The 288,358-nt window shown below is 41.4% G+C and overlaps 5 protein-coding genes across 13 annotated transcripts; 3 read left to right on the forward strand and 2 right to left on the reverse strand.

The window, feature by feature from the left end:
• Positions 1–1,758: 1,758 nt before the first annotated feature.
• Positions 1,759–61,025, reverse strand: LOC140464641 (alpha-N-acetylgalactosaminidase-like). Its single transcript, XM_072559986.1, has 9 exons — positions 60,620–61,025; positions 34,275–34,372; positions 33,515–33,692; positions 28,547–28,721; positions 23,267–23,444; positions 18,258–18,352; positions 11,428–11,589; positions 9,497–9,694; positions 1,759–2,473 (listed from the first exon to the last, which is right to left on the reverse strand). The coding sequence occupies exons 3-9, from the start codon at positions 33,679–33,681 to the stop codon at positions 2,204–2,206; spliced, it is 1,245 nt and encodes a 414-aa protein (XP_072416087.1). The 5' UTR covers positions 33,682–33,692; positions 34,275–34,372; positions 60,620–61,025; the 3' UTR covers positions 1,759–2,203.
• A 59-nt stretch (positions 61,026–61,084) lies between these two features.
• LOC140464640 (uncharacterized) lies at positions 61,085–71,237 on the forward strand. 2 transcript variants are annotated; one of them, XR_011954956.1, is made up of 3 exons: positions 61,085–61,853; positions 66,584–67,167; positions 70,748–71,237. XR_011954956.1 is itself a non-coding variant. In XM_072559985.1 (2 exons), the coding sequence occupies exons 1-2, from the start codon at positions 61,085–61,087 to the stop codon at positions 67,054–67,056; spliced, it is 1,242 nt and encodes a 413-aa protein (XP_072416086.1). In that variant the 3' UTR covers positions 67,057–70,734. The 2 variants fall into 2 exon arrangements, 1 of the variants encoding a protein (XP_072416086.1); XM_072559985.1 differs by lacking the exon at positions 70,748–71,237 and having other exon boundaries at positions 66,584–70,734.
• A 7,433-nt stretch (positions 71,238–78,670) lies between these two features.
• Positions 78,671–166,342, forward strand: zc3h7a (zinc finger CCCH-type containing 7A). Of its 7 annotated transcripts, none has more exons than XM_072559979.1 (23): positions 78,671–78,850; positions 101,602–101,707; positions 106,164–106,203; positions 106,963–107,157; positions 107,515–107,673; positions 114,637–114,717; positions 114,814–114,873; positions 116,045–116,084; positions 116,385–116,668; positions 121,962–122,193; positions 123,451–123,518; positions 128,599–128,782; positions 134,053–134,214; positions 142,285–142,490; positions 144,234–144,334; positions 146,955–147,136; positions 152,768–152,844; positions 156,997–157,130; positions 159,364–159,469; positions 159,557–159,665; positions 160,586–160,713; positions 162,660–162,823; positions 165,321–166,342. In XM_072559979.1, exons 2-23 carry the CDS (start codon positions 101,640–101,642, stop codon positions 165,508–165,510), a joined length of 2,970 nt encoding a protein of 989 aa, XP_072416080.1. In that variant the 5' UTR covers positions 78,671–78,850; positions 101,602–101,639; the 3' UTR covers positions 165,511–166,342. The 7 variants fall into 7 exon arrangements, with proteins under 7 accessions (XP_072416080.1, XP_072416081.1, XP_072416083.1 ...); XM_072559980.1 differs by lacking the exon at positions 78,671–78,850 and adding an exon at positions 79,134–79,231; XM_072559982.1 differs by lacking the exon at positions 78,671–78,850 and adding an exon at positions 79,339–79,677.
• A 23,609-nt stretch (positions 166,343–189,951) lies between these two features.
• On the forward strand, positions 189,952–267,473 carry txndc11 (thioredoxin domain containing 11). Its single transcript, XM_072559991.1, has 12 exons — positions 189,952–190,275; positions 205,936–206,152; positions 209,966–210,063; positions 216,467–216,596; positions 234,960–235,053; positions 243,307–243,419; positions 245,265–245,465; positions 253,847–254,612; positions 256,247–256,392; positions 260,216–260,328; positions 263,391–263,471; positions 266,433–267,473. Exons 1-12 carry the CDS (start codon positions 190,142–190,144, stop codon positions 267,031–267,033), a joined length of 2,694 nt encoding a protein of 897 aa, XP_072416092.1. The 5' UTR covers positions 189,952–190,141; the 3' UTR covers positions 267,034–267,473.
• snn (stannin) lies at positions 267,260–280,123 on the reverse strand. 2 transcript variants are annotated; one of them, XM_072559994.1, is made up of 2 exons: positions 279,936–280,123; positions 267,260–268,811 (listed from the first exon to the last, which is right to left on the reverse strand). In XM_072559994.1, exon 2 carries the CDS (start codon positions 268,706–268,708, stop codon positions 268,448–268,450), a length of 261 nt encoding a protein of 86 aa, XP_072416095.1. In that variant the 5' UTR covers positions 268,709–268,811; positions 279,936–280,123; the 3' UTR covers positions 267,260–268,447. The 2 variants fall into 2 exon arrangements, with proteins under 2 accessions (XP_072416095.1, XP_072416096.1); XM_072559995.1 differs by lacking the exon at positions 279,936–280,123 and adding an exon at positions 279,667–279,725.
• Positions 280,124–288,358: the final 8,235 nt, after the last annotated feature.

The raw sequence follows: 288,358 nt of genomic DNA on the forward strand, positions 1-288,358 counted from the left end.
AATCCATTGTTCTTTCTTATCTCTAAATAAAGCATCAGTTCAAGTTCACACAGTCAAATCATTACTTGCAGACATTTTGTTGTATAATTTTAAATTGAAAAGCCACTTTGTGGTTAATAAAAATCTACAGATACTTGTTGCTTCTGACAACAGCCTAAATTCAAATTTTCGATCCTCAACATATGAGGAAAGACTGGATTGACTGGGCTTGTATTCGTGGGAATTTAGAAGAATGAGGGGAGATCTCATAGAAACATATAAAATCCTGATGGGACTGGACAGGCTAGATGCAGGAAGAATGTTCCTGATGTTGGAGAAGTCCAGAGCTAGGGGGTCACAGTCTAAAAATAAGGGGTAAGCCATTCAGGACAGAAATTAGGAACAATTTCTTTACTCAGGGAGTTGTGAACCTGTGCGATTCTCTCCCACAGGAAGCTGTTGGGGCAGTTCATTAGATATTCAAAAGGGAGCTGGACATGGCCCTTGCGGCTAAGGGGATCTGGGGAGATTGCATGATCAGCCATGATCATATTGAGTGGTGGTGCAGGCTCGAAGGGCCAAATGGCCTACTCCTGCACCTACTTTTTATTTTTCAAAGAGTTCAGATAATGGCATTACTTGTCCAGCCCTGATTCTCTGCAACAAATATTGTCAGGAAACAGGTTGATACTCTGTTTGACTGTGTGTTTTACAATCATTCTAACTGATGTACATAGTTAACTTGTTTTTAGTGTGATAATTCTGTTTAAATAAAAAGATCTGCAGCCTTGTGTGACTATGTTGCAGTGACTGAGCACCATAGTTACTAACTAAACAAAAACAAAATCTATCGATTTAGATTTCATTTTGGAATCTGACTTGTCCAGTTGTACCATAAGTTGGCATCATCACAATATTAATGTACAAAATACATCTAATACTCAATACCTTTTGTTGCATGATAACGAACAGAAGCAAGTTTTTTTTTAAAAAAAACACAAATTTGATCATGCTTTTAAGTTTTTTATTTGTTCAAATGATGTGCACCACTGCCTAGCCAACATTTCTTGTCCATCCCTAATTATGGACAAGATGGTAGTGGTAAGCATCTTCTTGAGGTCCTGCTGCCCATGTTGTGTGATCTTCGTTACATGCATAGTGCTGTAACGAAGGGAATTTCAGGATCTGGCTAAATCAGGACAATTTTTCCTCCATGATTTGAATATTTTGTTCTGAAGAAAAAACATGTCAAAACCATTTTGTTTCAAGATCACCATATGTCCTGATGTGGCATATGGAACTGATTGCATGATTTCAACATGATAATATCATACGCCATCCAAGACATTTGTGTCAACTTTAAAAATGTTTACTTTTCTTGACTTACAGGGCACTTGAACGCATATAAATAATCTATTCGGTAAAGTTCACACATGACCAGCAAAGTTATGTCATCTCACCATCCAGTAACTAAAATGGGATTGGTACGTGCCTTTATCAATCACTATTATGACAACTGGGACTGGATGAAAATGAGCAGAATAACTGAACGCACAAAGTGACATGAAACTCAGCAAGTACAGGGGAAGCCCAAGTTGGAGTATCTGCAGCCCCATCTGTAGCCGGTCAAGAAAGGACAGTAATATTTAACATTTTAACTTTATTTCTTTATTTTTCTGCTTCTACGTTAAGAAAATCATAGTGCTGAACTTTTTAACTTATTTTTCTAACTGAGGTTTTGTACCTCGGTACTTTGTACCTAAGATGGCGCAGTGTGTGGCGATATTTTATACTTTTCACTGTACTCTTGAACTCTGTACTTGAGTACACATGACGATAAAAACTAAATCTAAATCTAAAAATCTACTGACGTTTTGGCAAATGTCAGAGATCTAACGTCTCAAGCTCATTCTATTGGGAATCTTGTGGACACATAATATATCACTTTCAATTGTAAATCAATTAAGACTCACAACAGATTTCATCGTGTTGTCACATTCTATGCTGTAGGATTTCAGAAATCAAGGAACTTGACATTTGAGAATCATATGTTAGAAATTCTATAAAAGTAGATTTGCTAAATAGTGGCATATTCTGAAATGTTACCTACACGGACATAGTAGACAATATTGCTCTCTAACATATTACATATTTATGAGTTTCATCAAAACGAGCAACAAACTTTTTTTTCTTCAAATTTATATCTAATTTACAAATATTAACATCAAAGCAGTTTGCATTTGGGTCGGATAAAGAACAGGGCAACTCCTGTGGGATTGACTTGGAATCGGTGTGTCTGATTTGAAGTAAGAGACCGTACAAGCTTTTTGGCAAAAACATCATAAATGTTGTAGCCAAGTGCACAGTCCACGATGAAGAGAGCAGGCAGGCTCAGCTTGAAAGTCCGAATATTCCCATCAGTGGCTGTGCAAAGATAGGCCACAGCAAATTGTCCATCAGTCAAATTCCGCTTCCAAACTTGAAAGTCCCAGTCCTACAAACAAGAGTAAAGAGCAGAAATCAACCTTCACTCTTGTAAGGTTCATCAGGCTAAAACATGGAATAAAAACAAACAACCCCTCACTGTATCCACAATGATGCTTTGTGATGGGTTGAAAGGAGGGGTAGCATGGTGGCTCAGTGGTTAGCTCTGCTGCCTCACAGTGCCAGGGACTCAGGTTTGATTCCAGCCTCAGGCGACTGTCTGTGTGGAGTTTGCACTTCTCCCTGTGTCAGTGTGGGTTTCCTCTGGGTGATCTAATTTCCTCCCATCGCCCAAAGAAGGGCAGGTTAGGTGGTTTGGCCATGCTAAATTGCCCATAATGTTCAGGGATGTATAGGTTAGGTGTGTTAGCCAATGGGAAAGGGTGGGGGGGGGGTGATCTGGGTGGGATGCTCTTTGGAGGGTCAGTGTGTACTTGTTGGGCTGAATAGTCTGTTTCTATATAGTAAGGATTCTTTGAATTAGTTTGATTACCAATTCTTTAGATGATAAATAATTTCCTCAAGCTAAGGGAAGGAGGCATCCAATTCAAGGAAAGTAGTTTCTGACGAGGAGGCAAAGTAAAAACATACTCCACACTTCACAGCAGTGGGGGAGGGGCCAAAGATCAGTTTATTTACTATCCATGTCAGCAAAGAGTTGGGAACACCAAATCCATGAAAAAAATAAAGTAGCCAAAAGAAACAAATTAGTTGATTGATTTGGAATATTTAAGTAGGAGTTGTCTACTGAAGTACTAATAGTTGCCAAGGCATGAGGGATTGACATAGTCATTAACATGGAAACATCATGAAAATGTTCAGGCAAGCTCAGCATTGAACTTACTTTCCAAAATTGGGTTTCTGTTGTCAACACGTTCAAGATAATGCCTAGCACAATCTGTGTGTGTGTGTAAACAGCTTCTGTGGTGCTGTCTGGCTTCTGCCTTATATTCAGTGTTTTATAGGAAGTGTAAAGACTGTTTTTGTGTTGTTTTGCCATGAGTGCTGTGTCTCATCCAAATTAAACGTGGATCTGACACAGATATAACCCTATTCACCTTTTAATAATTCTCTTGAACCACTTTAAAGTGAGCATTGGGCAGTGGATTGGTGTTTATCCTTACACTCTCTGGCATGATCCTACTTGAAGTTGCTTTAATAGTAACCCCACTGTAGCCTGTAGCCACTGTAACCCCACTGAAACCTTTTTAGGTATACAATGGGTTACAAGTTGGAAATTGTAAAAGCCAAGTTGAAGACAGATGTCAGGGAGTGTGTGTGATCAATACCTGGATTGATATTTTTTTTAAAGTGACGTGCTAAGGAAACAAGGATGATGTGAGGAAACATTCACACGTGGAGAGTTCTTCACACTGATTCAGCTCCCTCAGAGCCAGGTCTTAGAGTGAACAGGATGCCTGACACTCTTGTTTATATCTATCATCCAGGGCTCCCTGATTGGGGCTGTTAATCCCATCCAGTCAAGGAACTCATATTCTATGAGATCCACTGGCTGACCTCGTTATAACCACTGTATCCTTCCCCCTCTGAGCCTGAAGACATAAGCCTTTTTTTTGCTCCTCCTGGGATGTCTAAGCACCAGTCAGGTTCCTCCAGCTCTGCCTCTGATACGGGCAGTATATAACGCACAATAGTTCACTGAGGCAGCCGGAGGGTTTCAGAATAAATGCATTCTCTTCTTCAGGCAGCAAAGGCATTGTGGCAGCGACGTCTGCCATCTCTATCTCAGATTCCAAGGTATCTTCAACATATGACAGAGAGGGAGAACCCACGGGTTTTGGAACAGTCGGAAAGGCAGTCGAGGAGTTGGGCACGTTTTGTTCCTGCACCGTTTGTGAGTTTGCAGCTTTCATGTTGTCCACGTGCTTGTTCAGGACCGTCACACCTACTGTACTTTATACATCCCTGGACCTGACCTCGCATCGATCAATCCTCTTACCCATGCATGGTCCCAACACCAAATTTTGTCAGCTGAGGCAAACTGTCTTTCTAACTTCGTGGAGTCTGTGTGTGGCATTGGCATTAGATTACTTACAGTGTGGAAACAGGCCCTTCGGCCCAACAAGTCCACACCGCCCCGCCGAAGCGTAACCCACCCATACCCCTACATCTACATCTACATCTACCCCTTACCTCACACTACGGGCAATTTAGCATGGCCAGTTCACCTGACCTGCACATCTTTGGAGTGTGGGAGGAAACCGGAGCACCCGGAGGAAACCCACGCAGACACGGGGAGAACGTGCAAACTCCACACAGTCAGTCGCCTGAGGCGGGAATTGAACCCGGGTCTCCGGCGCTGTGAGGCAGCAGTGCTAACCACTGTGCCACCGTGCCGCCCACTGCTTTAGGGACCCCCAATGCCAGGTCCGGGAAGATCAGATTTAACCTGGTGCAGAGTCTTCTCTCTGTGCTGGAGCTATCCCTGTGGCTGCATGAGTTGTTGGTCCTATAATCAAATAGGAACTGGGACAGTTTGGCATTGAGTGAAGCTGTAGACTGTTTCTTTAACTGTGCCTTCAAAGATTGGACTGCTCTTTCTGTCAGACCATTGGATGGGGGGGGATGGTATGGAGCTACCCTTATATAATGAATCCCATTTGACTTTAGGAAATACACAAATTCCCTGCTCGTAAATAATGGCCCATTATCTGTGACCATCACCTCCAGTGGTCATGTATTGCAAAAGATGCACACAGTTTTTGTTTTGTCCCCATGTTTGATGAATAAACTTGACAAGTGTCCAGCCAATTTAAGTGGGTGTCCACAAAGAGTAAGAACATTAAGCTCACGAAAGGACATGTAACTGAGTCCATGATTTGCCTAGTCATTCCCACAAACGTGGGGAGGTGCTGGCAATAATTGCTATCCTCGTTGGCACTCTGGGCAATGCCCCAGCAATGCAGCTGTGTCTGCACCCAATCCTAGTCACCATGACATAACTTCTCACCAATGTCTTCATTTTGGAAACCCCTGGATGACCCTGGTGGAGTTCAGCCAGTATCTGGTGGCAACCTTTGCTCGGGACAATCACTCTTGCTCTCTATAATAATATGCCGTCCTCTACTGTGAACAGTCGGAAAGGTGGATGAGGAGTCGGGCAGGTTTTGTTCCTGCACCGTTTGTGAGTTTGCAGCTTTCATGTTGTCCATGTGCTTGTTCAGGACCGTCACACCTACTGAACTTTAAACATTGCTGGACCTGACCTGGCATCGACCAATCCTCTTAACTGTGCAGGGTCAGTTTTTTGGTCTCTCTGGGTCCAAAAAGATTTCAGCTCTGGTTGTGACAGCCTTTTCGTTTCCACTCTCCTCACCAGCTGTTTCAGTTTCACCAGGACCGGATTTTTCTGTGTCCAAAGTCTGGTATTGTCAGCTGTGACTGGAAGTGTATCCAGAAAATTTGAAATTATTACAGACTCTTCCAGCAGGAGGCAGCTCAATGCATCGGCATTTGCTACTTGGCTTCCCAGACAGTGTTCTAACCTGTAATTACACAGAGTTGGTATCAGAATCGACCGCTGAATTCAGCCTGAAGCTATGGGCAGCACTGCCTTGTCCTCCTCAAGTAGACCTAGCAGAGGGTTCCAAAATGAAGATATTGGTGAGAAGTTATGTCTGGTGACTCAGATTGGATGGAAACATAGCTGCGTTACTGAGGCATTGCCATGTATTGTTACAAAAGGTATTGGTGGAACTTCTTGACTCTAAATATAACCATCAAACTTTCCTTCTCTATCTGGGCATATTTATGCTCTGCATTAACCAAAGTCCTGGATGTATACTATGTTGGGTGTTCCTCTCCATTGGGCTAATACCACCCTGATGCTGTGTGGAGAGGCATTGCATGTCAATAGGAGAAAGTGAGATCTGCAGATGCTGGATTTGAGAGTCGAGAGTGTCTTGCTGGAAAAGCACAGCAGGTCAGGCAGCATCTGAGGAGCAGGAAAATCGAAGTTTTGGGCTGGAGCCCTTCATCACTTGGAATCACGGTGTGCCAACACCTTACAGGACGATAGCTGTTTCTTCTCTTTCCTCAAGGCAACATTTCCAAAGCTGGCCCCTTTTTGTTAAAGAGTTGATGCAAAGGTGCCAGGATGAAGGCCAGGTTATGTATGAACTTTCCACAATAATTCACCAGCCCAAGGAAAGACCTCAGCTCCAGATGTGGTAGCTGGGGCACCTTTGATCATTCTCACTATCTTCCAATGGGTGTAACTGGTCTTCTCAACTCTGTAGCCTAGGTAGGTCAATTGGGGTGCCTGGAACACATGTTTTTCTCTTTTAAGGCATACACGCAACTGGGAAAACCATCTGAGGACCATGTCCAAGTTCTCTAAGTGCTCTTGATTGGTCATCCCTGCTATTAGCACATCATCTGGATAAATGGAGACTTGGAGTAGACCTTGTAAAATGTTCTCCATTGTTCGCTGAAAAATGGCACAGGCTGATGATACCCAAAATGGCAGTCTTGTATATTGGTGGGTAGTAAAACCCTTACGGGTATTAACTGTAACATACATCTGGGAATCCTCACCTAACCACAATTACAAGTACACATGGCTCACGCCCAGCTTCATGAAGGACAGCACACTCCCCTGCCAGCTTTGTGTATAAATCCTCTACGTGAGGGATTGGGTATTTACCCAGCTGTGGAAAGCAGTTCACCATTTGTTTGAAATCTCCACAAAGATGAAATGACCTGCTGGGCTTCATTATAGGTCTGACCAGTGCTGCTCATTCTGCAAACTGGTGCGATGATTCCTTCACTTTCCAGCCTCCTGATTTCTGCCTCTACCTTTGCCCGTAAGGCAAATGGCACTGGATGGGCCTGACAAAATTGTGGTATTACTTCCTTGGTTGTCTTGGCTCCTTTGATAGTCTCTAGACCTTCCTGAAAAACTCTCAGGTATTTAATTAGGACTTCACTCAAAAATCGTTGAGCCTATAATGGAGAATCTTTCTCAACCAATTTTGCCCCATCTACCTTGGGCCTGAGTCTTTTACTACAGTCAGTGGGAATGGAACCACCTGCTTCTCTTAAAAGACCAGAAATGACCTTGTACCCTTAATCTGTAGAAGTTCCCCAGTATAGGTTCTCAGTCTAGCTGAGGTCTTGCGCAAACTTGAGGGTTGGAGTCCAGAGCGAATTTTGTTAAAGGGAGCTTTGCTTAAAGGGTGCTGTGCTTTTCCAGCACTACACTCTCGACTGTGAGCTCCAGCATCTGTAGTCCTCACTTTCTCTGAACTTTGTTAAAGACTGGCTCCTGCAATCACTGATACAGCTGTGCCAGTATCAACCTCCATTAGAACTGGGTGACCATTTAACTAGACATTTATTTTGATTGGCTCGGATTCAGATGTTGCTAAGCAATTTAACTGTTCCAAAACAGATGTAGGTGGGCTTCCCAGGGTGTGCACTCTTGGATACTGGCCTATCAGTTCTCTTACACAGTTCGGACCTAGTGAGACTCTTTTGCTGTCTTGAGTCCACATAACAGCAGCAACTACAATGGATTGCTGGCCTGGATCCTGAAAGAAATTGTAACCATTTGGTTGAGACTTGGCTTTGATTTGGGGACTTTGCTGTGGGCTGACCTAGAGTCGCTCTCTTCAGGATATGTCCTGAAGAGGCTCTGCAATTGCCTTCACTCAAATGGTGTTCCTGAGGCTTGGTGAAGGTGTCCACTTCCATCAGAACACCCTACAGCTCATATGCTCCACTTGCTGCACTTTCCATTGACAAAGCCAGTTGTAGTGCCTGAAGGCCAGTTGGGCTTCAGCTAATAGGCACTTTTGCATGGCTAATCATTAATCCTACATATCAGACTCTCTCAGTATCTTATTAAGGGTTAAACCAAAGTCACATGCCTCTGCCAGTCATTTTAATACAGTTAAAAATGTCGATACGGAGTCTCCTGATTCTCAAATTGCCAAGTAAAACTGTTAGTGTCTCAGAATTAGAGGAGGCTTAGAGTCATCATATTCCTTAATCAAATCTGTCAACTCTTGAAAAATTTTAGTATTTGGTGCCTCAGGTAAAGTTAAGCTCCAAATAACCGAAAAAGCTGTGGGTCCACAAGCTGTCGGGAGAATTACTTACTCATTGCTTTTCATCTGCCCAAATATCGTTTGCCAGGAAAAAAAAGTAACACATTCTTTCCACATTGTGAGGCCAGTCTTCGCTGGCAGAATCGAACGTGTCAAGCTTCTCAAATAACAGTATGATGCCAGAAATGCTTATCCTCAACTCAAAGATGACTGTTGTAAGCGAATGCTTCACTTTCGTCGCCACTGAAATAACTTCATAAAGGCTGATATCCCATCATCAAGTCGCTCTTTATTTACACATGCATAGCACCTGACATTGGTCAGCTCCCTCAGAGCCAACTCAGAGTGAACAGAACTCCTGACACTCCTGTTTATCTCTATCAACCAGGGCTCCCTGATTGGACTGGGTTAACAGTCCCAATCAGGGAACTCATATTCTGTGAGGTCCACCTGGCTAACCTGAGTACAATCACTACAGAGTGCTCCACCTAACAATGACGTTAACTGCAACACAGCCTTTCTGTTAAGGGTTATTACTGATTGGCACTGATACTATTGACATCTTGTGGCTGTACTACATAATCACCACAATTCACACCATTTCCATCGGGCCAACCTTTCAGCAAAGAATTTCTGGGCAATTTAGTCTCAGAGTCTTAAGGATTTCTAAAAAATCATAATTTTCCTATCCCCACAGTTGAAAATCATTGGTAAACATAAAATGATACCATAAGTAACATTCTAAGTCACCCAAATATATATTATAAATAACTCAAGTAATATAATAAGCGATGAGAGGAAATCACTAGAACAAAGTTTTGAGAAGCGACAAACAATAATTTTTTTTTGAGATAGCCCAAAACAAGAAAAACTGCATATTTAATTTTCACTTATCTTTCCCCATTCTCCCCCTTCCCATTTGTATTCAATATAGGTATATATTGAAACATGACTCTGGTTACCTTCTCAATCCTTTCACCTTGCAACCCCAGGTGGTCCTGGTCTATGTGAATAAGCAACCTGTTCTGCAGGAGAGTCTTGGCATCTTTGGAAATGGTGCGAAGATCATTGGACATAAAGAATGGAGCTGCCAGCATTGCCCAGAGAGCTAACTGTGATTTGGACTGGTCATAGTTCAGACCAAAGTCACCGACAATTAACTGAAAGCAATAAACAGTGCAAAAGATTATTTAGTTGCTTTGTAATCCCAGTTCCTAAATATTGTACTTTTTCACATGGAAATATATCTTCTCCGAGTGTGGGAACTGTGATGTGATGTGATATCCTGGATTAATAACGTCTCATAATTATTAGACAGAAGGTGTTTCCCTATTGCCTAAGCCAACAAGTGCATCCCACAATGTGATATGTACATGTCATGATGGTGGGACTCAGAAGAGGTCATGTGCTGGTAGGTTCTGGTCAGCCTCATGGCAACTATGTCAATTGTTGTAAAAGCCTGAAGATTCAGTAACATATTTTAGGGAAGGAAATCTGCCATCTTAACCTGGCCTGGCCTGGCCTGGCCTACATGTGACTCCAGGCTCTCAGCAGCGTAGTTGACTATTAACTGCCCTCGAAAATGGTACTAGCAAGCTACTAGAGTGCATGCTGTTGGTAAGATTAAATTTATTTAATATTCTGCTAACTGTTTACACTATGAAGCTTAGCACTGTATTTATCTTTCCCTAGAGTCCACTGTCATATGCACTCGTACACTGATGTCAGCTGATTATTTACATCCTTGAGTGTTAACCCTTTACACTACACTGTAAAGACATCTTGATTTTATCAGGAAACTGCAGTCAGGATAGGATTCCTTCCTCAAATACCACTTCCCAGTTCCTAGCTGGTGGAGCTCTACACTGTATATGCTGCCTGGACTGGAGGACACGTCTTTAGAAGAAAGGTTGACGGAGCTAGGACTTTCCTCATTGGAGTAAAGAAGAATGAGAGGTGACTTAATAGAGACGTACAAGATGTTGAGGAGCATAGATAGAGTGGATAGCCACAGACATTTTCCCATGGCGGGAATGGCTATCACTAGGGGCTATAATTTTAAGGTGATTGGAGGAAGGTTTAGGGGAGATGTCAGAGGCAGGTTGTGGTATTAGAATCAGATACATTAGGGACATTTAAGTGACTCTTGATAGGCACGTGGAAGACAGTACAATGACGGGTATGTAGGTTAGTCTGATCTTAGACTAGGATGAAAGGCTGGCACAACATTGAGGGCTGAAAGGCCTGTACTATGCTGAACTGCTCTATGTCCGATGTATGTGCAAAGTCTGGCAACTGGGTGGAGAAAGTAGAAGCAGTGCTTCAGGGGATGGGAGAAGCCCCAGTTTCCTGGCTGGGTAACAAAGTGGTGGGTAAGGAACTGGCCGTTTTGGTTTGGCGGAAAAACGGTGGGATGGGGAAGGCTGAAAAGAAATTAAAACAAGGTTTTTGCTGAAGCGCAAAGTGGGGAGAGAAAGAGGAAAAACCCAGGTGGTGTGTTTTGGTCGTTGGGGATTAAGGTTGCATGGAAGAGAAGCAGGAGAATAGCTGAGAGCATTCACAGAATCACACAATTTGATTCTCAAAACACAGGGAAGACACAGTAAGTGTATCAATTGTATACGACATTGCCTCACACCCGGATTGTTATAACACAATGTATCGTCTGATTAAATGAAGAACACTAGTTACATTACAAAAATCTGTGTCTGCTACCAGTCTTTTGGTTGTCCTAAAACAGTTTGCATAATAGTTATTTGATTTGGACTGTGCCTTCCAAAACTCGGTCCCGTTTCTGTCTTGCTCAGCCGTGCATTATATTTTTATATTATACGGGACAGAGTGAGAGTGTGGACTAAAGCTCAAACTGTTTCAAAATGTGCATTTGTTGTACCATATCCGGATCATTCCAATGTCCAGGGCCTGCAGCTGGCTGTAATACTCTCTGGTTGTCTCCAAACCAATTTATAATTGTTAGCACAGTATTCCATGAGTCATTAATATCTTCATAATTTCTCCAGAGGTTACAGAGTTCCCCAATCAGTGTGTAATTCACCTAAAGAAATGGAGCATAGAAAAGAAATAGTTTGTATAACGACATGTGGTGGAGCAAAGCAATTCAGTACTCGCCTTACAATAGAAACATCTTGAATTTATATAGCATCTTTGATATAGTAGCTACTTTTATATTTGCTTCAAGAGAACGAGAGAGAGGGGTAGAGGGGCAATAATGTTTAATGGGGGATATCCAGGATGGGATGGGGAATGGGCAAGAAGCCAGAATTGCAAAAGAATACAGAACTCAGAAGGTTATGGAGACTGAGCAGGTTACAGAGATTAGCAGGAGATGATGCATTGAGGGATTTGAAAACAAAGATGAAGAGTTTAACCACAAGGCTTTAGCAGATACAGGAGCTAACAGAGTCATAGAGATGTACAGCACAGAAACAGACCCTTCAGTCAAACTCGTCCATGCCAAGCAGATATCCCAACCCAATCTAGTCCCACCTGCCAGCACCCGACCCATATCCCTCCACACCCTTCCAAATCATATACCCATCCAGATGCCTTTTAAATGTTGCAATTGTATCAGCCTCCACCACTTCCTCTGGCAGCTCATTCCATACACGTACCACCCTCTGCATGAAAAAGTTGCCCCTTAGGTCTCTTTTATATCTTTCCCCTCTTACCCTAAACCTATGCCCTCTAATTCTGGACTCCCCACCCCAGGGAAAAGACTTTGTCTATTTATCCTATCCATGCTCCTCATGATTTTATAAATCTTTATAAAGTCACCCCTCAGCCTCCGACGCTCCAGGGAAAGCAGCCCCAGCCTGTTCAGCCTCTTCCTATAGCTCAAATCCTCCAACCCTGGTAACATCCGTGTAAATTTTTTCTGAACCCTTTCAAGTTTCATAACATCTTTCCAATAGGAAGGAGACCAGAATTGCATGCAATATTCCAACAGTGGTCTAACCAATGTCCTGTACAGCTGCAACATGACCTCCCAACTCCTGTACTCAATACTCTGACCAATAAAGGAAAGCATACAAAATGCCTTCTTCACTATCCTATCTACCTGCGACTCTACATTCAAGTAGCTATGAACCTGCACTCCAATGTCTCTTTGTTCAGCAACACTCCCTAGGACCTTACCATTAACTGTATAGGTCCTGCTAAGAATTGCTTTCCCAAAATGCAGCATCTCACATTTATCTAAATTAAACTCCATCTGACACTCCTCAGCCCATTGGCCCATCTGATCAAGATCCCATTGTAATCTAAGGTAACCTTCTTCGCTGTCCACTACACCACCAGTTTTGGTGTCATCTGCAAACTTACTCACTATACCACTTGTGCTCACAACCAAATGATTTATATAAATGACGAAAAGTAGTGGACCCAGCACCGATCCTTGTGGCACTCCACTGGTCACAGGCCTCCAGTCTGAAAAACAACCCTCCACCACCACTCTCTGTCTTCTACCTTCAAGCCAGTTCTGTATCCAAATGGCTAGTTCTCCCTGTGTTCCATGAGATCTAACCTTGCTAACCAGTCTCCCGTGGGGACCTTATCGATCGCCTTTTCTGAAGTCTATATAGATCACGTCTACCGCTCTGCCCTCATCAATCTTCTTTGTTACTTCATCAAAAAACTCAATTAGTTAGTGAGACATGATTTCCCACGCACAAAGCCATGGTGACAATCCTTAATCAGTCCTTGTCTTTCCAAATACATGTACATCCTGTCCCTCAGGATTTCCTCCAACAATTTGCCCACCACTGACGTCAGGCTCACCGGTCTATAGTTCCCTGGCTTGTCCTTATGACCCTTCTTAAACAGTGGCACCACATTAGCCAACCTCCAGTCTTCCGGCACCTCACCTGTGACTATCGATGATACAAATATCTCAGCAAGAGGCCCAGCAATCACTTCCCTAGTTTCCCACAGAGTTTGCGGGTACACCTGATCAGGTCCTGGGGATTTATCCACTTTTATGCATTTCAAGACATCCAGCACTTCCTTCTCTGTAATCTGGACATTTTGTAAGATGTCACCATCTATTTCCCTACATTCTTTATCTTCCATGTCCTTTTCCACAGTAAATACTGATGCAAAATATTCGTTTAGTATCTCCCCCATCTCCTGCAGCTTCACACAAAGGCTGCCTTGCTGATCTTTGAGGGGCCCTATTCTCTCCCTAGTTACCCTTTTGTCTTTAATGTATTTGTAAAAACCCTTTAGATTCTCCTTTACCCTATCTGTCAAAGCTATCTCATGTTCCCTTTGTGCTCTCCTGATTTCTCTCTTAAGTATACTCCTACTGCCTTTTTACGTTTTTAAGGATTCACTTGATCTATCCTGTCTATACCTTACATATGCTTTCTTCTCTTTCTTACCAAACCCTCAATTTCTCTAGTCATCCAGCATTCCCTACACCTACCAACCTTTCCTTTCACCCTAACTGGAATATGCTCTCTCTGGATTCTCATTATCTCATTTCTGAAGGCTTCCCGTTTTCCAGCTGTCCCTTTACCTGTGGACATCTGCCCCCAATCAGCTTTTGAAAGTTCTTGCTTAATACCGTCAAAATTAGCCTTCCTCCAATTTAGAACTTCAATTTTTAGATCTGGTCTATCCTTTTCCATCACTATTTTAAAACTAATAGAATTATGGTCGCTGGTCCCAAAGTGCTCCCCCACTGACACCTCAGTCACCTGCCCTGCCTTATTTCCCAAGAGTAGGTCAAGTTTTGCACCTTCTCTAGTAGGTACATCCACACACTGAATCAGAAAATGTTCTGGTACACACTTAACAAATTCCTCTCCATCTAAACCCTTAACACTATGGCAGTCCCAGTCTATGTTTGCAAAGTTAAATTCACTACCATAACCACTCTATTTTTCTCTAAATGATTGAAATCTCATCTCACAAATTTGTTTCTCAATTTCCCACTGACCATTAGGGGGTCTATAATACAATCCCAATAAGGTGATCACCCCTTTCTTATTTCTCAGTTCCACCAGATAACTTCCCTGGATGTATTTCCGGGAATATCCTCCCTCAGTACAGCTGTAATGCTATCCCTTATCAAAAATGCCACTCTCCTCCTCTCTTGCCTCCCTTTCTATCCTTCCTGTAGCATTTGTATTCTAGAACATTAAGTTGCCAGTCCTGTCCATCCCTGAGCCACGTTTCTGTAATTGCTATGATATCCCAGTCCCATGTTCCTAACCATGCCCTCAGTTCATCTACCTTCCCCGTTTGGCTTCTTGCATTGAAATAAATGCTGTTTAATTTATCACTCCTACCTTGTTCTCTGCTTTGTCCCTGCCTGCCCTGACTGTTTGACTCGCTTCTTTTCTCAACTGTACCCGTCTCTGACCGATCTCTTCCCTCACTATCTCCCTGGGTCCCACCCCCCCATCACCTTACTAGTTTAAATCCTCCCGAGCAGCTCTAGCAAATTTCTCTGCCAGTATATTAGTCCCCTTTCAATTTAGGTGCAAACCGTTCTTCTTGTACAGGTCACTTCTACCCCAGAAAAGATTCCAATGATCCAAAAATGTGAATCCTTCTCCCATACACCAGCTTCTCAGCCATGTATTCATCTGTTCTATTCTCCTATTCCTGCCCTCACTAGCTCATAGCACCAGGAGTAATCCAGATATTACTACTCTCGAGGACCTCCTTTTTAAATTCCTGCCTAACGCTCTGTATACTCCCTTCAGAATCTCAACCTTTTCCCTTCGTATGTCATTGGTTCCGATGTGTACAATGACCTCCTGCTGGGCCCTCTCCCCTTTGAGAACATTCTGCACCCTCTCTGAGATATCCTTGATCCTGGCACCAGGGAGGCAACGCACCTTTCTGATTTTTCACTGCTGGCCACAGAAACATCTGTCTGTGCCTCTGACTAGAGAGACCCCAAACACAATCGATTTCTTGGAACCCGACGTACCCCTTATTGCATTAGAGGTAGTCTCAATACCAGACTGCTCATTCGTGCTACATTCCCCTGAGAATCCATTACCCCCTACATTTTCCAAAACAGCATACTTGTTTGAAATGGGGATAGTCACAGAAGACTTCAGCACTACCTGCCTACCTCTCTTACTCTTCCTGGAGTTAACCCATCTATGTGACTGTATCTCCAGCTTTTCTCCCTTCCTATAACTGCCATCCATCACATCCCCTTGCTCTTGTAAATTCCTCATTGCCTCTAATGATCATTCCAGTCGATCCATTCGATCTGATAGGATTCGCAACCAATGGCATTTATTGCAGATATAATCCTCAGTAACATGTCAATTCTCCCTAAACTCCCACATCTGACAAGAAGGGCATATCATTCTACTAAGCACCATTTTTGCTTCTTCCAATTTGCAGACCCAGAAAATAGCACCATCTTATTCCTCTACAAATGTATTTCAGCAAACACGGGGTAGTGGTTGAATAGGACTGTTGGCGAGTTAGGATACATATCAGAATTTTGGGTGAATTCGGTGATATGTAGCTTTGATTTTCTATCTTGGAGTCAGGAAGTTAGTTTAACCCTGAAGTTGCCATGTATTAAATACAACACATCTATTCTTCACATTGATAGAAGTTGTTGCACTTCATGACCCTTACAACGGTCAATTATTGGGAAACCTTGAGTGGTGAGAGGCAGTGTTTTAGTAATAATATGCCTGGAATAATAATGTTGAGCCATGGGCTTGAGTTCTTGGGCATGGGTTCGAATCTTACCATGGCAGATGGTGGAAATTTGAATTTAAAGTCTAGAATTCAAAATTAGGTTCAGATGGGCTTTTACGTCAAACTTGTAACCTTAGTCAGGCTAATGTGTAACTCCAGACCCACAGCAATCTCGCTGGCTCTTAACTGCTCTCTAAAATAGCTCTAGCAAGCCAATCAAATTCAGGAGCACCTGGAGATGGGAGAATAAACGCTGACTCAACCAACAATACCCACATCCCATAAATGAAAAAGGAAATCGAGGAAATCACTATGGTCTCAATTACAAAGAGGCGGTTTGAAGTGATTGTTAAAGAATGGGAGTGAGTAAACAGAATGAAGAAATCCAACTTAGCTTATACTATTGAAAATTACGACTGCAGTGGCCAACATAGATTGGTTGATTGCCGACAGGCTCAAACCAGACACTTTATAGAGGTTCAAACGATTTGACTTTAGCATGCTCAAGAATGAGAACTATTCATTTTTACATATTCACCTGAAACCGCTTATCATTGATGTGAAAAAGGTGGAAGTGATGAATTATCAAAGGAATACAAGCAAAATACTGCAGTCGCTGGAGATCTGAAATAAAAACAAAATGCTCAAGGTGCTGAGGATCCCATTAAAAACATCCTGGGGTTACACTCGCCTGAGTAGCCACATAAAAAAATTGTGGCTATGAGTACAGAAGCGGGGAGTTCTGCAGCAAGTAATTCACCTCCTAACTCTCTAAAATCTCCCCACCATCTACAAGGCACAAGTCAGGACTGTGATGGCATACTCCCCACTTGCCTAGATGGATGCAGCTTCAACAAGACTTAAGAGTCTTGACACACCATCCAGAACAAAGCAGCCTGCTTGAACTGTATCACATCCACCACCTTCAACACTCTCTTTCTTCACCATTGCTACACAATATGAACCTCAACAATCCACCAAGCCTCCTTCAACAGCACCTTCAAAATAACATCCTCTACCTCCCAAAATGATATGGGCAGCAGATACATAGGAACGCCAACACCTGCCATTACCCCTCCAAACTGCTCGCCAATTTGACTTGGAAATATATCACTCCTCCTTCACTGTCAATGAGTCAAAATCCTGGAACTCTCTCCTGAAATGCTTAGTGGCTATCACTATACCCCAAGAAATGCAGTGGTTAAAGAAAGCAGCTCATAACCCCCTTTGTCCAGGGCAGATAGGGATGGAAGCCAACATCCAATGAATGAAAAAAACCTTGTCAAGTCTGTCCTCATCACTGCTGAGAGAAACAGCAATAACGTTTCAAGTTCAATCATTCTTCCTTTGAAGTTCAGTTCTGAAGAACAGTCACTTTGAACTTCAAGCCTTAACTCTGTTTCTCTCTCCACAGATGCAGCCAGACTCATTAAGCTTCTGCTATATCACAGAATCCCTACAGTGCAGAAGCAGGCCATTTGGCCCATCCCCACCCTCCAAAGCTTCATCCCACCCAATCCCTGCATTTCCCACAGCTAATCCACCTGGCCTGCACATGTCTGGAAAGTACAGGGCAATTTAGCATAGCCAATCCACCTAACCTGCATATCCGGGTGCTCTGGGAAGAAACCACAGCACGCACAGGCACGGGGAGAATGTGCAACCTCCACACAGCACGTGGCTGGAGTCCAACCCAGGTCTCTGGCACTGTGAGGAAGCAGTGCTGACCACTGAGCCACCATGCTGCCCCACCTTCTGATCAGCAAAAGCAGCTGCATTTTCTCAGTGTGTTTGTAATCATTACAGTTATTTAGAAAAGGCAGCCTTCTTTTCGGGCCTGAAAAGACAGCAGCAGGACCTCCCATGAAGACTTCTGCACTCTCAGTCTTTTGGTGATCTGCAGGCAAAAGTGAAAACAAGAAATAGTGCCAACCGACAACACTGCATCACAGGCACGAACATGTAACGCAGTCACCACGTTATTAAGATGTTAACAGAGGGAAACAAAAGGCTTCTCTCTCCCACCTTGGGTGGCAGGCCAAATTCGTAAGCTGGCCAGCTGCAGGAGTATATGATTGGCCTTCCTGTAGCATTGAGAGCATGGCTCATCTTCGGATAACCTAGGGAATAGAACACTGAAATGAGACCTGGAAAAATGAAACAGTCATCGTCAAAATGTTGGCATGTTTCAGAAGCAGCATATTCAATAGCACAATACAATATAAAAGAATATTCCTGCCGTGTTATAGGCAGCACTACTTAATAAGCTTCAACTAACAGTTCAGGGGAGTCATTGGTCTTGGGGAAAGAAGGAAGTCGGGGTTGGAGAGTATATAACAGGTTTGGTACTGCTCAGGTTTGCATTTCTGCTGAGAGCTCATATTGGCCTTCCCCTTTCAAAACAGCACTTTCTCTCTTTTATTGAAAACATGGGCATGAAGTGTGTGTGAAGTTAGAATGTACTCCCTACCTTTATTCATTTTATCTTTCTTTTTCTTGGAAACTGTTTAACAGACTGAGGTCCACATGTTGAATTTGGCAGCAAAAGACTTCCAGGGACTTACAAAGGACGTATTGTGTATTGGCACAAACGTAATTTCCACCTTTCCTTCTGGCCATATTCCCTGTCCAGAACACAACACCTCAGTGCAGAAGAGCCCAGCTCTGTTCTTTCTGTTTTTTTTTAAATTTCTGGAAATGTTAAGATACACAACCAAATGGCTTTATTCCCACCAGCAAATCACCTGCAGTATTTTTCATCCATATTTAGCCACTAATACGACAAACGCAACTCTTTGTTTTAATACCCAGATGTGCTCTTACATACAACTGAATGTTCTTTCCATCATCAAATCACCTGTGGTATTTTTTTCATCTATTAACAATCTCCAATAAATCACCCTTGTTTTCTAGTTCATTTGTTTGCATGCAAAGCCCATTAAGAGCAAGTCAGACCACCAATGGTGAGGGAGAGGTAGGGTCAGAGAGGGAGGTTGGATTCAGAAGGGGAGGTAAAGCACTCTGTCTCACGAGCATTGGCCAGTCTCCAGCTCTTTTCTTTTTATATGTGAACCCAGTTCTTGATATTTTCAATACCAACTTGCTCGGTGTTGTTATACAGATCTGGTGCAGGTGGGACTCGAACCTAGGTCTCCTGGCGAAAAGATAGGGACACTACCACAACACCACCAGGCCCTAGCAATTGCAGCTCTTTTCCTTCTTCTGAATGCAGTTTCTTTGTCATATACAGATGTTTTATCACACATAACCAAACGACTTTCCCACCACCAAACTACCATGACTTTATTTGTTGCTTTTATCTATGAATCACCATCACCACCAGTAATCACCCGTGCAGACAATTAGAGGTTAATGTGCAAAGTCCATTATTGGCAATGTGAACCATCAAAAGTGAGGGTGGGCAGGTGATTAGAGAGAGTAGCAAGGAGTTAAACCAAAATGGTGCTGGGTGAGGAAATAAAGCACTGAATCCCCTATAGTGCCCATCTCTCTGTAAAAGCATCTGAATGCAGCTCTTAAAAACAGTCAAATGTGCATCATTTTTTCTCAAAAAATTTAAGGAGTTCTGTCTCACCCTTAAAGGGACCTTTATTTCTAACACTTATAGAAATGAAATTAATTCTAGCTTACTTAATGAACTGTTTTCTCCAGCCAGATTAAGCACAGGGATATCCTACAATGTGGTCTAAATGTTTGCAGAAAGAACTTAGATCAGACTTAAGTGAAGATAAAACTTCTAGTTGTTGAAATTCTTATTAAACAAAATTTGCTAACATAATGTGAAGAGGGGAGGCAATAGCCTGGTGGTATTATCAATGGACTGTTAATCCAGAGACCCGGGTTCGAATCCTGCCAAGGCAGATGGTAGAATTTGAATTCAATAAAAATCTGGAATTAAGAGTCTAATGATGACCATGAATCCATTGTTAGGGGAAAAACCCATCTGGTTCACTAATATCCTTGAGGGAGGAAATGGCCATCCTTACCTGCTCTGACCTACATGTGACTCCAGACCCATAGTAATGGGGGTTGACTCTTATCCACCCTCTGGGCAACTAGAGTTGAGCAATAAATACTGGCCTGGACAGCGATGCCCACATTCCATGAATAAAGAGAAAACAAAGAAACTAGCAATTTAGCAGAGACATTATTGCTGGTTATTTATGTTGCTCCAAAACAGGACTGGTTTATGATGGGTGGGAAGTTAAAATGTTGGCAAGATCAAGCACAAACACCTTCCAACCCACCCACATCCCGTTTACAGTAAATGGAAATAAGGACAGCTGACCAATCTGGTCTCAGGGTGCCAGGTCACTCATCGCAAGCTCTGAAGTTGATGGCATCCATTTTATGGTGCTTTCTACCTCTAACTGCTGTTGTTTACATTTCCTTGGCCCCTGGGAACAGGGCAAGTAACAAGAGTGAGGAAATGCTGGATAGTGATGACATTGTTGGTGGGTCAGGAGAAGCTGAAGTCTGATTTTTTTCCTCCAGACCCAATGGACTAATCTTGTAAGTGCAACACATCCACCCCACTTGTATCCTGTGTCTGACCTTCTCCACTTTTAGCATCTTCGTTCCATAATCAGGCACTCCCTGTGGTTCCCTCTGAGTCTCTCATGACCAGCAACCTCTCACTTCCTCCTCAAACTGTCATTTTTCTTGATTAACCTGCAATTACCAGTCTCCCCTCTGACCACCCCAAAAATCATTTTTTAACCACCTTTGCATCCACTCTGGGTGTCTTCTCACCCTCACCACTGCTTTGGGAAGGTAGTGGCATAGTTGTCTCATCCAGCCATCTAGAACCTCGGGCTAATGTTCCATAGACAAGGATTCAAATCCCACCAAGACATATTGTGTGAGATTGAAATTCACTTGAACAAAAACTCGCACAACAGTAAGCATTTCAAAATGGTCGATTGTGCAAAATACCATCTTGTTCAATAATGGGGCGAGGATAGGGTGAACAGCCAAGGTCTTTTTTTTCGGGTGGGGGTGTCCAAAACTAGAGGGTATAGGTTTAGGGTGAGAGGGGAAAGATATTAAAGGGACCTAAGGGGCAACCTTTTCACACAGAACGTGATGCGTGTATGGAATGAACTACCAGAGAAAGTGGTGAGGCTGGTACAATTACAACATTTAAAAGGCATCTGGATGGTATATAAATAGGAAGGGTTTGGAGGGATATGGACCGGGTGCTGGCAAATGGAACTGAATCAGATTGGGCTGTCTGGTCATCGTGGACTGAAAGGTCTGTTTCGTGCTGTATGACTCTATGTTGTTTAGGGAGAGTAATCTGCCATCCTTACCTGATCTGGCCCATGTGTGACTCCCACCTACAGCAATGTGGTTCTCTCTTAATTACCCTCTGGGCAATAAATACTGGCTTAGCCAGTGGTGCCTTCATCCCATCAAAATATAAAATCCACTTACTACATTCCCAGTTATGTCAATTAAGCTAGTTAACAGTCAGGTCAACATGCACTAGAATTAAAACTCTGTGACATTTGGGGCAACCTGCACTTTGGGTTTTCACAACTATATTTCACCCCATTCCATAATCTCACTGTTCATAAATACCTGGGATCGTTCAATCTCATTGGCATGCAATTTCAAACTAAAGGAGCAGATAGAGGATGAATGAATGAAGCTTAAATATCCTAAAATGCCTCAAGGGAAATAGATTTCAGAATACGGGAGTAAGGAAGTGACTTATTACTTTAATTATGGTTGACGTACTGAATTGGTGTGCAGTTTTAATAACTCCATAACAAAGTTCAAAGATGTTGCCAACTCAGTAAAGGCAAACAAAAGTGACTTTTGCAGCTTCTGTTGCCTACGTAAGTTATAGGCACCAAACCATGAACAAAATACTTTAGTGGATGGGATTGATAACAATATGTAGAAAGAGAAAAAATACTCATCATATGCAAATGTTGTATATGGGGAAGGGGTCATCTGTCTTCGTTTTCAAATTGTTTTAAAATGAAAACATCCTTCTAGGAATTTTCTTTCCTCCTTTTCATATCATAGAATCCCTACAGTATGGAAGCAGGTCATTTGACCCATCAAGTCCACAGTAACCCTCCAAATATCCCTGTAACCCCACATTTCCCATGAATAGCCCACCTAGTCTGTAAAGCCCTGGACACGATGGGCAATTTAACATGGCCAATCCACTCAACCTGCACATCTTTGGATTGTGGGAGGAAACCGGAGCATCCAGAGGAAACCTTTGTAAACATGGGGTGAATGTGTAAACTCCACACAGACAGTCTCCCGAGGATGGAATCAAACCTGGGTCTCTGGTGCTGTGAGGCAGCAGTGCTAACCACTGAGCCACCATACCAACCTTTGAAGTTGTTTTCCCTTTCCATGTCCCATTTTCCCATAAGGGTCAGTTACTTTGTCCAAGTGACCATTATTCATTTGACAGTATATCACAGCCAGAAGTAGGTCTGTCCTCCCCTCCACTCTCATACTCTAATTCCCCCATCCAATGCCAACACTTATGGTTTTAGCAGAGGCTAGTGAATAGGAGAAAAGGAGAAACAGGTACACTGATTCTGACTGTCTTACTCCCAGAACCATTCTAAATGCTCATATCAAACAGACTAGCTTACTCACTGTAGCCCAGCAATTGGAGGTGGGACATGGTTGGGTTGGAGAACTGAACTTTTTGACCAGTGAATTTTTAGAATGACCCTATCATTCTAATCCCCACTATCCTGGTTTTCAAAATGGTGAATGGACCTCTGAATGGAAGGAATTCCAAATTCAAATTATGATGTTCCAGACTAAAACAAAATGGGGTGGGATAACTCAACAATTGTGTTTTTTTTATGTCTTTGAGTTTGAGTCTGAAATGTATACAGTGTCAGTGGTCAGCATATCTCTATCTATATCATAAAATAAATTTTGTATTCAGCAGCACCTCACACAGCTTCTCCCACATACTCAACAAATTCAAATGGTGCGTTACAATTATGAGATCTAACGGGAGGTCATACCTATTGCTTTCTCAGTGGAGTTGGAGTTGCAGCCATCAAACTTCAGCATGTCTATTTCCCATTCGGCAAATGTCTTGGCATCAGTGTCAACTTTCTCCAGTGTGGTGCCCGGAAACCCACTGCAGGTTGTAATACCCAAGTCCCCATAAATCCCTAGCTTCAGCCCTTTAGAATGAACCTAGTACAAACAATGCAGATCAACAAGTAAATATCTCAAACTTCCAGGATAAAACATGAGTAAATGTGTCACTTTGTAAAGTTCCATTTCTGTATTTTTAGTTAGAAAATTTAAGCATACTTCAGGCAGTTGGTTACCAATACAGGTTTTTTTTTTCATTGTTCTCGCTCTGGTAACAAAATGCATTTCACTTTTTTTAAGGGTTGCCTTAGTTTCATCACTGAATGTTTTTTTAAATAATTAGGACTACATGTTTGTTCACAGTGTTACGACACAGGGTTAACCCCCCCCCCCCCCCCCCGCTAATTTAAACCTGACACATGGAGAAGCTCACCTCATGCTGTAATCTATTACATTTCGAGAAGCAAAGAACTATCCCAGAGGTCACTAGTTAAAGTCAAAATTGACAACTTTATTCTTTAAGTCCAACAGAGAACATTAAAATAACAGCTATTTACAACTCCTTTCTCTTAAACCTATCCTTTACCTCCCACTCTACAATACTGGACTGATTTTTTTAAAAAATCCCCGATTGAGATTTACAGAAAAATAATCACGTTTCAAAACCAGCCAGCTTTGTCGGTCCTCCTCTGTAGATTTTCTCTGTATTTTTCTGGGTCGTCTTCTCTTCGGTCTTCTGCACAACCTTTCTTATGGACAGGTACCTTTCAGACAGCTATTCAGTGAGCAGTCTGTACTTGTTGGTGCTCTTTCAGTTCTCCCTGTAATTGTTCAAAATGTCCTGTTTTATACCCCAAAACATTGGATCATTTCATTGATTTGATTTCATCCCAAACACTAAAATTCAAATTCAATTGGATTTTGGTATCTGGGGCATAATTTAAACTGATTAGCTGAATTTGGACTTGTTTTTGTTCCATGGCAACGTAGCTCCAGCTATTTGTTTCAACCAAATGTTACATTTTTAAATTGTTCAGCACACTCTGTGCTTTCCGTCAGTCTTTGCTAGCTTCCTCTCTTTCTTAAAGGTACAGTACACACCCACACCTTCATAACAACAGTGATCTTAGTATAAAATGTCTCATGAGACTAAACCTCAGTAACGTACAAAGAATTGGTGTTACAAATGGTCAATGGTTTTTAAATGATGAATGATAATCCATGCTTTTTACTTCTTGCGTTTTGCTGTCTGTGAGAGTTCTTCAATGTGCTTAGTTCATTGCCCGGCCTACAACCTTCCTGCTTGCAAGATGCCATAGACCTCCTATTAATGGTGTCAAATTCAGAGTGATATTGGAATCCATGTGCTGATTTTTACCTGACACTATATTCGCTTCTTAGCTGGCCTCAAGAGTGAAGCAAAAGCAATGGCCTGAATTTGTGGTTATGATGGCAATTAAATTGTCGGCACTCACTGTCATTATTGTTGGAAAACAAGAACAATTCCTGGCATCCACTTCTCAACTATTGTGGAAGTATCTCATTTTCCCACGGTTGCTATTGCAGTTTCACAGAGGCAATCAACACAGAATCACTGATTTGACAAGAACACCAACACTTTATGCACTATTCTCCTGTAAACTCAGTGAAAATGTTAAAACTCATTCATCAGGAGTAATTGAACTTAACAACGAACTGAATCATATTTACTAATGACCAACAAATCTGGTACTGAAAAAAAATGTGTGGATTATAATTCACTGTAAGAAAATGTAAAAAGTGCATGATATTTAAAATGATTAAACTGACTTCTTTTAAATTAGTGACGATCCATTTTTCCCCTTAATCTCATGTGTATGCTCCATTTTCTCTCTCTGTAAAAGGATTAATATATGAATGACATTTCATGCTTTTTACTTCCTGCTTTGCTGTCTGTGAGAATTCTTCAATGTGTTTGGTTCATCAGACTGCTTACAATGTTCCTGCTTCCAAGATGCCATTAATGATGTCAAATTCGAACTGACATTGGAATAGATAAAATCTATGTGCTGATATTTTACCAGGAATCAGCGAGGTATCAATTTGTGTCAGGTTTCACACACGGTTTCGTTCACTGAGGTCAACTGAGATTATCAAAAATTTCCGAAACTCATCTCTTTACACATGGACTAGGAGGAAGTGACGCCTCCGGATGCTGGAGAATCAGACTCAAAAAGGGTGGTGTCGGATTTCTGATGACGGTCTTATCCCCGAAACATCGACTTTCCTGCTCCTCGGATGCTACCTGACCCGCTGTGCTTTTCTAGCATCACACTTTTCAATTCATTACACATGCACCAGGATCCTACGGCATCAAATCATGGTATCTTCCATCTTGCTGGGATGTTTTGCAATTCCTGGCATCAGCGCCATATTTAAAACAGAGTTGTGCACCAAGTCAAGTGCTGCCAAGTCAAGTCCAGATGGACCTTGCACAGTTTATTGAATTGTCCCTGATATGTCAGACAGTGTAAAATTGGCACCTTGCTCTGCCAATAGGGACCTGGAGATCCTTGTGGGTGGGCTGGTGCAGTGCAGGGACTTTCTCTTCCCTCAGGACTGGCAGAGGAGACCACACTGGCAGCCGGTTCCAACTTGCTCTGAGGTTGCCATCTGGGTCCAGAGCAATATCCGGGGTTTGGAGGTCAATGTCCATTTCCACTCGGTGAGCCTAAGCACCACCATCTTCTCTCGGTTACCTCTTCGCCAGTTTATCTCTGCTACCACATCCACTTCCCACCAAGATTCATGTTTTCCTGCTACTGCCTCGCAACATTATCCCTCACTCACCTTCACCACCCAATCCCCCGGACAACAAACCCTTCCTTTATGGCCTCTGCATTGCCTACTCAGAAAGAAAATATCGCTCTGATTTTCCTCTGAAACTGCACCAGCGCTCTCAGCTGTGACAGCCACTTCCATCTGACTCAATCCTTCCTTTTGCCTCAGGCCAGGAGAAAATGGCCCACAATGAAGGATAATGGAGTATCTAACATTTGCCTCCTAATCCCCGACAGGTTTCAGTGCTTGACAATCCTAGTGCTGGCTATACCATAAGCTCCCCATGTCCCGGCAACTGAAGCACTGTCCATCGCTGTGCTGCTCTCCCATTACTATTGCAGTGAATGGACTCCTGGCATGTCCAACTCCTGCCCTTTTCCGTGTTGGCACTGATGTGTCTCCTCCAGTGGTGTCAGCACCATTCCTCCGGTCACCATGACATTACCCTCTCCCTCTCTGAAGAAGAAGCCGTGACCCCTGAGAGCAAAGCTGCTCAGAAACTGGCACACGGTGGGGGGGGATAGTTTAGTCTCATTAGCATCATTGCCATGTGTCCACAGCTGGCTGATGAGGAACTGCCCTAGATCATTGGCACTAGAAGGACTGCCAGAGACCTAGCACCATCTCGGCCTTGGGCAGGACACCCTCATAGGTGTTGATAATGAAGAACTTTATCAAAACACGTAATCAGACACAGAAGCAGCAGGCAGATTTGTCCAAGGCACTGGAAAAACTCCATCAACGGTTAGAAGACTCCATTGATGCTGTTTACATTATGCTGCTTCTGCTACATCTTCTGACTGCCACCATGGGGAGATTGGGAGGTTGGTGGCTGCTATGCAGAGCCAGGTCCAGCTGTCTCTCCCTCAGGGTCTACCGAATATACACAAGGACTCACACCCCATCATTGATGCTCAGCACCATCAACTGGGGGTGCAAGGGACCTTGACCTCACACCAGGTGCCCCTTCCTCACAAGGAGAGAGGGTGGTGCAAAGAGGCAGCTAGCTGAAGAAAAACTACCCGAAGGCTATCAGAAGACTCCTCTCAGGATACTCCAGAATTGATTGGGCCTTCCACCTCTAGCCTAACTGCAGTCCCTCCACCACCGCCCACACCCTACCCCCCCCCCCCCCCCCCTTTCTTCTAGCAGTTCAAGCCAAGGAGGGTGCATCTGCCTCTGGGCTGCACAGACTCAACATGTCTCAACTCTGTATCCATAAACAGTCCTGGGGGAGCCCAGCAATAACTCCACAGCCAACTGGCTCCACTCTGTAGCAGGCTTCCTACAGCTGTGAGCCCTGGACACTGCAGCAAAGTCCAGTGGGAGGGAATGGAAGAGATAGACCTTCTGAGGGCTGATCTGTGTGTAGCCCCTGGGCTGACTAAATAATAGTCTTCGTTCTGGTTGCACTGGGACCTACGGGGTTGACTGTGGCCCAGTCCCTGGCCTGACCATTCCATGCGGCCAACTGACTGTGTCCAGGTCCTGACACTAATATCACAGGATCAGCCCCAAGGGTGTCTCCCTGAACTTGACTAAGAACTGCACTCCCCAGACATTGAGACATGGTCATTCAATTGAAGCAGTTACAATGTGTTTGCTGTACACACAGCAGTTACATGGTGTAGGTGAGTGATTGACATGGTTTGGCGATATAGGTGATGATGTCCCATTGCCACTGGCTGTAAACTCTAGTCCAATTAAAATTCACTCAAAATAGACTAACACAAACTATACTAAAACAGAAGCAAACTTGGCATATGTCCTGACATATATTAATCAAATTTAAAATTTCTGTTAATTGAAAGCACACCCTTGACTGTTAACGTTTTACAGTTGTTTATAATAACAGTATAAGAGGCCTGCTATATAGCATGGGTTTTAATGTCCTTAAAATCTTCTAATGTAAGTTATCAACTAGAATATTGCAAAATTGAAATCATGACTATAAGTCTAAAAGAAATGAGATATTGGATTTTGAATGAAAGAAATATATGGAAGAACATCAGGCAATTTGGGAAATGTCTGAGCAAAGGACTCAGGCTACCACTCAATCAGCAATGTTGAAAAATCACCCCCAATGTTACAAAGATTCCTGACACGACAGAAGTTTCCAATGGCACTGTTTTCTTTTCCATTTTCATCCTCTCTTAGCTGTCTGTCAGGTCATTTGTGCTCGATCTTTCTGAATTGAATTCCAATGCATTATGCAGTAACTTACTGCAGGCTCAGTAAAGTTACTGATACGCAGTGTTCTTATCCACTGAATCATAGTTTGGAACCTCAGTGTGTATCACACTGGAGAGCTACATACTAAAAGTAATGTTGTGCGATATCCCTAGCCTGATGTCCACTTGAAATTTGAAAACATCACTCACGTAATCAGCCAGCGCTTTAATGCCATTTGGGAATCGTTCTGGGTCTGGCTGAATCTTCCCATCATCATCCCTCATCTTCGCTGACCAGCAGTCATCAATGTTTACGTATTGGTATCCTAGATCTTTCCAGCCATCCTCGACCAGCTTGTCTGCCATTGACCTAAACAAGCCTTCACTGTTACAGCGAGAAGCCAAGAAGATGACGGATCATTAAACTGTTTCATCAACAGTCAGCAACTTTAGTTATTGGTTATTAATTATGTACTCAAACATAAGGGAAGTTTTGCAGGGTATCTCAGAAAATAAGTCAGAGATTGCCCAGTGTGCATAACCTCACCAGGATTCTCTTCCAATGAACTCTTATTCTCAAACAGGGATGCCTAAGTTTAGACCAAATCCAGGTAATACGAATTGAGTTGCATCTCTGAATAAAAAGGATGGCAAAGTTTATAAGGTTAGCACCTAGCAAGGAACATTTCTAAACAGTCATTTTGCCAAAACTTTCCATCTTGTACGCATCGGGTCGAATGCATGAATGGCAAATTTCAAACAATCTCGACAGGAGATTGTCCAAATGAGTGCAAGATGAGACTTGTGCCTTAAAATATTCAATTTCTGTACCGTCGACTATTTGCAAAACAATAAATGCATTAGATAGCAGATTATATAAAGATTTGATTATCCAAATGGAAAATATAGGATTATGTTACAAGTCAGTATCACTGCAGTATTCAAAGGATATCATAAACCATTTCAACTATCATCCAGATCACATAATCTGCTGCTGCCAGGAAATACCTTCCTGACTGTGTGGTAGCTACGCCATTTTGAGCACGTAACTGCTAAACTTAAATAATAGGTTCTCCAAATTAGACACCAAATTTGTATCAGCTGCTTTATACTGGAATAAAATCGATTTTTATTTTGACCAATGTTCAAAGAAATTACTTCAGTGAATTCAAATCGTGATGACATTTGATGCAGAAACTGCGAATGATGAAAAATGTATACATCTGAAAATTTGTTTTAGATACATGAATCTTTATATAATCTGATATCTAATGCATTTATTGTTATGCAAGCAGTCAGTGGTACAGAACTTTAAGATATTAGGGACATGTTGTCTCACCTTGCATTCATTAGGACAATCTCCTGTCTAATAAATTGCTGTGATTGTTTGAAATTTGCCATTCTTGCATTCGACCTGATGGGTACAAGATGGAAAGTTTTGGCAAAATTGCTATCCAGAAATGTTGCTTGCTAGATGCTATTCATGTCGCCATCCAAATGCCTCTTAAATGTTGTCAATGTACCAGCCTCCACCACTTCCTCTGGCAGCACATTCCATACATACTTCACCCTCTATGTGAACAAGTTGTCCCTTAGGTCTCTTTTAAATCATTCCCCTCTCATCTTAAACCTATGCCCCTCTAGTTCTGGACTGCCCCACCCCGGGGAAAAGACCTTGTCTATTTATCCTATCAATGCCCCTCATAATTTTATAAACCTCTATAAGGTCACTCCTCAGCCTCTGACGCTCCAGGGAAAACAGCCCTAGTCTATTCAATTTCTCCCTATAGCTCAAATCCTCCTGGCAACATCCTTGTAAATCTTATCTGAACCCTTTCAAGTTTCACAACATCTTTCCGATAGGAAGGAGATCAGAATTGCATGCAATATTCCAACAGTGGCCTAACCAATGTCCTGTACAGCCACAACATGACCTCCCAACTCCTGTACTCAATACTCTGACCAATGAAGGAAAGCATACCAAATGCCTTCTTCACTATCCTATTTACCTGCAACTCCACTTTCAAGGAGCTATGATAGATTGGCTTTGGATATCTAGTCGGCATGGATGAGTTGAACTGAAGGGTCTGTTTCCGTGCTGTACATCTCTATGACTCTATAAACTTTATTACCTTTTTTTATTCAAAGATGCAACTCAATTCATTTAAAATGCCTGAACAGTTTGTAATTGCCCTTAAGAATCTTTGAAAATAACCTTGTAATACTTTGCATTAATTTGAAAAGAATGAATTTTAATTTTCTTGGATCATTTGGGATACTTGTCCATGTGACCTAGGGTCTCTTGGCCTGAAAATAGTTTTAATGGGACGAAAGTTAAGATATACCAACCATATGTGGCTAGACAAAAAAAGCAGAGTTATGAGCAGCAGAGTTGGAGGATCAGTGATTGGTGCACAGATCCAGACACAAAGAGAAAACAGAAGCCAGAAGAGAAAAGGCAGATAAAGCCAGAAAGTGAAAAATAGAATTCATGCAAATAGAAGCCAGAAAAGCTTGTTCTGTTTTCTGTTCAGTGCTAAGAAAACATATACAGATCCAGACGCAATGGGGGAAGCAATGTATGACTAAGCTAATAGTGAACCCCCTTAGTGGGGTGACTAGATCAGGTATGTGAAGGAGCTGAAGGTTTGTATTAGAGAATCTGATCATAAACTGGTTATTGTTTATTGGTCAGTTGAAAAGGAACCCTAGAAAACTACTGAATTGTTGTGACCCAAATGAGAGAGAGGTCTCACAGGTATACCTCTGTCAGTGTTAACCGTGTGCAGTGACCTCAGATGGAAAACAGTTGTCAGTAAACAGCACTCGAGGATCAATTGGTTAAGTTGGAAAGTAAGAGATCCTATGTCCCAGAAACCAAGTTAAAGAGCTTTGAAACTGTATGTGTTGCCATATGCGCAGTAATGGAAATGTTTATGGTTACGTAACTTTGTTCTTTGTTGAATCAACTATTTTAAGTGAAATTTACTTTTTTTAAAATTTGGAGTATCATGTGAGTGTATTTACATTGGCCCCTGTTCATGTTAAATTAAAACTTACAAACAAGACGTTGGCATTTTCTTTATTTCACTGAATCCCTACAGTGTGGAAGCAGGCCATTTGGCGTATCGGGTCCACACTGACCTTCCGATGAGCATCCCAACCAGACCCATCCCAATACCCTGTGTAACCCTGCATTTCCCATGGTCAATCTAACTAGCCTGCACATTCCTAGACACTATGGACAATTTAACATGGCCAAGCCACCTGACTTGCACGTCTTTGGACAGTGGGAGGAAACCGGAGGAAACCCACAGGGAGAATGTGCAAACTCCACACAGGCAGCTGCCCAAGGCTGGAATCAAACCCGAGTCCCTGGTGATTTGAGGCAGCAGTGCTACCAATGAGCCACCGTGCCGGCCAGCATTTGGGATCATTTCATAAACTTCGGTGCTGGTTAGCTCAGTTGGCTGGACAGCTGGTGTGTGATGCACAGTGACACCAACAGCATGGATTCAATTCCTACACTGGCTGAGGTTACCATGATGAACACTCCTTTTTCACCTATCCTCTGGGACTATGGAAACTTTACCATTTTGTTTGGTTACTTTGATTTATGGTTCCTTCACAGGGCTTGTGACAACATTATAGAAAAACATAAACTAGTTGGCAAAGCATCTGTACCATCTTGGCATACTATCTGACTGACCAGTGCAAACACCATTGGCACAGGACGTGGGAAAAGTCACCTACAACCAGCTGGGGAAACAGTGTATGATAGAAACCATGGGAAGGTCTGTAGAACTAGGAAAACCATAAACTTTTCAAAAGAGTAGAAATAAATTACATGTACCACCATACAAAGGCAAAATCTGTTATGGACCAGACCAGATAGCCTCAAAATATTTTAAGAAGGTATCCTAGACCCTAACTTTTTCTTATTGTAAGGGCAGATGGCAAATGCTATGTTCCAGAAGCAATGCAGCTGGTCAAACTACTCGATGTTAAGCAGAATTCTAGGAAATAATGTCACCACAGGAAATGACATCACCAACCCAAAGAATAGAAACACATAAATAGAAAGCAGGCTATACCACCAATGATTCATTTGGAGGCTTACTGATGATGTTACCTACTATGGTGACAAAATGTCTGAAAATGTCCAGCTCAGCAAGCAATCTTACAACCAGAACCTCAACCTGAGCTATAAATCTTCTCAAAACTTGTTTAATCAAATAATAGATATGGTAACTATTTCTAATGAACTGTTCCAATATAGTAACATCCCATAAACACACCCCTTGGCACAATGGCAAATTCTGACATGCTGTTTTCCATCCTGGAGGAAGAAACATTAGGAGAAAATTCAGAGAAAGTACCAGCTTTGAGACATTCCCTGAAGCTTCCAACTCTTTTGAGATCCCAATTACAAGTCAACCTAAAAACTAAAAAATACCGAGAAATCCTGGACTATGAGAGCTGGCCACATTAAGCTGGTTTTATTGTTTCAACTTTAATAAAAACCCCAAGCTTCACAATTGTTTACCTTCTTTGAGACAGCATGAACCGCTGCCTTAGAGCCTTTCTTCAAAAAGAAAGCAGGGCAAGATAACCTCTTAAAGTGTCAGCATTGTCACAGATTGTAACATACCACTACAAAGCAAGGAAAGCTAGCTGATCTAATGTCCACGTATGGAACGAGCTACCAAAGCAAGTGGTGGAGGCTAGTACAATTACAACAGTTAAAAGGCATCCAGATGGGTACACGAATAGGAAGGGTTTAGAGGGATATGGGCCAAGTGCTGGCAAATAGGACTAAATTAATTTAGGATATCTGGTTGGCATGGACGAGTTGGACCGAAGGGTCTGTTTCCATGCTGTACATCTCTATGATTCTGTATAATACCGTTTGAAATCATATTTTAGAATTGCAAATTTAAACTATGGTGTCCCTGCCTGTTCCGTTGCCCCAGTCATGCTGAAATACTGGATGGAATACCTGCCATAATTATAATGTTCATTGCTAAGGGAGGGGGGAAACAGATTCAATTGTGGAGCTGTTCAAAACCTGCATCGTAAGTGGGATGGCTTAAAATGGGAGAATAGAGGGAAAAAAAGAATAAAATAAAAGAGAAAGGTTACAGAATTGACAGACACCAGCTACTTTGCAATACATACCTAATACAATTATCAGGGTACTGCTTGCAATCTATGGTACATCTGAAACGCTCCCAAGATATCCACCCCATTGGGGGAGTTCTTGCCAAACCATTATCCAGAGACATGCTCGGCCCAGCTAGTATTAGCAAGAAGGATATGAAGAGGGAAAGTATTCTGCAATTCATTAGGAAGCTTTCTGGGAAGAAAAAATGAGTTATTAGCCACATTAGATTTAGGACCGATTATTACATTTCTGTCAGTTTGATGATTATGATTGTTATAAGAGTGTTTCACTTAAAATAAATAGGTGTACGACAACTTGAAGAAAAATCCCAAACAACTTTCAGAAATTTACTATTCAACTATGTATCACAATCTTCTAATGACTCACACCAAGAAGGGACGCACAAAAGATCAAAAGACATCCACATTTCTTCAAAATTCCCTCATTTATTTAACCATAGGATCATTTTGGCTTCTGTTAAATTCCTGCCTTTCGAAGAATATCGAAAGCCTTTGCATGGGTTCCAGCACAGAACCAACCTTCCTAACCCATCCCCTCCAACCCCATCATGTACAAGTTAGTCCAGCTACAGTTACAAATATCTAACCTTTTGCCTTTAATGAGAATTCATTCTTTTGTCTCCACCCTAGCATGATATATTTTGTTCCTTATTGCAATTCAACATTATTTAGGTCAAATGCCACACACTTCAGAAGTTGAGGCATCATTTGTTTCTATTGGAAATAAAATCAGAAATACTTTATAGATATCCACCTGTGGTCAAAGAGGGCTATGCGCTTCCAATCAGCCAGCGTTTTGTTCCCTGTTCGAGTCCCTGTGTGCTATCTCCCTGGCACAATTTGATCATGATCCTTCATTAAAAAAAAGCAAAGAAACATTGACGATGAGTTCAAATGGACTACAGCTTTTGTCTCGTCCAAAATGCTTTGTACCAACCCAAGATAGCCTCATTTGGACTGATTACTGAGGGGAATGGTTCTCAAACTCTTTTAGTGTTGCAGTTAGCCAACACAATGTTCAGGCATGCAGGCCAACTTGGAGGAAGTGCTATCCATCTTTCCCTCACTGGGTAGAAAAAGCCATTCTCCCCCAAATTGCCTTTGATTCCCAGCAGCTGTAGTAATTTTAGGTTGATTGAACTTAGCTGACATCATTCGTCAGAGATCGGGAGATCAGGAATAGATAGGATAGAAGCAGGGAGGATTCTTCCACTGGACGGGTGAAACTAGAATGGGGGAGTAGCCTCAAAATAAGGGGGAGCAGACTTAGGACTGAGTTGAGGAGGAACTTCTTCACCCAAAGGATTGTGAATCTGTGGAATTCCCTGCCCAGTGGAACAGTTGAGGCTACCTTGTTGAATGTTTTTAGGGCAAAGATAGACAGAGTTTTGAACAGCAAAGGAATTAAGGGTTATGGTGAAGGGTTGGCAAGTCAAATGATCAGTCATGATCTTATTGATTGGCAGAGCAGGCTCAATGGGTCCGATGGCCTACTCCTGCTTCTCTTACTTCTGTTGTGATACTATTTGTTTTGAAACATTTCTAGCACTACCTACCCATACATTTTCTAAGAAATGATTTTAATTCCTCAGAGTGAATGGGAAGATGAGAGGTATAGCAAGTTCCATTTATATTAACACCTGTTCTGTAGTCAGGCATCACAGGAGTATCATCAGGCCAAGCAGAGTTGACAAAATGTAAAGAAGGTGGCATTGACAGAGCCTGGTCAAAGCAGAAGGTCAATTCTTTCTTACTGTGAGTAGATCTGGGCACCATACCTTAGGAAGGATAACTTGGCTTTGGAGGATATATAACCTGGGTTTACAAGAATTATACCTGGTTTTCAGGGATTAATTTATGAAGAGGGATTATATAACTTAGTTCTGTTTAATCTAGAATTTAGAAGGTTGAGGAGTGATCTGAGTAAAGTCTTCAAGATATTAACAGGAAAAAAACAGGGTAAATAAAGATAAACTATTTCCAGTGGTTGGAGATTCTAGAACCAGGGGAGATAGACTGAGAATTAGGGCCAGACCTTTTTGTTCCAGAGAGATGTTAGGAAGCACTTCCATACACAAAGGCTGATTGATGTTTGGAATTCTCTTCCAAAAACACAGTTAATGGTGTATCAGTTGTTCAATTTAAATGCGGGATAAATCAAGTTTTGTTAAGCAAAAGATCCATCATAGAATCCCTACAGTGTGCAAACAGGCCATTTGGCGCATTGAGTCCGTGCCGACCTTCCAAAGAGCTTCTCACTCAGACATCACCACCCCCCCCCCCAACCCCCCCAAAGAAAAGTCCCTGTCACCCAACATTTCCCATGGCTAACCCACCTGGCCGAAACATCCCTGGATGTTGTGTGCAACTTAGCATGGTCAATCCACTTAAAACTGCACATCTTTGAACTGGGAGGAAACTGGAGCACCCGGAGGAATCCCATGCAGACACAGGGAGGATTAGTTTTACCGTACTGCAATGGTAATCCTGCTCAGTACGAGAGGAGCTGCTAGTTCAGACATTCGGTGCATCTACTTGCCTGAGGAGCCAATGGTGCGAAGCTACCATCTATGGGATTATGATTGATCACTGCTAAGTCAGAATCCCATCTAAGCATAACGATACCCTATTGGGCCTAGGATAACCGACTCCAGTTGATGTGTAACACTACTCAAAAGATATTAAGGGACATGGGCAAAAACTCTCTCTCCTTCTGCCCTTCTAACTTCAACCTGTAGCATATGCTCCATTTGTACTGGTTTTTAAGAAGATTTGCTCATGGGGACTGTTGTGTATATTCGGAACAGCATAATTAAGGCTAGTTTGGTTAGATTGAGTTTAGTCGGGGTTCTTTATTCTGTTCTTTGTGTTTCATTGTGCAATTTTGTGAATAAATGTTTGTTTTAAAACCTGGTAGTCAACCTCACTCACTTACTCCAGGTGAATTTTACCGTACACTTACCAAAACAAATTGCAAAGTTATGGTCTGGGCTGCCTGCTTGAGAATGCTCTGAGTGGTCTGGCCTAGTCCATAACAGATTGGGGGCCCTTTGCGGGATTTTAAACAGTGAGTGGTAGGTGCTAGTGTCTTTATTTCGGGTGTTGGCTTGGTTGGGTAGACAAAGCTTGGGATAGTAATGGCTCTTTCAGTCACCAAAATTTTTCTGCAAGTGGATGCAGTGACTTTGGAAGTTTTTCAAAAGATGAATAAGATTAAGTTGCAGGAATTAGCAGAGAAGCTAGAATTGGAACTGTCTGCTTCTGTGAGGAAAGGAGAGATAATTACAGCAATAGCTCAGCATTTAAACTTGACGGAGAAACCATCAGAATCTATAGAGATGACGAGAATTCGATTGCAAATGAAGCAGCTTGAGTTAGAGGTGAGAGATAAGGAAAGGGCAGCAGAAATGACACGGTTTGAGTTACAATTAAAAGAAGAGGGGAAAAAAGAGAGCAGCAGAACAGAGAGAAAAAGAGAGCAGCAAAAGAGGGGAAAAAGAGAGAGCAGAGGAAGAAAAAGAGAAAGCTTCTGAACTTCAAAAACTGACACTTAAAAAGGAAAGTCAGCTTAAAAGGCTGGAGATAAAGGTTGAGAGTAGGCTTAGTGAGGATGAGCTGGTATTCAGAAGCCTAATGAGAAACTGTTTAAGTATGTTCAAGCATTGCCTAAATTTGATGAGAAGGACGTGAAAGCCTTTTTCATCTCATTTGAAAAGGTGGCTAAACAAATGCAGTGGCCAGTGGCAATGTCGGTTTTGCTGATCCAAACAAACCTTGGAGGTAGGGCTAGTAAGGTATTCGCATCACTATCAGAGGAGGTATCTGGGGAGTATGAGGAGGTGAAAAAATCCATTTTAAGTGCATTTGAGATTGTACCAGAAGCCTTTAAACAACGTTTCAGGAATCTAAGGAGGGATCCAGGTCAAACCTATACTGAGTTTGAAAGGATCAAACAGAGTAATTTCGATAGATGGGTAAGAACTTTAAAAATCGATCAAACCTATGATGCCCTTAGAACATAGAACATAGAACATAACAGCGCAGTACAGGCCCTTCGACCCTCAATATTGCAATGATGACTTAATGGGCGAATCTACTACCATTGCAGGCAAAGCATTCCACACCCTTACTACTCTCTGAGTAAAGAAACTACCTCTGACGTCTGTCTTATACCTATCTCCCCTTACTTTAAAGTTGTGTCCCCTCGTGTTTGCCATCCCCATACTTGGAAAAAGGCTCTCCATGTCCACCCTATCTAACCCTCTGATTATCTTATATGTCTCTATTAAGTCATCTCTCAACCTTCTTCTCTCCAACAAGAACAGCCTCAAGACCCTCAGCCTTTCCTCGTAAGACCTTCCATACCAGGCAACATCCTAATAAATCTCCTCTGCATCCTTTCCAAAGCTTCCACATCCTTCTTATAATGCAGTGACCAGAACTGTACACAATACTCCAAGTGTGGCCGTACCAGAGCTTTGTACAGCTGCAGCATAACCTCCTGGTCCCGGAACTCAATCCCTCTATTAATAAAGGCCAAAACACTGCTCGCCTTCTTAACAACCCTGTCAACTGGGTGGTAACTTTCAGGGATCTGTGTACATGGACACCGAGATCTCTCTGCTCATCTGCACTCCCAAGAATCTTACCATTAGCCCAGTACTTTGCATTCCGATTACTCGTCCAAAGTGTACCACCTCACACTTATTCACATTAAACTCTGTATGCCACCTCTCAGCCCAGCTCTGCAACCTATCTATGTCTCTCTGCAACCTACTACATCCTTTGTCACTATCCACAACTCCACCGACCTTAGTGTCGTCCGCAAATTTACTAACCACCCTTCCAAGCCCTCATCCAGGTCACTTATAAACATGACAAACAGCAGTTGACCCAACATCGACCCTTGCGGTACGCCGCTAGTAACTGGACACCAAGATGAACATGTTCCGTCAACTACAACTCTCTGTTTTCTTTCAGCAAGCCAATTACTGATCCAAACTGCTAGGTCTCCCACAATCCCATTCCTCTGCATTTTGTATAATAACTTATTGTGGGGAACCTTATCGAACACCTTGCTGAAATCCATATACACCACATCAACCAGTTTACTCTCATCTACCTGTTTGGTCACTTTGTCAAAAAACTCAATAAGATTCATTAGGCACGACCTACCTTTCACAAAACTGTGCTGACTGTCCCTGATCAGATTATTCTTTTCTAGATGGTTATAAATACTATCTCTTATAACCTTTACCAACACTTTACCATCAACTGAAATGAGGCTCACTGGTCTGTAATTACCAGGGTTGTCTCTACTACCCTTTTTGAACAAGGGAACCACATTTGCTATCCTCCAGTCCTCAGGCACTATTCCTGTAGACAATGATGATTTGAAGATCAATGCCAAAGGCTCGGCAATCTCTTCCCTTGCTTCCCAGAGGATCCTAGAATAGATCCCATCTGGCCCAGGGGACTTGTCTATTTTCACACTCCGCAGTATTTCTAATACCTCTTCCTTGTGAACCTCAATCTCTTCTAGTCTAGATGCAAGTATCTCTGTATCTTCCTCGCCAACATTTTCAATAGTGAACACTGTCGAAAATTATTTTGGAGGAATTCAAAAGTTCATTGCCTAAAGTAATGCAAACTCATGTGGAAGAGCAGAGAGTGAAAATGGCAAGGTTAGCAACTGAAGTGCTGATGATTATGAGCTGGTTTGGTTTCCAGAATCAATTTCAGTCCATGAGGGATAGAAATTTGGGAAAAGAGAAGTCTTCATGTGGAAAGGCAAAGGTAAATCTCAGTGAAGATCATAAGGAGCTAAAAAAAGAAACCCTTGAGGGGGATGAAGAAGTTAAAAAGCTCCATTGCTTTCACCGTAATAAAGTTGGCCATACGAAATCACAGTGTTGATGGGCTGGGAGAAAGCCAGATGTAGGAAAACCGGACAAGCCTGGGAGTTTTGTTGAACAAGTAACAAAAAGCACAAGGGAAGTTAGACAACTGCCTCAGAATGTACAAAATGATCAGAGGTTGGTTAAGGAGGAAGTGCCAGATTAGCTTAAAAATATACATGCAAGGGTAAAGTTTATTCACATTGGCCAGGAGTAGCAGGTAAAGAGGTTACAATATTAAGGGACACAAGATCCTGTCAACCTGTAATGCAGAAGGATGTGGAGATATGTACACCTGTGGGACTATTGCCAGAAAAGGTCCTGGTAACAGGAATTCATGGTGAGACAAAAAGCACTCAATTATGTAAAGTGAGGCTAGACAGTCCAGAAAAGAGTGGAGAATTTGTGATAGGAGTACTGGACAAACTTTCAGCTCCAGGATTACAGTTTAGCCTTGCAAATGATATAGCTGATTCACCGGTAGGCATGCTAGGTGAAAAGCCAGTGGAGACACAGGCATATGAAGCCATGAAGGATGTTTATCCAGGAATTTTCCCTGATTTTGTGGTGACAAGATCACAGAGGCACAAGCTGATGCAGGAGGGATCAAAAGGCAAAGATAAGGAAGCTGACATAGTATTATCCAAGATTTTTGTTGATCAGATAAATGGGACAGAGCAAAAGCAAATAGGTAAACATGCAAGTATCTTTAACTCTGTGAAGCTGATTGAATTACAACAGAAAGATGAGGAGTTAAGAGTTATATTTACAGAGAAGGACAGTGAATGCATCCCTATGTGGTATTATTTAACAAGTAATGTCTTAATGAGGAAATGGAGACCATCACACATTCAAGCAGATAAGAAATGGGCATAGATTCATCAAATTATTTTGCCAGTTTAGCATAGAAAGGAGGTGCTGCAAGTGGCACATGAGCTATTACTTGGAAGTCATTTAGAGGTGAGGAAAACACAGGCTAAAATACAAAGACATTGTTACTGGCCTGGACTACACAAGGATGTAGTTGAATTTTGCCAGACGTGTCATACATGTCAGCTAATCAGAAAATCACAGGCAGTAATAAAACCTGCACCTTTAATACCTATTCCAGCATTTGAGGAACCTTTCACAAGACTCTTGACTGATTGAGTAGGTCCCCACCCTATCAAAAGTGGGAATAAATATTTATTAACAATAATACATGTGTTAACTAGATTTCCAGAGGCAATCTCATTACGCAACATCACAGCTAACATTTCTCAGTTGGACTTGCTCAGAGGCTGCTGGCAAGTACCTCAGTCAGAGAGAGCAAAGGCGATTTCAGCTTCTCTAATACTACATGGACTGTATCAGTTCAAAGACATGCCATTAGGTATGAAAAACACTCCAGCCCCATTTCAGAGATTGACTAATAAGGTCATTGCTCATCAATATACTACTGTGGTGTATATTGATGACCTGGTGATTTTTAGTCACTTATGGAAGGAACATTTACAGCATTTATCAGACTTGTTCGATTGATTTCGGAAGGCAGGCTTGGTGGTAAATCTAGTAAAAGTGAATTTGCCAAAGCCCAAGTCACCTTCCTGGGCCATGTTATTGAACATGGACAAATGCCCCCACGGGATGCTAAAACAAAAGTAATTGAGGAGTGAATGGATTTTACCGAAAGCTTATGCTGAACTTTAGCAGTGTGGCGGCTCCAATCACCAAATTGTTAATAAAGGGCAAGAAGTTTCAGTGGACAGTGAACTGTCAAAAGACATTTGACTGTGTTAACCACTGCCTAAGTATTAGTCACACCAGATTACACAAAGTCTTTCATGGTGGCTATCAATGCCAGTGATGTGGGTGCCGGTGTGATGTTCCTGCAGGAGGATGACGAGGGAATAGAAAGAACCATCGGGTATTTTTCCAGGAAGTTGAACGTTCATCAACAAAAATATTCAATACTGGAGAAAGAGACTTTAAGCTTGGTGTTGGCATTACAACATTTCAGTGTTTATATTACCAGCACTGCATCTGAGACAATCATATACACTGATCATAACCCGTTGATGTTTGGAAGAATTTAAGGACAAAAATGCCAGACAGCTTAGGTGGAGCTTCTTGTTGCAGCCATTCAATTTGACAATTGTGCATGTGGCAGGTCGTGAAACTGTGATTGCCGATGCTTTCGCAAAACTCAAATGAGATACGGGGGCGTTCGGTGGTGGGTGTGCCACGGCCTGGATTTGCATGTGGTTGTGCATGTTTGCATGTTTATAGTTAGGATGGTGTAAATGTGTGTTTAGACTACTAACCAGTTTGTTTTTGAAGGGTTTTAAAATGAAGCCATCTTTTGGCATAGGTGGTTCATTTTTTTAAGGGGGAGGGAGGTGTCACAAAGCTGGTCCCTTTTTTCTAAAAGCTGTTTTAGAAGTGACCTGTATAATGAAAGGGGAGTGATCAGCGCTCTAGCTGAGCAGTTCAGTTCAGAACTGGTTAGAAGTTCAGCAGTGAGCTGTGTGGAAATTATCTCTCTGCTTCTGCCCTTCTAACTTTAACCTGGAAGTATGTGTTCCATTTGTACTAGTTTTTAAAAGGGTTTCCTTATTGGGACTGTTGTGTATATTCGGAACAGCATAATTAAGTCTAGTTTGGATAGACTGAGTTCTGTAAGGGTTCTTTATTCTGTTCTTCGTGTTTCATTGGGCAATTTTGTGAATAAATTTTGGTCTGTTTTAAAACCTGGTAGTCAACCTAGCTCCCTCATTCCGGGTAATTTTCACTGTACACTGACCAAAATACATTGCAAAGTTATGGTCTGGGCTGCCTGCTTAAGAATGTTTTGAGTGGCCTGGCCTAGTCCATAACAGAGGGAAATAAGTGTTTGTGAGGATCTGAAACCTGAATACCAGCTGAGGTGACTAGTTGTAGTCAGGGCAGCCATTTAACATATGCTCTTAATAATTTAGGTGGCAACAAGATGGCTTCTCAATGCAAATAACATGACAAAATGGCTGCAAACGGACAATTCTGCTAAAGCTGCATAAAATGGCTTTTAAGTTACTAACTGCTAATTCTGCTTTGGCTGCATAAGTGACTAACCACAGTTTATTTTAATAGAGATTAGCAGACAATGTGCCCTTTTAAGCATAGAAATAACTCGACTAGATAAGACATTACTAGCCATCCTGATTGGCTTTCGGGTGCAGGTGCAATGGCTCAGTTACTGAGGTAAGAGTGGCCTAAGTATTAGAAAATAAAATTGGTTCCCAGGAAATATCATTGGACCAAGTAACTATCAAATAAAGCAGTATCATGTATTGATCGGTAATTATTTGAATGTACTATGTGATCATGGCCTGTACCCTTCTTTAAGAAAAGGATAAAAATGTCTTTGTTTTAAGCCATGTGCGCAGCTTCTCTGAGGAACACAGAAGTGCACAACCTCTGTCCCTGATCGTATGAAAAATAAAGAGTGAAGTCTTAACAGCCAGACCGGCTGTGAGTGTTTGTTGACCGGTCACAGAACCAAGGGACCCCACCAGGGGTCCAGATCTTCATTTGTATTTTAAAACATGCAACTTCTGATTCCTTGTGTGCTACCATCTTCATTATTGTTGAATCAGACTTAAACAATCCAGGTCTTTTTCAATGTATAATTTCAGTTACATCACATTGTAAACTTTTGCTATAAATTCTGTGTCTTATGACCTTATACTCCACAACCACCTGATGAAGGAGCAGCGCTCCGAAAGCTAGTGCTTCCAAATAAACCTGTTGGACTATAACTTGGTGTTGTGTGATTTTTAACTAGATTGGGAGAGGTTGTTTACCCTTGTGGGAGAGTGTAGGAGCAGAAAGAATAAACTCAGAGTAAGGGGTCATCCAGTTAGGACAGAGATTAGGAGGATTTCATTTCCCCTCAGAAGATTATGAATCTGAAGAATTCTTCAGCACAGAGGGCTGTTGAGGCTGGGTCATGAAGGCCGAGGTTTGTTTTTAATCAGGATGAGATTCAGAGGTTAGAGGGAAAAGGCAGAAAGATAGAGTTGAGGATTCTCAGGTGAGCCGTGATGTCTATGAATGGCAGAATAGATTAGATGGACTGAATAGCCTATTTCTGCTCCTAGTTTTATGGTCTTCATGTGGAGAGAGAGAAAAATCACAGGAAACCAGATTATGATGTCACTTCAGTCATTGTGATATCATCAAAGTGGAAAACTCAGAAGTTTTAATCTATTTTGTTCTCTTTAGTGCCAAAACTGGGTCAAACTTTGTCTGTGAGTACGTTATCATAACCTGCACACTCATTCATACCCTTACTGTTGAATCTATATTGCTTTCTTCTCAGTGGGTTTGTGCCCATGAAGTTGGCTGAAATGAGACTTTAACTACAGTAATAATCAATTCTCAAAAATATCTCCACCATGGGTTGCCCCTGAAGTGCATGCTGTGGTTACTCACAGCAGTGACTGGCTGGATTCACTGTTTACACTGTTACCTGGCCTGTACCTGGTGCCAACTTCACCCAAACACTGAGACAAAGGGGGCTATATTTCACATTCACAGCGTTAATCTTTGATGGAGCTGCAATGATGGTCCACAACCAGAGCACTGCCCTGGCCACAGAGCCGAGTCCAGCAATTATGCAAACGTGAGCTCACATTTGTCAGGCTAAATCAGAACAAATTTTCTTGAGCACTTGGGCAAAGACAACATTTCAACTGACTTTTAACTCCATAGATTCCAAACCTGTCATTCAAGCCCCTCTTCATTACAATTTCTGATGTGGCGCCCCGGTTGATTAATGATATGGAGAAAGATCTTGAAGTGTACCCTGCTAGTGACACAAGCCTGATGTCACCTGGTGATGTTGTGTGATGTCAGGGGAAATAAGCTTAGGGGGGTCTTTCACAGTTACCAAGGGTGAGGGGGCAGGGGATAAGGAGGATATGCCACATCTGATGTGGCGCCACGGTGGCTCAGTGGTTAGCACTGCTGCCTCACAGCACCAGGGACCCGGGTTCGATTCCACCCTCAGGTGGCTGTCTGCGTGGAGTCTGCATGTTCTCCCCATGTCTGTGGGGGCTTCCTCCCACAGTCCAAAGATGTGCAGGCTAGCTGGACTATCCATGATAAAATGCTAGGCTACAGGGTAGGGGGATGCTAGGTAGGGGGATGGGTCTGGGGAGGTTGCTGTTTAGTGGATTGGTGTGGACTCCATGGGCCGAATAGCCTGCTTTCACACTGTAGCCATTCTATTCTGTGGAGAGATGGACAGCAATTCCAATATGGAACTCACGGGATAGAGAGTACTTACAAGGAAGTCAGAATGATTACCTAGTGATTCCAGCTCGGTGCCTGGAGGTCCACATTGGACACCAGGCAGCAGTATCTCAGGGTATACTCCATGGCCAGCAAACCCCATCCACGGATTTTGGTATCCAACACATACCAACCTCACTGCATCATCATGGCACATCTCCAACTGACGTTACAGTATGCTCATGCACTTTGGGACATGCTGGACATTTCAAAGTAATGCTACTGCTGCTGCACTTCACATGACACTCAGCTCATTAACTGGACTAGGCTGCCTCTCAGGGCTCACTCACTCTGCAACTTCTGCGATGCATGGGGCAAAGAGTAGCACTGGATTAAACAGGGTTGTAAGATGGGATAGGACTTGGGACAGGTTTAGTTCTTAAGCAGTGAGAGATATAAGAATGTGCAATGAATCGTCATCCATGACGTCTCTGTGCCTTAGTAAGGGTTGGTTAGTAGGTGCTATACCACTTTGTGCACAGTGAAGGGTCTCTCAGCACTGCTAATGCTTGGCTGGGTGCACAAATGGGCTTCAAAGATTGCATTGGAGAGGACTTCCACCCACAGCAAGTGGGAGAGCACGATGAGTGGTCATAGTGGGCAAGGCACATTGGCTATGATGCCATTTTGGGAAGATGGCGCAAGAATATTCGCGAAGCCTCACGAAGAGAGACCCTGCATGAAACTGTCCGGTGAGTCTGAGGACATAAATGTCCTTGCAGAAAGAGTTGGGCAGAGATTTTATGGAGGCATTCATAATCTCAGGGCTTTGGATAGAGTGGGCAGAGGGAAGTTTTGGTAAAAGGATTGAGAAGCAGAATGTGCAGATTTCAGGTAAGTGGCAAGTGAAGCAATTCTCACCTTGAGTGGTTAGGATCTGGGACGCTCCATCTGAGAGTATCATTGAGGTATCGTTTCAAGAGAATTGGATCATTCCATGAAATGAAAACAATCACTGAGCTACAGGGAAAAGTCAGCCATGTGGCACTGGGGAAATGCTTCTTTAGAGAGCCAGCACACAATCAAAGGGTCAAATGGCCTCCTCCTGTGCTGCAACTATTCCATGATTCAATGATCTTTCACCAGCTGGATGTTACATATTATTTTATTGAATATTATAAAGCTACAGAAGTCCTATTGGTTTTATTAAACTTTACGTAAATTAACTGCAGATACTAAGGAGTGGCCTTAGTATCAGGTTCATCAGGCATGAATGAAAATGAAAGAAGCAATTTCAAGTTGTTCACAATGTGGTTCTTGTACTGCTCTTTATCTTTTTATTATCATTTAAATTGAAAGTCTAATTCAATTGGTCTAATCCCTGGCTGGGGTTTCCCAACTTGTGAAAAAACCCTCCTTAATCTACTACTTAAAGATAGAAGATTTAAATCAGGCTCTATCATTTTAGATAGACATTAAATAATATTTTATTCCAATTTAAATTAAAAAGGTATTCCAATCGATGGTAAGAAGTAAACATCGAGACATGAAAACAGGAGTGTTTCTCAGCCTAATCTGACATTCAAGCAGATCAGTGGCCTAACTTCAAATACCTGTCTTTAGCCTATATCCCTTTGTACCTTTGCTTAACAAAAATTGATCTATTTCAGATTTAAAATTACCAACTGATCCAGTATTAACTGCGGTTTGTGGAAGAAAATTCCAAACACCTACCACCCTTTGTGTGTAGAAGTGCTTCCTACCATCTCTTCTGAATGGCCTGACCCCAATTCTGACAGAACACCCCCACGTTGTAGAATTTCCAAACAGTGGAAATTTTTACTTACCTGTCTTTTTCTGTTAATATCTTGAAGACTTTGATCAGATCACCCCTCAACCTTTAAACTCTCCAGAATTCTATATTAATATCAAACAACAGGAACTTAATCAGACAGAGGCTGTGGTACGTTATTAAATAAAAACAGCCTTGAGACTAGATCTCAAAATACAAACATAAGTTTGCAGATTGTCCCCAACAGGTGAGAAGTGCAATATTTTTTGGTATGCTGTTAAAGGAATACTACAAACAAGATGCAAATTGTGCTTGAATATCAACCTGAATCTGTTCCTTTTATAAGCAAGCTGACTCGTTTATAACTTGAAACTTTGATAACGTAGGGTCACAATTACATGAAATTCAAGGACAGGTTGCAGAATGTGTAGAAGCTATCTAGGGAACAGAAAGAGAGAGTAGAGATCAGACTGGTGAAAGGTAGGTAGTGGTGTCCTGCAGAGATCAGTGCTGGGATATGAGCAGTACAGATTCAGGAATCAAAAGTATAACTTCAATATTTGGGGATGACACCAATTTATGAGGAATTGTTAATAAGGAGGCAGACTGTGAGAAATCTCAGGAAAATGTTAATCAACTTTCAGGCTGAGTTTTTGCAAATGAATTTCAATATAGTTATGTGCGGGGTGCCACATATTGGTAGGAAAAGTAAGGAAGCCACATTTTGCTTGGAAGATAAGTTTCTAAATGGGGATAGAGGCACCTACATCACTAAAAATTGCAATGCTGGGTTACCAAAGTCATTACAAAAGCAAACTAAATATTATTATGCCTGGTCCTGGTTTGTTACGATTCCAGACAGAATATTCCAGCTTCGATTGTTCTTGGATGACAAGAGATGGAACTGGCTTGCTGTCTTTATTCTCATGTAACTTTACCTCCCTTCACCTCGTTGGTCACAGCAAGGGTTAATTGAAAAGGATCCCCTCCCTTGTGACCTTGCTCGCAGACCAAATGAATTTATGTCCTAAAAGAAGCCAATGCTTTCTTGCATTTAAATGTAGAGTGAGTTTGTTAGATATTAAATGCAAGAAGTAATACATACACACATTAGAGGTAGGAAATGAGTATAAAAATAGATGAAAATTAAAAGGTACACAGATCATGAAGAGTAGATAGTGGAACATTGTGTCTTTATATTAGATGTTATCAGAAGCACTGACATTGGGAACTGAGCAGTCAATTTTGAGATTCTTGGTTTTGCTTGATACTGGAAATTCTTTTGTCCATTTCCATTTTTGATATTAACTGCTTGCTGACTGGCATCCAACACTCAGAGTAAATGGTTCTCTTTACCTAGACCTAGATGTTTATTCTTATTAGCGCTAGAGCAAGGAAACAGTGGTAAGTAAAGAATTCTAGGCTTTGTAAGTTGGGGCATAGAGTATAAGACCAGGGTGGTTATGGTGGACATACATAGCACATTAGTTAGAACTCATTTTGAGTATTGTGTACAGTTCTGGGTGTTGTGCTAGCGGAAGGGTGTGGAGAGAGTGCAGAAGATGTTTCATAGAATGGCTCCAGGGATGAGGAACATCAGTTACGAGGAAAGATTGAAAAAGGTGAGAGGGAAGAGATACAAAAGGGTCTGGAGGGGTAACCTTTTCACACAGAAGGTGGTGAGTGAGTGTCTGGGACGGGCTGCCAGACGTAGTGGTGGAGGTGAGTACAATCTCATCATTTAAGAGATATTTGGAACAGGAAAATGGATGAGATAGGTCCAGAGGGATATGGACCAAATGCAGGTAAATGGGACTAGATTAATTGTGAAAACTGGGCAGCATGGATAAGTTGGGCCGAAGGGCCTGTTTTCTTTGCTGTAAACCTCTATGACTCTAAGTTGGTACTGTTTTCCTTGGAGACAAGAAGGCTAAGTGGAGATTTGACAGAAGTTTTCAAAATCACGAGGGGACTGGACAGAATTGATAGGGACAAATTAGTCCCACTCAGAAGTGAGTTGAGAACCAAAGGCCACTGTTTTAAGGTGTTTCATGTAAAAAAATAAATGGGATGTTAGCAAACACCTTTTTATACAGCAAGTGTAGAATGGACAGTCTGAAAGTGTGGGGGATGTAGATTCAATTGAAACTTTCAAGAGGGCATTGAATGATCATTTAAACAGAAACTGTGCAGAGTTGTGGGGAGAATGCATTAAGAACATTAAGTTAAAATGTTCGTAGTCAGTGCAGCCACGATAGTGGAGATGTCTATATATATGGGACAGACTGAAACCAAGAGCCATAAATAGAAGATAGCCATAAAAACATTTACAATTCTAAAAACAAAGTTGGAATGTGGATAAATTTAATAGAGTGCAACATAAACACACAATAGAGAAAGGAGTATAGCAGAAAGTTGTTTTAATGAAGTTATGTGAAGAGTGGGAATAGGCTTTGTGTGAAACTTGACCAGTAGCGTAAGCCTGTTTCCCTGCTTTATGTAGTCTGTATTGCAATTATAACTCCTTGTTTTGATTTGATTTGATTTATTGTTGTCACATGTATCTGAGTATAGTGAAAAGTTCTGTTTTGTGAGCAGTACAGGCAGATCATAGCAAAGAAGGATATACAGATCTTGTGGTGCTTGGACAGAGTGAGGCTGCATTGGAAGTGCACAGAGCAAGATCAACATTATTTGCAGTTAGAGAGGCCCATTCAGCAGTCTAATAACAGCGGGGAAGAAGCTGTTCTTGAACCTGTTGGTGCATGTGTTCAAGCTTCTGTAGCCTCCACCTGATGGAAGGGGTTGGAAGATAGCATTACACTTTGGTAGAATAAAGCTGGAGACTATTTTCTAAATGGGGAAAGACTTTGAAAATTTCAAGCACAAAGGAACTTAGGAGTCCTAGTTGAGGATTGTGTTTAAGGTTAACATGCACGTTCAGATGACAGATAGGAAGGAAAATGCAATGTTATCATTCATTTTAGGAGGGCTAGAATACAAGATGGAGGGGTTTACTCCTGAGGCAGTGTAAGGGTATGGTCAGATCACATTTGGAATATTCTAAACAATTTTGGGCCCATATCTAAGGAAAGATGCACTGGCATTGAGAGGGATCCAGAGGTGGTTCACAAGAATGATTCAAAGGATGAAGGGCTTGTCACATTAGTAGCAGTTGAGGACTCTGAGTCGGTACTTGATGGAGTTTAGAAGGATGAGGGCAGAGATCTCATTGAAACTTACAGAATACTGAGAAGCCTGGATAGGTTGGGCATGAAGAAGATGTTTCCACTAGTAGGACAGACTAGAATGCGAGGGCACAGCCTCAGAGTGAAGGGACAACCCTTTTGAACTGAGATGAGGAAGAATTTCTTCAGCCAGAGGGCACTGTATCTGTTGAACTCATTGCTGCAGAAGGCTGTGGAGAGTATATTTAAGACAAAGATTAGTAAGGGGATCAAAAGTTTTGGGGAGAAGGCAGGGTTGAGAAACATGTCAGCTACGATTGAATAGCTGAGCAGACTCGATGGGCCAAATGGTCGAATTCTGCTCCAATACCTTATGCTCTTATGGTCCCGTTTGTCACACTTAAACGTTTTCTGTTGAAGCTTCCTTGGTGCCATCTTTTGGATGAGATTATACACTGTTCTATTTGTTTAATTGTATTCAGATAATTTACTGTAAATTGACTTCCCTTTGCTCAGACAAATCCCATGGGAAGTGATTTAAGCAAATCCCTAGATTAATTATAAGCTTGTTATTGTTACAATGTTTTCAGATTTACACTGTTTTGCTCTTCTCCTTGCTATTTAAACCGTCTCTTCAGATTAACTCAAACATTAAAAAGAATTGTCCAAATTATTTGTGTTTGTTCTCCTTTAGAGTTTATATAAATTGTTCAGTCATGATTTTTTGGTGTTTAATACAAAACGTAACATCCGGCACATACTTCTTGAATGTGACAAAGTTACAGACATTCTCAAAAGTGTTATATCAATTAGTAGATCTTCCGTGGAGTAATTCATAACAAGTCAGATGATATAGTTTTTAAATGATGAGACCATTGAGCTGTAATATAGAGAATATTTCATTCTGTTGGATCAGGTAGATCTGTGTTTATCTTGACCCCTCACCCTTCAAGATCAGAACATTTAATGGTTAACAATGAAATGTTATCATGGTTCAGCAGGTAATATTCCTGTCAGGTAGTCCTGAATCCAACTCCAGAATTTCAGCACTTAATCTTGACTTACACTTTGCTGCAACATCGGGAGTGGTATTATGACTGAACTGTTAATCCAGATACCCAGTTAATATTCTGGGGATCTGGGTTCAAATCCTAACATGGCACATGGTGGAATTTGAATTCAACAAAAATCTGGAATTAGGAGTCTAATGATGACGATGAAATTGTTGCTGATCGTTGAAAACCCATTTGGTTCAGTCATGCCCTTGAGGGAAGGAAACTGCTGGCCTACATGTGACTCTAGATAATTATCTGAGTACATAATCTCAACCGTAAGATGACACCAAGTGAGCTTTGACAAAAAAAAGTTGAAATATGACAAACAAGACGATAAGGTACAGGAGCAGAATTAGGCCATTTGTCCATTGAGTCTGCTCCATTATTCAGTCATAGGTGATACATTTCTCAACCCAATTGCAAAAGACCTACAGCAACGTAGTTGACTCTTAATTGCAATGGACAGATAATAAATAAGCCAGCAAGGCCCTCATCCAGTGAGTGAATAAAAATCAAAACTACTATTTAAAAAAAAACCCAAGCTGCTATCCAACTGCTCAAGTGAGTGTTACCCATTCGTGAAATGCAGTTGAGTTCTTCCAGTATTTTGACAAAGATTTATTCCTTAAACATAGTGCTAAACAGCATATTTGATCATTACTATTTATGGGGTAAATTGATTTATGGAAACTGGGAGCCATGTTGATGTTAACAAAAACAGTCACGATACGTCTAAACTCGAAATGATTCTTTGGTTGTAAAGCATGAATTGATATTAAGTTTGTACAAATGTAAACTCTTTCTCTCTTGAAACACAGTCTGAGGATACCCAGCAGTTAATTATTGACAGGGCAGACTTTCTGGATTGCAATGTGCTTGTCAGTTGCTAGTTACATCTGAGGGATACCCAACATTTTAAGATTGTTTTCTATCTATGGAAAATTGTGACATCTATCAGAATGAATGATTTTAAAGATCACACAACACCAGGTTATAGTCCAACAGGTTTATTTGGAAGCACTAGCTTTTGGAGCGCTGCTCCTTCATCAGGTAGCTGTCGAGCAGGGTCATAAGACACAGAATTTATAACGAAAGATTACAGTGTCGTGCAACTGAAACGATATATTGAACAAACCTAGATTGCTGTTAAGTCTTCCATCTCTTAGAATGGGTTGCAGGTTTCGGTTTATTAATATGTAAACCCCAGAACTTCTTTTAAGTCACATTCTTGAGATAGATTTTACCAAAGAAAAGTGACATCTCAGCTCAGATATTGCTTTAAAGGTGTGAGGTTAGAGTCAGTCTGTATCCCAAACTCAAGTCGGACTGGTTCTATTTCCAAAGTAGGAATTTATTAAATGTTACCTGGATAAACTGCCTGCATTGACTGCCTGCAGATTGTGTGCTTTTTGAGCAAAATAGAATGTGTCTGCAAATACAATTCTGCAAATGCAAATTCACCCCATAGACTTATATGTGTGTGTGCATGCATGGGAGAGAGAGAGAGAGAGACAGAGAGAGAGTGAGTGTGTGCCAATGATTGTGAGTGCACGTGAGAGAGTGTGTGTTGGCTTGGTGCAGCGTGTGCGTTTGTGCGATGGAGTATAAGCCTGTGAGAGGGTGTGTGTGTGTGTGTGGTAGGTGTATCTGTGTGTGTGAGAGAGAGCATGTGTATGAGAGAGGGTCTGCATGAGTGCGTGAGTATGTAAGAGTGTGTGTATGAGAGAGAGTGTATAGTGTAGTGGGGTCACCAGTAGTGTGACATGAACTCAAGATCTTGGTTGAGGCTATCCTCATGGGTTCCAAACTCAGCTATCCGCCTCTGCTCAGCCACTCTGAGCTGCTGTGTACCCCAAAGTCAGCCTTGGAGGATGCATGATCTCTTGGAGGTCTTCTCCACTTTGAGCCAGTAGTTAGTGGTGTTGATGGTAGCCATGATGTGGAGGTGCCTCACACGTGCGCGTGCGCGCGCACACACACACACACACACACACACACACACACAGACACACACACACACACACACATGCATACACACACACACACACACATGCATACACACACACACACATGCATACTCATATACTCACACAGACCCTCTTTCATACACATGATCTCTCTCATCCACACCATATATACACTCCCACATCACATTCATGCACACACTCTCTCAGGCTTATACATACACTCTACCAAGCATGCACACATGCAAACGTACACTCTCTTACACGCACTCACACGCTCTCTCTCTCTCCCATGCACGCACACACACATATAAGTCTATGGGGTGAATTTGCATTTGCAGAATTTTATTTGCAGACACATTCTATTTTGCTCAAAAAGTACACAATCTGCAGGCAGTCAATGCAGGCAGTAAATCAATGTAACATTTTATAAATTCCTACTTTGGACATAGAACCAGTCTGACTCAAGATTGGAATACAGACAGACTCTAACCTCACACCTTTAAGGCATTGTCTGAGCTGAGATGTCACCTTTTGTTTAATAAAGCCTTAAGTTATCTCGAGAATGTGACTTGAAAGAAGTTCTGGGATTTACATATTAATGAACCAAAACCTGCAACCCATCCTTAAAGCTGAAAGATTTAACAGCAATCTAGGTTTGTTCAATATTTTGTATCAGTTGCATGCATGACACGGTGATCTTTTGTTATAAATTCTGTGTCTTATGACCCTGCTCGACAGCTACCTGATGAAGGAGTAGCGCTCCGAAAGCTAGTGCTTCCAATTAAACCTGTTGGACTATAACCTGGTGTTGTGTGATTTTTAACTTTGTACATCCCAGTCCAACACTGGCACCTCCACAAATTAAATGATGTCATTGTGGTTCAGATTGATATATGAGTTGGGTACTACCAGTAGTCAGAGAGCTAATATGGAATAAAAGAAAGTACTGCAGAAACTCAGCAGTCTGGCAGCATCTGTGCAGAGAGAAACAGAGCTAAAGTTTCAAGTCCCATGTCTCTGGAACTCATGGGGCTTGAAACATTGACTCTATTTCTCTCTCCACAGATGTTGCTAGACCTGCTGAGATTTTCCTGCATTTTCTGTTATTTTAGCTCTCCAGGGTCTGCAATATATTGATTTTACCTAATTTGAGATGTCTGTCTCAATAATAGACCGTGTTTACTAGCTTCATAGCATCATCTCAAATCCTTAAAAGCTTTCCTGCTCCCTATAGGAATTTGATTTCATTGATAGACTTCTCATTTCCAGGGGTGTGTAGAACTTTTGTCTGTCTTCCATTGTACTCGACAGAATCAAAGAGAACAATGAAATAAGTGGACTGATGTGATTTATGGTTAACTTCCTTCTCCCTTTTCTGCTTTGTACTGTCTGGTGGATGGATTCTACACACAATAGCAATTCATCCAGATTGTGTAATTCTAGTCACCAAAGTTATTGCAAAAATAACTAAGGCTTCAGGACTGTTATTGACAAGGCAGAGCAGTGGACATGATCTATATGGACTTTAGTAAGGTGTTCGACAAGGTTCCCCATGGGAGACTGATTAGCAAAGTTAAATCTCATGGAATACAGGGAGAACTAGCCATTTGGATACAGAAGGTAGAAGACAGAGGGTGGTGGTGGAGGGTTGTTTTTCAGACAGGAGGCCTGTGACTGGTGGAGTGCCACAAGGATCTGTGCTGGGTCCACTACCGCTCATCATTTATATAAATGATTTGGATTTGAGCATAAGAGGTACAGTTAGTAAGATTGCAGATCACACCAAAATTGGAGGTGTAGTGGACAGAGAAGAAGGTCACTTTAGATTACAAAGGGATCTTGATCAGATGGGCCAATGGGCTAAGAAGTGGCAGATGGAGTTTAATGTAGATAAATGTGAGGTGCTGCATTTTGGGAAAGCAAATCTTAGCAGGACTTATACACTTAATGGTAAGGTCCTAGGGACTGTTTCTGAACAAAGAGACCTTGGTGTGCCGGTTCATAGCTCCTTGAAAGTGGAGTCATAGCTAGATAGGATAGTGAAGAAGGCGTTTGGTATGCTTTTCTTTATTGGTCAGAGTATTGAGTACAGGAGTTGGGAGGTCATGTTGTGGCTGTACAGGACATTGGTTAGGCCACTTTTGGAATATTGCATGCAATTCTGGTCTCTTTCCTATTGGAAGGCTGTTGTGAAACTTGAAAGGGCTCAGAGAAGATTTACAAGGATGTTGCCAGGGTTGGAGGATTTGAGCTCTAGGGAGATGCTGAACAGGCTGGGGCTGTTTTCCCTGGAGCATTGGAGGCTGAGGGGTGACCTTATAGAGGTTTATAAAATCATGAGGGGTATGGATAGGATAAATAGACAAAGTCTCTTCCCTGGGTTGGGGGAGTCCAGAGCTAGAAGTTGTAGGTTTAGGGTGAGAGAGGAAAGATATAAAAGAGACCTATGGGGCAACCTTTTCATTCAGAGGGTGGTATGTGTGTGGAATGGGCTGCCAGAAGAAGTCGTGGAGGCTGGTACAATTGCAACATTGAAAAGGCATCTGGATGGGTATGTGAATAGGAAAAGTTTGGAGGGATATGGTTCGGGTGCTGGCAGGTGGGTCTAGATTGGGTTGGGGTATCTGGTCAGCATGGACGGGTTGGATCAAAGGGTCTGTTTCCGTGCTCTACATCTCTAAAGCTTGGTATTTAGGCTGTGCATCTGAAAGACTGACAGGTCATAATAAACAGCACATCCCTTCGGTTGTTTGCAGCGCACAAGGTACTGACAGCAGGCAACCAGCCTTTGAGTGCAATACTCAAAACACAATCTCCAAGCATTAGATGCAATTCTTTGATTAACATTTGCTGAAGAAGTCTAATTGTGCCATGAATTATGCTGACAAGTAATTTAGGAATGTCAGTTTGGCTTACAGTGTGATGCACTTGTACAGACTGGAAACTACACATATTAATACACAGATCCATATCCAGAGGACAGAAAGACCATTTCAGCGCAACAAAAGGGAAGACAACATTCTATGCTTAATTTCTCAAGGTACTACTTTGACAAATCAGGGTCGAGCTGTTTGGTTTATAATTTGAACAAATCATAGTAGTTAACTCTCAGTCATTCAACTGTTACATTCTCCATAACAATGCCTCTACCAATCAGAGTTCAGCTTCCAACAACCAGCAATCTTCTCTTATTCATTATAATTGTTGTTTTCTGTTTACATTGGTATTCTTGAAAATTATCCAGTGCGTACAATAAGAAAAGCTTTGACAAAATCTGTCTTTTCTCAGCAATACTCAAATTCTGTATCAGCAAACAATTACTTAAATCAAACGGTGTTTATTTGTAACTTTGTTAATAGCAATAGCCAGAACAATGTAGACTCTATTTCATTCCCCTGAATTTCAGATTAGGTATACAGTTTCCAGTCTACAAGACAATGGAAAAGAAAATAATTGTTTGTCCAAAGCATGCCAGCACACACTCGCTATATTATGAAGAGGTTAAGTCACTGCAATCCTATTGGAACATAGGAATATTCTCTCAGTAGAGAGAGATGGCTGGTGTTAGTTTAACCTGAAGGTGAGGGAAGAGGTTGAGAAGGAGTATTCTTCATTGTAACCTCAGCCGGTGAGGTAATTGAATCCACACTGTTGGCATCATTTTGCATTGCAAATCAGCCATTCAACCAATGAGCTAACCAACCCCCATTATGTTTATGTTGTATGCAAGGTCAAGTATCTGAGTATGAGCAATATTCTTAATCCATTAGTGTTCACTTTCATGTTAAACACCATTTTTTTGGGAGGGGCGTGTGGTGTCCACATTTCACATTGCACCATTTAATATTGTCTCATACCTCTGAAATCTTCTACAATTATTTTGTAAATAGCATTGTCCTACATTCCTTGAAATTAATCTGCAGGAAATTTGAAGGGAGTTTAAAAAAGTAATATTTAAAAGTTAAACATCTGTCTGCTAAAGACAGTAATTCAGAGTTGGGTTTGGCTTTGCTGTTTGAGTCATGACTTCAAATGCTTTTTTCATTAGCACCATGAGCTTACTGATGTGGGTTTCTTCCCTACATTTGTCAAACTGACTGTATTTGACATAAACATTGATTTTTTTTAGATTAGATTCCCTACAGTGTGGAAACAGGCTCTTCGGCCCAACCAGTCCACACCGACCCTCCGAAGAGTAACCCACCCAGACCCATTTCCCCTCTGACTAATGCACCTAGCACTATGGGCAATTTAGCATGGCCAGTTCACCTGACTTGCACATCTTTGGACTGTGGGAGGAAACCCACGCAGACACGGGGAGAACGTGCAAAATCCACACAGACAGAGGCTGGAATTGAACCTGGGACCCTGGTGCTGTGAGGCAGCAGTGCTAACCACTGAGCCACCGTGCCAGGTCAGCTGACACAATTCACACTAGACTCCTCTCTGGTCCAAAAGTTCTTCTTCTCAGAAGAATTTCTCCCCACAGTATTCAGAAGTTGAAAACATATTATTTGGCAGTAGGACCTGAGTGTGAGAAAGTTGTGGGAAAAGGAAGGAGAAGGATTGGGGTAAGATTTAAAGTAATATAGAAGCAGCAGAGAGGGATGAATGAAAGGCAGAAGGAAGGGAGAAAGGTAGACAAAGTGTATGGAGAGCTAAGGGCAGGAAGACAGTGGACGGAAAACAAACGCAAAATGGATGCTGAAATGGGAACAGCTTGAAAGCCACAGTATCTAGTTTGGGAGGAAAAAGCCAAATATTGGGCATGCCAAGCAGGATATTAAGAGCAAGACTTTGAAATGAGTGAAGATTAAAAGGGTGTTCACAGTTACAGAAGGGCGTATCAGTACCTGGAACATTCAGTGAAATGGGAGGGCCAGTGCAAATTTATTTTTATTTGCTATTTGCAGATCCCTGAAGCCAAGTGATAGCCTCCTCATTTAAGATGATTATTTGCCATTTAGTCTGTTTGTGTCTCTTCATAATTGGATATTTAATTTATACTGAGCCCCCCGGGGTGCATGATGGCTCCCCAGGGGTCCTGGATTGTCCTGAACCTATTTAGACATAACCAATCTCATCATGGTTGTTCAATGCCTAGAGGCAATATAAATGGTTTCAATCAACTTGTTGCTTTTTATCAATGGATATGTAGTGGAGTGATATTTAAGAAAAGAAGTCCTCTTCATGGTAACAGAAGTATTGACACTTAATTAATAATCCAGAATGCCAACCTAATGTTCGAGGGACATTGATTCAAAACCCACCACGACAGATCATGAAATTTGAATTCAATAAAATCTAGAATTAATTGATAGTCTAATGGTGGACCATGTAACCATTGTCAATTGTAATAAAAGCCTACCTGGTTCACCAAAGTCATAGAGATGTATGGCACAGAAATAGACCTTTTGGTCCAACTTGGAGGAAGTGAGGACTGCAGATGCTGGAGATCAGAGTCAAAATGTATGGCGCTGGAAAACCACAGCAGGTCAGGCAGCATCTGAGAAGCAGAAGAGTCGACGTTTCGAGCATTGCTAATGAAGAACTTATTCTCAAAATGTCGACTCTCCTGCTGCCCTCCACCCTCCTCTCTAACCTATCACCTTCATCCCCACCCTATCCACCTATTCTACTCTCTGCTACCTTCTCCCCAGCCCCACTCCCCTCCCATTTATCTCTCCACCCCAGAGGCTACCTGCCTTCATTCCTGATGAAGGGCTTTTGCCCGAAACGTCGATTTTCCTGCTCCTTGGATGCTGCCTGATCTGCTGTGAACTAATTTAGAGTGGTGCTGGAATTTAATCTAGAATTTGCTGTTCCGATGTTGCCTAACCAGCTGTGCTTCTCAATGCCACACTTTTTGCCTTAGTCCAATTTGTCTATGCCGACCAGATATCCTAAATTAATCTAGTCCCATTTGCCAGCATTTGGCCCACATCCCTCTAAACCCTTCCTATTCATACCCTTCAAGATGCCTTTTCCCCAGAGTGGGAGAATCCAAAACTGGAGGGCACGGATTTAAGTTGAGAGGACAAAGATTTAAAAGGGTAAAAACAATGACTGCAGATGCTGGAAACCAGAGTCTAGATTAGAGTGGCGCTGGAAAAGCAAAGCAGATCAGGCAGCATCCGAGGAACAGGAAAATTGACATTTCAGGCAAAAGCCCTTCACCAGGAATAGAGGCAGGGTGCCTGCGGTGGAGAGATAAATGAGAGGGGGGGGGGGGGGGGGGGGTAGGGTGGGGAGAAAGTAGAGAAAGCAAATGTGTGGCCTGCTGTGCTTTTCCAGCGCCACTCTAATCAGTACAAACATTTAAAAGGGACCTAAGGGGCAACTTCTTAACACAGAGGGTGGTGCATGTGTGAAATGAACTGCCAGAGGAAGTGGTGGATGCTGGTACAATTACATTTAAAAGGCATCTGGATGGGTATATGGAGGAAGGGTTTAGAGGGATAAGGGCTAAATGCTGACAAATGGGACTAGATTAATTTAGGATGTCTGATTGGCATAAACGAGTCAGACTGAAGGGTCTGTTTCCGTGCTGTAACATCTCTATGGCTCTCAGTGCAAGTTGCTGTCAGGGTGGAAAAAAAAGTTCTCATCCTTGTTTCCAAATCCCTCTTTCCTCTCTCTTTCTCCACAATCTCCTGGCTTCTGGCCATTCGATTGTTGCCTCACGTGGTGTCAAATCTTGCTTTGTGGTATTCCTGCCAGGTGGCTAGGGGCCATTTTATAGTGTTAAGGGTGCCATATAAACGCAGGTTGTTGCTGTAATTTAGCACTCACTGCTTGCGGACTAGTTTGTGTTCTGTTTTAGGGCCATGACCTTTAAATCTGAGTCAGGCCAATCATTTTCAAAACACTATCAGAAAGTGCTGGAGAAACACAGCAGGTCTGGCAGCATCTGTGGCCAAAGAAACAAGAGTTAACATTTGGAGTCCATTGATGACGTAATCAGAGGCGAATAATTTCTGCCCTGTCAGCATGGTGGTTCAGCGGTTAGCACTGTTGCCTCACATGCCAGGGACCTGGGTTCAATTCCAGCCCTGTGCTCCTATCTGTGTGGAGCTTGCACATTCTCCCCGTGTCTACATGGGTTTCCTCCAGGTGCTCTGTTTCCTCCCACAGTCCAAAGATGTGCAGGTCAGGTGAATTAGCCATGCTAAATTGCCCATAGTGTTAGATGTATTAGTTGGGGTAAATGTAGGGTAAGGGAATGGGTCTGGGTGGGTCGCTGTTCAGAGCACCAGTGTGGGCTTGTTGGGCCAAATGCCCTGTTTCCACACTGTAGGTAATCTAATCTAGAAAGCAAGCTTCTGAGTTAGTTTCCGTGACTCAATGATCCATTGCAAAACTTTTGAATTCACCATTGTTCCAATAGGCTTGCTAGTCCAGTTTCCAAAGTGTCCTTACAATGTCAACAGAACGACATGATGCCTTGAGGCACACTCAACTATTGCACTAACAATTCCAGCGATAAGGTTAAAAAAAATCACACAACACCAGGTTACGTCCAACAGGTTTATTTGGAAGCACTAGCTTTTGGAGCGCTGCTCCTTTGAGGTAGCAGCAGGACCATTAGACACACAGGATTTATAGCAAAAGATGACAAGTGCCATTGCAACTGAAATGCAACATTGAACAAACCTAGATTGCTGTTAATTCCAGAGATGGGCTTGCAGTCAAGAGAGCTCATCATCGTCCTCTGCGTTTGTTCCTTTCCCGGTGCGACGGAACTCCTGAGAAAAGTTGGTCGGGGTCGTTCCAATGACAGGAGTCACTTTCTCACAGCGCGGGCAGGGCACACTCACTCGGGGAGCGGGACCACAAGACCACCCCTTGGTATTTATTTTCTTTGCACGGCCAGTACACCCCCTACTCCAAAGCGGGCAGAACCTCAGCATTTGTGTGGCGCCGCTTCAAGTCACCCCCCCCCCCTACCTTGTAAACTGCGCGTTCTTTGAGATTGACCGCGTCCGGGAATCCCCCCCACCCCCGTCATTCTGTCAGGCTCCGGAGGAGGGGGGGTGGGGGGAGATTAGATTCCTTTCTGGAATGAGAAACAAAGGAGATAGTAACAATTTGCAGGGTCCACATTGCACTGAGCATTGGGGGGGGGGGGAGTTTGCATTGAAATTGCATGAAACTGTGAATGCAATGTTGATTTTTTTTTGTCTCTCTCTGGGGTGGGGACTCTAACCCAACAGTGCAACCCTTCCTCCCCTTCCCCAGCCCCGAAATGTTGTCGCATCCCCCCCCCTCCCCCGCGATGCGACTAAGTTGTGACGCCGCAAACCTCGTATTTCGGACGCACCCAAAATGCGACATTCCGTCGGAGTGCAAATGCAACTTTAAGTCGCCATCTTAAAGCTTCCTGGTTTTCCTGCAGGAACAGGTTATAGATGTATGTTTTTAAGGCAGGGGATAAACAGCCAGAGCACGAGGGTTGTCCGTGCACCCGCTCCCCGGGAGTTACGCCGCTGCTGCGCCCCAATGGCACAAGAGGACGCGTTCCGCCGCCGCAAACTCAACTTCAACGAGGATGAGACCGAGATCCTGATCCGGGAGGTCACACTGCACCAGGATCAACTCTTTGGGAGAGGGGAGACCAAACTGCCCCCCGGGACCAAGAACAAGATCTGGCTCTCCATCCTGGCCAAGGTCAACGCCGTCTCCAAGTGCACCAGGGACATCGGCGACATCAAGAAAAGATGGTACGATATGTGCCACCGCACCAAGGACAAGGTGATCAAGTTGGCACAGGAGGCGTTGCGGAGCGAGAGGGCCGTCATTGGGACACCCCCGCCCCGGCGACAGGAGGAGGAGGAGGAGGAGGAAGAGGACAAGCCCACCTCAGTGTCCCTCAGTCACCACCACCCAGCTGGCGGGGGCACCAGCGGAGGCGAGGATGGTGCTGAGCCCAGTACCAGCGGCGCCAGCCAGGACGGCAGCACGGGCATAGCCAGCAGCCGACACGCCGCTCCCAGCCAGCAGACGAAGACACCGGCACTGCCCCTCCAGGTGGCTTGGCATGGCAGGCAGGTGCCACCAATGCTCAGCCACCAATCCGGAGTCCAGTGGCCGCCAGTCTTGCTGTTCACAGTGGGCCAGAATGCTACACGGGTCAGTACTCAGGAGCGACCCCCCGACTATCAAGCGGGCAACACCTTCGATGGTGAGTGGGCTCTCTACTTCCAAGCTCATGGACACTTCCATTGAATCTCCACCAATTATCAGTATCAGCTGAAAAATCTCTGTCTGTTGGTGGCCCAGTCCTTTACAGAACAGAATGCAGTGAGAAATCATCAGAGTTAGACAAAGGACAGTCCAAATCTTGGAAATATGTGTTTTATTCCCAGTGCACACAAAGGTTTCCCAGTTTTCCCAGCTCTGTGTATTCCGCGTCTTCTGCTTGAGTGCTTGCAGGATAGTTTCCCTCACCTCTTTAAATCCTGTACACCAAGCACAATTTTCTCATAACAGATGCTTTCTGTACAACTCATCATCTTGGCCTTAGCCTTCACTTCTCAACTGGTATCTGAACAGTATGCAAGTGGTCCCAGCTTTGCAGATCCAGTTCAAATGGAAATTTCTGGGGAATTACATGTACAAGCCTATTGTGCTTTATCTCAAAGTATGTAACTTGCTGCACTATTAATGTAAATGTTGCTTTTAAAAACTAATTTTTGTATCCTTCAGTCCTCCCAGCTTGTTTCTCCTTAACCACAGCAAGTTAATACAAAATCTAACCACATTTTCATTTCATATACTTCCCTGTAGATAATAAGACCATAAGACATAGGAGTGGAAGTAAGGCCATTCGGCCCATCGAGTCCACTCCGCCATTCAATCATGGCTGATGGGCATTTCAACTCCACTTACCCGCATTCTCCCCGTAGCCCTTAATTCCTCGAGACAACAAGAATCTATCAATCTCTGCCTTGAAGACGTTTAGCGTCCCGGCCTCCACTGCATTCTGCGGCAATGAATTCCACAGGCCCACCACTCTCTGGCTGAAGAAATGTCTCCGCATTTCTGTTCTGAATTTACCCCCTCTAATTCTAAGGCTGTGTCCACGGGTCCTAGTCTCCTCACCTAACGGAAACAATTTCCTAGCATCCACCCTTTCCAAGCCATGTATTATCTTGTACGTCTCTATTAAGTCTCCCCTTAATCTTCTAAACTCCAATGAATACAATCCCAGGATCCTCAGCCGTTCCTCATATGTTAGACCAACCATTCCAGGGATCATCCGTGTGAATCTCCGCTGGACACGTTCCAGTGCCAGTATGTCTTTCCTGAGGTGTGGGGACCAAAACTGGACACAGTACTCCAAATGGGGCCTAACCAGAGCTTTATAAAGTCTCAGTAGCACAATGGTGCTTTTATATTCCAACCCTCTTGAGATAAGTGACAACATTGCATTCGCTTTCTTAATCACAGACTCAACCTGCATGTTGACCTTTAGAGAATCCTCGATTAGCATTCCCAGATCCCTTTGTACTTTGGCTTTACGAATTTTCTCACCGTTTAGAAAGTAGTCTGTGCTTTTATTCTTTTTGCCAAAGTGCAAGACCTCGCATTTGTTCACGTTGAATTCCATCAGCCATTTCCTGGACCACTCTCCCAAACTGTCTAGATCCTTCTGTAACCTCTCCACTTCCTCAGTACTACCTGCCTGTCCACCTAACTTCGTATCATCTGCAAACTTTGCTAGAATTTCCCCAGTCCCTTCATCCAGATCATTAATATATAATACGAACAGCTGTGACCTCTAAGTGTAGTTTCACCAACAATGCATTTTTATTTTCCCCTTTCTACTCATGCCTCCAATATGCTGGCGTGAATAACGAAAGAATATTTTAATGGAGACAGATGGATACTGAATACTATTATTATATTATTACATAGAACAATAGAGCGCAGAAAGGCCCTTCAGCCCTTGATGTTGCACTGACCTGTGAACTAATCTAAGCCCATTCCCCTACACTATCCCATCATCATCCATGTGCTTATCCAAGGATTGTTTAAATCTCCCTAAAGTGGCTGAGTTAATTACATTGGCAGGGAGGGCATTCCTTGCCCTTACAACCCTCTGAGTAAAGAACCTGCCTCTGACATCTGCCTTAAATCTATCACCCCTCAATTTGTAGCTATGCCCCCTCGTACAAGCTTACATCATCATCCTAGGAAAAAGACTACCCTATCTAATCCTCTGATCATCTCATATGTCTCTATCACATCCCTTAGCCTTACACTCTCCAATGAGAACAGACCCACATCTCTCAGCCTTTCCTCATAAGACCTTCCCTCCAGACCAGGCAACATCCTGGTAAATCTCCTCTGCAGCTTTTCTAGTGCTTCCACATCCATCCTGTAATGGGGCGACTAGAACTGTACACAATATTCCAAGTCCGGCCGCACTAGTGTTTTGTATAGTAGCAGCATTACATTACGGCTCCGGAACTCAATCTCTCTACCAATAAAACCTAACACACCGTATGCCTTCTTAACAGCACTATCAACCTGGGTGGCAACTTTCAAGGATCTATGTACATGGACTCCAAGATCTCTCTGCACATCCACACTACCAAGAATCTTTCCACTGACCAAGTATTCTGCCTTCATGTTATTCTTACCAAAGTGAATCCAGGCTGAATATTTTCCATTAACCACCACTCGCTGCCTTCTTACAGAAAGCCGGTTCCTAATCCAAACTGCTAAATCACCCTCAATCCCATGTCTCTGCATTTTCTCCAACAGCCTACCATGTGGAACCTTATCAAAGGCTTGAGTGAAGTCCTTGTACACCATATCAGCTACCCTACCCTCATCCATATGCTTGGTCACCTTCTCAAAAAAATTCAGTAAGGTTTGTGAGACATGACCTGTCCTTGATGAAACCATGTTGACTATCTGCAATCAAATTGTTGCTTGCTAGATGATTATAATTCCTATCTCTTATAATCCTTTCCAAAACACGTCTATAATTACCTGGTCGTCTCTACTGTCCTTCTTGAACAAGGGCACAACATTTGCAGTCCTCTGGTTCTAAACCTGTAGATAATGACGACTCAAAGATGAAGGCCAAAGGCTCCAACATCTCCTCCCTAGCTTCCCAGAGAATCCTCAGATAAATCCCATTCAGCCCAGGGGACTTGTCTACTTTCACTCCTTCTAGAATTGATAATACCTCTTCCTTACTAACCTCGATCCTTTCTAGTCTAATATCCCATATCTCATTCTTCTCCTCTACAATATTCTCCTCTTCCTGAGTGAAAACAGATGAGAAATATTCATTTAGCACCTCTCCGATCTCCACAGGGTTATCATGTTATTTCCTGATTTTTGTTCAACAAATACAGATGTTGAGCCAGATATTCCTGTCAAAATAACAGTGAGGCTAATGGAGTTCTGTGATACTTACAAACCATGTACGGCATCTTCAGGTGAGCAGAAGATGGAAAGCCAAATGTCAATATCTGGAAGCTTGTGTTGAGTTGTGCCAACCATGGTTAAGTTCTGAAAAAAAAGTGGTCTTGTCCTCTTCCTCATCATGGCCAAGTAACAAATTGCCGAGTTTCCCGAGTAGATGTGAACTGAACTTGCCTTAGAAAATTCAGTCAAATCACTACAAGTGTAAACACCATTTTAAAGGCATGAAAAATTAATCTATTCTTCACTCTCCTTTTTAAAGTCCTGAATTGACATCAATTTTAGCCACTGGGATTGCACTTGCTTATCAGTCCGCGGGCAGTTCACACATCAGCCTTTCATTCTGATTGGTCAAGGAGATGCACTCAAAGATGGTTCATTCAACTGGTTCTTGGGTTGGGTGAGGGTTAGCTTTATGGGAAAGTTCTTACATGCTGGATCTATAGCCATAGGAGTTTGGAAGAATGAAAGGTGATCTTATTGATACAGGTGGGATTGCGAGAGGGCTTGACAAGATATAAGCTGAAAGGATGTGTCTCCTTGTTGCAGAAACTAGAACTAGGAACATTTTAAAACTAAGGAATCTGCCACCGAAGACAGAGGGTCACAAGTCATAGCTGTCTCCTCTTCAGAGAGTGGTGGAGGTAGAGTCATACAGTATGAAAACAGGCCCTTCAGCCCAAACAGTCCATGCTGACCAGGTTTCCTAAACTGAACTCGTCTCATTTTCCTGTGATTGGCCTGAATACCTCTGAACCATTCCTATTCATATACCCATCCAGGTGCCAATTAAATGTTCTACCACTTCCTCTGGCAGCTCATTCCATACATGCACCACCCTCTGTGTGCAAACGTTGCCCCTCAGGTCTCTTTTAAATCTTTCTCCTCTCACCTTAAGCTTATGCACTCTAGTTTTGGATTCACCTAACCTGGGAAAAAGACCATGGTTATTCACCTTATCTATGGCCCTCATGATTTTATAGACCTCTCTAAAGGTCATCCCTCAGCCTCCTATGCTTTAAGGGAAACATTAATTGTTTGGAAGGCTGAGACAAATTTATGACTATCAAGGGAGTCAGTGGCTATCAGGGTGGAGTTATGGCCATGATCAGATCAGCCGTGATGCTATTTGAATGAGGAACAATGTTGAGGGGCTGAATGGCCTACTTCGGATCCTAGAACAGCTGTTCAGTCAGGTCCAAGATGCTTTTTTATTCCTTTGCTTACATTTTGGTCATTTTGTGATTGTTTTTAACCAAGCACAAGCAAGTTATGACTAATGGTAAATGCCTTTAGATCTCCTGCTGCAGCAGAATCTGGGCCGAGGGAGGGTAATTCTTTACTAAACACTTGAATCCTGGGCTTGCGTTTTGGAGCAAGCTTATGAATTTCAAGCAGACATGTGAACTGACAACCTCTGAAAAGCATCAGTATGAATGTTAGGTGAACAGTATCTTTTCATCTCCACAGAAACCACTGTGAAAGTGAAACAGGAAGATATTAGTCCAAATTTTGATGCGGATTATTCTTCACCAGACATTGCATCACCACCAAACCTTCAAGAACAAAGTTCATTCCGGCCTCAAGGGAAGAGGTTACATAAGCAGATTTCGGATGAAGAATTCTTCGGCATCCAGGAGCAACACAATATATTACTCGGGGATGGCAATAAGGAGTTGCATGGTATCAGGCAGGAATTGAGAGAGCTACGTAGTGACCTTCAAGAATTGGCTGCAGGCATCCGGCAACCCTTGGACAGGCTGGCAGATTATATCCAGGCTCTCCTTCCATTGTTGCAGCACCCACCTCGTTCTCGCATGATGGAGATGACCGACTCGTTTACACAGCCAGATGAAGAAGAAACTGTGGGATCTGGCTCTTCACTATCACAAAGCCGACGGACTGGGTGCAAAACCTGCAAACGGCCAAAACTGGGCATGTAACCAGTTTGTGTTAGGCCAGGGGATTTTTGCTTCTTTGATTTCCGTCTTTGGTTGGGTCAAGTGTTGTACCTCTCTAGGTGACTGCACATCCCTATCTAGTGACTTCCAAAAGTAAGTGTTCAACACTTGGTTCTGTTTACATTATAGTGGTATCACAAGGATTTTAGGAAAACATTATAATTAGAGTGTCAAGTGTTCATGCGGTCTGCACTTAAACAATGAAAAGAAAAGAAATAACACAACAATTATAGTGTAGATTTTGTGTTGTGGGCTGTGTCTGCATGGGCTATTTTGATCTTGGGTGAATTGCAGATCTACATATCTGTGTGGTGCTGAGTAATTCAAAAAGTTCCATATTTCCAACATATTAACTTTGGATGATCTTTCTTCCTATAGTGTACTGGTGACAAATATGCTAAATATGACTTGTAACAACACAGATTAAATTAAGTGCCAGTGATTGTGAACAACTTTTAACATAGTTTAAAGAGTATCGAAAACAGTATTGTCTTCATTATGGGAACAATAGCTATGTGATTGTTTTCTAAAATAGTTAACATCCTGGAGTTGGAGGCAGAAAGAAGAGAATGAATAAGTATTAAAAATTAAATTATTTGATCAATTTCAATACACAATCTTCAAACTAGTGGGGCCCATGGTAATGAGCATCACAGTAGACTAGTTTTTACGTAGTTTGTTAAAGAAATAACTTTAAAAGTTTATTGTCCATACACACTCAAACAAATTACATATAATTAGTCTGATTGTACTCAGCCACCGAAATTTTTAATGTCATTTTGAAATTACTTTGGCAAAATTTAATTATATTTATGATAAATTAGAACTATCGGCAACTGAGAAATAAGCATTCTGATCTAAATTTAGAATTGTTTTCAGCAGTTATTCCTGTGAGACAGTCATAGACCCATTGAGCAGAAAGAGACCCTTTAGCCCATCATGTTGCTGAACAAAGAGACCTTGGGGGTGCAGGTTCACAGTTCCTTGCAAGTGGAATCACAAGTAGAGGTGTAGTGAAAGTGGTGTTTGAAATGCTTGCCTTCATTGGTCAGGGTATTGCATATAGGAATTGAGATGTCACGTTTCGGCTGTACAGTACATTGGTGAAGCCACTTTCAGAATACTGCATTCAGTTTTGGTCTCCCTGCCATAGGAAAGATGTTGTTCAACTTGCAAGGGTTCAGAAAAGATTTACAAGAATATAGCTGGAATTGGAGGGTTTGAGGTATAGGCTATTTTCCCTAGAGTGTTGGAGGCTGAGGGGTAATTTTTTAGAAGTTTGTAAAATCATGAGAGGCATGGATAGGGTGAATAGCCAAGGTCTTTTTCCCAGGGTAAAGGAGGTCCTAGGGAGTGTTGCTGAACAAAGAGACCTTGGAGTGCAGGTTCATAGCTCCTTGAAAGTGGAGTCGCAGGTAGATAGGATAGTGAAGAAGGCATTTGGTATGCTTTCCTTTATTGGTCAGAGTATTGAGTACAGGAGTTGGGAGGTCATGTTGTGGCTGTACAGGACATTGGTTAGGCCACTGTTGGAATATTGCATGGAATTCTGGTCTCCTTCCTATCGGAAAGATGTTGTGAAACTTGAAAGGTTTCAGAAAAGATTAACAAGGACGTTGCCAGGGTTGGAGGATTTGAGCTCTCGGGAGAGGCTGAACAGGCTGGGGCTGTTTTCCCTGGAGCGTCAGAGGCTGAGGGGTGACCTTATAGAGGTTTACAAAATTATGAGGGGAATGGATAGGATAAATAGGCGAAGTAATTTCCCTGGGGTCGGGGAGTCCAGAATTAGAGGGCATAGGTTTAGGGTGAGAGGGGAAAGATATGAAAGAGACCTAAGGGGCAACCTTTTCACGCAGAGGATGGTACGTGTATGGAATGAGCTGCCAGAAGTGGTGGAGGCTGATACAATTGCAACATATGAATAGGAAGGGTTTGGAGGGATATGGGCCAGGTGCTGGCAGGTGGGACTAGGTTGGGTTGAGATATCTGGTTAGCATGGACGGGTTGGACCGAAGGGTCTGTTTCCGTGCTGTAAATCTCTATGACTCTATGAATACCAAGGCTAGGGGATAGGTTTAAGATGAGATTGGAAAGATTTAAAAGGGACCTGAGGGGCAACATTTTTATACAGAAGGTGATGCATGTAGGGAATGAACTGCCAGATGAAATGATGCAAGTGGGTACAATAACAACCTTTAAGAGCAATTTGGATGGTTACATGAATAGGAAGGATTCAAATGGATATGGGGCAAATGGTGGCAAATGGTGCGAATCAGTTTACGATATCTGCTCAGTGCTGATGAGTTGGATCTATGGGTTTGTTTTCGTGCTGTACATCTCTATGACTCAATGTTTGTACCAGGTCATTAAACACCTATCTGTCCTAATCTCATTTTGCAGCACTTTGCCCAGAGCGTTGGATGCAATGGCGTTTTTCTAAATACCTCTCAAATGTTGTGATGGTTTCTGCCTCTCCCACCCTTTCAGGCAGATTCCAGACACTCACTAGCTTCTAGGTGAAAAACATTTCTCCTTAAATCTCCCCTCTAAACTGCCCCTGGTAACTGACCTCTCCACTAAAAGGAAAAGATTATTCCTATTGACCCTGTCTTGTCCTTCATAGTTTTGTACACTTAAATCAGGTTTCCCCTCAACCTTCTCTTTTCCAAGGACAACATATCACTAAGACATACCACAAATCACATGCATTGGTATTCCTAGCTCAGACTGAGATGTCTCTTTTGGTCCAGGCTAATAATTATCTTGACCTGTCTCTTTTGTTGAGCAATTAACCTCATGGAAACTTGATTTTATAACTGTTTATGCAGTCGTGGCAGTGTTGGTCTGCTTTGTATTCCTTGACTTTTAGTACAAATGATCAGTACATACTGAATCATTTTTTAACATCAGAACATCCCAATTTTGCAACAGGTTCAGTGAATTCAGGAAAGTATTGGCAGCGGAGAGAAAGAAACGTGTTTCTTCAGTTCTAAACGATTTAATGAACTTAAATGAAAGTTCAACAAAGGAAAGGAAGAAAAACATATTAAACATATTGGAATAAATAGAGAAAACACTGGAAATACACAGCAGGTGGGGCAGATCTGGGAGACTGCAAGCCACAATTCAGGACTGTGTTCTTTAGTCAAAGATGATGTAATGTTTGTAAATACATTGCAGGGGAAAGCACTTGAATTTTCAGTTGACACTTATTTAGGATTCAAGCATTTTGAAGGCCTAAGGAATCATACTTTATTTCCCAAATATTAATTAGTATTATTTCTTTTAGCATTTCAAAGAGAAAGTAAGAGTTTAGCTTCCAGATTTAACTCTGCTTTAGTTCAATTACATTGTAACGCATTTCATGTGAGATAGCCTTCCATTTGAGAGGCTTTAATTATTTTGTGATGGATATGGCAAAGACTAAATTTCTGGTGTTATAATAAAACAGTTGAAAGTATCTTGAAGGAGACCTTTTATTTTTATAAATTGTATCACTTTAATGTTGTGTTCTCTTTTAAAGTTTGTACCAGCCATCTACAGTTAGAATAATTGAGAACCAAGCTAAGGAATTGAATCAGTGATTCAAACTGTTGTGTTTTAACACTGACCTCGCCTGCAATTACTGCAACAAGCATTCTAAAAATTACTTTAATTTGTACACAAAAATTAGGGTGGATTCAAAATGAAGAAAGTAAAAGGCTGCTGGAAATCTGAAAGAAACAGAAAATGCTGGAAACACTCCACAGGTCAGATGAAGAGATGTTTTGGTTGATGCCATCTTGATGGTTAAATTGTTGTTTAATGTTCCATTGTGCTTTCAGCTAGCCATCCCACCAACCCCCCTGCCCGTCTCTTTTTCCACCTTGAAGACCATCCGTAAAACCTACTATTTTGACCCAAGTATTTGATAGTCTGTCCTAAAAGCTCCTTAAGTGGCTCAATGTCAAATTTTGTTTGATAATGCTCCTGTAAAGTGCCTTGAGATGTTCTATTACATTGAACGTGTTGTATAAATGTGGAGATGTTCTTTTTTTTAAATATTAGTTCATGGGATGTTGATGTCAATGGCTATGCTAACACTTATGGCTGAACTCTAATTGCCCAGAAGGCAGTTAAGAGTTAACCACATTGCTGCGGGTCTTTATTATTTATTCACTGGATTTGGGTGTCACTGGCTTGGCCAACAGGATCCCTGAAGGATTCAGGTTTCCTGAAGAAGGGCTGATGCCCGAAATGTCGATTGTCCTGTTCCTTGGATGCTGCCTGACCTGCTGCGCTTTTCCAGCAACACATTTTCAACAGGATCCCAGCCTACACATGAGATTGCAATGCACCATCTGAATGTCATGTATGTGTCCTGTTTCATTATTGGGAAGTCAGTCATTGAGATATGGTGAACAGTGAGGTTTACGCTGTAGTTGACTAGATGTGGCAGTGAAAGATTCCTTCACTCACCATGACCATTCATCATTGGACTATTTGTGGTACTGCATCCAGATTTTAAGGTCTATCTGGCTAAAACTGGCACGTATAGTTATTTGCTCCAACTGCTTTATCAGCATTTGCCTTCAGGGCCTCTTGACTCCTTGCAGATACATGACAGCTCTCCTTTTCCCACTCTCTCCAACAAGTCTCCAGTGCAGTGTCCAGAAAACTCATTGTGTGAACTCTCAAATGTTACCCCAATATTCAATATCTCTAGGTCAGATTCACTTCCTGTATAACTGTTGGTATCTACTTCAGCCTCAATGTACCTTTCCTTTATAAGAAGCAGGAGAGCTTTAAATGATATTTGCCTTTCATGAAACCAGCCCTCTGCTAATGCATCCAATCAGTCAATGGTGTGGTTAGCATTGGCTGGATGCTCAGACCATTGAAACAAATGGGCCGCATAACATTGACAAGTAGCTGTGAACATATATTAATCCTGAATTGTGATCCTAGTATCTAAGTTTAGTATCGGCCTGGATCCAAACCAGTCAGTAAGACTGGAGCCAGCTTGCTTTGGAGATCAGATTTATTAACTATTCAGTCTTATTGTTTCTTCCACTCACTTGTCCCATCTTTAAATTATCGTTAATGCATCTGTTTGAACATATTATAACACGCCTCCAGGGTGGGTGGGACTTGAACCCAGATCATCTGGTTCAGAATTAGTGAGGTGTTACAATACTTCCCACTGTTGTCCCGTTGTACCTATCCAGACAACCAATTAACCCCATTCATCTACTTCTATTTGTTATATGAACATTTGGGTGCTCCTGAAGTTAGTCCATCGCTGGACACTATCTAACAGTTCCTGGAACTTGCTTTAACCAATAAATGTCTCATTTACTGCAGGTAGCATTGTTGCCTGGTCTTGAAGATCTTGTCATTGGTAACTGCATTGAGCATCAAAGGTTCTTCTCTTGAGGAATGTAGCTATTGTGCCATAGGGGAAATGTCAGTCAGAAGTTCTCTGATGTGAAGGAGGGACAGAATATCAATTCAATCACATCATCTATTGGACAAGTTTCAACTGAAGTGGCACTCAGAGGAAATCATTCTTAGTGGATGTGAACAGTTTAAGAAGAATAGAGGAAAACAAATTCAACCTGGAAAATATAAGTAGTTATGTAATGTAGTTAGGTAGAGTATGGCTTCTTTTGTTTCGCGTGACAGTGACTCTGAAATGACGTACATCAGGTGACCTTTTACTCATAGTTAGACCAATAAGTATAATTTACATACCAACAGGATTACAGAAAAATGCTTGAATAAGCATGACGTTGATGTAGTTACGACATAATTTTAGATTGAGGCGAATCTCATAGTTCCTGTTTGATGAAAGGATGGGCAGTGTGCACTGTAAGAAATGAGAACAGAAAGTGCTGGAAATATTCAGCAGATCAGAGGCAATCTGTGGTAATTGGAATGTAAACCACTTTAATCATCTGTAGAAGCTGCCTGACCTGCTGAGTATTTAATTTTCTGTTTTCATTTCAGATTTCCAGTGTCCATAGTATTTGCTGTGTTTATGAATAAATTTGTATTTTGTACTTAATGATTGCAGTGAGCAATTACTCTACTGTATTAAGATACTTCCAGTAGATTTTTGTTACATTTTGGAGTCCACATGGACTATGATTTCACCAGAAATAACGACAAGCTGTTCTTGTGATTTATTTTTGAAATCCACGTCCATAACCCCACCCCCTTTTACCAATAGGAAACGTCTAATATCAGAAGCATTTAAGGTATGTCTTAAACAATATAAGCTTTTCATTAATAAAACAAGATTAATTTCATAAAGTTATGGATTTTTCCAACGGCCAGGATTGGAATCAGTCCTCCAGGAGATCCACACAACTCTCAGAATTTTTTTTTTTCTATTTTTTCCGGTTATCATTTAAATAAAACAGAGCACCCTATTTGAGAAGCACCTCAAATCACCAACTTCAACATTCACTCCCTCCACCACTGAAGCACAAAGACAGCGGTATGTACCATCTATCAGATGCATCTCACCAAAGCTCGTTTGACAGCACATTCCAAAGTCATGAACTCTACTACTTAGAAGGGTAAGAGTAATGATACATGGAGTTCCCCTTCAAGCCACTCACCGTCCTGACTTGGAAATATATTGCCGTTCCTTCATTGTCGCTGGGTCAAAATTCTGGAACTCCCTGCCTGATAGCACTATGGGTGGTCCAACACCTCATGGACTGCAATGGTTCAACAAGACAGCTCACCATCACCCAGTCAAGGCAATACATGCTGGCTCAGTCAGTGACACCCACAAAAGAACAAGAGAAAGTACAGCTTTCGCTCCCCAGAAATGAATAAATTAACACAAAATAAAAATTAAAGCAGCTTTCACTTGCTTATACATGCGCATCTTAAGAAAAAGAGGTTCCAGAATTTTGACCCACCAACAGTGATTGTAGTGCCAGTCAAATAGGCTGCTTTGTCCTGAATGGTGTGACACTTCTTGAGTGTTGTTGGAACTTAAAGGTAAGGAGGAAGTTTTCCATCACGATCCTGACATGTTGATGATTGACAGGTTTTGGGGAGTCAGAAGGTGAGATACTGCAGGATTCCTGGGTTGTGACCTGCTCTTGAGCCTATAATATGTATGTGGCTGGTCTAATTCAGTCTCAATCACAGGACATTGATAGTGAGATTTAGCAATAGAAATGCCATTGAATGTCAAGGGTAGATTGATAGAACATTCTTCTTAGTGGAGATGGTCATTGCCTAGGACTTTTGACAAGAATATTTCTTCACATTGGTGAATGGCCTGTTGATCGTCCAAACTACTTCATTCTGGATGGTACTGAGCTTCTCGAGGGTTGTTACAGTACATCAATCCAGATACACAAACAATATTTCATCACACTATTTCAATGCTGGGGAGTTCATACTGATTCTTATATAAGGAGGATTAGCTAAGCTTACCAATTTGGTATTAAAATGTTGCCTTTTCTGCCTCCAATTATTCTTTGATATAATGTTCAAAATTAGAGAAAGCAGTAGGAATTTGAAGTGTTTTGGTGTTGTACTTGTTAAGTGCTTTTAGACAATGTCCAGACTTTCTAGTTAGAATTTACTTTCAATCAACCACACACCATGAAGCCCATCATTACTCTGGATGACTCTTCTATATAGTAGTATTTTTAATGAATCTTTTTGGACACATTATGAGACATCTCTGTGCCAGGTAGGGACACTACCTCTGCACTACAAGAGCGCTAATCTTTTCAAAATAAAACTACAAAATGGATTAGATGGCATCAGTTGTGAAACGTAACAAAAAAATCAAAAAGTTGAAGGTAAAGTGATAAAGGAAGCTGATCAAAATTAAATAAAAACATCTAACTGGGATGATAATGCACACCATAACTTATAGATCTTTCAAACTAGTGTGGGATTTGAAATCCTGACCCTCATCTGGCTCATTATTCGGTAAGCCTCTAAACTGACAGTCCAGCTAGTGCGAACTGTCAACCCCCATCCACCCACAAATTGTGTCCAAGGCAGTCAACGAGATGGAAACTGAAAACCTTTACTTTTCAAAACAAAACAACCTAATCAGATAATATTGTAATGCACCTTCAGGATAGGAAGGCCAAAGTTTCAGACACTACCACTGCACCATAAAAGCCCTGAACCCTTATTTTAATATTCGGGATTGAGTAGCAAAAAGCTGAACTAATCGAAATTATACTAAAGGGGAAATTACAGGACTAAAGAAATCAAACTTACCAAGTTAGGAATTCATTGGGGGCGGGGGGGAGGGGGGGGGGCCAGGGGCAGGCTGGTGTCAGGATGCAACCCAGCGCCACTCTGTGGTAGCCCCAAAAGTGTGCTAGCAGATACTAATATAGATCTTAATACTCTTTTGCAAATTGAACCAAACTATAAAGAAAACAGGAGAAAGTGAGGACTGCTGCCTGATCTGCTGTGCTTTTCCAGTACCACACTTTTCGACTATAAAGAAAGTTAAAAATCACACAACACCAGGTTACAGTCCAACAGGTTTATTTGGAAGCACTACCTTTCGGAGCGCTGCTCCTTCATCAGGTGGTTCACCAAGGAGCGTCGCTCCGAAAGCTAGTGCTTCCAAATAAACCTGTTGGACTGTAACCTGGTGTATGATTTTTAACTCTGTATATCCCAGTTCAACACTGGCACCTTCAAGTCATAAAGAAAACAGTCAGCCAGGGCAAATGCATTTTAATAATTATTTTTAATCAGCCTGGTCAGACATGTTATGATGTCCCTTTGGGATAGGTAGGGCCTGAACCTGAACCCAGAACATTGGCCTGGAGCTCTGGATTGCCACTGTCACCTTCCTCGGAAATTGTTCTTAATCAACCTGATCAAAGATGCAGTATGAAGAGGGTGGATCAACTGGAATTGCAAAGTGTTCTGGTCCTCTCACCAACAAAGAAATGCTCCTTTAATAAGCCAGCAATCTTGGCCCAAACAAGTGGATTACAAAATTCTGTCAAAGGTAAACCAGGTCAGGTCTGCTCTGGGGTCAGTGATTCACCCTGACCAAACCTGTGCTGTACCGGGCAGGAAGATCGCTGAGAGTCTTGCACTCCTCAGGGATACGATCTACGATCGCCTACGTGCAGGACAGAGGGTTGGACACCTGCCTGATCAGCCTGGACCAGGAGAAAGCCTTTGACAGGATATCACACAGGTAAATGAGTGATATTCTCTCCAAAATGGGCTTTGGGGAGGGAATCTGCAATTAGATCAGAATGCTCTGCACCAACATTGTCAGTGCAGTCTCAATCAATGGGTGGGAATCAGATAGCTTCCCAGTCAGATCTGGAGTCAGGCAGGGCTGCCCTCTCTCTCCTGCCTTGTTTGTGTGCTGCATAGAGCCATTTGCCGAGTCCATCAGGAAGGATGCGAGCCTGAGAGGGGTGACTATTCCTGGCAGCGGGGGCCTGCAGGTTAAGGCCTCCCTGTACATGGATGACGTCGCCGTTTTCTGCTCGGATCCGCTGTCCGTGTGCAGACTCATGTGCATATGTGACCAGTTTGAACGGGCCTCGGGGGCCAAGGTAAACCGAGGCAAGAGCGAGGCCATGCTCTTCGGGAACTGGCCGACCAATCCTTGATCCCCTTCACCGTCAGGACCGACCACCTGAAGGTGCTGGGTATTTGGTTCGGGGGGGCTGGGGCATGCGCCAAGTCTTGGGAGGAGCATATCAGCAAAGTGAGGCAGAAACTGGGCAGATGGAAGCTACGGCTGCTCTCCATCACGGGAAAAAACCTGGTCATCAGGTGTGAGGCACTGTCATTGCTGTTATACGTGGCACGGGTCTGGCCTGTTCCCAGAACCTGTGCCGATGCAGTCACCCGGGCCATCTTCCAATTTATATGGAAGTCAAAAATGGACCGGGTCCGAAGTGACTCGCTGTACAAAGATCTGGGCAACGGGGGAAAAAATACACCCAATGCCACCCTGACCCTGATGGCCACCTTTGTGTGTGGCTGCATCAAGCTGTGCGTGGATCCCCAGTACGCAAACACCAAGTGTCACTACGTACTGAGGTTCTACCTGTCCCCGGTGTTGCGAAGGATGGGCCTGGCCTCGCTGCCGCGGAACACTCCGAGTAGTTGGACCTTTCCGTATCACCTGTCTTTCGTGGAGAAGTTTATGAAGAAAAACACCTTTGACCACAAGTCCATCAGGAAGTGGTCAGCACGTAGTGTCCTTGAGACCCTTTGGGAAAAGGAGAGGGCGGATCCTATTGAGCGATTCTCTGAGCAGACTGTCAAAGCCATTTGGCAGAATGCCTCATCGCCAGAACTTTCCAATAAGCACCAAGACGTGGCTTGGCTGGTGGTGAGAAGGGGTCTGCCTGTGAGATCCTTTATGTACGCCCGGACTCTCAGCCGCACCGCATGCTGCCCTCGAAGCGGCTGCGGGGGGGAGGAGACTGTCACACACCTCCTTCTGGAATGTGCCTACGCAGAAGATGTCTGGAGAGGAATGCAGTGGTGCTTGTCGAGGTTCGTTCCGAGCAGCGCCGTGACGCGGGACTCCGTGCTTTACGGCCTGTTCCCCGGGACGAACACCGAGACGAACATCAACTGTGCCTGGAGGATCATCAACTCGGTGAAGGACGCTCTCTGGGCGGTCCGAAACCTGTTGATCTTCCAGCTGAAGGAGTTGACCCTGACTGAGTGCTGCAGACTGGCACATTCCAAGGTCCAGGACTACGTGTTGAGGGACGCGCTGAAGCTTGGGGGCAGCTGCCACCAAGGCGCGGTGGGGAAAGACCACCGTGTAACATCTGCCTGCCTAAGAAGAATAGGGGGCCCATGTAGTCATTTGGGCTCTGCTAAAAATGTAATCGTACAGACCTGTAAATAGGAATGATTACTCTGTTTCGGTATGCAAAGAAATGGAATGTTTACATATGTATGGCATGTCCAATTGTACAGACCATCAAAGTATTTTATGAATAAAGTATATTTTTGAAATAAAAAAAAGCAATCTTGGCTCAAACATATCTGTTCATTCATCTGGAGAAATGCCACTTTAAAATTACTTCCCCTTAAAGCACATGACTTTGCCTGGGCAATGCCAAACAATCTGAATCCCTGTTGGAGTTACACCTTTACACTTAGCACATTCCAAAATGTAAACGTCCCAACACAAACAATAGGTTCAAGCTCAGTTCCACCTTGGCAGCAGAATGATACTTTTTTTTTGCATTATTTTAACACACATAGCTAAAAAGGGGAAAACGAATTCACTGCGAGCAACATTTTAAGATTGGGACTTCTTTTGGAGAGCTGCTGCTTACAATACCATCTCAAGGACGTAACACTCCTGTCAACAACATTTAATAATTAAAATATATACATTTAGACAACGTTCTTCCGAAACAATTCAGGAGAGAAAGCCTCCACGAAAATATAGGCCAAAATTTGGTTGGAATTTCAGTAAATATTGAGATAAACTAGAGTTTTAAAGTGAGTACACGTATACATTTTCGACTGTAGTGTAATTACAAAGGGGTGTGTTATGTTAGCTGCCAGATCTTGAGTTCCCATGTAGTGTACATTGCTAGTTGCAATATTTGAGCTCTCTATCGCTCTGTAGGTGGCGGTTGTTACTGACAGTGAAGAATAAGAAAAGACACGTTACTGGTCCAGGAGAGAAACGAAAATAAGGTTTATGTGTACAGAGAGTGCGGAGCGCATTGACAAAAACTAGAGGGCAGAGAAACAAAGACACTCCGCCAACAAATACAGTAGATAGGTAAGTGCATTGGTGCGTTGCATAATATGTATTATGAAAAAAAGGAGCAAACTATCTCCGCTTACCCTCTTTTGTTTTGCACCTAGATTTGCATAGTGCGGGAGTAAAAGTTTTCCCCAGAGCTGCAAGCCGGAGCAACTTGCAGGAGCAGCAGCAGCAACAGCACTCGCTGAAGCTGCTCGCGCCGAACAAAAGCGCCTGGCAACCGCGGCCGGGGTCCCCAACCCCCTTAGCAACCGCGGCCGGGGTCCTGCAGCTCGGCGGGGGGGGGGGATGGGAGGCTCCGGCGGATCTGAGCCCGCTCCTCCTCGGGGGGGGGGGAGGGGGTCGGGGCACGGAGCAGCCGGCGTCGCCAGTCTGTCCGCGAAGTCCCGTCACGCCGTAAGTTTGGTGGTGGTGGTGGTGGTGGTGGTGGTGGGGGGGACCTACTCCCACCCTCCCGGGGGGGGGGACACCACTCTACCCCTCCCCCTCCCCCCGGTTCCATTTTGGCGAGGCCAGGCCTTGTGCTCGGGTACCAGGGGCTTTTATGTTGACGGCAGTTCGGTGTAAGGCGCCGACCAGGCCGCAAAGCCGCGGGCTGGAGTAGCAGGGGTCGGCGACCACCGAACCACTCTGCGATTTACTGAGCGCGACACTCGGCTGTTTCACCACAGAACTTCGGGCTTAACTTGAGAATCAAACAGTGGGCACTTCCCGTGTTTATATATTCACTTTCACCCCCGAGAAGCGTCGTCAGAAATTCAGATTGTACATAATTTACATCTTGAGGCAGATTCTGATGTTGTTTTGTGGCTTTTGCACATCTTGGATCTCAACTGAAATGTGTAAGAAAAGTTCCAGCTTTAAGTTGTTACTTCAAAATATGTCAAAGTTGCAAAACAAAAACAACCAGGACCAAAAAAATGTTTCTTTTCTCTCTGGTGTAGTATTCTACCAGGAAGGGAAACCGTTGGAGTTAGGTGTTTATCTGCTCATAAGCAGGGTTCAAAATAGTTATTAGATTGGATTACTTACAGTGTGGAAACAGGCCCTTCGTCCCAACAAGTCCACACTGACCCGCCGAAGCGTAACCCACCCAGACCCATTCCCCTACCTTCACCTAACACTATGGGCAATTTACCATGGCCAATTCACCTAACCTGCACATTTTTGGAAAGTGGGAGAAAACCGGAGCAAACCCACGCAGACACGGGGAGGAATGTGCAAACTCCATTGCCTCAGGTGGGAATTGAACCCAGGTCTCTGGTGCTGTGAGGCAGCAGTGCTAACCACCGTGCCGCCCACTGTGAAGAGTTCTTTGTGAGATAACCTCTAGGTCTCTAATTTTCAGTGGTTCCTTTTTCATTTTTAGATGATGTAGACACAGACTAAACATTACTGTGTAAACATTAGCAAGTTTTGAGACGATTTGTAGCTCAGGTTGAGGTTCTGGAGGTAGGTTTGCTCGTTGACCTGGAAGGTTCATTTTCAGACGTATCATCTCCACACTATGTTTGCTCGCTGAGCAGGAAGGTTCATTTCCAGATGTTTCATCACCACACTAGGTAACAACTTCAGTGAGCCTCCAGACGAAGCACTATTGGTGATTCCTGCTTTCTATTTATATGTTTGGGTTTCAAACATGTAAATAGAAAGCAGGAATCAGCAGCAGTGCTTTGTCTGGAGGTTCACTGAAGATGTTACCTAGTGTGGTGATGAAACATCTGAAAATGAACCTTCCAGGTCAGCAAGCAAACCTACATCCATTCCTGTCTAAACTTGTGTTGAAATTTTAAAGAGTTTTTTTTCTTCAGAACAACAGCATAAGTACCAGAGATTGCATGTTTTTATCCATTATTTTATTTTGTTAATTTGCAATGAATTTCCCATGTTGCTGTTTCCATTATGAGTTCATGGAAGAACCTTAACTGACCCAGTTGACATTAAGTGATTCAGATTGAGTGGATAAACCTCAATACGAGGTTTTGATTGCAAATGTCACAACCAGTTATGAATTTCAAGCATTTTCCCTGATAAATTATTGAGTAAACGATATTCATTTCGTTTCTCACACACAATTTACACACTAGTCAATCCATATTCCATACAACTTGAAAACTTGTGCACACGCCCCTCTTTCAAACCCCCACCTTCCTCTTCCTCTTGCTCAGCAGCTGAGAGCTGCACTGTCACCCGCTTTGCCACCTTTTGTGTACTCCAAAGCTGTTCTGGACAATATTGGCCTCTACCACGCCAGTATTCCCTTAAGAAAAAGTTCAGTATAGCCATCTGTTAATCTTGAGCAGACATTCCAGAATGTGCAGGCATAACAGATCTTTCTTTCTAAAAAGCTGTTCATTGGTTCATAAAACATCAATGTTGCCTCATAGAACATTACAGCGCAGTACAGGCCCTTCAGCTGTCAATATTGCGTCAACCTATGAAGCCCATCTAACCTACACTTCCATTATTATCCATATGTTTATCCAATGAACATTTAAATGCCCCTAAAGTTGGCAAGTCTCCTATTGTTGTAGGCAAGGCATTTAAGTTTAATGTTGATCTTGCTTTTTGTGTACCTTCTCTGCATCTGTAACGTTATATTCTTTGTTCTATTACCCTAACACACTGTATGGTATGATCTGCCTATACTGCATGCAAAACAAATCTTCACTGTACCTCGCTACATGTGACAATACTAAATCAAATCAAAACCCTCTCCTGAACATCTCCTTAATGTACTAGTTTGGTACAAATATTGTTCTTAATCACAATGTCATTTTAGCCCTTCTAACAATATTTTGGTTCATACCTTAATGTGATCTCAGGATTTTCCAATACCTTTTGTGATCTCAGGATTTTCCAAACTGCTTTGCAGCCACAAAATACTTTTAAAGTGAGAGAGCTAGCCCTTGGAATGTGAGGCAAGTGCAAAAGAATTCCCCTGGCTCATGAATTTTCTAGATGTATGTAAAAGATGACATCAAACTCAACTGCTTTCAACCAGTGAAGGTGCAAAAGATCCTTTACTTTTGCACATGGCCATTAGGTCACTAGTATAGTCAGAAAGAAACAATAATAATGACAATTATGATTCAGGTTGTTAAGGTGACTATCTCAAAGATATTTGATTTCAGCTGGTTCTGAAGTTAAAAGTTGAAGTTCTGAAAATGAAGTCAATTGCTCAACTGTCTCAAAGTGAGAGACCTGATTCTTATGTACAGTTTTATATGACTTGAGGATCCACCCACTACATCTTGCAGTCTGAGCCTATCTCACTGACCCCAGCCCCCCGCCCCCGGGTCACTCACTGTCTCCGGCCGCTCCTCCCCTGGGACACTCACTGGCTCCGGACGCCCCTCCCCGGGACACTCTGACCCCGGCTCCTCCTCCCCTGGGTCACTCACTGACCCCGGCCCCTCCTCCCAGGGTCACTCACTGGCTCCAGCCCCTCCTCCCCCGGGTCACTCACTGACCCAGGCCCCCATCCCCCAGGTCACTCACTGACCCCGGCCCCCCCATCCCCCGGGTCACTCACTGACCCCGGCCCCCCTCCCCCGGGTCACTCACTGACCCCGGCCCTTCCTCCCCCGGGTCACTCACTGTCTCCGGCCGCTCCTCCCCCGGGTCACTCACTGACCCCGGCACCCCCTCCCCCGGGTCACTCACTGACCCCAGCCCTTCCTCCCCCGGGTCACTCACTGTCTCCGGCCGCTCCTCCCCTGGGACACTCACTGGCTCCGGACGCCCCTCCCCGGGACACTTTGACCCCGGCTCCTCCTCCCCTGGGTCACTCACTGACCCCGGCCCCTCCTCCCAGGGTCACTCACTGGCTCCAGCCCCTCCTCCCCCGGGTCACTCACTGACCCAGGCCCCCCTGCCCCAGGTCACTCACTGACCCCGGCCCCCCCCCCCCCCCCCCCTCCCCCGGGTCACTCACTGACCCCGGCCCCTCCTCCCCGGGTCACTCACTGACCCCGGCCCCTCCTCCCCGGGTCACTCACTGACCCCGGCCCCTCCTCCCCGGGTCACTCACTGACCCCGGCCCCTCCTCCCCGGGTCACTCACTGACCCCGGCCCCTCCTCCCCGGGTCACTCACTGACCCCGGCCCCTCCTCCCCGGGTCACTCACTGACCCCGGCCCCTCCTCCCCGGGTCACTCACTGACCCCGGCTCCTACTCCCCTGGGTCACTCACTGACCCCGGCCCCTCCTCCCCGGGTCACTCACTGACCCCGGCCCCTCCTCCCCCGGGTCACTCACTGACCCCGGCCCCTCCTCCCCCGGGTCACTCACTGACCCCGGCCCATCCTCCCCCGGGTCACTCACTGACCCCCCGGCCCCTCCTCCCCCGGGTCACTCACTGACCCCCCGGCCCCTCCTCCCCCGGGTCACTCACTGACCCCCTGGCCCCTCCTCCCCTGGGTCACTCACTGACCCCAGTCCCTCCTCCCCCCAGGTCACTTACTGACCCCGGCTGCTCATCTCCCGGGTCACTCACTGACCCCAGCCCCTCCTCTCCCGGCTCACTCACTGACCCCGGTCCCTCCTCCCCCGGGTCACTCTCTGACCCCTGCCAGCCCTTCCTCCGGGTCATTCACTGACCCTGACCCCGGCCCCCCTCCTCCAGGTCACTCACTGATCCTGGCCGCTCCCCCAGGTCACTCACTGACCCCGGCCCCTCCACCAGGTCACTCATTGGCCATGGCCGCTCCTCCCCCGGCTCACTCACTGACCCCAGCCCCTCCTCCCCCAGGTCACTCACTGACCCCGGCCACTCCTCCCCGGGTCACTCAATGACCCCGGCCGCACCTCTCCTGGGTCATTCACTGACCCCGGTTACTTCTGTCTAGGCAGTGAGCAGTTTCTCCCTAGTCACTATTTTCCTATTGGCCTTGATCCTCCTCAAAGCATTGATTCTGTTTCATAATGAAGAGTAAGAATGGCAAAGACAGAACCTGTGATTGGAAGGGCAGTTCCTCACAGTTTCTGTCTTTCTCATGTAAGTGAACAACCTTTCTTTGCTCCGTCATCACTTCTGTAATTTATTTTCTGCACTATTCGAGGGGGGTAAATTCCCCTACTGTGTGTATTTTGAGCGCTTGTTTATACAACAACTTGCATTTATATTTTGTTTAACATCGTCTAGTTGCCCACTTCACAGTGCAGTTATCAGGCACACTGAGCCACATAATGGGGTATTAGGACACATAACTTTTAAAGTGCTTCCTGAAAGAGGAAATGGAGGTAGAGCAGCTTAGGGTGGAAATTCCAAACCTTAGTACTTTGGCAGCTATAGGAATGGCTGACCATAACGAACAATGTCAGAGCTGCCGAAGGAGCCAGAAATGGAAGTACACAGAAACCTCAGGGGCATGCAAGATGTACAGCTGTACAATGGTGACTTGATACTACTGGTTACAGCACCTGTTCTAAAATATAGTTGAAATCTCAGATCTTTTGGTATGCTTTCTTTGAAAATGGTAATCAAGATTAAACTGTGATTGGAAAAGTTAAATATATTTGTATTAGTTTCCTTACTCTGTAGAGTTCAAGGCAAGTTTGATGTATAAAAATTCAAGTTTTCTTTTTTTGTTTTCTGTTTTTTAATGTTAAAACCTGCGTAGAGGACATTCTCAGAATAAAGAGACTGGGATGCCTTCAGAAATTTGCTCAAGTCGTCTCTCTCTGTGTGAACCAAGGCAATTAGTAATCGCAGGCTATTTGGCTGTCATCGAAGTTGAGTTCTGTTCCGCATTTGTTTGGCATTCAGTGAACATGCATTTTCAATGCGGTAACTGGATAACAATCAAGGAGGAAAGCCTTGATGTATTTGCCCTTTTCCTCCCTTAAGATGCATTAGGCAGTTGTGTTTTGTTATTTGCTAACATACCACAGATTGACACATGACAGAATAAGCTTAGATGACCTCTGACCCTGGGATGTGCCTTTATTCACTGAGTCATTTGGTAGAGCAACCTATTGCATGACTATCTATTTAGTAAGTTTCTGGTTGGAGTCAGAGAGTAATTGAAATGGGTTGATATCACCCTGTGTGCTGTGTGCTTTTACTGAGCGATGCATTAATATGGGATTGGGTGCAATTTTTTTTGTGTGGAGTCATAGAAATGTACAGCACAGAAACAGACCCTCCAGTCCAACTCGTCCATGCCAATCAGGTATCCTAAACTTATCTAGTCTCATTTGCCAGCACTTGGCCCATATCCCTATGAAACCTTTCCTGTTCATATACCACTATACTGATAAGGATTGATAGCTGATTAATGGACAGAACAGAGAGATTAAATGGACCATTTTCAGGTTGGTAGGCAAAATAATTGAGGTACCACAAGATTGAACCCCAGCTATTCTGAATCTATATTAATGACTTGGATATTGGGATTAAAAGTAATATTTCCAAGATTTCAGAAGACACTGAGAAGTTTTGCTAGTTTTGAGAATTGTGAGGAGGATGCAAAGATGCCTCAATGATTTGGAGAGGTTAGGTATGTGGGGGAAATTGGAATACAATGTGGAGAATTGAGAGGTTAAGCACATTGGTAGGAAAAACAGAAATTCAGAATATTTCTTAAATGGTAAGAGTCTAGGACACGTTGAACCTTGAAGGGAATTGGGTGACCTTGTTCATGAGTCACTGGACTTTCACATGAATGTACCACAAGCAATAAACAAGGCAGTTAGTTTATTGGCCTACAAGAGGATTTACGTATATGAGTAAAGGTGCCTTACTCCAATTATATGGAGCCTTGGTAAGCCTCACCTGGAGTATTTTTTGTAAAGTTTTGGTAACCATATCTGCAGAAAGGTATGCTTGCCATAGAGGGAGTACAATGAAAGTTCACCCAACTAATTCCTGGGATTCAGGAAAGAATGGTCCTCTGAGGAAAGATTAAAAACTAGACCCATATTCTCTAATGTTTCGAAAAATGAGTAGTGATGTCTCATTTTAAATGTACAAGATTCTTACAGGACTCTATAGAATAGATGCAAGAACAATGTTTCCCCTGGCTGAGGGTGTGCAAGATTAATAAAGGTCACGTTATTTAGGAATGAGATGAGGAAGACTTCACCAGAGTGTGGTGAATTTTTGGAATTCTCTGTCCCAGAGGGTTGGGGAGGTTCAGTCATTGAGTATGTTCAAAACTGAGATTGATTGATTTCTGCATATTAACAACATCAAGGTGATGAGCTAGAAGGTCAGCCATTATCTCATTGAATGGTAAAGCATGCTTGAAGGACTGTTGCTTTTATTTACTTGCATTTATTCAGATATATCATATTGAATATTAGTCATTTCAACCCATTAATTTCAATTATTGTTTTAAAAAAATCATTTTTGTAGTATGTGTAATAGTCCCCACCTTCCAAAATTCTTTGCTGTTAGTCACACATAATTTAAGGAAACACCGAAATTAAGTTTTGGATATTTAGTTATAGTAATGAGGATAAAATGTTGGAATCTAAAAGAATGTCCCTGTATTTCCATCAGTGATCACAGATCTTTTGTGACCATCTGCGAGGGCATATAATCACTATTTTATCTGCTCTGAAAGAATGTGCCCCTGGCAGTGGTGCACCTCCCTGCTATCATCCCACTCTCTGTTGTTGAATGGAAATTGAACCCATAGCTTTCTGACTCTGAGAAGAAAACTGCCATGGAACCCAGGCTGACACCGTATAACATTCATATCCTTGATATGTCCCAAAGCACATCAGTCATGGAAGTACCTGTACTTACAAAATGTAGTCATTGTGATAATCATAGATTGGTTATGGCACAGAAGGATTCCATTGCTGTGTCAAACCTGTGTTAGCTTTCGAAATGAGAAAGATGACCCAGTGCCACTTTCTGCAGTATAGCGCATTCATTCTTTCGGAGAATAATCCAGTTCCTTCTCAAATGCCTCAATTGAACCTACGTTTACCACACTCTCAGGCAAATCGCAAACCACTCAGTACATGAATATGTTTTTCCTCAAGTTACCATTGCTTCCTTTGCCAATAATATTTCATCTGTACCATCTTATTCTTGATCCTTACAGTTGTTTTTCCAATTTACTTTGTGTAGACTCATCATTATTTTGTATGGCAAATCCAGCCTCTGGAAAACTTTCTCTTCTGCAGGGAACACAGTTTAAAACTTTCAAATGACATTTCTCATTCCTTGAACCATTCTTGTGAATGTTTTCAGCATTCTTTCTAATATCTTCACGTTTTCCTAAAGCATGACACCCAGTACTTGGTCATAGTACACCAGTTGAGATTGAACCGGATTTTATACAAATTTGATATAACCTTCAGTTTTTGTAATCTTTATCTCAATTAATAAGACCTAAGATATGATATGCTTTATTAACTGTTCTCAATTTGTCCTACCACTTTCAATTGCTTGTGCATTTATGCATCTAGGATCCTGTGCTCCTGCATTTCCTTTTATAGAGTCATACAGATGTACTGCATGGAAACAGACCCTTCGGTTGAATCATACCCTTGGCATGTCTCTCCATGACGTTCCTACAAAAATGAAACATTTCACACTTCTCTGCATTTACTTTTGTCTACCAATTATCTAGCAATCACAATTCAGCTCTGTTAACTCTGTTTCTCTCTCCATGGCTGCATTCTGACCTGCCGAGTATTTCCACTAATTGTAATATTTTGCTGTTCGAAGTTCAGCAACCACTTCTGCACAACAAGCTTCCCCAGACTTTGAGACCAGATTGTACACTTTAAAAGTGCTCTTGTTACTTAAATGCAATCACATCACTTTTTTTCTTTATAGTAAATGATAATTTGTGGAGAAGTAGAACTCGATGTCATCAGCATACATGTGAAACAAAAAAGCGCAGAAATTACTGGGGAAATTCAACAAGACTGACAGTATCTATTTAGATTTGGATTAGATTCCCTACACTGTGGAAACAGGCCCTTCAGCCCAACCAGTAGATTTAACATTTTGACTTGTTGAGTTTCTCCATCGATTTCTGTGTTTGTTTGTTTCAGGTCTCCAGCATTTGCTGTCATTTGTTTTATTTTAGTATACAAATGAAAACTGTATCATTGTTTGCACACAGTACCTCCTGTGGTCCGCATGAGGATGAACAAGAAAGGGCTGAAAATGGTATGTTGTTATAATTCTGAGCTGAATTTTTCAGGTGGTTCTGGCTTTGAAGAGACAAGTGAAATGACTGCCCAGTTCATTGACTCAAAGAAAACGTTACTGGTCTGAATATCTTAGGCTTGAGAGTTATGATTTTTACTGTCTTCCTGCCAGTGAAAGAGATGCCTGCTTTTTCTGCCTTGGATCTGCACTTTTGTGATTCCATGCAAGTTGATTGAGGTTTTATTTAGAGTTATTTAGAAGGAAAGGTTTAAAGATACTCATATCACTGAAACTACATAACCTCGCAGTACCAAATGGATTGGAATTACCCCTTTGGCTATTCTTTTGAATTACTTCTTTTATAATTGCCTATTGTGTATTATATTTAGTCTTAGAGTTTTGGTTTCAGTTTAAGGTGGACTCGAGGTTGCTTACTTTCCGTTTAAATTATATCTATGTTTACAAATAATGTCGGACCTTTGAGTCAGCGGAGAGACTATTGGAAGCAAGAAAACCTTTGGGTTGCTATGGAGATAATTGCTGAGGTTGGAATTAATCTTTAAAGAACAACTGGTGAGTTCTGGTTTTAAAAATACAAGTAAGTGAGAAGAGAGTTGACCTGGAGACTGCAAACATCCAGTCTGCTTTGTTTAACCAAAGACTGCAGTTCAGTGTTTCAACAGAGTATGAGTTTCATCAAACTTGCATGATAACAAGTAGCTCAATGAAAAGAGGTGAAGTCCATCTTCAGAATAGTTGTCAGGGGAGTGTCTGTGTGTCTGGTGGGTCAAAGCATGTATCTGTAAGTGATGCCTATACTTGAACCAGGAGAGTGTATTGGTGGGATGTGCTATAGATCTGAACTATGATCAGCCCGGCCAGAATGAAAAGGAACTGTCTTCCAGCATCTGAGTATGTTTTAAAAGCTTGTTGGAGTGAACGCCACATTGAAAAAGATTAAACTGGGTCAAGTCTGAGGGGAGTCCAGAACTAGAGGGCATAGGTTTAGGGTGAGAGGGGAAAGATATAAAAGGGTCCTAAGGGCAATGTTGTCATGCAGAGGGTGGTGCGTGTATGGAATGAGCTGCTAGACAAAGTGGTGGAGGCTGGGACAATTACACCATTTAAGTAGGAAGGGTTTACAGGTAAATGGGCCAAGTGCTGGCAAATGGGACTAGATTTGGTTAGAATATCTGGTTGGCATGGATGAGTTGGACCGAAGGGTCTGTTTCTGTGCTATACATCTCTATGACTCTAAGTCTGTTGATTGTATTTAATATAAAACCTTATAATATTTAGAATCATTATCTTTCTGATGTACCTAATTCGTTATAGTTGCTTGACTTAGTTCTGTTCATGTTTATACAGCAAAGTTTGTTTTGGTGCTTTCAGTTTAATCCTGAAGGCCTGCTGCTTATTTTCTTTCCCTTGGCTCTTGCATGCCTTATATTCTTTAAATTAATATGGTTTTTCAGACCAGGCCCAAACAAATATTCTAAATGCTCAACTTGTCTGCTATTCCCATAACTGAGGTTTTAACATCACTCAGTACCTTTCACAGTTGTTAAATGTTCCATTTGCCATTGTTTTGGCCTTACAAGGATTTATAACTTTGATCATTTACTGATTGTCCTATTGCTTTGGAAAGAAATACTATACAGTATTATTTTTCCTTTTGGGTTGAAAGCATGGAATAAAGGAATTGAATGTTAGAGTAGATCAGTGACCTTCCCTGCAGACTGAGGGCATGATTTTGAATATACCCTAAATTGTTTGCATTAAATTTTCCTTTCCAGATCTATTTTTACTATACTAATAAATGTTTGCACAGAACAAGCTGCCAAAACCTAGCACAAGAATGGAGCTTAATATTACAAACAAATGCTTCTTTAAGAAAAAAAATGGAAAATGTTATTCAGGATGTCCCAAGGCATCTTACACAACTAATAAAAGGATGGGGACTGAGAAGACATAGATTAAAGTAATTGGAGAAAGTAGCAAAAGTGACCAGGAATAACTTGTAAACTTTTTCAGTATTTAAGTCTGAAATATTTTGCCTGAGATTTTGGTGGGCACAGGCTCAATTGAAACATTCAAAAGGGAATTGGACTACTATCTAAAAAGGAAGAATGTGCAGGGTTATGGAGCCAAGGCAGGAGAATGGCACTGAGTAATTTGCTCATTCAGAGAGCTGGTACAAACACGATGGGCTGATCCTGCACTGCAGCCATTCTGTGATTCAGTAATAATGCCATGTGAAATGAGCATTAATTATTTCCACCTACTTTTTCATGATGTTATTTACATAGCACAACACATCACATCATAGTTTGCTGGTCATCTCACTTACCCCATGAAGGTGGATGGTACATCGGTATTTTCTTTTTTATGATGCGTTTCCAGAATGTAAGCATCACTGGCTGTGCTAGAATTTGTTACCTGTCCCTAAGTATCCTTGAGAAGGTGACATCACAGCCAATTGCTTGTAGACAGATCCCTAACACTCCAGCTTATTACAAGGGCAGTAGGACTGTTTTGAGATTTATCATAATGTATGTAGGAGCATAGTAAAACTGCACTATTTTGATCCAGATGTATTCTTCTGTGGGTTTACTTAGAGGTTCCCATTATGGTAATCGGCAACATTCTAGGTTGGAGAAAGTGAAAATCCAGTTTTCCTTAAAATGGACAGAAGTAAAAGAAGGTGTTTAATAATCAGTCTGTTCAGAAGTGTTATAACATCAAGGTAAAGTTGCCATAGTCTTACCCGACCATAGGGCTGCTCTCTCATTAGAGAGAGATGACTAGTGGTTTTTAAACAGAGGGCCACCATGTTTCAGGTGAGGGGAGTGGTTGAGAAAATTAATCCTTTGGTGGTACCCTCAGTCTGTGTGGGAATTCAAATTATGTTTTTGGTACCATTCTACATTGCAAATCAGCCAACTGACTCTCATAGGTAATATACCTCTGGAGCAGGAGGCCTGGGTACAATAGAGACTTGAGCTCCTCCTGGACAGAATTAGAGCTGTTATCAATGCACCATAGGAGACCTCATAAGGGGAGTAAAAGCATGCTGTGTGTCATTTTTATAAATGATCTGGAGGTGGGCATAGAAGGATGGGTTAGTAAATTTGCAGATGGCACAAAGGTAGGCAGAATTGTGGATAATGCCGAAGAATGTTGTGGGTTACAGAGAGACATAGATAAGATGCAGAGCTGGGCTGCGAAGTGGCAAATGGAGTTTAATGTGGAAAAGTGTGATGTAGTTCACTTTGGAAGAAATAACAGGAATGCAGAGTACTGGGCTAATGGTAAAATTCTTGGCAGTGTAGATGAGCAGAGAGATCTCGGTGTCCAGGTGCCTAATCCCTGAAGGTTGCCACCCAGGTTGATAGGGTTGTTAAGAAGGCATATGGTGTGTTGGCGTTTATTGGTGGGGGATTGAGTTTCATGAGGTTACGCTTCAGCTCTACAAGACTGTAAGGCTGCACCTGGAGTGTTGCATATAGTTCTGCTCACCGCATTATGGAAAAGATGGGGATGCTTTGGAAAGGGTTCAGAGCAGATTTACCAGGATGTTGCTTGGTATGGAAGGGAGGTCTTACGAGGAAAGGCTGAGGAAACTGAGGCTGTTTTTGTTGGAGAGAAGAAGGTTGAGAGGTGACTTAATCGAGACATATGGGATAATCAGAGGGTTAGGTAGAGTGGTCAGTGAGTGTCTTTTTCCTCGGATAGTGAAGGCTAACACGAGGGAACATAGCTTTAAATTGAGGGATGATAGATTTAGGACTGATATTAGGGTTAATTTCTTTACTCAGACTAGTAGGGGCATGGAACGACCTGCCTGCAACAGTACTATACTTGCTGATGTTAAGGGCATTTAAATGGGCATTGGACATATGGATAATTATGGAACAGTTTGGATTAGATGGGCATCTGATTAATTTTACAGGTCGACGCAACATTGAGAGCCTGTACTGCGCTGTAACGCTCTATATTCTATGAAAGTCCCAGGTGTATGGGCTTATTTATTAGCATTTGAAAAGAGACCTAAGGGGAAACTTTTTCACGCAGAGCGTGGTACGTGTATAGAATGAGCTGCCAAAGGAAGTGGTGGAATATTTATTGCAATATTTAAGAGACATTTGGATGGGTATATGAATAGGAAGGGTTTGGAGGGATATGGGCCGGGTGCTGGCAGGTGGGACTAGATTGAGTGGGATATCTGGTTGGCATGGACGAGTTGGACTGAAGGGTCTGTTTCCATGCTGTACATCGCTATAACTCTATGATCGTTCATCAAAATACCTCGTAAAGAATCACTACAACCTGAAATGTTAACACTGTCTCAACGTATGCTGACCAACCCTGCTGCATATTTCTACCATTCTTGTGTATATTTCCAGTCTCGTGTGAGTATTTTGCTTTTCTATTTGTGTGATTATTTGTTTTGATTGGGGCCTCTTCCTGAGGCCAAAGTTAAGTACTAGTGGCTTAGTTCTGAAAAGCCACATTAAACAGCTGCTAAAGCTCCTAGTTGCGAATATAAAGAGTACAGACTGAGTAAATGTACAATTTGTCTCAATTTATCAGTGCATTTGCCATTGCTGTCAATTTAATCATCATTTCTAGTAGCAATCATGGTCATTGTTGTCTTTAACCTGCTGCAGAGGGATGTTAGCAGAGAACCAGGATGTCTTCTACTTTGTGCAACATTTGTAGAATCGATACTGAGCTCTTTTTTAAAAAGAAAATCAGTAATTTCCTACTACAGAATGTAGGCCAACAAAATACCTCTACTTCTAATAATATTATGTGGCTTCTAAATCAAGTTTATTTTTAAATTGGTGTAAAATACTAATTTGACTATATGCAGTGCTTCCATGTGAAAGGACCATCTGTACAGCAGACAGGCCATCCAGAAAAAGGTGGAGGAAAGTGTGTTGGCGAGATTTAAAACATATTTCGATAGGTTTGTGGAAAAGAAACGTTTGGAGGGATATGGGCCAAGTGCAGGCAAGTGGGAGTAGTTTAGTCTGAGATTATAGTTGGCATGTACTGGTTGGATTGAAGGGTCTGTTTCCGTGCTCCATGATTCTATAATGCAGTAATATTTTCATGATCTCTTATGGCTTCTTGTCTCTAGCTTTAATTCATGCACAAATTTCAGTTGTTTGTTTGGTTTCATTGATTACATGCCCTTGTATGTAGAATATTACTTTATTACTGACCAGTCCAGAAATGCATTGTAGTCCATGAGGATTTCTGTTGCTTTTTGCTTTTGTAACTTATGAGTTGAAGGATGGGCAAAATATATTAAATTGTGGATTTCAACCTGTTAGTACTAAATGTTATCAAATGGTCACAGAGAGCATTCGGAAGTCTGTTACAAGTACAGTTCTTCAAATGATTACATAAATTTCTGATATATTTTGTGTGTTATTCCATTTGAATGCTGCTATAGTGCTGGAAATGCAGTTAGAAATGGATTTGAAGCATTTCCTAATGATAGTAATAGCACAAACTTGAATTCCAAATAAAACCTACCTTTGATTCAGCTAGGAATATGGTGACATTGGCTCAGCAGTAAAGTTTAAAAGCTTTTGATCTCTCTTTCTCTTTGCAGATTCATATGAGCCCAAGTCATTTCTGGCGAATGGACTAATTCCTATTTTGTTGCCAAATATTGAGTATTCAGGTATAGTCCAAACTGGGTGCCCAACCTTAGAAGGGCACACAGCTGTGATAAGCTCTCCACTTTAGACACCACCAGCCAAGTTGTGTTCAAGTGAGATTATTAAGTTGTTGCAAGTAATAGGCACTTTGATCAAAGTTGTAGTTGGAGATTGAAATGATTGCCTTGCATTGCACCTTTATTACTTGCAGTGCTTCTGTGTTATGCTTTTTTAAATGGGGAAATAAAAGCTTTTCTTTTGGTGCTTCTGAATTCAAGAGAGAATTGGATTGCCAACTGGGAAGGAAGAATGAATGTGCATGGCTATAGGGAGGTGAATGGGGAGCGGCACTAGGCAGGTTGCTGCTACAAAGAGCCAGCACAACTAATTTTTAATTTCAAAAATATACTTTATTCATAAAAGATATCTTTCTATATTTCTATATCTTTCTATATATATGTAATGTATATTTACGCACAGTCACAAACACAGTTAGGTTCTGTACAGTAGCATATGAAGAAAATAAACAAACATTGGTGTTTGACTCTAACCAACAAGGACCCAAAGGAATCTCTTATTTATACAAGAATATATTTACATGCATAACTGATAACTGAACGGACTCCCATTTAACTTTGGTATGATGATGCTGGGTCTTTAAGAAGTCATTTTGACCTGGTTTTGTTTTGAAGAGAGGTTGTGAGGCAGAAGTTGAAAGCTGTCTAGTGAAGACCTCTTGAGTAAACAGCTTGGGAGGCCTTGGTTTTTTTTATTAAACAGCCTGAATGGATGTGGCTAGCTCTCTCAGATCAGGATGCCTGGGTTTTGGTTTAACAGTAACATCAGAAGCTGTCGGAGTCTCAACAGAATTGGAAGCTTCAGTAAATGTATCCTAGCTGCTCCCTTTTCTGAATTTTCTCGTGAAGGTTTTTTCCTCCTGGGTTGGAGAACCTCACTTGAGAATCTGTGTCTGAATTTGCCTTTTTGCCAAGGGGTGTATTTATGGGATATTACTATATTGGAACAGTTAATTAATAATAGTTATTGTATCAATTTTACAGTTAAGTTTTCCACTAGAGTTGTTATTCTAAATTCTTTCTGGGTTTTATTTTAACTATAGTGTTTAAATAAATTGTATTTTGCTTAATATCGAAGCGTTTTACCAGTTGAATTTCATCTGGAAATTTGTTATGGACCAGACCAGTCTCCCTCAAAAAGTATTTTAAGAAAGTAGTATGGACCCTAATGCGTTCTTATTTTCAAGGCAGACGTAATTTGCTGTGTTCCAGATGCAATTCAACTGGTTAAACTACTCAACATTAACCACAACACAATTTATTTAAACACTATAGTTAAAATAGAACTAAAGAAAGAGGAATTTAGAATAACAACTCAAGTTGAAAATCTAACTGACTAGTAGATACAGTAACTATTACCTTTTAACTGTTCCAATGTAGTAACATCCCATAAGCATACCTCTTTGCAAAAGGACAATTCAGACGCAGATTCTCACATGCAGTTCTCCAATTCAGGAGGAAAAAAACACCAAGAGAAAATTCAGAAAGAGTAGCAGCCGGGAGATATTTACCAAAGCTTCTGTTGAGACCCCGACAGCGTCTGATGTTACTGTAAACCCAAACTCCAGAAATCCTGATCTGAGAGTCTGGCCACACCCATTCAGGATGTCTTTTTAAAAAACCCAAGGCCTCCCAAGCTATTTAATAGCCAGTTCAGTGCCCCTGCCTTACAATCTCTCTTTTAAAAGAAGCCAGAGCAGAATAAACTCTTAAAGCCACAGGATGGTCGCAGTGGAAAGAGTTCAGATGGTGGTCTTTCCTCACTGCATCTTGGCAGCTGTCCAAACTTTTATTGCTTCCCTCAGGACGTAATCCTGGACCTTGGAATGTGCCTGTCTGTAACATTCACTTGGGGTCAACTCCTTACTCTGGAAAACCAGCAAGTTTCAGGCAGACCAATGAGCGCTATTCACTTAGCTGATGGCCTCCAGACACAGTTGACGTTTGTCTTGGTGTGTCTCCCAGGAACCTACTGTAGAGCACGGAGTCCTGCTTGGGATGAACATCGACAAAAAAACCACTGCCTCTTTCTTCAGACTTGTTTTGCAAAGGCGCATTCCAGACGGAGACGTGTGACAGTCTCTGCCCTCAAAGCAGCTGCAGAGGTGTAATGTGCAGAGGCACAGACAGACTGGGCATACATGAAGGATATCACAGGAAATGTCAGGTGATGGCTTGGTGCTTGTTGGAAAGTTCTGTTGATGCAGCATTCTGCCAAATGACTTTGACAGTCTGCTCAGGATACCAAGCAACAGGATCTACCCTCTCCTTTTCCCACAGGGTCTCTAGCTACTGGACTGTTGGACTTTGCAAATTTATTCACAAAGGAAAGTGATATGGAATGGTCCAACTCCTTGGAGCATTCTGTGACAACACCAGGAACAGGTAGAACCTCAGTACATAGTGAACTTGGTGTTTGTGTACCGATGGTCTTTGCACAGCTTGATGCAGCCACACACAAAGGTGGCCATCAGGAGGAGGGTGGCATTGGGTATGTTTCCCCCTCGATATCTAGAATTTTGGTCATGGTGTCCCTGCAGGTACAGTCCAGCTTAGACCTCCAGGTGAAGTGGAAGATGGCTCAGATGACTGCAACAGCGCAGGTTTGGAGGATGGGCCAGACCTTCACCACGTAGATGACCAGGTTTTTACTGGCAATGGAGAAGCGGCAGTGCTTCTAAAAGCCCATTTTCTGCCTGACCTTGGTGAAGCACTCCTCCTAAGATTTGTGTGCACACTCTGGCTCTCCGAACCATATTCTCAGCACCTTCAGATATTCTATTTTGGCAGTGAAGGGAATAATGGATCGGTCAGCCCAAAGAACGTGGCCTCCCTCTAGCCTCGATTTACCTTGACTCCTGAGGCCAGTTTGAACTGGTTTCAGATGCTCATGAGTCTGCACACAGAGCAGGTCCAAGCAGAAAACGGGGACGTCATCCATGTACAGGGAGGCTTTGACCTGCAGGCCTCTGCTGCCTGGAATAGTCACTCCTCGCACGCTTGCATCCTTCCTGATGGACTCAGCACAGGGCTCTACCCAACACACAAACAAGGCAGGAGAGATTGCGCAGCCGTACCTGACTCCAGATCTGATCGGGAAGCTTTCTGACTCCCACTCATTGATTGAGACTGCACTAATGTTTGTGTAGAGCAGCCTGACTCAATTGTGGATTCCCTCCCCACAGCCCATTTTGGAGAGCATGTCCCACCTGTAGGTGTGTGATATCCTGTCAAAGGCCTCCCCTGTCCTACACGTAGCAGTCATAACTATGAGGAACCCAAGGCTCTCAGACATCGTCCTGCATGGCACAGCACAGGTTTGGTCAGGGTGAATCACCGATCCCAGAGCAGACCTAACCTCGTTGGCACTGGCCTTAGACAGGAGTTTGTAGTCTGCATTCGGCAATGAAATTGGTTGCCAATTTCTTATTTCCTCCCTGTCCCCTTTTTGCTTGTAGATGAGGGTGATGACACCTTTCCTCATGGATTTGGACATGCTACCTCCAGAAGCATACTGTTGTACACCTCCAGCAGGCCCTGGCCGATCAAGTCCCGCAGAGCTGAATACACTTCAGCCACTAAGCCATCACTGCCGGGAGTTTTATTCTTTTCTCAGGACTCAAGGGCCTTGGTCAGCTCATCCAGAGATAACGGCTGGTCCAGTCTCTTCCCCCATGTTGTTGTCAAAGCCCTCAATGATAGAGGACAGGGACAGCTGTGAGGCTGCACTTCCTGTGGGCTTCGTGTCACACAGTCTGGCATTAAAGGATTTGCTGATGCTCAGGATGTTGGACTGAGGTGACATTACCCAGCCATCTTCGTCCTTCAACGAAGAGCTCTTCCTGTGCACCTGGAAGAAGATTGTCTCTTCCTCTTCCACGGAGTGGACCCTGGACCAGAACATGATCTTGGAGGCCTCCAAGGCAAAGAGCAAGACTTGCTGGATGTTCACCTTCAGGAGATCATCTGTGACATCAACCCCCAGGCTTGAGTGCTGTATCATTCAGCGATGTTGTAATGTGGTTTTGGTCCTTTTGAGTATTTTATTTGGTTATCAGTGGTCAATAGCCTTTCATTCTGTGTTATTTTCCAGCTGTGCAAGAGAATATTTAAATAACAGCAAGATTTGCATCCTATTACAATATTCCAAACAAACTAACTCATTTTATTAATACTGAACCACTTTCAAGTAAACTTAATACAGTACAGTTATATATATAGCTTAGCAGTTCTTGATGTGTTTGTTGCCTTGCTATTGATTATATTATTTTCTTGTTTGTTTCACTGTTTCCCTAATTGAGTTAGATCTGAATGGATATCTGCTAAGCGTTTAACAGTCTTGTCAAGATGATGTGTTTGCAGTTTTGAAGGACTAAGACATAATTACAGCATCTGCTATCACTTCACCTAAAACAGATTTTGTTCTTTTACTACTTATTGTGTTAGGTTTTCAATGTTGCACTGATGTCTGTGTATCTGTTTGGATGGATTGTGATAAAGATTGAGTACACAGCCCAAAACTGTATGAGGGCAAAGTTATCTTGTGCAAAAAAAGTCTATATGTGTAATAAAATAGCATATTGCATATTCTGGAAATTTATGATCACATTTGGCTTAGTGATAGTGTGAAGAATGTGTTTGTCATCTTGTACAGCTTAAAATCTGTTTTTAAAGTATTTTTTGTTTATTCTATTCACTTGGAATGAAGTTTCAATGTATATCTGAGCAGACTTTTTAATTAATGTGTTGTAATTCATTTATACAATAACGGAATTGTGGTGTATGAATGTGTTTTCCTTATTGTAATAGAGAAGAAAATCGCAGAATGCTTAATTTATCACACTCTTTTAAAAATGTCCAAGTGTTTATTTATGATGCTATGTATAGGCAAAGGTTTGGAATGATGACATTATCAATTCTTATGCTCCCTCATAAAGCCCACGTGCTCCTTCTCTCTTCAAAGTTTGCAATTGTGTTTAAGGTTCAGCATCAAGGATTTTATTTTATTTTTGTTAGTTTATTTGTTTTATAACTTTTTTGATTCTTTTATGCCTATAACTTTAACAGTGAGCAAGATGCAAATGCCCAAACTCACTGCTGACTTGAAGGATGAGAATTTAGTGACAGTATTAAGATTCAAGACAGTGTATTTAATCAGGATGGAAAAATGTTATTTATCTAGTTGGTCTTGGATGTTACTAAAGTATTCTGACAGAATGCTAAAAGTTGGTAGTTTTTTTTATGTAAGCCTGTAGAAAATTTCACAAATATGTTTTTCTGTCATGTTTTGATTTGGCATTTTTCAGTTTTATGTGTGGGTTCCTAGAGTAATATAAGCAACTTTATAACATTGGGAGGAAGTGAGAACTGCAGATCAGAGTCAAAATGTGTGGTGCTGGAAAAGCACAGCAAGTCAGGCAGTATCAGAGGGGCAGGAGAATTGACGTTTCAGGCAGGGTCAAGGGGGTTGAGAGATAAATGGGAGGAAGGCAGCTTGGAAGGCGATAGGTAGACAAAGGTGGGGGGTGATGGTGATAGATTGGAGCGGATAGGTGGGAAGGAAGATGAACAGGTAGGATAGTTCAAGAGAGTGGTGCCGAGTTGGAGGGTTGGATCTCGGATAAGATGGGGGGGTGCGGGGGCAGCGGGAAGATGAGGAAATTGGTGAAATTGACATTGATACCATGTAGTTGGAGGGTCCCAAGGCGGAAGATGGGGTGTCTTCCTCCAGGTGTCAGATGGCTTGGATTAGGTAGTAGAGGAGGCCCAGGATTTGTATGTCCTTGGCAGAATGTGGGAGGCGGAGTTGAAGTGTTTGGCCACAAGGCGGTGGAGTTGTTTGGTCCATGTGTCTCAGAGGTGTTCTCTAAACCATTCTGCAAGTTGGCGTCCTGCCTCCCCAATGTAGAGGAGGCCACATCTAGTGCAATGGACACAGTAGATGAGATGTTTGGATGCGCAGGAAAATCTCTGCCAGATGTGGAAGGATCCTTTGGGGCCTTGGATGGAGGTGAGGTGGAGGGGTGTGGGCACAGGTTTTACACCTCTTGCGGTGGCAAGGGAAGGTGCCAGGAGTGGAAGGTGGATTGGTGGGGGAGGGTGTGGATCTAATAAGGGAGTATTGGAGAGAATGGTCTTTGTGGAATGCTGATTTGAGATGGGAATGGAAATATATCTTTGGTGGAGTCTGACTATAGGTGATGGAAAAGGCAGAGGATGATGCGTTGTATCCGGAGATTGGTGGGGTGGGAGGTGAGGACCAGGTGATGGGGGTTCTGTCCTTGTTGCAGTTGGACGGGTAGGGTTCAAGGGCAGAGGTGTGGGAAGTGGAGGAGATGTGCACACTCTGGCCCTCCGAGGGCATTGTTGAATGCGTGGGAGGGGAAATTGCAATCCTCGAAGTATGAGGCCCTCTGGGATCTTCTGGAGTGGAATTGCTGCTCCTGGGAACAGATGCAGTAGAGAAATTAGGAGTAACGGATAGCATTTTTACAGTTGGGAAGGTGGGAGGAGGTGTTGTCCAGGTAGCTGTGGGAGTCGGTGGGTTTGAAGTGGATGTCTGTGTTGAGTGGGTTACTGGAAATGGAAATGAAGAGGTCCAGGAAGTGGGGTGGGAGGTGTCCGAGATGGTACAGGTGAACTTGAGATCAGGGTGGAAGGTGTTCTTGCATTTGATGAATTGTTCACCCACCTTGTGGGAGCATGGGTGGCAAAGATACAATCATCAATCTAGCGGAAGAAAAGGTGGGGATTGGCGCCGGTGTAACTACAGAAGATGGACTGTTCCACGTACACGACAAAGAGGCATAGCTGGGGCCCATACAGGTACCCATGGCTACTCCTTTGGTCTGAAGGAAGTGGGAGGATTCAGAGGAGAAATTATTGAGGGTGAGGACCAGTTCTGCCATTCGAATGAGTGTGTCAGCAAAAGGGAACTAGTTGGGTATGTGGGAGAGGAAAAGGCAGAGGGCTTCGTCATGGTGAATGGGTGTGTACAGGATGTCCATGGTGAAGATGAGCCAGTGGGATCCAGAAAACCAAAAGTTGTGGAGGGCATGGGTGGTGTCCTAAATGCATGTGAGAGTTCTTGGACAAGGGGGACAGGACGGTGTCGAGGTATGAGGAGATAAGTTCAGTGAGGCAGGAGCAGGCAGAGACAATGGGTTAACTGAGGCAGTCAGGTTTGTGAAATTTTGCCTTCCAAGCTACCCCCCCACCCCCAATTCCTGATGAAGGGTGTATGGCCAAAACTTCGACTGTCCTGTGACAACATTGGTCAAGGCACAGGAATTGGTTTCAAATTTCAGTGAGTCAACACAAACACTTAATCAGTGCTGTAAGTGTCTCTGCTTCTATGATGAACAGCCTTCAATCAGACAGCATATAGTCTAGAACATAAAAAGACTGTAAATGCTGGAGATATTCAGCAGGCCTGACAGTATCTGTGGAGATTGACTCTGTTCTGTGTTTCAGATCCATGCCAACCCTGCTGACAGTTTCTAGCATTTTCTGTTTTATTGCAGTAAAACAAGTCTTGGTGCTGCTCTGAGATTGTCATGTTATATGTATGAGCTGAGGATCAATTGTCAGTACCTGTGTTAATTGTGAGAGATTTTAAGGAGAAAGCCTTGCATTAACTTTGACTGATGGAGCTAAAACCTAAAGCAAAATGCTCTGGAAAATGTTGGTGATGTATTGTGGCATTTTACATGCCCAGACATACATTGGCAAACAAAAAATGCTGATTCAGTGGTATCCTTACTATTGCAATTAAGTTGCATGAATTTTTAAACAAAAATACAATTGTTACCCTTTGTAATGTTAGGGAAGAAGGAGAATATGAGAAATTTTTTGCATGGCTGTTTATCATTTATTGTTTCCCTTTCTGACTTAGAAACTGATTCATTAGAGGAATTGAATGTGAAGGATAACATGTCCAATGTATCCAAGGACAGAAGTAATAGGTGGCAAGAAACTCAGAAAGGACTACAATTTATCCAGTAAGTATCTTTCTATGTGACTCATTTCATTTGACAGTTCATTGAATTATTCAATTTTCTCCCACTGTAGCAACATCTGAAGTATGTTGGTATTTCCTGTACCTGACCAGATTATTTCTTTTGACTTTTCAAAGCATTATTTCATGGCTGTCTGTGACGCCTACTATTCAGCGTTTATTGTTCATCAACTGTAGATCTGGAGCGTGTGGGTTTGAAAATTTCAGTCAGGGGAGCCTTGATGAATTGCTGCAAGTAAATCTGGTAGATTAGACACGTTGCTCCCATCTTGCACCCGTGGTGAAAATCATTAAGTCTTGGCAATAGACACTGCAGAATAAATTATTTGCTACCATTTCTCATGGTACAAGGTGTTTAACTGACCATGAAAGGTGAACTGCTTTAGATGTTTGCTTTAACTTCATTTTTTTTTCAATCATAGAATGTCACTGGCTAGGCTGGCATTTATTGCCCATCGCTGTTGTTCATTCTTGTGCAGTTAAAGACTTTTTTAAAAAATTCACTCATGGGATATGGACATCTCTGGTTAGGTCAGTATTTACTCTCCATCCCTTATTGCCCAGAGAAAAGTGAAGAGTCGACCACATTACTGTGAGTCTCCAGATAAGGATGACATACTTTAATCCTTAAGGGACATCAGTGAGCCAGATGGGTTTTTCTGGCAATCAGCTATGGTCTAATGGTCATCATTAGACCCTTAATTCCAGATTTTGTTTTACTGAATTCCAATTTCACAATCTGTTATGGGAATATTAGCTAAATTTCTGGATTAATTGTCTCACGATAATATTGCCTCCCTACAAGCTAAGAGCTAATGGGAAATTCTATCTCCAATTTCTTGTCTTTGCCCTAACTTGCAGCTGAGCACTTGGCCATACTGATACGGTTGAAATCAATTGCATTCAAAAAATGACGAGTGAATTCTACTGCTGTAGTACTGATCAAGGCTTGATGTTCTTCTGAGATTGTTTTCAGAATCCCAGTGTGGGTGTTTTATGGTAGTGGGTGTAAACATGAAAGAGTTATTTCTTGGGACCTGGTGATCCTAATGGGGAATGACTTTTACTGGATGAATATCTTGGGAATTATTGGATATACAGCCAATGTATTTGTATTTGTTGATACTGTTGATCAGTGATTGTGATTGCCTGCTAGCAATTACCCAAGCCATAACTACTGGTGGAACCAAATTGTGAAATAATTGTTGGGGTTTTCCAAAATGTGAGCATATCCACATATTCTATCTGATTCATGCATTATTTTTCTGATATATTAATACACAAGACAATTGGTCATGGTAGTTTGAGCCAGTTGTTGAATCTTGCCTATGGGAAAGGGGTAAGAACAGGAAAAGCTTAGTTTGAGTAAGATAGGTCGCCTTACCATGAGAGAGAGGAAAGCACCAGTGGTGGTTTAACCTGAGAGTCGCCATGCCTCAGGGGAGGGGAGAGATTGAGCAGGAGAGTTGTTCATGGTAATGTCAGCCAATGCAGGAATTTAACCGTGTGGTATCACTCTGCATCTCAAATTATCCATACAGCCAACTCAGCTAACTGACCCAAACTAACTTTAAATAGTCTGTTCCATGCTGTAATTTGATGTTTTTGCTCTAGTTAATATTTGCATACAAGAATTTTGTTTTTTTAAAATTCTGGTTTTATAATCAGCATGGTGCCACAGAATGGCGATTTTGTACACTTTTCACTTGACTCATGTACTCCTAAATATACCTAAAGTAGCAGATGACTATATTAAGTTACATGTACGGTTGAGTGTTCTAATTATCTTAAATTCAAATGCATTCAAGATTAAAGTTCACTATTTAAGGCACGGTGGCACAGTGGTTAGCACTGCTGCCTCACAGCGCCAGAGACCTGGGTTCAATTCCCGCCTCAGGCGACTGACTGTGTGGAGTTTGCACATTCTCCCCGTGTCTGCGTGGGCTTCCTCCCACAGTTGAAAGATGTGCAGGCCAGGTGAATTGGCCATGCTAAATTGCCCCTAGTGTTAGGTAAGGGGTAAATGTAGGGGTATGGGTGGGTTGCACTTCAGCGGGTTGGTGTGGACTTGTTGGGCCGAAGGGCCTGTTTCCACACTGTAATGTAATGTAATCTAATCTATACTTGTGTACACATGATAGTAAAATCTAATTCTGTATTGAAAGAACATGATTTTGTATTGAAAGAGCATCTTGTGATTTTTGAAATCAGCTAATTAATGAGAAATGTTTTTAAAAAGGTAGTATCATAATATTGCCTGAACAAAGATTGTTTGCAGGGTCTATGTCTTTGATTTTGTGCAATTTCAAAACCATTTTGGATGTGCTGGGCCATTTGGCTTATACCATTGGCAGACTCTTCAGTGTCTGCAATCCTTTGTTCATTAATTGTTTCCAGAATGGGGGAAGCATTCAGAAAACACCTGTAATTTTGTAATATTACCTAGTGTGAAAGAGTTGTATATTAGTGGTAGGCAGGAGATGTTCAAGCCCTACCTCCTCCAGAGGCATGTAATAACAACTTTGAGCAAATTGATTAGAAAATGTTAAACTTATCAAATTAGTTTTCAAATGTACAGCTAAGTCTATCCAGTAATCATCTTTGGTTCGCAGTTTGTGGAAAAATAAGTCTTTGATCGTTTGTCTGTAATTTGCATAATGTTTGCTTAGAAACAGTTTAGTTTGAGATATCTGTTTCTACTATTTTTAGACTCTGCAAATGAACAGCCTTGATAGAAGTCATAGTGATCACTCATTTCTCCTTGTGGATGTGAAATGGATACAACATTCATGTGCCTTAAATAGTGAACTTTAATCTTGAATGCATTTGAATTTAAGATAATTAGAACACTTAACCGTACGTGTAACTTAATATAGTCATCTGCTACTTTAGGTATATTTATCTAATAGACTACTGAATTTCTTGTTGTATTATGCTTCTCAAAATCTCACATCTTGGAAGTATCTATATCATGTGTCACATCCCTTCTCTTCCACCACTCCTCAGCAGAGATTTTGACATTAGCTGTGACATTAGCATGCTTGCCTGAGTCTCAATGTCCTGAGTTCAAGTTTAACTCAGGACTTCAACACAAAAATCAAAGCCACCTACATCAGTGCAATACTGAGGGAATGCAGCATTATCAGAGATACTTGTTTTTGGATGAGATATTAAAATTAGCTGTTTGGATGTGATAGATCGCACTGTGCTATTTCTAAGAAGGGCAGAGTTGTCATTCCTGGCATCCTGACCAGTCTTAGTCCCTCACCCTGATGTAACCAGATATCTGATCGTCGTAGTTGTGGGTATATTCACTGAGTTGGGAAGTTGATTTGCACAAGTTTCGTCCCCTGTTTAGGTGACATCTTCAGTGCTTTAGAGCCTCCTGTGAAGCACTGCTGTATTGGGTTTTCTGGAATTTTATTTGGTTCCATTCCTGCTAATTCTGTTGCTGGTTTCAGTTGCAAATCAACTCCCCAGCTTGGCTAACATACTCACAACTGCAGCAGCTGGCATCTGAGCTGCAAGTCTTGAAGATTATCTGATCATTTATCACATCGCTCCTTGTGAGAGATTGCTGTATGCAAATCGCTGCTGTTTCCTTTGTCTTAACAGTGACCACATTTCAAAAGGATTTCATTTAGCCATATAGCAGTTGTGAAAAGCACACTATAAATGGAATTCTTGTTACAAGAATTAAATTGGCCTTTTACCTTCTGTTTTCTTTCTTCTGATTTAGATTTTGTTTTAGTTTTCAAACAGGAACTTATTTTTTCTGTCTCTATAAGCTCAGTATCCATGATGTGTTAAGGACCTCCATTAGTAAAAATCGTCTGAGAATTATTTCAAAAGGCCATTTTGGAATACAGTGTAAATTTTTGACTTAGTGCTTACTTAGGACAGCTAGGCGAAAGTTTTGTATTTCAGACAGACACCAAAATACTTACAGTGCACTGAGCTCAAAACATCACCTCTGTTTTGTTCCCACAGACGCTGCCACATCTGCTGAGTTTCACCAGCAGTTTCTGTTAATGTTTCAGATCCCCAGTTCTTGTTTTATTAAAATAAGTTGTCAGTGGTCTAAGCATACCAAACCATGGAACTGCAGTGGACCAAGTGTCAATTTTTAAAAATATAGGCAAAAAAACAGTTGTATGATTTTCATCATCTTTTCCAATACAGTAGCTGATATTGCTGCATGTGTTTTTAGGCAGTGGAGTGCTAATGCTTCTTTGCTTTACATCATCCTGGTTATTAATGTGTTAAAGCAAAATATAATTAAATGGGTCACGACACAAGGCTGTTTGTTTTGGTAATCTGACTTTTAAAGTGCTGGTAATTGCAAAAATGCTGTCATTAGTAGAATCTTAATTGTTGGAAATAGTTGCCAGAAAGATTTGGATGGGTCCACTATCAACAAAACCCCTTTTGTTTTGCAGGTCTACATTGCCATATCCTGGTACCGAACGAGAATATGAGGTAAAATACATATTTTTAATGTATCTCAATTAATCTAATAGTTTGAGTTTTTTTAGAGGGTGTAGGTAAGATAATGTGATTCTTGTCAAGGATTCTTGATGAAAATTTAAACTTAATTCTGAAGAGTGTACTTGTGTTCCTAAGACTGAAATTGTAATACATCAAGATGTTCTTATGATTTGGGGAGATTCACATCTTCCTATAGTTAACTTTGTTGGATTATGTAAGTACAATGCATAGAGGAATTGGATGGAAAAATGTGTAAGTGAATTTGCGCAATATTAGATTTACTAATAATGCAACTCCTGAGGGGTGCACTGAGCATAATAGTTCACTCAAATATTTATATTACTTGAGATGAGCACATTTAAATCGCTTCCTTTATGTAAACATGGTGTAAACAAGCTGGATGGGGAAACAAAAAGCTACAAATGATTGATTTTATCATGAAAATAAAATAGTCTTTGTGATGGACTTAAAACCACAGTTTCCTGAAATGAAGGTAAGAGGACACTTAACTGTGGCTGATATCTAAGCGTCAATGCCAGTGTGGCCTGATAGAATGTGAAGCACTATTGAAGATTCATGCAAGTAAAGATTTGGATGGTCTTTGAAAAAGAAGTGATGTTTTATTCTTATCATAAAAAGGGCTTGGAAAAGAGTTGTTACCTTAGATTTTCTTTCCCCTTTAAGAAAGCTTATGAGTTTATTGTTGCACAGTGTAATATTTGCATCTACATTAATTATGTTAATTTTTAGGTGTTTCTTCAAGACCTCGTAAGAAATTTAAATGATGAGGGAAATGATAAGTTCAGAGAAAGCAATTGGGCTGATGCTTTGAATCAGTATACTGAGGCTTTAAATGTGGCTCATTATGCATCTGAAGAAGTCAGTATTGTAAATGGAGTAATAGAAAAGCTGTATGCAAATCGTGCAGCCTGCTACTTGAATATGGTAAGATAAAGGGCACAGCAACATAGTTCTAATATTTGCTGATACATTTTCTTTCTAATTGTTTCATATTTAGACCTTTGATCATCTTTTGTGGAAATGGAAATCTGTTTTTTAATTTTGCTTCAAAATTATCCAGCTTTTAAAATTGATATCTTTCTTGGGTACACTCTGTTTAGTATCATCACTGAACCTAGATCTGTTCTCCTCTATATGCTGTGCATGCACACTTCCTACAGAAATAACTTGATAATTATTTTGCCCAATTTATTTCCTCCCCATTATTGTTTTAAAGGCTAAAGCTAATTGTATCACCATCTTAAACAATATTTCTTACCCATGCACTTCTTGTCATTTTAGGGTCTCTATAATCGGGTATTAGATGATTGTGACAAAGCTTTACAGTTGAATGATCGTAATTACAGAGCACTCTATCGAAAAGGAAAGTCCTTGAAAGAGTTAGGAAGGCATGAGGAAGCCTACAAAGTTGTTGCAGAGTGTTCACTAGGTGTGCCACAGGTAAGGGAAATGACAGTTGCCTCTACTTGACAACCATTATTCAAGGCATACTGTACTTTCAACCCATTTATACTGTGCAGTGATTATTTATTTTGAATATTACTTTACAAACAATTGAGCAATTCCTATATTCGGGGGCTTACAGTTCATAATCTTTAAAGAAAAGATACTAATGGCACCTACTAATGCTAGTAATTTTATCAGAAAAGTGAGCACTTAATGTCAGGAGGTAATGTAGATATTTAGCTTTAAATTGGCAATCTGAACGCAGTAGTATTGCAACAGTGTTGCGGAAGCTATGCCTCAGTGTTCACTGTATTGAGGATGCTAGGATGTTGATCTTGTCTGTAATTTAACATGCCAGTTATTTTTTTGCTCCTAGTCATGGAGATGGGAGTGATTTGTGCTATCAACAGTTAAGGAACTTCCTTATAAAGAGGTAAAGAAAATAGGGCAGTTGAGCTTTGCTTCGGTTTTGTATCTGTTTTTCAATGCCACTTGGAAAGTAGCATTAGCAGAGTGCTAGCTTGTCCACTGTCATGTGATCAGAAGGCCATGGAGTTGGGAACCTAAAAATGTAGGATAAAATGATAAACTTATGACAAATAGGAAAGGGAGGAGTGAAATAAATCAACATGATTGATTTCTCACTTCACTGAAAGCTTTATGATTTTTTTTCAGTGTCCTTTTGAGTCATATAATTTCAGCATTCTCTAGTTTCTCTAGTTTCTAAATTGTTATCCAAGTTCCTTTCAGTATAATTTTTTCAAATGTCGTCTTCAGAATGAATGAAACACACAGCTTTAGATCTTTTGAAAGTAATAGTGTTTTAAAATTCATTGTGTTTTGGTGCCCTACAATTGTTTAACATTCCCTTCATATGCAAGTGTTAAGGGGGAGTTTTCAGCGTTTTTGTTCTTTTCCCAAAACTGCAAACTACTAGAAAATCTATTGTGCCAAACAGTAACTGAAATCATTTTCTATTATTAATAACAAATTCAAGAATGGGAGTAGGCCATTTGGACCTTCAGATCTGCTCTACCATTCATGAAGACCATAGTTGGTCTGTTTCTTGTCTTAACTCCACTTTCCTGTTTGCATTCTCTAACCCCCAATTCTGTTATATGTCAAAAATCTGACTATATCAGGAATGAATACAATGATTCGGCCATCACTGCTCTTTGCAAAAGAGAATTTTACATACTAATCATCTACTGAGAGAAATGAGGAGATTTCCTATTTCTGTATTAAATAGGAGACCTCCTACTTTTAAATAATGTCCCCTCGTTTTAGACCATGCTATGAAAGGCAATATCTTCCTGGTACCTATCCAATTAAGTCCCCTAATATCTTATATGTTGTTGGTAAGATAATTGTGTTTCTTTTAAGCTCTAAAACACCCAATTAGTTATACCTTTCTTTGTAAGGCAAGTCCTTTGGCCCAGGAATGAGTTGAATGACCCTTCTAAATTGCTTCTTGTGCAATTATTTATGTTTCCAATAAGGAGACGAAAACAAGTGTATTACTCCAGGTGTGACCTCAACAGAGCCCAATACAACTGCGGTAAAGCCTCCCAACACTTACATTCTATTTCTCTTACAATAACCATCAACCTTCGATTTGCTTTTCTAATCAACTTCTTGTACCTGTAACTTTTTTGTGATTAATGTCTAAGGTCATTCAGATCCGTCTGTTCCACCACTGTTTGCAATTTCTCTCTATTTAACTACATTATACTCCCTCTGCTAATTTTTTTCAGACTAATTTAAACTATAGCTAATTCCTTTGATAACTCTGACTTTCTTTTGGCAATTTACTTTTGCCTTTGACAAATTTAGCTACATGTAGTCAGCCCTCCCTTCAAGCCATTGATATAAATTGTGAATACTTTGTAAACAGCACTGGCCCTTTGAAACTCCACTTAGTTACAGCTTGCCAATGTGGCTAAGATCTTTACTCTCTGCTTCTTAATAGCTAACCAATCTTCTGTGCATGCTACTATGTCACTTCCTACACTATTTGAGTTTATTTCCTGCAGTAATCGCTGATATGGCATATTTATCAAATACCTTTTGGAAATGCAAGTACACGACATCTACAGGTTTTCTTTTTATTAACCTTCCTTATTTCCTCAAAAAAATCATAAATTAGCTAAACACTTTCCCTTTCACAAAGCCACATTGAATCTGCCTGATAATGTTACGTTTTTCTCAGTACCTTGCTTTATAATTTTCTAATAATAAGTTCTAACAATTTTCCTTCCCAAAGGCTAGGCTAAGTGACCACTTTCTGTTGTCCTCCTAATAAAAAAAAAGTGTTACATTTATTAATTTTGAAACTGGAGATCCTTCCAGGAGACAAAGAATTTTGGAAGGTTATAACCAATGCTGCTTCTATCTGTGCAACCAAGATTCTGGGATGCAGCTCACCTCACATCAGGGACTTATTAGTCTTTAGGTACAATAGTTTTCCACCACCTTTTTTCCCCCTTTGCAAATATTTTAAATTGTTTTAAGTTTAGCAGTCGCTATTCGCAAAAAACTTCAGAAAGTTTTCTAAATGTGAAGACAGACATAAAAGACCTGATCAATACATCCACTTGTTTCCAGTATCAATTCTCCAGATTCAGTTCCTAGTGTGCTCTTATTAGCTTTAATTATACTTTTTTCTTCTTTTTGAAGAAAATCTCAGTATTTGTTTTTATGTTACTAATGAGCTTTCTCTCATCTTTTGATTTATCCTTTCTTGTTTATAGTCACTCCTTGCTGGTTCTTAGAATCTGATCCACTAATCTTTGCAGACCTGTACATTGTTTCTTTGAATTTGATACAATTCTTAATTTCCTTATTTAGTTATGGGCAATGCATCCTTTGCAAAGAGCCTTTCTTTTGCACCGGGATAAATCTTAGATCAAAGTTGCTAATACTTCATTTAACATTTGGATCTCTACTATCTTGTCTTTTAACTCAATTTACTTTAACTCCAACCCTTATAATTGCCTTGCTGTAATAAAACTGAAGATGCTGGAAATCAGAAACTAAAACAGAAATTGCTGGAAAAACTCAGCAGGTCTGGCAGCACCTGTGGAGAGAAAAGACATTAATACTTCAGGTCTAGTGACTCTTTTCAGAACTGATGGTAGCCAGGAACAAGTTGTGTTTCAGGCAGAAATTAGGGGAAGGGGTAAGGAGTAAATGATGGATGGAGTTAGAGTCGAAAGAGAGGGCATAGTTGGACAGAATGGAGACTGGTCAGCCTAGTAGAATGCATAACTGCTAATGGGGACTGTTAGTGGTTAACAGTGGGTTGTGTATAATAGCAGACCATGTGACAGGGCTAGGCTTGGGGTGGCTCAGTGGTTTGTACTGCTGCCTCACAGCACCAGGGACCCGGGTTCGATTCCCACCTTAGGCCATTGTCTGTGTGGAGTTTGTACATTCTCCCACTGTCTGCGTGGGTTTCCTCCCGCAGTCCAAAATTGTGCGGGTTAGGTGGATTAGCTAAATTGCCCATAGTATTCAGGGATATATAGGGTAAGTGTATTAGTCAGGGGTAAATGTGGGCGAATGAGTCTGGGTGGGTTACTCTTTGGAGGCCAAATGGCCTGTTTCCACACTGTAAGGAATCTGTGGATTGGGGTAAGGACATGGGAGAAGGTGCCTCAAGCCCTAAAATTCTTGAATTCGATATTGAGTCCAGAAAGCTGTCGAGTTCCCAAGCAGAAATGAGATGTTGTTCTTCCAGCTTGCACTGAGCTTTGCTGGAGCACTGCAGCAAGCCTGAGACAGATGTTGGCCAGGGAACACAGTGGTGTGTCGAAGTGATAGGCAACTTGAAAGCTTGGGGTCTTTGTAGCGGATAGAATATAGGTGTTCTGTGAAGCGGTCGCCCAGTCTACAATTCATTTCCCCAGTGTCGAGGAAGCCACATTATGAGCAACGAATGCTGTAAATTAGATTGGAAAAAAAAATTGGCAGTAGGGAGGACGTAAGTGGGCAGATTACACCTGTGATTGCAGGGGAAAGTGCTGTGGAAATGTAGGGAGTGAGCAGGAGTGGACCAGGGTGTACCAGTGGGTGAAGTGCTTGTGGAAAGCTGACGAGGGAAGGGAAATATGTGTCTGGTGGTGACATCCCACTTTCCATAATACTGGAACCTGTGCCCCATGAATTTACATTTATCTTTCCCTCACCAATCTTTCAATTTAAACCCTAATTATTCAGACTTGATTTGCAGACCCTCTTTACTGGTCTTCAGTATGTCTAACTTGGTGCCACTATTTAAGAAAGGTGGTAAGGACAAGCCAGGGAGCTATAGACAAGTGAGTCTGACATCAGTGGTGGGCAGTTTATTGGAGGGAATCTTGAGGGACAGGATGTACATGTATTTGGAAATGCATTGACTGATTGCGGATAGTCAACATGGCTTTGGGCGTGGGAAATCATGTCTCACGACTTGATTGAGTTTTTTTGAAGAAGTAACGAAGAGGATTGATGAGGGCAGAGCGGTGGATGTGATCTGTATGGAGGCAAAAGTGAGGACTGCAGATGCTGGAGATTAGAGTCGAGAATTTGATACTGGAAAAGCACAGCAGGTCAGGCAGCATCTGAGGAACAGGAGAATTGACATTTTGGTCATAAGCCCTCCATCAGGAATGGTGATCTATATGCACTTCATTAAGGCATATGACAAGGCTCCTCATGGGAGGCTGGTGAGCAAGGTTAGATCACATGGAATTCAGGGAGAACTAGCCATTTAGATAAACTGGCTCAAAGGTAGAAGACAGAGGGTGGTGGTGGAGGGTTGTTTTTCGGATTGAAGTCATGTGACCAGTGGAGTGCCACAAGGATCAGTGCTGGGTCCATCACTTTTCATCATTTATATAAATGATTTGGATGTGAGCTTAAGAGGTATAGTTAGTAAGTTTGCAGATGACACCAAAATTGAAGGTATAGTGGACAGTGAAGAAGGTTACCTCAGATTACAAAGGCACGGTGGCACGGTGGTTAGCACTGCTGCCTCGCAGCGCCAAGAGACCCAGGTTCAATTCCCGCCTCCGGCGACTCTCTGTGTGGAGTTTGCACATTCTCCTCGTGTCTGTGTGGGTTTCCTCCGGGTGCTCCGGTTTCCTCCCACAATCCAAAAATGTACAGGCTAGGTGAATTGGCCATGCTAAATTGCCCGTAGTGTTAGGTGAAGGGGTAAAAGGTAGGAGAATGGGTTTGGGTGGGTTACGCTTCAGCGGGTTGGTGTTGACTTGTTGGGCCGAAGGGCCTGTTTCCACACTGTAAGTAATCTAATCTAATCTTGATCAGATGGTCCAATGGGCTGAGGAGTGGCAGATTGAGTTTAATTTAGATAAATGCAAGGCACTGCATTTTGGGAAAGCAAATCTTAGCAGGACTTATACACTTAATAGTAAGGTCCTACGGAGTGTGCTGAACAAATAGACCTTGGAATGCAGGTTCACAGCTCCTTGAACGTGGAGTTGCAGATAGATAGGACTGTGAAGAAGGCGTTTGTTTTGCTTTCCTTTATTGATCAGAGTATTGAGTACAAAGTTGGGAGGTCATGTTGCAGCTGTACAGGACATTGGGAAGGCCACTTTTGGAATATTGTATGCAGTTCTGGTCTCCTTCCTACTGGAAGGATGTTGTGAAACTTGAAAGGATTCAGAAAAGATTTACAAGGATATTTCCAGGGTTGGAGGATTTGAGCTGTATGGAGAGGTTGAATAGGCTGGGGATGTTTTCCCTGGAGCATCAGAGACTGAGGGGTGACCTTATAGAGGTTTATGAAATCATGAGAGGTGTGGTTACGGTAAATAGACAACGTCTTTTCCCTGGAGTGGGGGGAGTCCAGAACTAGAGGGCATAGGTTTAAAATGAGAGGGGGATGATTTAAAAGAGACCTAAGGGGCAACTTTTTCACTCAGAGGGTGGTGTGTGTGTGGAATGAGCTGCCAGAGGAAGTGATGGAGGCTGGTACAATTGCAACATTTAAAAGGCATCTGGATGGGTATATGAATAAGAAGGGTTTGGAGGGATATGGGCCGGGTTCTGGCAGGTGGGACTAGATTGGGTTGGGATATCTGGCCGGCATGGATGAGTTGGACCGAAGGGTCTGTTTCCGTGCTGTACACCTCTCTATGATTCTACATCAAGAACCACAACTATAACCTGTCCCTCCAACTCCAAATTTTTCTTCAGCCCAGTGAAACTTGCACAATACCTGGAATTGGCAGTCAGTGTATCTTTCTGGACTGTTGCTCTTGGCTATGGACAACTGTGTCTATTCCCTTTAATATAAGATCGCCTTCAACGATTATCATTCTATTCACTCCCCGTATTTGAATGGTTTTAGTAGCATTGTACCATGGTTAATTCACTCATCCACTTTGTTGCACTCGTTTTCATCCATAAAGGCTACAAGAACCTCAAACCAGTTGCATAGTCATAAGGGCTGATATTCCTCCACTTCTGGCTTCTTGATCCCCTTATCTGCCTTACCCACAGTTATTCCCTGCTCTCTCTCTGACGGCCTTTTGGAACAAAGTAGTAGCTATCCCTCTCCCTGATGAATCAGGCGTTCTATAGCTCTGGTTCTTGACTCTGAGCTGAAGCTGCTCGAACCACAGAAATTTACTACAGATGTGATTTCCGTATATCTCTTGCAACCTGCAACATCTACGAGCTGCATCGGCAACACATCCCCTGTACTGCAATCATTACTGTGCATTTTAAGTCATTGATCATCTATCGATTTATAATAAATCCTGATGTCCCACTGAATTTTGCTGTGGTTTTCTTCATCTGTTTTAGTTAGTTTAAAGATTGTGATCTGCCATTTTGGAATTCAGCATGTGCTTCTTTAATCTTTGTTGCCTATTATGCATAAATTAATTGTACAAAAAACTAGTTTTAAGGGTTAATCAAGAAATGTATTAAAATTATATATTTCAGGACGATCTTGTAATAAAATTAACCCAGGAACTGGCTCAGAAATTGGGATTAAAAATTCGAAAAGCTTATGTTAGAACACAGGTGAGTACCAGTCCTTTACTGTGAGCTAATATCTTAAGTTTTCATTCCGAATCTTTGTGCTGTTATTTTAATAGAACATTTCATCATTCTTTTTAGCCTCCCTTGACTCCTGTTGTTGCTGTCAGCTCTTTACCTTCTGCTGAATCTTCTAACCAAGTAAGTACCATCTTATTAATTTTTGAGTGTTCGGTATTATATGTGTTCAATATCCATGAGCATCGAGCCAAGTTTTTTGGTGATTCATTCAGATTGTTTTGTTGATACAACAGGCAGGTTTAAAATACTTGTGCAAGAGGATTGTTACATCAAAAAGAAATTTTATTTTAGCAGGGTGTAAGGGAACTATTCCTCCAAAAAGTAAAACTTTCCCTTGGTAACTTGAAAATTTGAGAATGTAATATTAAAAGTGTTAGCTTTATATTGTGACGAATGTAAACATAAATCTGGAAAGCTTCTCAGAAAATTCAAATTTTTGTCATCTTAAGTTTTGCTGTTTGCATATTCAAGCTTTTTAATTACCTGTTTAAAACAGCGTATGACCAATGGAATGCATTTGGTGCCAAACCTTCATGTTCTCAGGTTGAGTAAAATGTTATTTTTTTTCCTGATTTATGTGAAGCATATTGGAGCAGCCTTTTTTATAGCATCTAAAGCAATGCTGGTTTAAAACACCATTTTGTCTTCCTGTCCAGCTGATCATTGAAAATGGAGAGATAATAAAACTAATAGGAAATATAACCTCTAAAATAATCAATTGCTTAGTTAAATAGTTGGATTGTGGGGACTGAGAAAGTTAATTGAAGAACTTAATTTTTGTACGGCCGAAGTGGATTTATAAGCCCTTTTCCTTTTAAAACTATTGTAATATCTTTCACTGAAAGGAGTTGTGGAGGTAAACTACACTGCTGTGTCCCTGGCTTACCAGCTGAATGAGGTGCCTTACATGGATGTGCTACCTGCCCTTGCTCTTAGCACATATTGAAAGGATAGGAAAAAGAGCAAAATGGTGGATGAAGAAAAGGAAACATTGCTTTTGACCAACATATAGTTGATTCAAAGGTGGAATGTCTCTGTAAAAAGCTATGGAACTCCTAGCTTCTCGCTTAGAGCCAAAATTTATATCAGTTGACAATATAATGCCTTCCTGACCACTTTACATACGAGTGCCAATTAAATAAAAATTGTGCACTTTGAAGGTTCATGTGACATAATAGAGGTGAACTAGGAACTGAATATTTAAGGAGTTATATAATCTCATATCATCAGAGTGTGTCTTTTTTATGAGTTTGAACATAATTATAAATGGCTTTCTTTTCTCTCTCTTTAGCCCACCAGTGGTTTGGATTCTGTTGAAGATATTGAAATAGGTAAAAGGAACTTAATTTTGTCATGTTTGTTCTTGCTGTCACAAGAGGTCTGACTACTGTTATCACTTTTCCAATGATTAGGCATTCATATTCCCAAAGAGGTCAGATAAAACAGGGCTGTGAAAGTATATCACATTTAAAATTTGACAGAGAATTAGTGGATGAAATTTATTAATATGTTTTTTTTAAATGCTTTTCTTTTGTAACCTAAGAGATCTTTTGTAGATTAAATCTTAATTAATAACTTTTTATCCATGAGGTGAGAATTATCAATTTGACATTATCACTTCCTTTTTGCAGATTTCCCAGCAGTGAGTTCAGAACCTTCTGTTTCTTCATCTGTCTCTTTGGATGATATCTCTCAAACACTATGTGATTCAGCCTCAATTCCAGTCGTTTCTAATTCTGCATCACCCACTCCAAAACTGTCGGAGAAAACCAGCCTGTGCAATACTGCACTGGTGAACGGAGAAGAAGTACCTTTTTCAGTGCCTGAGTCACGTTTAGAATTCAGTGATGGTGACAAAATCGGAGACGATTTGGATGAGCTGTTAGATTCAATGTCCATTGAAGATACTCAAATGGTAAAATAGAACTCTGAACTTCTTACAAAATACTATGCCTCAGTAAATAATATCACTAAGAATATTTAATGCTGTGAATTCATGAAAATCATAATTAATCACATGATGGTGTAGAACTTGAGAGATGCTGTTGAAATCTTTTGTCCTGCACTCATCAGGGCAGATGTAAGAATGCCAAATTTTGAAGGGAAGGACAGTTTATATTGCGTGAAACAAGATACAAAATGGTTGACAAGTCTGATTAGTTGAGCTGTTGGCTTGGAGAATGGACCAGGGAATTGTTCCCATGTTTTTGCTTAGTTATGAAAAAGGCACAATACCTCAAAATTCCTTTTGCTTCATAACATTCAAGCTATGTTCCTAGTGCTGAAACGTTGGATGAGAGTTGATTTGGCATAGTTTTGGTGGTGACAACTTGATGGGCTGAAGGCCTCTTCAGTACTGCTTGATTCTATGATTCTACAGAACTGTATATATTCAAAGTGACTTCAGGGAGAGATAGACAGTGAAAAATAATTTTACAACCAATTGATCAGATCCAAACTCTATTGCCTGACCCCATCTGTCATGAATAGTGGTGGACAATTAAACAACTCAGTAGAGGAGGCGACTTCACATCTATCCCCATCCTCATGGAGTCATAGAGTCCTACAGCACGGAGACAGGCCCTTTGGCCCAAACTCGTCCATGCTGACCAAAATATCTGCCTCCATTTCCCTGCAATGGGCTCATATCCTTCTAATCCTTCCCTATCCATGTATTTGTCCAAATACGTTTTAAATGTTGTTTATACACCTGCCTCAACCACTTCTGCTGACAGCTCACCCATCTGCATGTCACCCTTTGTGTAAAAAAGCTACACCTCAGGTTCTGATTAGATTCCCTACAGTGTGGAAACAGGCCCTTCAGCCCCTTCAGCCCAACAAGTCCACACTGACCCTCCAAAGAGTAACCCACCCAGACCTATTTCCCTCTGACTAATGCACCTAACACTATGGGCAATTTAGCATGGCCAGTTCACCTGACCTGCACATCTTTGGACTGTGGGAGGAAACCGGAGCACCCGGAGGAAACCCACACAGACACTGAGAGAATGTGCAAACTCCACACAGACGATCACCTGAGGCTGGAATCGAACCTAGGTCCCTGGCGCTGTGAAGCAGCAGTGCTAACCACTGAGCCACTGTGCCACCTTTTATTCCCTTTTATTCTTTCCCCTCTAACTTTAAACTGATGGTCTAGTCCTTGATTCCCCAGTCCTGGGGAAAAAGACTGAGTGCATTCACCCTATCCTTGCCTTTCATGATATTATACACCTCTATACATTCCCCCCTCAGTTTCCTATGCACTAAAGTCCTAGCCTATTGAATCCAGGCAACATCCTTGTAAATTTCTTCACTCTTTACAGTTTACTAACATCCTTTCTGTAACAAGGTACCAACACTGAACACAGGACTCCAAGCGCGGCCTCACCAACATCTTGCATAATTGCAACATAACTTCCTAACTTCCACACTCAGTCCCCTGACTGATGAAGGCCAGTGTGCCAAACACCTTTTTTAATGCCCTGTCTACTTGTGACTCCACTTTTAGAGAACTATACACCTGAACTCCAAGATCTATCTATTCCACTACACTCTTTAAGACTCTACCATTTACCATGAAACTCCTACCTTGATTTGCCTTTCCAAAATACAAGACCTCACACTTACCTGTATTAAACTCCATTTGCCATTTCTCAGCCCACTTCCCTAGCTGGTCAAGGTCCTACTGCAATTTCTGATAACCTTTTTTACTGTCCACAATACACCTATTTTAGTGCCATCAGCAAACTTACTAATCATGCCTTATACATTCTCATCCAAATTGTTGACATAGATAACAAACAGTAATGGGCCCAGCATCGACCCCTGAGGCACTCCACTACTCACAGGCCTCCAGTCAGACGAACATCCTTCCACTATTACCCTCTGTTTCCTACCATCAAGCCAATTTTAATTCCAATTTGCCAACTTGCCCTGGATACCATGTGATCTAACCTTCTAGAGCAGCCTACAGTGTGGAACTTTATCAAAGGCATTACTAAAATCCATAATGACTATGTCTACCGCTCTGACCTCATCAACCTTTCTGATCACTTCATCAAAGAACTCTAACAAGATTTGTGAGGCATGATCTCCTACCAACAAAGTCATGCTGACTACTCCTAACCAAACTTTATCTTTCCAAATGCATTTTTATCTTATCCCTCAGAATCTTCTCAAGTAACTTTCCCACCACAGATGTTAAACTTATTGGTCTATAGTTCTAAGACTTTTCTTTGCAGCCTTCCTTGAATAATGGCACAACATTTGCTACCCTTTAGTCTTCAGTGACCTCATCCATGGCTAACGATGATGCAAGAATATCAGGCAGGGTCCCTGCAACTTCCTCTCTATTCACAGTGTTCTTGTTCTGCTCAGGACCAGGAGGTTTATTCACCTTCATACATTCTAATACATCCAACACCTCCTACTGTGGTATGGACTGTCCCCAAGATATCATCCATTACCTCCCATTAGTTTTCAAGTCTTCATGTCTTTTTCCATGGTAAATGCTGAGGAGAAATATTCATTGAGAACCTTGCCCATCTTCTGCGGTTCTACACATACATGCTCTACTTTTAGTCTTTGAGGGGCCTTATTCTCTCTCTAGTTATTCTTTTTCCTCTAATAAACTTAAAGTACCATTTCAGATTCACCCTAATCTTCTCAGCCAAGGCTGTCTTGTGCCCCCTTTTTGCCCTCCTGATTTCCTTCTTCAGTGAACTCCTGTAATGATGGAGGAGTCCGACACGTTAGTGCAAAGCCAGAACTGCTGAGTGGATGATCTATTATACCTTCCTCCAGATGTCTTCATTTGAAAGCACTGGATATGGCAAAGGCTACGGGCCTGACTGACAGTGTTCCAGCAATAGTAATGAAAGCAGTAACGCTTCAGAACTAGCTGCAGCCCTGGCTGTGCTGTTCTAATACAGCTACAACAATGAAATCTACTTGACAAGACCAATTAAATTCCTGTCAGTACTCAGTCAACTCGTCAGAATCCTGGAATCTCTTCCTTAATACAGTTGTGCATGTTCTTACAGCGGGTCAAGAAGGCAGCTCGCCACCATCTTCTCAAAGGCATCTGAGGATGGGCAATAAATGCAGGCCCAGTAAATAATGCCCACATCCGTGGAATGAATAAATTTAAAACACTGCATAAATGAAACCAGCAGTCAAAGATTTTCTTTTCAATTATTATTTTCCATTAAAAATACAATTCCTGAGGGTTTCCAACAGACAACTCGAACATTTCTTTTTCCTGCTTTGTATGAAAATCTGATTGTAGTACAAAGGAACCACTCCGAATACGTGTATTTGGAGGGTTCTTCTATCTTTAGATTTGGTGGTGGACTAGTTTTGTAGAATTTCAAGAATGATTGTAAAGGAGCTCAGACACTTAAGCATATTGCAGTTATATACATAACTCTCTCCTGTGCACAGAATTCCGCCATATTTTAAGCTGTATAATTGGAATATCCTCAGTTGCTTTATTTCATATTTTGTAACCTAATGATCCTCTGAAAGCACCTATTATTAAAAGGTGCTGTTTAAATATAGATTGTTATTGACAGTCGCACCCAAATAAACTGTGTCTCAGAGCACAAGTATATTTTTATCTCCCTGGGCATATTGAACTGATACCTCTAGAGGAGAAAGTGAGGACTGCAGATGCTGGAGATCAGAGCTGAAAATATGTTGCTGGAAAAGCGAAGCAGGTCAGGCAGCATCCAAGGAACAGGAGAATCGACGTTTTGGGCATCAGCCCTTCTTCAGGAAGCATTCCTGAAGAAGGGCTGATGCCTGAAACGTCGATTCTCCTGTTCCTTGGATGCTGCCTGACCTGCTGCGCTTTTCCAGCAACACATTTTCAGCTCTGATATCTCTAGATATTGGTATCCAAAATCAGATTAATATGCAACTAAAGTTACTTAATTGCCATTGCAAAATCTTAAGAAGAGTAATTATACTCCTTTGAAAAAGATTTATTATCGATTTTGCCTATGAAGATGCAACTCAGTTGTCATAAATAGAATCTTTGTGTTCCAGCATTTCAGGCCTGATGAGAGATTTGAATAACTTGCTGAACACTGATTTTCTGAATGAAAATGTCCTTGTTTATCACTTTCATTTTCTAGTTTTGCATGTGTCTCATAAAACACATTTTTCTAATTTACTTATTTTCAAAAAAAGAAGCAGCCAAGGTGATGAGAAAAGTTAATTACTGGCTTGTTGTAAACTTGTCTTGAAACAAAACTCTTGTCCATTTTTCTCTCCGAAGTAGCTACCTTAATTAGTGGTAGTTGACTTATTATTTTGATGTTTCTTTGTAAGGATCTCCCGAAAGACACATTTCCTAATATGCTTCTTTATGGTATGTCATGATTTGGTGTGCACTGATTTTCAACTTTCACTCATATGGATAAATCAAATGTATCTAGCATAACTGATTATTTTTGCAGCTGCTTCGGTAAATAAAACTTTAAATAGCCTATGAATTTGGAGAAAAATATCTTAAAATTTGTGTGAACTTAGAGATATGATGAATCAAGGCAATATTTTAGAACCTTTAGATATCATTTGAGTTACTCCACTTCGATTTTGTCATCTGCCCCGGCCCATTACTGGAAGTACGTCACTCAGTGACACACTTAATTCGGGTATAGTTATCTTTTAAGTTGTTTTGTGGGTGGATGTGGTTTAGAAAGCTTAAAATATGTGTGGAAGAAAAGGTATATTTATTTGTCAGAAGCTAATAACTTTGCAAGAGAGTTGATTGTATGCTTACTTTGTAAGTCACAAGATTGCAAGTTTGACCATTCAGCAGAACTGAGGCTGTGCAGCTCGATTGGAGGCAGTCTCTTGACTGAAATTTTCAACCAATGGTGTGTCTGCTTCCCAGACCTCACGGCACACTCTTTGGGTTTTCTGTTGACAGTCATGGCACAACTAACACCACGTGAAGAAAGGGTTTTCTGGTTATTATTTGTAGTTCATGGGCTCTTGCCATTTGTGATTTGGCTATGATATTTACATATTAAAAACCTGTGACTACATTTCAAAGATACCCTCCTTCATTGTGAAATGCTTTGAGGTGTACGTGATCAGGCAGTGCATATATGCAAAATTGTTCTTGTAGCTATTTTCTGATATTGTGAAATGTTTGTGCCACAATGAAATTTGGTTTGATTTACTTGTTTACTTTGCAGAAGCCCATGAATCTTAAAGGCAGTATTTCTTCTAGCCTGCCAGCCAAAATGCCTTCCAGTATTCCTTGTCCTAGTTCTGTTTTGGTGCCACCACCCCAAGTTATAAGTAATAGTATTCCTTCAGTGACTCTGCCGTCAGTGTATTCATTATCCATGAATATGCTACCATATGATACGTTTGGTTCAAGAATGGACTCTTTAGATTCTCTACCTATTATGGAATCTCAGAGAGGTAAGAAATGTCCATTAAGTATTGGATCTAAATTTGATAAACTATGTTCTTCGTTTGATTATTAAATAAGATGTTGTCTTCATTCATTGGAAATGTTTTTTTCTGCCTGTTGGCTTTCCTATAGACCTTAAATAGGTGAGTAGTTGCTCATACCTTTCTAGTGTAGTTGTTTAACATTAGGAACTTCACTGAGGACATCCCCTGCAGGCCATCTCCTCAAGATCAGGAGAATGCCAAGTGGTGGCGAATTTACGTGGTCTTGTTTTCTCTCAAAACTCTTGAAGTGACTTTGTCTGTAAGGAGGATAATAGAAAAAATCTTTTAGAATGGTGAAAGCATGACAAAACAAACGAGCAGCCCTCAATCAGACAATAGTATTGACACTTCCCGTGTACAGGTGTGAGAACCCCCCCCACTTCTGCCTCCATTTATACAAAAAGCTAGCCCCACAGCATTGAAGGGCCTATGCAAATCATAGCAAAGCCTCTTCCTTGTTCCTGGTTACAATGAATGGATGGCATTAGTTTTTATGCTGATTATCTCCACTTCTGTAGTCCAAAATGTGGAATCCTCAGTTGTTAGTTTCCAGGACTTGGAGGTCAAGGACAAATTGCTTTGTGATTGAATATTTTATCGCTATCATTGACCTGATCTCTCACCTTCCCTGATTTCCAGCATCTGCAGTATGTTAGTATTTCATTAAAGAATTCATCAATGTTTTCCAGTTGGAGTGGCTCCCTTTTAAAGGACAGTGAGTTCCAACTGGCCTGAGGGTTATTCGTAGCGAAGCAGCCTTGGCAACATTTACATTTCCAACCTGAAGTGAAGTCTCTTGATTTGGTTAATTTCAGAACAAACTTGTCACCCTTTTGAAAGCTGCTATTTAGAATGAAAACACTTAGGCATGTTTCATAGAATTGGCTTCAGAGAAAAGGTTTGACAAATGTGATGTTTTGCTTCATGGTTCTTTACCTAGGAGAAAACTAACATGAAAAAGCAATCAAGGAAATTCTTGGTAAGATTTGAATAAACTTGAATAAAAGTTATAGCCATATGCTTTGTTATCCTCCCAATCTAAACTCCTTACATTTTTAGACTAAATCTGAGTACTCTTCAGCTAGGAGTTGAAGGCAATCAATACTATTGTTTTATTAATGGATCTACATGCTGCACTTGGACATAGATACATCATTGGTTGTGAAGGAGTCTGAGGTTTTAACGCTGCAGTATTTTCACGTTAACTTTTCTCTTTGAAAGCGAAACCTCCAGGTCTTGGAGTCGGGGCTGGCATACAAGGACATAACAGTACCTCTTCTTACTTGCCTGTGAGTAACTATAATTGATGCTAATTTTGATAAAGTATATGGTAACATATATTGTGATCCAATATTTTATAGCAAGTGATCAGCTGAACAACATGGCTATATTTAGTGTTATCGGGGCAGTTCAGTTGATGGAGGGAAAGGAAAAGAGATCGAGAAAAAAAATTGTAAATCCAAGCTCATTTTTTTGTTAACTATTTAAGCTTTCATATCTGTCTTTAATGACCAACCTACTATTACCTGTACTACTCCTACCTTGACAAGTAGATGCAGTTACAAACATATGAATTAGAAACTGAACCAGGAGATTCAGCCTTTTGAGCCTGCACCGCCCTGCAGTAAAATAATAATTGTTGCCTTAATCCTATATTCCTGTCTACCTCCCTTTATGTTTCTCTGCAGTGATTACCTTGAATTGAATGTGACATAAAACTCTTCTGATCGTTAAAATTGTTCCTAACCATATTAAAGCAATGCATCTTCCTATAGCAACTCCCATCCACCCTGAAGAGTAAAATTGATTACAGAATAAATGCAAGAAATAAAACGGGTGCAGCAAAAAAACTAAAGATCTTTGAGTGAGGAGAAAATTTCAAAGTAAATGTAGACTGAAAAGGAACACACTAAATCGAGGTCTAATAGCAAAAGAAATCAAGTGGAATGTTGGAGGTCAAAGAGGAATAACAAGATTTAAGTTGTTTGAGGGAAGGTCAGGCAGCCATAAAGGAAGGCAGTAAAGGATTTTATGTAAAATTTGAAGATAACATCAAAATGGTTAACTGAAAGACTAACTTCAGGAAGGAAGGCATAGACGGACTGAATTTCCTTGTTTTTTATTTAATACACAAAAATTACGATGTTTTGTGGTGAAGAATAAGGAGAAGAAATACACCTTAAATGTTTTAAAAACTGGATGAACAGAGGAGCTAAAAAGCTTGGGATTGTGATCTTAAAGTGGGAGAACAGATTTTTATTTTAAATTAAGTGATCATTGGCTTTACAGATAGAGCTATACAATAGAGTGCAAAAGCAAAGACATAATGGCCAGCCAGTACAAATCCTTGGTAAAGTCACTTGTAGAATGTTTGTCCAGATATGCTCTCTATTTTAAGATTAGGGTGGAGAAGATATTCACTTAGAGTGACGATACTGATAAGGAATCTCTAGTTATGAAAAGAGAGGCAAATTATAATAGACACATGGAGGTGCTATATTGTGATAGGCTTTGCAGCTTCCAAAACATCAGCAGCACACCACTAACCTCAAAGAAACCTCCCCACAAAGATCCAGCGATCTTTATTTGCTGTTTGCCTCTGGCATCAGTTCAAGAGGTCAGCCAGGTTATGCTGCATCAATGTCAGCAAGCTGAGCTAAGTTCATCAGTCACACTGAAATGTTCTCACAGGCAGAAAAAGTAGGCAGTTGAAATGTTTTTTTATCTTTAACATTTAATTTAAACTTTTGAAGTAGTGAAATAAGCATTACAGATTGCAGCAGTTCAAAAAGGCAATTCCCCACCACTTTCTCAAGGGCAACACAACTTCAATATCATTACTGTTGCATATCATGTCCAGGCCACTGAATGCTTTCAATTAATCAAATAGACACTACTGCCTCTGGTCACTAGAAACTATAAACAGAAGATTATTTTGTTCCAGGTTCCTTAAATAAAATGGATTGGGAGGAATTATTTTTACTCGCTTGCCTTTAAGGGTATGGGATGCACCAACAATGTGTGCAAAATCCATGGTAGTTTTTAACATGCTTTTAAAATAAATACATTACAAGAAAGGACCAAAGGCAAGGGAATGAGGCTAAATAAATATCTCTGAGGGAGTCGGCATTTCCAGTGCTGCAGAAGTCTACTATTTGATTAAATGCTTTGAGGTGTCCCAAGGACGTGAGAGGCACTATATAAATACAATTTTCTTTCTCTTCCTTTGCAGCTATCTGAAATTTGCAGCCTTAAATCTACCTTCTCATCTCTTTGGTAGGTGACAGGAAAGAAAAGAACACTGTGTGAGACATTGGAGAAAGAAGGAGACAGACATGCAGAGAATGAAAATGAAAGTGAATGAGAGGCTTGCACAGTGATAGAGCGAGAAAAGCGTGGAAGAGTGCAAAGTTGAGAGGAGAAAGGAATGAGGCATACAGAAGAGAGGAGATAGACCAAGAAAAATAATTGTCTGAAAAGAGAGGCTGAGGAGGAGACAATAATGAAAAATGAGAAAGGCATACAGTGCAAAAGAGGAAAATGGCAAGACTTTGGAACTATCATGTCCATGAGTAGTAGCATACAAGATTAACTTATTTTAGTACAAATTTCCTTCAATTTCTTACTATGTTTGTTGAAGTGTCATTATTAATTGTGTAAACTTAGTTCATTCAGTAGATCTCTTGTTAGGTTGCTATGAGGCAGTTCAGTAAGTCCATGGTGTCTTGCTCTGGCAGTTGGGTCAGTAACTGGCTCAACAAATATTCTGTTCATTTAAAGCAGTCATCAAATGTACTGCTGATAAATACAGGGAAGTTGAAAAGAAAGAAGGTGGGGCAACATAGGAAATAGAATAAAAATTAAATGGCCAGTGCAACCAAATAAAACATGCAAGACTAGCATCTTAACCATGCAGTTGGGACAGCAGATGCACTTGTCAGCAAAACTTTAAAGAGCTGGTGCAGCTGAAAAAGCATGGAAGATGAGATTGGGAGAAAACTATTGAATGATCTCTGGGGTATAAGGAGATTTTAAGACTTAAGTGTGGGAAACCAGGGTGAAATATATCTTAACCTATAACTGAATAATGGGATGACAGAAGGAATCCCAGAATGAAGATGGCTAATATGAAAAGGTGATCAAGGATGACGAGGTAGTAACGCTTGGTACAGACAGCTGGGGATGGAGGGTAGAAATAATTGAAAAGACTGTGGTTCTTGTTAACTGGCAGCCTATGAAAGAGGAAGAGAAAGTGAAATCAGAATCAAAAGGTGTGGTGCTAGAAAAGCACAGCAGGTCATGTAGCATCCGCGGAGAAAGAGCGTCGACATTTCGGGCACAAGCCCTTCACCAGGAATTCCTAATGCGGGGCTTATGCCCAAAACATCGACTCTCCTGCTTCTCGGTTGCTGCCTGACCTGCTGTGCTTTTCCAGCGCCACACCTTTCAAGCCTATGAAGGAGGAGCTTACAATAAAAACAGTGCAACAGAAACTCAGCAGGTTTGACAACTTCCTTGGAGAGGGAAACAGATCTAATGTTTTTTGCATCCCATATCACATTTCTTCAGATCTGAAATTTTTATTTCAAATCTTTGGCATTGGCACTATTTTGCTTTTGTTGAAAAAAGACTTGTTGAAAAAAGACTATTCCTTTGATCTTGGGATTAACTTTGATTATGGTGACCATAATGGAACAGCTTATTAACAACACACAAGGCACTACCTGTGGAACCTTGTTCCAGCAAGGAATTAATATGTGTAGGAAAATGGGTTGTTGTGGGGTTTTAATAGCCAGAAAAGCAAGTGGGAACCAAAAAAAAAGTTATTTTTCCCCCCAGAAGAAAAAGCTTGGTAAGTGTTTGTTGGTGTTTCCTTTGAACTCAGCCTTACCCTCCAAGATAAATTTATCAGTTTTGATGTGGACATTCATTTTTGGATTCACCAAATAAGCAGCACACATAAATTTAGCCCGCAAAATGTCCAGAAAAGATTGTTTAAATTCCCTTCAGTTGGAGAAGGGATTGCAATAATGCATGGCTTTCTGTGTACTTGTCAAATGAGGGAAGTTAAACCTTGGCATACATTGGTGGTAGTACCACAAATACCCTATATCTTGTATTCCTTTCTTTGATAATTATCCTATGTTCCATTTTCTTTCTGAATGCGCACTTTGTGAGATAAAGAATAGCAAAAGTAATCCTACATTTTATTTATTTTTAACTAAAATGTAAAACTTAATTTTCTGGTGTTACTGAATCTGACGAGGTTTGTTCGGTGGAATATTACATGAAAATTATAATTTTGTGTTGGGATATTTCCAGTAGTTTCCAGATACATAATTGTTAACGTACTTACACTCTCGATTCATTTTAATGCAAATCTCATGCGAGGTGTTCATCTTAGTCACATCTGTGCAATGTTCTGTAAATCCAAGTACATTATATGTTGTTTTTCTGAGAACCTATACAATATGTTTAAGTGTAAAGTAAGCAAGGAGGTGAGGCAATGTATATTATAAAAATGAACAGGCCAGTCATTTCTTACAAATGTCATGGATATTCCTGGTGAAGGGATTAGAGTGGTACTGGAAAAGCACAGTAGTTCAGGCAGCATCTGAGGAGCAGGAAAATCGACGTCTCGGGCAAAAGCCCTTCATCAAGAGTAGCTCTATTCCTGATGAAAGGCTTTTGCCCGAAACATCGATTTTCCTGCTCCTTGGATGCTGCCTGAACTGCTGTGCTTTTCCTCCACCACTCTAATCCAGAATCTGGTTTCCAGCATCTGCAGTCATTGTTTTTACTTATTCTTGGTGAAGTTAAAGCTAGTTAATACTTTATAGCTAAAATAAAACAAAAATAGTTTTTTTTCAACAGCCAAATCTTTACATATCACTTATAATATCCTGACACTATATAAATCCCACCTTTAAATGGGAATATATCTCTTCAGCAGAGCAATTCGACTGGAATTGTAAAGGAAAGCTGCTGCTTTGTTACTTTGTTTGTGCAAATAATATATGATTATAACTCAGTCATACTATTTCGAAAATCTGTTTTGATTTTTAAAAATGCAAATTTATATTTCAAATTCCAGCTTTTAAAACTTATCTATTTCACCAAGCTTGTTTTTCATTTTCTTAAAAAAATTAAGTTGGTCTCTTTTTGTTTCTAATTTATAATTAAAAATATGCAATTGTGCTTCTTCACTCACCTGACTGCCTCAGGTCCACACACTGGCATTTGTCAAATGTATGTCACATTTCAAAGTTAAAAATTCAGATTGTGGTATGAAAATGATTTTCTACTTTGCAATTTTCAGTACACGTAAAAATACTTAGCAAACATTTTCTGTATTTATTCTTTCTACAGCTAAATAGTACAACCAGTCTGTTCAGTAGTAACAGAAATATAGGAGTTATAGGTCAAAATGGAAGTGGCTTGTCAAGAGGATCAGAAATGGGAGCAAATGAATTATCCACACAAACACTAGGTAGAAATCCGCTGTCGGACACGCATGAATTTAAGCAGGCCTGTCCTTCGTGCTTTAAAATAGGTGAGAAAAAATAACTTGGTTATGTTCTTCAAATTTTCATCTTATAAAATGACCAACACTTATCTTGTTCATGTGCCTCTATGTATACTTGAACAATGGCCTTTGTAATGTAATTATTCCGCCAGCAGACTTATATTTCATAAGAACCAATGTGTTCAACTGTGAATCTTCATTAGATTCAATTGAAGGATGTCTCTCTGGAAACAATGGAGTTGTTTCTGCAATCTAATTTTGGATGGGTGATTTCATATTCTGGAGAAGTACCTTTGATTTACTTTGTATTTTGAGTAGTGGTGATGGTCATAATATTAAAGCTGCAGGTGTAGCTAACAAAAGGAAATGAGCTGCAGTTTTTCTGCTGAAGTGATGCTTTCAAATGGGACCTAATGGCAGTGTTAAAAGTTACTGAACCGTGACCATGAGCAATTTCATGGAAGTTTTGTCTCTTAGTCTTGCTTTAGGTGAGGATTTTTAATGAGTCAAATCATGGGAAAGGATGCCATGTTAGTGTGGCATCAAGTACTTTATATCATCTTATCTAAGAAAAAGTGTATTCGATTTAAAATGGTAGTCAGCTTGGACTTCATTATTACGTATAATCAGTTGGATAGTTTATTACCATTGTTTTTTGGATCTGTATCCTAGCAATAACCTTTATCTGATGTCCAACATGCTGATTGTTTGACATTAATAACATTTACACCTTAAAATTTAATATACCTATGTTCTATGCATCCCAATTCAGATTAGTTGATCTTTGGAAAATTCATCATTTACATTTACTAGTATCAATTTTGTTTTTGTTCAGAGCCATTCAGAAATCAAATTTTGATTTGTAGTTATTTTGATTTATAGTTATTGTAGTTGGACAAAAGGTGAAATGTGTTACATTATATACCTTGGATCAAATTCAATTAGTGTGGTGTCAAAACAACACATGAATTAGTTTCAAAAGAACATTGAATAGTTGAGGCTGTTTGGTATTAAATCCTTGCCAGTCCCATCTCCTGATTGCTGATGCAATAGTATAACTGGTGCAAAGAAACATAGGAGGGGTGGAAACTGAGGTTTACTTTTGGAAAACAATCACTTGGAAGTCTTATTGCAAACACACTGGCTGTAAGAGATATTAGAAATATTGAAAACTACAGTTAAAATAATTGAAAGGCAAACTCAAAATTTAAGCCTATCATCTGCTAAAAAAGAAAGTTATAAGCAGATTTGTTAATAAATTATACTGTGGCCCCTTGGACAACTATTGAAATGAGAAATCAAATGTTACTCTTGCATGCAGTTGATTTTTGACTGCCTGCTAAAGGACTAATGATACTTTCCTCAATAGTCATTTGTGACAAAGTTTAAAAAGGTTTGCTTGTTATTTTAATTAGACTAGGCTAACTTAAATACTGTTAAGTTGTATGTTAGATTCCAGCAATTTTTGTGTCCAATGTAGTGTTCTATATTGTTGCCAGTTTTCCATGTAACAGTAGCTCTACTACCAGTGACTAATCAACAACTGAAGTAGTGCTGCTCCTGCTGAAGGTGGAAGTAAACATTAAAGATGGTTTTGGTCTTCTCAATATGTTGGATGTTAGCCACTGTAAATGGAATGCATCTTCCTCTCGAGGAACGTAGAATTTTCTGCCACTGATGCACTGCACGTGTACATTTATGTCCACTGTGGTGATCCAAGTTGGTGTTGTCCCTGGTCAAGTCAGATGCCAGACTGAAATATGGCCTGATGATTCATATTTTGTTTGGCCCTCTCACTGAAATACAAACATAAATTCTTCAGATTCAATTTTAGCAATAAACACAAGGGAAATAAAGATAAATTAGAATAAGCCAAAAACACTCCTTTGCAGTATGCACAACAAGAAAATTCTGGTTTATTTCACATTTATAAAGCTTGTTGTAACTGTGCCCCATATTGAGAATCTGAGAATTTCTTTTTGAAACCTTTATACAACTGAGTTTAGACTTTCTCAGCTTCAGATAACCCTTTCAGGGTTTTGATGAAACATTTCTGCTCTGGAAATTTTAAACTGAACATGTTATACTGTGGTAACCCCTTTTTTTAACTATCCTAAACGTTTTCAGGAGCAATAGTTTTACATATCCAGTTTCAACCAATGTTTCTGAAAAACTGCCAAATTGAAAAGCTTCTTTCCAGACAAAATCTTTCCCTCAGCCCAATACTCTCCCAATGTTTTCAAAAAACACATTGCTATCCAGAAATTTTCTTTTCAATGCTGTGTTTAAAATAAATCACCATAGCTACAGGAATACTTCTAAATTGGTCATTAAATCTCTTCATATGCACATCCCAATCCTATTAAACCCCTAAATTAAATGATACATAATGATAGATCACACACTTTACGTCACACTGCCTTACCCATGACCTTACATCCATTTGCCTGGATGGATGCAGCCCCAACAATACTCAAGAAGCTTGACACTATCCAGGACAAAGCAACCCACTTGATTGGTACCACATCCATTCTGTCCACCACCGATGCTTGGTAGCATAGTCATCATCGTGGATATCCAGTGCCTGTACACATCAGTCCACCACAACGAAGGCCTCCAAGCCCTCCGTTTCTTCCTCTCACGCCGTCCCACCCAGTACCCTTCCACCGACACCCTCACTCGCCTGGCTGAACTGGTCCTCACTCTTAACAACTTCTCCTTCCAATCTTCCCACTTCCTCCAATCCAAAAGGGTAGCCATGGGCACCAGTATGGGACCCAGCTATGCCTGCCTGTTGGTCGGGTATGCGGAACAGTCCATCATCTGCAATTACAATCTGTAGTTCGAGGTGAGCTACTGGGATGGATTGAGGATTGGCTGTCTGACAGAAGGCAGAGAGTTGGGATAAGAGGTTCTTTTTCAGAATGGCAGCCGGTGACGAGCGGTGTCCCGCAGGGTTCAGTGTTGGGGCCACAGCTGTTCACATTATATATTAATGATCTGGATGAAGGGACTGGGGAAATTCTAGCAAAGTTTGCAGATGATACGAAGTTAGGTGGACAGGCAGGTAGTACTGAGGAAGTGGGGAAGCTACAGAAGGATCTAGACAGTTTGGGAGAGTGGTCCAGGAAATGGCTGATGGAATTCAACGTGAACAAATGCGAGGTCTTGCACTTTGGCAAAAAGAATAAAAGCACAGACTACTTTCTAAACGGTGAGAAAATTCGTAAAGCCAAAGTACAAGGGGATCTGGGAGTGCTAGTCAAGGATTCTCGAAAGGTCAACATGCAGGTTGAGTCTGTGATTAAGAAAGCGAATGCAATGTTGTCACTTATCTCAAGAGGGTTGGAATATAAAAGCACCATTGTGCTACTGAGACTTTATAAAGCTCTGGTTAGGCCCCATTTGGAGTACTGTGTCCAGTTTTGGTCCCCACACCTCAGGAAGGACATACTGGCAATGGAACGTGTCCAGCAGAGGTTCTCACGGAACGGCTGAGGATCCTGGAATTGTATTCATTGGAGTTTAGAAGATTAAGGGGAGACTTAATAGAGACATACAAGATAATACATGGCTTGGAAAGGGTGGACGCTAGGAAATTGTTTCCGTTAGGTGAGGAGACTAGGACCCGTGGACACAGCCTTAGAATTAGAGGGGGTAAATTCAGAACAGAAATGCGGAGACATTTCTTCAGCCAGAGTGTGGTGGGCCTGTGGAATTCATTGCCGCAGAGTGCAGTGGAGGCCGGGATGCTAAATGTCTTCAAGGCAGAGATTGATAGATTCTTGTTGTCTCGGGGAATTAAGGGCTACGGGGAGAATGTGGGTAAGTGGAGTTGAAATGCCCATCAGCCATGATTGAATGGTGGAGTGGACTCGATGGGCTGAATGGCCTTATTTCCACTCCTATGTCTTATGATCTTACACTAACACCCCTCCCACCTGTTCCTCCGCTATATCAGTGACTGTATTGGCACTACCTTGTGCTCCCACGGAGAGGTTGAACAGTTCATCAACTTCACCAACACCTTTCACGCCAACCTCAAATTCACCTGGGCCATCTCGGATACCTCCCTCCCCTTCCTGGATTTCTCCATCTCCAGCAACTGACTAATCACAGACATCTACAAGCCAACCGACCCCCACAGCTACCTAGACTACATCTCCTACCCTACCTCCTGTAAAAACACGATCCCTTATTCCCAATTCCTCCCCTTCCACGACATCTGTTCCCAGAATGACCAAGTCCACCTTAGAAAATCGCAGATGGCATCCTTCTTCCAAGATTGCAATTTCTCCAACTCTGCACCGCCCTCCTGACCTGTTCATCACCTTTCCCATTGATCCCTCCAACCTCTGTCCGATCTATCACCTTCTCCCTCATCTCCATCGACATATCTCATTCTCAGCTACCTTCCACCCAACTGCACCCCTCTCCCATTTATCATTCAGTCCTCAGGCCAACAAGCCTCGTTTCTGATGAAGGGCTTATGCCCGAAACATCAATTCTCCTGCTCCTCGGATGCTGCCTGCCCTGCCGTGCTTTTCCAGCACCACACTCTCGACTCTAATCTCCAGCATCTGCAGTCCTCACCTTTTCTTCTGATGCTCAGTATCAGCAGTGTGTACTATCTGCAAGATGCAGTGCAGAAATTCACCAATGATCCTCAGTCAGCACCTTCCAAATCCACAACCACTTCCATCTAGAAGTAGAACAGATATATGGGAGCACCACCACCTTCAAGATCCCCTCCAAGTCACTCACCATCCTGAGTTGGAAGTATATTGCCAATCGTTCACTGTGGCTGGGTGAAAATCCTGGAATTCCCTCCTTAAAGGCATTGTGATTGAAACCTCAGCAGGTGGACTGCAACAGTTCAAGAAGGCAGCTCACCACCGCCTTCTTAAGGACAACTAGGGACAGGCAATGAATGTTGGCCAGCCAGCGATGCCCACATCCCACAAAATGAATGAATTAAAAGAAAACATAGGCTTGTACCATAAGTTTCCATTTGCCAGCAGATGATATAATTTAGTAATCACTGGACTATACAGTTTCCCCCCACCACTGAGAACTGCATGACACTCAAATGTCATTTTTCAAGTTTGAACTGAGTAACAATGTTAACCTTTGAAGGTGAAGATTTAAAGTGGAACTGGTTGCTATGTAGCTGCCCAGCAATACAGACAGTGATCTTTGCAAACTTAGATTGAGTAATTGAATTGACCATGTCACAATGCATTGTCGTAAGGGATAATGTAGTTTTAAGCAATTTATTTATCATGTACTGTTTCTAGATTCCAAAGGACTGACATACACCTACAACAGAGATGTAGAACATAAGTGTACAAAGGATATTTTAATTGGTCGATTGAAGAACCCTGATGGTAGACCCTGGAAGAAGATACGACCTAGACCAACAAAGAATCAGTATGTGGGTCCTTATTACATATGTAAAGGTAAGGCATCAGAGAGAGAGAGTGAGCGAGTATCTTACACAAATTGAGGAAAATTACTGTTCAGCTCCTGGCACATTTAGTTTACATGCTAAAGAAATGTTCGCTTACTGTATGCAATAAAAAGATTGTTAGTTCTTTCCTGGGGGTAGTGGTTGATGCATTGTAGGTTTAGTATGACATTAATAATGTATTGACTGTCGCATGCTTTTGACATATTATTTAAAACTAAATACCTACAGTAGCCAGGTTAGTAAACGATGCACTGCTATATTATTTCTCATGCATGTTGTAAATTCTCTTATAAGCGTGGCAGGAAATGCAATTGTCATATGATAGGACTTCCTAAAATTGATTTCAATGCTGTTGGTAAGGTTAGTATTGGGTTCCTATTCCTAGTTGCTTTTGATAAGGTAGTGTGGGGTCTTCTGTTTGAACTATTGCTGTTTGAATAGTGAAGATATGTGCACAATGCCATGAAGTCGTGGATTTCTAGGAATCTGACCTCTCAGAAATAACAATGTGGAAACACCTTTTCATGCCAGTGAATAGCCTTTGCTGCTTTTGACGTTCTAGATTTAGGAAACATTGGTTCAAGTTCGACTTCTCCCTGCGTAGTTTGCTGTCTCAGCATGCGTTCACTTCCCTCAAATTTTCCCTCGAAATTTCCTAGAATGATCACCTGCTAAACCAGCTGCTTTGACACAAATTAGGTGTAGGAAAGCATCTGTGTACCCTTCTTCTGGCTTTTGTGTTTATCGGCTACTACCATGCCCAGTATCATCAGCTGAAAAATTGTTGGCAGTTTCCTGTAGTGTACACTGTTGATGGTACGTGTTGTGGCCTAGGTTCACTCGTGGCAGTGTACAGGTTGGGTGTTCAGGTTAATAGATGATGAACTTCTTGAGTTATTATTGCACCTTTCTAAGCAAGTGTAGAGTAGTCAGTCACACTCCTGCCTTGTGCTCTGTAAGTGATGGAAACACTTTTTGAGGAGACAGGCAGTTTGAGTATCTAACCTCTGATTAGTTCTAGTAGCCACAACATGTATTTGGTCTAAGTGAGCTTTGAGCTAATGTGGACTCTCAGGATGTTGATGTGTAACTCAGTGATGTTAATATGGCAACGCCATTAAATGTCATGAGAAGTTAGTTATGTACTCTCTTGCTGGAGATGGTCATTGCAGCTGTGCATTGCCAACAATAGCCTTGGGAATTTTTTTTATCCATTTGTGCTTCAACTAATGCTGAAGTTTAGAGTCATAGAGATGTACAGCACAGAAACAGACCCTTCGGTCCAACACGTCCATGACAACCAGATAGCCTGACCTAATGGAGGCCCATTTTGCCAGCATTCGGCCCATATCCTTCTAAAACCTTCCTATTCATATACCCAACCAGATGTCTTTTAAATGTTGTAATTGTGTCATTCTTCACCACTTCCTCCAGAAGCTTATTCCACACACTCACTCACCACCCGCTGCGTGAAAAGGTTGCCCCTTACGTCCCTTTTATATCTTTCCCCTCTTATCCTAAACCTATGCCATCCAGTTCTGGACTCCCCAACCCCAGGGAAAAGACATTGTCTATTTACCCTATCCATGCCCCTCATGATTTAAGTACTCCTATATGGTTATTCCTCAGCCTCCAAGGCTCCAGGGAAAACAGCTCCAGCCTCTCCCTATAGCTCAAATCCTCCAACCCTGGCAACATCCTTGTAAATCTTTTCTGAACTGTTACAATTTTCACATCATCCATCTGATAGGAAGGAAACCAGAACTGCACAACAATATTCCAAAAGTGGCCTCACTAATGCCCTGTACAGCCCCAACATGACCTCTTAACTCCTATATTCAATGCTCTGACCAAAAAAAAGGAAAGCATAACAAATGCCGCCTTTACTATCCTATCTACCTGTGAGTATACTTTCAAAGCACTATGAACATGTACTCCAAGGTCTCTTTGCTCAACAACATTCCCCAGGACCTCACCATTAAGTGTATAAGTCCTGCCCTGATTTGTCTTTCCTAAATGCAGCACCTCAGTTCTGCTCTGCATCTCTTGCTACCTTCAGTGCAATATGAACATGGAAATATTATATACATGTGATGGGATGGATTGACCTCTACCAGTTTCATTGCCTTTCCACATGGTGTAGAGTACTCCACAGTTGATTAAACTATCTAGCCAGACTAAGAACTGCAGAAGCATGAAAGACGTAATGGGGAACAAAGTCAATTATTTGATATATCTAGCCACCTGGCAATAAAACAAGATTATCAGTTTTATTCTCTTTAGTTTTGAGACTAACATCATAGGAGTTTTCACTCCACAGCTGTTGAACAGCTTATTTTACCAATGGCAGTAATGAGTTATAATTAGCACATTGCTTGCATGTGGAACCTACTAATGATCATAGTCTGTTAGTCTCCTCTCACAAAGGGGATACTGATGGTATTGAACATGGTGGTTGATGAGTATGAGAAGCCTGGTGAATTTGTAGTGGGTTACATAGATATTTTCCAGTGTCCGATCTGTGTTGGAGCAGTTGTTTCAGCAGACGATGGTGACTGAACATAAAGAATTAAAAATCATAAAATAAACGTTGCAGACAAGAGAAGCAGTGTGTAATGTTTGGTTGCCAGTATTCTATGTCATTTTATTTTACTTCTTGCAGGATTTTAAATTGCAGCTACAATAGTTTGCATAATTCAGAACCAGTTCTGAAATCAGCATGGCTACTTTTGTGATGCTGTTTGATCAAATGGAGGGCCAGTAGACTGCTTTATCTTAGATTGCTTACATCTTTGACATGATTGACTCTATGGCATTGATTAGATTGATCAACCTTCAATGTTTGTGTCATCTTAATAATTTTGCAGTGTGCGAAGTTCAAGCAAATGATGAGTATTCTGTGAAAACTGCTGATCGGGACAAGAATATTAGCATCACATGTTATTTGTAGAACAATGGCTATAACAAGAAGAGTTTATCACATTGCCATTGTCTTGTGATCCTGTCCATTTGATAGCCATTCCATCAAGTGCCTGGGTACCATTCTATGGAATTTCCTTATTAAAAAGCTGCTTTTCTACTTCGTCAGCTTACTCTGTAACAAGCCTCCTTAAAACCAATCTATTTATCTAGCGCTCTGGTCAATCTTCCGAATTGTTCATTTAGTTTTTGTGACTATTTTTCTTCGCGTCAACATGATACACTTTTATCTGCTTTGAAGACCACTATAGGCGGAAATTATAGGGGCTAGCATGACATTGTGAGAAAGTCCAGTGAGGAGTATCTTGAAGTTGGTAACAACTCACTGTATCTTGTATCTAGTTTCAGGGGGATCTTCTTGGTGGATGCAAGTGGACCCTCCTTGGCTTGAACTCCCATAGGTCAGAAGGGGAGCAGGCAGGGTGGAGTGATGGGCCTGGCTATCTCTGGAGTGTACTGAGAGGTGACTTCTGAGAGACCTCTCTGTGGTTCTTTCTCTGGCTGGATACCTCCTTTCACTGCCCTATCTCTTGTGAGGAAGAGGCACCCAGAGTTGATTCAAAGTTCTCACTCTTTGTGTTGCCATACCATGATGACCATTGGCTAAGGTAATGGGGTCCACGCCTGTGTGCTTATCCACAAGACCCTAATGGTGCTGGACCTGCCCCTGCATGGTACTGCCAACTTGTCTGTGGAGGCAGCCAGACAATCATATGCTTTAGGCAGCTGCATCTTCTGAGCTATAAGAACCATTGTCTCCCATATACCTGCCTGCTGCTGCTGTTCCTTCTTGTGCATTCTGACAAAGTCTTCATTTGAGACAGTACAGAGTGCCCTCCTGCCTGATCTCTAAGATGATAAATAGGAACAGGAATAGTCTCCCGAGCCTGCTCTGCCAGTCAATAGGATCATCCTACATGCTTCACATCTACTCTCCTGCCATTTCCTCCTATCCCTTCATTCCCCTCCTGATCTAGAATCAATCTGTCTCAGCCTTACATATATACAAGGTCTCTGCCCCACAGCTCTCTGTGGCAAGAAGTCCCAAGACTCTCAATCCTCTGAGAGAAAAAAAAATTCCTCCTCATCTCAGTCTTAAATTGGCAACCCTTCATTCTGAAACTGAGCCCTCTGGTCCTAGATTCTCACATTCTCTCAACATTTACCCTGTTAAGCCCCTTAAGAACCCTATATGTCTCAGTGAGATAATCGCTCATTGTTCTAAACCCCGGTGAGTAAGGTTCCAACCTGTTTAGTGTTCAAAGACAATTACTTCATACCAGGGATCCATCCTAGTGAAGCTCCTCTGTACTGTCTCCAATGAAATTATATCTTTCCTTAAATAAGGTGATCAAAACTGCTCATAGTACTCCAGATGTGGTCTCCCCAGCACTTTGTGCAATTGCAGTAAAACTTCCCTACTCTTCTAGTTCAAGCCCTTTGAAATAAGGGCCAGTATTCCATTAGCCTTCCTGATTGCCTGTTGCACCTGTGTGCTATGCTCAAGTCCCTTTGTTTTGCAGCTTTATGCAGTTTTTCTCCATTTAAACAATATTATGTTCTTTAGTTTTCCCTTCCAAGCTGAACAGTTTCATATTTTACCACATTAGACCCCATTTGCCAACTTTTCGCCCACTTACTTATCAATATTTCTCTGTAAGCTGTATCCCTGTGTTATGCCTTTCCATGTATTTCTGTGTCATCTACAAATTTGACCATAATACATTCATTTCCTTCCAAGTTATTGATGTAAGTTGTAAATATGTATTACAGTGCAGTCCCAGCACTGATTCCTATTCACAGGCCACCAACCTGAAAACAAACCCTTATCCCCACTTGCTGTTTCCTGTCCGTGAGCCAATTCTCTACCAATGTCAATATGCTACTTCAAATGCCAGGGGCTCTTATGACAGCCCTTTATGAGGTACCTTGTCAAAAGTCTTCTGGAAATTCAAATACAACAGATATACTGGTTCCCATTTACCCACTCTGGTTGAGACTGCCTTGAAAAATTCTAATAAATTAGTCAAACGTGATTTCCCTTTCATGAAGCTGTGCTGACTCTGCTTGATTAGATTTTGATTTTGTCAACATTTGACTATTATTTCCTAAATAATTGATTCCAATGCTTTTTCAGTAATAAATGTTAGACTAATTTGCCAATAGTTACCTGCATTTTGGTTCCCTTTTCTGAATGGGGTTGTCAAATTTAGCAGTTTTCCAATTCTCTGGGACTTCTGCAGAATCCACTGACCTTTGGAAAATTACAAACAATGTATCCACTCTCTCTGTAGCTACCTCTTTTAGGATTAGATTCCCTACAGTGTGGAAACAGACCATTTGGCCCAACAAGTCCACACTGACCCTCCGAAGAGTAACCCACCCAGACCCATTTCCCTCTGACTAATGCACCTAACACTATGGGCAATTTAGCATGGCCAGTTCACCTGAACTGCACATCTTTCAACTGTGGGAGGAAACCAGAGCACCTGGAGGAAACCCACGCAGACACAGGGAGAATGTGCAAACTCCACACAGACTGTCTTCCGAGGCTGGATTCGAAGTCAGGTCCCTGGCACTGTGAGGTAGCAGTGCTAGCCACTGAGCCAACGTGCCGCTTTTAAGATCCTAGGATGCAAGGCATCAGAGCCATGGGACTTATCTGCCTTTAGCATCGTTAGTTTGTTTGATACTACATTTTAGTGATGGTAATCATACTTAAATTCTTCCCGTATACTTAATACTAAAGAATTATTTTTTACGATAGAATGTTTGAAGTACTTTCCACTGTAAAGACTGATGCAAAATATCTGCAATTTCCTTGTTTCCCAAAACCATCTCCCTAGATTCATTTTCTCAGGGGCCCATGTTCACTTTGACCTCTCTCTTCCTTGTCTGTTTAGAGAAGCTCTTACTGTAAGTTTTTGTCTTTCTCACTATCTGCCCTTAATTGTTTTCACTCTCATTATCTTTTTAGTCCTCCTCAGCTGGATTCAGGGTGATCTCTGACTTGGACCTCCTTATATTCTTTCTCTTTCAACTTAATACTCTCCTTCACTTCCTTGGTTAGCCTTGGTTGGTTTATCTTTCTTTTGCCTCCTCACTGGGATTTATTTTTGCTGAGACTCATGAATTATTTCCTTAAATGTCTGCTAGTGTTTGCTCGCTGTCATTACTGCTAATCTATCTGCCCAGTTCACTTTAGTTAACTCTATCCTCACTTCATTGTAATTCCTTTCATTTGAGTTAAGTACAGTTGTTTCTGACCAGGTTTCTCACTTCCATTATTAATATTAAATTCTAACATGTTATGAGTACTGCTTCCCATGGGATCTTTTACTTGGAGATCATTTAGTAACCCTGCCTCGTTACCCAATACCAGATCCAACATGTCTGCTGTCTGGTTTGCTCCAAGACAGATTGCTCTCTGAAACTATTCCTAATGTGCTCTTTAAGTTCATTGTCATAGCTATCTTTTCTAATTTGATTAAAGTTACCCATAATTGTTGCTTTATTCTTTTTACATGCTCATACACTTTGTTGATTTATTGCCTATCAACTAGATTAGGTTGGGATATCTGGTCGGCATAGACGAGTTAGATCGAAGGGTCTGTTTCTGTGCTGTATTTCTCTATGACTCTATGTGACTGAGGGAGAGTGTAACATGCAATAGTGAGCATAACAGAGAATAAGTCTTGCTGAGAGGTGGGTGCGGTAGCAGAGATGGAGTGAGTGAGGTAGTAGACAGAGTGTGGCATTTACCTTGGCAGAGTGGAGAAAGCTATTGACCTTGCAGCACTGCTGGCCCCCGTTCTTTTGGACCTTAGATACAGTGCTGACGTGGGTGTGACCTGGGAGCAGGCTGCCACAATCCAGTGAGGTAGCTTCCTCTGTCCTGTCTTGTAAGAAGAAGATGGCCTTCCTCTGAATCACCCCATTCGGAGAATCACAGCACCATTTTCTCTTCTCTAGAATCTTTGTAATTGCTAGAAGAAAGTTAAGACTGCAGGTGCTGGAGATCAGAGTCAGGAGTGTAGTGCTGGAAAAGCACAGCAGGTCAGGCAGCATCCGAGGAGCAGGAGAATTGATGTATCAGGCATATGAGGCCTTCATTACCGAAGAAGGCTCATACCTGAAACATCGATTCTCCTGCTCCTTGGATGCTGCCTGACCTGCTGTGCTTTTCCTGCACCACACTCTCGACTCTTTGTAACTGTTTTCTGTCAACAAATAGGGCATTTTTGGAATGCCAATTTTCGTCAGGATACTTAGTGGCCTTTTAAAGATAATGGGCTTTCAGTGGATATCTGGTGAATGAGTTCTTCCAGGAACAGCAGGTGATAGAATGGGGCTGACATCTGATGAGAGTGACACCATGGGGGTGGTGTAAGTAATTAATAAGGTGACGTTGGTGGGATTGGGTGATAGATCTCACTTGGCCTCAGACAGAAACACTCCAAAAAGCTTGTCACTATTGACATGTAGTCAAAACAAAGGTAAGATTTAGCTCGATATAAATGTAGGTTGTTGACCTTGTCCAGCATCAACATAGTTGCCTTTTATGGAATGCTTCAGTGGTTATCCTTCACACTTGACCAAGTTAAAAATGAGTAAACTGACTGTGGAGTTTTAGAACAATCAGCAATAAAGTGTGAAGTGGGTTGACTTTGACCTCTTTATAAGGACAAGCAACATGTATACTGTTTTCGCCCAAAAATAATAATTTGTAGTTAATTTTAGACTTTTACCTCTGAGTAAATATATTTCTGTTATTGTCTCTTATTCAAAACCTTCCATCTTTCATAATCTAGTATAATTTATTTTATTAAAGCAGTGAGACGATCACGGACAACATGAAGTACAGCCTCTAGATATTTTAGCCACTAAATGAAGCAGTGAGAAATACATTCTGTTGTGAATTGAGTTAAAGTTGACTGAAATAAGTGCATTTATTTATATCTTGTTGAAACACCAGTGGTATTTATATTTTGCTTAATAACTGGTGTTTGAGCTCAGAAGTCATTTGGGCTACAAAAAAGTTTGGGGATGGAAGATTCAAGTTACTTGGTTTTATTTTTAGATGTTGCTGCAGGAGAAGAATGTAGATACCCTGGTCACTGCACATTTGCATATTGCCAAGAAGAGATAGATGTATGGACCCTAGAGCGTAAAGGAGCATTTAATCGTGAACTGCTGTTTGATCCCTTTGGAAGTATCAGGAAGGTTAATTTAACTGTAGCCAAAATTCTACAGGAACATCATGGCATATTTATGTTTCTCTGTGAGGTAAGCTAGATATGCTATATTTTTAATTAATTGCACTATAATTTTATTTTATGTGGCACATTACTGCAAGAGTCAGACATAACAGAGAAAAGGATCTGTTATAGGATTGAGGCAGGGGAGTGAAAATTGTTTTAGGTGACCGGTGAGGCGGTTTCTCATTTTGTCATTGAGCAGAGTGGAAAAATAACAAATCCTTTTGTGAACCTTTGTGGAAACAGTTGTTTTTATTGTTGCTTTTTGGTTTGTTTCCTTTCCTTGATGCCTGGTATCTTTGTTTGCATTCTTTTACTTTTCCATATTGAAGTATTGAACAGACTTCCCCAGTCATTGAAATCATCCAGCAGTGTTTTTGAAGGGAACTGATACATATTTGAGAAATAAGCTTTGGAACAGCTGGACAACTGAGCTGTGAATAATCGGCAAATAGTTCATGGTTTTTCCAGTGATCTCTTCTGCATTCCTAAGTCTCCATTGGGTTTGATAGCTGGCACACAAGATCAGCAACTAGAATTAATGAGGTTACTATAGCTATAGCTATGTAAAGGGATGAGTCATCATAGTTTTAAGGTGAGGGGTAGCTGATTTAAAAGAGAGATAAACTATTGCAGCTCTCAAAAGATTGTGAATCTGTGGAATTCACTGTCCCAGAGTACATTGAATGCCAGGATATTGAGTAAATTAAAGGAGGAGATGGATTTTTAATTAGTGATGGATTAACAAGTTATGGAGCGCAGACAGCCAAGCGGAATTGAGGCAACAATGAGATCATATTAAAACAGTGGAGCAGGCCCGAGGGGCTGAAATGCCTATCCCTGCTTCTAGTTCTTAACTTCTCAAAAATCAATAAAAATGAAGTTGGTGAAGTTGTTAAAATCAAATCAAATATTGCTTTTTCATTGGGATGGGGAAATGAAAATGTCAACTATATCCTGGGTGCTTTGGTTTACTGAGGTCTGCTGTGATTGTCACTGCCCATTGACTGAATATCGATGTGAGGATAAGAACCATTCAAGGTCACAGCTTTTGACTGTGACTCATCTTAATGCTGTCAGCATAGGTATCCAAGACCTTTATATGTCTGTCACCAATGTGCACATTATTGACTATGGACATTATTGACTAAGTTTACAGTTATCTTTCTGTTGTCCATCCTCCATTGCCATAAGACTTGGCAAACAGACCATAGTAGAAGCCCTTTTATGATTTAGGTTAATATAGGGACCTTGGAGTGCCATTATGTCTGCATAATCATTTCAGTGGTGTGTGGAACCACCATGATTGGGACCATCTTGCTGTGCAGCCTTGTTCCGCCTTCACAGCTGGTGAGACTCATGCTCTTCCATAGGCTATTCTGCCATTGAGGAGTTTGCGCCACATTTTGTCTGGAACCTCGGCCCTCCCTGACCTTGCCACCACAGATGGGAGTAATGTCCACGCTAATTGAATTGCTGTGGTGTGATTCAAAAGACTTTGAACTTAGCTAAGGCAATATTGGAAACTCTGGGCTATATTGTAAACTGCAGAGTTACCAAAATGTTATGAGCAGCTGTTCTTCAGCTAATATATTTTGCTTAGCTTTGTTTCGGTCAGCATACTTATTAATTTAATAATCAAAATGATGTATTTCAGTTCTTTTTGTGTATTAAATGTTTACATTTTAATTTGAAAATAATTCTGCTACAAGTTGAGTTCCAACATGAGTATTAATTGTGGAACTATCCATCATGTGTTAATTGATTGCAGAAATGTTTTGATAACAAGCCCAGAATGATACACAAAAACAATAAGGATAACCAAGCCTACTGTTCCAATCCAGATGCCAAGCATTTATTTGAGCAGAACAAGTAAGTACATTCAGTACAAAAATTTTTGAACCATCATTAATGGAGCTGGAACAAACCTGGACTTTCAAGACTTTGGATGTATTTTGTGTTTGCTGTTGAGGACTGAAGTGTATTTCATCCATGGAATATCTCATTATGATTATTCCCATAACTTTCAACCCTTATTTTGCTAAAAATCTATTACTTTCTTTTTATTTGGGTTCAATAGGCGACGTGTTAAATACTTGGCTGTTTTGGGATACAAGGTGGAAATTGAATAACAATGCCTCTGTAATTAAGTATAATAACTAAATGTGGAATCTGTAGGCATCTTTTTGTTATCTTCAGGATATCCTATTCAGATTTCCAGATCATCACTGCATTTTTATTAAGCAAGCAATCCCTTAAAATGGAACCCATTCTGTCTATATGCTTTTGTATAGCAAGCTAGCAACCAGTGCATTTAACTAAAATACTAAAGGATGTGTCATCTGTGACTGCAATCCTAAATAATTGCACTGAAGTTACTATAGGGCTGAAATAACTGCACACAGAATGGTATCCCATCACCAAGTCAACCTTTATTTCCATGTGCTCAGTACCTGCCAGTTCAGAGCCAGTTCCTAGAATGCTTTAAATCTCCTGTTTATTTGTCCTGTTTTTTAAAATTTATTAAACACTACAGTTTACAAACAATTAACATTAACAGCTGTATCCAGGGAACAGCAATTTACAAGGGAGAAGAGTGGCAAAGTCAGACCCTAAACCCTACTGTTCAACCAGTTTTCAGAGAAATGAGGACAAGCCTCAATCTCCTGTTTTTTTTATTTCTTTTTGCCCGCACTACCGCCTAACTGAGGTAGTGCTTATTTTCGCCAGCACCCATGTTGAGTGTGTGCAGGTGTAGGACACAGTGGAGAACAACAGTGTATAAATCTTTATCGATATTCCACCACCAGGAAGAAAAAAGACACCCGAGTGGCCAGTGACAAGTAGCGCCATCCTCAAAGGGCAAAACCTCCCTGTTTATGTTTTTTTCCTTTTTTTTTCTTTTATTTTCATTTCTCTCTTTTTATGGTTCCCGACACTACCACCTGACAGCAGTAGTGCTTAATGTTTCCCATCACGTGTGTGCAGGTGTTAGACACAGTGAGAAACAGCAAGTGTGTAAATCTTTATTTATATTCCACCACCTGGACAGAACGAAGACACCCGTGTGGTCACTGACAAGCAGTGGCCTCCTCAAAGGGCACAATCTGTTTATATCTGTCAGCCAGGGCTCCCTGATCAACCCAGGTCAACCCAGTCAAGGAAACCATAGTCACTACAAGGGCATAAGTCAATTTTACAGAAAGTGCAAAGCCATGCACCAGACCCCTGTTCTCAGTATGTATATCACCTTTTCCAAGTTACAGTCAATTTTGAAGAATAGTTATTGAACCTGAAACATTGACTGTGCTTTCTCCCCTAGATGCTGCCAGATATGCTGAGTTTCGGTAGCCATTTCTGTTTTTGTACTCTGGATATTTACATAGACACAATGCATTAACTCTGATAAATAATTCTGAAGTAGTTTTATGCAATTGCATGTTGGCATGGAGGCACTGCCTTCATCTTCAGTTTATAGAAATGATACTTTCCTTCACATGCAAGCTTGCACCCTACTGCTGTACGTTCCCAGTTTACACATTCTAGTCACGTCTCCTAATTCATGCTGTATTATTTCTTCTCCCACCTCTTGTTTCTCAGTTCATGGTGACTTTCTTCACCATCTTCTCTTTCATTTAGTTTATGAGGCAATTGTGTTCTCCACCCTAGTTCGTTTCAGTACTCTTGATTCACCAACCCTTTTCTTAAAATTATTGATTTTGAAAAACCCCAGCTATAATTGTCTCTTTTACCAGTTTCTGTGTTTTGTATTGTACCTGCATGGCTTTAGTTTTATGAAGTATATGGATGCGTATATGTGCTTTGTGAATTTGATGTTTGATAGTAGGTCAGCAATGGCAGCCTGATTTCATAGAACTTCCTTATAGTTTCTTCCTTAATTGACTGTTTTCTATATTGGAGGAAGTGAGGATTGCAGATGCTGGAGATCAGAGTTGAGTGTGTGGTGATGGAAAAGCACAGCAGGTCAGGCGACATCCAAAGAGCAGGAGAATTGACATTTTGGGTATAATAAAGGGCTAATGCCCCTACTCCTCAGATGCTGCCGGACCTGCTGTGCTTTTCCAGCACTCCACACTCGACTGTTTTCTATCGTGTCTTGATTTGCATTAACTTGTTTCAAAAATCTGACTTAGACATATCATCTGACCACAATTAGGAGAATGATCGAGTTCATCTGTCTTAGAAAATCACTGTGAGGATGGCCCAGAAATCTGATTGCTATCCAGTTCAGTTGTACATTTTGTTACATTTTTCCAGTCGAAACAGAAAATGTAAAAGGTGACAGGACAGCCAGTTTGTAAGAACTGTGATAAGTCTACATAACTTGAACGCTTGCAACTCTCAATGTTGATAATCAGTAGCAACTTTTGAGTTGAGTGGATTTACTTTTATCAGTTCCTCAGTAAAATTATTAAATGTACAGCAAGGTTCCTGTTCAGATTCTCAGTACCTGTTTTTTCCTTTTAAACAGGTGCCTTGTTCACATCCTGCGAGAGACAATGGTGAAATGCTCTAAAATCCGATCTTTTGACAGTACCAGATTGCTTGATCTCTGCCGCCATGAAGTTCGCTTTGGTTGTAACAGAGAGGATGAGTGTTTCTATGCGCACAGTTTGATAGAACTGAAAGTCTGGATGATGCAACATGACACACGTACGTTCAATGATACTGGAGGGTTTTTTTTCCTTTTGAAGCCTGCTGAATCTGTATTCCACAGACATTATCTAACTGAAATGAAGATGCAACAAAATTGGAATAGCAATGGGCCGGTTCATTCATCCTCTAGCTCAGCATGCTAAATGTTCAGCATCCATTCTGAGTAATTTTACTTTCCCCTTTATCCACAGGACCTCTACATTCTGAATCTGGAATTTGTCAAGTTTCTTTCCTCAGTCAAGTCCATAGTCACTGTGTTGGGTGACAACCCATTCCATCGTGATTTTGTGATATGACTTCTCTTAGGCAGAAAGCTGAAGTGTTTCCCTGTGATATTTCCTCTGAGTAGCTTCTCAGTTGAGATCAGAAGCTCGCTGTGCAGAGACTTGTGGGTCCATTTATGTTCAGGCAAATGGATTAACTTTTCCAGAGATTACTTTGGGCCTGTAGGGGACAGCATTTATTGTGGTGGGTGTAGACTAAAGATTATTTATAACTTTTTAAATGCACCTCCCTAAATGTACTATTTTGTCTTATTTTCACTTCTAATTTGCAGACTGACATCGTATCTGTGTTATAACACAGTCCTTAGGAAATACTTGTAATAGTGAGGTATAAATTGTCTTGATAAATCCTGGGAATTATTATATTAATGTAATTAATGGAGGAACACCAGCAGTAAATATACATTTCTTTGTATTGTAAATCTTTTCTGAACCCTCTCCAATAATATCCTTCCAAAAGCAGGGTGACCAGGACTGTACACACACAAAGTTATTTTTGAACAATGTGTTGAGGTCGAACATCATTAACACAAGGAGCATGTGATTTAAGTTAAATGACTTGACCAGTTATCTCTTGAGTCAATTGCTAAGTGCTTACACAGTAGGTGTTATGATCTACATAGAAAAAGATGGTCAGGGCCAGAAATAGATTGAGTTCAGAAGAAGAAACAAAGTTATCCTAGAAAAAGGGCAGTTTGTTTATGTGTAAAATCTCCAGACTGTGAGAATTTAGTTTGTAAAAGTCTCCAGGTTGTAACAGTTTGTGGAAGTCTCTCTCCTCCGTCTCAGAATTGAAAAAACTAAAGTGTCTATGCCATGACAGCTGGAAGGGGGTCTCTGGGGTGTCACAGCTGGAAGGGGGTCTCTAGGGGTCACAGCTGGAAGGGGGTCTCTGAGGTGTCACAGCTGGAAGAGGGTCTCTGTGTGTCACTGCTGGAAGGGGGTCTCTGGGGGTGACAGGGCCATTGCAGCTGGAAGAGGGTCTCTAGGTGTCACAGCTGGAAGGGGGTCTCTGGGGTATCACAGCTGGAAGGGGGTCTCTGGGGTATCACAGCTGGAAGGGGGTCTCTGGGTGTCACAGCTGGAAGGGGGTCTCTGGGTGTCACAGCTGGAAGGGGGGGTCTGGGGTATCACAGCTGGAAGGGGGTCTCTGGGTGTCACAGCTGGAAGGGGGTCTCTGGGGTATCACAGCTGGAAGGGGGTCTCTGGTGTCACAGCTGGAAGGGGGTCTCTGGGTGTCACAGCTGGAACGGGGTTTCTGGGGTATCACAGCTGGAAGGGGGTCTCTGGGTGTCACAGCTGGAAGGGGCTCTCTTGCGAGTTTGGTATCACAGCTGGAAGAAAGTCCCTGTGCAGGATGGGCCATCACAGCTGAAAAGCATCAGTTTAGTAAGAAATCATAGAGGTAAGATAGGAGTGATCCTTCTCTGGGATTGAGTGAATGTAAAGGGAGAAAAGGTAATCTTTTTTGCTGTTTGTCAGGTCTTTCTAAGTTGTCTTACATGTAGTTTGGGTTTTCCCCTCTTTATGTTTAATAAACTCATCTTATGGTAAAAGAACGTTAGCAGCCTCATGAATATGTTCAGTGACTAATCACCGTAACCAAACTGTAAAGACTTTATGATAAGAATGTAATGGATAGGAATAGGTCCTTCAGCCCCTCAAGCCTGCCCTGCCAATCATTAACAACATGGCTAATTTGTCCTCAGCCTCAACTCTTCTTTCATGCCAGGTCCACACAACCTTCAAATTCCTATTACTTCAAAACTACCTACCTCTTTTTACATACTCTCAGTGATATACAACACTCTGGGGTGGACAATTTCAGGCATTACTACCCCATAAATTCCATTGCATCTCAGTTTTAAACGTGTGTCCTTTAGTTCGAGATTCTCCAACTAGTAGAAACGACTTTTCAATATCTACCTTGTCAAGAACCCTCAGAATCTTGGATGTTTCATTAAAATCACCCCTCATTCTTCTAATCTCTTACTGAGTAAAAGCCTAACCTGTTTTTAGCCATTCTTGATAAGTCAAGTATGATCTTCATCAACCTAGTGAATCTCGTTTGAACTTCCTCCAGTACCAGTAAATCCTTTCTTAAACATGGAGACCAAAACTGTTCACAGTACTCCAAGTGTGACTTGCCAACACCTTTTGTAGTTTTAACTGTTTTAAATCTTGGAACCCCTGGTAATGAAGAGCAAAATTCCATTTGCCTTCATATTTACTTGTTGCACCTGCATGCTAATGTTTTGTGCTTCATGTATAAGAACAGCCAGATCACGATGTACTTCACTTTTCTGGGGTCTCTCTCCGTTCAATCCTTTTGATACTTCCTACCATAGTGCATCACCTTACACTTTCCTATGGCAAAATCCAATTGCCAAATTTTTACCCATACGTTCAACCTGTCTATATCTCCTTGCAGAATTCTTACATCCTCATCACATCTCTCATCTATTTTCATACCATCAACAAATTTGGATGTATTTTACGCTGCCCCTCCTCCAAATCCTTAGGGCAGGACTTGTACACTTAAGGGAGTGTTGCTGATCAAAGAGACCTTAAGGTGCAGGTACATAGTTCCTTGAAAACGGAGTCGTGGGTAGAGAGGGCAGTGAAGAACACATTTGGTACTCTTACATTTGTTGGTATTGAGAATAGGAGTTGGGAGCTGTATAGGATATTAGGCTACTTTTGGAATACTGCATTCAATTATGGTCTCTCTGCTATAGGAAAGATGTGAAACTTGAAAGGATACAGAAAAGATTTACAAGGATGTTGCCAGGACTGGAGGGTTTGAGCTATAGGGAGAGGCTGACTAGCCTGGGGCTGTTTTCCCTGGAGCGTTGGAAGTGCAAAACTAGAGGACAAAGGTGAGAGGAGAAGGATTTAGGTCCCTTTTAAGGGACAACCTTTTCATACAGAGGGTGATGTGTGTATAGAATGAGTTGCCAGAGGAAGTGATGGAGGTGAGTACAACTACAACATTTAAAAGGCATCTGGATGGCTATATGAATAGGAAGGGTTTAGAGGGATATGGGCTGAAAATGTGTTGCTGGAAAAGAGCAGCAGGTCAGGCAGCATCCAAGGAGCAGGAGAATCGATGTTTCGGGCATAAGCCCTTCTTCAGGAATATTTCCTGAAGAAGGGCTTATGCCCGAAACATCGATTCTTCTGTTCCTTGGATGCTGCCTGACCCGCTGCGCTTTTCCAGCAACACATTTTCAGCTCTGATCTCCAGCATCTGCAGTCCTCACTTTCCCGTTAGAGGGATATGGGTCAAAACCTGGCAAATAGGATTAGATTAATTTAGAATGATCTGGCCAGGCTGAATGAGTTGGACCAAAGGGTCTGTTCCTTGTGGCACTCTTTTTTTTTTCCTTACCACACCTTTGAAATCTGAAAAAGATTCATTAATCCTGACTCTGACTTCTGTATGTTAAACAAACGCAGTACATGTTGAGGATTACTGAGGATCACCCCGTTACTGTGAGGTTCTGTCTTGTGCAAAAACCGTTTATGTGGCACTTCATCGAATCCATATATTCTACTTCTACCTGTTCCCCATGTCAACCCTCCTTGTTATATCCTTAAATAGCTCTCTTAGCCAAACATAATTTCTTTTTCATAAACTATGTTGACTGTGATTGCATTGTGCTTTTCTAAATGTCCTGCTATTTCTTCCTTATTAATAGACTAGTATTTTCTCAATGACCGATTTTAAGCTGACTGGTCTATAATTTTCTGCTTTGTGTCTCCCTCCCTCCTTGAACTTTGGAAAACTGCTAATGCAATGCCCATCAGCTGAAGTCCTCCTGGAATCAAAACAAAATATTTTGATCAATGCATCCACAATTTCTGCAGCAACTTCCTTATAATCCTTGGATGCAAGCCATCAAGTCCTGGCATTAGTTCCCATCACTTTATCATGAGGGACAAAGTATTTGACAGAAACTGTTAGAAAGCCTTCTCTTCCATGAGCACCTTGCTTATGTGTTATCCTTGGGATGTTTTATAGTGTCATCTTCTCCCATGAAGAGGGATGCAAAATATTTGTTTGTTATCTACCATTTTGCCTGTACTTTGTTATTAATTCTCCAGTCACGTCCTCCACTTACCTTATCTATTGTATTTCTTTGATATACCTGTAGAAGGTCTTGTTTGTTTACATATTTCTTGGCAATTTACTTTCAGAATCAGTTTCCTTCCCATTAATTATTTTAGCATCTCCTGCTTGTTCTTCCAAAAAATAAGTCCTAATTCTCTGGCCTAGCACAAGTTTTAGCCACTTTGTATGCCTTAGTTTTTGATGAATGTTCTCCTTGACTGCCTTTGTTTGTTACATTACTCGTCCTACTCATCGAGCCCTTCTTTTTGACTGGAATAAATTTCTGCTGAGTGCTATGGACTATTTGCTAAAGTATCTGCCACTGCCAATCCATTGACTTTCCCATGTGTCTTATTTTCTCTGCCTACTTTAGCCAGTACTTTCTTCATCTCTCTGGCATTGTCTTTAGGCTTCACTGTAGAATCTGACCTGTCAGGTATTACTGTGAGCTGGGATCAGAACAGTTTGAATGGCATTCGTTAACATTCAAAATTTCTGATTCGCAAATTTGTTACAAGCAAGTATTACTTTGTAGTATCCCCTACCAAAGTAAAATTTACTGTAACTACTTAAGTTTGATAGATGAATTTATACATTTCTATTATTGTTATACAAAATCCCTATTTTAAAAATCTGAGACAATATGGCTGTAATAGACTTGATTTTAGGAAGTTTACAAAGAAAAACTTGCATTTATGTAGCACTTTTCATGACCACTGAACAACTCCAAGTGCTTTTTGCCTTTGAAGTACTTTTGACATGCAGTTGCTCTTATAATGCAAGAAAATTGGCCGCCAATTTGCACACATTAAACTCCTATAACGACCAAATAATATGGTTTTGTGGTGTTGATTAAGGGATGATTGCTTCCTAGCATACTGGGTTTAATTCCCCTGCTATTGTTTGAAATTATCTGTGTAATCTTTTACATTGAGCAGGGGATGTCGAAGCTCCAACTTAACATGTATCCAAGACGGCACCTGTGCGATGTAGCCCTCCCTCGGTACTGCACTGGAGTGTAAGTTGCATTATTGTGCTCAGGCCCTAAAGTAGAACTTGAAGCTGGACTCTTGTGATTCACAGGCATGAGGGCACCCAACTGAGCCACACACTCTGGTGCATGGACTTGGGAATGGAGCTTAAAGCAGTTGCAAAAGTCAGATGTCAGAATGTTTTATGTCTGGAATATATTTGTGTGTCTAAATATTGAATTTATTTTTAAATCACCAGACATCTCTCATGAAGCAATTGCTCAGGAATCAAAAAAGTATTGGCAGAATCTGGAAGCTAGTACCCAGTCAGGACAGGTAAACATCTTTTACATATGTTTTTATACGTAATTCAGGTTTGATCAGTCTGCCGTTTGATTAGTGTATTCCGATGTTTGATAATTCCTCAGGTGCTGATTAAAGAAAAAGGCCTGAAAAGCTTATTTTGAGTTCTAGAAATGCATTTGCTAATATTCTGGAAGCTACTTTGATGCCCATATCCTGACAACCCTGAATGCTACCAGAAAAATAGCAAGTTATTTGGTTAAAGCATTCTCTGATTTTGAGTGGTAGTTAAGTACAAGGAACATTTTATTACAACTTCACTGCAGCAGAAGGATAATTGGACAACAGAAGTTTTATGGAAAATTGATATAGTGCTGAAATTCATTGAGTATTCCTTGACATGGATATTGATTTTCTAAATGTGAATTCAGACAGGGAAATTGATTTGGGTAACATTACAGTGTTTAAAAACAGCAAGTAAGTTATTTTCATTGATTGAATGAAATGTAGCTCTCAAAACTGATGGTGGACAGACCTATTCAGTCCTAAATGTGCTAGGATTGAATAAGAATTTACAGATTGAATTGCTTATCTAACTTAGCTGAAGCTAGCTACAATATTGTGTGTGCAGTGTGCCTGTGTCTTATATTTCTGTAAATGGTACGTGAATACCCTGTACAGACTTAGGAGTAGAAGGCAAGAGATAATTGTACCCAAACACAATTCTATGTCAGTTTATTCTGGATATTTCGACTTTACTTTTAACAATTTCCATTTTTAAATTCACGTATCCACATTCATGAGATCAAGCTATGTTTACAAATCGATTTATACATAATTCCCATCTCACATACAAAAGTGATTTTCTGTCTTTTTCTCAGCTTTTGATCCAAGATCTGTTTCAAGCAAATCCAATTAAAGGCATATTACAAATTAAGCTGAGCAATTGCTGACTGAACAGCAGAGTTCAGATTTAAAGAAACACGCATGTCTATAAAACCAAATGCCAGCATTCTGTTAAATTATCAAACCATAGGACTGCTCATTCATTAGAGAGAGAGACAACTGGTGGTGGTTTAACCTGAGGGTCATCACACCTTAGGTCAAGGGAAATGTTGAGAAGGAGAGTCCTTCAGCTGGTGCGGGAATTGAACCCACTCAGTTGGAATCACGCTGCATTGCAGACTATCTGGCCAGCCTACTAGGCTAACTGACCTCCATTCTCTCTTTTAACCCCAGAGTAATGATTTATTGTACCAGTTATCCAGTTGGAATAACCATTGTTCCAAGTTTTCTAGCTCTGGTACTTTGTAATTTATTTTAAAAGACAAAACTGTTGTTCATCAGAACTTCATTACTGTTAGTTACTGGTGTTGCAGTCAGACTGATATGCAAATTCCAGATACTATTTGCGTTGTTGCAGACCTCTAACTTCTGAAATGTAGCTACATATGGTGTCTGAAAACATGCAACTTTCAAGTGCTTGTTTCAATGTTAAACTTGGTACCTTTGTGATCTGCATTAGTGTGATATCCACAGAACGCTGTTTCTACATGGCATTCGTGTTGTCAAATCACTATTTTTGGGAGGGGTAAAGTAGAAGTGAGCAGGGTATTGCAAACATGTCAGTGACAGTCATGATTCAAGTTTGAATGTTTCAGTGTGGTAATATGTAGGATTGGAGCCAAGATTAACCAGTGTCAGAGATGTAAATTACTTTACGGTTTACTGGAATCAAGGTCATATCTTTCCACTTTGAATTTATTCAGCAATGTCCTTCAAAAAAAGCTCCTTGAGAATGGAGAATAATCCCAACTGTGTCTCTTTACCAAAACCAGTCAGAACAATTGGAAATTATTCCTCTCTCTATATTGACAACCATTTCAGCACCAAAGTGGAGAAAGTCAGCCAATCCATCACTTTTTTTGCTTAATGCTACCTGATGTTGAAGGTACCTATCCTAACCCTATTTCCCTTTATCCTATTCTCATATTTTTCTTCCATTGCGTTTCTGAGCCTAAAATATAAAAAATAAAATATCAACACTTATTATATTGTTCTATTTTCATTCCTAGCGAGTTTTGAGAAGATTCTTTTTGCTCAGGTTGAGGTTCTGGATGTAGGTTGGCTCACTGAGCTGGGAGGTTCGTTTTCAGACATTTCATCACCATACTAGGTAACACCTTCAATGAGCTTCCAAATGAAGCACTGGTGGTGTATAGCCTGCTTTCTATTTAAATGTTTGAGTTTCCTAGGGTTGGTGATGCCATTTCCTGTGGTGACATAATTTCCTATGGTGATGTCATTTCCTGTTCTTTTTCTCAAGGGGTGGTAAATGGGATCCAAATCAATGCGTTTGTTGATAGAGTTCCGGTTGGAATGCCATGCTTCTAGGAATACTTGTGCATGTCTTTGTTTGGCTTGTCCTAGGATGGATGTGTTGTCCCAGTTGAAGTGGTTTCCTTCCTCATCCGCATGTGAGGATACTAATGATAGAGGGTCATGTCGTTTTGTGGCTAGTTGATGCCCCTGTATCTTGGTGGCTAGTTTTCTGCCTGTTTATCCAATGTAGTATTTGTTACAGTTCTTGCAAGGTATTTTGTAAATGACATTAGTTTTGTTTGTGTCTGTATAGAGTCTTTCAAGTTCATTAGCTGCTGTTTTAGTGTGTTGGTGGGTTTGTGGGCTACCATGATGCCAAGGGGTCTGAGTAGTCTGGCAGTCATTTTCTGAGATACCTTTGACATAGGGGAGAGTGGCTCGGATTTCTGGACATGTTTTGTCTGCTTGTTTGGGTTTGTTGCTTAGAAATCAGCAAACTGTGTTCATTGGGTACCCATTCTTTTTGAACACTAGCTAGCTACAAAAGGACATGACCCACACTTAATAGTATCCTTACATACGGATGAGGATGAACACCACTTTGACTGGGACAACACAACCATCCTAGGACAAGCCAAACAGACACGCACGTAAACTCCTAGAAGCATGGCATTCCAACCAGAACTCTATCAAACACATTGGTTTGGATCCCATTTACCAGCCCCTGAGAAAAAGAACTGGAAATGACATCACCATAAGAAATGATGTCACTACAGGAAATTCAAACATATAAATAGAAAGCGGGCTACACCACCAATGCTTCATTCAGAGGCTCACTGAAGATGTTACCTAGTATGGTGACGAAATGTCTGAAAACGAACCTTCTGGCTCAGCGAGCAAACCTACATCCATTTTCATTCCTGTCATGTACCTCTTGTAAACAGGTGAGTGGCTTACCTGCTAATACAAGTGTGTGGAAGGAGGGATCAAACTAGCTGTAGTTAGATGATGGATGTCACAGAATAATTGCAGGCGAACTACAGTCGATGTGTGAGGATGGCACAGGACAGACCAGCGAGGCATGCTGTGACAACAGATCCCCCAGCAGAAGTAGTTAGGAGCTGAAGCAGCATTTTGCAACTGTCAATCAGAAGACTATCCTTCTGATCAATCTTCCACAGAGGGGATAACTTAACTTATACTTGGTGCCTTGTTTCGGCAGCACATACATGATCTGGAACTGAATGGTACTGACACCATTCTGTGCTTTATGGTGTTTATACACTTGCACTGTATAAATTAATGTCTGTTTGCACAAGTCAGTAACCTTTTGTTAACTGGATATTACCCATAAATACCATTCTACCAATGAACAGTGCATTTCTCAATTATAGATAATCAGTATAGAATCAGGAGTAGCAGCTTTAAAAGAGATGAAGAGAAATCACTCAAGGAATCGTGCTTCTGTGGAATTAACTGCCACAGAATGCGATGGACGCTGGGAAATTGAGTAAACTTAAGGAGATGGGTTTTTAATTAGTAACTGGTTTGAAGGGTTATGGAAGGTTGGCAAGAAAGTTGAGGCCAAGATGAGATCAGCCAGACTCGAGGTGCTGAATTGCCTATTCCAGCTCCTAGTTTTTATGTTCTTAATGCATGCACCTATAATGTGCAGCTTTCAAATTAATGCAAAGTAAATAATCATGTTGACAGTAACGAAAGCCACTGCAGTAATATTTTTTCCACACTTTTGGACAGATGTCCTTTTGATTCATTTCAGACCTCTCCTCATACAAGTTAAGGTGTATTGAAAAAGTTGATTGTGATGAGCAGCCTGTAATAAACAGATTTTCTCCTTTTAAGGTACCTCTTGGCATGACAAAATCCAGAAACCTCAACCTAAAGCTCAAATTTGTGTGTGGACAGTGTTGGAGGCATGGGCAAGTCAGTGAGCCAGATAAGAACCGAAAATACTGCAATGCTAAAGCAAGACACCCGTGAGTAGCTAAACCATCCATTCAGTCAAATGATCAGTATTCCTGAAGCACTAATAATCTGTATTAAGTGACTGTAATACAGCACCACAGACATCTCTATAATGGTTGTTTTTGCTGATTCACTCGTAATGCGCAGTATGTTTTGTATCAAGCTATGAACAGCCACTTAGTTGAATTTTAAGTGATCAACTGCTACAATTTCGGACGGCATGGCGACTCAAATTTTGGCACTGCAGCTTCACAGCGCCAGGAACTCGGGTTCATTTCCACCCTCAGGTGACCATCTGTGTGGAGTTTGCACGTTTTCCTTGGGTCTCCATGGGTTTCCTCTGGATGCTTTGGTTTCCTCCCACAGTCCAGTGATGTGCAGGTTAGGTGAATTGGCCATGCTAAATTGTTCATTGTATCCAGCGATGTGGAGGCAGGTGGATTAGCCAATGGGAAATGAGGATGACAGGGATGGGGTAGGGGATGGGTCTGGGTGGGATGCTTTTCGGGGAGGGGGGGTGCAGACTTGATAGGCCAAGTGGCCTGTTTCCACACTGAAGGGAGTCTGTGATTAATATGTTTCAATTCTGTATTTTTAAGCAACTAAGAGTCTCACAAAATTCATAAAATCTTGAGCATACAATTTAGTTATTGTTATTTTGCTGGTTGCAGACTTGCACAATGATACGTTGTCCTACAACAGCAAATTTAGGACTGCAAATGGTACCCACTGTTAAACTTGCCATTGCCTGTTTATTATCAACAGTATTTTGTACTAAGTGTTGCTGAAAGCATGCAGCACAGAAAGTGGAGTATTCTCTGAGTGAATATCTCTTCAACCCGATCTGATTGAAAGATTTTGAAAATAGCAGTTCAGTATCGAGAAGGAAGTTAGAATGAAATTCATCGTTAAATCTGATGCAGAAAGAAGAATTGAAATGGAAAATAAAGATTGACTTAAAATTTAAAGAAGATAAATTGAAAGAATAAGTAGAATAATGGTCTTACAAAAACATTCAACTGAAGGAAAGCAATTCCACACTTGTGATAGTTAATTTTCAGTGCCACTGGTTGTCTGACAGTAATTAATACTTAAAACTAAAAGAATACTTTGACTTGAGAGTACTTGACATAATGTTACAGTTGTATAGGACTTTGGTAAGGCCACATTTGGAATACTGCAAATAGTTCTGGTCGCCACATTACCGAAAGAATGTGGATGCTTTGGAGAGGGTGCAGAAGAGGTTCACTAGGATGTTGCCTGGTATGAAGGGTGCTAACCATGAAGAGAGGGTGAGTAGATTAGGATTATTTTCATTGGAAAGACGGAGGTTGAGGGGGAACTTGATTGAGGTCTACAAAATCATGAGAGGTGTAGACAGGGTGGACAGCAAGAAGCTTTTTTCCCCAGAGTGAGGGACTCAGTTACTAGGGGTCATGAGTTTAAGGTGAGAGGAGAAAAGTTTAAGGGAGATATGCGTGAAAAGGTCTTTACGCAGAGAGTGGTGGGTGCCTGGAAGACATTGCCAGCGGAGGTGGCACGATCGTGTCATTTACGATGTACCTAGATAGATACATGAATGGCCAGGGAGCAGAGGAATACAAATTCTTAGAAAATAGCCGACACGTTTAGCTGGAGGATCTGGATCGGTGCAGGCTTGGAGGGCCGAAGGGCCTGTTCTTCTGCTGTAGTTTTCTTTGTTCCATCTTCTCTGCAAATTCAGAATGTTTGTACTGCTCATTGTGTTTGAGTTGAAGCCAATGAGATGTTTTTTTCAGGTGAACCTGACAGCAGTGTATTATATTACTGCAGTAACTTTTTCATTTCCATACTTGTCAAGTATCTGGCCTCGTTTGTGGTCATTGCATCATTTTCATCTAAATAATGATAAGGGTAACTAGTTTCACCACTAGTTTGGTTTCTTCGCCCTGCTGTTGGTAGCAGCTTTTGTGTTTTACAAACAGAGTAATGAGATTTCTCCTTGAATATGGACCCATGATTCTCATCTCTCCCATCTTGCTGTATGAACGTTATTTCAGTTTCGTCGTAAACAATGGGCAGAGGCCAAGTTTTTTTTAATATTTACCCTATAATGACACCATTTATGAATAGCTTTAACATTAGTCATTGTGCAAACACTCTTTTTGCAATGGACAGATACTACTGCATGGGAGACATTGAGTTCACATATGATAACCTTCTGTACTTGAAGTGTCATATTAACTTTTTTTTAACTATTTAAAGTTGGACCAAAGAACGTCGTGTGCTACTAGTGATGTCCAATGAGCGTAAGAAATGGACAACTATACGTCCTCTACCATCAAAGAAACCAATTCCACAGCAATTTGATGTAAGTGTTTGGAATAATGTTTTTGAACAGTATGTTTTTGTTTTAAGTATATTCCCCATTGAACCTCCTTTTGTAACTCTCTTTCAGTTATGCTTGCATATAGCTAAAGGAAAGAAATGTACATACACCGGGCTTTGCTCATTTGCCCACAGTCTTGAGGAAAAAGACATGTGGACCTATATGAAAGACAGTAACAGTAAGTGCTAATTCAAGCTTTGTTGTCTCTGCTTAAAATGCAAAGTGACTTTAAAATCTATACAGGTCGTTCTGATATAACGCACGTTTCATCAACGTGAATTGGCCATAACACGATTGATTATTTGGATTATGCAAACTTTCTGGTGAACGGCTATAGCGATCTTCTACAGCTGTCACATTTATGTCACATTAACTTGAATTTTAAATGACTGTTCTTCATGATAAGCTGACCCTACCCTTTAATTCTTAAACCAATATTGTCCAACATTTCCTACTGAAGCAAAATGTATGTTTTCACTTAAGAAGCTAACTACCTTATTTCCTGCAAATGCCATTATAAATACACCATAACGATTTCATAATGCAGCTTCCTAAGTACATTGTGAGTATTGTTCTGCATTGATGATGTATATTAATTCTTGTATTTCTCAGAGTGAAAGATCTGATTTTAGCCTGAGGCCACTAATTGTGTAAACAAAAGACTACAATGGCACTGTTTTCTAATGTGATATTTTATTAGAACCTTATATACATGCTTTGGGGAGAAGAATTAAAAGCTTAAGAAGTGAAAAATACAATCTCTGAAATTCTAATCTGCAAATATCTGATTCATGGTTTGATACATGAAATCATTAAAGAAGCATTTGTAACTGACTTCCTTCATAATGCTTCTGTGTTCAAGTTTCTACGACAGAAAGCCTTTCATGGACAGACTGTTTTAATTTAAAATGTTGGGCAATCTTAATGGACTATAATGCAAATTAAAGCATTACACTACCATATCACATTAATCCCAACTACATCTTTCAGTCTGAAAATCAATCAACTTGTTTGTTTAAATCATAGCTTATTGTTGTCTAACTTTTCCATGACTTGAGTTCCTTTTTAACTGTACTGCTTTAAATTAAACTTGACCAGTCTTAGACATGGAACAGCTGTATGAAATGTGGCTGAAGAGCCAGGAGCCAGAGAAAGAGGAAGTAGTTAATGCACCAAAGGAAAATGGGAAACAAATCCACATGCCAACCGACTATGCTGATCTTGTGGTAAGTGATTAATTGTGAGTGGTAGTAGATTAATTGCTCCATTGTTGAATAGATTTTTTTAAGTTGAACAGTTGTACCACAGGTTGGAAGCACTTAGACAGGATTTATCAATGATGGGAAGACAGTATGCTTACAAGCAAAATGTAATACTGTAAATGAAGTTCAAATCCTTAGAACCTAGCAAACTTGGTGGGAATTATATCTCTTAAGTACAAATCTCGGGCTGAATCCAGTTGGTTTTGAGCTATTTTGTCTTGATACCTTGTTTGATTACATTTATTTGTCGAACTGTCTCAACTGGAATGGAGGAAGGGAGGGACTTTCCTTTATACTAGGAATTGCCCTTAATTGGTTATTGTCTTTCACTGCATATTGACAGAATAAATTAATCATGTACATGGGACAAACCTATAAAGAAAATATACAATCTTTCTTCAAGCTATGATTAACAGAGACTGAGGAAGGGCTTTTGCCTGAAATGTCAATTTTCCTGCTTCTCGGATGCTGCCTGACCTGCTGTGCTTTTCCAGCACCATACTGTCGGCTCTACTCTCCAGCATTTGCAGTCCTCACTTTCACCTAGAGACTGCGTTCAGTCAATTCTAGTTTTTTCCTGTTTTTTGTAATTGGAAACTAATGAAAATCTTAATTATAAAAACAGGAGCTAGTTGGACCAACTAATTTATGTTCAACTAAAATTGTAACATAGTGAGATTAATGCCAGTGTCACATCTTGAAGAAAAATTAGTGGCTTTCCTGTTGTGGATTGGCATATTGTGGAAGTGTTCTGAAAGTGACTGTCTGGCTGGTCACCCATTCACCTTTTGTTGCAGTGGACTATTAGTACAAAGTGCCAGTTTGGTTCAGGCCTACTTTGATGTCGGAGGTGGTCTGTACAGATTTGTAGTGATAAAAGGACCTTTTCATGTTTGCAGGACTCAAAATATTTTTCTTGACAGATTCAAGAATTACCAAGGGCTATTTCTTGGTTACCTTGGGCTTGTTTTTCAGTTGCACTACTCCCTCACCTCACCCTATCAGCTCCTCAACCTATTGCAGCCCATCTCTCCATTTTCAACCTCAACTCTTCCCAGCTCCATTCCAGAGCCCCCTATAACCACATACTCCAGTACCATCTACCCCATTCCTTCCAGCACGCCATTCCCTATCCCTATTCAGCCCCCCCTTCCATATGTCACTTCAGTGCCTCCTGCTCCCCTTTATAACCCACCCACCACCCCCATTTCACCCGTTCAAGTCTCCCAACCCCACCAATTGGGTCCCACCCCTTCCTCCACATCCCTGTTCCACTGCTTCCTTGTGTGGAAGAGAGGACAGACCAGATGAAAGACAAGGTGGCACGTATTGCCAGAGGAATCCATTTAGCTTTGCTGGCATCCAGTTTTGTTCACTGCACCCACTGAAATTCACGTCGACTGAAGTATTGAGTGTCTCCAATATTTTAAAAAGTTGCATTTGCATCTTGGGTTAAATTTGAACTCATAATTTCATTTGATAACCTGCCTTTAGCTGTCTATTTGATTTATGTTTGTTTAATTAAGATTCTAATAATTGATAAAAATGCTTAAATCTCATCTTGTTGTCTCCTTTTGGATGCTGACTGATCTGAGTATTTCTTGCATTCATCATGTTTGTAGGCATCTGTACAATGCGATTCTGAAATCTCTAGCTTGTTGTTGCTTAGCAGTTTCTATTAATGTTTCAGGCCTCTGTACACCACATTATTAACGGGGCTTTAAAAATTCATTTCATCTTATTCACAAAAGTGCCCTCCTGCAGCCTATGGGAAATATGTTGGAAATGACAGCTATGTATATTTTTCCTTTTGCTATTCACCATATGGCTTTTGCCTCTGCCCATACACTAACTGCTCTTTGATAGTGAAATGCACTTAAAAGAAATTTCCTATTGTCCTTCCTTTAAAGATCGGCTATCATTGTTGGTTGTGTGGGAAGAGCTGTAATAGTGAGAAGCAATGGCAACAGCATATAACCTCGGAAAAACACAAAGAAAAAGTTTTTAGTTGTGAGGATGACCAAAACTGCTGGCAACATCGTTTTCCTACAGGACAGTTCAGTGTTTGTCAAATGTAAGGATATTTTTAATTCATTTTTTAGCAAAATATTTTAGTTTGTTTACATCATTCAAATAAGAGAGAGCTGTCTGCCAGAACCTTTAATCCAGCTTTGGTGGCAAATAGTTAATGATCTGTATATAACCTCATTGGTAATGCAGCATCTACTTTGTGTGTCTTTATAATTTATGTTGCTCACATGGACTAGCCATAGTAGAACCAAATGTAAGTTATGCTTTATAATATTTGAAGGGCATGAGTACAATATCTCTTACTGTTTTGATATTTTCATGTTTCTAACCATGAGCACGGATTAGATTTGCTTCCTTGCTGAAGTACACTTCTCTGTTTCATTTTTTTATCAGAACAAAGAACAATACAGCACAGGAACAGTCCCTTTGGCCCACCAAGCCTGCGATGCCTACTCCTTATTAAGACCCGCTAGTTGTTGCCCATATGTGGTTCCTGTCCCTCTGTCCGCCTCCCACGCATGTCTGTCAAGATACACTTTAAAGGTTGTTAACATGCCTGCTGGTACCACATCCACTGGCAGTGTGTTCCAGGCCCCCACCACCCTCTGGGTGAAAAACCTTCCCCGCACTTCTCCCCTAGACTTGCCCCCTCTCACCTTGAAACTGTGCCCTCTTGTAGTTGACCTTTCCACCCTGGAGGGAGAAAAGCCTCTGACTATCCTCCCTATGTATAACACTCATAATTTTGGAGACTCTCTATCAGATTACCCCTTAGCCTCTGTCTTTCCAGTGAAAATATGCCAATTTTATCCAATCTTTCCTCATTACTAAAACCCTCCAGACTAGGCAACATCCTTTGTGCCCTCTCCAAAGCATCCACCTCTTTGTGGTCGTGTGGTGACCAGAACTGCATGCAATATTCAAATGTGTTCTAACCAAAGTGTTATACAGCTGTAACATAACATAACATTCGATGCTCCGGCCAATAAGGGAAGTGTGCTACATGCCTTCCTGACCACCTCATCCACCTGTGTTGCAGCTTTCAGGGGTCTGTGGACCTATATGCCTAGATCCCTCTGAATATCAATGTTGCTATCTTAATATTAACCATTACTTAAAAACTAATAAAATCTGCCACCCAGGCCCTCTATCCTTTTACAGTTAATGCTTTTATTTCATATTGACTTCCACAAAATGGAAATTCAAATAATCACTTAGTAGTACAGAACTGGAGTATTGTTTGAAAACAATTAGACCATGTTAGAGAATATCCTGGCTAATTTCTTAACTAGGACATCAAGGAGAGGGAGTTTGTTTCATTGTCCTCGCTGGAATTTAAAAGAAATTCAATGGAAACATAAAATTATGAAGGGAATAGATAGGATAGAAACAAAGAGGCTATTTCCACTGGAGTGTGAAACTAGAATTAGCTTATGAGGAGAGATTGAAAAGACTAGGTCTATACTCTTTGGAATTTAGAAGAATGAGGGGGATCTTATAGAAACATATAAAATTGTGAAGGATGTAAATAAGAGAGAAGCAGGGAGGTTGTTTCCACTGGGGTGGGTGAAGCTAGAACTCGGGGGCATAGCCTCAAAATAAGGGGGAGCAGATTTAGGACAGAGTTGAGGAGGAACTTCTTCACCCAGAGGGTTGTGAATCTGTGGAATTCCCGGCCCAGTGAAACAGTTGAGGCTACTTCTTTACATGTTTTAAAGGCAAAGATAGATTTTTGAACAGTGAAGGAATTAAGGGTTATGGTGAGTAGGCAGGTTGGTGGAGTTGAGTCCACAAGAAAATCAGCCATGCCGTTATTGAATGGCGAAGCAGGACAGATGGCCTATTCCTGTTCCTGTTTCTTATGTTTGACCACACCATTTAAAACTGAATTAGAATATAGGTTAGAGCCCATTAAAACATGTAAAGAAATTATTACAAGCAGTATTGGATTCCAATATAGCGAATGTATTGTGTACATAAAGGAAATATTCAGGGGGTGGGAAATAAGTGTAATTTCATCTTGGAGACATTTCTCAAGAAAGATTTTTGCAAGGGATGGGCCTAGCTAGGATCCCATGGCAACACCATCTATTTGGGCGTGTATGGTGTAATTAAAACTGAACTCAACTACACAAGTTACAAAGATGCAATTTTATTCTGTGAGTGGACAACATTTGCTAAAAAATCCTAAGTGCGCAAAGAATGATGCCGACAGCCAAATTAAGATTATAAATTGGACTCGCAGTGTGGCACACACATGGCCTGTATTGGAAGTTACATATATTAATACATAGAGCCCTGTTCTTTTTAATCAGAAAGAACATGTATACACAATAATGCCAAAGGACTTGACTCCCTGTCCCCACTTTAGTCTCACTTGTTGAATTCGTCGACTTTCTTTGAAGATAATTATCCTATCCTTAATTTGAAAAAAATTATTGTATTGTCTCTGTACCTTTGCGTCAATGTCTATTCCAAAGCAATGCATTTTGGAAACACAACACCCTTTGAAATGTAATGTATGTTTATGTTAATTTCAGGCATGAGACAGGTAACTGTCCAGAGGAGGAGAATTGCCAGTTTGCTCATAGTAAAGCAGAATTGCAAGAATGGATGGATCGAAGAGAAGTTCTAAGGCAGAAACTAGCGAAAGCCAAAAAGGACCATTTGATTGCTCCAGATGATGACGACTTTGGAAAATTTGCTTTTTTGATTAAAGACTTAAATTAATATAATAACCATGGTACATTCGAATTTTCAGAAATGTGGTAGAAGTTGACATTTTTTTCAATTGAAACCAAAACTAAAAGGTGTATAAGCAGTAAATCTTTGAATTGTTCTCCTGCTTTACTTTCCTACAGTAATAACTACAGTGGTGTTGTGAAAGAGGCAAACAGTAGGGCTAGGAGGGCAGCAGTATTCTCTGCACTTCCATCTAACAACAGGCTGTTGTCTGCTGTCAAGATGATGTGCAACTTGAAAAAAGAATAATCATGGGTTATATTAAAGTGCAAGGACTTGAATATTTTTGTGATGTTCTCCATAATGTCATAGGAATATATTTGAGTGGCTTAAGACATAGGAAAAAACTTTGGATTGTGGATGTAAGGCTTAAATGATACAGAATTCATAAACATTTCAGTATCCAGATAAGTCAGAACAGCAGAGGAATGGGATTCAGTAATGTGGCAATCCAACTTGGATAGTGTGTAACAGTTCAGAGACGAGTTAGCATCATTGAATTTGTTAGAGCAATAGGATGCTTCTTTTGATAACTTTTTTCTTCTAAATAATAGTTTTTAAGGAAAATCATTCATCAATATATAAGCTGAATGGTTTAAATTTTACCAGCATTTAATTATGTGCTCCATTGTTGGTAACTGGGAAGCAGGTGTTAAAAGAACTGCATAAAATGATTTCATTACAGAATTCAGAATTAAGTTTTGTTAAGTATAATGCTTGCTATTTAAATGTTGATTTCCTTAAAAATCACAAGAATTGCCAGGTGGCAAAAATATATGGACCAATATTGTCAATAAAGGATATAAAAATGTTTACATTACAGATTGTTAGAGTGCCTTGTATTCTGTATGTTAAATTATGATGTCCACTATAATTGCCAGTGGTTAACAGTTCAAACATCACCTCTAGATGGCACAAAGAATACACATATGCAAAGAGGAAGTTGATGCATTCAGAAATGATGGAAATTTTGATGGTAACTGTGAATGATTAAGATGTTTTCTCGAGGAGACGCTGCAGTGAACTAGATAACTACTTTAAATGTTTAGGCAATGAAGCAAGCACTGAAAGGGAACCAAATGTATGGCATAAAGATGAGTTAGAGTTGTCTGTCACACCCGAGACTAAATTGATGTGAGGAGAGACTGCTGAGACACCAAAATTGTCTGATCATGGGAAGCATGAGTACAGATAGTTTTCCTATAACACCATAGTTGCATTCTAGCGAAACTTTGATTAATAGAAAATGGCATAATATGGGGCCTGTGGGAAAGGTGGGGTTGGGGACAGACCAGCAAAATATAACATACCCAATCGCTCAAAAGTCTAACACAAAGTATAGCACAGCCTGAGTGAGGGTTGAAATCATATTTATTACCGAAACAAAAGTAAATTGATCAGTACATGTAAAAAATGTGAGAAAGCTGCTTTCTGTACAGTGCCTGTCACAGAAAGCTGCTCTATTGACAGCTGACATCAGTGCAGGCGCCGATCAAAGTGCACAAACTGATCCTCGCTGGAATTACACTATTGTCAATGGAGGTAAGCATTCTTCAAAACACCATTCCCTAATTCTTCAGTGACATTATAGCCGAATCGCACTGCCAAAATGTGCGTTATCCCAGAACTACCTGTAGACTTCATAACATAAGACCAGTTTATCTTCCAATTTGATTTTGGGAGCAATGACTTTAGTAACTGACAGCAAGTCTTGATGGGGTGTATTTCAAAATGCTCTGTCATCCCTTAGTTGCTTGTTTTGCCTGTCTCCACTGTCTTTTTTTTGTCTTTCTGTTCATTATCTTCCTGTTCTATGGCTGTACTTTTTATTGTGTTGTTCTTTCCCTGATCCTTTTTTAATTCTGTGTATCTTGTATAATCGTTCTTTCCCAACATGGTCTTTTTTTTTTGTCCATTTTGAACTTAACACCACCCCCTCCGCCCGGCCACCCAGCCAGCCAATAATCATTATATTCCTATTTTACCAGTTCCTCACCACAAAAAGTATCTTTGTTTCCCCGTCCTCAACAAATTCAAAGCTCAAAATTGAATGTAGTAAGATTAGTGAGGGGAATGGATCGAAAGGAAGAGGCTGTGGTATCAGAGTCAGACAGGCAGGCAGGTTTGCAGGAGGGAAGATGCTGTCAGCAGCAATAATCATCAAGGAGCAGTAATGTGATACAGAACTAAGAGGCGCAGACCTTGGACATTAATTTGCCACCTGGTGTTGGAGTGCAGAAACGTAGGAATGTATCCATTTGCACTTTGAAGCATAAAAAAAGACCGTCATCACAGGAGGATGAATAACAAAAATATGAAGAACAGGGTTTACTTCCCATAAGAATTAATGGATGAATGTTTTGGCGTCACACCAAAATAGTGACTTGTGTATGAAATAGCTGAATATGTAATGAAAATTGTTTTGTAATAAAACATGTAGGAGAAAGTGAGGACCGCAGATGCTGGAGATCAGAGCTGAAAATGTGTTGCTGGAAAAGCGCAGCAGGTCAGGCAGCATCCAAGGAGCAGGAGAATCGACGGTTCGGGCATGAGCCCTTCTTCAGGACATGGACATGGACATGGTTAGATTACCTACAGTGTGGAAACAGGCCCTTCGGCCCAACAAGCCCACACCAACCCTCTGAAGAGTAACCCACTCAGATCCATTTCCTTCTGATTAATGCACTTAACACTATGGGCAATTTAGCATGGCCAATTCACCTGACCTGCACATCTTTGGACTGTGGGAGGAAACCGGAGCAGAGAAGAAATGCAGGGAGAATGTGCAAACTCCACACAGTCACCTGAGGCTGGAACTGAACCTGAGTCTAGAGTGCTGTGAGGCAGCAGTGCTAACCACTGAGACACTGTGCCACCCCATATATGTGAATCAACTACTATTGAGGCAACAAATAGTGTGGACTCTTTGTATTCCAAATGCCAGAATTGCTGCTGACTGCAATAGGCATTTAGATTGGTCTGCATGTGCGCTGCTGATATTACTGTGTTCCTTTTGAAGTGATGTTACCACCAGCGCATTTGCAGATTCCACACAGGCCCTGCCCCATTTCAAGATGATTAGTTTTTAAAAGCAATGACCAAGTGTTGAGTCTGTAAATGTTTGAATCTGTTTGGTTATTTCAGACCAACTTATTGCTCTAACAAGATGAACACTACTGGGGAAATATCACACATATGTTGTAGTGGAATTACACTTAGATGCTTGAAGACAAATACAAAACATAGCAGCATTTTGTAGAGTTGTACAGCACAAAAGCAGACCCTTCAGTCCAACTCATCCATACCAACCAGATATCCTAAATTAATCTGGTCCTATTTGCCAGCATTTGGTCCATATCCCTCTATTCACGTATCCGTCCAGAAGCCTTTTAAATGGTGTAATTGTACTAGCCTCCACCACTTCCTCCAGCTGCTCATTCCATACATGCACCACACTCTGTGTGAAAAGTTGCCCCTTAGGTCCCTTATAAATTTTTCCTCTCTCATCCCAAACTTATGCCCTCTGGTTGTGGACTACCCCAACCTGCGAAAAAGACCTTGGCTTTTCACCCTATCCATACTTCTCATGCGCTGGGTAGTGATATAACACTGTAATGCTGTGGTCCTGTAGGCTAGTTGTTCCACATGCTAGTTTATAATAAATGTGGCCTTGGAAAAGTGTCCAAGGGTGGACATAGTATATATGCAAACATCAATTTTATACCAAAGATAAAAATGAATAAAAATCAGGGGCAAAAATATAATTTGCTGGAAAAGCAGTTCTGAGGAAGGGTTAGTCAATGTTAACTCATTTCTCTGCACAGATGCTGCCAGACCTGCTGAGCTTTTTCAGCAACCTCTATTTTTGTTTCTGTTTTTACCAAAGGTGCTTCTTAAAAATCTATGTACAAATTCTCCAGAATGGACAGAAGCATTGGCTCTTTTATGACCATGTTGTGAGAACTGGGATTTTTGTTTTTGCTTTGAATTCAACAATGGAGTATGGAATATAAAGATGTTAATCAACTTATTTTGATATTTGGTAAGTGTAAAAAGATAAACTGTATTGACCATGCACTTTGAAATTGCAGTTTTAAATAATGCTTTGGTCTTTAATCAACATGTAGAAATGTGAGTTACTCAGTTTGTTTTGGGAAAAGCATATATGTACATTGGTATTATGCTGAATTGTGACACTTAATCTGCCGGTTTCCATAAGGGCTTTGTGAAATAACTCCACAGAGGCCAGGATCCCATTACTGAGCCATGTTTTATTTCCACGTGGAGAGACCATAAGACATAGGAGTGGAAGTAAGGCCATTCGGCCCATCGAGTCCACTCCGCCATTCAATCATGGCTGATGCGCATGAGAGCCCTTGACATTGGCCCAGCTGTCAGAGTGTACCGAACCTCTGACACTCCCATCTGTCACTGTCAACCAGAGCTCCCTCACTGGACCAAATTAACAGCCTCAATCAGGAAACTGATCTATGACATTCACCTGGCTGACCTCGCTGCAATCACTGTATCCCTCCACCTCTGATTCCGAGGACATAGACTGATTTTTTTTTATTTGTAGCTCCTCTTGGGGCATTTTAGCACCAGATCGGGTTCCCCCAATTCCACCTCTGATACGGGCAGCACCTAATGCACAGTCGTTCACCTCTTGCACCAGAGCGTCTCGGAAGAAATTCATTCTCCCCTTCAGGCGGTGACATCCACCATTTCCATCTCTGACTGCAAGGTATCTTGAAGATATGATGGGTAGGGTACCAGAACAGCTGGAAAGGTGTCAATGAGCGAGCACGTTTTGTTGTGAGTTTGTAATCCCAATACCATTCCACCCCACGTCCGGAAAGATCAGGTTTAACTGGTGCGGGGTTCTTCTCCCCATTAGCAACTCTGCTGGAGCTATCCCTGTAGTTGCACGAGCCAATCCAGATTAATCACTCTCAACCAATGTTTGCTCATCAAGTTTGGGCCCCAGCCTTTTACACAATCAGTGATAACTGAACAGTTGTGTCTCTTAAGAGACTGAAACCAAAGTTGTATCTTTAATCTGTCAATGTTCCCTGGTATAAGTTCTCAGTCTAGATGAGGTGTTGCACAGATTTGAGGGTTTTGTTATGGTTCTATGATCACTGAAACTGTTGCGATAATATCAACCTCCATTAGAACTGGGTGACCATTTAACTAGTGATTTATTTTGATTGGTTCAGATTTGCATGTTGCTAAGCAATTTCAAACCAGATGTAGGTGGACTTCCCAGGGTGTGGACTCTTCTGGATACTGGCCTGTCAGTTCTCTTACTCAGTTTGGGCCTAGTGGGACTCTTTTGCTGTCTCAAGTCCATACCAGCAACAACGGCAATGGCTTGCCGGCCTGGACTCTGAAGAAAATGTTAACCATTTGGACGAGGTTTGGCTTTGTATTGGGATTTTGCGGTGGGCTGACCTAGAGTCCCTCTGTTCAGGATATGTCCTGAGTGAGACTCTGCAATCACCTTCACTCAAGCGGTGTTCCCCAAGCTCAATCGGCCTGGTGAGGGTGTTAATTTCTGATAGAATATACTGCACTTGCTGCGCTTTCCAATGATAAAGCCAGTTGTAATGCCTGTTTGAAGTCCAGTTGGGCTTCAGCTAGTAGGCACTTTTGCATGGTTAATCATTAATCCTGCATGTCAAACAGGTCTCTTGGCATCTCAATAAGGGTTAGACAAAAGTCACATGTCTCTGCCAGTCACCTTAACCTCGTCAAAAATGCCAATATGGATTCCCCTGGTTCTAGAATTGCTGGGTAAAACTGATGCCATCTCAGAGTTAGAGGAGGCTTGAAAGGTTTTAGTATCTGCTACTTCAGGAAATTTAGACTCCTATAAACCAAAAAAGCTGTGGATCCACAAGCTGTCAGGAGAATTATTTGTTGCTCTTCATTTGCCCCAATATCAATTGCCCAGAAAAAGTAACACATTCTTTCCACATTGTGAGCCCAATCTTCAATGGCAGCATTGAGCGACTCAAGCTTCCCAAATAACGGCACGATGCCAAAAATGCTTACCCCAACTCAAAGACGACTGTTACAATTGAGTATCTTCAGGAGCGTACTTTTCTCTCGTTGCCACTAAAATCTCTACATCTTGAAGCAGCATCTTCAAAACAGCTTCAAGATCAAAAAAGCTTTCTGCTTCTACTATTATAATTTCCTCACTTCGATAACACTAAGCCCAGACATTTCAAGGAATTAGCATTTCACATTGTAGGATCTGTTCATGGTAAGGATTCCGGCTTCCTAATTAGTTCTAGAATAGTAATACTCAGTGAGTATGTTGCCTTTCGGCCAAGAATTTCTTCCTGGGGTTTCACTATTATACTAAAGTTTTGGGAGAGCTCTTATTTATTACAAGTCAGACTTCCAATGCTTTTGAGCTTGTTTTTACATTTTAAAAGAAAATCTTTTCCACAAGTAGTTTCATGTGGAGCTTTAAGAGCAATGTAACTGGGTAATATTTCACTGGACTTCCTATTCATTTGCCATGTTATCTTGCACTAGAGATCACAGCATATTTTGACCTTACAAAATGCCTAACCTCTCACTTGTCCAGATTAAACTGCATCTGCCATTGCTCCGCCCAGCTTCCCAACTGATCTGTATCCTTTGATAACCTTCCTCACTATCTACATCTCCATCAACTTTTGTGTCATAGAGACATACAGCATGGAAACAAACCCTTCAGTCTATGTCAACCCAAACTAAACGAGTCCCATTTGTCTCCATTTAGCCCATATTCCTCTAAATCTCCTATTCATGTCCCTTAAATGTTTTAACTGTGCCTGCATCTACCACTTCCTCTGCTGCAAAACTTACGAATCAGATGACCTACATTTCCATCTGAATCTTTTTTATATATTACAAACAACAGTCCATGTTTAAAATCAGGAGTAGTTGATGCCATCATTGGGAATGAGCCTGGGAGTCACAGGAAACGCTCTAGTGATTGTTGTCATATCTGATAGAAAGAAAGAGGGACATTCTTGTCTGTCAAAGGGCACCCATCAATGTCCTTAGCTTTCATTGCAGGAAATCTTTAAAGGACTTTTCCTTGACCCAATTTATTCAATTTAATGTTGCTGGTGATTCCACATTCATCTCACGACACAGTAATAAACAGTCCACTTCAACATCGAGAGTGTGGTGCTGGAAAAGCACAGCCGGTCAGGCAGCATTTGAGGAGCTGGAGAGTCGACATTTCGAGCATAAGCCCTTACTCAGAAACATCGATTCTCCTGCCCCTCAGATGCTGCCTGACTGGCTGTGTTTTGACTCTGATCTCCAGCATCTGCAGTCCTCACTTTCTCCCAGTCCACTTCAACATCTGAATAACATTCAGACACGGGTTGACAAATGGCAGCTCACATTGTTGAGACTGGATGATTGCTTAAATATGATAAAGATTAGTTCCCTTTACTCAGATACCAGTTGCACCACCATTATTGAAGCAGACCCCCCCATCCCCCCCCAATAATCAGTACACTGGGGGGGTGGGGTTGGGTTACTGCTGAACTGCGCTGGAATATCAACACTGTGGCTGCCAAAACAACACAATGGCTGTGGATATCAGAGGTAGTGGTTAACCTTGCCTCTCAAAGCATCTAACCATCTCGAAAGACCAAGTCAGGAAATAACATGACACCAGCACCTTACATCTTTTACTTATCTCTCCAACAAACACTGGAAAAGTGTATGAGATTGAGGATGCACTGCAACAGCTCAGGGATATTAGTCTTGACAACCCCTTCCTTGCCTGTGATCTCCACCACCAAGAATAACAAGAGCAGTGACATTAGGAGATCAACATCGCTTCCCAAGTCATGCACCACACTTTATCTGAACGTATATTATTTATACCTTACTGTTGCTGGGTCCTTCTCACCAATCATCATTGTGAGAACAACGTCACGATACAAGCCTTGCAAAAACTCCAAGATTTGTCTTTTTATTAAAGTTGAAGGTTAATATCAAACCTTTGGTAGATCAGTCCCCTAACCAATAATGTGCAATAGAAGGACCATTTTGATTGCATTTGTAAAACCATTATAACTTCGATACTAATATTATTGTAGCTGTGTTGCCATAGTCTTGCCAGACCATAGGGGTTCCTATCTCATTAGAGAGAAGTGACTGGGGGAGATTTAACCTGAGGACCACCAGACCTTGGACAAGGGGAGAGGTTGAGAAGGATAGTCCTTCAGAGGGATTGAATTCAAGAGTCGTGAGGTGATGTTGCAGCTGTACAGGACTTTGGTTAGGCCACATTTGGAGTACTGTGTGCAGTTCTGGTCGCCTCACTTTAGGAAAGATGTGGAAGCTTTGGAGAGGGTGCAGAGAAGATTTACCAGGATGTTGCCTGGAATGGAGAGTAGGTCATACGAGGATAGGTTGAGAGTTCTCGGCCTTTTCTCGTTGGAACGGCGAAGGATGAGGGGTGACTTGATAGAGGTTTATAAGATGATCAGAGGAATAGATAGAGTAGACAGTCAGAAACTTTTTCCACGGGTACAACAGAGTGTTACAAGGGGACATAAATTTAAGGTGAAGGGTGGAAGGTATAGGGGAGATGTCAGGGGTGGGTTCTTCACCCAGAGAGTGGTGGGGGCATGGAATGCGCTGCCCGTGGGAGTGGTAGAGTCAGAATCATTGGCGACCTTTAAGCGGCATTTGGATAGGTACATGGATGGGTGCTTAATCTAGGATAGAAGTTCGGCACAACATCGTGGGCCGAAGGGCCTGTTCTGTGCTGTATTGTTCTATGTTCTATGTTCTATGTTCTATGTTCATGGCAACCTCAAACAGGGACCGAAGGGGCAAAGTTTTCATACAGAGGGTGGTGTGTATATGGAATGAGCTGCCAGTGGAAGTGGCAGAGGCTGGTACAATTAGGCAAAAGTGAGGACTGCAGATGGGAATTGAACCCACGGTGTTGACAATACCAATAATCAATATTTTGATTACTCACTAGGCTAGACACACGATAATGGAATTATTTCCTGCTTTAGCTCAGCAATTTGGTGTTGACTGTAAAAGCATTGGAATCCTTCATTCACAAATTTGTGGCATTTTCCAAGCCCTTGAGCAGCTCAGACAATAGCAAGGCATTTTGGAGGAAGTGACAAGAATGAGAAAAATGAAATTCTCACTGTTGATAAAATCAGATTTTCCCCTGAAGGTTTCAACAGTTGGGTGAGAATCTCATTTGTAAGTGGCAAGGACCTTACTTGCAAGTGTTTGCATCGCATTGTCAGCTAATCTTGCCTCATTCCCAACTTTCCCAGTCACTGACAAGCAATGAGGTGGTGTCAATCTCTGTCTTGAAAGTCTGAGTGGTTACCGGGCAGATGAAGGTCAGCAGTGGCCTCTCCTAGTCCTCCATATTGAAGTTCCTTCCCCCAAAATCTCAATACACACTTGAGGGGGCAACAACCATTTCCACTCTCCATCCTTGCACATCAGTAATGGCAAAACACCAGCCTTAGCACCTAATTATGATTAATGTTGGAGTAATTCAGAAGAAAACGTCAGCACTTAGAGTCATAGAGTCGTACAGCATGGAAACAGACCCTTTGGTATAACTCGCCCAGATGTCCTAACCTAATCTGGTCCCATTTGCCAGCACTTGGCCCATAGCCCACTTCTTGTTCATGTACCCATCTAAGTGCCTTTTAAATGTTGTAATTGTACCAGCCTCTAGATTAGAGTGGTGCTGGAAAAGCACAGCAGGTCAGGCAGCATCCGAGGAGCAGGAAATTGACGTTTCGGCCAAAATCCCTTCATCAGGAATGAGGAGGGAACCTTGGGGTGGAGAGATAAATGGAAAAGGGGTGGGGCTGGGGAGAAGGTCGCCAAGAGTAACAAAAGTCAATTTTCCTGCTGTTCGGATGCTGCCTGACCTGCTGTGCTTTTCCAGCACCACTCTAATCTTGACTCTGATCTCCGGCATCTGCAGTCCTCACGTTTGCCTAATTGTACCAGCCTCCACCACTTCCACTGGCAGCTCATTCCATACACACACCACCCTCTGTATGAAAACATTGTCCCTTCGGTCCCTGTGAAATCTTTCCCCCCTCACCTTAAACCTATGCCCTCTAGTTCTGGATTCCACCCACTCCAGGGTAAAGATCTTGTCTATTTACCCTAGCCATGCCCCTCGTGATTTTATAAAACTCTATAAGGTCACCCGTCGGCCTCCGATGTTCCAGGAAAACAGCCCTAACCAATTTAGCCTCTCCCTGTAGCTCAAACCCTCTACCCCTGGCAACATCCTTGTAAATCTTTTCTGAATCCTTTCAAGTTTCACAAGATCCTTCTGATAGGAGGGAGACTGGAAGTGCACACAGTATTCCAAAATTGGTCTAATCAATGTCCTGTACAGCTGCAACATGACTTCCCAACTCCTATACTTCACGAATAAACTTTGGAGCTCACTGATATATTACATTGCAAAGTCCCCATCAGATTACAGTATGAAATGACATACACTTATCTCATACTTCCACACAAGACGTTACATTGAGGTTGTACAGGATATTGGTAAGGCCACTTCTGGAATACTGTGTGCCGTCTGGTCACACTATTATAGGAAGGATACTATTAAGCTGGAGAGGGTTCAGAAGAAATTTACCAGGTTGTTGCCAAGAATGGAGGGTTTAGGTTACAAGGAGAGGCTGGGTAGGCCGGGACTTACTTTATTGGAGCGTAGGAGATTGAGGGGTGACCTTATAGAGGTTTATAAAACCATGAGGGGTATAGATAGGTGAACGGCAGATGTCTTTTCCCTGAGATGGGGAATTTCAAGACTGGGGGCATATTCTTAAGGTGAGAGGAGAAAAATTTCAAAAAATACACGAGGCAATTCTTTTACGCAGAGAGTGGTTCACATGTGGAATTAACTTCCAGAGGAAGTGGTGGATGTGGGTACAGTTACAACATTTAAAAAACACTTAGATAAGTTCATGAATAAAAAATCATTTGAAGGGATATGGACTAAGCGCGGGCAGGTGGGACTAGTTTAGTTTGGGATTATGGTCAGCATGGACTGGTTGGGCCGAAGGGTCTGTTTCTGTGCTGTATGACTGTATGACTCTACGAATGGAGCTCTATCGCTGCAGCTCGACTTTGCTGTGCGATGTTGTGCAGATGGAAGGCCTGGCAAGCTGTCATAATGAATCAGCAATGAATAGATAAGGAAGTGGCCATGCCTCTGTACAGCACTGTGCTACATTAATATTACACCTACAACAGCTTACATTGTGCTTCAACCAGATGAACCTGTCTGAAAGTCTAAGGGAAGTAGTCCTTAGTCAAGTGAAAGGGAGCTCTGATCAATGAGAGATCAGTCAAGATCTCAGTTCAAGGGGTTAGCCATGATCAGGCCAAGATGCTTAGACAATAAATATCAAAGGCGTTATTGGGGACAGTCCATACTGCTTTGAGGAAAGTGGGAAATTCAATTGTTGGTGGTTGAAACTATTATACAGGAATGCAGAGCATATAACGATGGCGAAAGGGGGAAACTCTGAGTGTAAGGGTCAGATCTGATATAGCATTGGGGGGTGGGGCCAGGATTCACCATCTTGGCAAAAAGTGGAATTGAGGAAGATGGAAGTGGCTGGAAAAGCTGTCAGAAATGGTGAAGGATCTGGAAAGGTGCTGAGGTGTCCTGAGTGAGTAAATAACAAGTACAGGCGAAAGTGAGGACTGCAGATGCTGAAGATCAGAGTCAAGATTAGAGTGGTGCTGGAAAAGCACAGCAGGTCAGGCAGCATCCGAGGAGCAGGAAAATCGATGTTTCGGGCAAAGGCCTTTCATCGGGAATGAGCTGATAACAAGTACAGACAGCTGAAGGACATAGTAGTTTGGCAGAGTGTGATGGATGACAGCCAGTGAGTGAATGCTTCGTGCATTAGTGAGAAGGGTAGACCACTTGGCTTGCTGGGAGTTGTGTTCAAAGGTAGAGTGTGAGGTTGTGGAGACAGGGTGGTTGCACTTACCCTTGTCATCCTTCCTATGTTGCTGAGTGTTTCTTTCAATAGGGGTCACTGTTGCATCCCAAGTGGCTATCTCAGCCCAGGCCAGTAAGCTTCTGATGCTCTGGAGCCTTGATATATAATTGACGCAGTGAGGAGTGGAAGACAGTGTGAGGAAAGTTGCAATGGTCTACAGAGAAGACCCACCACACAGCCAGAATGTGGGAAGATTCAGCCCAATATTTCAGGCAGTCTGAGGTCATGCCAGTTCAACTGGAAGAATATTTTTTAATGTTTGGAACTCGTGCTGAAACTAACATTTGTGTAGCACATGATATTGACATAAATTCCTGCATTATAACTATTTCAAATCTCTTCATTGACTATGAAGTGTTTTGGGCGATTCTAATGTGGCTATCAAGGCCATAGCTTTGATATGCCGGCTCCCTACATGGCATAAGCTGGTGCTCATGGTGAAGATTGCTGCAATTTCCTCTTTAACAGTCGGATCTGCAGGGTCTGCTTACTGATACAGTGGTGTGATACAGGAGAGGCAAAGCTCTCTGGTCTCACCAATAGAATCTCCTGTCGCTGACAAGACAGTTTATTACATGTTAGCAACTAGTTGTAGGTTACTGTATTCCAGTAGACATTGTTAGAGATTTTGAAGAGGAATAGGTGTTGAATTATGATTAGATTTTATTGTCACGTGTACTCAAGGACAGGGAGAGAAAAACACAGTGAAACGTTTCCAATGCATGGCGCCATCTTAGAAAAGAGGATCCGAGATATAAAATCTTTGTTTAAAAAGTAGAAAATAAAGAAATAAGTTAGAAATTCAACATTATAGTTCTTGTCAGTATAATGTAGTAAATAAATAAGAAATAAAGTTACAAGTTCCAAATTATAGTCTTTCTTTCGCCATGGTCCTGCAGTCACCTTAAGCTGGGCGTTCCCAGGAGGGCCCCATCTTCTCCCGCCCTGGGCTCGATCCCTCTCCCCTGCTGGGTTTGATCCTTCTCCCCTGCTGGGTTTGATCCCTCTCCCCTGCTGGATTTGATCCTTCTCCCCTGCTGTATTTGATCCTTCTCCCCTGCTGGATTTGATCCCTCTCCCCTGCTGGATTTGATCCTTCTCCCCTGCTGGGTTTGATCCCTCTCCCCTGCTGGGTTTGATCCTTCTCCCCTGCTGGATTTGATCCTTCTCCCCTGCTGGATTTGATCCCTCCCCCCTGCTGGATTTGATCCTTCTCCCCTGCTGGATTTGATCCCTCTCCCCTGCTGGGTTTGATCCTTCTCCCCTGCTGGATTTGATCCCTCTCCCCTGCTGGATTTGATCCCTCTCCCCTGCTGGGTTTGATCCCTCTCCCCTGCTGGGTTTGATCCCTCTCCCCTGCTGGGTTTGATCCTTCTCCCCTGCTGGGTTTGATCCTTCTCCCCTGCTGGATTTGATCCCTCTCCCCTGCTGGGTTTGATCCTTCTCCCCTGCTGGGTTTGATCCCTCTCCTGTACAGGGTATGATTCCTCTCCCCTGCTGGATTTGATCCCTCTCCCCTGCTGGGTTTGATCCTTCTCCCCTGCTGGGTTTGATCCCTCTCCTGTACAGGGTATGATTCCTCTCCCCTGCTGGATTTGATCCTTCTCCCCTGCTGCGTTTGATCCTTCTCCCCTGCTGGATTTGATCCCTCTCCCCTGCTGGATTTGATCCCTCTCCCCTGCTGGATCTGATCCCTCTCCCCTGCTGAGTTTTTCTTTTTAACCTCTCACTTTTCCAACATGGATTATTGGAATGTTTAAAGATTTCCCCTGGCCCACCATGGGTTTATGTTTCACCGATGAAGCCTCCACTGTCTGTTTACTCACTAGAGAACTCTGATCTGGGTCCCATGCACTGCTGTCTGTATCCTCCGTCTCCAGGGAATTACTAACTCTCCTGCTACGGCACACCTCTTATCAAAAATACAAACAGAAAGAGTTGGAGAAACTCAACATGTTGGCAGCCTCAGTGGAGAGAGAAACAGAGTTAATGTTTTGGGTTCTTTGTTACAAGTTATGAAATAATTTTACCATTGACTGGAACAGTCTTTCTTGTTGAGGGCAATCTATAAGGTTATTAAATCTTCAGCTCTCCCCTGCTGCTGATTGAACTGTAACTTAAAACTGCTCACCATGTATTGTGCAAGCAGTTAACTCTAATCTTCACCATGACCATCATGTTGTGAGAGTATGCCAACGTTATATGAGCTGCTGCTCATCATGAAGGTTGCTATTTCGATGTAGGATCTGATCCGCTCGGTTCTGTTTGGTCGAGGAAAACCACTTCCTTGTTCAGCAAGAACAGTCCATTGTAATAAACATGGCAGTCTATTGCATGTCACAATGGGTTCCAGGCTACATTGCCAAGGTACAGTCATAGAGTCAGAGATGTTCAGCACAGAAACAGACTTTTCAGTCCAATTCATCCATGCTGACCAGATACACTAAACTAATCTAGTCCCATCAGATAGAGGCTCATATCCTGCTAAACTCTTCCTGTTCATATACCCATCCTGATGCCTTTTAAATATTGTAATTGTATCAACCTCCACCACTTCCTCTGGCAGCCCATTCCATACATGCACCACCCTCTGCATGAAAGTGTTGCTCCTTAGGTTCCTTTTAAATCTTTCCCCACCCACTTAAACCTATACCACATAGTTTTGGACTACCCCACCGCAGGGAAAAGCCCTTGGCTATTCACCTCTATCCATGCCCCTCACGATTTTATAAAGGTGCCCCCTCAACTCAGAACGTTCCAAGGATAATAGCCCCAGACTATTCAGCCTCTCCTTATAGCTCAAACCCTCCAATCCTGGCAACATCCCTGTAAATCCTTTTGGCACTCTTTTAAGTTTAACAACATCATTCCTATGTAGACAAACAGGAGTCTGAAAGAACACCGCAAGTCAGGCAGCGTCAGGAGGTGAAGAAGTCAATGTTTCGGGTGTAACCCTTCTTCAGGACTAGACCAGAATTGAATGCAGCATTCCAAATGCAGCCTCACCAATAGACAATGTTGCAGAGACTTTAAGGAGGAGCAGATGTCAGGTCTCACTCTGTCGAGATCTTTGTCTATTCTATCTTCAAGTCTATGTGTTATGATCATTGTGGGAGGTGCTTATGGCCTTCTTCATTATTCACCCTTTCAGACCCGTATATAAGAAATTGTAATGCAAATCTTCCATAATGTTATTCAACTGTTCTTCCACTGCTGCAATATTAACCCTAAAGTTCAAAGCTAAACAATTAAAGTGGAAAACTCTTTAATAAGGGAAGGTGCTAGTGTATGATAATGCCTCTGGCCTAATAACATAGGTTCCTAGGCTAATGTTCTGGGGATATGTTTGAATCCTGTCATGGTATTTGAATTCAACAATGTTCTAGAAGGGAAAAAGATAACCTAATGGTAAGCAAAAAGCCATTGTTGTAAAAGCCCATCTGGTTCACTAATGGGGGAAGCAATGGCCTCGTGGTATCACCACTGGACTGTTAATCCAACAATCCAGGTAGTGTTCTGGGGACCCAGGTTTAAATCTTGCCAGAGTAGATGGTGAAGTTTGTATTCCATAGAAATCTGGAATTAAGAGTCTAATGATGGCCATAAACCCATTGTCGATTGTTGGAAAAACCCATCTGATTCACTATTGCCCTTGAGTCATCCTCACCTGGTCCGACCAACATGTAACTCTAGACTGACACCAATGTGGTTGACTCTTAACTGCCCTTTGGCAAGTTAGGAATTGGCAATAAATGCTGGTCTAGCCAGTGACACCTGTGAATGAATTTTTAAAAACTGTCCTTTAGGGAATTAAATTTGTCATTCGTCCAGCGTCCAGCTTACAAACCAATAACAATGAGCTTGCACCTTAACTATTCCCTGGGCAATGGATGTGAGCGAAGTTAGTGATGCCCACATCCCAAGACAGAGTTTTAAAATTCCTTTGGAACATGTGGCTCTGCTATTTTAGCTCTTTGATGTTTTCAATCTGCCTGCGTTGTTATCTCTTTAAGTCCCTTGTTTTCTTCTCTCTCACTGCTTTCCTTAACCTTTCTGGTGATGAAACAAACATCTATTATCATTCATCGTGGCTTACCTGCAAAGGCATTTTTTCCCCAGTCTGAGGATGTCCCAAGGTCTGAATAAACAGCGATCCTTGATCAGATAAAACTTGCTGTTAAACTAGGGACTGATGCTTTCCTCCTGAGTTTAACATGAAAAGAAGACTTCTCCACTACAGAACAGATGAAGCAGGCCAGTGAGAGAAACTTAATCTGTTAGGTCTGGTGATCATGAAGAAAGAACTTGAGATATGATTTGGAGATGCTGGTGTTGGACTGGGGTGTACAAAGTTCAAAATCACACAACACCAGGTTATAGTCCAATAGTGGATTAGTGGTGCTGGAAGAGCACAGCAGTTCAGGCAGCATCCAACGAGCAGCGAAATCGACGTTTCGGACAAAAGCCCTTCATCAGGAATAAAGGCAGTGAGCCTGAAGCGTGGAGAGATAAGCTAGAGGAGGGTGGGGGTGGGGACCAGCACCACTAATCCAATATTTGGTTTTCAGCATCTGCAGTCATTGTTTTTACCTTATAGTCCAATAGGTTTAATTGGAATCACACTAGCTTTCGGAGCAACACTCCTTCATCAGGTGGTTGGCCCTGTTGAAGGAGCGTCGCTCCGAAAGCTAGTGCTTCCAATTAAACCTGTTGGATTATAACCTGATGTTGTGTGATTTTGAACTTGAGATAGATTGCATTAAGAGTGACAAGTTCCCACTAAAACCAGAACCGATTTTGTGGTTTCCATTGACCAAGTGCAGTTCTCATGCTGCTGAGTGATACTGCATTGTTTTGCTCCAAAAGCAACCAGCAAGGAGAAAGCCAGAGCATTATATTGGTTCATGTTCCCACTTCTCCTAATCTTATATGTATCCCTGGAAGAGAGAACTGAAAACAAGGGACAAGGTTACCGACAGGAGGCATTTAATCAATGACCTACCGACATTGAGTCTTCATAATGAATACTGCAGATACTCGTCTAAAAGTTGAATTTTTTAGACTTTTTCTTAAGGTTAAATTTATGGGGTCATCTATTACATGGTTACTACTATTGAGGGGCTGAAATTCATGCAAAAGTCCAAAACGCTGTATCATTAGTGGAAGCCCAATTGATCTCTAAATGAATAAAGGAAAATAAAACACAACAAATTACGATGACTGTATTCCACAAGTGCGACAGGGGACCTGAGCTCAGGTGAGCTGCACACAAAGGCAGGTTGTCACCTGACCTGATGTGTCTTAGAGTCATAGAATCATAGAAGATGTACAGCACGGAAACATCTGCCGACCAGATATCCCAACCCAATCTAGTCCCAACTTGCTATCCCTCCAAATGCTGCCTATATATATACCCATCCAGATGCCTTTTAAATGTTGCAATTGTACCAGCCTCCACCACTTTCTCTGGCAGCTCATTCCATACACGTCCCACCCTCTGATTGAAAAAGTTGCCCCTTAGGTCTCTTTTATATCGTTCCCCTCTCACCCGAAAACTATGCCCTCCAGTTCTGGACTCCCATACCCCAGGAAAAAGACTTTGTCTATTTACCCTATTCATGCGCTTCATAGAACATAGAACATAGAAGAATACAGCGCAGTACAGGCCCTTTGGCCCTCAATGTTGCACCGATCCAAGCCCACCTAACCTACACTAGCCCACTATCCTCCATATGCCTATCCAATGCCCGCTTAAATGCCCATAAAGAGGGAGAGTCCACCACTGCTACTGGCAGGGCATTCCATGAACTCACGACTCGCTGAGTAAAGAATCTACCCCTAACATCTGTCCTATACCTACCACCCCTTAATTTAAAGCTATGCCCCCTCGTAATAGCCATGATTTTATAAACCTCTATAAGGTCACCCCTCAGCCTCCGACGCTCCAGGGAAAACAGACCCAGCCTAATCAACCTGTCCATATAGCTCAAATCCTCCAACCCTGGCAACATCTTTGTAAATTTTTTCTGAACACTTTCAAGTTTCACAACAGCCTTCTGATAGGAAGGAGACTAGAACTGCGCACAATATTCCAACAGTGGCCTAACCAAAGTCCTGTACAGCGGCAACATGACCTCCCAACTCCTGTACTCAATACTCTGACCACTAAAGGAAAGCATACCAAATGCCTTCTTCACTATCCTATCTATCTGCGATTCTACTAAGGAGCTATGAACCTGCACTCCAAGGTCTCTTTGTTCAGCAACACTCCCTAGGACCTTACCATTAAGTGTACAAGTTCTGCTAAGATTTGCTTTCCCAAAATGCAGCACCTCGCATTTATCTAAATGAAATTCCATCTGACACTCCTCAGCCCATTGGCCCATCTGATCAAGATCCTGTTGTAATCTGAGGTAACCTTCTTCGCTGTCCACTACACCTCCAATTTAGGTGTCTTCTGCAAACTTACTAACTATACCTGCTATGTTAACATCCAAATCGTTTACACAAATGGTGAAAAGTAGTGGATCCAGCATTGATCCTTGTGGCACTCCACTGGTCACAGGCCTTCAGTCTGAAAAACAACCCTCCACCACCACCCTCTGTCTTCTACCTTTGAGCCAGTTCTGTATCCAAATGGCTAGTTCTCCCTGTTTTCCATGAGAGCTAACCTTGCTTACCAGTCTTCCATGGGGAATCTTGTGGAATGGCTTACTGAAGTCCATATACATCACATCCACCACTCTGCCCTCATCAACCCTATTTGTTACTTCTTCAAAAAACTCACTTAACTTTGTAAAACATGATTTCCCACGCGCTAAGTCATGTTGACTATCCTGAACCAGTCCTTGCCTTTCCAAATACGTGTAAATGCTGTCTCTCGGGATTCCCTCCAACAACTTGCCCGCAACTGACGTCAGGCTTACTGGTCTATAGTTCCCTGGCTTGTCCTTACCACTTTTCTTAAACAGTAGTACCATATTAGCCAACCTCCAGTCTTCTGGCATCTCACCTGTGACCATCGATGATACTACTATCTCAGCAAGAGGCCCAGCAATTACTTCCCTAGCTTCCCACAGAGTTCTAGAGTACACCTGATCAGGTCCTGGGATGTATCCACCTTTATGCGTTTCAAGACATCCAGCAATTCCTCCTCTGTAATATGGACATTTTTCAAGATGTCACTATCTATTTCCCTATATTCTATATCTTCCATGTCCTTATCCACAATAAACACCAATGCAAAACACTTGTTTAGTATCTCCCCTATCTCCTATGGCTCCATACAAAGGCTGCCTTGCTGATCTTTGAGAGGCCCTATTCTCTTGCTAGTTACCCTTTTGTCCTTAATGTACTTGTAACAACGCTTTGGATTCTCCTTAACTCTATTTGCCAAAGCTATCTCATGTCCTCTTTCTGCCCTCCTGATTTCCCTCTTAAGTATACTCCTACTGCCTTTATACTCTTCTAAGGATTCACTCGATCTCTCCTGTCTATACCTTACATATGCTTCCTTCTTTTTTTTAAGGTAACCCTCAATTTCTTTAGTCATCCAGCATTCCCTATACCTACCAGCCTTCCCTTTCACCCTGACAGGAATATACGGTCTCTGGACTCTCATTATTTCGTTTCTGAAGGCTTCCCATTTTCCAGCCATCCCTTTACCTGCGAACATCTGCACTCAATCAGCTTTCGAAAGTTCTTGCCTAATACCATCAAAATTGGCCTTTCTCCAATTTAGAACTTCAACTTTTAGATCTGGTCTATTCTTTTCCATCACTATTTAAAATCGAATAGAATTATGGTTGCTGGCCCCAAAGTGCTCCCCCACTGACACCTCAGTCACTAGCCCTGCCTTATTTCTCAAGAGTAGGTCAAGTTTTGCACTTTCTCTAGTAGGTACATCCACATACTGAATCAGAAAATTGTCTTGTACACACTTAACAAATTCCCCTCCATCTAAACCCTTAACACTACGGCAGTCACAGTCTATGTTTAGAAAGTTAAACTCCCCTACTATAACCACTCTCTTATTCTTATAGATAATTGAAATCTCCTTACAAATGTGTTTCTCAATTTCCCTCTGACTATTAGGGGGTGTATAATACAATCCCAATAAGGTGATCATCCCTCTCTTATTCTCAGTTCCACCCAAATAACTTCCCTGGATGTATTTCTGGGAATATCCTCCCTCAGCACAGCTGTAATGCTATCCCTTATCAAAAACACCACTCCCCCTCCTCTCTTGCCTTCACTTTCTATCCTTCCTGTAGCATTTGTATCCTGGAACATTAAGCTGCCAGTCCTGCCCATCCCTGAGCCATGTTTCCGTAATTGCAATGATATCCCAGTCCCATGTTCCTAACCATGCCCTGAGTTCAGCTACATTCCCTGTTAGGCCTCTTGCATTGAAATAAATGCAGTTTATCAGTCCTACCTAGTTCTCTGCTTTGCCCCTGCCTGTCCTGACTGTTTTACTTGCTCCTTTTCTCAACTGTACCAGTCTCAGATTGATCTTTTTCCTCACTATCTCTCCCTGGTCCCACCCACCCACCTTACTTGTTTAAGTCCTCCTGAGCAGCTCTAGCAAATCTCCCTGCCAGTATATTAGACCCCTTCCAATTCAGGTGCAATCCATCTTTCTCGTTATAGGTCACTTCTACCCCAGAAGAGATTTCAATGATCCGAAAACGAGAATCCTTCTCCCATAGACCAGCTCCTGAGCCACACATTCATCTGCTCTATCCTCCTCTTCTTGCCCTCCCTAGCTCATAGCACCAGCAGTAATCCAGATATGACTACCCTTGAGGATCTCCTTTTTAAATTCCTGCCTAGCTTTCTATATTCTCCCTTCAGAATCTCATTATTTCCACTTCCTATGTCGTTGGTTCTAATGTGTACAAAGGCCTCCTGCTGGTCCTTCTCCCCTTTGAAAACATTCTGCACCCTCTGGCAGACAGGGAGGCAACACATCATTCTGATTTTTCGCTGCTGGCCACAGAAATGTCTGTCTATGCCTCTGACTAGAGAGTCCTCCATCACAATCGATCGCTTGGAACCTGACGTACCCCTCATTACATTTGAGCCAGTCTCGATACCAGAAACTTTGCTGTTCTGAGAATCCATCACCCCCTACATTTTCCAAAACAGTATACTTGGATGAAATGGGGATAGCCACAGAAGACTCCTGCACTACCTGCCTACCCTTCCTACTTCTCCTGAAGTTAACCCATCCATGTGACTGTATCTGCAACTTTTCTCCCTTCCTATAACTGTTTTCTATTACATTCTCTCGCTCTTCTAAATTCTTCACTGCCTCTAACTGTCGCTCCAAATGATCCATTCGATCTGATAGAGTTAACAACCAATGGCATTTGTTGCAGATATAATCCTGAGTAACACGTAAACTCTCCCTAAAGTCCCACATCTGGCAAAAAGAGCATATCACGCATCTAGGGGCCATATTTGCTTCTTCCAATCTACAGACCCAGAAAATAGCACCATCTTATTCCTCTCCAAAACACCACTTTAGATTAACTTAATACTTATGACTTCAGAGATATATCTCAATAAAACATGTAATCAATAAAGAACCCACTCTAATTAAAACTATTCACTTATCTGTTTCTGTGCTGTGACCTCTCCCAAACAGGTTCTTTCAAGATCAGCTGTACAGGACATTGGTTAGGCCAGTGTTGGAAGATTGCGTGCAATTCTGAGTCTCCTTCCTATCGAAAAGATGTTGTGAAACTTGAAAGGGTTCAGAAAAGATTTACAAGGATGTTGCCAGGGTTGGAGGATTTGAGCTCTAGGGAGAGGCTGAACAGGCTGGGGCTGTTTTCCTTGGATCGTCGGAGGCTGAGGGGTGACCTTTATGAGGTTTACAAAATTATGAGGGGCATGGATAGGGAAAATAGACAAAGTATTTTCCCTGGGGTTGGGGAATCCAGAACTAGAGGGCATAGGTTTAGGGTGAGAGGGGAAAGACTTAAAAGAGACTTAAGGGGCAACTTTTTCATGCAGAGGGTGGTACGTGTATGGAATGAGCTGCCAGAGGAAGTGGTGGAGGCTGATGCAATTGCAACATTGAAGAGGCATTTGGATGGGTATATGAATAGGAAGGGTTTGGAGGGATATGGGCCGGGTGCTGGCAGATGGGACTAGATTGGGTTGGGATATCTGGTTGGCATGGACAGGTTGAACTAAAGGGTCTGTTTCCATGCTGTACATCTCTATGACTATGACTCTGTGACTTGTGAATTTTGCTGTGTGGTCACCGATGTGGTCTCCTCTGCATTGGGAGACAGGACGCCTCCTTGCAGAACGCTTCAGAGAACATTTCTGGGACATACGCATGAAACCACCTCACTGCTCCATGGCCAAACACTTTAACTCCTCCTCCCACTCTCCCAAGGACACTCTCCTGGGCCTCCTAGAGGAAGAAAGCCTCATCTTCCGCCTTGGGACTCTCCAACCATATGTAATTAATGTGGATTTCACCAGTTTCCTCATTTCCCCACCACCCCCCTCTCCCCAACCACACTTTATCCCAGATCCAACCTTCCAACTCAGCACCACCCTCTTGACCTGTCCTACCTGTTCATCTTCCTTCTGTCCTGTCTGCTCCCCCTCCTCTCTGACCAAACACCTTCATTCCCACCTTCATCTACCTATCGCACTCTTTTTAATAATATATTTTTATTAAGAAAAAATAGAATTTTAAATATTACAACAAATACAAAACAATGCAATTCAAAACAGTACAAAAATAGTACAAAACTAAACCCAAGTAATAAAAAAATTCCCCAACCCACCCTCCTATACGAATGTATAAACATATTTCGAGAAGTATAAAATTTAAAAAAACTAAACTAGCTATTTAACTAACTAAATAAATACCTAACAACAAACAAATAAATAGTAATAACTCAGCCCAGCCAAACAAAACACACATACATTCACAGTTCCTCCTCCCTGGATATTGGACTCATGAAACACAATCGTTATGGCTATATAAAAGCCCTTGTTAGTGTGGCAGATAAATCTGTGTCCAGGTATTTCAAAAAGGGTTACCATGTCTTGTAAAAATTCTCAGTTTTGTGGTGTACCATATTTGTGAGAAAATCCAGGGAAATATGCTCCATAACAACCTGACAGGCCTGGTTGGATTTTCGGATATCCAACCTAGCAAGATATTCTTCCTTGCACAGAATGTAAGAATATTTAAAAGTTTTACGTAATGTGAGTCTGCAGGAAATACAATGGGTAGGCCTAAAAGGAGTGAAATAGGGTCCTTCTCCACCCCTACACCTAAAATCCTCTCCATTGCACCCACCACATGTTTGAAGCCTGTCACAAGACCAAAGACAATGGGTAAGAGTACCCGTGCAGACCTTGCAATTGTGGCATGCTGAAGATACCCCTGGTTTAAATTTTGACAAACAGTCTGGGGCTAAGTGGATCCTGTGGAGAATCTTCAACTGTAAAGCATGGCTCCTATTGCAAATTGATATCTTCCTTGCATTCTCCCAAATATCCTCCCATGCCTTACCTATCGCACTCTTAGCTAACTTTCCCCCAGCCCCCCTCCCATTTATCTCACAGTCCGTTTGGCCCAAAAGCCTCATTCCTGATGAAGGGGCTTATGCTTGAAACGTCGATTCTCCTGCTCCTCCGATGTCGCCTAACCGGCTGTGCTTTTCCAGCAACACGCTCCATTCCACTCTGATTTACAGTCGTCACTTTCTCCTTGGAGAAATGCTGTTGTGACATTCCAGTGCAGTGCTGACAGAGTGCTGCATTGCTGGAGGTGCCTTCTTGAAATGTTAAACAAAGGTCCCATTATGATTGTTTATGTGGATAGAAAAGCTCCAATTGGCACTAAGTTGAAGAATGCTTGGGGAGGTATCCTGATCAATATTTATGCTGAAATCCAGATCGCCAATAACTAAGCTTTGCATTGTCGTTTGCTGTCCTGTGCACACACATTTCTCACAAAGATTACACTTTATTGGCTGTAATGCACTTTCAGACAGTTATTAGTCATAAAAAAGGTGCTATACAAATGTTTGCCTTCTCTTTTTCTGTTTCTAAGTTTTGTAAGAGGTGTTGAACTCACACCAAACAACTGGAAGAGGCAGTTTGAAGTGCAGGGTGATTTTCCCGCGGTGGACCCCAGCAAACTTGCAAAAACCAAGGATTAAAACTAAACAAAACGGTTTGCGGGACGTTGCTGTGGACTAATTAATTCAGTGGTTGTCCCCCGCACCCGGCGCTAGGACCATGCGGCGGCCGGAGCCAGATGCCCGGTAGCGGTGGGCGTGGCCAGGTCTGGCCTGGCCGAGCGTGCGCGGTCGCACGCCGCCATTGCCGTCATCACGCAGGCGCGGGCGCGGCACTGCCGCCGTGACCCCCGGGTTACCGAGCGGAAGTCTCGGCGAGTACGTGGCGGAGCGGGGTTCGCCCGGCGGAGAGCCGAGGCCTGGGCCTGGGCGGAGAGGCCTTTACCCCCCCACCCCCTCCCTCTCACAGCCCGGTATAAAGAGCGGGGCCGGCGGCCAGGGATGATCAGGTTACAGCGGCACTGGCTGTGGATCAGTCACACGGTGCGGCAGATGGCCAGGAGGCCCGAGTATGTGTGCGGGGCGGTAGCGGTCATCTGTACCTTGTTCAGCCTCAGCCTCAGGCTCGCGCTCAGGTAAACGGCTGGCGGCGGGGGGGGATACATCCGCTACCCCCCCACCCCCTACACCCGTTACACCCCCCACCCCCCCCCACCCGCTACACCCCCCCCACCCCCGTTACACCCCCCCCACCCGCTCCTACACCCCCCCCACCCGCTACTACACCCCCCACACCCGCCACACCCCCACACCCCCGCTACACCCCCCCACCCCCACACCCGCTACACCCCCACACCCGCTACACCCCACCACCACTGTCCCAGTGTAAAGGCCCCCACTCCCAGCACTGTCCCCAGTGTATACGCCCCCACCCCCGCACTGTCCCCGGTGTATATGGCCCCCGCCCCCCAGCCCAGCACTGTCCCCGGTGTATATGCCCCCCACCCCCGCCCCCGCCCTGTCCCCAGTGTATACGCCCCCCCCCCCCCAGCACTGTCCCCGGTGTATACGCCCCCCCCCAGCACTGTCCCTGTTGTATACGCCCCCCCAGCACTGTCCCTGTTGTATATGCCCCCCCCCAAGCACTGTCCCCAGTGTATACGCTCCCCCCCAGCACTGTCCCCGGCGTATATGCGCCCCCCCCCCCCCCCGAGCACTGTCCTTGGTGTGCCGCCGCCCCCGCCCCAGCTCTCTTGCTCTCTCTCTTCTTTCCCCCCCCCCCCCCCCCCGAGTGTGCCCACTCCCCCCGCACTGTCCTAGTCTGCCTGCTCTTCTCCTGTCCCTCCCCCACCTCACTCCCCGCACTATTCCTCTGTCCCTGGTGTAAAAACAATGACTGCAGATGCTGAAAATCAAATACTGGATTAGTGGTGCTGGAAGAGCACAGCAGTTCAGGCAGCATCCAACGAGCAGCGAAATCAACATTTCGGGCAAAAGCCCGTGCCCAGCCCTGTTCCACTGTCCCCCGTAAATCCACACTGTCCCTGGTATACACACCTCGCACTGTCCCAGGCATGAGCACCCTGTGCTGTCCCCTCATATGTGCATCATGTCTATCACCTGCCCCACCCACACTCAGAGAGAGACCATTTGCCACAGGGCACATACGTACTCCTGTTCAACCTGTGTCCTCTCCCATGGTCAGAGGTGCTGGGGTTAGGGCATTCAAATCCAAGGTTGAGGGAGGCAGTGAAGGTCAGAGAAGTTCACCCTTCTCTGTCAGAGAAGGGTGGTAGGTCCCTAACTGTCAGAGAGAAAGGAGAAAAAAGTAAGACACACTCTCTGTCAGAGAGAGGGGAGTAGGTCTTCGACTGTCAGAGAGAATGAGAGGGAGTCGGAGCTATGCATACGTGCACACTTCCTTATTCACGCTAGCACTGTCAAAGGAAGGGTGAAGAACTCTTTGAGAAAGTGGGTGCGGGACTATATCTTGCTGTCAGAGGTGAAGGGCTTGAGCACTGTACACACTCCCTCATTTTCACCCTGTAAGTGAGGGGGGCGCAACTCTCATTGTCGGGGTGGTGGGGGTGGGGAAGCGGAGGGAAAGCAGAACTCTGTCCGAGAGAGTATGAGACAGGGCCTGTATTGTGAATGTGATCCTCTGTCAGTAGGGAGGGGAGATGGCATTGGGTTAGTAGTCTCTCCTTACCATTTCCGAAATTCAAACCTCGATCATGAATATGTCATTGCTTGAGGACTAGACAAAGCTAGAGTTGAAGATGTGTTTTCACTCTTATTGAATGGTGCAATAGCCAAATACATCCACTCAGGCACCTGATAAAACTTGCCTCTTGTTGACCTACATAAATGTCTCGGTAAAAACAAGGACTGCAGATGCTGTAAACCAGAGTCTAAATTAGAGTGGCGCTGGAAAAGCGCAACAGATTGGGCAGCATCTGAGGAGCAGGAAAATCAATGTTTCAGGCAAAAGCTCTTCATCAGGAATAGATGTAGCTGAGAATGAATAGTGCACTTGTTGTCTTTTTGCATGGGGAAAAAAAAATGTATTCACGAGGTGGTGAGTAGAAGCCAAATATTTGTCATAACTTGTATTTAAGAAAATATTTGCGAAGTGAAGAATGAGAATTACAAATTTAACAGTGAGGTTAACCAATTGTATCACTTTTTGTATCAATTGTCATAAACTGGGCAACATGTTGAATTATGCCACTTTGTAAAATAACTTACTGAATGTTATAAAGACAATTTGAAGCAATGACCAAAACTTTTAGGTATTTAAACAATGACGGCAGCTGCAACATCAGTTACACAAGAGGTGGGCGTTCTTTGTGTATCTGGAAAATCTGCTGTGTGAGTGCCTAACGAATTGCACTTTACACCTATTTGTCATCTGTGTCTGTGCAGATATTGGTTAACGCACTGAAACCCAGTGATGGTTCTGTTAAGATGATTCATCACTATGAATCCTGCTGGGAGCTGTGACCACGAATCTCAATCCTTGATGATTTTAGATCCTCACCTAAACTGAGTAACTCTCATAAAGTACTTATTTTTGAGAGAGGGGTTTTGTTATTAGGGAGGTTTGTTTTCCCCTTGATTTGCGATTTTAAAATTCGTGATGAGTGCATAGAATAGTCATAATAATGTTAACCTTTTTACTAATTTTGCTTATGTAGTTCAAGTATGCAAATATCTTTGGAGGGCAGGAATCAAACAAATAAGCAAGAGACCCTTTCATCTATGATGTATATTTCTCTTTTTAAAGTAACCTTTTCCACTTGAAATTTTTAGTTTAATTACACTATTTATTGGTTCTCAAAACTGCTGTATACTACAACACATTCAGTATGATAGATCAATAATATAAAGCTCCAAATTGTAACCATTGTCACATTTAAGTAACACCAAAATGCACTAACTAAAAGAGAAATAGCTTATATTTATATAACACCTTTCCTAACCTCAGGACATCCAAAATGCTCCACAGTTGAAGACTGACTTTTTGAAGTTTAGCAGTCAGGCAGCTTGTACGTAGAAAATTCCCACAAACAGCAATGTGATAGTGATCAGTCAGTCATACAGCACAGAAACAGACCCTTCAGTCCAACTTGTCCACGCCGACTAGGTATCGCAATCTGACCTTGTCCAATTTGCCAGCATTTGGCACATATCACTCTTAAATCCTTCCCATTCATGTACCCATCCAGATGCCTTTTAACTGTTGTAATTGTATCCACCTCCACCACTTCCTCTGACAGCTCGCCCTCTGTGAAAAAAGTCATCCCTCTGGTCCTTTTTAAACCTTTCTCCTCTCTCTCAAAACTTATGCCCTCTAATTTTGGACTCTTCCCATCCTAGGAAAAAGACTTTGGCTATTCATTCTATTCATGCCTGTCATGATTTTATAAACCTTTATAAAGTCACCCGTCAGCCTCCAGCGCTCCAAGGGAAAAATCACAGCCTTTTCAGCCTCTCCCTATAGCTCAAACACTCCAACCCTGGCAGCAATCTTTTAATATTTGCCAGCACACATGAAGGAAAGAACACCTGCTATTTTGCCAAATAATGTGTTATCTTTTATGCCATTGAGAAACAAGTGTGCCATGTTGATAGTTTTAGAAGTTTATAACTTTTTTTAAAGATAATTTTGCATGGCTGCACCAATGTGGTAACTTAGAATTGTATGTAGCTTGTACAGAGGTGTTTTTTCCAAAAACAAACGTGTTTGCGCAATTTATTTTTTTTAAAAAGTAACTTATAGTTGAACAAAGCTAAAGTGCACACTGATCAGTAAGCTATATGAAGTACCTCACTAATCATGCACTGACAGGTTATATTTATAATGCATTTTTAATGTCAAATATCCTCTTGGTGGGCATGGTCCAAGGGGCTTTGCACAGTTTCCAGCTTCTGGGTTTGGGAATGTGGAAAAGCCACACACCTTTTTTACCTGTTTGAGCCTTTGGACAGCTGCCTCAATCTTTCATCTTCAGCACTTAGTCTGAATCTTGAGGGCAGCACTCCACTGGAAGATCAGGTTTTGGTTTGATCTTGCTGTTGTGTATAGAGTGGATCTAATTGGGGTGGATCTCTGTTCTGGGGCAGACTTGACCTTTTGTAGTCCATTTTAAATTGTGAAAAGAGCTACCAGTTTCAGATTTTCTCTTCCTTTTATTCTGACAAGCTGCTAGCCTGAAGCATTCCTCTGTTTCTTAGTGTAATTTGTGGATGTAGGTGTCATGAGCTAGGCCAGCGCTAATTAGCTATTCCCATTGCCCAGGAAAAGGTGGTGGTGGTGAACTGTTGTCTTGATTTGTTGCAGTCCACTTACTGCAGGGGCACCCACAACACTTAGGGAGGCAGTTCCAGGATTTTGACGCAACAAAATCTAATCTAAACAGTGAAGGAATGACCATATAGTTCCAAGCCGGAGTGTTGAGTGGCTTGCAGATGGTGATGTTGCCCCCTATCTGCTGTGTCTTGCCCTTCCTTACGGTAGGACCTGTTTCCTCAGGTGACTGAAGGTCCTGCGAGCACACTGGAGACAGTGCTGGATCTGAGGAAAAGGCTGTGAGGACAACAATATCAGATCTGACACCAAGATCCTGGCTTACAGAGCCCATCGTCCTATTTGGCTGCGAGACATGGACGGCCTGCAGCACAGGGTCTAGGTTAGAATGGTGCTGGAGAAGAGCAGGAAAACTGACCTTTTGGGCAAAATTCCTTCAGGAATGAAGGCAGGGAGCCTCTGGGGTGGAGATCCCCTCCCATTTATCTCTCCAACCTGGAGGTTCTCTGCCTCCCCTCCTGATGAAGGGCTTTTGCCCAAAAGGTCAATTTTCCTGCTCAGATACTGCCTGACCTGCTGTGTTTTTCCAGCACCACTCTAATCTAGAATTTGATTTCCAGCATCTGCAGCCCTCACTCTTGCTCTCTCTACAGCACATCAAGGCGTTGGGGCAACACCACCAATGTGAGAACCTGTGAATCCACTGAGAAGAAAGATGCACCAACATCAGCATCCTCAACTAGAGCAAAATCTCCAGTATCGAGGCATGGACTACTGTTGATCAGCTGCGATGGGCTGGGTATGTTATCTGCACGACTGACACAAGCAGATAGTGTACGACTAGAATAAAGTGAGGACTGCAGACACTGGAGATCAGAGTTGAAAATGGTGGCACTGAAAAAGCACAGGATCGAGGCGCAGGATAATCGATGTTTTAGGCACAAACCCTTCATCAGGAATGTGTACTCCCAGCTTCAAAATGTGCTTCAGTGATACCTTCAAGGTCTCACTGGCAAATGCGGCATTCCCACAGACATCTGAGGATCACTGGCCCAAGATCATCCAAAGTGGAGAAGGAACATCTGGGAAGATGTCGAGCATCCTGAGACTTGGGGAAAGAGCGGAAGCCATGCGACAACAACGATAGGAGCACATTGTATACATTTGAGTTTAGAAGGATGAGACAGGATCTGATTGAGACGTATAAAATTATTAATGGATTGGACACTCTGGAGAAAGGAAGCATTTTTCTGCTGATGGGTGAGTTTAGAACCAGAGGGCACAGTTTAAAAATAAGGGATAGGCCATTTAGAACAGAGTTGAAGAGAAACTTCTTCACCCAGAGAGTGGTGGGTATATGGAATGCTCTGCCCCAGAAGGCAGTGGAGGCCAAGTCTCTGGATACTTTGGAGAAAGAGTTGGATAGAGCTCTTAGTGGCGATAAAGTAGAAACAGGATACTGATTGTGGATGATCACCCATGATCATAATGAATGGTGGTGCTGGCTCAAAGGGTCGAATGGCCTACACCTGCACCTATTGTCTATTATTTTCTATTGTCACACCACCTCCCCCACCCTTTCCCGTGACCACCACCTTCCCCAAGTGTAACAAAGCCTGCAGAACTGCATTGGTTTGTATAGCCACCTGTGGACTTACTGTGAGTGGAAGAGAGTCATCCACTTTGCGGATACTGTTGGAGCAACTTTGGGTTCCTGCAGTGCATCTTCTAGATGGTAAGCACTGCTGTCACTGTTGATGGAGAGTGGAGCAAATGTTGAAGATGTGTTGGATGACACAACAATCAAGCGGGCTGCTTTGTCCTGGAAGTTGTTAAGCTTCATGTTTTTGGAGCTCATCCAGGTCAGTGGAGAGTATTCATTCCATTCCTAATTTGTGTCTTGGCAGTGGACAGGCTTTGAGGAGCTGGGAGGCAAGTTTCTTATTTTCACGGCAGACTACCTAACTTTTAACCCATCTTGCAGCCTCATTATTGAAATGGTTGGTCTAATGTAGCATCTGATCAATGGAAACTGCAGAATGTTGACCATTCATTCATTAGTGGTCCCTTGCAGGTGAGGATGACTCTCTTCCACACTCAGGGTAAGGGAAGATGCCTGTGAGCATTTTTTTTCATGTGGGTAAACCATTGCATGCTGGCTGCCACACGGGCTTAGTAGCGCAAGGTCTTGGTCCAGCAGTGAGGAGTGTCCAAGATAACTGGAGACCAGGCACTGCTGTTTGGCCTTTGAAAATTAATAATGTAATGTTAAAATGTTAAGTGAAGAATTTAGTAACTGTAATGACACTGAATGTTGACGAATGAAACTTCCTTTTATTTGGAGCTGAATGTAGTCAGGCACTTGTGTGGTGTAAATGTTACTTGATGGTCATCAGCCTAAGCCAGAATGATGTTCAGCTCTTGCTGATGTTGATGACTTTGGTATTTTAAGAAATCATGACTGGTGTTGAACATTTTCCAGTTGGCTAGGCTTATCCAGTCCCACAGATCCAAATACAGTTCAACCCTTAAGTATGTTTCCTTTGGTAGTTTAATCATCTTGAAGCAACTGGTGGTCTTTGTCAGTTCGCAGTCTGCGTAGGGACTTTTGGGTAGTGCACAAGGTCTCCGTTGAGATCTCCTTCAAAATTCAGAAGTATGATATTCACTCTGACCTACTCTTGTCAGCCTTGAATTTTTCAATGCTTTGTCTCAAGCGAGAATTGATTAAACAAAGAGCAAAACAAAGAAAATTTACAGCTCAGGAACAGGCCCTTCAGCCCTCCAGGCCTGAGCTGATCCAAATCTACTATCTAAGTCTGTTACCCAATTCCTAAGCATCTGTATCCTTCTGATCCCCATCTACTCGTGCATCTGTCCAGACGCAACTTAAATAAATTTACCATGCCTGCCTCTACTACCTCTGCTGGCAACGCATTCCAGACACCCACCACCCTCTGTGTAAAGTACTTGCCGCATGTATCCCCCTTAAACTTTTCACCTCTCACCTTGAAAGCGTGATCTTTCGTTATTGAATCCTTCACCCTGGTGAAAAAGCTTATCTCTGTCTACCCTGTCTATACCCTTCATGATTTTGTAGACCTCAATCTCCTTTTTTCTAATGAAAACAAACCTAACTTACTCACTTCTCTTCATAGCTAGCACCTTCTGAAGCAAACAACATCCTTGTAAACCTTCTCTGCACTCTCTCCAAAGCGTCCACATCCCTTTGGTAATGTGGCAACCAGAACTGTACACAGTATTCTAAATGCGGCCGAACCAAAGTCATGTGCAATTTTAACATGACCTGCCAGCTCTTGTACTCAGTACCCCATCTGATGAAGGTAAGCTACCATATGCCGCCTTGACCACTCTATCCAGCAACCTTCGGGGTACAGTGGGCCTGAACTCCCAGATTTCTCTGCTCATCAACTTTTCCCCAGGCTCTTCCATTCACTGTACAATTTGCTCTAGAATTAGACTTCCCAAAATGCATCACCTCACATTTGCCCCAATTGAATTTCATCTGCTACTTTTCCGCCCAACTCTCCAGTCTATCTATATTCTTTGACAGCCCCTTATACTTTCTCTTACTCCACCAATCTTTGTGTCATCTGCAAACTTGCTGATCATAACAGCAGTGCCCTCTTCCAGATCATTTATATATATCACAAACAAATTTTGATTCTGCAACCTTGCATCTGATAAGTGTGCTACCAAGTAGTGGCTTAACAGATCTCCATTCTACATTCTTGATTGAAGAGGTGACATTACTACATTTTAAAGAACTATAGTAGAAGATAAATGATTTTAAAATCAATGTCTTGTCCCTGAAAAACATAGAAGGTCTACATTTTTTTTTGTTTGGATGTTTTTGTGTGATAAGTGTGTTTTACCTGGAAGTAATTGGTAACTCTTTAAAGGAGACATGGTGAACCCAATGACTTCAGAAAGGTTGAGTAATCAAGCTTGAAATAGGTTCAAGCTCCATTCAACATGTCATCTAGGTGATCTTTCCAAATAGTACTAAATTTGAGTATGCCTTCAGTTTCTCATTCACAGCAAGACATTGCTCCCAGTATCCTGGTTAATGTTCCTCCAATAGGCTAGAATTCCTCTGTTATCCCTGATCGCCAAACACTTAATTTACCAGGTTATTCATCTCTGTTGCTTCATTAAGGGAATCTTCTGTATGTACAATAGTAGCTGAGTTTAATTTCAACAAGTAATAAAAAGTCAACTAATTGTATGTGGAACATAACTTGGCCTATTCTTTTGCAAGACGAGTAGAGTAATAGTATAGTCTTCTTGAAAGTTCCCAACAGTATTTTCATATGTTGTTCACAGCGTGAAAGTGATCTGTGACCTCCATTCTGTACACTTCTATTACTTGAGCTCCTGATTCAATTAGCAGGTTTCTTTCAATTAATAGGATACTAACAGAAATTGAGGCTATATGCTTTTTACTCTTGTCAGCTCTACAACAGCTGACAAGTTCTGAAGAAGGGTCACTGGACCTGAAACAACAATTCTGCTTTCTCTCCAAAGATGCAGCCAGACATACTAAGTATCTCCAGCAACTTCTGTTTGATTTCCAACATCCATAGTTGTTGGGTTTTTTGTGTTTGGGTGGTGTAGCTGGCAGGTATCTCCTTTTCAACAACTGGAAGTGATGATATGAACATCCATTTGAACATCTCCCTCTTGAATAGTGGCAGAGCCGAGAGTGTGAAACCAAAAGACCAGGCTGAAAGTTACTTGACTTTGTCGGCCAAACATGCCTATGACATTACTCATCCTTGCGTCCTCCTTGGGTCTCCCTCATCACAAAAATCAGTCTTCAGGCAATTCAGTTCACTCCATGGCTGAAGATTTGACAGTGTGCAATGGATGCTGCAAAGGCTATGGGCTTCACATCCTGAATCGAGTGCTGAAGACTTGTGCTCCAGAAATAACTGTGTCCAGCCAAGTTGTTCTAGTAAGTACGGAGTCAAGGTGTCCTATTTGAAATTGGGGAAACTTTTTTGCACTGGTTGGAATTCCTAGTTGGAGTTGTCAAAGGCTAGTTGTCTCAGCCCCAGAACATTTTTGTAGGAATTTCACAGGTTCGATATTTTAATCAACCTGTGTTATGCCACACTTCTGGAGTAGATGAGTCTTAAACCTTGGCCTCCTGTCTCAGCAGTAGGGCCGCTACCACTTTGCCTAAGAACCCTAATTTTCCAGGGTCTTGTGCTAGGACTAAACATCTTTATTCATTGCTTCATCAATGACAACGTTTTTTTATATAAGGTCACAGAAGTGGTTGAGAGTTTCACTTTATGGTTGCACAGTTTGGTATCATTAGAAACTCCAGGTAATAATGCAATTGTCTGCATCCTTGACAATATTCAGACTGGGCTGATAAGTAACATGCACCATGCATACCACAAAAGGACCAGGCAATGGCCACAAGGGAGTAACTGACTGCCTTCCCTTTATTATGAATGGCATTTTTGTCATTGGATTCCTATTTGACAAGAAAGTTAACTGGACCAGCAATATACCTATTGTGACTACAAGGGCAGGTCAGAGTCTGTTGACTGTGTTAAGTGTCTGATCTCTTGACCCTCCACAACCTCTGTATCAAGAGATGCAAATTAGAAGTGTGATGGAATTCTCCAGCTTTGCTGAATGAATTTGGCTCCAATAAAAAGAGAAACTTCACGGCTAGAATTGTTGGTATTCACTCCCTTTACTAGTGTGTAATGACAGCGTTGTGTACCATCCACACGATGCAACTTGGCAAGACTACTTTTGGCTTCACCTTCTAAATCCACTGTATCTGCCACCTGGAGCAGCAAGGGCAGCATGCACATGGAACACCACCACCTCTCAAGGACTCGCCCACACCTCCCCCCTTACTTCCCTCCAAGGCCCCAAGGGATCCTTCCATATCTGCCACAAATTCACCTGCACCTCCACACACATCATTTATTGCATCCGCTGCACCCGATGTGGCCTCCTCTATATTGGGGAGACAGGCCACCTACTTGCGGAACGTTTCAGAGAACACCTCTGGGACACCCGGACCAACCACCCCGTGGCTCAACACTTCAACTCCCCCGCCCACTCCACCAAGGACATGTAGGTCCTTGGACTCCTCCATCGCCAGACCATAGCAACACGACGGTTGGAGGAAGAGCGCCTCATCTTCCGCCTAGGAACCCTCCAACCACAAGGGATGAACTCCGATTTCTCCACCTTCATTTCCCCTCCCCCCACCTTGTCTCAGTCAAATCTCTCGAACTCCGCACCGCCTTCCTAACCTGCAATCTTCTTCCTGACCTCTCTGCCCCCACCCCACTCTGGCTTATCACCCTCACCTTGACCTCCTTCCACCTATCGCATTTCCAACGCCCCTCCCCCAAGTCCCTCCTCCCTACCTTTTATCTTAGCCTGCTGGACACACTTTCCTCATTCCTGAAGAAGGGTTTATGCCCAAAACTTTGATTCTCCTGCTCCTTGGATGCTGCCTGACCTGCTGCGCTTTTCCAGTAACACATTTTCAGCTCTGGTTCATTAGGTAGAAGGTTACAACCAGAAACTGAAATGAGGAAGAGATGTCTGTGTATTGGTTTTATGGAATTTGTTTTTCTTTTGTGTATCATGTGTCTCTGTATTTGCATAAACAATTGTCGGTTTTGCCATGGTGTTTCCTTTAAATGATTCCTCAATAAGTTGTTTTCATTTTTTAGGGAAATGTCCTGGTTTTGGAATGTTTATTTTTAATCACAGCTTGAGTTTTCAAACCAAGCAAACGGCACCTTTTTTTTTTGAATGAAATTCTTCCTGAAATATAACTGCATCTCCCATTATTTTGCAATGCTCTTGCCATCTTTGCTTTTGAAATCCAATTTATCTTTCTAAATTTTTTTTTTAAGCCTAGCTGTTGTGTGGGATGCTGTACTGGACTTCCTCACTCTTTTATTAATGCTTTTGTACTGTGATGGAAATGCTCATTAGAATTGACATGTCAATTATCAGATTTGTACTTGGAAGTTAAAATTTACATGATAAAAAACATGTTAATTAAAGTTGTACACTGTGTGGTTTAACACTTGTTAAACTTTTCCCAACAATGCTTTCATTCAAAGTGAGTGCATTTGAAAGCAGGAGTTGTGTGGTAGCCTTTAAAAATCAAATGGTGAGCAGTGTTATTTTGTTTGTTGTGAACACAATAAATCAAATACACAACGTTCAACTGGTTTTGCCACTTCAACTGTATTGATTTAATCTGATGTCTATTTTTAATACTTTACTTCTATTTAGAGAGCAGCACTACAACCTGATTTCTGTATCTACATGAATTCATCCTGGCCTGTGAAATAATTAGCTAACCTTTTAAACATGTATTAATGTCACAGTAAATTCAGTTTTATAAAGCCATAAGTACAAGCAATTACTTGAATGCATTTAATTTTTAAAAAGGGGTCCTGTTTAACTTTTAAAAACCAGATGCAACACTACTGCATTAACCAATATTAATCGTCTATGGATTGGTGAACTTGACCAAAGTTCAGCTTCAATCCAGGCAATAATTTATTATTTCCTCTAGGTTTTCCAGTTGCACCCATTCAAAGTTGTCATGTCTTCAGGGGATTGCATTCGCTTTTTGTATTCACATTTAAAAACAAATTCTTTCAGCTGCATTTGATGGCATGCCTGTAATTGAACCCTATAGTGTGCCAATTTCTGTTTCTCCAGAAGGCCACAAATCTTGCTTTGGGCAGTTTCCATTTTTTTTTAAAGTTCAGGCTGGCACACACCAGGGCAGATAGGAAGAGGTGCATGCATCATTTATTCCATCAAAATTTTGGGACATTTTCTGATTGTAAGTGCTGCACTGGCAGAACTCTGATGCCAGTCTCTGGGTTTTATCATTCTTTAAATTTAAAAAGCAGGTTTTCATTGCATTTGGTAATGTCGACAGACTCCAATCCAGTAGATTGCAATCCCAATATCCTATTATATTTCCGCAGTACCAATGTTTTGTTGCTAGGTGGCACTGTATCACATACTATTCATTTTTGCTTCATTGGAAGACACAAACACTGAGTTATAGAGTCACAGATGTACAGCATGGAAACAGATCCTTCAGTCCAAATCGTCCATTCCGACCAGATATCCCAACCAAATAAAGTCTCACCTGCCAGCACCTGGCCCATATCCCTCCAAACCCTTCCTATTCATATACCCATCCAGATGCCTTTTTTAAATGTTGCAATTGTACCAGCCTCCACTACTTCCTCTGGCAGCTCATTCCATACACGTACCACCCTCTGCGTGAAAAAGTTGCCCCTCAGGTCTCTTTTATATCTTCCTCTTCCTCCTCTTCTCTCCCCCACCACCACCACCACCACCACCACCCCCCCACCCTGAACCTATGCCCTCCAGTAGTGCACTCCCCCACCCCAGCGAAGAGACTTTGTTTGTTTACCCTATCCGTGCCCCTCATGATTTCATAAACCTCTTAAGGTTCCCCCCCCTCAGCCTCCGATGCTCCAGGGAAAATAGCCCCAGTCTGTTCAGCTTCTCCCTGTAGCTCAAATCCTCCAACCATGGTAACATCCTTGTAAATCTTTTCAGAACCCTTTCAAGTATCACAACATCTTTCCGATGGGAAGGAGACCAGAATTGCACGCAATATTCCAAACGTTTGTTCAAGTGCACTTGGCTACATATGTTTATTGGCTTTCTCTTCCTATCACGAACTTGACAGAAATTGCCAATCAGGTATTGTTGTCAGCGTCAAAGCTGTGGTGTTTGCCACTGTTCTTGAAAAGCTGCCTGAGAAATTTATCGATGGCATTGGTGAATTTCATCCTTTTCCCCTTCATCACTTTTAATTCTAGTTTCTGCTTGAGAGGATTTTTGTCATTCAACAGCAGTGATCTCATCCAAGGCACCAGGCGGCAATTGCACAGCATACCTGGAAATAAAATCAAAAATTTCTGGAGAAACTCAGCAGGGCTGTAGCATCACTGGAGAGTTATGTTTCGAGTCGAAGGACCCTTGTAATTAACAAAAGTTCCAAGTAAAATATTTCACTCCAGCCATGTTGTGGTGATTTCAGTTGAGTGCTCTTTTATATGAACGTTAGGGAGCAGAGGTAAGCCATTCAGTAAGACCATGGGTGATCTAATTTTGGTCATGATTCCCCCCGCATTGCTGATCCTGCTCCCATATCCCCAACTCCCTTAACAATCGAATTTCTACCTAACTCAGCTCGCTGTTATCCATGCTTTAACTTGATTTATCTCACTTTTTTTTTGTGTTTTCTCTTTATGGAAAAAAGACATTTATTTCTAATTAAATCTGTTATCTAACTTGAGTGATCTCAGTGTTATTTGTTAATATCGCTGTAGTTATTTTGTTACGCAAGGTACATGAATATCACTTTGCCCCAATTTTTTGGCTTAGATTTTTACCTTATTTGTCACCCTGAAAATTAAGAAAATGAAATATTAATCTAGCCGAACCAGTTAGTTCACAGTGCAAGAGGAAAAATAGCGAAAAGTGCTTTGTGGGCATCCGGTATCTATGAAACATTTTTACTTTCCATCAAAGTCCAAAACATTTCTGCTGCTGAGTAAACTGATGAACGCATTTTATCATGTATTAGCTGAAAGATTAAAAAGAGGTTCTCAGATGAGGCAGAAAGCAAATACTAGATGTAGAACCAAAAGCATTGACAAAATATGTACGTTAGTAATCTTATACATGATCTCTTTTAAAATAAAGAGGTTGCATTGTGAAAGTTGGCTGCATTTATTTAGTGGTCAATCGATATCAAGAAGCGAAGGCTTGTGGACTGATGTAGCAGCTTTTAAAACCTTGATGTCACAATTTTATGCAGGTATCTGTAAAATGCTTTAAAAACTTATGTGTAAATCTTGTTATAGACTGATATGGCAATGCAGTCTTGCACAGCGAGGTACCAGAGACAACTTAGTTACTTTTTGTAATCTTAAATAATGGCCTTGACACAGAATGATTTGTGTTCCACAGTACTTTGAGTATAGGAGTTAGGATGTTGTGTTGTAGCTGTATAGGATACTGGTGATGCCACTTTTAGAATGTTATGTACGATTTTGGTCATCCTTCTAAGGAAGGATGTTGTTGACAGGGTGCAGAAAAGACTTGGAAGGATGTTACTGGAACTGGAGGGTTTAAGCTATGGGGAGAATTAGGCTGGGGCTAATTAGGCTATAGTGTGGGTGATTCCAAAACTAGAGGGCATAGGTTTCAAATGAGAGAACCTGAGGGGTAACTTTTTCCACACAGGGTGGTGCATGTACGGAATGAACTGCCAGAGGAAGTGGTGGAGACTGGTACAACTACAACATTTAAAAGGCATCTGGAGGGGTCTAGAGGGATATGGGCCAAATGCTAGCAAATGGGACTAGGTCAGATTGAAATGTCTGTTCAGTATGGACGAGATCGACTGAAGGATTTGTTTCTGTGCTGTCTGAATCTAATGACCCAGCCTCCACTTCCACCTCTGTATTAAATGAAAGACCCCTTGGTTTTTAAACTCTTTTTGGGAAATATTTTAACTAATGAGAGGAAACATGTAGCTCTTACCCTTTTCAAGCCCCTCAGAGTATTATATTTCAGTAATCACCTCATTCTTCCAAACTCCATTGAGTATTAGCCTAACCTGCTGCTTGACTTTTCCTTGTAACTGCTCAACCCAGAAATCAGCCCTGTGAACCTTCTGTCTGTCTTAAAGTGACCAAAACTCTACACAGCACTCTGAAAATGGCCTCACCAATGCCCTGTATAGTTGTAGCAAGTCTTCTCTTTCACCATGAGAAATCATCAACATTACATTTGTCTTCCTAATTATTTGTTATATCTGCACCCTGACGATTTGTGATTCAGGTACAAGGACATCCAGGTTTATCTTTACAGCAACATTCTGCAGAATATTAAACAGTACTCTGCTTTCTGAAGTGAAACATTTATGAGAGGATATTACAATCTAGTTGGTATGGTGCATTATTGGATTACAGGTGGCATGGAAATAATCCTATTGAAGTGTGAAGCCTATTTGAGCAATGAATTCCCAGTAAAAATCAGAAATAACCAGCTTTTCACTGTGAATGCTCGTGAATTGTGGGGACTTCAGTCACAGCAAATGGTTTAGTTTCTAATTCATGCATGGTTTGCAAAAGGTAAGATTTCAGATGGATGACATTGAGAAGTAAAAAGGTAAAACATGTTTATTTACTTTTATTTCCATTTCTGTTCCTGATTGATTTAGTATTTTTAGCGTTGCTCCCAAGTCCTAACCGCAATGACTGACATTCTTGTTAAGAGGTGAGAAATTTGAGCACATTATTTCCATTTAAGATGTTCTAGCAGGTTAGGCAATTGTTCAATTTTAAATCCTGATTTCATTATGAGATATGGTTGTTTACTTTTTTGGTTTCTTTTCCAGTCGAGCCAAAGATGTGGTCAAAATGGCCCCACCTCCTGTTCGGTTTTTCTCCCCCAACTCTCCTGTTATTGACCTGTACATGGGGCAACTGGATCAAGTGGAAAGATATTGTCACATATCTGAAGTCTACGTTATTCTGTTTTATGCTCCTTGGTGTGGCGAATCTATTTCTGTTAGGGGAGAAATTGATCAGGTAGCAGTGAAGCTTCGAGATCAGGTGAGTGTTGATTTGTGTCCTTAAACTTTCACTGCCACCTTTGCCTTGCCCTTTGTCAGTACCCTGGTGGGAGTGAATAGTAAACTGAAAGTAAAACCCCATTATTCTCTGAATCGTCATAAGTGTGAAATATGAGCAGTTTAATCACTAGCATGGTTATTGCCTGAATGACTTTTAAGGTGCGAGGGGAGAGGCTTTAGAAAAGACTTAAGGGGCAAATTTTTTTTTTACATAGTGTGGTCTATGTGTGGAATGAACTTCCTGAGGGAGTGGTGGATGTGAGCACAGTTACAGTATTGAGAAGATACTTAGATAAGTACGTGAATAGGAAAGGTTTGGAGGGATAGGAGCCAGGAGCAGGCAGGTGAGACTAGTTTAGTTTGGGATTATGCTTAGCATGGACCGGTTGGACCGAAGCATCTGTTTCCATGCTGTATGACTCTGTCTGACCTAGCTGGATAGTGACCATTGTTAACTAAGATCAAAGAAACTCACCAGGTTTAATCATTTAACAAGAAACTGCTTCTTTATTATAACAACCCTTTGCTCTAAATTATGGCAAAACAGATTATTAATTCCTAATGCAAATTTAAATGGCCATCTTTGAATCCAAATGCACCCATTTATTCATTAACATGTAGGGCAAACTGGTAGACTGTTTAAGAACATTATGGGTGAAAAATGAATAGAGGCACAGCTTGTGGATCTGAGTTCCAACCAAAAGGGAGAAGTGAGGTGACTACCTTGCAAATTCCTTTTGAGTTTTGGTAATGAAATTCTGATGTTGTCAGCTGTGACAATCCTTAATTCAGTAGTCAGTCAGTTGTACTTGACTCTTGGTTTAAATTAGGTGTTTTCTTTTGTAAAGCCTTTGAATGTCTTTTTTTTATTGTTTTTCCCTTCAATTAGAGTGGGTGATGGACAGAATGATTTTACTTGCTGCAGGCTTTTTGCAGACCTGTGTCCCAACTGCTCGCTCGCCTCTTGGTGGTTTAGTGTCAAAATGGTCCTTTTAAACCAATACAAATCTGTGTTGCTTGACAGTTGCTTATTTTCACCCTAAAATACCTTGGTGTCAGTATAAAAGTGTCAAATCCAATTCCAAAGGGGTTATTGTGACGCAGTGGTAACGTCCCTACCTCTATGCTAGCAAGCCTGGATTCAAGTTCCACCTGCTCGAGAGTGTGTAATAACATCTCTGAACAGGTTGCTATAGAAAATACCTCAAATCCAGTTCCAACAAGAGTGCCACACTCTTCCAATTTTCCATCTGGTTGTTTAAAAACAAATATTAAATTCAAACTTTCATTTTCCAGATTATATTTCCAAATTAAATATGTGTAGTCTTTACAACTGGGAGTAAATCCTCAATTAGCAAATGCACTTTGGATGTTATGTGGACTAGAAGTACAGTCTGCTGCAAGCCTTTCACTCTGGGGTTTTTATTCCCCCCACACTTTTTTTCTCCCTAATTTCTATATATTATCATTACTGTATTACCCATTATATTAAAAGGTTACCTATCAATTGTCTGTTGCTAAATGATTTAACCTTGAACTTTTTTATCAGTCTCAAAGCAATGGAAATTTTAATACTTTTAAGTATTTTAAGATGCTGCTAATCTTGGTTGTATTTTAGCGTTTACTGCTTATTAAGAATCCACATTTTGTTTCTGGATTAAGAGGTAAACTTGGAGAAAAGGACATAGGATGTTCATTTGTCATGGATAAGTGAGAATTTAATATAATTCCAGCTTTCCAAATGTTTTCAAGAGTGGGGCTAGGAAAAGATTATTTCATATTAGCAAATTGGTGACACAGTCAGGACTGTCCTCCTAAATGAAGAGGAAGTTGATTTTTACTTTATTCCTCCCCATAGTTTTTAAAATATGGAATGCTGAATCACAAGTGATTGTAACATCTTAAGCGCACGTGATAAATATTTGAAATAGAATGTAAAATGATAATGGAGAAAGAGTGCAGAAATCAGTAAGTAGCACAAGGAAAATAGGATGAACCTTCTTTATGAAATTACAGATGTGAAAGGAAGGGAGGATATTGCTGTAGGGGATTGAGAAAGAGGGTTGAGTATGAAACAGCAGTACCAGTATCATTCGTTTGAGTTCTGTGGCTTAAATGTCATAATGATCTGGACATTTTTTCTTCTGAAGCTTTTCATAGAGACTTGTGAATTGTATTTTGAAGGCTTTTTCAGTTTCTAATCCATAAAGTGCAAGCAATTTACCAAAACTTGTGGACATGTTGGCGTGGATCTTTCACAAGATCACTTCTCAGCACAGAGTTTGGAAAGTTCTGTCCACTGAGGTGATAATACAATGTGTTGGGAGTTTGAAACTATATTGTTCGAAATGCTTCATGTTTCTGGGTGTTGAAAAGTAGTGAGCAGTGGTGATGGTTAAATTGTGGAAAGTGAGTGGTTACCATTTGTAGAAAGGAGTGCTGATTTCTAATGGACAATTAGCTGCTGGGTAATTTGAGGCTTTTAATTACAGGTAAACAAATAGATCTTTGACAGCCAAAACTACAAGTTGGTAGTGGATTACCAAGGAACAATCTCTTAACTTTTAAACTTAGAGTACATCTTGTGCTTCCATAGATACTACTATGCACTTTAGTATTTTCCTTGTATGCTGACACCATTAAAAATCCAGGCATCTCTTCAGTTGCACAGCTTGTTTTAATGCCTGTTTTCAGCTTTTACAGAATTCAATCCCAGAGACAAAATTGGCTTTACTCATATTTTTTTGAATTGGGGAAGCTGTTTTAAATGGAAATCTATTAATCTGGCTCAATTTCTAGGGGCAGTATACTGCATGTAGGAAAGAACTTTAACTACTGAACATAATTATTGTTATTTGGGTAGCAAAACCAGTTCATTTCTTTTCAAGGGTGCCAGAAAGCCTAAATTATAACTCCTAACTCTTTTTTTGTGTCTTAAGATTATGACTCAGCTAGGAATCTTTTAAAATAGCAATGCTGCTCACTTGATTTTATGCAGGAGATTGAAGTTTAACTTCAGTTTGATGTGGACTCCTACCCAAGTATTTTCCTGTAGAATTATTGATGAGACTGAGGTGGCAGTAAGGTATTTTTAAATTATGTGCCTATTGACACGACCTTCCTGCCTCCTACGCCTTGACGCCTACTTACTCACCAGTTATCTATTGTGGGCGTGTTGTAGGTGGCTCTTAGATTAGATTGAAATGTGTAATTTAAAAAGATTTATAAACATCGGTGGCTTGAATTTGTGTGGCGTTATGCAAACCAGCATAGATCATTGGAAGTTCCTTACAGCCGAATTACTCCTTTTAGTTGATTTATTTTTTTTCTTCATTCGTCTGCCTTGTACGTATTCTTGGGTTCAAGTTTTAGTGTCTGCTTGAATTTACTGGTTCAATTCCTGATCCAGGGCAATATGGGAGTGTTTTTTTTAATGTCAGCAATGCTGTTTCTCATGTGTTGCTGAAGCAAGTTTTGTTCTAATAGACTTGAAGGGCACACAACTCTCCTCAAATCGTTTTTTTTAAGTGTTTTCCTTGCTGTTTTTCTCCTCTGCCTTCTAATCACCAACTCTTTCTGGCCCTTGGCCACCAAGACTAGTCATAGAATCCACTCCTCAGTTGTTCATTAATTATCACTGGAGTCTTACTTTGCTGCTGAATTTTTTGTGCATTTTGAATTTGAAGTGTTCTTGGATTAAAATTAAAAAAACTTTAATTGTGTTAAAGCATGATAGTGTTGCTGAGGCTGACGTAACACCATATAATGGAACTGAATTCTTCCCACTGTCTAGGTGCTGTTCATTGCTGTAAACTGCTGGTGGCACCAGGGGAAGTGCAGGAAGCAAATGAATCTCTTTTATTACCCTGTAATCCATTTATACCAGAGAAGGTAAGAAGCCATTTCCCAATTCAGTAAATGATGACCCACCCACAAAATTAGATGACCACTAAAAATGGTTAAAACTGAAAAACATCCCTAAAAGAAGTGCTGCAACCAAAGATTACTTTGTGTGTGCAGGGGGTGGGGGATACTGAATACCATATGTGTCAACTGATTGTCACTCTCATGTGTAAAATCAATCCCTCATCAACCAAAAGATCTAGACTCTCTCTGTACTTGCCATTTATTCTGACTCACTGCTGAAGTCAAACCCGTCCTGGTGCAAACCCACTCCTTGGTGTGCTGTTCTATGATTCTGCCATTGGTAGCAACTGGTCAGCTCCTTGTGTCTATAAAATTCATTTTGCCCTACATTTGCTGGTAGGGTTGGTGGGAACAGTCTCCAACCCAACTCTGGTAATGAGGCAATGAGAGAGGGTGGATTTCAACTTGTCAGCTATTACTCATAAAAGCTTATTCCCTACTTGTATTAATTTCGGAACAGGAGTAGGCCATTTTAACATTCCGTTAACCATTAAAAATAGCGGCATGGTGGCTCAGTGGTTAGCACTGCTACCTCAGCGCCAGGGACCCGGGTTTGATTCCCACCTCGGTGACTGTCTGTGTGGTGTTTGCATGTTCTCCCTGTGTTTGTATGGGTTTCCTCCCACAATCCAAAGATGTGCAGGTCAGCTGAAATTGGCCGTGCTAAATTGCCTATAGTGTTAGGTGCATTGGTCAGAGGGAAATGGGTCGTGGTGGTTTACTCTTTTGGAGGGCCGGTGTGGACTTGTTGGGCCTAATCGCCTGTTTCCATACTGTAGGGATTCTAATAAATATAAGCCTTGAAAACTCAATGTTTATATTAGTATATTTGGTGAGTTTATTTCCCTGGTTTTATCACATTTCCCAATTCAGTTTGTTTTTCCGTTGAAACCGAACCCAATGATTTCGTAAAACAGTGAGCATGTGTCCATACGTGTTAGTCTTGTACAGGAGGCAAATTGAAATGCAAAGAATAAGATATTTTAGAAGGAATGCTTTCATAAATTTTGAAGATTATGCAAGTTCTGACGCAAAGCTTCTTACCTGGACTCTGAGAGAAACTCCAGCCTTAGATATTTGGTTTCTGGCACACATTGTTTGTTTTTGTTTGTTTGTTGTGGAGTTTTAAAGGGATTCATCCATTGAAGCCAAACGTAATCAGGGTGAACTGGTTCATCAACTTTTCTCACCCCATTTATTATTTAAACTCCTACACGTTGTCAAGTTCTCCTTAATTTCCCAATTGTTATCACTCAGCAGGGTATTAAATAAAACCGTCAATTTCTTTTTATTCTTCATGAAACTTGTTTTTTTAAGAAGCTTGGTGTTTCAAGTTACCTTTTTTGTTTCTGACTCCTCCATATAATTCAGTAAATTTCAACTTTCAGGCTATATTTTAAACTATATTAAAATGCTTTGAAAGTTCCTCTTTCCAGTCTTAATGACACACATGACTGCATTCTCATGTTCGTTCAACCAGTCCTATGTGAGCTGGACTTATTAAACTAGAAATATTTTTATGGTGCTAAATTAATGTCTCCCTTTCTACAGCAACCCAGCAGTTTGTAGTATTCTCAACATTAGTGATTTACTGTTAATTAGCTCTACAAGTTGAAATATCACCCAATTTGCCATTACTTCTTTGTGGCATCTCTAAGCTTGAATGCCATCTACCTAGCAGGAGTAGGAGCTTAGACAGATGTGTGCAAGCCCTGCGTATCATGGTGTAGGTATCTAGTTCAGGGTAGTAACATCACATGTCTTTTTTTTGTTTTTGCTATTAAAGGGATTATATCTTTAACCTCTTGGTATTTTCTGTAAGGGTTGGGTCACCCTGTCAGTTGTGAACTGTATGCATTCTAGCAGGCAACCATTGCAAGTAACCTACATTTTCAAGTGTTTGCACTATTTTAACAGGGAGGTAGTATAATTGCTTTTTCTTAAAAGAAGCAACGACCATATGTTTAGTCTTTGGTCTTTGTGAAAGTTGCATTCTGTTCACCCATTTGTTTTACTTGACAGAATAAAACAGCTGTTAGTTTTGAAATTGACTGGATTTCATTAAAGCGAAAAAAAACCACACCTGGCATTGTGGTTTGATATTTCAGAGGGTGGCTTCATTTCTATCAGTTTCAGATCATCCTACTGAAATTAATTAGCGGGAAAAATGCATCCAGGCTAACAGGATTTGAATGCATTTACCGGAGGAAGCAATTATGCAGACTGCCAGACAACGCCATCAAATTATATAAACCATAGGAGGACCTTTTGACCCATTGTTTCTCTACTGACTCTGCTATTCGATTAGTCATACTGATCTTGATTTTTTTTTTAACCTCAAAATGTGCAAATTTCCTCAGACTCCTGTAGCGTCATTTTCATCAATATTCATTTCTTTTTTGAGTTATTAACTAATCGACTGTAAAGTCTTGGCCCAGAAGCCCAAGATTACCCAGAAAGGAGGTCAATACCATCAGTGATTTTAAGACTGGTTACTAAGAAGCAAAAACAGAAGTTGCTGGAAAAGCTTGGCAGATCTGGCAGCATCTGTGCAGAGAAATCAGAGTCAACCGTTCTGAGGAAGTGTCACCGGACCTGCAACTTTAACTCTGATTTCTCTTCACAGATGCTGCCAGACCCGCTGAGCTTTTCCAGCAACTTCTGTTTTTCTTTCTGGTTTGCAGCATCTGTAGTTCTTTCCGTTTTTAACTAAGAAGCAGCAGTTTAGATTTCATAAGGTTTAGTTAAGCTAAGAGGGCAGAAAATAAATCTGCACTGTAAGAGATCAGAATGGTTTACTGATCAGGGTGGACGAGAGAAATAGGGTATCCACTTATCTAAGGCTGCCATCAGAATTGTCGTTGGAACCACTTGCTGGTCCCAAATTGGACAAACACACTGAAGCTGATCTTCGCTTCTGGAGTCAGCAGGCTGTTCTGTTCTGTTTCATCTTGCACTGGACATAATGTCCGGACAAATCCAGTATGAGCCATTTTGCAGAGCCATCCTCTGTTCAAACTTCAGTTAGGACAGAACTTACTGAACTTATCTATCTTCCTTCTTCGATGCCTCTTTTACATACCTTAGTTCTGGGTATCATTGGTCAATCACTTGTCCATCAGCAAAGAAAAGATATTCTGTGTAATCCCTCCTATGTTGGTATGCCTACACAGAAATTTTGTGCCTGTTATTTGCCAGAACATTTTGCTTGACCTTCAGTCAGGTGGTGGGTTTACATATGGGTCATGAGATTTAAACTTTATCAGGCTTTAGGAATATCTTGTTTCAGAGCCCGTGCTGGAGACCGGTCCTTGGCAGAGAGAAACAGGTTTGCACTGTCCTGTTTTGTTAACCCAAGAAGCTCCCTTCGTAATAGATCCATTCCTGTGATCTATGTTTTATGTTGTTTAAAACTTACTACAATATTGATAAAGGAATCGGAGACAAATTATTGAGATGTAAGAAATATCCACTCTGGACTGCAAGCTGCTGCGTTTTATTAAGTGGGCATTTTTAAAGAACTTGTTTTCAGATTTATGATGTGCGATGGCTTTCTTTCCACTTGGATCTGTTATCCGGTATTGAATTGTATGTATGACAGGGTCCATGGATGATGATATCCATTCAAGAGGTGAAGCACTCTGTTGACAAGAAGTCAACTAAAACCTTGAAAAGAGACCATGCCCATTTTCCCCTCATCTGATTAGTGGTAAATATTGTTGTGTGATGATAAAATCATCTGCAGCCTCTTGAAGTGAGGGAGAATATTACTCCATTTATATGAGTGAACTTGCCAAGAAGAGAAAGGGACTTGAACCTTGGGGTAGCATGGTGGCTCAGTGGTTAGCACTGCTGCCTCACAGTGCCAGGGACTTGGGTTCAATTCCAGCCTTGGGCAACTGTCTGTGTAGAGTTTGCACATTCTCCCCATGTCTGCTTGGGTTTCCTCTGGGTGCTCCGGTTTCCTCCCACAATCCAAAGATGTACAGATCAGGTGAACTGGCCATGCTAAATTGTCCATAGTGCTAAGTGCATTAGTCAGAGGGAAATGGGTGTGGGTAGGTTACTCTTTGGAGGGTCACTGTGGACTTGTTGGGCCGAAGGGCCTGTTTCCACACTGTAGGGAATCTAAAGTAATCTATCCAGAACCTTTCATGACCAAGGTGTATCTGAAAGTGCTTACAGCCAGTAAAATATTTTACGTGTTGTGTGTGTAATGTAGGAAATGCAACAGCGAGCTCCATCTAGCTGATGATCTGTTCTTTGTGATGCTGTTCCTGCTCCTTGGATCCTGCCTGACCTGCTGTGCTTTTCCAGCACCACTTTAATCTAGACTCTGATTTCCAGCATCTGCAGTACCTTCCGCCACTGGGATACCTCCACTGGTCTTGTTTGAAATGATGCCATGGGATCTTTTCTATTCCATCAAGAGACCTGATGGGGCCTTGATATAATGGCTTCTCTGAAAAATGACACCACCCCTTCTGAATCTGCCAAATGTGTAAACTTAAAAGTGAAACTTTTTTTTTGTTTAAGCCTTTTTTTTTCTTACTACTACTCTCACTTTCTCTGAAGTTATCTTCTGAAGTATACATCGTGATGCAACAGTAACAAGTCCAAGTGGCTTCTATCCCTGTACCAGCTTGACTAGGTGGTAGTGCATCAGAACTAATCATGATGCTGGCCTCCATTGGCAATTTCACAATAGAATGAGGTGTGCACATCAGGCAATATTTTCACTTGTTATTCCTATCCAAGGCTGGTTGTTGTAATTGGATTTATTCTCATTTAACATTAGTCTCCTAACTCTTCATATTGTTGCACTTGAAACAAAAAGATTTTTCTCAGGCACTAAAAAAAAATTCCAAAGCACTTAAAGTAGCTGGAATTCCTAGGATAATTTACTGAGGAGCACATAACAGTTGGCCTGTTTCCACACTGTAAGTAATCTAATCTAATCTAACTCTGCACTCCAGCACAGTGATGCAGTCTGGAGTGGTTATGGATGCTGTGGGAGAGAGAAACTGGTTTATATAAAGTAACTACTGAGCTCCAATACCATTGGATGAGTATAATGAAAGAATATACTGCATAAAATATGACTGTGTTTCCTGCTTCATCTATCCTTAGAACAAGTGGCTAAATTCTGGTTTAACTGTTCTAGAGATTAGAACATGCAGACAGGAAAGTATTTTAGTACACTTCACAGTTTTCAAGTTAATTTGAAAAGGGCATATGAGGGTGACAATTTTTATAAATGCTAGTAATGGAAATTGCAGGGTACTTAGCTGGGCAGCTGACAGAGCTTGTTCATTTTTGGCGTGGTAAGTTTTTTTTTAATTGTGTTTCTTTGTACAGTTGCTTGCAATCCAGAAGCCATTAGTTGAAAAATTAACTGTATTAAAAATGTTACTGGTAGCTTATTTAAACAATGTGCAAGTCTGTGATAACATTACAGAAGGCTTGTTCTATGGTTTTTGTCTCAGCTGCTGCAATATTTGAGCAACAGCTTGGTCATCAAATTAAAAGCTCGCTGGTATGAGTAATCACTTGTTCTTCCCAAGGGGAAGAATTACTGAAATGCCGATGTACCAAAAGAGTCTTTAAATTGGATTTTTAATGCAAAAGCATTGCGGTTCAAGAAGATCATAAAATATTTTGATTAGCAAATTGCAATTTCAACATTTTTTAAGGCATCTGGGTGGCTCATGGAATTTAGATCTAATATTTAAACTTTTTGTTTTAAATATTTATGTTCGTTTGAATTAATTTCCCCTCTCAATGTAAAAATCTCACCAAAATCTCTTTTGTATTTCAAACCATTGGGAGAGGATTTAACCTAAACTGGCATTACTGTTGAAATGCCCCCAGGGTGGTTGGTGTTGGCACCTGATTGATGCATTAGGAGGTACTCAAGCTGTATTTTTAAGATATATGGCGATGACCTGGAAGGATCATTAGTGTACATCTAATCTACTTCCTGATAGCTATTGGGAATATCCTAATCCTTTAGCATCTATCAACTTGAGCACTAAATCATACGCATTCTTCCCTTCAAATAATTTTTAATGAGGAAACTTTTATTAATTTTAGGTTATGTGCAAGTATCAATTTTAAGGGTTTCCAGAAAAATAAAACTTTTGTCAAAATAAATTACCCCAAATTTGCTAATGGCTGAAGATTTTGTTTGAGACATGAGGACAACTAACCTTAGCATTGATGGCTTTTATGGCTGAGATGTTGGCCTAGAATATATGTAAAAAAGTTATCTTTCCCTTGTTTTGGTTTATTAGTTATATTAAACTTTCCAGTTGAGATAAAAGTTCCACAATATCACAATTCATTGAAATTCTTTTTATTACTTTAGGTTTGGCCCTATCGAATACAAAGGCCCTCTTACATCTGCTTACATTCATGATTTCATTCGACGAGTAATGAGTCCACTGCAATACATCGCAACTCATTCTATCTTGCTGAATTTTCTTTCACATTATGAGGTAGGTTTTTTTTATTGTGGGCGAAGGAGGAGTCTAACATTTGGTTCTGTGTGTATATTGTTATGAGATATTGATGAGTGTGCGCTAAATGTGGTATGTCTAGGATGTTCAGTTTTCTTCACGTGACAGGCTATGTATTCTATCTGACTTAACATAAAATGTTAGTAGAGATGTTACATTGTGGAATTTTTAAGATCCTAATCATTATTTGAAATGCAACATTTTTCTTGCGTTCTGATCAACAGTCTTCCTTAAAGATCGCCAGCAGTAAAGTAACTAGTCACCTGTGTAGCTAGTGATGGTGCTTCAAAGCAAATTATCTTTTGTGATCTCCTGAGTGATACAAACAAAGAAAATTTACAGCCTGGGAACAGGCCCTTCAGCCCTCTAAGCCTGTGCCAATCCAAATCCATTGCCTAAACTTACTGCCCAATTCCTAAGGATCTGTATCCCTCTGCTCCCCACCTATTCATGCATCCTTCCAGACACACCTTAAATGAATCTACTCTGCCTGCCTCTACTACCTCTGCTGGCAACACATTCCCGGCACCTACCACCCTCTGTGTAAAGTGTTTACTTTTTTCCTATTACTTTTGAATGCGTGACCTCTCGTTATTGAATCCTTCACCCTGGGAAAAAAACTTATCTCTATCCATCCTGTCTGTACCCTTCATGATTTTGTAGACCTCAATCAGGTCCCCCCTCAATCTCCTTTTCTCTAATGAAAATTATCCTAACCTACTCCACCCCTCTTCATAGCTAGTACCTTCCATACCAGGCAACATCCTCATGAACCTTCTCTGTACCCTCTCTAAAGCTTCCACATTCTTTTGGTAATGTGGCAACCAGAACTGTACACCGTATTCTAAATGCGGCTGAACCAACATTGTGTACAATTTTAACTTGACCTGCCAGCTCTTATACTCGATACCCTGGCCAATGAAGGCAAGCATACCATATACCTTCTTGACCACTCTATCCACCTGTGCAGCCACCTTCAGGGTATAATGGACCTGAACTCCCAGATCTCTCTGCTCATCAACTTTTCCCGAAGTTCTTTTGTTTACAGTATAGTTCGCTCTAGAATTAGACCTTCCAAAATTCAACACCTCGCATTTGCCTGGATTGAATTCCATCTGCTACTTCTCCGCCCAACTCTCCAGTCTATCTATATTCTCTTGTATTTTTTGACAGTCCCCTATGCTTTCTGCTACTCCACCAATCTTCGTGTCATCTGCAAACTTACTGATCAGATCACCAGTGCCCTCCTCCAGACCATTTACATATATTGCAAATAACAATGGCCTCAGCACAGCTCCCTGTGGAACACCACTGGTCACCTTTCTCCATTTCGAGAAACTCCCTTCAACTACTAATCTGTCTCCTGTTGCTCAAACCAGTTCTTTATCCACCTAGCTAGAATACCCTGCACATCATGTGACTTCACTTTCTCCACTAGTTTACCATGGGGAACCTTATCAAATGCCTTACTAAAGTCCGTATATATGATATCTATAGCCCTTCTTTCATCTATCAACTTGGTTACTTCCTCGAAGTGCCTTACTAACTTAAGAGTTCTATCTCCTTGGCACAAAGCCATGTTGCCTAACATTGATAAGCCCATTCTTTTCCAAATGTAAATAGATTCTGTCCCTCCGTGCCTTCTCCAGCAACTTTCCCAGCACTGACGTCAGGCTCACTGGTCTGTAGTTACCTGGAATATCCCTACTACCCTTGTACAGGGGAACAACATTAGCAACTCTCCAGTCCTCCGGCACTTCTCTTGTATTTAAGGATGCTACAAAGATATCTGTCAAGGTCCCCGCTATTTCCCCTCTTGCCTCCCTCAGCAACCTGTGATAGATCCCATCCAGTCCTGGGAATTTGCCCACCTTATTATCCTTTAGCTTACTCCACACACCCTCCTTGGTTATGTCAACGTGATCCAGAGCAAACTAACTTGTATCTCTAATTTCAACATTTATCATGTCCCTCTCCTCCGTGTACACTGATGCAAATGTCACTCCATTTTCTCCGGTCCGACACACAGCCTTTCTTCCTTCCTTATCTTTTAGCAGACCAACCCCCTCTCTAGTTGTCCTCTTGCTTCATATGTATGAATATAAGGCCTTGGAATTCTCTTTCATTCTGCTTGTCAAAGTTATTTCATGACCATAGCTGGCTTGATTCCTCGTTTAAGACTGGTCCTACTCTCCCAATATTCCTCCAAGGCCTGTTCTGTACTTAGTTGCCTGGACCTTACGTACGCTTCCCTTTTCCTCTTGGCCAGCTGTGCAATTTCTCCTGTCACCCACAGTTCACAAATCTTGCCTTTCCTATCCCTTGTTTTCAAAGGGGCTTGCCTATCCTACACTATCTTCAACCTCTCTTTGAAAGCCTCCTATGTATCAAATGTGGACTTCCCTTCAAATAGCTGCCCCAAATCCACATTTCCCAGCTCCTGCAGAATTTTGATACAGTTGGCCTTGGCCCAGTTTAGTACTGTTCCCTTAGGACCACTCTCATCTTTGTCTATGAGTATTCCAAAACTTACAGAATTGTGGTCACTATTCCCGAAGAAAACCCCCATTGCAACTTCTGCCACCTGGCCTGGCTCATTCCCCTACACCAGGTCCAATATGGCCCCTTCCCTCATTCTAGGAAACTTCCCTGGATGCCCCTTACAAATTCTACTCCATCTAAACCTCTGACACTAAGTGTATCCCAGTCAATGTTGGGAAAATTAAAATCTCCCATCACCACCACCCTGTTGCCTGTACATTTTGCCATAATTTGTTTACCTATTTGTTGTTCTACCTCAAGCTCTCTGTTGGGAGGCCTGTTGTACAGCCCCAACAATGTAACTGCACCCTCCTTATTTCTCAGCTCTACCCATAATGCCTCATTGCTCAAGCCCTCCATAGTGTCCTCCTTTAGCACAGCCGTGATATCATCCCTGACCAATACAACAACTCCTCTCTTTCCTTCCTTCCTTCCTTCCCGCCCCCCCCCCCCTTACTTACCTCCCTGTCCTATCTGAAGCATTTATATCCTGGAACATTTAGTTGCCAATTATGCCCTTCCTTCAACCAAGTCTCTATGATCGCAATTACGTCATACTCCCAGGAACCAATCCAAGCCCTAAGTTTGTCTGCCTTACACACTATATAGGACCGTAATTTTCCCCCCAGACGTAGTCGACGATGCCCTCCACCGCATCTCTTCCACTTGCCGCTCCTCTGCCCTTGAGCTCCGCCCCTCCAACTGCCACCAGGACAGAACCCCACTGGTCCTCACCTACCACCCCACCAACCTCCATGCCCAGCGTATCAGCCGCCGCCACCTCCAAACGGACCCCACCACCAGGGACATATTTCCCTCCCCTCCCCTATCAGCGTTCTGAAAAGACCACTCCCTCTGTGACTCCCTCGTCAGGTCCACACCCCCCACCAACCCAACCTCCACTCCCGGCACCTTCCTCCCACCCCCCCCCCCCCCCCCTTACTTCCCTCCAAGGCCCCAAGGGACACTTCCATATCCGCCACAAATTCACCTGCACCTCCACACACGTCATCTATTGCATCTGCTGCAGCCGATGTGGCCTCCTCTATATTGGGGAGACAGGCCGCCTACTTGCGGAACGTTTCAGAGAACACCTCTGGGACACCAGGACCGACCAACCAACCCAACCACCCCGTAGCCCAACACTTCAACTCCCCCTCCCACTCCACCAAGGACATCCAGGTCCTTGGACTCCTCCATCGCCAGACTATGGCACCATGACGGTTGGAGGAAGAGCTCCTCATCTTCCGCCTGGGAACCCTCCAACCGCAAGGGATGAACTCCGATTTCTCCAGTTTCCTCATTTTCCCCTCCCCCCCCCCCCCCCCCCACCTTGTCTCAGTCAAATCCCTCGAACTCAGCACCACCTTCCTAACCTGCAATCTTCTTCCTGACCTCTCTGCCCCCACCCCACTCCAGCCTGTCACCCTCACCTTGACCTCCTTCCACCTATTGCATTCCCAACGCCCCTCCCCCAAGTCCCTCCTCCCTACCTTTTATCTTAGCCTGCTGGACACATTTTCCTCATTCCTGAAGAAGGGCTGATGCCCGAAACGTCGATTCTCCTGCTGCCTGACCTGCTGCGCTTTTCCAGCAACACATTTTCAGCTCTTACACACTATATACTCCTTACATGAAAGCAGATCTTCAGATCACCAGTTCCTTTGTGTTCATCTGCTCTCTCCCTACTCTTGGTAATGCTAACTTCATGATCCTGTTCCATACAGTCTCTAGTTTCCTCCTCACTGTCTACTAGCCTTCTCCTCTGGTTCCCAGCCCCCTTCCACGTTAGTTTAAACCTTTCCCACAGGAGTAGCAAAACTCCTTCGAGGACATTAGTTCCAGTCTGGTTCATGTGTAGACCATCCAATTTGTAACAGTCCCACCTTCCACAGAACCAGTTCCAATGTCTCTCAGATCTGAAGCCCTCCCTCCTACACCATCCCCGAAGCCACGTGTTCATCCTACCTATTCTTTCATTTCTACCCTGGCTAGCACACTGCACTGGTAGCAATCCTGAGATCACTACCTTTTTGAGGTCCTCCTCTTCAACTTCTCTGCTAGCTCCCTGAATTCTGCTTTCAGCACCTCATCTCATTTTTTACTTTTATCATTGGGGCCTATATGCACTACTGGCTGTTAACCCTCCCCTTTAAAATGCTCTGCAGCCGATTGGTGACATCCCTGACCCGAGCACCTTGGAGGCAACATATCATCCAGGAGTCTCGTTTTCAGCCGCAGAATTGCCTATCTACACCCCTTGCAATAGAATCCCCTATAAGTATGGCCCTGAGTCTTTTTCCTGCACTTCTGAACAGTAGAGCCTGCCACAGTACCATGATCCTGGCAACTGCTGCCTTCCCCTGGTGAGCCATCAGTATTCAAAACAGTATGCCTGTTTTGGAGAGAGATGACTGCAGGGGCCACCTACACTGCTTTCCAATCTTTTGGTCACCCATTAACTGTCTCCCTCAGCAATTCTAATCTGGTGTAACCATTTCACTAAGTGTGCTATCCACGACCACCTCAGCATTGCAGATGCTCCACAGTGAGTCCATCCGCAGCTCCAGAGCTGTCATGTGGTCAAACAAGAGCTGCAGCTGGACACACTTCTTGCAAGTGTCAGGGATGTCGGTCACATCCCTGAGCTCCCACATCAAACGAGAGGCACATGCCACGGGTCTGAGGTCCCCTGCCATTGTAAGCCTTAGCTTTAACTCAACTAACTAATGCCAAACAATGCACTTAAATATATAAAACAAAAAAAAGCCTTACCTTACAGAGACCTTTTTCTTCTGCTTAGAGAAGGAGGTGGGAGGGAGATACTACACTTGTAGTATCTCTGGTTTAGCCGCTGCCCAAATATATACGAAGTCCTTACCTTTCCGGCAACCACCTGGTCCCAACGTCACCTCTGCTCTGTGTCCCGTTGCTCCCGGACAGGAAAAAGCTGATGTTGAATGCATCAAAGTCTTTTTTTATTATTTCCCCCTTCAAGGCCAAGATTGGCACTTTATGCTGAACTTTCCAAAAACAATGGTTTTATTTTAATTTGTTTTTTTCTGTCAGAGGTTTCCCCAATGGTGCTATCATGCTTTGCCAAAGCCGTGTGGAATAATTGTGGACAATATAAATAAGCAAAGTTAACTTGAAAAGTTTGATTTTGAAAATTTTACATGGAAAAGCGGTTTTCTGCTAATGCTAGTCTTCCAGCCCTCCGAAGCTTTAATGGGAGGGGTAAAATACCAGTTTATACTTGTGTAATTTCATCTTGTAGCAGTCATTGTCGAGAGAGCACAGAATACTGTACTTCTCAAAATCTGTTTTCACTTTGTAAAGACAAACTTCAATGTAATTTTGTTTGAAATTTGAGCTCATGATATCTGTGTGCTTATCTATCAAGACTTTACATTTATTACAGCACAACCTCACGATATCTGAAATTATATGCAGCAAAAGTACAGCCAGTATTGTAAAGTGCTTAGGAAAGCACACAGCAAGATCCCAATAAAATCAGTGACGAGACAGTTTGATTTTAGTGTTGGCCAGGGAACTGAGATGACTTTTTAATCCAGTAGTTTGTCTTGGATAATTCATGCCAAGGGTTCATTGATGTAGTGGTGACAATTGCATTTTCTGAGGTGGATGCCTTTAAGCGGAGTCCCCATCTGGTTGCTTAGGTGGGTAGAAAGGTTTCTTTAGCTTCACCTTGAAAGAGGAGGTAGTTCTCAGGATTTCCTGGTCGATATTCACCTTCAATCTGCAATAGTTTAATTGGTCATTTATCTCGCTGTGTTTTGTAGAATCGTTGAGGCAATAAACTGTATTTGTCTGCATAGTCACAATCTAACTCACTGAATGTGAAGCAATTTAAGATGCCCCTGAAGATGTAATGAGTTACTGTGTAAATTAGAGTTTGCCCTTACATGCTGTACACTAGGTATTCATAATGCAGAGGTGCCGGTGTTGGACTGGGGTGGATGAGCTCAGAGGTCACACGAGACAATGTTATAGTCCACCAGATTTATTCGAAATTACAAGTCTACACCGACCCGCTGAAGCGCAACCCACCCACACCCATTCCCCTTCATCAGGCAAGGTTATTCATAGTCCTTGTCTTATTCAGTATATAATTTTGATGTGTTATTTTTATACTGCCAAGTTCACCCCAGAACCTTTAGCGATACTTAGTGACTTTTGGATTGTTGTTTTTACAAATTTTTCAGTTAACAGCACAAAGTGTTTTTTCAAAAAAATTTCAAAGGAATGAACATTAATTGAACTTTAGAGGTTGTGGTTCTGTTTGGATTTCCCAAGTTATTATTGATAGTGAGAATTACTAAGGCTTTTTTCCTACTGGTATTTTATGTTGATTGTACCCTATATCCAAAGTATTGCTGAACGGGGCTTTTTTAAATATAAGGTTTTATAGAACTAGATCACAATCTGTAAGACTTGGCTCTTGGTTTTGACCATAAATCTTTCAAGTGTCGGCATAATTTAGAAATGTTCTGTAACAACCACAGGCAAGGCTTTGATTACCAGTTCACCACAAGAGGGAACTCGACCATCGAAGCATTCTTACAGCAGTAAGATAAAACTAAGTCACCAATTTGTGAAGTTATAATGGAGCTGTTCTTCTCTGAATAAAATGTATTTCATTAGCTAATTGATAAATTTATGGAGTGGTTTGAAGTCTGTAAATACAACTTGGATTATTAGTGACTCACCTTGCATGTTAATTTGCATGGATTCTTAAAGATGGCAGGATATATTGAAGAGTATATTGGCAGATTTAGGGATGTTGGATTTTTAAATAGAATTGTTGAGCACCAAAGAAGGGAAGTTATTCTGAAGTTTTTTAAAGTTCTGGCTAGGCCACGACTAGGGTATTACGTCCGGTTTAGGTGGCCACACTTTAGGAAGAATGTAGAGGTCCCTGAGAGGGTGCAGAGGAAATTTAGATTAGATTAGATTACTTACAGCGTGGAAACAGGCTCTTTGGCCCAACAAGTCTACACCGACCCGCCAAAGCGCACCCACCCACACCCATTCCCCTACATTTACCCTGCACCTAACACCACTTCGATGGTCGAATTTAGCACGGCCAATTCACCTAACCTGCACATTTTTGGACTGTGGGAGGAAACCGAAGCACCTGAAGGAAACCCATGCAGACACGGAGAATGTGCAAACTCCGCACAGTCAGTCACCTGAGGCGGGAATTGAACCGGGGTGTCTGGCGCTGTGAGGCAGACCTAACCACTTTGCCACCATGCCGCCCACGAATGGTTCTGAGGATGGGGGATTTTCGCTGCAGTGTTGGGTTAGAATCTGGTGGTGTTCTCCTTGGAACAAAGAACATGAGACAGAATTTGATTACACCCATTCAAAAGTATTAGAGCTTTGGACATGGTAGATGACTAATGCTGTTCCCATTAGTTGGTGCAAGGACTCGAGGTTTATATAAGATCAGAAGTATGCAGACAACAGCTTGCTGTGCACCAGATTTTTAAACCATTCTTCATCTCTATAGTTCTGCATACCATAAACTCAACCTGTCAATGTTTTCCAAACAAAACTCTGACCAAAAATCCCCAACTTGCTCAGTCAAATGTTCCATATATGCTGGAGGAGAGATTCTGGAATGTGAGGAACACTTCTCATGCTTTGGCAATCACTTCTCTCAAAACGCTACCATTGAGGAAATTCAGTATTGGATATATCAATACCACCTTGTACAAACTGTGGTAGTGTATGTTTGACAACAAACAGCTCTTCAAGGCCAAGAAATATTTTATGGAGAGAACCAATGTTATAACCGCCCTCGTATTCGACTAGAGCCACTCTGCCAACAATGGCATGTGGTACATTCTCTGGATTTGATAGTCAGGGAAACACTTGTGTCCTTTTTAAAGTAAGCACTATAAGCAAACAAAGCTCCAATAAAATCAACTGCAATGGTTGGATTCTGGTCTGGACAACTTAAAGTATCTCTTCTGTTTTCTCAAATAGCCCCTTTCAGAGGAGGCCACAGAAAATCCTTTAAAAGCACTCTGAAGCTTTTCTTGAATGTGAAAGCATTGACATACGTGACTGGGAGGAGCTTGCTACAGCTTGGCCATCAAGCTGTATGTTTTAATCCTGAATGCCTTAACAATGAGGTACAGTGGTGAAGAAAGGGAAGTCAGTCCTGTGCTCCAGGTCTTGCTGCCTTGTGGGATATCTACTCCATGTGCTTGTACAGGTCGTTCTCCCATAACATGATGGTTGTGTTCATGCGCAACCCTGTGTTATAGGAAAATTGTGCTCGAGGAACTGTGCTTAAAGTGTTGGCGATGTAATCATGTTACAGCCAACGCACACTTTAAAAGTTCATGCTTTAGTAGCAATGTCCTCAATTCATCAATTGCGTTATAACAAATTCGCTCTAATGAAACTCTCCTTATAGTAGAACAGCCTGTAGGTCTGCACTGGCTTGTTCAGTCATCTTTAAGTTGAGCTGTAGCTGACAACAATCAAGGGGAGACTTTTTTTTAAAATCTTTCTCTCGCTGTGTACATCATGGACTAAGCTGACATTTGTTGTTCATCCTTGAACTTAATTTAAGATTGGAATAAGATATACCAGAAAATGTGAGAGAACTTATAAGTGGTAAATGTTCTACAATTCAATACCCACGAGGCTACTGGCAGTGGAGGCTGTTAATCATTTCAAGAGAAATTTCAGTGGGCACTTGAGGGGAATAAGTATGCCTGGTTAAGAGTATGGAGAGTTGGCTTCGATCTAATGGGCTAAATGCCCTCTTTCTGTACTGTAGTAATTTATATAAATGTGGCACAAACAAAAATAGACTTACATGGCAGATCAGTCTTAAAAGTCTGAAATATGTTGCTATTGAAATAATCTTTTTGAGCAGGTGGAGCTGAGATTAAGCTGCAGAACAGAGCAAGGCTGCTTCCTCACATTTGGCCTGCGGCCTTTTTGAAAACCATGATGTCTATGCTTTTTCTTAAGTTGGTCTTCTAATTCATATTCTGGGAGCCCTTTCTTCTTTGGTTGTTGCTAAATCCGTTTCATATTGTCCCTAATAAGCTCCACTTCAAAGATTTTGGAAAGCTGATTCAATAGGAGACCATTTGTTGATTGCTGGGTTCCAGAATTTGAAATAAAGTGAAAATTGATTATTTCTCTCTCAAAGTTTGCATCAACAAAGCCTTTGGCTATATCAAAATGCCTTGAGGGCCTTCCAAAGACTTGACTTTGACCAGTGCTTCTGGTGCCACCTCTGCTGCTGATTCTGAAGCCTTTTGTCAATGGTGGAGGCATAAATTGAAGAGGATGTCAACAATATTCAGGTTGGAGTAAAAATTAGCTGAAGTAATGTTTTAAATTTAGGAAAGTGGGTTGTTCCATGTGAATATTTTTCTTGTTTTTAATTTATTGCCTGTCCCTAATTGCCCTACAGAAGAGTTGGTGAACTACATTTTAGAACTGCTGCAGTCCATGTGTTGTAGGTAAATCCACAATGCTGTTAAGTAAGGAATTCCAGGATTTTGACCAGCAGCAGTGAAGGGACGGTGACATATTTCCAAGTCAGGATGGTGAGTAGTTTGGAGGGGTAACTTGCAGGTGGTGGTGTTCCCATGTATCTGCTGCCCTTGTCCTTCTAGGTGGTAGAGGTCATGGGAATGGAAAGTGCTGTCTGAGGGCCATTGGTGAATTTCTGCAGAACAACTTGTAGACAGTACACACTGTGTAAGTTACGGAGGGAGTGAAAGTTTGTGGATGTTGTGCCAATCAAGCAAGATGCTTTGTTGTGGATAGTATCAAGCCTCTTGAGTGTTGTTGGAGCTCTAGGCAAGAGGTGAGTATTCCATCACACACCTGACTTTGCCTTGAAGATGTTGGACAGGCTTTAGGAACTCGAGGGTGAGTCCAATTCAGTTTCTGGTCAATGGTAACCTTCAGGATATTGATTAGTGGAGAATTCAGTGATGGTAACACCATTGAATGCCCAGGAGCAGTGGTTAGATTGTCTCTTATTAGAGGTGGTCATTGCCTGGCATTTGTGTGGCTTAAATATTACTTGCCACTTGTCCAGCTCTTGTTGCATTTGACCATGGACTGCTTCAGTAACTGAGGAGTTGCAAATGGTGCTGAACATTGTGCAACTGTCAGCAAATGTTCCCACTTCTGACCTTTTATAAAGAGCAAAGATCTTGATGAAGCAGCTGAAGATGGTTGGGCTAGGGCACAATCCTGAATGCTGCATAGAAGTAATTCAGAACTTGGAGTGCACCTGATAGCAATACATCATGAAAAAAATTACAATTGTACATTGCCTGATATTGACCAAAATTCCTGTTAGTTCTTCTAATTCATTATAGTTCATTGCAACATGACTACTTTCAGGGTTTCTGTGTAGACGTTATACAATTTATAACTGGCATCAATTAACTTCAATAAATAAATCCGTCTGTAACTTTACTTTTAGTTCCAGTGTACATGGAAAGTGTCTCTTCTTTGCACTCGGAGTCTTGGAGATGAAAAACTGTTCCGTTGTGGGTGTGTGAAATGGCATTGTCACTGCTATAGTTTGTTAAAATGCCAGTAAACAAAGTCTCCAAACTAGTGTTTTGTGTGACTTTAAATGTTTCTAACTGAGTGTGTTACCTCTTTGTACATGCCATTCCACTGGCAAGTGTTAATTAATCAGCTCTGTTGTTGCTCTGAGCAATTGAAGCTAGCTTATGACCTAGTTTTGTAAGAATGTAAAATTAAAGGATTGTGGTGAAAACCGTGTTTTAATAACAGGAATTATACTAGAGAGACAGTGTTTTGCTAAAATTTAGGTAGAGAATAAAACTTTTACTCCATTTGCCATTTTATCATGAGAATGGCACAGAAAAGGGCATGTCTAGTTTCCACACGATATTGAAGTTTAACTATTTCAACGTAAGCTTGAGCTAACGTAGATGAAGGAGATGTCTCCAAATGCAGTTTCTTGACTTTGGTTCTCCAGTTGAGGTTGTGGGGGAAATAAACTCACATACTGAGGATGGACGCTGGGCTTTTGTATCAACAGTTTTGAGGATAGTCAGCTGGTTGAGTGATGGGATAGTGGTGCAAGAGACAGAAGTTGAGGTGGGACAGACTAAACAGGAAATTTCTAGAACAACTGCCCGGCTAATAAAACAGCAATATTCTGGATGTGCTGGAAATCTGAAATAAAAATGACAAAGGCTGGATTCACTCAGGTCACAGTTGTGGAGCAAAAGAACAAGAGAATGTTTCAGGTCCCTGATAAAACATCAGTTCACATTTGGTTGGCCATGCCTCATTTTGTTTCCTTTACCCCCATGACTGAGCGTTATATTTCTTAAAATGCAACAAGTGCCCATTAAAATTTATGGAGATTGAAGTTACAATCCTTTTAAGATGTTAAATGACAGTATTGAATCAAAATGAGGGAATCTTTCTACTTTATGAATCATTGCAATAGTGCTTAGAATACTGTGAGAGTTCTGGTTGTCATAGCACCAAAAGGTAATAGATCATGTGGACCATAATTTGCTGTTACACTTTATCCAGAAAAGTAGAACATGTTTCAAGTGAAATAAAAACTCCTGGTTGACTGAGGAGCCATGCTTTAGAAGGTGATGATTCTGAAAGAGAAAGCATTTTAAGCTGTACTAATTTCCATCCAATCAGGTGATGTTACAGACCCTGAGAGGGGAAGGTACAGTCTCCAGCACATAGTCCATGGTGATTGACATGTCATCTCTAGCTTCTGATAGTTTCAAAGACTATGTTAACTAGTCAATGTAACTTGTGCCTATTGTTATCATAATATTTTTTAAAAATCTAGATCTTGCTGTGTGACTCTTGTGTTTTTTTTTCTCTGGTTTATCCCCTACAATTGCTAATTAAACAGGCCCTGATACTCAGACTAGCAAGGAGGGTTAAGGGTCTTGTGACCACAAGATCTGAGCTCAAGTCCCACTTGCTGCAGAATTGTGTCATTGCACTTCTGAATAGGTTGATTAAAAATATCTGGAAAGGAGGGTTGCGGCCTGTGATAGTGTCCATATCTCTGAACCAGCAGTTCCTGTTTCAAGTTTCACCTCCCCAGAGGTGTGTCACGACATGTCTGAATAAGTTGGTTTAAAAAAAATTAGAAATAGGTATTGGGCGCAACACTGTGCCTCAACAACTCACCAATTATTGATACTGTAACATATGACCTGTAGTAGTGAGAACCCAAAAGAAAACTTTGATTAAAAGAGAAATGAAAAGATAGCTGAGGAGGAAGGGTTGGTAAAGCTTTAATCTTTTCTTTGCGAGAATTCCATCTGTGGGAAAATATAAAATATTTTAGAGAGCAAGTAGTGAACCTGTGAAACAGGCTCCCCAGGTGGTGGTGGAAGGAGAATTGATTAATATTTGAAGCAGCACTCTGGTGATTTGGCATAGCTTACATGAAAGGACCTGTTTAGTTTGGGACTTGATTATTTATCACACAGAATTTGTTCACACCTTTTTTTTTACTTTGGGTTGATAGGAAGACTAATTACTGAAGCTTGGCTTTTGTGATCAGTCTACCGCTCCATTACCATTGTACCAAACAACTGTTAAATCTTAGAAGCCGAGTTAGGCAGACTGTGGATTTCTTTTCATCAAGCAGTTATGTTGCTTCTATCCTAGAGCCTGTTTCTCAGAATGTATCCTCCTCAAAAGGGAGCTTCCATTTGGTAAAAGTTTTTAAGGATGATATTTGAAAGACAGTAATAGCTTACTCCTAATGGATAGATATATATTTTGCCCTCCATCACTATTGGATTTACCAAACCAATGCAGGATATTTATGCTGTTGTAATAAATATGAAATCCAAATTTGCAAGCTGTTTATAGAAATTATAACATGGCTCTTAATGCCAGATTTAATGAAAGTTAACATCCTCCGATCCCTGTAATTTTGCCCTTCTGGCAAATTAATTACCTAAAGTTTCCTGTATACCTTTTGTTGGACAGGAAGCCAATAAAGGTCATCCTCAAGTTTTCTGATGACCCCACCGTTGGAGGACGGTTATCAAGCAACGGTGAGGCAGAATACAGAAAGGAGATAGAGGTTGTGCAATGATAACTTCTCTCTCAACCTCAACAAAATTGAAAAAATTGGTCATTGACGTCAGAAAGAAAGGAGGAGAACATGCCTCACCTACATCAACGGAATGGAGGTTGAGAGTGTTTGGATTGTCAAACTCCTAGGTGTGATGATAACAGACAACCTGAGCTGGACTTCCCACATATATGCGATTGGTTGAGCAGGTATAACAACGCCTCTTTTTCCTCTGGCGGCTCAGGAAGTTTGACATGTCCATCAGGGCCCTCACTAGCTTCTACAAATGCATCACTGAAAGCATACTGTCTGGGTGCATAACACCTTGGTACAGCAACTGCTGTGCCCAGGACCATAAGAAACTAGAGAAGGTTGTGTACACAGCCCAGACCATCACAGACACCATTTATATGGCTCTTTGCTGCGAAAAGGCTGCCAACGTCATCGAAGAGTCATCGCAATCCTGTAATGCTGTCTTACAATCTCTTTGGTCAGGCAGAAGATGCAGAAACTTGAATGCAAGCGCCAGTATTTTCAAAACAGCTTCTTCCCTGCTGTTATTAGACTGACGAATGGACTCTAATTTCAAATGGTGTTGATCTTGCTAATGTTGCCTGGCACACACTACATCTGATGCAACCTGTATGCCTCTGTCCAAGTTTTTTTTCCACCCTAAGATCTGCATGCCCTTGCTTACTATGATCTGCCCATACTGCACGTAAACAAAGCTGCTCACTGTACTTAGGTGCATGTGACAATAAATCAAATCAAATCAAAAGCAATGAGATTTGTGTTTGGATTTCTAAACAATGTCAAAACAACTTTGGAAAAGATTCTTAACAAGTTAACTCTAAGCATTTCAAAACCAAAATTGGTAATTATATAGATTGTTTTCAGAACTGCAACTTCTTGGAATGTGTTCTCTTGGTCAATTCCGTTTGACTCCTTTACTTGCTATTGTATTTCAATTTGACTGAGTTGGTATGAGGATGTTTTAAATACTTACTACATGATGGTGTAGCTTTTCTCTGTGATAAATTGCTGTTTTGAGCATCCGTGTGCTAATCAGCACCCTCAAACTCCCACACAGGCAAATCATTATAAAGGAATAAAAGGATATTGAAAGTACCAAACTGCAAGTATAATTTTGATTTCTAGTGAGCACTTTTACAAAAATTATTAAATTCGAAAATGCTGGCAATCCAGTAAAACCAAACATCTGGATAATTATCCAGCCTCCCTCCAATATATATTTACTGTACTTTAGCCAACCTGTTTGGATACACTGAGCAACTCCTAGTACAGGTGACATTTAAACCTGGCAATCTCTCTGGGGAAAAACGTTGAAATATTTAGCTTCAATGGGAAGCAATGCTGTTGCCTGATTACCTTAAGTCACTAGATTAGCAATCCAGAACCCCAGAACAATGTTTTGGGGACATGGGTTTGAATCTCACTGTGGCAGATGGTTTCAATAAACTCTGGAATAACCAGTTGGTCCAATGCCGATCATATAGTCATTGTTGTAAAATCCATCTGGTTTATTTAATGTCTTTTATGAAAGGAAATATGCTGTCCTTACAGTTTAGCCTACATCTGACTCCAGGATCCACAGTAATATGATGGACTCTTAACTGCCCACAAGCCAGTGATACTTACATCCCATGCATTAATTCTCAAAATCTGTGAAAATAAGCTCCCCTGCCTCATATAAAGATGGTGATTTGAATAAATTGGAAATCTCTGCCTGCATGGTTCAATTGGGGTCATGTTTCAAAACAACATAATGCTGTAGAAGTAGACAAGAACTTGCTCTATGCATGTGTTGCTGTCTGGCATACCACTAATGAAGAGCTTCGTAGCTGGTTATGACTTTCTATCTGGATTGGGATTTGAATCCTGTGATATGGCTATGATGCCACAGGCACTGCATTAGCAGGCTACACATTTTTTTTTCCTCGTCTGTCTGTTTGCTGTCACTCTCTCAACCTCTGCTCCCCACGTTTTCCTATCTTCCTTCACAAAATTTCTTCTTTCCCCTGCCTTCACGTTTTGACTTGTTAGTTGGAAGTAGCAATGATTTCCACAGAAGGTCATCTGTTGCCCTTTGTGAGGAGCAGTTGTGAGAACTGAGAAAGGAAAGCTTTTTTTTTACAAGGAAAATGAAAAAGAGGATGAAGAGGAAGAAATGCAAAGCTTTAATCCTTCCTGTGTGACATTTACAAAGCTACACTTCTTATTACTAAGAACTGACTGCAATAGCTTTTGTTTCGTCAAGTTATTAAGGATTTGGTCTCTTCGAGTAACTTCAACCTCCCTGCCTTTTTTTATAATATTCAGTCTGAGCAAAATTTAGATTGCTTGTCACCCCTTTACTGTATCCATCTGATTATGGTGTTAATATTTATTCTAATTTTAAGCACAAAAATGGAAGGAGATTGCGAATGGAAAGAGAATAAAACTGGTTTGGGAAATCAGTCATGTTTAAGTTTTGAAGGAAAGACAAATTCTGTTGAGGATGTAAACTTGAAATAAAGACAAATGCTCAACCAGCATTTGTAGAGAGAGAGGTGTTGTACCTCTTAGCATGGCTTTTTCAACACCCCCGTCCCCTTCACTGTTGCTGCCTGACCTGCTGAGTGATTCCAGTTTTCGCTGTTTTTACTGTTGTGTTGATAGTAAGTTAGTGACGCGTCCTTGTTGTAACTGGAGACGACTTTAATGGCTGCTGTTCAAAGGTGTAGAGCACATGCTGCTCATGTAGAAAGAGCATTTAGGTTGCAGGTCTGGTCTTGAGTCCCACTCTGCTGGTGTCCTGTGCTTAATATAAAAATAAGTTTAGGATTTAGGTCCAAGGTAAATATGATGGCTATGTGTAATTATTTTTGTAACAGTATGTGGTCACATTCTTTCCCTAATGAGAATATGGCAGAATTCCCACTTTTCTGCCAAGTGGTGTAACTTTTCTGAGTGTAATTTTATTTTCGGTTTGCTAATTATAGAAAATAAAATAAATGTTTCTGATTTTTTTTAAAATTTGTAAAGGAGTGAGGTGAGCTTCACTGCAGTGGAGGTGGAATGAGGTGATTCCACTAATTGAGAATTTCATTTTTGTTTTTAATACTCAGGCTGAAGGCACTTATGTAATCCTCATTTTATTTTCCTGGCTATGTGATTACATATTTTCCCAGGAAATGCCCAACAGCTTAACGGTCAGAGTTTTAGGGATGTGCAGTACGGACACAGACCCTTCAGTCCTGTGGAGGAAAATAACATTAACGTTTCAGGCCTACGATCTTTCATCAGAACCTGCTGAGTATTTCCAGCAGTTTTTGCTTTTACTTTAGATTTCCAGTGTCCTGCTTTTTCTCATTCTTATCACTTTATGCTTTTGTGGTTGCTGGAATGATCGAACCCATCAAATAACTTTTTAGATCCTGCAATTGTTAGCATTAGTTAGATTTCTCCCCTTTTTTGTCTTACTTTCAGTCTGTTTAGACATGATAGCATATACCTTCTAATGTGGGACTTGAATCTGGACCTTCTAGCCCAGAGTTCAGGGCATAACCACTGCCATTAGACCCTTATTCCACGTTTTCCCAACTGCACCATGTAGCTGCCAAACTTGATGCGCATTCCAGTTGAAGGACTCTGACCCGAAACGTCGATTCTCCTGCTCCTTTGATGCTGCCTAACTTGCTGTGCTTTTCCAGCAACACACACTTGCGCATGCCTGATCAGACCAGCCTGCTGACAGCTGGGATTCCTTGATCTCCAAGAATCCTGCTGCTGCCATGTGGCTGGATCCCAGGCACGAGCCACTGTGCTCATCGTAGTTTCAGTGCACTGGGTGCACTTTACATCATGATTCAATCACTGGCTCCATGCATCATCAATTCTTTACCTGTGCAGTTATGAGTTTGCTTTAAAGATGGGAATTTATCTCCGAGATTGCCTGTGTACACTTGGAAGAGTCAAGAGGAAAGAGGGGATCCTGCCTTGAAAGGCATCAGAAGTAATCTGGTGTAGTTGGGGGGTCTATCTCTCCATGAATACTTGTTTGTGATTAACACCTTCTGCCCAATTGTATAGAATTAGCTTGTAAATAGCAGCATGTACTTTCCAACAAGGTTATGAATAAGACAAGATTGTTGCGTATGTTTTCCACATTGAAATTTGTCAGTGAAGCCATCTGTGGTGTTGCACATTAGCAACTTTTGAAATGGTCTGTTCTAATTAACTGATCAAGTTCTGTGTACTTGATCTTTGGATGTTAAGATGTGCTTTATGCCTGAAAATCCCTTTTTTTTTTAATCTAAGTAAGCTTTCTGACTAGCATGTGAAGGTAAACTAGCCCAATTAGAAATAATGCTTTGGTATAATGAAAGAGTTATTAGCAATTCTTGTTTATATAATGTAGCTTCATCCAACGAGTTATTGTTGTGTAGCGAGGGTCATTTGAGTGTTGTGTTAATCGTGACAGCATTTTATACAGGAGTATGTGTTCTGGGACACTGAGTGAATAATTTGACTTCAACAGAAATAATGATACACAGTTGTACAATTAGCATTGTATCAGGAGTTTTGGGTAGAGGTTTTGTCAACATGTGAAAGTTGCTGAAACATTCTCAGCGTTCTTGAGATAACTTTTTAATTTTTGTCTTTTTTTCCCAACTCAGCCAGGTGTTCTTGGATATTTCGAGTTTAACTCCTCACCACAGCCTCCGGGTTACCTGACACTCTATGTCTCTGCATTGCATGCACTAAAACGAGGTGAGATTCCTCATTAGCTTTTGAATACTGCAGCTCTTGCGTAAGAACATAAGAAATAGAAACAGGATTAGGCCATTCAACTTTCCAAGCCTGCCTGACCATTCAGCAAGATCGTGACAAATCTTTCCCAGGCCCCAACTCCTCCTATGTGCCAGCTGAGCATAGCTGTCGACTTCCTGATATTTCACAACTCTATCTACTTCTCTTTAGATCTAGCCTTCACAACTCTGTGGTACAGAATTTTAGGCATTTATTACTTTCTCAGAGAAGACATTCCTTTGCATCGCAGTTTTGCGGGGTATCTCTTTATTCTGTAACTTTGTTTGCCTGGTTTGAGGTAACCCCAAAGTGGAGCATCCTCAGAATCTCGTATGTTCATCATGTCTAATGAACGAAGGCCCAACCCGTTTAAGCATTCTCAATAAGCCAGCCAGCCTGGTGTATGTCTTGTGAACTGCATCCAATGCCAGTATATACCACCTCCTCTTTATGTATGGGGGCCACAAATGTACACAGCACTCTAAGTGTGGCCTCACCAACACGCTGTAAGTTGTAACAAGGCTTCCCTAGTTTTGAACTCCAACCTTCTAGCAACGATGGTCACAATTCTATCTGCTGTCTTAATTTCCTGCTGCGCCTGCATGCTCGTGTTTTGTGTCTCATGCACAAGAACACCTAAATTTACTTGATCTATGTCCAAAGTAAATTATGTGATGTGTTTCCAATTTGTTATCTGATGAAGAGCATTCTAAATTATTTGATAATCTCATCGAAGTTTGCAGTGAGGAGATGGTATTTGACCGATAACATGCATGACCATCCTTTCCCATGTTTTTAATCTTGTACATCTTTCTAAAAAAAAATGAATATTTTGACTATTATAAAAAGGATGCTGCCTGTTCTGTTTTTGAGCAGCTACAACCCAGTTGTAATATGGAATGTCTGTAACATGCAATCTTAACTGAAGTGGTATTAAGATTCTGAGAATGATTTTTACGGCTAAACCAAAATGTAACCTCAGTATTACTGGCATATTAGTTAATGCTGATTATTGGATTTTTCTTTGCATCCATTGAAAATGTTCAAGGAAGTCGTAGCAAGTTTTTGCTCCTGTGCAATTTTAACTCCATAGTCAGTGCTCACTGTTTAAAAGTAAGGCTAGATTTTCCATCAGTAATTTAATTAATTAAGAGCGGCAAAGGTTATTCTTAGAGTAATACAGCGCAGGAACAGTCCCTTCGACCCACCAAGTCTGTGAAATCCTTCTCAGAATTACTTGTCTTGCACTAATGTGACAAATGTAATATCAGTAAGAGAAAAGCTTACTATTTCTTTGCTCAGTTGAGGTGTTACTTGTTTTCGGCATTTAGGCAATCATTCAAAATCAGTGCCTTAATTTTTATTTGTTTAGGCTGATGGTAATTGCAATAACATTTGCAACATGTTCCTTCTTTCCCACCTGTTTTGCTGCAATAATGTGTGCCAGAAAATCTGACACATGGAACAAATTTTGCCCATCAGTTTGACTTTTGACACTTTGCCCTCTTTTTTTGCTATCCATAAGGGGGAAAAAATATACGTTTTAATTTGATTAAATGCATCAAATGTTGAATGCATTTAAGTGAAATTAGTATTCTGTTCCTTAACGTCTTCAGCTAACTGGTAAGTTATCAGAGGACATTAATGTCTTCAAAACATTGTGCTAACCTAATATTGTCAACCTGAGGTTCCTCCTTTTCACATATGCGAGTATAGATAGGACCTCTTCCCCCAAGCTTCACTTCTGTTTTTGGCTGTTATCAGCTATCACTTCCAGTTTCTGTACACTTGCTCACTTTATATTTTACTTTTGAGCTGGAGCTATATTCGGTTTTATGACCTTTCAATTTATTCAGTTTGCAGGTGAAATGATTATTTCATTGCCACATGAAGCAGAAAAATCAATTGAAGAGTGATGCGATTCTATTGTTTAGAAGTGGAGCAAACACTAATTGAAATCAGTGTGTGAGGGTGTAGAAATTAATATTTCAAATGCGTATCTTTGAAACTGAATTGCTGTTTTGGGTTGAAAGCTGGATATTGGATTCTCTAATTTGGTGCAGTTTCCTCTTGCTAACCTGAGTAGAGGCATTGGTCAGTACAATGCTACACCAAACTAATAAAATTGCATTGCAGTGCTGCAGAAAGAGGGTGTCTTGGAGGTTACTGGCAAATACTTAAATTTGGCTTGAACTAACCTAATAAAAGGTGTACAGTTGCATTACTGCGTGCAGTCTATTGATCATCAACTAGTGGAAAGGATGCAGAAGCATAAATCTGCAGGGAAGTTACGGAGAAATGCCAAAGTTATAATGTGAAACTTCCAATTATACAAACATTAGACTGGAATACTTGTAGCCTACATGGCTGCAAAGGGCAAGTGTTCTTGGATTGTGTGTTGATATGAAATGGGTAAACCCCTCTGCTTAATTTAAACCAGTGATACAGCAAAGATTTATCCCATGCAGTAATCTGTCAAAGTTCGAGAGGACAAGAACTATTTAAAGTAAAAATGAACAACTTTATTTCTTAAAGTATAACAGAGAATAATTAACTAACAACTATTTACAACTCCTTCCTCCAACCTATCTTTTACTTTCCCTTCTATAATACTAGTCCAATTTAAAAACCCCCAAGTAAGATTTACCAAAAATTCAAATTTCAAAGCCAGGCAGCTGCCGAATCTTCCCTTTGTATCTTCCTCTGTAGATTTTCTTAGGGATTTCTGTTTCACAGGTCATTGATAGATAATGTACCTTTTTAAGAGAGCTGTATTTGGGGCAGTCTCTACATGCTGGTGCCTTGGCAGTTATCTTTCAACCATTCAAGTTTTCTCAGTCTTCTACTCCAAAGCATCAGATTGTGTCATTAGGGAGTTCGGTGTTTTTTTTGGGGGTGTATAATTTCAACTGATTGGCTGCATTCGAATTTATTTTTGTATCCAGGCAATCAGCTACTCTAGATGGTGGACCACATGTTACATTGTAAATTCTCCAGCACTCTGTGTGCCTCTAAGTTCTTCACTCTCTTAAAGGTACAGTACACTACACCTTCATAAAAGTGTAGGAAAGCTTCCTTCAACAGTATGTTTCCAGTCCAACACAAAAGGATACGTTATTGAGCCTGGTTCTTGGAAATGAGGTGGACCAAGTGGATCAAATGTCATATGGGAAATGTTTAAGAGTGATTCTTGTATTGTAAGATTCAGGATGATGGTGGCAAGTGACATGCAACAGTTCAGAGTGAGAAAACTAAATTGGTGGAAAGTTGAATTCAACAGAGCTGGGCAGGTTTGACTGGAATGAGGGGTTTACAGGAAATTAGTAACTGAACAGTGGCCTGCTTTCAAAGTGAAGATCATTTTGATACAGCCCAATTATATTCCCTCAAATCAGAAAGTTAGGACAGTTTTAGCGACTTAAACAAATCCAGAGTATCCTGGATGGCAAAGGAGAGAGAAAATCAGATGAAGAAAAAGTGTGCATATTACAAGTGTCAGATTAAAAGAGAAAATTGAGGAAAAAGAGATATATTGAAGGTTCAGAGGGGAGGTGCAAAAAAAAAATGAGAGAAGCAAAGAGGAATAATGAGAGGACTGGCACCCAGTGTAAGGAGGTGTCCTAAGGTTTTCCATGGCCACGTAAATAGTAAAAGGAGGCATAGGGCTGATTATGGACTTAAAAGAGGATTTACACGAGGAGGAAGGATCATTGGCTGAGCTGTTAAATTAATACTTTGCATCTGTCTTTACTAATTATAGAGAGTGCTGCTACCCAGGACTTGATGACATATGAGGGAACTAATTCATGAGAAGGGTTCAAAATTAATAGGGCAGAAGTATTGGATCGGCTGTTAGTCTTCAAAATTGACAAGACAGTGGGACCAGCTGAAATGCACCTAAGGATTTTGAAGGAAGTGAGAATTGAAATTGCAGGAGCATTAGCACTTCCCTAGACTTTGTGGAGGTGTTAAAGGACTGGAAAATGGCAAAGATTATGGCCTTGTTCAACAAGATTTGTAAGGATAAGCCTAGCATTTACCGACCAATCCGTTTAACTGAGGAAGCTTCTAGATGCATTCGTTTGGGATAGAATTAGTAATTATGTGGAAAAAAAAGGTGAGTTGACTAGGCAATAATCTTCAATTAACTTGTGGGACGTTTTGAAGAAATAACAGGAAGGCATTTAGTACGGTGCCATAGAACAGACCAAAAGGAAGGTTTCAGGCATGAAATAAGAGTGTCCAAGGCAATATAGATTGAAAATTGGCTGAGTGATAGGAAACAGGGAGTAATTATCAATTGATTTTTTTGGGGGGCTGGAAGAAGGTTGTAGTGGTGTTCTCTCTGGGTTGGTATTGAAATCATTGATTGTCCTGAAATGTTATGATCAAGATCCTGGTGCAAGAATACACTAAAGTTGGAAGAATTGCAAACTGTGATAGGACAGTGTGGAACTCCAGAAGAACATATTGAAGATGTTGGACTATTCTCTTTGGAGAGAAGAAGAATAAGAGGAGTTCTGATAGATATTTTGAACAAAGAGTGGGCTTGGTCGAGTAGATAGGGTGAATAAAGAGGGAAAGTGGAAAAAGCATAGCAGGTCAAACAGCAACAGAGGAGAAGGGGAATTGACATTTCAGGTTGTATCTACAGTTCTCACTATATCCTAGAGTAGATGGGGAGAAACTGTTGCAGCTCGTGAAAGGAATAAGTGATATTGATTTAAAATGATCTGCAAAAGAAGCAAAAGTGAAGTTTAGAAAAGACTTTTTTTCAGTCTGAGTGTAGTTGAGTTTTGGAATGCACTTCCCGAAAGTTCAGTGGAGGCAGGTTCGGTTAGCCATTCCAGAAGGCAGGAGATAATTATTTAGATAGAAATAGTGTGCCGGAGTATGGCGGGGGAAAGCAGAAGGCTAGGATTGATCATTTAACAAGCCAGTACAGGCACGATGAGCTGACTGAACTCCTGTGCCACAGCAGTCTTGTGATTCTGTAATAGAACGTTTGACTTCAGTTCCTGATTTGTGACAGCTTAACTAATTCTGCTGTGGTATTATTTGATGCCAGACAGTTGGTCTTGTCACCTTGTTTAAAATGTATGGGCTTGTGCTTTTGACCACTATTTTACGATCTTGCTGCAGAACATGCACACTGGAGAGAGTTCAGGTTCTCCTCAGTCTTCATTTGCAAATCTAAGTGGTGAATGTTGTTACTCAGAATCTTGGGCAAGGTGCCAAAAGAAAATTTAACACCTTCAGAAAAATAGGAAAGAAAAGCTAGAAAACAACAACGCTAATAACACAGCAGCTTGCATAACTCGGAACATAGTGGTCCCATCCTGCCTTCTCAGAAGGAAGTACTGTAAAGCAATAGGCGAGACAATCAGAAATTGAAATAGAGGATTGTAAAGGTAAATTCATATTGACGTAGAGGGAAAATATTATAATTTAAAAATATAATCCCACCAATGTAGAGAGTTAAGTCTATTTGAAGGGAGCCAAAAATATTTTGCTGGGGATAAATGTGATTTTCCATCTTCAGAATTGTGAAAGAACAAAATAATATGCTTTTCTGGTCACATTGGGTTGATTTAAGGTTGAAATATCAGCATGCTTTAACATACGGTGGCACAGTGGTTAGCACTGCTGCCTCACAGCGCCACAGAGCTGGGTTCAGTTCCCGCCTCAGGCAACCGTCTGCGTGGAGTTTGCATATTCTCCCCGTGTCTGCGTGAGTTTCCTTCGGGTGCTCCGGTTTCCTCCCACAATCCAAAACTGTGCAGGTTAGGTGAATTAGCCATGCTAAATTGCCTGTAGTGTTAGGTGAAGGGGTAAATGTAGGGGTATGGGTCTGGGTGGGTTGCTCTTCGGAGGGTCAAAGGGTCTGTTACCACACTGCAAGTAATCTTAAAAAAAACATTTGAAGCGTGGTGTTATTTATTTGAGACACCATTTTTACTAATAAAGTTATTGGTGTGTTTACTTCTATGTGGAAAGTCTGTTTTCTTCTGAGCTTAATTTCTGGTAACACTTGTACCTTTGTGAAAGGAATATGCATGGTTGTTGATCTTTTCTATTTAACACCTTGGAATGTGGGGAAGAAGACTGAAAAGTAATGTTAACTATTTGAATTATTTTGAACTGCTTACTTAAATGGAATTTGATCACACATTTGCATCATCAATGAAATGCATTGACTGAATATGTGTTTTTGAAGATTAGCTTGTCATTGCAGAGAATAATATCGTCACCAATTTTAAACACAGCTGTCATTTTGATTGTGACTTCAGACAAGTTGAACTCTTGAATATGCCTCTACATGCTAGGAATACTCTATTGAGAGCTTATTCACTTTTCCACAGTACAGCAAACTTTTCAATGACTGCATGTGTTTAATTCCATTATACTTGTGGTTCAGTTCAGATAGACATCAATAGAACAGACATGTCCACGCATCCCCTATTCTAGTTTAAACTGAGCATTACAAGCTACAGTTGATGTGCATGGAATTTGCAAGTTCCTTTTATGAATACTTGGTGCTAATGTCTAAAATGTCATGTCAGCCAGAATTACACTGAGGTCATTTGAGTTTATAAGCATTATGCTTGATGTCTCGCTACGCTAATTGGACTCTGTTTAAGTACTGCCAATTAATGATGGCTAAATGTCTGGTTTTATTTTGAAAATCCCTGTTAAGATATTTTGTTAAAATTATGCTATGGTACCAGAGAATATTTTATTTAGACAAATAGAAGTGGCTTTCTGATGTGACAATAAAGTTGCTTGATTAGTATTTAAAATTGCAATCTTAAGTATCTTTATTGATTTTGATTTTTTTTCTTGAGGATAGGTGATATGCAGAAAATCTCATTAGCTTTCTATAACTACCCTTTTTCAGGGTTTTGGGTTGTGTGTTTATCATTTTTTTTTAAAGCGTTCTCTTAGAACTTTTACAACATGGAAAGAAGTCCTTTTGACTCATTGTGTCTGTGTTGGTCATTCCATTCTCATTCCATTCTCATCCCATTCTCCAGCACTTGGCTCGTAGCCTTGTATTTTTTTTTAGCACTGTCCCCATGACCTGTCCTCATGATCTGTCCTATCTGCCAATCTCCCTTCCCACCTATCCACTCCACCCTCCCCTCTGACCTATCACCTCCATCACCACCCCCGTTCACCGATTGTACTCTTTGCTACCTTCTCCCTAGCTCCACCCCCCCACCCCCACTTATCTCTCCACCCTGGAGGCTCCCTGCCTCCCTTCCTGATGAATCTACGTTGCCCGAAACGTAGATTTTCCTGCTCCTCGGATGCTGCCTGACCCGCTGTGCTTTTCCAGCACCACTCTAAGCTCTGGTTTCCAGCATCTGCAGTCCTCTCAGCCTTGTATGCTGTGGTGTTTCAGGTATTCATCTAACTGGTTGTAAACTTTCTTGATGGCTCCTGCCCACATCACCTTTTCAGACAGGTGAGTTCCAGATATGCAATTCCCATGGGTGAAATTTCTTTCCTTTAAAGCCCCTCTGAACCATCTGCTCCTTATCTCAAAACTCTGCCCTTTGGTTATTCCCTGTACGAAAAGGAAAAGGTTCTCCCTACCCATCATGCCAATGCCCTTCAGAACTATGTACACCTCAATCAGATCCTCCTTCAGCCCTCTCTGCTCGAAGGAAGACAACCCCAGCCTATTTAGCCTCCATTCATAGCTGAAACCCTCCAGCCCAGCCTGCATTCTGGTGAATCTCTTCTTCACCAGCTCTAGTGTAATCACATCCTTCCTGTAGTGTGAGGCTCAGAACTGCGTACAGTACTCCAATTGTAACCTAACTAACATTATATACTGCTCCATCATAGCCACCTTGCTCTTTTCTCTTCATTGCCTTGACTAATAAAAGCCAAGTATCCATGAGCTTCAATTGTCTTCAACGATCCATGGGCATGTATACCATGGTCCCTCTGATCACCTCTATTTCCGAGGGTCCTTACCATTCAAAGTGTGTTTTCTTGCCTTTTAGTCCTCCCAAATACATTTTTTTTCAGGATTAAATTCCGACAAGCTGAACAGTGGCAAACTGACCAGCATGTTAAAAACAGTAGTCCTCTAAACTATCCATTGTAGCTTGTATTGTTCTATTACATTGGATCTTCTAATCCTAAGACGTTGTTGAATGAATTTTGGAAATCTGTTTAAATAGAGCATTCTTGTGATTTCAGATTATCAAGGAACCATTCGTTTTGGTGTGATAACCAGCAAACAGGTGGCAGAAAGGATATCTGTAACCAGTCCTGGAACAATTTATATGCATAGGCATTTCAACTCTTCCATAGTAAGTGATAACTTAAAGACAGTCTTCGGTTTCTTAAGAAACTACTTTATATTTGTTTGGCCACTTGGAATATTGCGTGCAATTCCGGTCTCCTTCCTATCAGAAAGATGTTGCAAAACGTGAAAGGGTTCAGAAAAGATTTACAAGGATGTTGCCAGGGTTTGAGCTATAGGGAGAACTTGAATGGGCTAGGGCTGTTTTTCCCCAGAGTGTCAGAGGCTGAGGGGTTACCTTATAGAGGTTTTTAAAATCATGAGGGGTATGGATAGGATAAATAGGCAAAGTCTTTTCCCTGGGTTGGGGGGAGTCCAGAATTAGAGGGCATAGATTTAGGGTGAAAGGGGAAAGATATAAAAGAGATTTAAGGGGCAACTTTTTCACGCAGAGGGTGATATGTGTATGGAATGAGCTTCCAGAGGAATGGTGGAGGCTAGTACAACTGCAACATTTTTAAAAGGCATCTGGATGGGTATACGAATAGGAAGAGTTTGCAGGGATATGGGTCGGGTGCTGGCAATTGAGACTAGATAGATAGACTTACTTAGTGTGGAAACAGGCCCTTCGGCCCAACAAGTCCACACCGACCTTCCGAAGAGCAACCCATCCAGACCCATTCCCCTACGTTTACCCCTTCACCTAACCTACGCATCTTTGGACTATGGGAGGAAACTGGAGCACTCTGAGGAAACCCACTTAGACACTGGGAGAATGTGCAAACTCCACATTGACATTTCCCTGAGGCGGGAATTAACCCGGTCCCTGGCACTATGAGGCAACAATGCTAACTGCTGTGCCACTGTGCCGCAATTGGGTTGGGATATCTGGTTGGCATGGACAAGTTGGACTGAAGGGTCTGTTTCCATGCTGTACATCTCTATGACTCTATATACTTTATAAGTGCAATTCTGTAGGATTAGTGTGTCATATCCTGCTTTGAAAACTTTCTAAGATTAGTCATGACTAAATAAAAGAGGAGCTTGTAGCAACATTTTAGAATGGGTGAATATGGTCAGCTAGTGGTAATATCACTCTACTATGAATCCAGAAGTAATGCTTTGAGGATATGAGTTCAAACCTGCTCAGATAGCTGGTGAATTACTTGAGTAAAAGCTAGTCCTAGTAATGGTGACCACGAGACTGGTATCAATTGTCGTAAGAGCCTATTTCGTTCACTAATACCCTTTCGAGAAGTAAATATGCTTTCGTTACCTGGTCTGCATGTGATCTCCCACTACACAGCAGTGTGGTTGACTGTTAATTGTCCTCTGAAATGACTGAAAAGGCCACTCACTTCCAAATTAATGGGGGATGAAAGAATAAAGGAGAGAGATTAGGTAGATAATGAAAGAAAAGAAACATTAGAAACACAAGATTAGGCATACTATCACATAAAGGATGAACAGCAATTTGGACTATCCATGTCAAATAACCTGTTTTGATGGATTAGGTTAGAAAATTGATGTCTTTCCAATAGAGTTTGTCTCTCGTACATGGTGACTTTATTGGTAGAACGTAGATTTACTTGCAAGGTGAGTTGGGGTATGTTACCCGCTTTGAGAGTCTGGAAAGACTGGAGAGGAGCTTCCTACTGTGGTCTTTTGTACCATACCTGCTTTTAGGCTCAGCTTTGATGGAAAATGGAGATTAAACAGCTGATTGTGGCAGGGGAGACCAAAGAGATGACAAAACAGAAATGCAGTATAAATAGATATAAATCCTCTTTTCAAGGAAGTGTGTTGTCAACTTGCTTTTTTTAAAACTATATATTTGGCCATTTGAGTTTTTCCTTTTTTGTAATGTAACAGTCAAAACATCCTGAAACTTTGGTTTATTCTCCTATTATAGATCTTTCCCCGTGAGGTTTTAAACGTCACAGCAGTGAATATCTACAGCTGGGCTTTTGAGAACCGTGAGACCTTTATGTACTGGTTACGACCACATGGAAGCAAGAGCCTTCTCCTCAACAATGAACTGAAGAAAGGCCCAGCATTATTACTGTTTTTCCCCTTCAGCCCGTTGGCTGAGAAACAGCCACTAATGAAGGAGGTGAGAACTAAAGACAGGGTAACACATGGTTTGAATAAAGGTGGAGTTTAAGGTGCCAGGTAATTGTCAATGTTGTACTAATGTTGAATAAGTTTTGAGAAATGTTATTTTGATTAGGCAGTACCATGTTCATGGCCTATAAGCAAAAGATAAGTGCATTTTTTATTGCAAAAATATTCTTTACTACTAAAAGAATAATCAAAGTATATACAAAAGGGGTATCATCTTTCCAATGAAGAGAAAGCAACACAAACAATACACTGGAATTGTACAGCTTCCAACCTCGTAGTCACGGAACCCTGCACCACCCGATTCTACCTCCTTCCCAAGATCCACAAGCCTGACCACCCCAGCCGACCTATTGTTTCCACTTACCTCAATACTGTCCTTTTTTTGTTCACTTTCTCTCCCCCGCTCCCCCCCCCCCCCCCCCCCCCCCCCAAACAGTCCAGGAACTCCCCACATACGTTTGATACACCACCCTCCACCTCCTCCAAGACTTCCGTTTCCCCAGCCCCCAACGCCTCATCTTGGCCATGGAAATCCAGTCCCTCTACACCTCCATCCTCCATGACCAGGGTCTCCAAGCCCCTCAGTTTCTTCCTCTCCCGACGTCCCCAACAGTACCCTTCCAACGACACACTCATTAGTTTGGCTGAACTGGTCCTCACCCTTAACAATTTCTCCTTTGAATCCTCCCACTTCCTCCAGACCAAAGGGGTAGCCATGGGCACACGTATGGGCCCCAACTATGCCTGTGTCTTTGGCTACGTAGAACAGTCCAAATACCCCCAAAGGAGACTTCCACGTCCATCAAAGTTTCACCTGCACATCCACCAATATCATTTATTGTATCCGTTGCTCCCGATGCGGTCTCCTCTACATTGGGGAGACTGGATGCCTTCTTGCAGAGCACTTTAGGGAACATCTCCGGGACACCCGCATCAATCAACCCCACAGCCCTGTGGCCCAACGTTTAAACTCCCCCTCCCACTCTGCTGAGGACATGCAGGTCCTGGGCCTCCTCCACCGCTGCTCCCTCACCACTCGACGCCTGGAGGAAGAACGCCTCATCTTCTGCCTTGGAACACCTCGACCCCAGGGCATCAATGTGGACTTCACCAGTTTCCTCATTTCCTCTCCACCTCCACTCCCTACCCCAAACCTTACCTCAGTTCCAACCTTCCAGCTCAGCACTGTCCTCGTGACCTGTCCTACCTGCCACTCTCCGTTCCCACTTATCTGCTCCACCCTCCCCTCTGACCTATCACCTCCATCCCCACCCCCATCCACCGGTTGTACTCTTTGGTACCTTCTCCCCAGCCCTCTGCACCCCCCCCCCCCCTTCATACATACATACACACACACGCACACACACACACAACTTATCTCTCAACGCTGGCAGCTCTCTTTCTGCATTCCTGATGAAGGGCTTTTGCCCGAAACGTCAATTTTCGTGCTCCTCTGCTGCCTGACCTGCTGTGCTTTTCCAGCACCATTCTAATCTCTGGTTTCCAGTATCTGCAGTCCTCACTTTTGCCTTGTACACTATACAGGACTACTGTGCAGATGGAAATAACAAGTCTGTGGGTGCTGTGGCAGCCTACAGCCTAGAAGACCCGACATTGAATTCTCCAAATTTAAATAAATAAGTTTCACCTCCCTGCCCCCCCCGCTGCTGTCCCCGTCCCCCTCCCTTCCATTCCTCCTATCAACCCTTCCTTCCACCTACCAATCAGATTCATTCCTCCCGTAGACCAACCAAGCAATACTCTGTGTTCACCTAAAGGTTACACCCAAAACATTGACTTCTCCACCTCCTAACGCTGCCTGGCTCGCTGTGTTCTTCCAGCCTCCTGCTTGTCTATGTTGTAAATAGCAAGGGCATTTTTAACCCATTGCAGGAACAAAATACTTGAGGCAACAACAGGATCTGACCGCTAAACGGACCCCCATTGTTGCAATGTTTTTACAGATGTAATTACCTCTTGTTTCTGAATTGATTTACAATCACTTTTTTCCAGCTGTTACTACACTCATCAAATAAAGCATAGGAGCTTGTCTTGCAGGCGGCTTCTCCAATTTGAGGTTCTTTGAAACTAAATTTAAGTTTACAACATTTTATTGTGTAACCTTGAAAGACAATATCAGCTCCTGGGATTTGTTTATTTGGATAGCTGAGGGGATTGGTTTGCAGAAAGTAAAGATCATTCTGTATTATCTGAGCTAATTGGAAAAATTAAATAAGAAGTGCAGCTGGAAATTTACCAGACGATATTTTGTTCTTGTTTTGGAGCAGGAGAGGGCAAACAATAGGTGAACCAGTTACTGAAGCTACAATGTTCCATTAGGACCATCTGCTCTACAATATGACAGAATTACCTTGGAAGAAGATGGGAAAGATGGATTGTATAGCCCAATAATGCAATGTTATATACACACAAGATGTTTGATTTTCACTCATCTTTTAATGATCTCTTCCATTGTCATCCATATTTACTATGAAGACCAAGGCTTTGACTATGTTTGTGAGGCAAATGAAATGCTTTTAAGTTTGAGACATAATCAGAACCAAACAGGATTCATCATGGCTTCAGCTGTTTTTAAAATTGTAAATATTTTTAATGCAAGAAATTTTATTTTGTCATTTATTTGATCGAGATCTAATCAAGCCCTACTCTGCATCCTTACTGTTGATTTTGATTGGTTTGTTTACCACATTTGCTAAACCAATTGTAGATTTCTCCGATTCTGATTTTCCACTTGACACCCTTTTGTTATGTATGATTTCTCCGTTAGATCATTTGTACATTCTTCTAACTGACTACTAAATTTTCCTAGAAGTTATCCCAGTAACAAAGTTAAACTAACTAGTATGCTAATGCTGGGATGATCTTTATAATCTTATTTGAACAAGGTCATAATGTTTGCAGTTCTCCAGAATTCAGGGGAAGTGCCAGAGTCCAGGAAACATCAACCTTCTCTCAGAATCCTTGAATGCATCTCATCCTGGTTTCTTGTCAATTTTGAGGACAAACCGCCTATCCAACACTTCAACCAAATGAATTTTGAACTCTATTATTGACTAACTGCCCCTTTCTGTCACCATGGCCTTGGTAGCATCTCTCTATTTGGTAAAGACGATGCAAAATGCTCATTTAATACCTCAACCATGCTCCCTGTCTCCATGTGTATATATTCCCTTTCTTTAGTCTCTGATCAGCTCCTTCCTCCTTTTAACTACTGTCTTACTGTTTATACGTCTGTAGAAGACTTTGGAATTTCCCTTTGCAACTGCCTTTGTAACTGTGTGCTTAGTGGCTTCACAATTTTCTGACTGTTTCACTTCTGTAGACCAGATGATGCAACTGAATATAACTTGCAGTTCTCATTCTTGACATTCCAAAAATTTGGATTCACTATTCATGGTAGCCACTATAATACAGAACTCAGAAGTTAAATGCATGGAACTGTCTGGAAAATCCATAGAGTTTTCCCCTTCAGATTATAGAATGCGCAACTGGTTAGTTATTCAGTCACATATTAGAATTGAAGAAGTATCTTGTGACCGAAAAGTGGTCATTCTAAATTGCTACTTTTTGCTTGATGCTCCAATATAGTGCATCCCATCACACTTGAGTTTCCTTAAATCTATCCTTGATACAAAAGTATAAAGACAGCCACCAGTATGTGAAAAGAGAGCAGTTGGTGGCACAGTGACACCGCAGTTAGCACTGCTGCCTCACAGCGCCAGACACCCGGGTTCAATTCCCGCCTCAGACATCTATCTGTGTGGAGTTTTGTGCATTCTCCCCGTGTCTGTGTGGGTTTCCTCTGGGTGCTCCGGTTTCCTCCCACAATCCAAAAATGTGCAGGTTAGGTGAATTGGCCGTGCTAAATTGCCCGTAGTGTTAGGTGAAGGGGTAAATATAGGGGAATAAGTCTGGGTGGGTTGCTCTTCGGAGGGTCGGTGTGGACTTGTTGGGCCGAAGGACCTGTTTCCACACTGTAAATAATCTAATCTAATCAGGAAGGCCAAAGGAACATAGAGACTAATCTTGAATGTGAATGAATTTGTTAAACCAGTATTTCAAAAGCAATTTATCAGGAAATGATTCAACTTTCTTTTTAACATGGTTTACAATAAGTTACCTCCCTGTAGAGGTATTTGTAATGTATGCAAAGAAAAATGGCTCTTTACAAGCAAACTCCCTCTTTTAGCTGTATAATTGTTGACTTGTCAGGAAGATTTCTCAGCATGTTAAATGGAGAGATTCTATAAATTGAAACAAATTTTGTTGCAACATCTAAAAATATCTTTTTGCAAGTTTGTAAGAACCAAGGTTGCAAAAGCATGCCATTTTTGCTTCCTCTCTTGATTTTAATGTGGGAACATATTTCACATAATGCATTTGAGAGGAGGAAATGGTTTCACCCCTACCAATACCACAACCTTAGCATGGTGCTACTTCAAAACTGGCTGGCATAAATTAATTTCATTACTTTGCTCTTCAAACTGAGTAATGTTAGTTTAGAACATGAGAGCGCTTCCTATTTTGGGTCACACTGTAAAGATTAAGCATTTGCACGTTGGGTATTGCACAGTGTTACAGATTAAAATTTACTGCACTCTTGTTTCAACCTTGGAATGATGACCCACTCTGCACCAGTTTGACAATTTTTCATTCCCCACCTCCGCCTTACAATGGTGAGTGAGAACATTAGGTAAAGAGCACTGAGTTGGAATTGAGAATTACCCACTGTGTACTTGGTGTCATACCAGCAAAGCTAGAAGCCTAACTTTAATCTTTTTAATCTGGTTTGAATTTGAACTGAGGTTTGAGGCCAGGGCAGTTGTCTAATATACTTGATTGTTTTTCAAAAGTCACGTTTTTAATAATGAAAAGATATGAATAGGAACAGCCAAGATGATTGTAATGCAGTTCTCATAAAGATGTTCATTTTAACTTGTTAAAATGACAATAGACAATAGGTGCAGGAGTAAGCCATTCTGCCCTTCGAGCCTGCACCACCATTCAATACGATCATGGCTGATCATCCTTAATCAGTATCCTGTTCCTGCCTTATCTCCATAACCCTTGATTCCACAATCCTTGAGAACTCTATCCAACTCTTTCTTAAATGAATCCAGAGACAGGGCCTCCACTGCCCTCTGGGGCAGAGCATTCCAAACAGCCACCACTCTCTAGGTGAAGAAGTTTCACCACATCTCTGTCCTAAATGGTCTACCCCGTATTTTTAAGCTGTGTCCTCTGGTTCGGCACTCACCCATCAGTGGAAACATGTTTCCTGCCTCCAGAGTGTCCAATCCTTTAATAATCTTATATGTCTCAGTCAGATCCCCTCTCAGTCTTCTAAACTCAAGGGTATACAAGCCCAGTCTCTCCAGTCTTTCAGTGTAAGGTAATCCCGCCATTCTAGGAATTGACCTCGTGAACCTATGCTGCACTCCCTCAACAGCCAGAATGTCTTTCCTCAAATTTGGAGACCAGAACTGCACAAAGTACTCCAGGTGTGGTCTCACCAGGGCCCTGTACAGCTGCAGAAGAACCTCTTTGCTTCTATACTCGATCCCTCTTGTTATGAAGGCCAGAATACTATTAGCCTTCTTCACTACCTGCTGTACCTGCATACTTACCTTCATTGACTGGTGTACAAGAACACCCAGATCTCTCTGTACTGCCCCTTTACCTAAATTGATTCAATTTAGGTAGTAATCTGCCTTCCTGTTCTTGCCACCAAAGTGGATAACCATACATTTATCCACATTAAACTGCATCTGCCATGCATCTGACCACTCACCTAACTTGTCCAGGTCACCCTGTAATCTCCTAACATCCTCATCACATTTCACCCTGTCACCCAGCTTAGTATCATCAGCAAATTTGCTAATGTTATTACTAATACCATCTTCTATATCATTAACATATAATGTAAAAAGCTGCGGTACCCCACTGATCACTGCCTGCCATTCCGAAATGGAGCCGTTTATCACTACTTTGTTTCCTATCAGCCAACCAACTTTCAATCCAAGTTAGTACTTTGCCCCCAGTACCATGCGCCCTAATTTTGCTCACTAACCTCCTACGTGGGACTTTATCAAAAGCTTTCTGAAAGTCCAGGTACACTACATTTACTGGATCTCCCTCGTCCATCTTCAGAGTTACATCCTCAAAAAATTCCAGAAGATTAGTCAAGCATGATTTCCCCTTCATAAATCCATGCTGACTCTGTCCTATCCTGTTACTGCTATCCAGATATGTCGTAATTTCATCCTTTATAATAGACTCCAGCATCTTTCCCACCACTAAGGTCAGACTAACTGGTCTATAATTTCCTGCTTTCTCTCTCCCACCTTTCTTAAAAAGTGGTACAACATTAGTCACCCTCCAATCCGCAGGAACTGATCCCAAATCTATCGAATTCTGGAAAATAATTACCAATGCATCCACGATTTCTTGAGCCACCTCCTTCAGTATCCTGGGATGTAGACCATCAGGCCCCGGGGATTTATCAACCTTCAAACCTAACAGTCTCTCCAACACCAAATCCTGGCAAATATAAATTCTCTTAAGTTCAGGTCCTTCAGCCACTGTTACCTCAGGGAGATTGCTTGTGTCTTCCCCAGTGAACATAGATCTGAAGTACCAATTCAATTCTTCTGCCATTGCTTTGTTCCCCATAATATATTCCCCTGTTTCTGTCTTCAAGGGCCCAATTTTAGTCTTAACCTTTTTTTTTGCCTTTCACATACCTAAAACAACTTTTACTATCCTCCTTTATATTATTGGCCAGTTTACCTTCGTACCTAATTTTTTCTCTGCATATTTCCTTTTTAGTAATCCTCTGTTCTTTAAAAGCTTCCCAGTCCTCCGTTTTCCCACTTATCTTTGCTATGTTATACTTTCTCTTTGAAATTTTTATGTTTCTTAACTTCCCTCGTGCCACCTGTGCCTCCTCCTAGGATCTTTCTTTCTTTTTGGAATGAACTGATCCTGCAACTTCTGCATTATACATAGAAATATCCGCCATTGTTCCTCCACTGTCATCTATGCTTATGCAAAGTGGCTTCAACCCCTACCCCACCTAGTTATGCAACAATTTTAAAAAAGTGTGGTGTTGTGCACATCTTTATATGAAAATTAAAATACTCAAATTTATGGATGACTCTGATTTGCAAGAGTGAATTTACATATTTTGCCCAGAACAAGGGATTGGAGAGTATCTCATCTGTACTAAGTCTCCACAGAGTATTTTCTGAAACAGTACATTTTATTGAAATTAAATCTGGTAGCCAACAATCCCACCAATTCATACAATGAGCAGCTTCAAAACAATACTGCTTTTCATGTCATCCCACGATATGTTTTCAAAAAATGAAAGTCTACAATATTTTATTCATTTAAAGTGAAGCTGTAAGGATGTGCATTTTTTTAATTCCAAGTTTAAATGCACATTTATATCAGGACAACCTACTTTAATTTGCTGATGTTTGGCCTCCTTTCAGTGACTGAAAGTGCTGAATTTAACAGCAGTTCATCCTGTACTGATTGCTTATTATCAACAAAATAAATTTCAGTTTTCATTTTGAACATGCACTTCCAATTCCTGCTATAGTTAGAATTATATTTGATTCCTCATTGATTTCTAGCTAGCAGGATCAGCTGAATAACTTAAGCCACAAATAAACCTGTGTTCTAACAGGACAAAGTGAGGGGAAAAATGTTAAAACCCAGTGTGCAGGAATACTGCTTCAAATACACTCAAAATCAACTTTATTATGATGCAGAGGTGTATTGGGGTGGATGTGTAATATGTGGAAAACCTTTTATGTGCAGTGGCTGTATATTTTTTATTTATCCTGTTAATTGGGCTACTGTTCCTCATTGGTTGAGAATGACAATACCAAGCAATGACATGGTCCTTAGCACCAAACCTTTCATGTTGTGCACAAAGACTCTAAACCCACTTAAAAATAGTGAAGTTTAGTAACAACTATTCAAATTTTGTTTTCCATTCTCTGCACCAAAATAATGTTTGTGATCTCATGTTGATTTAGTTTCCCTGGTTGGTGCAGCCCTCCATAACCTTATCCAAATGCCTGTTATTGATGAGGAGTAGACCTCTATGTTGAGTGTGGGTATGCTGCTGCAGTCTGGGATGGGACATCATATCCAGCACTTATTCTGCCCTTCCCCCCCCCCCCCCCCCCTTTTCTAAACAAAAAAGCAGAGGTCGCTCATTGGGTCAGGTTGGGATATTCCGGCTGTCATTTTATTGCATTTTTGACTAGTAATGCAGAACTGAGATCAGAAATATCCGATTTTTTTTTTGTTTGTTTGTTTCTCTCTGTCTCTTAGATAACTGAAGTTGCCCTTAAATATCACAACTGTAACAACAGCAAGAGCGTTCAGCGTGTGCTCCAATACATGGAAGAGACCAATCAGGTTGACCGCAAAGATCAGACCACAGATTCTTTTCCACGTGAAGTGGAGCCTTTCTTCCAGATGAGGAAATCTTGTTGCAATACAATAATGCTTCCTCAGTGGAATCGTATATCCCGAACTCTCAACATCTGTGAGTTGTGCATTAATCAGACAGTTGGAATTCGACTAAGTGTGATCCACCTTGTGCAGTGCAACTTCATAGAGATGGAGGCAGCACTGGATTCGTTCTACCTCAGAGAGCACACATTTTTCCATCAGCGATCAAACACTGTAGAATGCAGCAACATTTTGAGCTATTACAGTCCTTTCAACTACTACACTGTTTGCTGCAGGACATTTAACAGTTTGTTTAAATCTGATCAAGTTACCCCTTCAGAACTATTTTTCAGTGAAGAGCAGAAGAGTGGGGTGATGACCCACAGCTTTCCTCATGTTGAGGACAGAGTATCGACTCTTCTAGAACTGCATCGCAGTCAAAGCCACATTACAGGACTTAGCTGTAATACCAATAAAACTCTGAACATTTACTTGATGGATTCAAATTTGCACTGGAGATTTGCCACTAGATTAGGAGCCAATGAGTCTGCACAAGTGCAAGAATTTGCTACAATTATTGATCTGTTGGATGAAGTTCATTATGTCCTTGACCAAAGGCAGATTCTTGATAAATCTTCTATTGGTACGTAGCTATGAAAAGGTATATTTAATGTGGCTGAGATGTTGACGACTTGTAATACTTTACATAGTTTAACACTGCTGATTTTAAAAAATCTCTGGCTCCAATTTGCAGACTCCAGTACAAGTACAAATGCTACTTCGATGAAATGAATTTGGTCAAATTTTATCCCTTTTCCATTTTGGTTTCTTCATTTAACAGTCCCAGATCAACTTAATGAATATGCTCTGAATTTAGATAGGCTTTTAGTTCTGTTTGCCATAATCCATCATGTGCTTTCTGGAATCATGGTTTCAAGATTGATTCTAAATTAACCGGTATGCCTGAATTTCCCTTGCATCTTTGAAAGTATGGCCCAAGCTTTAGCTCTTCATCTTGATTCAATTGAGCTCATTGTCTGCATTGACCACTTGAGTAATGATGTATGCAAATATTTCAGTCTTACTCAACCTTACTATTTAGGGCCTAGATTAGAGTGGTGCTGGAAAAGCAGAGCAGGTCAGGCAGCATCTGAGGAGCAGGAATGGAGGACTGAAGGGCTTTTTCCTGAAACATCGATTTTCCTGCTCCTTGGATGCTGCCTGACCTGCTTTGCTTTTCCAGCAACACTCTAATCTAGACTCTGGTTTCCAGTATCTGCAGTCTTCACTTTTGCCTACTTACTATTTAGGGTATTGACTACTTGTTGTTCTCCCTCGCTTGATGCTTGCCCCTCCCCAGGTCTCTTGTGGCACAATGATATTGTGGGCCTCTTCAAATTAAAGGTCAGTGTTTTAACATCATTTCCCACACTTGATAATTTTCTCCTTTTGGATGTGTGCATGTGTGGACAGCAGCTAAGGATGGAATCTGACTTGACTGCTTTGTCCCATTTGTTTGAAAAGGTCACCCAACACACTGCATCAAGACTTGGATGTGAACATTGAATGCCTAATGTTCAGCTGAGGTGTTAAACAGTGTCTTCCCCTATCATTCCAGGAACTAGTTTGTCTTAAGTCTACTGCAAATCGGAGGAAAGCTCCCCCTACATTTTGTTGCAATAATTTAACTTATCTTTAAAGATACCAGTCCTGTTCCTTTTCCAATTTTTATAAAATGTCTACAGTGTGGAAGGAGGCCATTTGGCCAATCGTGTCCACACCCACCCTCCAAAGAGCATCCCACCCAGACCCAGCCCATTCCCGCAACCCTGCATTTCCAAGGCTAATTCGCCTAGTCTGTATATCCCTGGATTCTCGGTATTTCAGTATGGCCAATCCACCTACCCTACACTTCTTTGGACTACAGGAGAAAACTGGAGCACAAAGAGGAAACCCACACAGACGTGGGGAAAATGTGCAAGCTCTGATTTTATAACAACTTATTTGTTGTTCCCAATATGGTTTGCTTCATAAGTTTAACAGCAAATTGTATAAGTGTTTGTGCAGTCACATTCAATGTACATAACACACTAATTGTTTTCAGCTCGAGTCCAAACTCTCTGGTTTCCAGTTCTGAGATGCTAGTTATTTATTGCTTGATATTCTGAATTGTGAACTCTTAAAGCTGTAGAATGTAATCATAGTAGGTCTGCAATAAGCAATGGTCAGAAATGTGTTAACATGATAAAAGTTTTGTTTATCATTTTCCTGTTTCAGAAAACATTATAACGAATTATAGTAGGACATACAGTCCATTAAGTCGGCATCTTATTGCAGGAACAAAATCTCAAGCTCAGGAAAAATATTTAATTACTGAAGTCACGACCCAGACTTTTGACAACATAGTTCTGGATGCTGAAAAGGTTAGCCTGAGGTTTTTCTTGCTATTTTCATGTTTTGAGTAACAGTTTGTATGTGCTGTTAAAAATGCCATTGTACATTTTTGTAACTATGATGTTTAGATTGTAAGATTAGAATATAGCAAATTCTCATATCAATTCCTATTTCTCTACAAAACACAAACTAAAAGTTTATTCTTGGGCAATGCGTCTGTGCCAGCTGGGAGATGGTCTGCACAATTTGTTTAAGCTTTATGCTGATTTTGTTGCAAATTTAAGTCTGTGAATAAAAATGTGTTTCTACATCACTAGCCATTTCTAAGTAATTGTGAGGAAACCTTACATTTTGACGAGTGTTTCTGTCGTGAGATTTTTAAAAACTCCTCCTTTTCCTCCACTGTTGAAAGTCATGATTCATGATGGTATATGGTTATTGCAGGCACTGGCATTCTCTTCTGGTTCCTTTACTGAATTGGAAAGTATGACCCCAAATAATATTTGAGAAGGCAAGGTATCATATTGGACTTGCTCTGTTTTACAATAATAATCTGGATTAGTGGTGCTAGAAGAGCACAGCAGTTCAGGCAGCATCCGAGGAGCAGTAAAATCGACATTTCGGGCAAAAGCCCTTCCTTTATTCCTGATGAAGGGCTTTTGCCCGAAACATCGATTTTACTGCTCCTCGGATGCTGCCTGAACTGCTGTGCTCTTCCAGCACCACTAATCCAGAATCTGGTTTCTAGCATCTGCAGTCATTGTTTTTACCTTTACAATAATATGGCCAATGTGGAGTAACTAAGCAGGAACCCTGGAAATATACTTGTGGTTGTCATAACCCTCCACTGTCTTCCTGCTAATATTGAAACCAGCTATAGTGTCTAATGTTTAGCTAAGTTAAGGAGGTTGGAACAGATTAAGAAACCAGTTTTGAAACTTGTACATTGGATTTGATTTATTATTGTCACATGTACCTAAGTACAGTGGAAAGTTTTTGTTTTGTGCTCAATATTGGCAGAACATACCATGCAAAGATCATAGGGTGACTGAACAATGCAAAGTTACAGCTGTAAAGAAGTACAAAAAGCAAGGTCGATATTAGCTTTGAAATCCGAGAGGTACATGCAGAAGTCTAATAACAGCTGGGAATAAGCTGTTCTTAAGTGTGTTTAAGCTTTTGTATCTTCTGACTGACTGAAGAGGTTGGGAAAGATGTTAACTGAGATGGGAGGGGTCTTTGGCTGCCTTTCTGCAGCAGTGAGAAGTGTAGATGATGGGTGTAAGGTTGGCTTGGGTGACTGTCTGGGCTGTGTTCAAAACTTTGTGTAGTTAGCCATTATCAACCAATTTTGTTTTTGACATTTTTGCTGACTAACTCTTTGATTTTTTTTTAAAATTTATTTTTTAAACTGTCAAATTGAAATGAATCACAGGATTGCATTATTTCCTCTCCAAAGAGGGGAGGTTAATACTTTGATACAATTCCATAGATGCTGGCAAGTCTCTGTCGTCTTGCGTAAACACTTGTTTGATTTTGTTATCTGTTTCACCGTAGAGTCATAGAAATGTACAGCATGGAAACAGACCCTTCGGTCCAACCCGTCCATGCCGACCAGATATCCCAACCCAATCTTGTCCCACTGCCAGCACCCGGCCATATCCTTCCAAAACCCTTCCTAATCATACCAGACTTGTCATTGGAACTAATCTTGATCTTGTTCTCCATTGTCCTTTACATATTTTCCAGAATTGGTCATTTTTTGGGATAGCATGTAAGAACAGCAATCCTGGCAGCTGTTTTTTCTTCCCTTACTCCCTAACTTGAGGCTAGTAAAACTTAATTGTAACACCCTTATCAGATGGTTTGCCTAACACATGTAACAAATAGAACTTCCAGTCTTATCACTGCTGCTATCAAAATCTGAATTGTTGTAAAATTGTAATTTTGCAAACAAATATTTTGTGCAGACTGTTGTATGCAATCCATATTCCTCCCTTGTTTGGTCTTTTGTTTGAAGTTGCTGGTTGAAGGCAGCTGTATCACAGGCTTTGTGTGAAATTCCTCACGAGTGACAAGGATAGGCAATGAGGGCTGTGGCAAGTTAGTCATTCAGTACAGCAAGACAGCTCAAGCCTGGCTTTGAGGAGTTCCGATGAGTAAAGTGCAGACTGAAAAGAGCTGAAAAATGTCTGGCTAATTTTTGTTATTGTAAAGTTCTTGGCACAGAAAGGCCATTTGCCCCATAACTTCCATGCCAGCTCTCAGTATAGCAATCCAGGCAGTTCTGTTCACCATTAGGTAAAAGCAATGACTGCACATGCTGGAAACCAGATTAGATTAGATTAGATTACAGTGTGGAAACAGATTCTGGATTAAGTGGTGCTGGAAGAACACAGCAGTTCAGGCAGCATCCGAGGAGCAGTAAAATCACCATTAGTCATATACAAATTTGAAACATTATTTCTGTTACTGTCTCTACAGTGCTGCCAAATCTGCTAAGTTTCTCCACCATTCTCTTTGTTTTTAGATTCCCAGCATCCGCAGAATTTTGCTTTTCTTAACCCTCTGTGCAAATATATTGGCAAGTTTTTTAACTCTAATCTGCCTTTTGTAAATATGCTAGAAATGCAGGTTGTTGAAGTTCCAACACGTTGTAATTATGATATCTCGTAGGTGTTGCTTTTCCAGTTTTTTTTTATATTTGGGAAAATTTGTACTATTTGTTTAGTTTCTGTACCCATTGCCAATTCATGTCTCCTTGTAGGTTGTGAGAATGACGCACCTTCTGAAGGTTTGGTTTAGTGTGTGCATAAATCCACCTTTTCTATTCACAGAATTGTTTATTTTTCTTTAAATTAATGTATATTTGAAACTTTAACTGCTTTTGTGATTGCTTCATTAGTGGTGAGGCTTGTGGTTTCTTTCTAATCTTCAACTTGGTAGGCACGGTCATTTAGATAGCATTATATAAATTGTACAAATTTTATACATCGAAAGTTATTTTTCGTGCCATTTATTCAGTAACGAATCATTTTGCCATGATGTGTCAAGTTTGCAAAATGTCTAAATTGAAAGCCAAACCTTTGAGCAGTTTTCTATTTGGCTCAATCCTAGTTGTTTTAAATCTTTGATAGTTTCTTTAATAAAATGCTTTTTCCTTCTTTTAATAAAGTACCCTGTTGGTATTATTTTTAAAATTTCAAACATAATGGGACCCAAGTACTGTTCATAGTCATTGTGGAAAATGTGTCTGGGAGGTAAATAATGCTTTATTGAATGGAAATAATTTAGAATTGAAAGTTTTTGAATAATAATATATTTTTGGTGTGGCATCAAGATTCTGTCCTGTCTTCATCCATATAAACAAAAGTCTAGGCTTCCCACCCACTTTAGATGATCAATACTTGTCCAGGAAATCAAATTAACCTATGTAAACTCCACCTGGTATGTAGCCAACCTTCCCAGTGATCTTATGCATAGTCAAATGACAGGTTGTATTCACCATCTAAGACAGTTCAATGGCATTTGTTCCAAGGGGTGGTCACAACTTGTTGTGTAGTTCGTTTTTTTTAAAAAGGTATTTGTATTCTGATTCTTACTAGAATACCAGCGTGAACTTTACAATCAAAGTACTTGAATTTCACAATAAATGTGTGTAATTATTTTTTAATCAAAGTTGAACGTAAAAATGAAGGTGAATAGCAGCTATCTCCTCTTCTTCACTCTCCTCCTAAATAGCTGTTTCTTCCCTCAGGGACCAATGTAATGGGTAGGTGGAAGGTAACATAGTCTTATTATTTTGGCATGATATTGTGCTGACTGACTTTACAATCCTGTCTTCTCTTACAGAATGTTTTGTTACTCTACTACACTCAATGGTGTGGATTTTGCACTGCTCTCAATCATGTGTTCATTCAGGTTGCCCGTCTATTCCATGCGAATGATGGAATTATAATAGCCAGGTGAGAAATAATCGCAGTTGTTTCAAAACAACATTTCCTTCGCCCTGCTTTTTTTCAGTTCCCCGTTGTGTGTCTTTGTTCCTGCAGCTATTCCATCCTGACGTGGACATATATCGCTGTTCCTTCAACGTCACTGGGCACACAATCCTGGAACTCCATCCATAAGGGCTTTGTGTGGCTCGGTGCGGCACGTGGGCTGTAGCTGTTCATTAAAACAGCTCACCACCACCTTCTCAAGGATAGCTAGGGGCAGGCAATAAATGTTGGCCAGCCAGCAATGCCCACGTCCCACAAGTGAATAGAGCCTGTTCAGTCAGGATCAATGACCAATCTCGAATAACTCCAAACATTCATCAGTCTTGGTTTTCAAAAATCTTGTTTCTCAAAATTAACTATTTCGGGGGTGATGTTCCATTTCTTTCTTTGCGTTTTTGGATGTATACTGATGATGAGAAAATGCCAAGGGCACATATCTGCTTATGTTAGACATGTCATTGAGATGTCTGCATACTCGTTTTATTAAATGGCTTCCATACAGTCATCTTGCCTTTGGAAAAAGCCATGACTATAATTTGTGTCTAAAATTATCATTGCCAGGAGTGTCATTTATTTCAAGAAGTTCTGGTAGTCTTGCAGGTGAGAGAGTGTTTTTAGAGAGTTGGGAAGAGGGAGGTGCTACGGGGGGGGGTCAAGAAAGCGGTTGCAGTTCTGTAATGTGGTCATTTTGAAAGACAGCATTCATTGGAACCAGAAGACAGCCCGTAGGCAGTGGGGGCAAATAGGTCATTTTCAAGTTGGCAAATTGTAACTAGCTGAGTGCCACAAGAATCAGTGTTGACTCCTCAACTGTTTACAGTCTACAGCATTGACCTGTTTGTTGGAGGTTAATGTATGTTGACTCAAGTTGACTCAAGTTAAGTAAGGAAATACATTTAGGCGAAATTAGAGTCAAGAGAGTGGTGCTGAAAAAGCACAGCAGGTCAGGCAGTATTCGAGGAGCAAGAAAATCGACGTTTTGGGCAAAAGCCCTTCATCAGGAATCCTAAACTCCGTCATCAATGAAAAATCTCAGTACCTGCACTGCATAAACTCAGTAACCAACATCCGTTGTGTTCTGTGAAGAGAACTCCACAGATCAATGGGCCTCACATTTCCTTCATAAGGAAATACATTGTCAGGAGAATGTAGAGAGTCTGCGTGACGGAACTTGGTAGGGTGGATCCTGAAAAGATCCTCCTTCTCTGTCTGTTTCAATGCTGTATATCTCTATGATTCTCTTGTAGGAACGAATAGAACTGGGAGAGGTGTTTTAAAAATAAGAGAGCTTGCTTTTATCATTGAGATGAGACCACCACCTTCCCCTCAACTATGAAGCCCATTGTTCTATGATGATCTCTTCTCAGAATACAATGGATGCACGTCACTGAATTTATTTAGTACAGGTACTGAGATTTTTCATTTGATGAGGGAGTTTAGGATTCTGTGAGGAGTTGAGACTGCAATCAGATCCATTATGATATTATTGAATGGCAAAGAAGGCTTCTAGATCTGAATGGCTTACTCTCACTCCTAAGGTCTGTGTTTCATCAGTGAGTTTAAGCTAACTTGGTGGTTATGTGGGATAACATACAAATGCCAGTGCAGTGTTAAGCAAGAGCGACATTCTCTGATGGAGTGTTTTGAAATGAGTTGGTTTGCTAGAAGCCTGCTTACTTGTTCAGGTAGATTTTGTTTATTCAACCTATTTTTCTGATCATACTGCTCAGATATTAATCCACCACCATAAAATGGAACTTGAACCTGGGCTTCCGAGTCCAGAGACACAATGTTTGAGCCATGGGGGCCCCTTCAGGTAGATGTAGCTGTTCTTGCAATGGTCTGTTCAACTTGGCCCCTCTCCTTGAATTGATAGTCATAGGGATGTACAGCATGGAAACTCTTCGGTCTAACTTGACTATGCTGACCAGATATCCTAAGTTAATCTAGTCCCATCTACCAGCATTTGTCCCATTTCCCTCTAAACCCTTCTTATTTATGTATCCATCCAGGTGCCTTTAAATGTTGTAATTGTACCCATCTCCTCCACTACCTCTGTCAGCTCATTCCATAAACGCAGCACTGTGTGGAATAAGTTGCCTTAACTCGTTGTTCAGCTCATGCCTGACTGGGGTCTTCCTGTAACAGAACACCTGCTTTATTTGCTAATATAGCAACTGTTAAACTTCTAAGAACTGTTTTTGAAACATTTGACAGATGGAATTGGAAATATTACGAAGGGAAATGATCATTTCTTGTACATTGTTGCAGAGAATACATTACATTATCATGGCTTTGCAGAGTCTGCATTGAATTTCTAAACTGAGGACTGTTTAATAAAATTGTCATGTTAAACCAACATATTGCAATAAATTATCTGAACTTCAACAACTTGCATAATGATTCAGTATAACCTCCCCTTCTTAGAAGTACAGTTTTTGACATAAAAGCTTATTATATGTGACATTTGATTAGTTACCACAACTTTGCATGGCAAACAATTAAGCTATTTTTGGAGTGAACTGAACCAGGGACATTTATTCAGTGAAACACTGCAATGCATAATTCTAAAGCAGTGAAACACTGCAATGCACAATTCTAAACCAACGTTATTGTTGATTATAAGTTTTTGAAAATTCAAAATGATTTAAATGTGCCTGTGTAAGAGTTTATATTTGTAAAAGCAGATAGTAATTGGAAGAATGCAATGCAAAATGACTTAAGACGAAAAGAATGCAAAAAAGTGTTTTATCAAACTGGAAATAATCTTTAAAACTGTAAGTCACTGACTTGCAGCTAAATCCATGCAATTTAGGTATTATGCACATAGAACCTATTGCAAATGAGTGCCGTATATCATACTGTATGGTTTTAAACTTCTTTACAGTTGCTGTGAATGAGTTTGCCAAAGTTATTTAAGTTCTTCATCCAATTTAGCTTTTGTACCTATACTCAGAAATTGATCCTGATTTGTGTTTTGGTGCTCCTTTTCCACAGGATTCACAAAGTTGCTCTTGTACTTTCAGAATCAATGTTGCCAAAAATGATCTTCCTTGGGAGTATATGGTTGACCAACTTCCAACTGTTCTGTTTTTCCCCAGTAAGAGGTAAGGCCTGAATGAATAAACTGCATGTATTTTTATTAGTGCTCATTTGCTTATAAATACTCCCAGCTGTAATAACTTGGGAATTTGAGTTTATTATTTTCAGTATTTGTCTGAACATGATTGTATCACTGTTGGAGCTGCTTTTACATGCTCGGGCCCTCCTGATGTGGCCAGCTCTAGTGCAATATGAAATTTACCACAACTCCAGCACCAGCTTCTGAAAGACTGTGTGGCTGTGCACTGGAAACCAACAACCTGAAGTGCAGCACTTGGCTTAATATAATTGCAGCTTCATAACTGAGTTCAGTTGTTAGAGAGATCGTGTGCTGTTACACTACACAATGGGGATGTTCCTTTTGAGATCCATTGGACCAAAACATGTTGCTGCCTAGGCTTGCAGTTTCCTCTTTTTTTGTGTTCAACAAAAATTATTTTTCAGGTAAGTGCCAGTAAACCAAGAGGTGGTGGGTAAACCGACATGGAAGGAGATTGTTGGCTTAAAGCAGCCAGTTAAATGGACTGAGTTGCTTCTGAACATTTTCAACCACAAATGAGTAATGCACGTTTTAATGCAGCTATTATTTCAGCTCCATAGTACCTACCAACGCCTCAAAACCAAATCTGCTATTGCTGATGATGCTTTTTTAACGGTTCCTTGCCTTGCATCTCAATAATTTATTTGAAGTGTTGTGTTTGAAATATTTTGAACTGGCTCTCTGACCCTTTCCTATATAAAGCAAGAACTTGCATTTATATATTGGCTTCACAACTTCAGGCTACTCCAGAACACTTCCAAGCCAATCAATTATTCTTGCAAGATGATCTAGTGACTGTTACAAATGCAGGAAAATGACTTGAAACTAAAATTATTCCTGAAGTATCAGCCCAGTGGCACTTTGTGGCATTGTGTTGAACTAATTCATGATACAGTTTCTGAGCTGCGCATTTCACAAGCTGCATTGGTCCATACATTTGATTTTTTTTTTTAAAAAATAATTCACTAAGCAAGTCTGCAGCACAGTAAACCGAATTAACAATTGGGCAGAATGTGCAAACTCAGCATGAATATTTTTCAGTCACTAAGTATGTCAGAGGAAGTATCGACTGTTAAAGCTTGAAAGCATGTGCTATTTGTAACTTGCTGCAGGGTGAAAAACAGACGGTCACAAAGTCAGCAGAGGCCATGTTTGGAAGACATTTGCTGACTTGCTTTTCATTTAAAAGCAAAAACCTCAGCACAATATTTGAATCTATGTAGAATATTTCAAGCAAAAGTCTTTTTTTTTAAAAAATGCAGGAGAGTATGGTCATGCTATAATGATGCCATGTTTTGTCTAAGCTGCTTTGCTTTTTACATTTGAATCTGACCAGGATTGGCAGATTACTTCTTCCGAATGAGTCTTTCAAGTTACTTATGAAAAGGTTATGGAGCAACCTTTTGATTTTTCTCTGAGAGAAATTATCTGGGTTCCAATAAACATTTTCGCATAAATAGTGCATTTTTTTGAGAGAGTTCTGGTTAAAAGCAAGCAACCTCCTGACCATCCTCTTTTCTCCCCCCCCCCCCCCCCCCCCCCCCAAAACTGTCCAGCACCTAGAGGGAATAAGATGCAATACTCTTTACTTGATTGGCACTCCATCCACCATATTGTACCTGAAATGGAGAGAAAGAGAGAATGTTTGTTTATGTGGCAGCAGATATTTTTACAAGATAGACTCCAGTTACCCTATGTACCTTCAATAGTACAGGCTAAATCTGCAACCAACACCAACAGAAAGAAGATTGCAGAAAGTGTAGGAGAACTTCATTGGCATGTCCCTCTCCCAAATCACACTCCCTATCCGACCTCGAACTATATTGCCCTTCCTTCATCCATCACTGGGTCAAATTTGTGGAAGTCCATACCTCAGAGCACTCACTGTAGGAGCACCTTCCCAGGAGGCAGCTCACTATCCCTTTGTGCAATTGATGATGGGCAGTAAATGTTGCCCTTGCCAGTGCTGCACATCCTATCATTTTCCTTTTGAAATCTGTTTCAATTCCCTTTAATGTTAGTTTTAATTCCCACTTGGATGTTCTTTTTTTAAAGCATCAACATATTTGACTGACTTGAATGAGGAAGCAGTTATGAAATTGCTTACACTACAGTTTGTGGCTGAATAATTACAGAAAGCACAAACGTTTTTGGAAATAATGTTCTTCTAACTTACAATTGTTCATTTTTATCCAGATCAGCTATTTTAGGATCTCTTGAAATTTGTTGGAATAACAGACCAGAGAGTGAGTTGCCTTTTCTTCTGGTTCCAAAAACCATGATAGACTAGAGGTCTCAATTTAATTCCAAGCTGAGTGCTGCTTTGGCTTAAAAGATAGTCTAAGGGCCTGGAGACCAATTACACAGAGGAGGAAAATGAGCCAAAGGATTTATTTTGTACTTGGCAGCCTTTACTGAGACGTACACCTGTCAGCGTTTCTATTTATTGAGATTAACTATGGCTTCCTCCAGTCAAACCTGTCAACATGTATTTTCAAGTATAAACAATGGCCATTTACGCACCGAAGGAAAGCTGCTACTGAGGGAATTGTTACCACGTGATGTACTGCACACATTCAGGAACACAAAAATTAAAGAAAACAGTTTTTTTTTATTGTGGCAATAGTTGTATGAAGTTCAAGGATTAAGAAATCTTTAATCTATCCAACCTTTTGAACCGTTTATGTTGGATCAATAGCCTTGATGCTACATTGATTTCCTCCTTGTTGAATCTACCATTACTGGGATTGTTTGGGTATCAACATTTTTCTGAGTAGTGAAAAATGTTGATAAAACAACTGATTTCATTTTGTTAAATCAAGAATGAAATGTTCAGAGTAAAAATTTCTGTAATACAGAAATGTTCATGTTGGTCGACATCAGGATATTTTCCATAAATTTACTTTCTCTTTACTCTTACTTTCAGGAAAGACTTGAGTGTGAAGTACCCTGAAGCTCTGCCATTTACTGTTCCTAATCTAGTGAGGTTCATTCTCTCGCATTCTACCCAGTTAGTTCATCAAGACCCATTCCAGTCTTGTAATCCAGACTGTATCCAAAAAGCAGCAGAATTACAGAAGGACCGAATTAGCCAACTGGAGAAAGAGCTGCAAAGACTCCGTGCAGAGATGCAGGTGTTGCATCAAGCTGAAAAGCAACTGGCTTTGCAGCTTTCAGCGACCAGGCAGGAAGAGCACCAATTGAAGCTCCACAATCAAGCTCTGGAGGAGAAAAACGAAAAACTGAAAAGTCATAATGAGAAACTACAAGATTTGTATAACCTGAGAAATGTAGAGCTAGCCAAAACAGCAGAGAAACTGAGTGAAATTACAGCAGTGTCTGAGAAACTCCTCAAAGAAAACACCTTGCTTAAGACCTATATGGCCTCAATTGAAGAACTACTGGAGGAAAGCACTTATCCCCCCTCAACTCCAGTTCGTGCTGAAGAGGAATCTCCGTTAACCTCCCGTTCAGAAAATAATGCTGAAACCGAATCTTTTTCTTGTCATGACACTCCTACGTTGTGAAGAGAGATAATCATGAAACTGCAGATGCAAGGCATTCTGCTGCCTACCTTTTAAACAAAATTGCCCCAGGACTATAAACTATTCTACATTAGGTTGGCGGAGATCTCATGTGAAGTTCGAAATGTCAGTAAAAGTTTCTTTCTACAGAATTATGTTTTTTTTTAAACAAGAACTTCATTTATCAAGTTCCATTCTTGAGCATCTTTTTTGTAAATGAAAAATCTGGTAAAAGGGGAAATTCTTTATTTGTTTACATTTGAATATTGCACTAATGTGAAATTTGTTACACACAGTAAATTTTATTTCTGTAAATTAATGAATTACAGGAAGGGGAACAGAATCTGGTCATAAGATACAACAATCTATCAAGTTATTTTGAAATTATACTGTTTTAAGTACAATTTGACCATATTAAACATGCTTTGAATTAAAACAGAAAACTGCTCAGCCACCATTTTAACTTCACTGCAAACCTTCCGGATCATTTGCAGACTGTGAATTTACAGCATTCTCCATCATAGGCGCAGCCTGGAATCAGTTTAGGAAAAAGTGCTTTGGTAGCATCCTAGCAGTCATACACCACTTTAGCACAATCTCACTCTGTGCAAAATGCAAGAACGATTCTACAATTCATTTTATGATCCCATTGAAATAATGGCTCTCTCTTCCACTTTTTAATTTTTTTAAAAAAACCTTTCTAAAGACAATGCAGGATCTAAGTTGAGGTGATGCAATACCCCCACCCTCACCATACAACCTAGGCTCAACAACAAAATATGTATTAAAGATGAAATAGCTGTATCATTAGGTAAATGATCAGTGCTGGTAGTGTGTTAGATTAATTTTTTTAAACAAAAGTTTACGTTGAATTTCTAATTCATTTCTAGATTTTTTAATCTTCAAACTGCCCTATCTCAATACCCCCACCCTCACCATACAACCTAGGCTCAACAACAAAATATGCATTAAAGATGATCACTTAACATGGCCTTTGCTGTGGTAACATTTACAGCAGTTCATTTTGTACTCCGATAATACTATCCTGCACAATACAGAAAGAGGTTTTCATACTGATCAATGCAAATTATTTCCAGAGATCCACAGGTTCAGTAGGGATGAAACTTACAGTAGTTGCTCCATCAAAACAGGCTCAGTTAAAAAGGGATTAAAATTTCAAGTAGGAAACACTGCAAAATAAACAGGAATTTTGAATGGCTAGCCTTGATCTTTGATAACATGCACTTGCAGATCAACAGACTGCTGGCTAGTCCTTGCTGTTTTCTGCTAACCTTGCTATTTGTTTTTAATAAGCAGCTTGAACAGAATTAAACCTTCACAGTATGAAGAATGATTATCCTACAAATGTTATTCAGTCCAAATGGCAAAATCTGCAGTTGTGAACTGTGACTGAATGTTAACCGTGACCTTCGGTCCCATTAGCTGTCAGCTTAGCTTTCCGCTCTACCCGTGGCCCTTTGGCTGAGTACTGCACCAACAGAAAGGGCTCTTTGGTCTCGCCTTCTCCCACGATGCTTTCTTCATCTTCCGACTGACCTATTCGCTGCAGTCGCAGGTAGCACCAGCAGCCCAGGATCAATGCACCGAGAGCCGCGATGGCAATCAGAATCACAATAACTGTGACCACTCCGGTGGTGGGGCTGTGGTCCATAGACATGGCAAGTGTCCAGTGTAAGCCTTCAATTGCAGATTGTGAAAAGAGTGCTACTTCAAATCGATGGCTAGGATGTTTGGTAGAGGTGAGATTCTTGCAAAAAGGTCTGAAAGATAAAAGTTTGAATAAGCATACTGTATTTGAGGGTTATTAGCTAGCCCTGCAAGTAGAACAATTCACACTAATTTTCCGACACAAGATTTTTGTTGACTGTTCAGGTAAGAATCCTGTCTTGCCCCACCTTTTTTTAAAAAAAAATAAATTGAAGGATTTTCCCAAAGCACTTAGTTATAAAGTATTATTTTGTTTTGGCTGGGGGAATACCATGATTCTGAAATTCCCCCAGCCTCTATATTAAATAAACCAGCATTAAATAAAACTTTCCTTTCATTTACAATGTCATGGACCTAGCAGCTTTGCAAATGGTCCAGATGCTTCTAATATATTTTCTGAACACATTGAATCTGACACACGGAGAGGAACACAATACTATCTGGTAAGGCAAAACTCTGTGGAAGTTAAAGAAAAATCGGCCACACTGAAATACCTATCCCAGTCTCTTCAGTATAATTTAATGTGAATGGTACAGGTACAATTATGACCCATGTAATCTCAGCAATTGATGAATTCTCTTTAGCATTACACTTAAGTAGACAAGTTTCCCAAATCAGGCCATTGCTATCTTTGCCCATTAACCTTTTACCATGAAAGTTTCCTCTAATCTAAATCATGATTTTTCAGAACAGAATGTATATTAATGAAGTTGGTTTCTGATACTCATAGCTAGCATGCTTCACTTAAATGTGGAATTACTTCTCGTTTCCCAAGTTAGAGGGTTTAAACATATTTTGTAATTCATCAGAAATGTGTGGTGCTGCAGAACTGGTAGATAATAGTACAATTCCTATAGTAAAGAATTGGGACAGAAAATGTCCAGGGAATTAGAAAGTCAGGGCTTTTTGTTTTGGAAGATAATGAATTCCCTACAAAAGGAGAGACTAGAAGACCATCTATAAAATTAAATGTCATGAATAGTCAGGACTGATATACTTTACCAACTGTGGAAGGAAAGAATAGGCAATAAATATAGATGTGACTTGGAATTACAAAAGGCCTTCAATAAGCACAAAGTAAAGTTAAAGGTCAAAGTGGTTAAGTATATTGCTGGTTAGTTTTAAATCAGGAAGGTTTCATGGGAAAGGAATTCTTCCTAAGAATCAATGCTGGGAACACTGCTGTTTAGAAATTACTTTCAGTTATTTAGACATTGAAATCGGGGCTGTTGTGGTGCAATGGTACTTGCTGATCAACCTATTCAGAGATGTTATTACAATCTTTGGAGCGGGTCAGAAACTATGTAGATTTTGGAATTGAAAAGACATTGCTACAATTGCAGCTGACTCCCAAGCCTTGCGGGTGGTGGGGAGAGGTGGTGCCAGGTTAGTCATTGTCGCCCATTCTAATCTCCTATAAAATGTGAAGAGAGCTAAAAACAAGCTAGCATAGTTTAGTTGGCAGAGTCAGGGAGGTTGGAGTTGGAGTGGTGCTGGAAAAGCACAGCAGGTCAGGCAGCATCAGAGGAGCAGGAAAATCCACGTTTCTGGCAAATGTGATCTCTACTCTGGTTTCCAGTATCTGCAGTCCTCACTTCTGCCCAAAGTCAGGGAGATCACCTATTGCTTGAAATGAGGTTGAATATAAGAAGAAGGAGACCTTAAGTGTATAAATTCACCAAAGTTCTATCAAAAGAACTCTACTCAGTTTCTGGGGAGGGAATTGGGAAGTAAGGGAATTAAGCTAAACCTTTCTTGAACATTCATTAGACAAAATGTTGAATGCAACTCTGCTGTGATCCAAAAAGGATAGAGGCACTGGAGTGGGTATGAAGATGATTTACAAGGGTAATATTGGAAATACATGACTGAGGGTGGAGATCTTGTTTTCTCTTTTGAAGAGGGGTGACCTAACAAAGGTCTTTAAAAATTAGGACATGTTTTGATGGAGAGAAGATAGATATTATTTTCATTTTTAGGAAAAGCACAACCACAGGTTATCACCAAGAAATCCAACAGGGAATTCAGAAGAAATTTCTTACCCAAGCAATGGCTGAGAATGTGGAACTCGCTATCAGGAATTCTTGAAATGAATAGTAGTATAAATGCACTTGAGAGGAAGCTAGACAAGCAGACGATGGGGTGGAGGGTGAGAATAATAGGCAAGATGAGAGGAGGCTAGAAGGAGCATAAATAGTGCATGGAGTGGTGGGGTTGAGTGGCCTATTTTATATATCCCATTAAGGGAAAGTCACCATAGTCTTGACAGAAATAATTGGTGGTTTAACCTGAGGATTACCTTGCCACAGGTGAGGTTTGGAAGGTGGGATCTTCATAGTGACCTCAGTCAGTATCTCCTATATTATCAAAGTCTTCTGTCAGTTTGTTGGAGGGACCACATTTTGTGTTTCAATTGGTCAAGTACATTATGCTACTACATTCTGTAGGAAGGACAAATTTTCACATTTTGCTGATCCTCTTTTTGTACATGAGCTGACATTGGTCAATTATTTGCAGTGACAGCCCCAAGCACTATTGCATTAAAAGGCTGCAATATGTGGACCACAGTAATAAAAACAAAACTTGAAGGTTCTGAAGGAGGGTCAGTGGACCCAAAACACAAATTCTGCTTTCTCTCCACAGATACTGTCAGATCTGAGTTCCTCCAGCAATTTGTGTTTGTATTTCTGATTTCCAGCATCTGAAGATTTTTGGATTTTTTTTGAAATTTTTTTAAAAAATTCTTTAATTATATATCTCAGTCATCTAGTCCTGCAAGATTTAGTTTGGCAATGCTGTTCAAGATGTGTTGTTACAGCCACCCTTAATGTTGCATATATTACAAAATTGATTTTTAAAACTGGTTTGATAAAGTACATTTTTTTCATTAGTTTTTTAAAATTAGCTTCACTGCCCAGCTCGACAATTCTTTATTATTGAGAATGTTACACATTGACTAAGATTGATTCTTTCAATCATTCCAAATCTGTGACAAGCCTAAGTGTATAAGGGATAACTAAAGATTTTTTAAAAAAATCTGGAATAAATCATTTTAAAATTGAAAAGGACACGGTAGTTGAAAGATAGGACAGAGACAGCTGGAGGCTCTGTCATCAGGCACAAAACATAAGCAGGCAACGTGGAGGTCTGACTGATACAAGAGAAGATTAGATCCTGGACATTATCACATGGCCAAGTTTCTGCAGCAATTTGAAGTGGTGACAAGGATTTTAAAATTTATAATGCTGGGGCAAGAATCCTTGTAGGTGATCAAAGTGAAACTGGTTATCTATTGCAGGATCATTCTCGTGTCCAAAACTGCCAAAATGTAATCGCATAATGCATCATTTTAACAGTTGCAGTAATGAAATTCCTAAAAGCATTTTCAAATCAAGTGCCTTTAAATGCATGCACACTGAAAAATTGATGGGACATAAATAGTAAACACTGCCAGGAGATTGCATTAAAAGGTTATAGCACATTTTCCAGGAGTTTGGAAACTAAATTAACCAATCTATAGCTCTGAAATATTTTGAGCAAGTCTAAATGTTTAGATGAAGTTTTGTAGAGATCTAACATTAACTCTTATTCCGTTGAAAATGGCTGAAGCTTCTCATCTTGCAACATCAAGGCAAATTAAAAGAATGCCACATTTCAAGCAATCACAACTTATAATACAGTAGATTGCTGAACATGTATTTTGTTACTCCTCCCTCAATAAGTAATAAGCCAGTTAATGCTATTACACACTGATCAAGAATGTGTATGATTTGGTCACTGGGTGTGCAGAGTTATCCAATTAGAGTTTGAATGGACTTGTTACTGTTGACTCCGAGATCCCAGGTGATTTTCACAGCCATGTATGTACATGCGTGTACACTTCGGCTGAAAACAGGACAGTTTAATGACACCACAGTAAAATAGCCCCCTGGAATACACTGACACATTACAAGATGACAAATGGTCTCAAGAACAGAATGCTGCAGGGCAGCCAGAGACTCTGCTGAAACATCCTTAGAACAAGTTTCTTCTTTTGGGAAAAGATTCTAAGAATGTGTGTCTTGAAGATTTTGGATTGTGGCAGGCTCCTGTTTAAAACAAAATGTCATTCTGGTCAAATCACTTTAATGTTTTCCAACTGAGAAGCTATCTTCAGGACTTTGTCTTTTGCTCAAGCTAGGCTCACTCTAGCCCCTTAATCAAACGTAAACCACCACATGCTGCTAAAACCAACAGAATCTGAAACCAGTTCAGAAGTCACACAACACTAGGTTATAGTCCAATGGGTTTATTTAAAATCACAAACTTTTGGAGCACTGCTCCTTCATCAGGTGAAGCCCACAGACAAAGGAGCAGTGCTCTGAAAGCCTGTGATTTCAAATAAACTTGTTGGACTGTAAGTTGGTATTGTGGGACTTCAGAATTTGTCCACCCCAGTCCAACACCGGTGCCTCCACATCAGAATCTGAAACATATTTGGCTTTACTCATTAAATGTTTTTGTGGGAGGCAGAGAAAGGAGACATTTTAAAATAGTTTGTTAGCCGTTCAGCAAATTCAAGTTGGAACCTTGAAATTCCATTCCAATTGCATCAGTTTTGATTGCATTTTACTGCCTGGTGCAGGGAAGAACTTTATCGATGAACACAAAACTCAGATTGGCATCCTCAACCTTCCAAAAATATTCTGAAATTTATATCTGTTGTGCTACACCCAGAATTATTCCACCCAGATCATAAATCAGTATACCTTGACTAATATACAAATGGATAATGTGGGGGGCTTGATACACAGTAAGTCAGCAAACCTGATGGGATCTGCATGGTTGTCTGTTCCTTATGTGCACATATTAACATTTCCAATTCACTTTTTGAAAGAAAAAAGGTACAAAGAGGGTTAAAAAAAATTATTCAATGAATTCCCTTGTCATGGCTAGGATTACTTGGGGAAAGCTGTGAAGCAGGAATGCAAAGCAAGCCTCCTACTGGGGAATTTCAGTCAGTCAGTTACAATGGTGCACGTGCAAAACTTGAGATCATCTTCACTCGAACTATGAAAAGCATGCAGCTGCACAATTATAGATGTCCCACTCCTAGGTTCTTCTATAATACCCAAGATTTAATTGTTTTTTTTTTAAAAGTACCATTTTCTTTCCTAAATGTAGTGTGACTATGCTCTGTAACAAATGTTAAATCTATTCACAACAGCTTTGATGCTTTTCAATGTTGTCTGCATCATTAAGTTATAGCTTTAATAACATGTTTCAGCTACAGCCACATGTGAAATCTAACCAGATTAAGAACGTGAATGAAATAACTCCTACAGTATCAACAGATGTCTTGACGTTGAGTTCTTATTGCTAAGGAAAGTTTTGTGGAGATTGTAACCTGCTTTCCTTTAGACTATTGGGCTGAACTTTGATCATCCCTCTGCTACGCTTAAAAGTTTCCATGGGGTGCAGGAAGACTGGGACTTTCTTTTTGCACAAAAGAAAGAATACTGTCCATTTAAAGTTCCTGTTGTTGTCATTTCTACTTTGCAGAACCAAGTGGATAATGAGTAGGAAGTGACAAGACCAGAAAATTGCTCCATAAATACACAGTTTCCTTTAGAAAGGAAATATTTCGGATCAGTTAGTTTGTACTGGCTCACTGGCATTCTCAAAATCGTCACTTAAACTTTAATGAAACTTTTTAATTCTGAGACAAAAGTTATTCTTTAAATATTAACTTCAATGAATTCAGATATTTTTAAACAAATTTATTATCTTTAAAAAATGTGAAAAGGGTAGACTCACTTCTGTTCTGACCAAGGTTTATCATAGACAGATGAGGGTGTAACATTTTCCCTCTGATAGCTAAACGGTGTTTCAAATGTATTGTATTAGTTCCCCTACCCCACTCCCCACACATAAAGAGTCAACATTTAAAATAAAACATGAAAGTTAAATCTGACATTCCATATCAATGATTATTCTGTGTTTTTTCTATCTTAATTAATATGTTACTCTCAAGCAACATTTATCCACACTATTAGCAAATTTATGGATCTGCCAAAAAAAAATTCAGTATTTTAATCAGGTTTTGAAAGACAGACAATCCAGTACTACTGTGAAAACATGTTTCATTGAAAAGATTAAAATATTAGAAGGAGTGTCTGCATTTTAATCCTAATCACTGCAATTGGTTTTGAAGATTCATTTTCAAACTCAAACACAGTAGGTCAACATTTGTAGCATCCAGTTATATGAAAACCAAGTCATAAATTAGAATTACTGAAGGTTTTTTTTGTAAATGTTTATCAAAGGTATTCGCAGAATGAGTAGCAGTGTCTCCCATTGTTATCAAGTTTGTTAGTTTTTAAAAAAGGTTCAAGACAGGTTTGAACTTGAGACACTAAAGGCATGAAGGCACATGGAGAGAGGCAGTGAGATTGGCTGATAGTCTTTGATAAGACTGAACAGCATAACAGACCTGACATGCCAAATGATCTCCTCTTCCTACAATTTTCTGTTTCTACAATCAAACCTCATGGTGACTGATCAACATTTTTTTTCTTATGAGTAGTTCTAATGTATCCCACAAATTTTCATTTAGGGCACACTCCAACACCCATTTCTTGCCTATATAATATTGATGTAAACGGTTCCTTGCTTTTGGATTCTGTTGTGCCTGTCCCACCTTACAAAACCATCATGAGCACACATCTGTTCATAAATGGTGCTGCCCTAGCAAACTGGCCTCCCAGTTCTCCAACCCTTCCTTCCCCCTAACATTCTTCATCATGAGATCCAAGAGCACACTGTGTTCCACAATGCCCTATCTGAATTTCTCCAAGCAAATATGTAGCCATCCCACTGTGGTAAAATAGCCCCAACCAAGGAAATGAAAAGTATTGTGCTGTATGCTTCTCTCTGTCTCTAACCACGTGCCATGACAGTGCTTATATTCCATTGTTGAGCTAAGTGGCACTGCTGCTGTCTGGTTCTGTGCTTACATATCTTTTAACAGCCCAGGAAATTTCCAGTATTTAAATTTTAGTTTGAAGCAGGTTGTTGTAAATTAACTCTTCTGCTCAAGCGTATGTAAAAAGGCCAAGGGCTGTTCTCTCCCTGGTCTGGTCTGGGTCGCAAACAACATTACCAAAACACACTGACTAGTCGGTTATCCAACTCGCTGTTTGAGTGGCTTTGTGGTGTACAAATTAGTCACTTCTGCCTATACAGCACTGGTGACAGACTTCCTGCAGACATGAAAGGCATTATAAATGAATATTATCTCTCTAATAACCTACAGATTTTGTTTTAAAAAGGGACAAACTTTATCTAAAAAACAAAATTTTAAACCACTAAGCCAGATGTAGAGGAAATATTAGCTCTTGGCTTTTTACTTTCTTGGTAATATATAATATCTGAGCCAAAAAGAGAGTTATTTTTAAAAAAGCAAAAGGCAAATTGGAAAAAATAATTTTGCCAATACGAGGCATCTGTATCAAATTTCCAAAATCTTCACAAGAGAATATAGTATCTTAAAGAATCAACATTCTAGTGTTTTAAGACTGTTGCATTCATACTGCAGTTTTATTTTGCTTGTAAATATTATTGCTGCCAGTAGGAATTTGAAAATAGCAAATATCTGCACCTAAAGTCAAACGTTAAAAAACTTTAGTTTGCTGCATACACCATGTGTTCTCAGATACAAGCTGTTCCTATGACTATACAGAGATCTTAAAAACACATGGTCTGTCTGTTTCCCCAGTCCTCTGCCCAGACCAGATTAACTGACCCGCACTACACTAGAATTTGGATCCTGTTCTTTAGTAGAGTGGCACAAACTTCCCAGGGTCATCACACTTGTGTCATGATGTACTTGGTCAACCAGTAATAAAATGGATTGCTCTGAAGAACTTACTCCACCTTGATTGTGGAACTACAGCACTTCTATGCTGAAGCTCTGTAAAAATCAGCAGATTAGAATTGAAGTGGATGTGCTGACGTAAGGACTGCCCGAGTTCACAGTGTTTAGCTATTATTTTTTTCCACACGGATATTGCAGTTTATATTTCAATATATATGACCTATGCAGAATACAGCAGCTGCAAGGATTCCTGTCTATTTCCTATCTAAAATTGGCAGATGGAAAACAATGTGGAAAAATGTGCTTCAGCAGGAGGAATACAGGAGCCAAACATTATTTTAAAAAGGAGAAAACTACAGAACAGGGAGGTTTGGGAGTGCTCATGAATCATTGATTACTAACATCTACGTTCAGGGTAATAGGGAAGGCATACAGAATGTTAGCTTTATTTCAAACGGAATGGAGTTTAAATGCAAGGAGCTCTTGCCTAATATTATACAAGGCATAAGTCAGGTCACAGCTGGAATGCTCAACAGTTCGGGGTCTCTTAGGAAAAGATATACTGGCACTGCAAGCAGTGCACAGAAGGATCACTGGAATGTCACCAGGTGTGGAAAGTTTGCCTTAGGAGGAACATTTGAGTGGGTTGGACTTCAGAAAAATGAAAGACAACCTTTTATTGAAACAAACAAGATTCTTAAGGAACTTGGCAGGTTCGATGTGGAGCAATTGTTCCCTTTTGTGGGAGTCTAGGATCAGAGAGCATAATCTCAGAGTAAGTAGTCGCTCATTTAAAACAAATGAGGAGGAATTTCTTCTCTCAAAGAGTTGTGAATCAATGAAATTCTTTTCCACAAAGGCAATCAAGGCTGGGCCATTATATTCAAGACTGAGATGGATGTTTAATCAGTAAGAGAATCAAGAGTTAGAGGGAAAAGGCTGGAAAGTGGAGTTGAGGATTATCAGATCAGTCTGTTTTATAGGATGGCAGAGCAGATTTGATGTACTGAATGGGCTTCTGTCCTTATGTTTTATAGTCAGGCGAGCAGGGCAAAACCTTTTCAGTGGTATTTTCCAACCGCAGTTGGATAAGTAAATTTTAAAAAAGTTAACGTGGTAATTCCCAAGATATTAGCCTAAGTCCTACACAGGTTAGTTACCAATTAATATAGTTTCAGTCAATATTCATGTGTTTCTATTACATAAAATCGTAAGATAGGGTCTTTGTGGCATAGTTTTAATGTCTCTACCTTTGAACCAGAAGGCCTGCGTTCAAGTCCCACATGGTCCGGATGTATGCAATACAACCTCTCAATAAGATGACTCATAATATCCAAAACTAAGTTTTTTTTTAAACCACCTTGTTACTTAATCTGAGATTGCATTGTGTAGCATTGAAAAAGTAACTTCTTTCCCATTGCAGGGTATAAACTACTCATTCAGCAAACAATAAAAACGTGATAACATTTGCTCATATTATCTAATTTCTACCATTGAACTTCTTGAGAGATCACTAATCCATTGGTATACCATATAGTTGTATAACCTAACAAGTCCCATTGAAATGAATTCTGAGACAGACCACAACAACATCTGCCTTATATACACAGTTCATTTCACAAAGGAAACCTCAAGATGTTTAATTAGTGGCAACATGGAAATAAAAGAGCAGGAAGCAAGCTGCAGAATTCTCCACTTTCTAAACAAAATCAAGAACCAGGGATGCTGGAAATCTGATCAATAAGAACAGAAGTTGCTGGACAAACTCAACAGGTCTGGCAGCATCTATGGAAAGAAAACAGAGTTAACGTTTCAGGTCCACTGGCGTAAAAGGTCCAAAAGAAACATCACTAGACCTGAAACTCTTTTCCTGTTTTGTTCCCAAAGATGCTACCAGACCTGCTGAGTTTTTCTGTTTTGACTCAATTTTTAAGGCGTTTACTTGCCATTTAGCAGCCAAGAGTTTGTTTGATGGTGCACTTCAGTTGTAATAAGTGCCTTGCAGCAAACCTGAAGACCCCTGTCGCCAAGGGTCTGATATTATGACCATAGGAGCAGTAGGCCAATCAGCCTATCGAGACTGCTTTACCAAACAAGTAAAATCATGACATTGCTCAATTACTGATTATTTCAACTCGTGATACTTTTTAAAAAAAATTACCTGGTCTAACAAACATCAGCACAACACACATAAAAAAAACTAAACACAAATATTAATATATCAATCAAAATCTTAACTTTGGTTGCAATGTTTGAATTTTCATTTTCATATGAGATTTTTGCTAATATTTGCTCAACCCAGGATGGAACTGGTCATCCAGAGAGAGAAAAAAATTTCCTGGGGACAAATTCAGGGGATTATCAGGGGACTTTATATTCCATTCCATCAAGAATGACCCCCCCCCCCCCCCCCCCCGAAGAGCATAAGCACAAACAGGGTTTTCCGTGGTTGAACATGCCAAAGACAGCAATAGGTTAGTTGTATCACCATGACCTATCCTGACACTGTTCTCTAATGACAACCACCTAACCACACACAATGTTAAAACAGTTCAGAAAAAAAATAAACTGTGCTAATGACCAGATTCACAATTTTAATAAACCTTCAGTATTGTCCAAAATACAGCAAAACTGCAGTTCATCCAACCACAATGTCCAAATGAATTTTGAAAGGAACCAATATTAATTTGTATACATTTTTATATTTATACTGATTATAGTATTTTACATAAATATGTTATTACACTGGATGTATATAACATATGCATATAAAATTACACCGGATTTTTTATAAAACATAGATATTTTGCTTAAAAAGTATATATAAATATAGAAACTACAACAATCTAGGGAAGTAACAAAAATTCAATTTCTGGCCGTGACTAGAGTTAAAATGTATCACAAACGACGTACATCTAGATATGATTAGCAGCCAGTTATTTCCCCTACGACACACACTTGGTATCCCCCCTCCCCCCGAGAAGGTACCAGGCTCTGTCTCCAGCGATTAGCACCCAAACGTGCAAGCTCTCGGTACCTGAAGGAGCACTCACTTTCATCCAAAAAGGTGCAGACTCTCAGCAGCCGGACAATGTTACGGTGGAAACGCTGCATTGCTTTGTTTCCCCACCTCCCCCCACCCCCCTCCCCCACTCTCCTCCTGCATTGCTACAAGATATCCGCAGCGCCCCTGAACATTGTGCCTCAATGTACAGGGGACTCAGTAACAAGCACAGAAGGGAGAGAGAGAGAAAAAAAATAAGAGGCGGCTTTTGTTTTAAGGAAAGACGCAGCGATTGCAAAAGTCCCCCGACTTGCTCACCATCTTTTCACATTGCAGCCCCAGAGTGAATCACTCCTCGCTTCTTACAGCGTTCCCCGCAGAAATCTCCGGTCTCTCTCTCTCTGCATTTTATTGCTGTTTATTCCCGTCTCCGAGCCCCCAGCTGCTGGGCTCCGCTCCGCTCGCCTCTCGGTCTCTCTCTCTCTGCCCCAGCTTTCCTTTCCCCTACCCCCCCCTCCCCAAACCAGCCGCCCCAGTCACTTCCACACACTCGCAGTGAGGGACTGATCGATTCACACAAGCACCGCCCGCCCGTCCCCTCTGAGATCATCCGCTTCCCTCCTGATTGACAGAGACATACAGAGAGAGAGAGAGAGAGCTGCCCACAACACGAACCAGCCAAGAGCAAGGAGGCTGGCAGGTGAAGGGATCCATTTTGATAGTCTCATGAAGCTGTGCAGAATCCTACATCCAGCTTCTGGTCCCTCATCCACTGCACCTTTTGTTCATTTTAATACGCCACTCTGACAACAACAACAAAACAGTGAAGCTGCACAACAATTTTTTTTTATAAAGCGTGAGATCTATACGGTCTGCTCTTAATTCAAACCTGGTTCCTTCTGATTCAGTTTTACATTTGTAACAAATTACCATCTCACCTTTGTTTGGCAAATAATTTGACTTTTGGCAACATTTTAATTCTCAGTATCTATTCCATGCGAGTCCTGTACACGCACTAGGGTTGGAGACCTACCCTCAAATGATTATAGATTTTTTTCCTGTTTCGATTTTTTTTAATAAAGGGAACTTTTGTGTTGTTTTGTGCGGTGAGGGGATAAAGCTGTTTTCCATTTTCAACGAATCGCTGTGAATTTAACTCTTGTGCAGCCACAAAATGCATTAGCAAAATTTGAGCTCTACCATTGCATAGCCATGCCTCTATTTCATGTCCATTAAGTTTAGTTCAGTCTGTGTTTAACCAGGTGAGTCGACTCCACCTTTTTGAAAATCTCCGGTTTTTGTCCCTATGTTGAATTTGGTGTATTCTGCAATTCCTTTCCACTATGACAGCACATTGCAATTTAACTCCTGTTGCTGTTTAAGTCAAAGCAACATTTTTAATTCTTATAATTAATAATTTACTTGGTTCGCTACCATTGCACTTAAGCAGGCCTGAATTTTAAAGACCAGACAGAACTCTGAGAACCTCCAAATGCATTTAAAAAACTTGTCACAGCGGTGTGTGGACATTATACATCAATAATAATCTGTCTAGGGAGAACATTGTCATTCAGGAGATCTTTGATTGGAGCTTGGAACTCCAAGCAGGAGCATGAGCTGAAATGTTGGGTTTACAGGAATGAGCTTAGTGTGTTATTATAACTCTGCCCACACTCTAACAGACAGCAACTCCCACCCCCACTCTAACAGGCCCGCCATCATGAGGGGGTCACTAGCACTTTCAAGCTTTGAAATAAGGTTGCAGTGCGAAACAGTTTGCAAAGTTATGCTTTAAATCAATAGGAAGTCTGCCTTTGCTGGAAGAGCCGGATTTCAAACCCACATCAGAGAGAGTCCATAAGGCTGGGCCAAGTCTGAGGTCATCAAGAACGAGAATCTGCCGCTCCTGCAGCGTCTGCACAAACCTCTTTGTCTTTGCGAGAGGTGGAGCGTCAGGATCTGTGTGATGACAAGGCTGTGACTCTATACCAGAACAATGACGTCCACCCTGCCTGCAAAATCAATCGAGGCACCTCCTTTCTGAGCATCATGTGTGAAAAGTATGGTCGCCCTTGTGAGACTGGAGAATCCGGTCACAGGCGGCCCTGAATGCCAGCGTAGTATCAGAACTGGAAGGTCCACAGTTGACTTGATCTCCTCAGTCCCACAGCAACATGAGGATGTGAGCAAAGGAAACAATGAACAACCAAGTATGGACTGTGTGGATTTCACCAAGGCCATGGGCTATAAGAGCTGCTGGAGAAACTTGGTACTCAATGTGATCTCTCCATGACAACAGGTTGGCTAAGGTCGATTATGACCAGCTAACATCAGATTCTTTGAGATGTTCAGTAAGGCAGTGTACTGACTCATTGACACCCTTTGGCAATTTATTCTCTTTGCTGCTGTCTTATGCCTTCAGAACATCTACAGAAGGTGTAGCTTTACTTAATATCATCCATGTGCCTGTCCAAGAGTCGCTTAAATGTCCCTAATGTATCTGACTCTTCTACTACTACTGGCAGTGCATTCCACACACTCACCACTCTCTGTGTGAAGAACCTACCTCTGACATCTCCCCTAAACCTTCCTACAATCACCTTAAACTTATGTCCCTTTGTGATAGCCATTTCCACCCTGGGAGAAAGTCTCTGACTATCCACTCTATTTGTGCCTCTCATCATCTTGCGCACCTCCATCAAGTCACCTCTCATCCTTCTTTGCTCCAATGAGAAAAGCCCTAGCTCACTCAACTTTTCTCCAATCCAGTCAGCATCCTGATAAATCTCCTCTGCACCCTCTCTAAAACTTCCACATCCTTCCTATAATGAGGCGACCAGAACTGAACATAATATCCAAGTGTTTTCTAAACAGGCTTTACAGAGCTGCAGCATAACTTCACAGCTCTTAAACTCAACCCCCCTGCTAATGAAAGCCAACACGCCTCATGCCTTCTTAACAATCCAATCAACTTGGGTGGCAACTTTGACGGATCTATGGACCTGGACCCCAAGATCCCTCTGTTCCTCCACACTGCCAAGAATCCTGACTTTAACTAACCCTGTAATCTGCATTCAAATTCGACCTTCCAAAATGAATCACTTCACACTTTTCCAGGTTGAACTCCCTCTGCCATTTCTCAGCCCAGTTCTGTATCCTGTCAATGTCCTGTTGCAACCTACAACAGTGCTCCACACTGTCCACAACTCCACCAACCTTTGTGTCATCAGCGAACTTACAAACCTACTCTTCCACTTCCTCATTCAAATCATTTATAAAAATCGCAAAGAACAGAGGTCCCAGAACAGATCCCTGTGGAACACCATTGGTCACTGACCTCCAGGTCGAATACTTTCCATCTACTACCACCTTCTGTCTTCTATGGACCAGCCAATTCTGTATTCAGATAACTAAGCTTTCCCATATCTCATGCCTCCTTACTTTCTGTATGAGACTACCAGGGGAAACCTTATCAAACACCTTGCTAAAGTCCATATATATCACGTCCACTTCATCAATGTGTTTTGTCACATCCTCAAATAATTCAATAAGGTTTGTCCCTCACAAAGCTATGCTAACTGTGTCTAATCAAGCTACGCTTTTCCAAATAATCATAAATCCAGTCTTTCAGAATCCTCTCCAATAAGTTGCCCACCACCAACATAAGACTGACTGGTCTACAATTCCCAGGGTTATCCCTATTCCCTTTCTTGAACAAGGGAATAACATTTGCCACCCTGCAATCATCTGGTCCTACTCCATAGGAGAAAGTGAGGACTGCAGATGCTGGAGATCAAAGTCAAAAGGTGTGGTGCTGGAAAAGCACAGTCGGTCAGGCAGCATCTGAGGAGCAGGAGAGATGACATTCCTGATGAAGAGCTTATGCTCAAAATGTCGAATCTCCTGCTTTTTGGATGCTGCCTGGCTGGCTGTGCTTTCTCAGCACCACACCTTTTGACTCTGGCACTACTCCAGTGGACAGTGAAGATGCAAAGCTCATTGCTAAAGGCGCAACAATCTCTTCCCTCGCTCCCTGTAGTAAACTTGGGTATATCCTGTCTGGCCCAGGTAACTTATGTATTCTCATGTTGTTCAAAATTTCCAGCACATCCTCCTTCTTAACATCAACCTGTTCAGGCATATCAGCCAGTTTCACGCTGTCCTCACAGATGACTAGGGCCTTCTCAGTAGTTAATACTGAAGCAAAGTATTCATTAAGGACCTCCCCTACTGCCTCTGGCTCCAGGCATAAGTTCCCTCCACTATCCCTAATCAGCCTTACCCTCACTCAGGCCATCCTCTTGTTCCTCACATAGCTGTAGAATGCCTAAGGGGTTTTCTTTAATCCTACCCACTAAAGCTTTCTCATGCCCCCTTCTATCTCCCCTAAGTCCATTCTTCAGTTCCTTCCTAGCTACCTGTTAACCCTCTAATTGGTTGGATCAAACACTCTGTTTCTGTGCTGTACGACTGAATCGACGTTCTGGGCAGAAGCCCTTCATCAGGAAACCCCTTGCTGATGAAAGGCTTATGCCCGAGACATCGATTCCTCTGCTCCTCGGATGCTGCCTGACCTGCAGTGCTTTTCCAGCACCACACTCCCAACTGCAATCAGGGACTGCTAGGCCAGGGTGAGGCTTTTGGGATGCATTACCCAATGCTTAACATAATTCACAACCACAGCACGCACTGTCGCTTCACATTATGGAAAGCTGCCCATGACAACTTTCTGGGTCACTGAGAGTTAACCACATTGCTGTGGGTCTGGAGTCACATGCAGATGACACTAGCAAAAGGCAGCAGATTTTCCTCCCTAAAGGATATCAGCAAATCAGGGAAGCTTTCCAACAGTGTAGTAACTATGTATTCACCATTACCAAAAGTAGCTTTTAATTCTGAATGCATTTGATTAACCAAATTTGAATTCCCAATCCGGTTGGGTGGGTTGTGTGCTCATAGTCAAACCTGTGCTGTACCGGGCAGGAAGATCGCTGAGAGTCTCGCACTCCTCAGGGATACAATCGCCTACGTGCAGGACAGAGGGTTGGACACCTGCCTGATCAGCCTGGACCTGGAGAAAGCCTTTGACAGGATATCACACAGGTATATGAGCGATATTCTCTCCAAAATGGGCTTTGGGGAGGGAATCTGCAATTGGATCAGACTGCTCTACACCAACATTGTCAGTGCAGTCTCAATCAATGGGTGGGAATCAGATAGCTTCCCAGTCAGATCTGGAGTCAGGCAGGGCTGCCCTCTCTCTCCTGCCTTGTTTGTGTGCTGCATAGAGCCATTTGCCGAGTCCATCAGGAAGGATGCGAGCCTGAGAGGGGTGACTATTCCTGGCAGCGGGGGCCTGCAGGTTAAGGCCTCCCTGTACATTGATGACGTCGCCGTTTTCTGCTCGGATCCGCTGTTCGTGCGCAGACTCACGTGCATATGTGACCAGTTTGAACGGGCCTCGGGGGCCAAGGTAAACCGAGGCAAGAGCGAGGCCATGCTCTTCGGGAACTGGGCCGACCAATCCTTGATCCCCTTCACCGTCAGGACTGACCACCTGAAGGTGCTGGGTATTTGGTTCGGGGGGGCTGGGGCATGCGCCCAGTCTTAGGGGGAGCGTATCAGCAAAGTGAGGCAGAAACTGGGCAGATGGAAGCTACGGTCGCTCTCCATCGCGGGAAAAAAACCTGGTCATCAGGTGTGAGGCACTGTCATTGCTGTTATACATGGCACAGGTCTGGCCTATTCCCAGAACCTTTGCCGATGCAGTCACCTGGGCCATCTTCCAGTTTATATGGAAGTCAAAAATGGACCAGGTCCGAAGGGACTCGCTGTACAAAGATTTGGACAACGGGGGAAAAAATACACCCAATGCCACCCTGACCCTGATGGCCACCTTTGTGTGTGGCTGCATCAAGCTGTGCGTGGATCCCCGGTACACAAACACCAAGTGTCACTACGTACTGAGGTTCTACCTGTCCCCGGTGTTGCGAAAGATGGGCCTGGCCTCGCTGCCACGGAACACTCCGAGTAGTTGGACCTTTCCGTATCACCTGTCTTTCGTGGAGAAGTTTATGAAGAAAAACACCTTTGACCACAAGTCCATCCGGAAGTGGTCAGCACGTAGTGTCCTTGAGACCCTTTGGGAAAAGGAGAGGGCGGATCCTATCAAGCGGTTCCCTGAGCAGACTGTCAAAGCCATTTGGCAGAATGCCTCTTCGCCAGGACTTTCCAACAAGCACCAAGACATGGCTTGGCTGGTGTTGAGAAGGGGTCTGCCTGTGAGATCCTTTATGTACGCCCGGACTCTCAGCCGCACCGCACGCTGCCCTCGAAGCGGCTGCGGGGGGGAGGAGACTGTCACACACCTCCTTCTGGAATGTGCCTACACAGAAGAAGTCTGGAGAGGAATGCAGTGGTGTTTGTCGAGGTTCGTCCCGAACAGCGCCGTGACGTGGGACTCCGTGCTCTACGGCCTGTTCCCCGGGACGCACACCGAGACGAACATCAACTGTGCCTGGAGGATCATCAACTCAGTGAAGGACGCTCTCTGGGCGGTCCAAAACCTGTTGATCTTCCAGCTGAAGGAGTTGACCCTGACTGAGTGTTGCAGACTGGCACATTCCAAGGTCCAGGACTATGTGTTGAGGGACGCGCTGAAGCCTGGGGCAGCTGCCGCCAAGGCGCGGTGGGGAAAGACCACCGTGTAACATCTGCCTGCCTAAAGAAGAACAGGGGTCCCGCGCAGTCATTTGGGCTCCCGCTGACGCCTCAGCTAAAAATGTAATCGTACAGACCTGTAAATAGGAATGATTACTCTGTTTCGGTATGCAAAGAAATGGAATGTTTACATATGTATGGCCTGTCTCTGTACAGATCATCAAATTATTTTATGAATAAAGTATATTTTTGAAATATAAAAAAAGGATTGTGTCCAAATGTGGCAGCAGGAGAATTTAAAAAGAAACGTTTGTTTCTGAAATGCCTGAGGGCATCCTGAGATCGTGAAAGCTGCTATCTCAATGCAAATTCTTTGTCCTGCCTCACATCTATGTTTTTGTTGAAAAGTGGACCGAGAAGATAAAGCAGATCAGCTTTGAAGTAGCCAGTTCATCTTTAATAATGCAGCTACCATTTGTTTCCAAGTTGATTATAAGCCAATGGATGGGTAAATTTGAGCTAAAGGCTTAGCAAATTAAAGAAAATATACTTCCAAATCAAATTTGATGGCTTAACAATTGTACAGTACATTCCTTTTTTTTTGCCGCCAGGGACAGTATTTAGTCCTTGCTCACTTCCAAATCTCTTGGCCGGCCATTAGAATGAGGAGGTCCCTTGTTACCCAGTCCCAATGTAATGGATAAATCGAAGAAAAGAAAGCAGGAAAATAGTGAAAAGTTGTAAAAGATGGGAGTGAAGTCAATGATAGTAAAGGAGGTGGACAAAGAACAGTAAAGAGCGAAGAGATAAACGACACCAAAAAACATCCAAGTTTCACAAATATTTATCCTCTTAATTAGTAAATAATCTGTGACAAGTTAGGTTGATTTGAAAGGTAGTTATTTAACGTGTATTACAAGTTAAGTTGTTAACAGTATTGTTGGAAAATGGTTGTTTTTTTTAGATTGGTATTCTTGCAAATTATCCTTGTGAGTGCAAGTTTCAACAAAATGTGTCTTCCTTTAGCAGTAATGAAGCTGCTAGCAATGTTAGTCACATGGTAAAGAATGTACTTTGTTCAGGGCGGTGTTGATTAATAAACTGCAGTATGAATTGGGATAGAATTTCCCGGCGGTTCATTCATGATGTTAGGCGATGTGAGTGTCACCGATAGCATGACATCTGCACTAATGGCTATTGTCAAAAGAATAATCAACCATAGAGAGGCTGGAAGTCTCACATCTCACAAGCAGTTGGATTGAGTGAGCTGTGTGATGGGAAACATTGCACAGAGTATTGCATTAGAGAGGTTTCCTGTGATTCATGAAAGCTGCGTTACTGATTGCAGCTGTGCAGTTGCAAGGACAAGCCAGTATCAAAAACCAGGTATTGAGCCATAAGGACGGAAAGAAACATCAGGAAAATTCTCCGTCTGTCTTCTCTCGCACACTTCCTACCATCTGGTTAGACAATGGCTGCAGCTGAAACTTGGGGTTTGTTGTAATAGATCCTCTCAGCTGGAGATTGTGCAGGAGTCCTAGAGTCATGGAGATGTATAGCAAGGAAACAGACCCTTCGCTCCAATCAGTCCATACTGACCAGATATCCGAAATTAATCTAGTCCAATTTGCCAGCCTTTGGCCCATATCTCTCTAAACTTGCCTGTTCATATACCCATCGAGATGCCTTTTGAATGTTGTTATTGTATCAGTCTCCATCACTTCCTCTGGTAGCTCATTCCATACACATAACACCGACTGCATGTAAACATTACCCCTCAAATCCCTTTTGAATCTTTCCCCTCTAACCATAACCCTCTAGTATTGGACTCCCCTACCCTAGGAAAAAGACCTTGGCTGTTCACCCTATCCATGCCCGTCTTGATTTTATAAACCTCTATAAGGTCACCTTGCAGCCTCCAACACTCCAGGGAAAATAGCCCCAGCCTATTCAGCCTCTCCCTATAATTCAAACCCTCCAGTACTGGCAGCATCCTTGTAAGTCTTTTCTGCACCCTCTTAAGTTTAACAACATCCTTCCTATCAAAGGACGACCAGACTTTTATGTGGGGATAAAAGCAG

This window comes from Chiloscyllium punctatum, chromosome 40 (genome assembly GCF_047496795.1).
Source record: "Chiloscyllium punctatum isolate Juve2018m chromosome 40, sChiPun1.3, whole genome shotgun sequence".
Taxonomy (NCBI): domain Eukaryota; kingdom Metazoa; phylum Chordata; class Chondrichthyes; order Orectolobiformes; family Hemiscylliidae; genus Chiloscyllium; species Chiloscyllium punctatum.

Bases quoted from the DNA above. Each gene is read 5' to 3' on its own strand.
- LOC140464641 (XM_072559986.1), bottom strand. From the start codon at position 33,681: ATGAATTGCAGAATACTTTCCCTCTTCATATCCTTCTTGCTAATACTA. The intron at 11,590-18,257 runs GTGGGAGAGAGA...CCATTTCTTTAG, and splicing joins AATTTGGCCTGCCACCCAAG to GTGAATTACACACTGATTGG. The intron at 2,474-9,496 runs GTAACCAGAGTC...TCTTGTTTGTAG, and splicing joins AAGGTGAAAGGATTGAGAAG to GACTGGGACTTTCAAGTTTG.
- LOC140464640 (XM_072559985.1), top strand. From the start codon at position 61,085: ATGTTTTTAAGGCAGGGGATAAACAGCCAGAGCACGAGGGTTGTCCGT. The intron at 61,854-66,583 runs GTGAGTGGGCTC...TCATCTCCACAG, and splicing joins AGCGGGCAACACCTTCGATG to AAACCACTGTGAAAGTGAAA.
- zc3h7a (XM_072559977.1), top strand. From the start codon at position 79,975: ATGGCCAATTCACCTAACCTGCACATTTTTGGAAAGTGGGAGAAAACC. The intron at 107,674-114,636 runs GTAAGGGAAATG...TATATATTTCAG, and splicing joins GTTCACTAGGTGTGCCACAG to GACGATCTTGTAATAAAATT. The intron at 147,137-152,767 runs GTACGTTCAATG...TTAAATCACCAG, and splicing joins GATGATGCAACATGACACAC to ACATCTCTCATGAAGCAATT.
- txndc11 (XM_072559991.1), top strand. From the start codon at position 190,142: ATGATCAGGTTACAGCGGCACTGGCTGTGGATCAGTCACACGGTGCGG. The intron at 190,276-205,935 runs GTAAACGGCTGG...TTTCTTTTCCAG, and splicing joins AGCCTCAGGCTCGCGCTCAG to TCGAGCCAAAGATGTGGTCA. The intron at 260,329-263,390 runs GTGAGAAATAAT...TTGTACTTTCAG, and splicing joins GATGGAATTATAATAGCCAG to AATCAATGTTGCCAAAAATG.
- snn (XM_072559994.1), bottom strand. From the start codon at position 268,708: ATGTCTATGGACCACAGCCCCACCACCGGAGTGGTCACAGTTATTGTG.